The sequence below is a fragment of the Siphateles boraxobius genome, unplaced genomic scaffold (genome assembly GCF_051911475.1).
Source record: "Siphateles boraxobius isolate OS27281-9 unplaced genomic scaffold, OSU_SipBor_1 26, whole genome shotgun sequence".
Classification (NCBI taxonomy): Eukaryota; Metazoa; Chordata; class Actinopteri; order Cypriniformes; family Leuciscidae; genus Siphateles; species Siphateles boraxobius.
Window position 1 is genome coordinate 20,280,327 of NW_027508876.1, and position 243,793 is coordinate 20,524,119.

The following is a 243,793-nucleotide window of genomic DNA, read 5'->3' on the forward strand; positions in this document are numbered from 1 at the left end:
AAGACGGCAAGAACATGCAAGGAAGAAAATATTAGCTTTTTGATCCTGCTTTTTTCAAAAGACATATTCAAAAACATGCCATTTCTCAAAAACATATTTTTTAAGACAACAGATTTGAATGAATAAAGGCAGAATTAATTTGACCATCCTTCAGTACATTATCACATAAAACAGAACTACTATGATGTCAGATGATTAATTTTGGATGTTAATGCAATATTACTTTCTCAATAATTCCCTATTAATTCACTGGAAACATATTTCTGGTTTCAGCCAGTAAACAATATTTGCAAGTAATGCCAATATCTGCATAAAATCAAATATACATATTTCATCTCTGAATTTCCCTAATGGTTGAATGGATTTTAATTACAAATCCCAAATTAACTTTCCACAAATCATTAGCATTCTAATGATATCCCTACTAATTTCTTATTTATAAAGAAAAAATAAACCATCAGACCCTTAAAACAGGATCTTTGTACACACTTGGAGAAATGCTCATTTTCATTATAAATATTATATATAAATAAATATATAAAATATAAATATGCAGGCCTTTATAATCTTTATCTCTGAGGCACAGAGCATCAGAATTATGTAAAACTATGGAATATGTTAAAGGTTGATAGGGATACTGAAGGAAGGCAGGGGGCTCTATAGGGGATGTATGTGGGTTGCTGCCTGTTTGTCTCTGTACATGTCCATCTATCATGCCATCTGCGGGTCTCCTTCTCGGATGTGTAGGGGGAAATAAATGTAGCCCCCCTGCTTTAAAAATGCACATACATTTCCATACATTGGGGGTGAGTTAAAGGGGCTTAAACCTATTTCCCCAACAAACCCAAAACACCAACAGAGGGAAGATAAATGTGTCTGTCCCTTTTTCCAGCCGCTGCTGAAAATCCCCCCATCGCAATATTTATCTTAATAAGGGGGCGCAGTGACAGGGAGCGCTATTGCACACGGCCTCACCTGCACATTTTTTAATCCCACTCTGCGTTATCATACAGGGTGGGAAACCCAAATGAAGCGGAGTCGTCACCCTTTTAGGACACAGTCTGCATCTAACATCTATTCACGATTCGCTCAGCTGTCACAACATGTTACCTCATTTGCAGATATTTTACCTGTACACACTCTCTCCCTTCTCTTTCTATACGCCTGCCTTTGTGTATTTGTTGTTTTGTTCCAAAAAATATATATATATCGTCACATCTCTTCACCTAGAAAATTCAGATAAAAGATTACTAGTTCGAATAAATGATGAGACTCACTTTACGGATTCAGAAAGCTGTTATAAAAGACTACAGATTATAGAAAGTTTTACTCACCACTTTAAAAAGTTCCATTTCGTTCTCCTCAGACACGAGGCCGTTTGCGTTCTTTCTAGTTGTGTTTATTGTATTGTTTTGTTTTTCAAAGGTGAAACACTATGGGTTGGCAGTCACAGAGCAGGCTGGTGTGTGTCCCTCTCACATTTGAAATGCGGGGACGGGTGAGGAGAGATATGCACATACAAAAAACAGGGTTTATATCTTTCACCAGCATCTCTTCTACAGGCCAAAGCAGAGAGAGAGAGAGAGAGAGAGAGAGAGAGAGGGAGAGAGAGAGAGAGAGAGAGAGAGAGAGCAGAGAAATCAGAGGGGGGGAGAGCATGACAGAGTAGGTTGCCATTCTGTCACCTCGACCTCTAAACACAGAGTGTATCAAGCTCCACTGCCTTACTTTCACACATTCACACACACAAACACACTCACAGACAGCGACTAGTGCATCTACATAACCACTGAAGCATTTCACATATTAAACTTCAGTTTCACATTCAAGTCTATTCCTATTCAAAGTTTTGTTAGGCTCACTTTTTTTTTGTCACATTTGTGCAATTCTAAAACTTATTGGCTGTTACCCAGCAAATGTAAGGGTGACGAGTTTATTTGAGTTGTATGGAGATGACAGAATGAGGGATGTATAAAGAATTCACACAGAGACTCTAGTGTTCTTTCAGCTTTATTCCAAAAATGTATTATATCCTCAGTCGATGAAATTATAATAAAGATATTACTGCAACGTTATTTGCAAATATTCAGTTAATTTTAAAAATAATTATCATTTAGATTAATGATTTCACAAGCTATTATAAATGTTTAAAAATATAACACACCAATTATTTACAAATATAAAAAATGAAAAAGAATTAAAACAAGAATCAAACAATCATTTAAAGGAATAATGGTAACACATTAAATCATTATCTAACATTAGCTAACAATAAGTCATATATTTTTACAGCATTTATTCATCCTTTGTTAGTTAGTTAACAAAAATACAACTATTCATGGTAGTTCACAGTGCATTAAAAAATGTTAACAGAAATTACCTGATCTTAAAAATCTAAATGCAACAATAGCATTAAGTAAGATTAATAAATGATGTAGAAGTATTGTTCATTGTTAGTTAATGTTATCTAATGTGGTTAACTAATGTTATCCAATTAAACATTATTGGAAAGTGTTACCGGAATACTTTTGTATTGTAAAAACTCACTAATATGCGATATAATAAATGTAATAATATATTAATAAATATTATAATAATAATTATCATAATTAATGTAATATTGTGGTCCTGGTTCCAGCAAACATTAGCGTAAATTGAAAGTGGACTGAGACCTGGTCTATAATGAACCAAAAATCAACATAACGAACCTGTTAACACCAGGAAACTTTTTGTTTTTTTCAGCATGATTAAAAAAACTCTGTTTGAAAGCATCATCTAGATAATATAATAGCAATTTATGTGTTGGCATACCGCACACAAATATGCAACACAATCACCACTTGTTATCAACATAACACTCCATCGAAAATAAAAGATGACACTATCTTTTGAACTGGTGCTGAAACTCAATCGGACCTTGTAAGACGATCGTGACCCAGTTGTCCTTGAATTGAGAGTGAGAAAAAAAAAAAAAACAGCCTCCCGAGGGTGTCCATGCAAACTCATCCTTTCTTTTCCCACCATCATCGGCTTCTTTTTCTCTCATGCTTTGCCTCTCAATCCCTCTCTCTCTCTCTCTGATTTCCCACAAGCCTCGGGGCAGACGGAATGTCAATCAGCACATGTGCTGATAAATTAGCACAAGTGTTTCTCTGATACACTGTACCTCATCCCGACACATCGGATAGAAATCTGCACAACGCAGACAGTTGACTGTCTCTCCGGCCAAGCCGAACACAAACACACACACTATTAGAAGAGAGAGAACAGCGGCAGATCCAGGAAAATTCTCCAGATTTCATTCCACTGAGAAGCTAAGAGCAAAAATAGAAATTGCTTCTCCCTTTCTTTTTGTTTGGGGGAGCACTTTTACGTTGGTGTTTGTATGTGTGTGTGTGGATGGTACAGGGTCCTTTCATTACAAGTGGAGGCAGATCTTATTACCTGAAGTAGTATACAGACATATGTTTCTCATGAAGGGCCTTAGCGAGTCAAATGAATTCTCTGAAGTTACATGGCGACTGCTACTCTTCTCTTTGAAATTGGGCACACCGTGCTCCATAATCAATAAGTCAAGCTATCACACACACACACATAACCGACCCTGTGGCATTTTAGATGAAAAACTTCAATTTACTTTACAATAAATTCAGATTCACTTTGTAAATTAGAGACAAACCGAAAAGCATTAAACTATGCAAAATCGAAAAGTTTCCACACTGGACTTGTGGCAAAAGAAGAAAGGAAGTACAAGAGGTCCCCGATATTTACATGTTCGGTGCTTTAGTGGAGGCGGCAGACGGACATGCTCGATGAATCTTTGCTTCGCTCTGAAAATAATTACTTACATCATGGTTGGGTGCCAAACTGTGCCATATCCCTTCTGAAATTTCAAAGCAATGGTTGTAACTTTAAAAGCAAACTGGGTTTTAAGCCAAACTAGATGTGAGGCCTGCTGGTTTTGTACAAAAAGTTAATTTGTTGGTAGGACAAATAAATGGTAATTAAAATATTACTACTGCAGACAAATTTTCTAAATAAATGTATTGTTATTGACATTATTCGATTTAGAATTTTTTTACAAGCAGTTATATAAAATAATATGTATAATATAATAAACAACTTATTCATATAAATAACAAAAAGTAAATATTGATTAAAAGATCAACTTATTATTATTAATATTATTTATTCAATTCTGAAGCCATTGTATAAAAGAGTATATTTATAATATAACAAACAAATCATTTTATTAATGTAAAGAATTTAAAAAAGGATCAAATAAGAATTAGTAGAAATTAATAGTAAAAACCAGTTACTTAAAAAAATAAAATTTTAAAATAATAATTTTAAAAGTAGCAATATTGTGGTTCAGGTATACTCTACGTTATGGGGACAAAATGTCCCCACAAAGATGGCAATATCTGAAATCATTGTCCTTGTGGGGACATTGTTTGGTCCCTATGGGGAAAACAGCGTATACATCATACTGAGTGATGCTTTTTAAAAATCTAAAAGTGCAGAAAGTTTTCTGTGAGGGTTGTGTTTAGGGGATAGAATTTACAGTTTGTACAGTATAAAAAGCATTATATGTCCCCATAAAATGGAAACCCAACAGGTGCTCCTGGTTCCAGGAAACAATATATTGTGAATCAAAAGTGGACTGACACCTGGTCTAAAATGGCCAGGTCAATTAGCTAAGTCCAGGGTCAGTGTTATATAATAATAATCATAATAAATCCTAATTATTATCATCAGTAGAAGCAGCAGCACAAATATAATTTGCTGTAATAATACTTCTGATAACTGTGGCACTTCCATGACAGGTGTGTGTGTGTGCGTGTTGTGCTATTTATGGTGGTTGTTGAAACTCGTGCTGAACATGGCAGTGCGGATACCATCCGATACAAACTCCTGGCAGCAGAGTCTTTGATTCGCAAATCGTCTCTTTTTTGCATGACATTTATATGCTCTCCATGAAAACTGACACATGTTGCCAAGACAACTGTGATGGCTCAGCACCATGACAACAAAGCAAAACACTGACGGTGCCAAAGAAGAGTGGGAAAAACCCTAAAAAAAATTCCATAAATTTCAGCAAAACATTCAATGTGTGTCAGCGAAAGACTAGAAGCGAAGAGACATGGTAGGATATATAAGGCTGAAGATTCATTAATTCTCAACCTGTTAGCTACATTTAAGGGAAGAACCTTCCGGGTGCAATAATCTATAAGATCAAGCTAAGTGCTGCATCTGTGAGGGAACCCGATCTCCCGGATCAAATAGCAGCAATTAAGATGTCAAAATGGTGGGCTAATTGTGTTTAGACTCATTAACAGATCTGAAACGCAGGGTAACAGGTTACAAAAGACGAGAAAACAGTTCAAAGAAAGCCTTAAGTGTTGCCATGAAGTCAAATCTCTCATTATACCAGATTGTAATTAACTGTGGAATAAAGAAAGCTCAGTTGAGGTGGACCACCGCCAGCACATGGTAAACAAGTCTTGAAAAAATGTGCAATTGATTTTGCACAGTCTCAGAATTGTGTGTATGAATTCAATTTCATATAGTCATTTACAAAAACAAATGTCTCACCTTCTATATTCATACATCCCGACTACATCCCAGAAACAAGAGAAGACGGTTTATCCTGCCGCATTTCCTCATAAATTTCCCAAAAGTCCTTTTAGGAAGTCTCTAACAATACAAAAGCACATGCTCTGGCTACAAGGCAATGTCATTTTTTGTCACCTTGTAAATCCTGACATATTTCAGAGCTTTTTTGCCATATATGAGGTGGAGAAAGCGCAGATGTGTCTAAAGGAAAGACCAGAGGAGAAGTGTGAGCTGTCTGCCGGTGCCACTAATGCTACACAAAACTGTCTGCTTTTCAGTTCAGGGTTCCCATTTCAACTTGAAAGCGGTGCAGATTGTGCCTTAAAGTTAATGCCGCCATCGGAATGCTAATGGCGCTGAATTTTCTGAGCGTCAGAATCATTTCCTCGTCTGAACCGGTGCACAATCCTGTTGATTTAGTAGTTTTTCAAGGGCGTGCCAGATTTTGAGCTCCAGCGACACAGGACTGTGCATCAGTGCTTCTTTAATTCACATAAAACAAAGATTTACTTCCACTGCTTCAGGACATGTTGCTGATGAATACATTAAACACTTCTGAGAAAAATCTAAGGAACCTGCTTGTAATGAAAAAGTGCTATGGCAAAACCAGCAATGTGGAAGTGGCACTTGTAAGGTGAAGATGTTTGATTGTCTTCACTGTAAAAAATAAAATAAATAAATAATAATAATAATAATAATAATAATAATAATAATAAGTTGCTGCCTTAAATTTTTAAGTACAATCAACTTGGATGTTTAAGTGATTTCAACTTAAATTACATTAAGCTGACTTGAATCTTGCGTAACAAAGTAGAAAATTGCTTAACTTATTTTGATGAAGTTATGTAAAAACATACGTTATAACTTATTGATCAGATTTTTTTTACAGTGTACATAAAGCTCAGATCAAATGAGCTTAATGTAGATGGTCCATAAAACATGTTCACATATGACATATTTCTTTCTCTCCATCTCACATTCTCCTGTTTTTGTCTCACATTTTATTTTTCTTCAAACATTTTATTGCTTTCCAGTAAAGGCAGCTTTAAATGGATAGTTTTATAATATATTTTTTTAATCTGTTCCTCACAAAAAAAATGTATGACTTTTCATGAATATAGCACATGAGTCATGTGATTTGTATGATGTTTTACGGCAATTTTTCACAAAACTGTGAAGCTTGACTGACCCAGCCCCCATTTTCTTATATCATATGAAAAATATTGTTAACTAAAATAACACTAAATCATTTTTAGTTAAATGCTGAAATAAAATAATAAATAAATGAAAAACTTTAGTAAAGGTACTAAAATTACAAAAACTGACATTAAAAAGCTAAATTAAAAACTTTAAAAAAACTAACAAAAATGAAGGCACATAACAATATTACTAAAACTTAAACTAAAATAAAAAATAAAAAAGCTAATTCAAAATATATATAATTTATGTAATAGTATATAAATTATACTAAAAAAAACAGGCAGAATATTATTTGGCGTTTCACGCAAAAAAAAGAAAGAATCATATGCACTGTAAAAAAATATATGATGACAACACATGTTTTTACATTGCTTTAACTCATTAAAATTATAAGTTAAGCAATAGATTATAGTAAGCAATTCAACAAGATTTAACCCATTTTAAGTCTGTTTAATGTAATTTAAGTTGAAATGACTTAAATAACCAGGTTAATTGCTCTAAAGGCAGCAACCTTTTTTTTTACAGTGTGAGTTTGAAATTACATAATCAAAATGAAAAGATGATAAAAAAATCAAAAAAAAAGTGTGTGTGGGGGAGAGGGGGGCAATCCCTTTTAAGTGTTCTGAGTTCTTAGTCTGGGAAGTTCATGAGTCATGTGTGAAAGAAAAGCTCCACTGAACTCTCAAAACAATCAAATGCACACATAAACACCCAATGCGGTAAATGCTGAATTAAAACAATTATGTCTCCAGGTTCTCGTAGCCTGACTCCTGATCAAACGAATCCCCTGCAATCGCTAGCAGATGTTGAAGTAGCCACACAGATACATCCAGCTCCAAATTAAGCTCATTTAGCTAACTTCATTTCCATGCAGGACTCACAGACACTGATGCGCGGCGAGGGTTTGGGGAAACCCATGTTAAGCCCGTCATTAAGAGTGTTTAAGGTGGACTAAGTAAGGTGGAACAGCAATGACTAGTGTGACAGCTGACATGAGAAATAATAACAATGTCCAGGTGCTTGAGGAGGTCACACTGATCAAAGTGTGCATGTGACATGAGGAAGGGAATAAGTTGGAACATATCTAATGTGAGTTCAGCTCAGACCAGGGCAATCAGCAATTACAGGGAAGGTTTTAGTGATGGCAAATTGCATTAGCATTTAAGAGCAGAGCGAGGAAAACATATCCAGCCAGAAGAGTTTCCAACGAGACTCAGATTAGGTTTCAGTTATTGATTTTTGTTTTAAACTGATACATTAGTGAACCTAATGCTTTAATAATTTCAAATAAACTGTCCTTCCCCAAAGTCTTAATAAGCACCACTGACTAAACGCCAAAGTTATGAGTAACATGTACGTGTGTGTTTTAAAAGACACTTAAATGGATAGAAGAAAGAAAGAAAGAAAGAAAGAAAGAAAGAAAGAAAGAAAGAAAGAAAGAAAGAAAGAAAGAAAGAAAGAAAGAAAGAAAGAAAGAAAGAAAGAAAGAAAGAAAGAAAGAAAGAAAGAAAGAAGACATACCTTGTTTCTAATATAATCTAAATTAAAAATGTTAATGTATAAATTGTCTGGATTTTTAAAAACCAAATATATCCTACAAAATCTGTTGCAAAAGTATCTTTTAGTCATAAAATAATAGTAGAAAACAATATAAAACTATATAGCATCATTGTGTTTTTTCTTTTGAATTGCATAACATACAGAAAAAAAAATGTAACACTTAAAACTTCTAAACATCTGTCTAATAGAGTTCCTAGTGTACTGCAAATAAAACAAAACTATTTGATGTACTTATGAATTGATTTTCTAAATGTTCTATCAAAAATATCCAGAAAAAGATTTTCCCTCATAAAAGAATTTTAGGAAACTATATAAAGTGATTTTATCATTGTGTTTTTCCACTTTCTTTTGAACTCTGTTGTTTCATTTCATCTTCGCTTAAGTGGTACAAAATGGCAGATTTGTATAACAGACCGGGGAAAAAAAGAACGCGAGAAAATGAAATGAGTTAAAAGAGGAAAAAACATTGACCATGAGCATTTCAAATGAGACAAAGTATGGACTCCTCTCTCGTTCTCTGCTTCTCTTTCTCTCCGTCTGTCTTTCACCACAAACCGCAGGCTGTTCAAGGCAACTTAGAAATCTCTTACATCTGGAAGAGTCATAATTCATGGGATTTCTCCTGACAGCCATGACAGGCATAGGGGCAGCCAGAAACAACTGTCTCCTATGTTGTGCTATTTGCACAGAGGCAGGAGAGGAGGAGCAGGCACAGGACCACATCCTTCTCCAGCAGATGCGAGGAGCGGAAGCCCTTTTATTCTTTGCCAGTTACTCCATGAATAGGCCTTAAATATTATATAGACAGTAGCTATTGCTTCCAAACAGAAATTCCGGACTGTCTGCTAAGCTGGAAAGCACATGAGGGTCCATTGTTCTAACGTAGAGGTCACGCCGTGCTCTCTGCCCGGTTATTCATCTCTAGGATTTCTCACATGTTGGACGGAGATTAATGATTGGAGCTGCACCCCGCTGTGCATGAATACGATATCATCCTTTGGCCAAGGATTGGCTTTTTGGGGTTTTTTTTCTCTTTTTGGGGGGTGAAATTTATACCGAGACCAGGCTGTGTTCGTTTTAAAAATGTCTAGGCAGAGAATGGTAGGAGAACTGCTGAAATCACAACAGTTGGTGGTGAAGTCCAAACCAGATCCAAACAAGGTGCTACTACCTTTATTTCACTGAACACAAAAATAGCCGTTTTCTATAACGCCTCCGTTTTGGGGCGTGTCTGTTGCCTGTGTTTAATCTATGTTTTTTTCAACACACACACAGTATAATCATTAGAGATGCACACGATTACATTCAAAAATAGATAAGCTTTGCTTCCAAATGCCCCAAGCAAAGATATCCTGTCAATTTTACAAACGTTTATAAACCCAGCCAGTATAATCACAATGAACACATCCAAAATGAAATATTTAACAAATATATAATAACTGCAAAGCGTCTAATTTGTAAACAAAATGAATTATGCACTAAATCCAGCATAAACTCCGGCACAATTTGCATATTTGTAAACTCTCAAGACAGACGTCACATCCCGAACCTCACAGCAATTGGCTGCCGACCGCGTTTTTCGCTTGATATTTGCATAAAGTCGAGAACTGCCCAACCTTTTGACGCTCTCAGTGCTTTCTCCGCTCCGCTGTCAATCCCAGAATGCACTGCGCGAGCAAGAAGCTCGACTTCCATAGGAATGAATTGAAAAGCCAGTGGACACGCACTGTCAGAGTTTCCATGTTGGCCTGGTTGGTTGATGAGGAGCATATACTTCCTCGTGGATGATCTTTTGGTAGTGGAGTATTCTTTCCAAAAAACTACTCTCTCTCCCTCTTTCTCTACTCTCCTTCTTTCTCTCCTTGCAGACAACCCAGCATCTGACCCTCAGGCCTCAGGCAAGGGTTTAACGAAAATCCAGAGCTGCACTGATAAAAACAAGCAGAATCATGCCACTAAAGACAGCGAGAGAGCATCTGTGAGCACCTGTAAAATGTATGTAGTATAGCAGGAGGAAAAACGCATATAAGGGAGAATGTGGTAAGTTGTCTCATCTCATTGCAAACTAAATGTTGTCACATGACCACATATTTTAAAAGGGCCAGTCATTTACACCTGCTTTAGACTGAAAGCATATTTGTATGCTACCAACATCTGTCCAAACTAATTTATCCAGGCACAAAAGTATATAATCATAGATTCATAATTCAAAAGTATGGGGTCAGGGATTTTTTTTTTTTTTTTTAATTTTAAGAACACTCACCAATTCCAATTAATTTGATCAAAAATACAGTAAAAGCAATAATTTGTGAAATATATTTACAATTTAAATAACGTTTTCTATTTTAATAGACATGAAATTATAACTTAATCCTGTGTTAATAAAGCAGAATTTTCAGAAGCCATTTCTCCAGTCTTCAGTGTCGCATGATCCTTCCTTTGTGTTGAAACAGTGATGCATGTTTGATGAATAGAAAGTTCAAAAGAACAGCATTTCTTTGAAATAGAATTGTTTTGTAACAATATCAAAGTGTCTACTGTCACTTTTGAGCAATTTAATGCATCTCTGCTGAATAAAGTATTAATTTTCATTAACAAAAACACCCCAAACTTTTAAACAGAATTGTAAATGTTGTGGATGGCCAAGGTTTAAATTATATAAATAATTGAAAATGATTTTAAAAAGATACATTTAGCTAAAGATACCCATGAAACATGTTAAATTAAGTTTTTATTTTTTTTAAAACATTTGGGATGTTTTGTGGTAAGCTTTGCATGTAATGTAAATGTATGAAATGCGTGTCATACTTGCACATCCGATGAACAGACAACAGCAAAGCTAAAGAAACAAAATGGATTGTGAAATGCACTATACAAATACAAAATGCTTGACTTAAAGAAAAAAAGGCAGCAAAATTCAAAAATTTTGCCTGTTTTTCATTTTCCATGAAATAAACAGTGCAAATGCAAAACTCATTGCCATGGTTGTTTGTTTACTTTTCAGTGTTTCTCGGTATGGTATTGATCATACACTTTCGGAAAACAATGCTAGGCTTTTTCCATCCACCTGTTGACAAATGACAGATTTTGTCTCGCCAGGCTCTAAAAAGGTAAAAAAAAGTCTTGTAAAAGTAGTCCATACGGGTCATTTAGTAATGTCAGAGCCATGACCTCGGTTAGCAATAGTTTCATTCATATTTAGCCATGATGCTCACTATAGAAGATACAGGTTTTCACAGATTTTGGCATTTATCCTATTCTCCTTTTTTTCTCTCTCCGCAATCATTTCCCGTCTCATCTTCACAATATCCATCCAATAAAAAAGAGACAAATGTCCAAGTTGTGCATATCTTTTGTGACAATTATTGATGGCAGCCTGCTGACTGTGCATTCTGTAGATTGCACCAATTTCAGTTTGCTTATGATTAAATGTTGATGTGCTGTTGGGAAAAACACTTCAGTACTCATTATTTAAAGTATGGTGTAGAATGGTGTAGAAACTATTTTACTCCAAAATTGCTAGTAAGTTTCACAAATAATAATTACAAAGAAATGGCAAGTAAAACGTGAAAATTTAAATAAGAAAAATTGAAACAGTATTTTCATACTATTATTTCCAATAATCTTTATTTACATTATACACTCACCTAAAGGATTATTAGGAACACCTGTTAAATTTCTCATTAATGCAATTATCTAATCAACCAATCACATGGCAGTTGCTTCAATGCATTTAGGGGTGTGGTCCTGGTCAAGACAATCTCCTGAACTCCAAACTGAATGTCAGAATGGGAAAGAAAGGTGATTTAAGCAATTTTGAGCGTGGCATGGTTGTTGGTGCCAGACGGGCCGGTCTGAGTATTTCACAATCTAATCAGTTACTGGGATTTTCACGCACAACCATTTCTAGGGTTTACAAAGAATGGTGTGAAAAGGGAAAAACATCCAGTATGCGGCAGTCCTGTGGGCGAAAATGCCTTGTTGATGCTAGAGGTCAGAGGAGAATGGGCCGAGGGATTCAAGCTGATAGAAGAGCAACTTTAACTGAAATAACCACTCGTTACAACCGAGGTATGCAGCAAAGCATTTGTGTAGCCACAACACGCACAACCTTGAGGCGGATGGGCTACAACAGCAGAAGACCCCACCGGGTACCACTCATCTCCACTACAAATAGGAAAAAGAGGCTACAATTTGCAAGGGCTCACCAAAATTGGACAGTTGAAGACTGGAAAAATTTTGCCTGGTCTGATGAGTCTGGATTTCTGTTGAGACATTCAGATGGTAGAGTCAGAATTTGGCGTAAACAGAATGAGAACATTGATCCATCATGACTTGTTACCACTGTGCAGGCTGGTGGTGGTGGTGTAATGGTGTGGGGGATGTTTTCTTGGCCGTTTGATTGGTTTAAATGACACGGCCTACCTGAGCATTGTTTCTGACCATGTCCATCCCTTTATGGGCACCATGTACCCATTCATTGATGGCTACTTCCAGCAGGATTTCCATTACACGAGAGTAGATGTTAAAACTTCATGCTGATTTGTACTCGGCTTTCGCCAAGATAATCACCAACTAAGACGTAGCTTTACAGTAACCTATGCTTCTCCATCCATTTACGCTTCTTTCCATCTGGTGACGTGAATCTTCTGTCTGGTGTTAATACAGTGTATTGCGCGTCAGCACACACAACGGCTGCAACCACAGTGCGGTCCCCCAATAACAACCCTCTGGATTGAGCGGAGTAGGGAACATCTCTAGGGTCTTCAAGTGGGCACCTTCCGTCCTCAGTGTTTCGTCGACTAGCCCACGACACCTCAAGAGGGCTCGACAGTGACTCTGGCGTCCCAGAGTCACCCCCCTACGTCCCCCACTCAACTCAGCCCAGCTTACTGACCTCTACTTCCCTCTTGCTGCTGAGACCTAACCACAATCTCACAATCTCTCCGCAACCCAACCATACGCGCCAACCCGTTTGACTAAGGCTGTCGAGCCCCACTGGTGCGTTAATATGCAGTTTCAGTGGCAACGGTTCCGTATGGCATACCACCTACCACAAAACACAATATCTGCCCAACCACCCGTCATTCACGCAATATACACAGGAACGTAATGATATATACGTTCATATATATACGTATATACGCATAATGCACCATGTCACAAAGCACGAATCATTTCAAATTCGTTTCTTGAACATGACAATGAGTTCACTGTACTAAAATGGCCCCCACAGTCACCAGATCTCAACCCAATAGAGCATCTTTGGGATTTGGTGGAACGGGAGCTTCGTGCCCTGGATGTGCATCCCACAAATCTCCATCAACTGCAAGATGCTATCCTATCAATATGGGCCAACATTTCTAAAGAATGCTTTCAGAACCTTGTTGAATCAATGCCACGTAGAATTAAGGCAGTTCTGAAAGCGAAAGGGGGTCAAACACAGTATTAGTATGGTGTTCCTAATAATCCTTTAGGTGAGTTTATATTAATATATATATATATATACAGTGTAGTTAAATTACTGTCAAGCTACACCTATGTAAAGTTAGGTTTAATATAAGCTTTCTACAAAAATATCTAATTACATTTAAGCTATTTAAGATGGTGATATGTATTCAAATATATTAATAACTATCAGAATTGCACAAAACAATAAACAAAAACATGAATTTATGCATCTGCTCAGTAAACAAAGAATGTTCCCCTAATGTTAGTACAAAGTTTATATTTGGTTATTTTTAAAGAACTAATTCCTAATGTACAAGAAACAATTTCTTTCTTTAGGGTTCAATTTTTTAAACCATAAACTAACATTTCCAGAACTTTTTCAAACCTCAAGCAATCGTTCTATTTCATTCATAAATAAATTGGATGGATGGATGGATGGAGTTAAAAGCACAACTATGCAAGGACTGATCATTGATCATGACTGAATTTTTTTTAACAGATTCTTTTAAACTGTCCGAACTGAATTAGAAATTGTGATTAACACCTCAGTTTGTTAGCCCCTAACCCTATATGATATAATGTGATATAAAAACAACACAGTGTTCCATAAGGAAAAATATTTTAAAATATTTGTCACGCTATTGGAAAAGTTGGTTATGTTGCTACTTTTAGTTAGTTTCTCCCAAACAATTTTCCACCTCACACCAGCTAGCAGCATCATTACCAATCATTCTTTTGTATTTGGAAAGAAAAAGAGAAGGAATGAATTACATAAGCTTAGTTTGCACCTTTCATTTCAGTGTTTTGGTGAGACAATGCTTTGCTGCACTGTAAGGAACTGCAGGCAAATTCGTGAAGACACATCTATTTCGAGATCAAACACAAAACCAAATAATAAGAATGACGGCAAATTGACAAACACGCTCCCCCTCGAACGTTATCTATTGACTTCTGTTTTAAAAAACAAAAGCGAGCAAGTCGTAAAATACGAGCGCACTTTTAAGATATATGACAGATTCAAAAACGGGCGTGCTGTGTTTTGTAGAAAGATGACATTACATTTGCTGAAAAAATGTGAAGGATCTTTTCATGGGAGAAGAAAAAAGAATGAAAAGAAAACAAAATGGAAAGCCTGTGATCACTGTGTTTTTGACATCGCTGAAGGTGTTTTTCTTGACATAAGAAAAGGGAAATGAATATCTATTCAACATACACACACACACAGAGAGAGAAGGGCTCAGGGAAAATAGTGACAACTAATGCTGTAATGTTGGTTTCAGTAAAAATATCTGCTTTAATTTTGCATCAGATATCCAGGCGATGGCGGGTTCAGGCTACGGAGTCTGCTGCTGATTTGTATGTTTAATGCGCCGCATATCTCTTCCTTAGATACACTGCCTGTGTCATGCTTAAAACAGCTGCAGGCGAGCAAGGCAAATGAAAGAGGAAAAAAGGTATTTCCTCTGCAGATATACACAGCTACTGTAGCTCTCTCTCTCTCTCTCTCTCTCTCTCTCTCTCTCTCTCTCTCTCTCCTCTGTCTGAGCCCGTTTTCTCCTGTGAGTTTAATGCGTTGGCTCACATCACACAAATGCACTGTGTACGCCATAACTCTGCCTGGGCCTCTCGATCTCGCGCCCCACGCCAGGAAATTAGCTGTGGCATTTCCAAGAAAAATTCCTTCTAATAAAATGTCTCGAGTAAATAAATAAACAAATCAGTAAAATATTTATGCAGCACGCTACGTTTAAAAACTGTGCCAGGCAGGCAAAAGTTGATCCACGGTTATTTGCCTTATCGGGGAATATCTCAACAATCTCCTGAGGATATTAACCAAAATACCGAGATGCTTTGCTTTCCCAGCTGCTTTCATATGTGATGTCTGGATATTTTTCATGTAGTTTATATGTTATATCTTAAAAGAAGAATGAAATTAACTCTGCAAATCATACCGCAAATGGGCCAAAGCTGGAGTCGGCATTGGCAGAACGGTGAAAAGTCGAGTTTTGAGCGCGTTTAATTCTCAGATGTAGGTGTGATTCAGTGCGAAGGGTCGACAGCAGAATGTACCCCTGTGGGAGCGCGCACACACACACATACAAACACACACACACACACACACACACACACACACACACACACACACACACACAAACCATTACTGGCACCACAAGGACAAAATCACACAGATGAAAATAGCAGATTCGGCATAAACATCTCCATTCTCGCTGCTATATGCAGTGACTATTCCTAGCCATCAAATTGATATGCATTGAAATAAGGCAGAGTGCTTCTCTGCCCGTCTGGTTTGATTGGCAAATTTATTTGTTGAATCATTTTGATTACTGTGAGCGCCCGGTAGCGAAACCAAGAAAAACGGCCATGTGCCGTATTAACGCGAAAGCAAAGTGGCCATGGTAATGTTATGGCGTTCCTATGTATAGAATCGCAAGCATTATGAAGCTTATGACAGGGTCATGCCAGTCACAGGCAAGATGGGGAAAGGTCATAAAATAAAGCATCACACGGTCTCGCTTTATTTTCAGCTCTCTTTTTCAGTAATATTGCAATCCACTGCTCTTTTATCTCTCACAAATAGATTTTTTTTAAACAGATTTTTTTAACGTTTTGTTATATGAAGATCAAATCAAAACAGTCATGGGATCATTTACTTTTGCTACTTTTCAAAGGTCTATAGATTACATTTTTTACCATGTCCCAGCAATATTAGAATATGAAAATCCATCATAAAAGTATCAGTTTCAAATGTGCAAATGTGAACAAAAAACAATTTCAACATCTACTTTTTTTAAAAATTCTTTACAATTATTTTAATTATTTTAAATTTCTTTTACACACTAAATATTAAAAAAATTGAAGCACACTTTGCTTACATTTTCATACTTTTAAACATAATAATTCAGATTTTTAAGAAATATTTTACACAAATTACTAAAGTTGTGTTATAATTTCCATCACAAAAAATTTCCCCCTAATAATGTTTCTTTTTTTTCCACTCAAAAGTTAATGTACTAGTTTACGATGGACACGGGAAAAGAAAACATAAAAAAAACGTAAATATCACTTGCAACCAGAATACCAGAATTTGTATGGTGCATCATTTCCAATTAAGCTGCAATTCCAGAAAAGTATGCAAAAATTATGAAAATGGTACATAAAATTCTAACCATAAAATTAGCCTTAAAAGTCAGCCATTTTATTCCAAAAATGTTTCAGATGTAATTTCCATCTCATAATACAATTCACTTGAAGAGGCTATATGTAGTATTCAGAAACCCTTGTTATTAGCGACACCGGTGGCTGTCAAATGAACTGCAGCCAGCAACGTATTGACTGTGTTCGCGCTCCTTGCCTCCTTTCAAAGGATGATAAAAAAAAAAGATAAAAAAAAAAAAACTTTCAGCGGTTCTGACATTCTGTTTTGAAGAAGATTAGGATGCAGGAGAAGAAAGTTTAACCCGCTTACTTTAGCAATGAAAATATTAAAAAACAATGGTGTACTACCCTATAAAATCATTCTACAGGCTTCCAAAGACAGCCTAGGAAGTCAGGGGAAAGTCTTGTTTTCATTACAAGCTGTTCACAAAAACAAAACAAAAAAAAACGATTAATACATGAAAATTCTTACATATAGCCGCTTTAAGACATCACAGAAATTACATTTGTTGATTCAGAAAAATTACAAATGACAAAATAATCTAGTGATAACATTATTAGACTAATTAAATAAACTTAATGTATTATAATAGAGTTTATTTTCGAAATATCCAAGGAGGCAAAAGTGCTAAACTCTTTCCCAACCAGCGGAAACTTTTTTAAAGTTGGCTGTTCCACGTCACCGTTTTTGATCATTTTCACAAAAATGTCATGGCCCCCAGAATATTTTGTTCAATATATGAACTTGCAATATATCACAAGAAAGAACAGACCCTCTGCTTTAAAAAAAAAAACAGTTTTATTCTAGCTCCATGCAGAATCTTTTTGTCAACACTTGAATATGGGTAAGTTTCATTAAAAAAGCAACATTTTACACAAAAAGCTGAGAAAATCGTGTTTCAGTATCAAATACTACATCTGGATCAGATTGAGAATGATAATCAAAACATAGATGGAGTAGACGAAGTCCAACACCCCATAAGGTTGCAGAGTCCTATAGCTCGTCCTGGGTCAACATTTCATTCATTAAAGGGACAGTTCACCCAAAACCCTCGTGTTGTTCCAACCCCGTAAAACCTTCGTTCATCTTCGGAACACGAATTAAGATATTTTTGATGAAATCTGAAAGCTGGATCACTCCTCCATACTAGTCCATAGGCTTCTTCAGGGATTGAACTTGCCAGCCCCGAAAAGTTATTAAAGACACCGTTAAAATAGTCCAAGTGACTACAGTGGCTCAATCTTAAGTTTATCAAGCGACGAGAATACTTTTTGTGCGCAAAAACAAAAAAAATAACGACTTTATTTCAACTATTTATTTCCTTCTCTTTGGGCCTCTAGTCAATTAACTTAGTGTAATAGCGTAGAGCTACGTCACACGTAGGCTCACTATTGGTCGATGTTGGTCATGTGTGTGATGCGTGTGACGTACAACAATAGAAACTTACGCTTTTACACTAGTGAACTGACTCAAGGCCCACAGAGAAGGAAATGAATAGTTGAAATAAAGTCGTTATTTAAATTTTTTTTGCACACAAAAAGTATTCTCGTCATTTGATAAACTTAAGATTGAGCCACTGTAGTCACTTGGACTATTTTAACGATGTCTTTAATAACGTTTCGGGGCCTGCAAGTTCAATCCCTGAAGAAGCCTATGGAGGAGTGATCCAGCTCTCAGATTTCATCAAAAATATATTAAGTCGTGTTCCGAAGATGAACGAAGGTCTTACGGGGTTGGAACAACATGAGGGTGAGTCAATACTGACAGAATTTTCATTTTTGGGTGAACTATCCCTTTAACGTTAAGCAGTTTTGATTTATATGCTGTTTAATGTTGATGATCACGTTATTTTATGATTACATATGCTATCGCTTGTTTCTGCATCTTCTTCGCCTGTTTTGATCAGGAGATTCAGTACTTTTTCAAAAGATGCATAACAGCGCCCCCTACCTTATAACACGAAAACACAGAAAGCCGTAAAAACTTGTCTTTGGCGGGGAAGCGATTTCTCATGAAAGACGAGATAACTCGTCAATGGCATGGAAAGGGTGATAATTCTAAAGACCAGCACTGTTTTAAGTCTGTGACCTAAAGACCTGCTCTCCTTTTGCCTCATCTATAGGGAGTCTAAAGCATTTCTACAATGTGCCATGGAGCTTAAGGCCAACGCTGGTACGGCATATAGGGAAAGAGTCAGATTAAGACACTCCGTGATCTCACTCGCTCTCGTTCATTCTTACTCTATCTTTCTCGCTCTCATCATTTGGCTCTACTGTGTCAAGGTCCATGCGGAACGGCCAGAATCTCTCTATCTCTAATTCCTTCCATCAGATGCAGAAGTGAGCGAGCATGAAGAGATCAAAGATGAGGAAGAGAGAGAGAGGAGGCAAGGCTCTGAGAGAGGGCTAATGAAGGCTGGATTGACAGTGCACAGGGACCTTAAAGGCCGTGATCTCAGCATGGAGCTCACGCTGAAGAACCAAAGGGTCACTATACAGATATATAAGATTTCTATAGATATATAAAGTCCCTTAACACTAGGGATGGGCATTCGATTAAATTTTCTTAGTCGATCGTCGGGAGAATTAACGATCGACTATCGATTAATCATTAATATTTTTATATTCAAATTCATTATTTATTTAACTTTTTATAAATTAAAAAATGCAATGAAAATACAAACATACAGTGTGTTTTTCCTCGATTAGATCTTTATTACAAGATGATTAACTTATGGCAGTAAGACGTTCGGTTAGGCTAAACTTGAAGATATATGCGCGGCGGTGCTCGAAAGCAACGGAACCTGCAGCTGCGAGTTGGCGTTCTTAAACAGAGACCCTCGTTTGTTCCAAAATAATAAATAATAAAAAAAAATTATGTTAAACAATAACTTAACCAAAAACATAATAATTCTTAGATCTGACAGGTTTTGTCAAAATGTAACTCAAAACTATCCGAGAACGGAGTCGAGAAAGAGGGTGAGAGATTAGCCTACCTACAGTAACAATCAATTGGGCTAGGCTACTTAACAAAGCCTGATAAAAAATAACTAGTAACTCACATACAACTTCTACACCAGTCTACTGATTTTTGTTGAGAAAGATCATTGCATTGCATCATTGATGACATGATCTGGGGTCAGACGCGACCGCAACCTGACCGTCAAGCCTCGTTTACACTTTCGCCTGGCTCTGCAGCGCGATCCTCCGCAGACTGCTCGCGCACCTCCCCAAACAGACGAGGCGTTTATACTCGACGCGCTCGTCTGTGAAACACCGAATACCGCAATGACGTCATTTTTGCCGCGCTCACCTTCGCGCTCGTGCGGACGCGTCGAGTGTAAACAAGGCTTCAGTCCAGCCGCTGAAAACACCCGGTCTGAGGGGACTGACGTTGCCGGATGCACAGGTACCTCCGCACTAACTTGACCAGCCCGGGGAACACGTTCACTTTCCACTCACACTACGCAACGCAGCAGCATTAGTTTAATGATAATCGATAACAAATTAACCTGATCGACGAAATTCTTAATGATCAATAATCGATCGTCGATTAATCATGCCCATCCCTACTTAACACTGTAACATACTTTTACAATGAAAATGGAAACTTATTCCATCTTTAATCACTGACCCCTGTTCATATACATCAACGGCCGTTCAAAAGTTTGGGGTCATTAAGATTTCTTAATGTCTCCTATGCTTATTTATTTGATCAGTAATAGTAATACTGTGAAATAATATTACAATTTGTTTGGAATGTATTCTGTGATGATAAAAAGCTAGTTTTTTAGCAGTCAGTCTTCAGTACTGTACTGACACAATTTCAAACTGCATTTATACACACACATTTTAAAACAATCATTTTTTTCTTACCTATGCAAACACTTAATTTTCTCTCATCTTTTACCCCAGGATCAATTAACAATGCCTGAGGGAAGTAGTATGCTATTTATTCCACAGTATGTTGTCCTCATTAATGATTTTGGTTGCTAGTTCATTAATAATTTTGACTGAGGTGATTCTTCAAGGCAATCAATACCTTGATCATACCTGACTTCAGCTTTTGCTTCAAAACTTCAGCCTTGCCTTCAAAAGCGCTTTGAGCGAGGTCATCCATACCCCAGCCCCGTCCCAGAACCAACAACATCCTGGAGCCAATGGAAGTCCAAGGAAACTAATGATGGAGTCTCTTATCAAGCATGCACTATAAAAAACAAAAACGTCAGCTTATTTGCATTTAATTATCAATAATTAAAATACAGAAAGGGATGTTGTTAGCTTACTTAAAGCATGACTGTTCAAACAACCATTTTGGTTTGCATATTATGGGACGGTACAAGAGAGCTATTTGCTTTTATTATTAGACATCAATAGTCTCAATTACCCATCAAGTTGTTTTCCACTGGCTTGACCTCAACTTACATTCCAAATAAACTGCAGCACAGTGGTGGTTACAGGTCCATTGGACTGTAAATTAAATAAAGGAATCCTCAATCGGCACTATAATTTTCAAAAATCTTCCTTTCACAGACACCTCGAGAATAGAACTAAAATGATACATGGCTGTGCATTGGAGGAGTCTTTGGGAAACATGGAATTTTCCTTCAATACATTAGGAGGCCTGATCATTAAGGGTGGCGTGTACACATATTTTGGTGATGTGTTGCCTTCAGTAAAATGTAACATTCAAGACGTGTTTAGAAACCACTCATAAATCCTTTCTTTTGGTCAAGACCCTGGGAAACTTCAATAGTCTGGTCAGGTCACAAGCTGCTTTGTGGAGTCTTTTACACCGCGGCACTTTCTAATCTCTTTAGATCCGACTTGTGAGAACATAAATTACAGATTGAAAATAAATAAAAACATGGAAGCATATCTATTATGTCCTAAAGCAAACGTGGGTTTGATATATAGTGGACCATTCATGAATAGTACAGATGAGACACTTAAGGCAAGACAAAAGCATAATAGATCGTGGCAAGAGTTGAATCAATAGACCTTATAAACGGAACGAGACTCCCACAAGATATTTTAACGGAGCCATCAAAGGGGGAGGGAAACAAATGAGCCACTAACGGAAGAGGCTATGGACCCGTGTCACAGAGCGGCCATTATTAAGATCCACCAGTGGAAAGATGGAAAGGTGGAACAAAAAAGAGACACATGCTGTCATACGGAAGATACTTCCAAGACGTCCTCGGCAGAAGCTTGTGCGGGTGCTGAGAAGAGGAGTTGCATGTTTATAGATTTATTTTATCTTCCCTCTCCTGCTATAATCTCCCCGAGGATATCAGAGGGGAGCACCATCTCTACCAGCAACACGGCACCCAAATCCTGCCAGACAGCCTGGGCTTTGTAGGTGGCTCTCCCCTTCATCCATGGCCTTTGTCACATACACACACCCGCCCTTTCGCTGAGCCCCCTACACGGCCAAGCCGCGAGCCCCGGCTCCCGGCTTTCAGCTTCTCTCCCTGAAGTTAGCTTCAGCTACTTGATCCGGCCTCGTGTTCTTCACAGGCCCCGACATTTGCCGGGGCCTATTATCCTGGCGGGGGCCTTATCATATTCTCCCATCAGAAGCTGCAGGAGATGGCAAGAGATGGAAGTGCTTTAGACTCCCCTGTGGTCACCGCCCTTGTCACCCTTTCCTCCCTCCTGTTAAGGCGCTCCCCGCTGGCCTCTCTCTTCCAGGAGATCTCTCCAGACGCTCCAATCGCACCTTCCCTCTTATCCTCCGGCCCTCCAGATCTCTTTAAACGGCTCCACCATCTGTGGAGGCTAACCCCACAAAGGCGGGCCCATGATTAGGTTGTCAGGATTTATTAAGTTAAGAAGTAGCAAAGTTTTTCCTGACGACCTCTGAACTCTTTCTCTGAGCCTCTTCCACCCGCTTGGTTGCGATAGCTGGCCCTGACCCAGGGCTGCACACACCCAACGCTAATGAATTTGGCCCAATTCATCAAAACCTGGCAGATTTAATCAAACCGACATGAGGGATGAAGACTCTTGCGTTATTTCACACACACTTTGCTTACGTTTGTCAGAATTAGGGTAGCCCCTAAGAGGAAACCAATGGCACATTTGGAGACAATACGTAAAATAAAAACATAGCTTTAAGGAAAATACATACCAAGGATTATAACTATAATGATAAAGTCCACACCACAAATATAACAATAATTGTAAAGTTTTAATAATCATTCTAATTCTGAGGATAAAGAAAGGCCACACCACAACTACAACGTCAATGGCACAAAGGAATTATATCACTGGAATCGTTTTCAAAACTATTTATTTCCAGCTGATGAATGATTAAAACATTAACAGCCAATCAGAATCCACTTGACATTAAAATGTTTGAGCATTTGAAATGGCAGATGAGATGACAAAACTGCAGCACGCAGTTAGAATAAACAGACCGTTATCGTCTATTGGTGTGGACACTAATATAGTTATTAACATGCTTGGTGTGGTTGGGTCTTTAAAATGAGAGTAATTATGAGCTATAATTCTGGAGAAAAACACGCACTTGGCTTGGACATTGTGAAATATTCTGGACACAATAATACTGTTCATACAGCAAAGCAAAGCAAATCTTTACGTTTAATGACAAAGCGCTGTGCCGTGGTAAATCCAATGCATTTGGTATTGATTTTTCCAACCATCTGTATTCCTCATATCTTCAGTGTTCATTATGTCACGTTAGACATATACCCCATCCCCCCCCCCCCCCCCCTTCCCCGAGAGGGTGTTAGTGAGTTCTCCCCCCTCTCCTTTCCTGGCTGGTGGAGACGGTGATATCTGCTGATCACTCAGACACCTGCCTCGCGGACTCTGTGATCTCTGCCCTTCATTTCATACTGGGGATATAATTTAGTGCCAATTAGTGCCAGATGTTTGAACACTAATCACAGCAGGAAAAAAATATATCTCATGATACAAACTCGTGCAGGCTGTGATGTGTGATATGTGATATAAATATAAGTGTATTTTGTCTTTTTTTTTCACTTTTCATTTTAAAATGATAGTTCAATGAACATGAACATTCTGACACCATTTGCTCACCATCATGTTGTTACAAACTGACTGACTTCTTGTGGAACCTCTGAGAAATGTCACAGTGTTTTCTGTCCATACAATGAAAGTTAATAGGGTCCAGTGTTGCTTTGTTTTCGACCCATTTTACTTTCATTTTTTAAACATCACGCACTTACATTCCAAATACAATGCATCAAAATAATACAAATAATTCTTTATACCTAAAAAAAACGTTCAGTATCATTGAATATTGATTTGATCGATTGATAACATCTGATATTCCCAAAGGTTCCCAGAGGTGCCGAGTCTCATTATCAGACTCATTTCACTTATCAGAGATCGTCTCATAAAATCCACTGCAGTATATACTTTATATCTTATGTTTATTCAGTGGTTCTACTCACCATGTGAATTATTGAAGGAACCAGCATAGGCGGATGGGTGATGAATGGAAACATGACCTCCAAGACCAGTAGTCCACCACAAACCAGCACTAGTACATCACTAAAGATGAGTAAAAATAAAAATAATTACCATTTAAAATCACATGTAGTCAGCAAATCTGTTAAGCCCCTCGTGTTCTTTTGATAGCACAATGTAAATGTAATAATAACAAGAAAGAATAACCTTTTTCCAAATTCTTTAATATGTTCCTCAACCTAATGTTTAAATGTATTTATTTGTAATAAAGACACATTAAATTGATTAAAAGTGACAAGACATTAATAATGTTATAAAAGTTACAATATTATTGTATTTTTGATGAAATAAATGCAGCTTTGGTGAGCATAAGAGACGTCTTTCCAAAAAAAACCTAAAATTAAACTCTTACTGACCCTAGACTTTAGAACAGTAATGCATATTGAAGCTTTAACCTTCTTCAAGCAGGCACAGACTTTTCAGAAACATGACTTACCTAATATAGTAGTTACCCAGCAAAAGCACATAGTAAAAAAATCTATCAATCAAAAATCCATTAAAAAAATGGCAACAGTAAGGCAAAAGAAAGTTAACATTTTGTTAATCATAAGATTTTTGGAGATTTCAGACCTAAAAGGGCTTATTTACAGATCCTAACAAACTATTCTTCTAAAACAACCACTGAAATTGAGCATCCCTATAACAGTAACAATGAAAACTGTCCATTAAAAATAAGTGACATGATAGCAGATGCAGTCACATTTAATTACAAATATTGTATTATCTGCACCAAACTGGGGGTTGGATTAGACCCAGATGAAGATAGGCAGTTGTCTTAGAGAGTATTACAGGTCAGTGACTGAGCTTCTTATTAAAGGCGAAGGGGTTTAAGAAAGATGAACGAATGAGCCCTTACTGGAAAAAAAGAGCAGGTGCACTTGATCTCACCATATACACCTTACAAATGAAGGAGAAAGCCATCCACTTTCAAAGCCGCCCTTATTTCATGTTTGTGTTTGCTTAATCTATCGTGATGGAAGGAACATTAGCATAGAAACTAGCACTGGTTAAGGCAGGATGGAGGTCTGGATTGAGTCTCATAACTCCCCACATGTAAAATCCCTTGTCACTACACCAGGGATGAGATCTATTTTCTATCCCAATTAGACTGCTATACTGGGATGGGAAATGTCCTCTAGAAAAGAAAAAGGGTGTAGACATGGAAGATGAAGAAAAGCACAAGAGGCCGAAAGAGAGGGAACAAGCACCGATATTTAAAATAAAAAAAAATAAAAAAAAATGCAGAAAAGTCGTGGACAACAATCTCAGCCGTGCCGGCCGCCGCTGTCCACTCCGCAGTGAGATTGATGTGCTCAATCGCGAGATTTATCCCGTAATGTTTGCAATAAGATTCCAGCGCCGAGGCCCAGTTGGCCGCATCAGGCTGCCCAGAAAAAGGCAGCCCGGTCTGCCAGGGTAATTTGTCCTGATGTAGTAAATAACAGGGTATAATGAAAATACCCCTGATGCATTCAGGAGCCCTGATTGATGCGGAATGAAGGAGGCCTGTGGAGGAGAACTCCCTATCTTCACATTTACATACTCAGACCCTCTGCACAGCCACCCTGACAGCTGCTGCCAGTGCTCCACACAATTTTAAAGCAGTTATGAATTACCGCTGACCCTCCCTGCCCCCACTCAGTAGTGCGGGAGACGCAGGCATATTGAAAGTCATCAGTCTGTGGCAGTCATTCTTTTTAGCATGATGTGGTGGGCTTGGGGGCTGAAGAGAGAGGGGGGGATTGGTTTCAATCACACACAAAAAAAAATGGGGGAAGAGATGGATGCGGGTTACAACAACAACAAAATCCTTCTTGTGAACCAGCATATTTGCGAGGGGGCTGAAAAAATGCTTTGTTTTTCTATTGTTTATTTTTTGGGAATGATATTCAGCATATTGAAGCTTATTTTTGCCATGGAAAATGTATGCCATATAAAAAAAATGCAATTGTGACATTTCACAATTCTGACACTTTAGAGTTCTGAATTTACATCACACAATTTTGACTTATTTCTCTGAGTCTACACCTCGTAATTCAATTTTTTTCCACAAAAATTATGACTTAACATCTCGCAATTTTGACTTTTCACTGAATGTTTTTACTTTTTCCCCTCAGAATTCCGTGAAAATATTGCAGTTCTGTTTTTTTGGGGACAAATATTCTTAGACACCTAACCTGACCGCATGCACATGCAGAATTTTGAGGAGGAAAAAAAACCCTCTAAATAATACAATATACTTCCATATCAGCAAGAATTCCCAAAGGAACTGTTTTATTCCTCCGCTTCCAGGCTGACTTCTGCATGCTGTACTGCTGTGCTGTATCACTTAATAACCTAAAGCAAGACCGGTATTCACATTTTCAAACATATATTCACCTTTATAGTCGCTCAAAGAGCAATAGAGCATTCAGGTTCCTTTTTTGCTAATGCACGTTCTTTAGAATTATGTTTAATTGTGTGTATTTGCCGCCCTAAAAGAAATCTCGGATAAAATATCAAAAGGTGACGTCTGAGATAAAAGGTTTTCCACTCACCCACAAGAAAAAAAGCTGCACATTTATGGTGTGGCTATAAAAAAAATTAAGGCAAGGAAAATTTGCTGATTTTTTTCCAATCAACACCACTGTTTGACACTGTCTGAAAATGTATGTAAAGTTAAGGGTGGTTAGGCTCTCTAATCAGGCCTATTCATTACAGCTCTGGCTTTCAGAGCACTAGTCGGGCTTTTTATTAGCTACGGTGACAAGGCGATGCAAGAGGAGAAGACGACAATGAAAGGTTACGGTGATGAAAGCTTGAATGCTCCTCACTCATGTATCCTTTCGACATCTCCTCAATAATTAACCGTGGGGGTGAAGGGTACGGGGGTGAAGGGTTTTCACTTTTGGCCTTTTTAGACCTTTGAAATGCATATCAGACACAGGCTTGCTTCCATTCCTGACAATATCGTTTTAGTTTCCTGCACTTATTTGTTCATACCTCTTTCAGCCAAGAGTGAATATGTGGAAATAGAAATTAAGCAAGCACCAAGTGCAAGTAATATTTGCCATTGACAAGTAAATAAATCTGTTACTGATTGGTGACTTTATTAGGTTTCAACTTCAAGATTGTCTTACCCTCACTATTCTTTTCTGACGTAGGCAACATGAACCAATCAAATCACACTTTCAGTACACTCTCGTTTAAAAGCAAAGCTAGGGGTCAGGTTATTTTATTTTTTATTTATTTTTTGAGGAGACTCTTATATGACAAAAATGCAATGTTAGCAATAATACTTTCTTATTTTAATACAGTTTAAAATGTATTCCTGTGATGGCAAAGCTGAATTTTCATCAGTCATTACTACAGCCTTCAGTGTCACATGATCCTTTAGAAATCATTCTAAGATGCTGATTTGGTTTCTTAAGAAACATTTCTTATTACTAATCACAGCTGAAAGCAGTTGTGATGCTTAATATTTTTGTGGAAACTGTACATAGGATTCTTTAAAGAATAGAAAGATGCATTTATTTTGTTTGACTTATATCTGATTTCACTTTTGATCAGTTTATCTTGGATGGAAGTTTTTTTTTTCTCTATAACCCAGAACTCCATATAGAGACACATAGTAAACTAATACTTGCATGAAGCCACCATTATTATATATACTGTATATGTGTGAGTAACATGGAATTAAAAAATACTAATTATGCAAATATACATATTAATGTATTGTTTAATTTCATTATAAAGGCATTTATATTTATTTGTAAAGATTTCTGCAAAACACAGTTTTGATTTGATTCCTTGTTTATAATGTATAATTTCTTTGTGAAGGGACCTTTCTCCATATTTTATCCAGTTAAAACTGTTTTAAGATATTTTAAACACGTTTGACAAGATAAATAACAACGTTAATTTCTTCAGTGATTTTTTTTCTCAATCTAACAGATATGAACCTCAGGGTTCACTTCCACTCCATCAGAGCATGAGAATTAGTAAATATTCTTTGCTGCCATTCTATAATATTTCACTCGAACAGCGCCAGAGCACACAGAGATTGAAAATGGAGAATGACACCACTGGAGGAAGTCAGCATCTGCAGTCTGCATGCTTCTCGGGGTTCAGTCCAAGACAATCATGTAATGTATCATTCATATTGCTGCAATGCTGCTGCTGCAACCCTCATTTTCTCAGTTGCGCCTGTCCGCGAATGAGAATCCAGCAAACGCTCCCTGTCGTCATGTTCCCCCCATCATTCAACCCACAGTGCTCTTCTTCAATCTGTCACCCAGAGAAATGCCCTGCAACACACATACACACACACCCAAAAGCAATCCGATGGAAAATACAGATTTACACAAAAACAATGCTGTTACAATGAATGTAAATCAATATTAACTCTGAAAATGATTTTTTTAAAAAGGAGTTCTCTTATCTTTCCCCTATTTAACCTTGAAAAAGAATGCTGTTGTAATTTTAAACAACATCACAGTTAATCTTCTAATTCTAACAGTCTTTTTTGGCTGAAGAAAAACAGAAAGGCACATTTATTTAACCTCTCTTTTGCCTACTGAATACAGCATCCAATTCTGCCTCCACATAAATGGACAAAATGATCCTTCATTTTAAAACCTAATCAGCGGAGACCATTAAAGGTAGGGGCGAGATATTTCTTGAGCTATGGCTGATTATCATTCTGAATGAAGGACTTGTTTGGCACCGTCCCAATGGGGCAGGAGTCATTCTTCAAGGTGATGCACCTCACTAGAGGAATACACTCGCAAGTTGCAATTGAAAGGAGTCAAATATACACGGCCATCCTCTGCCTGCCCGGATGGAAGAGCTCCATGTATATTCACAAGCATCCAGATGGACTCTACCCTTTATCTGGGGAGGCTAAACATGGACATGGATGGCTGACTTTGTTTGCAGCTTTAATAAGACAGGGAAATTATCGATAGCAAAAGTACATAAAGGGAGAGGGAGATGAATTAACTCAAAAGGAATGAATAACAGGGCCCTCCCTAAGTGGCCCGCAGGTCTGAAGTAAAGGCCACGCTTCCACGTGAAATTAACGAGTTGGTAGAAATCTCATTTTGGAGGGTGAATCTGATAGATGTTCCAAACTTCAACAGAGTTCAGGGTTAGAGGCGAGAACTTCTGACAACAATTTGAATGAGGAAATCCTATTCCAGTCTACGCACAGGCTCTGCCTGGAAGAAACTGGCAAACCATACAGTAATCACCTTATCCATCATGGTAATCCTACGTACACAAGAGGCTTTGGGCTGGAAGATTCTTCTCCTCCCTTTTTATGAGAAACATGAAGTCATATTCTCTCCGTAGCTCAGGTATTCAGTATTCCTCTCTCTTTTGTGTGTTAGAGCTGTGCCGACCGAATGTGTCTGAGCGTGAGGTTAACATCATTAGAGGTAAGGTAAGCAAACAAAACACACATTTTATTACTTCAAGACAAACATTAGCGATGACAATGCAAGCAAAAGCGGAGGAATCTGAATCTTGAAAGGAATCTTTCCATCCTGAACTCTTTCACTCTTATCACTATGGCCAAATGAGCTTTGCGAGAGACAAGCTTTTCTCGCCGGATGCATCAGCAGAATTTAGCCAGGTGGTCGAGCCCGGTGCACACAGGTGGGTCACCTTGCAGTGCATGCTGGGATTCCCCATATGGATAATCACGCTCCTTAATACCAATACAGGCTTAGACAGCTTTTTAGCTACGCTAAAACCACTAACACCAAAATGCACAAAAAGGCAACTGCTGGCTGTAGCCTGTAGCTTTAATCCATCAAATGTATTAATAGGTGAGATTCTAATCAAGAAATCTTTGAAATCTGAAATAAACCAGCTGATCTTAAGTAACTAGTCATTAAATGTGCCAAAGTAAAGTATTTTTCTTTATTTTCAGTGCAAACAAGACTTATAATATTAATATTTTGCGATAACGACCTGCTGATTGTAAATGATCCCACATATGGATCATGGCCACTCACCAAATAAAGGGACATGAAATATGGATTTGAGTTTAAATTAATTTTAGAATCTTTCCTGTACATTTTATTACCTCAAAGCTTCCACTTAGGAAATAACAGTCCACTGCAACATACAAAACAACTGGTCTAGCCAAAAAAAGACAAATATATTTTATTAATACAGAGATCCTCTAATGATATTCACAGCAATCGATGAAGGCAGTTGCGTATGAAACAAGAGAGAGCGAGTCTGCAGTATGGTAAGAGAAACATGAAAGTAAAGCCAGTGTCCGCATGAGCGGTCTGGCATACAGTGCTGCCCTAGACAAATATTAGTGAATAGGAAATATTAGACTACAAATTGTCACGACTGACTAATCAAAATCAAATATTCCAAAGAGGGGTGTGAGCGGTCATATGATGTGTTCAAGTCATGTCAAAAAGATTTTACGAGCTGAACACACACAAACAGCTCCACGAAGTTGTAAGTACGAATTTGAACCCAGAGTTTCGGAGTTGGGGCCTTGTTAGCGAGAAAACATGGCGGACACAATGGACATTGACATGGAATGGTACATTTGTTGAAATAAATGTTAATTTACAATAAAAATTGTATGTACAAAACATGTAGTATTAATCTTTTACACTAAAATATATAAAGATTCCAGCAAAAACACACCTGATACGCCTCCATCATTTCTCATTGTTAAGTAGTAAACAATTTAAAACATTTTGCAGCATTTTTGTAGAAAAGGTACATTGCAACTTGATCTCAAGGGAAAACGTAACTGTGTTACGAGGTGGGGATTCTGTATGACTTCGTACGATGTGAATTGTACAAACGTACGATTATTAGAAAAAAAATAAGTATGACAGTCCGTCCCCAACCCCACCCCTAAACATATCCTTCACTGGGGTGTAAGCAGATCATACGAAAAGATTTTTTTTTTTACAAATTAGCCACCAATTTGTGAAAATGTAAAATAGTTATGAATTGCATTGAGATTTTGTTTTAAATCGTCATCTTGCTCTGACCAAAGTGATTTGAACACACCTGACGTTGTAATTATGACTTCCCAACTCATAAATACAAAGTTCCCAGAAGGGACTTCGGATCGGAAAAAAACGGCTACTAAAACAACATAGCATGTGCAAATAAACATCACAATAAGCGGGTGCGATTCATTCTTTGTGAATATTCCCCTGAGTTTTTCTCCTAGTCATAGAATGACATTATTACTGGTGATATTTGCACATGACACTAAAAGAGATTATCTGGCAAGCGCCCATGATCATGCACACAATAAGAATGCATTAAAACAAATTTAGCTGAAGATTAAGACAAACAGTGACCCCTCTCTGAACTGCAGAAAAGAAAATGAAATCACACAAATGCTTTCTAAAGAGTATTCCACATTAATCCTTATATAGCGTTCCGTGACTCTACCCTTTTTACACAAAATAATCTCACACGAGAAAAAGCAACATACAAAATCAATAGGCAAAATGGGAAAATGCTTTTCTGGGTCACATTTGAATATATCTTTTGGAGCTATTGATTTGATTTTTGAGTGACCCAGCTCAGACCATTCTTCGCAATTAACACACAGGGAAAATTAAATTCGGAGGGGGAACTATTACACATGAGGCCAGTTTTATTGGATAGATAAATGAGCTCGGGCTCTGATAAAGAAGGGCGGAGTTCACCATAAGTAAGATTTATAATCTGACTCCAGGAATCAAGTAAATTAATTTTGCTATATTAAACTCAACCTTTAACCCACTCCGTCTCTGATTACCATCCGTCCAGACTCGTGCACTTGAGGCCGGAGCAGACAAAGGACTTTGCAGCAAGGTGGGGGGATGGGAGGGGGGGTAAAAGCGATAGAAAAAAAATAAAAAAAAGATTGAGAGACTGATGATATTTCTTCAGCTCTGTGCTGCACATATCTCTCGCCCCATACATGATTTTTCAATTATTTGAGCACGTGCAGACGTGCTGAGCAGAGTCAGGGAGCCTTACAGACGAGCAAAGCATTATCACACATGCTGAGGCTCTCTGCTTTAAATATTCTACAGTGCCAAGTAGTATCATCCAATCTGCCGTCATAGCACACCTCTAAAACGTTCCCTCACTGGCTGGGGCGCAATGTGCCGAATCCCAACAGAACATTCGTCATTTCAAATCACAACTAAAACTATATTTCTCTCAGACCTCAGCGCCACAGCTGCACATACAGCGGGGTCCAAAAATTTGAGACTGCATTGGAAATCTGGGATTCGAGATCTAATTTAAACCTGGAAACCGAAAGCTTAAACCGAACGAATAAGAACTACATTAGAGTCTGCACTATTTCCAGATCACTAATCATGTAAGCAAATTGTGACATTGTCCATGAAGTCACTAAAGGTCAGATATTTTTGCTTCCAATGATGCACAAGATGTGTTCATCCTTAAAATAACGCCGGAAAACAATATCATCAGGTTCTACACAAACCTGTGCAGCCGTGCTGCTGTATTACAAAAAAGCAAAAGATGTTAATTTGTCAATTGAAGTTATACTGATAATATAATTTGTCATGAGATTAAAATAAAAGCACTTTTCACTAGCGGTTTCAAACTTTGGAGAAAACAGCTCTACTGGTTGAGTAACACATCCACACACATACATCAGTAGAATAAAGTGTTAGGTTACACAAAGATTCAAGCTTGCTCCGGTAAGGGCCTCTGAAGTTGACAAAGATGGAAAAGGTGCTTGAAATTCAGAGGATTTCCGAAACCTTAAAGCTTTCAATAATTCATCTTGTATCTGTAAAAAGGAAAGGGAGAAAGTGAGGAGAAGTAGAGGTAGACGAGTAGAAGCGGTCCGGGGTCCATATCAGAGACCTGTGAGGCTGTTACCTCCACTCCGTTAAGCAGAAACAGAGACGGCAATAAATAGCCCTTTATTTGTTCCACTAGATTGTTCTAGCATTCAAGCTCAACTTAATCGCTGGCCAACCAGTAAACATCTCTGAGGCTTTAATTACAGAGGTGTACTCACACAAAAGAAATAATAAATGGATTACACCACACATGGAAATATAATCTTTAAATAGAAAACAGTTCACATTGTTTAAACTGACTTGAAGCAGTACGACTGTACGTTTTTTAAATTATTATTTGATCAGGGGAAACTAGGGCTAGTTGTCACACTTTTCCATACTTCAGTGAATATTTCTCATTCTAGGATAATTTTTAAAAGGCAATTTCTGCAAAGACACATACCTTGAAGTCTTATCTACAAAAAAAAAGTAATTTATCACAATAGAACCTGCAATTAAGCAACCTATCATACAAATCCGAATAACAGAGAAAAACATATCAAGCAACAAATATTGTAAATAATACAATTATAACATTTAAAAATATGTGAGAACTTGCCCCAACCTAGTTATGGAAAAATAATCTTGTCCTGAGAACCCAGTTTAACCTTTCAGTTAAAATCCACCATCATAACACAGTTAACACTTGCCTGAATATGTCCGTGTGGTTTTATTGCACTGTAAAACGTGTTCATTATTATAACAATATCTTTGCGTCTATTAACTTGATTTAATGTAACAATTTCATTTATTGTAGAAATAATCATTTACAATGATTTAAATCCTAAATCATTCTGCATCAATTATTAATTTCTGTGAAAAATACAAAGTCCAAATGAACTCATTACTGCAGGATGCCACTGAACTTTAACCTAACTATGTATGAATTTATTATTTAATTAAAACAAAAGCAATCATTTATTTATTTATTTGTTGAAATATTTTACAATGCATGTTTATTTATAGGGATGGCCCGATACCGATACTGGCATCGGGGATCGGGTCGATACTGTCCTCATATACTCGTACTCGTACTCATAAAAATTCGCCGATACCACGCCCCGATACCAAGTACATTTTGTGAAGCGAAACTGGCCGCCGTGAGTGCTTTGTCGAGGTGAACTGAGGCATAGGGACGTGCACTCCCAACGCAAAAGAGTGCGGAGTGGCACTAGATCTGATGGCCGAGCGCGAGCGCGGGCGCGGGCGGTAATGCACTCACTCTGTGTGTGCGGGTTCCGGGAGAATAAAACGATTCGCGGGACTCCCGCAAACTAGAAATATCTATGAATACAACATATTAAAACTAATAGATTTTCATTCATCTGTTGCAGAAAAGCAAGAAGAACAACTAAAACAAAATAGAAACGATTTACAGGCCAGAGTTTCTATTCATAACATGTTTGCAGCGTTGAGCGATGTAGCCAATCACAGACATGTGTGTTGATTTCTTGAACGCAATGGCTAATCAGAAGCATTTAAGATAGACTCAAAACTTTTTTGTTCAGTGCTGAATTCTGTATGCTGGCAAATCCTCTAATTATAACAAACAAAGTGTGGATATTATGAAAGATTCATTGTGCAGTCACCTTCATTGATAATAACAGATGTGTGAGATCGCGATGAACTGTCAGCTTTTTAGGAATTAGACTATTAAGCACTTTGGGCGCATTCAGTCATGTCAGACCATGCACACAGTATATGCTTGCTTTTATGTTAAATTAACAGTGGTTTGTGTGTTAATACATTTATTATTTTACTCATTATTATTTATTTTTAGACTTGTTAAAACAAGCAGAGAAGAAAATAAAAACAGTCTTCTAACCTGTGTTCTAAAATAGTCTTCTGTCTTCTTTTCTGGGAGCCTATAGTTACTTTTGCGGTAGAAATATCGGTATCGGTACTCGATATCGGCAAGTACACAAATGTAAATACTCGTACTCGTATCGGTTTGAAAAAAAATGGTATCGGGCCATCCCTATTTATTTATTTACCCAGAGGCTAAAAACATATAATGATTTTCTAATATTAGTTTGGAGGACACAAAATGTTTAATACAAAATGCACAAAAATTGTACTAGTTTATAATTATTGAAAATAATTTATAGATGATATTGAACTAGTTGTCTCAAGCCACTGCTAGAGAAAACACATTTGTACCTCTGCTAGAAAAAGGCATTAGAGAGTCAGAAATTATGCTTGCAGTTTACTTATAGTATGCATAATAATTTATATCGATCCATAAAGTTAGTTAAAAACTATCTGGTGAGCCCTGCTTGGCCTGACCCCAAACAGCATTGGCGACGAGTCCAGTGGACTGTGCCTTTGAAATGCACCAAAATATTGTCAACACGGCCACAATCGATCAGCATCACTCCACGCCACTCTCTGCAAGCTTTTTGAAGTCGCTATTAATCTGAGGCGAGAATCAAAGCTCCTAGGCACTTCTTATCTCATCCGCGTGCCCTTCTAGAATATTCATAAATGATTTTTGAAGCCTTTTGTAATTCATTGTAGGGAGACAAAAAAAGAACGACTCATCCTGGCCTTTAAGTGCAATAATTCCATTTCTTCTTTGCTATGTGCCCTGTCGATATCATTCATAATTGATAGCTCTCCGGAGCGCCTCAGGACACATTAAGTTTTATTCCTCTCATTCGTCAATATATCTGACCAGGTAGATTTCATTATTGACGGCCGCCGGCCACATTGTGTTGTATAATTAAGTTCAACTTCAAAACTTCAAACTCTTTTTCCGTTCTCCCCGCGCGAGGTTCAACAGGAAGTGTTTGAAATGACCGCTTGGCGCTCTTAATTTAAACTGCTGTTTCATTCCTCTCGGTGGGTGTCTATTTTATTGTTAAAGGTCACCCTCATTTGTCCGAGCCAACAAAGGCAGCCCTTAAAGTTGCGGGTGCTTTTTGACAGACAGTGGTCCTCTGTAAGTGATGGCCTTAAGGACAGGCATGGCACTGAGACACACTCTCTCCACAGCGAGGGAAATAACAGATAACAAATCACACAAACCCACACTTCTCTTCCTGCCATGATTGACGACTTCACAGAGGGCACAACTTTTCAATGTCCTCAGATTAAAAACCCCTCAAACAAATGAGGGCTAAAAATACTAGCTCAAGGCGCCGGGAGGGAGAGCCACCGCTTGCACGTATCTTTAAAAGAGAAAGAGAGAGAGAGAGAGAGGGGGGGGGGGGGTGATATGCGACATAAAAAAAGAATATATGTTAGCAAGAAACTTGGGGAGAAATATAACGCTTCATCCCGATCACTCAGTCATTCAGATTAGAAATCTCTAAGATAATACTGTACGTGCACCCCAAATCTGATATAACAAATATCGAAGCTGTTTTGCAGCTTTTCGAATGCATTACTAAACTGACCTCAAAGTTTAAGATTCACATGAGGGGGGGAAATGATCTATAGCTGGTTATTAAAAAAGTTTGATTTTACTGGTATCACACGACCTTAGCGTATATGACCTCCATTTTCACAAATGGCACAGGTCTCTTTTTTAATAGAGTCATGCTGAGCTATATATCCCTCAGTTGCTCTCATAAAGCAAAGCAACCGGCTGACTAATACCTTCGCATTTGCGGCTTGCTTGGGTTTTTTTCCCTCTCGCTCTCAAATGAATGATACCGCACATGCTTAAACACACAAAACAAACTCAAAATGGCCCAATGCCTCGTTTCCAATCCCGATTCATCGGCACAAAAGCAAACAAGCAAGTTTCTCGTCTTTCGCATGTGTGACACAGAAAGCATCTTTTAAAAAATTTGAATGACAAACTGTCAGAAGATAGTAATTCTAGACCACAAGGTGTTTTAGCGCATTGATAATGCTTACAAATAATCGCTAATGACTAGGAGGAAGAAATATACGAGCCCAGGAAACAGGTCGCCCTGTTAATGGTTAAATTTTGCACAGTTCAAAAAACAAACTGGGCAAATGTGATTCAAGCAGAAAATTGTATATATCACTGAATATGACAATTTCATTTGAGAGCATCAGAGTCCAGTAATCGAAAATGACAGAGGCAAACAAAGCATCAATCATGGCTGACCTTTTGGAGCTTTATTATCCTACTGGATGTTCAAGGAAATCTGAAGGCCTCCGTTACGCAAAGCCAGCACAAAAACAGTCACATCAAAGGCTGAATTTACTCTGAAACAACATGAAATGAAAAAGATTGGTTCATCAAATACAAAAATACATGTTCTTTAATCGAAGAGAGCTTTTTGTCAAGTATTATATGCTTTTATATGTGGGATCTAAACATAAGACCACAAGTGATATTTAGGGATGCACAATGTATTGGTTATCATTCAATATCTTGGTTGGCTGATATTGAATATTTAACTAGCTAGATTTAGATAATCAAAGAAGTGATTGTCTACAATTGTTATTAAACTGGCAACTTTCATGGAATGCACATATATATATATATATATATATATATATATATATATATACTGTGTACTGTATATGTAAAGTACTATTAATTTAAAACTATGGTTTTGGATAAAAACAGTATCAAATCAGCATATTAGATTATTTCTGAAGGATCATGTGACATTAAAGGCTGGAGTAATGATGCTGAAAATTCAGCTTTGCATCACAGAAATAAATGATATTTTAAAGTATATTAAAATAGAAAACCATTATTTTAAAGAATAATATTATTTCACAATATTACTGTATTTTTATCAATAAAATGCAGGCTTGATGAGCATAAGAGACTTCTTTAAAAAACATTATAAACTGACCAACCCAAGAGAAAGTGTCTAGCATTTACATTTACACAGAGAACTGCCGCACACACATTCACATCTTAGTGACAAACACACAGATAGTTCTGTTTATTGTGTGGTGTCAAACTCCAAGCAAAAAGCGTGTAGGGTTCAGAGAAAGTTGACTTTCCAAACGTGGGCTCATACTAGCGCAACACATATTTCTCTTTCATGAGCAAGCGGTTTACTGCCGTCTCTTTTTCTGCGCTTTGATTAAATGCCCAGTGCGGCATTTATGGACGGTCTACAGGCAGCCCATCTGGACTTGTGTTTAATTTCATGTCAGGGTAGAACAGGAAGCACCTGTCTGAATGAAACCATTTCGGGGGAGCAAGAAAAAAAAAAACACATTCATCCATCTGTGGTGGAAACACATGTCAGAGTTGTCACATTTAAAAGAATATCAACAAACAGAAAATCTAAATTGCTTTGGAAAAGCCAGTCTTCAAAAATTAACACACATTTCGTTTAACCTAATGTTATCGCATCTGTCTGATTTGCGGCTGAATGAAATCCATTCTCACGGCCTCAGAGTCTGAAATCGCAGTGAAATAAAACTTCCAGATGTGGTTACTCTACATTACCAAATTAAAGGCTCTAATTCTGACTCCATCAGTCACCTGTAGGATATCTCTAACAACCACAGCTGTGTGTTACAGAAATATCAAAAAACTGAAGTCTAACAACCATCAAGCTGTTAAGCACATGTTGCTGTCCATTTTGGTCATTATTTATGATATAATAAAATCTCTACCTTTATGTAATTAACAGTGACGAATCTTGCAAAGCTGATTATTGATGAGCTGCAATAGCTATTAGGAATACACAACACTTTTGCAAACTACATGACCAAAAATATATGGACACCCTCTTATAATGATCAGGTTTAGCCATTTCGGTTACATCCATTACTAACAGGCAACAAAATTCAAATATGCAGCTATGCATGTAAAAAAAAAAGAAAAAAAAAGATTTCATTAGAATATGGGCTGCACTTTTATCTTATTTAAGGAAGAGAATGCACAAATAAATGCTAGTAACACTTTACAATAAGGTTCAATTAGTTACTATTTAATGTATTAAGTATCATAAAATAACAATGAACAACCATTTTGCTTTTCAGCATTTATGAACGTTAATTAAATATAAATATAATCATTTAAAAATTATAAATTAATTAGTACACCAGTGTTCATGGTTAAGTCATGTCAATTTGTAGATCTTGAAATGCTAAAAATGTATTAGTGTACACTATTGTTTAAAAAAATTGGGGTCAGTCCAGACCCAAAAAAGGGGGTTAGTTAGAATTTTTTGAAGCATCGAAAATACATTTTGTTCCAAAAATAAAAAAAACGATGACTTTATTCAGCATTGTATTCTCTTCCGGTTCTGTTGTCAATCCGCGTTCACGAGGCCAGTGACGCTGCTGACGTAAAACGCTGCTGACGTGTTATCTGGTGCGTCCGTGTATTCGGGTTCAAATAAATATGCCTGGTTAAAAAAAATGCAAGTCTTCCCCTGTGTCGAAATCCTTAGACATGTTTGCAAAGATTGTTTTGTTTACAGCGTGTGTCTCCCTCAGACTGTAAACGAAGCTCGGGCGCACCAGATAACACGACAGCTCGTCTTACGTCAGCGGACTCATGAACGCGGATTGACAACAGAACCGGAAGAGAATAGAATGCTGAATAGAATAAAGTCGTCGTATTTGTTATTTTTGGAACAAAATGTATTTTTGATGCTTCAAAAAATTCTAACTAACCCACTGAGGTCACATGGACTACTTTGATGATGTCCTTATTGCCTTTCTGGAAAAGGACAGTATACCATACATAGATTTTCAACTGAGGGACAAAAAGCTCTCGGACTGAATCTAAAATATCTTAAACTGTGTTCCGAAGATGAACGGAGGTCTTACGGGCTTGGAACGACATGAGGGTGAGTCATTAATGACATAATTTTCATTTTTGGGTGAACTAACCCTTTAACTGGAGCGTCAACTGCAAGCCAGACCCCATCAGCCAACATCTCTGTCTCCATATTCCAACAGCCTGGAAGAGTAGAGAAACTGTGAGCAGAACCAGCTCACTATTAATGTCCATAGTTTTATGATCAAATGTTAAATATCCACATATGAACGTGATGTTTGGGTGTATGTGCTGCCTTTATGAAAAACAAAACACATTATCGGTTGTAGCTTCTGTCTCTGCTTCCCGTAAAAGCTGCTCCCATGAACTGTCACAACTGGACAGGCAAAGTCCAGAAGGCGGAGGCCTCGCCTGACCTCTCTCTCTTTGCATGTGGATCTGTGCCTGTGTTACGAAGCCCCACTTGCCAGGCCTCGTTAGTTTCACTTCTCAGATAGACCGAAGACCACTGGCCTTGTCCAGGCATGCTGTGATGCTTTCCGCTCCGATTTATTCATTTGTTTATTTTTCCGTTACTGCATTAAACTTCCTGTCAGTTATCTGGACGGACATGTGTCTGAGACACCTGGTCCTGCAATTGAAAGTGCATTTATTCGGCTCCTGAAATGACATCTCAAGTTAAGCATCTAATAAAATGCAAACAGGTATAAACACCCCAAGGCCTGGACAATGACTTCAATGAACCTGAAAAATTAAACGAAAATATCATAAATCGAAAGGATTTTAGCATGAGACCAATGGGAAACCTCAAAAATTACATGACCAGGTGTCAGTTTTAAGCTCAGATGTCACTAAAATAGGGGTATGAATTAAATTCTGTCACTAAAATTACATTAATCAAAAGTAGCTATCAACAAACGACACGCTCTAAAATGTTGCCATTCATGTTTTTTGTTGCAGCTGCATTGCCAGCATTAACAAGGTTCAGGAGTGGCTTCTGTTTTGTATTTACACTGAGAATAATAATTTAGACCCAAATCCTGAGTTTAAATGCGATTGTCAGAACCAAAACATTGCAATGTGTCCTGCAAATACTAAACTACCGCTGAACTGGCAAAAATGAATCAAGAGACTTTGAGTTATTATTAAACACATAGCACAAGAAACACATTACTATGTTTTACATTTGCTTGTCTACTGCATTAGACTGAGGTAGAGATATATAAACAAACCAGAGAGGAAAAGTTTCAGAAAAGGCAAATAGGGAGCAGTTATTTTGTATCCTATTAACCAGTGCTGAATCTGTTTTTTTAAGCCCAAACTGAGAAAGAAAGATGATTCTGGCTTGCCCTAACTTGTCGATCCTCATAGAATGTGCTTCAGAACTCCATCATGATTAATAATAACTGAGGGACATAGATTAAAATATCACACACTCCTTCCCCTTTCATCACATCCAACTCATCACCTCGTTGATCAATAAATTAAAGACTCCGTTTTTAATAGAGTGCTTATCTGAATTTCAGCATGCTGAGCCTGCACTTCCAGTGTCCATTACACCACCAATGTGCCACCTGGGGAATCATGGGAGATAGGATTGAGAAAACAAATCATTAAAAAAAAACACTTTTAATAGGACAATAGCCACCAGGAGTGTCTCAAAAACGATTTTAGTACACGGAGTGGTTTATTTAAACTTTTCTTTGATTTGATTATCTTTAAAGCTGAATTGTGTAATTTTTTTGTTAAAATATGTTATTGTATTGCAGCATAATAGATGAAGAAAACGTACTCGGTTACTGACGTAACCTCGGTTCTCTCTAGAGAGGGAACGAGTACTGCGTAATATCTTACGCTATGGGGAAAACCTCTTTTCCACGAGATATTGAAGCTAAAAATTATCCTTAATTTTGAATTAATGTAAACAGCTGTGCAGCAGTATGCAGATATAGGCAGGACAGCTAGCGTGCCTATTGGCTGCCCTGCGGCAACAGCAGCAGCCTATCGAGAGAGGCGCTGCGTGACACCATCCTATGGGGGCATTTCGCGCCCATTTCGTCACGTCCCGCCAGAAAAGGCGCAATCTCGCCCTATAAATATAGCTCGATAAGGCTGGTACACTGGTTTTCATCGCCGAAGCGAACAAGAGCTGTGTATGCACGGCAAGATACGCAGTACTCGTTCCCTCTCTAGAGAGAACCGAGGTTATGTTAGTAACCGAGTAGGTTCTCTTACGAGAGTATCTCTCGTACTGCGTAATATCTTACGCTATGGGGAACACAATGCAAAACGCTGTGCGTACTGGGATCCGACACCAAGGTCCCAAGGGCAGTAGCCCGGGGCTCATGTAGTGCATAATCACCATAGACTCACAGAGAGTCGGAGAAGAGAGGCTGCAAGCATCATTCCCCATGAAATAGCATCCTATAGAAGCTAGTTATGTTAATAGTGTTTGACACAGGCAGGGTGAACGTGTTCAGCCTGAACTGGGTAATAGTACAGGTTATTCAACACCCATAGAGCCGTTTTATCGCTCAGTAAAATACATAAGCAAAACTCAGCATCTTGGCCGGCACAGCGGGGCAGATAGCACTGAATTCTATACCGACAGAAGCTTGGCTTGTAAGGCGGGAACCTCTAGGTTATAAAACCTTATAAATGTAGACGGCGAGGCCCAGCCCGCAGCCGTACAGATATCCTGCAAGGTAACCCCACTATACCATGCCCACGACGAGGCAACGCCTCTCGTGGAGTGCGCTCTGACACCCAAAGGACACTGCAGGCCCTTAGAAGTGTAAGCCAGTGCTATGGCGTCGACTATCCATCTGGACAGGCTCTGTTTCGATGCGGCCAGTCCCTTGGAGTGTCCGCCGAACAAAACGAAGAGCTGCTCGGTCTGTCTGAAGGCAGACGAGCGGGACACATAAGCTCTCAGTGCCCTGACAGGGCAAAGGAGACTAGCATCCTCCTCCTCATCATGAGCCGAGAGAGCGCACAGGGAAATAACCTGGGCCCTGAACGGTGTGTTGAGGGATTTGGGCCCGTACCCGTGCCTTGGTTTGAGTATGACTTTTGAGTCATTAGGCCCAAACTCCATACATGACGCGCTTACAGAAAGCGCTTGTAAGTCCACTATGCGCTTCACTGAAGCGAGAGCCAAAAGAAACACCGTTTTGAAAGACAGATGCTTCATGTCTGACAAATGGATTGTCTTGAATGGGGCACCTTTCATTGCTTCCAAAACCGTAGAAAGGTCCCACACCGGGACTGAAGGAGGTCTAGGAGGGTTCAGCCTCCGAGCTCCCTTGAGGAATCGCACGACTAGGTCGTTCTTCCCCAGTGACTGGCCAGACACAGGTTTTGTGAACGCTGCTATGGCCACTTTGAGCGTGGATGGGGTCCTGCCCTTATCCAGTAGCTCTTGCAGGAAGGAGAGTACTTCCGTGACCCCGCAGTCTACTGGTGAAAAGCCCTGAGCTTGACACCAGGCAGAGAACACAGACCATTTCGAGGAGTAGAGCCGTCTAGTAGACGGGGCCCTCGCCTGCATGATCGTGTTTAACACTCCCTCCGGGAGGTTAGCGGGTACCCGTTGATGGCCCATGCGTGCAGGGACCATAGTTGTGGGCGAGGATGCCAAATTGAGCCCTTGGCCTGAGAGAGGAGGTCTTTCCTCAGCGGTATTGGCCACGGGGCAGTGCTGGTCAGCCGCATCAGGACCGGAAACCACGTCTGGTTTGTCCAGAGCGGAGCCACAAGCAGCACTGGGCATCCGTTTTCCCTGATTCTGTTATAGAACCGAACTGTTATAAAATTAAATACAGCCCAGTCTTCTAGTGTGGCTGTGGGGGGTAAACTTTGAATTATGGGATTGATTGCACTTTTCCCCATGTTATATTGACATATTTACTTCAGATCTACATCATCACAGTATGATATAACAGAAGAAATAACCCAATGGTCTGATGAAGCATGGCACAGATAGGGCTGCAACACCACCGTCAAGGTCAGCCTTCAGAAAACAGCTAGATGCTGCCACACTTTTGTCTATTTAGATAAAATAGCCGCATTCATTGTGTCTCAGATAAAGCTTAAAGGACAGAAAGGAGAAGACAGAGAACAAATGAAAAAAGAAACATTGGCAAACCTCAAGATTTTCTGCTGAACATTTTATCTGTCCGTGACAAATTCTAGTGCTCACTCACCACTTTTGATATTTTCTCTTTGCCTTATCTTGCGTCTACCCGCCGCATGGCTCGCCACTTTGGAATAATGTGCCACATCTGTAATGACATTGCCTTTGTGTGGCAGATTACGCCTGTATTTCTTGCCCCCCCATCAAATTGAAATACGAACACTAGCGTGTCTTGGTAGATTCTCAGTATATAATGTCGAAATAAAGCCAGTGCCAAAGCCATCACTGAGGAGACCGCTGAAGCTGCCAGAGAGATGTACATGGGCTAGAAATACACCTTTAACATGATCTCTCCTTGCCTTTGATCTGACAGAGTTAAAGTCTCTGCCATGCAAAATGAAGAAATACAGAAAGAAATCCAGATGAAAGTAAACTTAAAGCTGAAGGGTGTCAAATCTGCACCACTAGCATCACCAAACGGAATTGCAAAAATAATGATTGTTTTAAACAGGGTTTCTACGAACACTCTCCATGTATGCCATTGGTCGCTCAAAACTCACTAATAAATAAATAAATAAATAATATAAAAATTTAAATTAAATTACATTTTTTTAAATTAAATAAATTAAAATAAAGATTTGAGAAACTTAGCTAGGAATGGATTACTTAGACAACCTTTGAATATTAAACGGACTAACAGAAAAAATCAAAAATATTTTACATACATCAGCTTTAAACTTTTTAGAATACATGAAGCAGTTTAGCTGCTTGCTTTTGCGTAATGCATTGAATCTTTACTTCATTATGAATACATATTGCTTTTTTCTTCTTCTGATGAAGAACTATCGAATTACAATTAAGTGACTTCAATCTGCTTTTGTCTTTTCATGCTGACAGAGACTAATTACCCCTGCTTTGTTCAATTTATGAAGTACAATAATCAATGCATAATTGTGGATTATATTGTCTGCATAATAAACACATCACTTCAATTTCTGTAAGCGAGCCACAGTCTTGAAATGAAAAAATGGCTTTGGAGATGCACGTAATATATCACAATACAGAAAAGTCCATAAACAAAAGAACATCTAAATAATAAATAGCCTCTATATATGTAAGTTATAGCAGATATTTAACATTTCTTGAAAAGTACATATTTAAATATTTACAGCTGAGACTTTATAAAGGCCCTGGAGGAACAGCTAACTCGAAAAATCAAATTCGACCAAAAGTTAACGTTAAAACATTAAAACAAAAATTCAATGTTTTAATGTTTCAGGGAACAGAATAACGTCAATGCCTACAGGTAAAGTGATGAGAGCCGGCATTGAAAGGAGCCACATTTAACCTGCCTCGCAGATCCTTGTTGAATAATGCAATGATACCGCAGTTTCATTCTGAGCGGCTATATTTAAAATACACACAAAGGATCATGTTGATAGAACTAAGTCAAGATTGTTGAGTGGAGCAGAGGCAGGTTAAGGACAGAACGACATGTCCGCTCCACTTTCCAACCAATCAGACCTAGAGCAGACAAATTTAGCTGTCCCAATCACCTCCCCGGTGATGTGATGTGATGTGATATAAGGGCCTAACAGCTTTCTAGCTGTTTAAACGTACATTACTGCAACTAGGAATTACTTATATTTTTGTAAATTCGTTTGTAGATGTTTGCTATTGTTTGACCACAGCAAGGTTCTGAAAAAATAAATTAAATAATTAACTTTAAAAAAGCAGCTCATTCAGTGCTTATATTGACTTAAAAGGTACATATGATGCTTTTTTAATTACACCTTTAATATAGCTAAACTATCTGCAAAGTAACCAATCACAAAGGAAATGCCAAAGGAAGTTAATCGCTCCAACAGAAAACACCTGTCCTAAACACCTCATCTGTAGTTCTGCCATTATTTCCGTAATGTAGCTACGTCACCAAATAAATATCATTGCTTTAATGTGCTCATTGTTTCTGCTTAAATGAATACAGGACGTTAGCTAACTGTCTTAGAACTGTACATTTCTGCCATATAGACATTACTTGGACACACTTACCTCTGATAATAGATTACTCTTAATAGGAACATGCATTTTCTAAAAAACTGCTTTAAATTATATGTATTGTGAAAAGTGCTATACAAATAACTGTGAACTGAATTTGCTTAATGCCGCCTGTTGGCTACTTTGGTAACTTATTCATAAAAAAAGAATTAAAAAAACACTGAAGATTCAGTGTTAAAAATATATTTTAACAGTATTCCTCAGCAATACAACCACAAACCTTTTATTGTGTTCTCACCATGTTCTTACTGACTTATTCCTAAACCATGCAGTTCAATGCAGGTCAGTGTGTTAATTGTCATACAGTTTTTAACCACGATATTGAGAAATTACAGTTCTAACATCCCACCTGAAACGTAAGAGTGGTACAAAATAAAAAAAATGACCACTGTGCAACATCCTGCTTAATGCCTGCCATGCATGTGAAGTTGGTTTGTGTCGATCAGCATGTTCTTCTTGACTGTCATTATTAAACTCGGGCTCAAACTGACTACACAGTTACAATAGTTTACAGTGCCTGTTTACAGAAATGGGAGCTGAAACATGCCCGTTATGGTATGGGGCATCACATTTCCGACATGCTCAAAGCAGTAGACCAATCACAATAGACTGGGGCCGGCTGACCAATCAGAGCATAGCCTACTGTTCTTTTCGGAAGGCAGGTTTTAAAGAAGCCGAAAATAAAACAGATCGTTCAGACAGAGCGCCAAAACAGGTCCTGCAACAATGTAAATTATAATTTGTGTGTGTGTGTGTGTGTGTGTGTGTGTGTGTGTGTGTGTGTGTGTGTGTGTGTGTGTGTGTGTGTGTGTGTGTGTGTGTGTGTTTAACTAATTCTAATTGACCCCCTAAAAAAAGTTTGAACCTGTAGATGAGCATAGAGATCTTACATTAAGTTTAATTTACAATTCGTATAAAATTGATTTACCAAAAAACAAAATCAATCAATCAGTTCGGAGGATTCTGTAAAGCCTGTCAAAGATTCTGCAAACTTTGTATAGTATCAGGTGCTTGAATTACAAAAAATACGAACAATTATACTATTATATTTTTCAGCCCCTTAACCAGTGCACAAAAATAGATTTAAAAAAAACAAATCACATACATAAATGAAGTCACAATAATTTAATTTAAAAAAATCAAATAAAGCACCATAAAAGTGCACCATATGATTCATGCACTATATTGCAAGTCTTCTAAAGAGATAGTTTTATCTGAGGAACAGTGAAGTTTAAGCAATGTAATTTAATTATAGTGGTATGTGACATCAATGACGTCAAACCTGTCGTAGGACTTCTTTTTGAGGGAATTAATGAATGAGCAGTGACGGAGGGGATGAAATTAATGGAAGTAAGTAAAATAAAATAAAAATGACAATGCAGACAATACAATAAAGAGTGGAACAACTGCAGGATTTTCTAATTTCTACACCTCTAAAAAATCTACAGTTTTAAATCACTACACAACATTTACAATAACTGCTCAGTTTCAGTTAAACCAGTCCTGATTTATAATGTGGCAAATGATTTCAAAGTGAAAATCTGCCGTCACCTCAGACCTCACAGAGGAGCACGTCAGTAACTCGTTACGGGATACGGCATGTGTTTCCGAACTCAACTAAGCTTTCGACTGATAGCTCGGCGTATGACAGCAGCGGGACACATGTGAGCGGTTCCACTTACACTATAAACAGTCGAGCCTGCACAAATCAAAAACAGGGGAGTCCTTCTTCCTCACTTTTTTCAAATGTATTCTTGCTATACTCAATTCATTTTTCCCTGTTAAAATCCGCTCCCCGTTTTAATCCTACAGTAAAATGACTAGAATCCCATTACTTGTCTGACATAGTTGAGAGCCCTCATCATAAATACTGCATGCTGCTGGTTTAAAATCATATAACTATATTCCTACTGCCCTCCAAAAGCCATTTTGTAATAAGAGAACAGAACAAGTGTTGTGGTAGTTGCTGTGATACAGTGTGATGTCTTTTCACACATTTCTTTTTTTGTATGCCCAAGCAAGGGATTTTTAATCGTATAAACTTCATTCCAGCATGGAATCAGAACATAGTGAGAAAAAGTCACTGGAGTAAATCCAGTAAATGCATGTGTTCAATCATGACTTAAAGAAATAGTTCACCATCAAAAAACAGTTAAACTTTCTTGACTAAAGCAATCAAATGTCTTCAGAAGACTTGGAATATAAGTGATATGGACCATTCTTATGAAACTTTCAAAGGGCTTTTGCATAATTTGTAAAGCTTGAAAGCTACTAAAATCCCTATTCATTGCAATGGGGTTTTGAATGACATGAGGTGGTGAGTAAATTACAGAATTTGCATTTTTGAGTGAACTGTCCCTTTAAATGACGGATTACAGATTTACTGTAATAGAGAATCAGCAACCTGCATACAAGTTACAAAACATCTTAGATGACTAAGACACATTCTTGTGTTTAAAAACAGCGAAACACATTTTTAAAAGTCAAAGCGTTTTAACTTGACACTCTATGGCGCAAGCAAAAAGCTAAAAGAAAAGTAAAAAGTAGCCTATGTTTACATTAACAACAACAACAACAAAAAACACAGAACAGCCCCTAATGCAACTTAGAAGCCTACAAATATAACATTAGTGGTAAAAGACAAAAAAATACCACAATGTAAATACCTGTTGCAACCAGCACCTTGTCAACTCAGTCTTTTCGGTGCTACAAACGTACATGTGGTCAAGTTAAACTTTGTTTTCTAATCATTGAAAGATATTCTCTCAGAATAAAAAAAGATGTTTTTTTTATTTTTTGCTTTTGTTTGGGCAGAGCAGCTTTCTCATGCAAACGTGCTGTTCTCTTATAGACTCACGATGGATAGCAGAGATGAGAATCCTGATCATTTACATCTCTTTATCACTCACAACTGTTTTTTTACTGTTGCTGATGTCATGGCTGACTCAGAGGAAGAGTGTCCAGACGCCGCAGCCTGAGAAAGAGAGAGAGAGAGAGAGAGAGAAAGCAAGCAAGAGAGAGAGAGAGTTGGAGAGTGTAAAAAGATCCCTGGGCTTCTTGATAAAAGAAAAAGCCCTTACTCAATCCATCTTCGGCTTTCTCCTTTTTTGTTTCTTTCATTCTATTCAATTACACCTCTAATATGCGTCCGTGCCGCACAATTAAAGTCTCATATCAAAGACGAACCCCAACGCCAGATACAGCAACAGATCCAAACAAAACAAATGGAGTTTCTGAAAACGCGAAACATCATCAGCCAGTGTACATGCTATTGCAAGGCCTCGGGTGAAACATGTTAGATGGGCCACTCCAATTTTCCATCAATCAAATTACTCTTTATTGTTCGCCCCATGCGACCTCAGGCAACACAAACCCAGAGACTGTCAGTTATGAAACATTATATTTTTGCTGTCATATTGCACCCTAGACATGGCTATTACAAAGAGACGTCATACCGCCACTGACTTTAATATTCTTTCATTTAGACAGAGGTTAGCGCTGCTGCTTCAGTGCGACAGCATCAATTTTAGGCTCATAATGGCATTATGTTACACTAATTGTATTAAATGGCAGTAAGCTAGTTTATTATTTCCAATGCAATGTTTCTTCGGAATGAAATTTGTTACAGGAAATTGCATATAATAGTGTTTTAATGAGTCTGCTGTAAATGACCTCATCATTAATGCTTTGTTTTATCCTTTAAATTACTTTCATTTGCACATAAGACTGATTGAATCACAAAGGTGATCTCAAGAGCCAGAGACTGAAGACTGCATTTCATTAGCCGCATATATGATCCGTTTTCAGATAATTGTGCTCAACCATCAATTGGTATTAAAAAACAAACACTGTGGCAGTTGATACCTTAAGCCTCAAACCACAATAAAACAAAGACAGTGTATTGCTTCATATTCACTTATATTAGAACTAGGAAACTCATGTGAATTTTAAAACAATTTATGCTTTATGAAAACCTCTGAGAATCCATTTTACATTTCATAGTATACACTTTGCTCAACTGCTATAGCATGGCGCTAACAACGCCAAGGTCAAAGGTTTGATTTGCAAGGAACATACTATGAGGTACTTTAGATAAAAGGGTCTGCCAAATGAATAAATGTAAATAGTAAACTGTAGCACACATTTCTGTGCACCAAAAGAGCATGTATAGTAACATAATGTGGTCAGATGGGAATTTTACACATTTTGCTTCAGTTACACAACTGAGAGTGTGCATAATGTGTCCTGCTAAAAAAAACAGCTTGTGTCAAACGTTTGGACACACCTACACTTTTAATGGTTTTAATAATACAGTGTAAAAAATGTAATTAGTAGACTTGGAGCCTATTTAAATAAAATGTATTATTATTATTAGTATATAAAATATGTTGTGGTCACTGCTTTATATTTAACGACTAAATATTTGTAATGTTTCAGTTTAATTTAGTTTTACTAATCAGGATTTAGGATTCATAGAAATAGTACAGTGGGAAAAAAAGAAATGGCAGTATGGGAACAATGCAGTGGCCCAAAAGAATGGAAGAAAACATTGGAAAGCCTCTATACACAAACTATAAAAGTACTTGTAATTCAGCTTATAATGCATAGTATGGTCTCATGAATAATTGTAACCACAATTATGATACATTATAATACTTATCTATTAATTGTTACACCTTTAGAAAGTATAATGCATTAAAACACAACAAACGACCAATTTCAGAAGAAATTGTCTTCAAATGTTATAATGCATTTTAACTTTGGTTAAAACTTTTTTATGAAAAGATATAATGCATTATAACGTACATTATGAATACCTTTATAATGCATTATACATAAAGGCTTTAAGAGTTACCAAAACATCTAATAAGTAAGTTCTTAAAATTTGCCAAATTCCAATTCTCAATCAACTTCATGAAGTGCATCCTGGGATGCTTTTACAACAGTATAAAAGAAGTTCCCATGGGTCAGATGATGGTCAGATCATTGCTTGATCCAACTTATTCATAAAAAAGAATAAAAAAATGTGTTTCGATGTAAATAAATATGTATGTGCGATGTATATTTGTCTATCAACTTAATTTCAATAATTCAAGCATCCACTTTTAGTTTTTCTCTTAAGAACATGAGAAACAAATTCAGTCTAGTGTATACAAATGTTTGACTAGCAATGCATCTACAGCAAGTTAAGAACCAGAAAAAGCCTTCAATATTCAAATAAATATCAAAACACTGTTATAAAAAAGTCATTTCCTGCTTGTTTGAACTTCTAGTAGAAAGAACAATGTCCACAACGTATCCAAAAATGTCCATTTACACAGTCAGAGTTACCATCCATCCAAGGCTCGTGAGAGAAAAAGCATGAATGAAGCAGTGGGTTTCCCACAGGACTATCAGTGCCATACTCAGCAGAGCCATCCAATCTGTGCCAGCGAGCTGCGTCTCCACGTGGGCAAGGCAGGGAGACGTAAGCATGCCACACCTCCTGGAATGTTCCCACGAGAAGGAGGTGGTGGAGGGGGGAGCTGTCAGGGGCTTGTCATAATGTTCCTCTACAAGATCCTCCAAGATCTTTCAGTGCAGGTGTTCCCCTACATCACATCCTCTTGTACTTCTCCCCTCCTCCCACAGCCCTGCCAGCACGCGCCCTTCGCTGCGCCACCTGCCATTATGCATAGACATGTAAATTTGCTTGTTTAGCATGCCCCCTTCATTCCAGCGCCACACAGCGTATGCATATATGCAAAACAGAGGCACGCGCTGGGCTGGAAAGGCTGGAGAATCCACAAAGACACAGACCACAGCCGGTGGAGGACTGCACGGAGGTTCCTGAAGCGCTTCTGTGGAAAAAACAAGGAGTAACATGGCAACATCCAGCATTGATTCATCCGCACCAGCCAATTAATTGTCCTTGGCTGCCTCGAGAGTGCTTTTCTTATCTTTTTTTTTAATGCATAATTGCATATTCAAACTGGGTGGCACAGGAGTAATCGGTGGCGGAATAAAGACGAGCAGAACTTTGCTCATTTTGTCCGCTTTCCGCACCGGTTTTCTGGGAAGAAAAAAAACTAAGGCTTCATTAAAATTGCCAGTTGTCATCATGCATATGACATGTTCTGCATGCTGAATATCATTAGCGGCTAACATTTTCCCTCTCGTTTTTTTTCCCGCCGCGGCTCCGTGTGTCAGTGACGATAATTATCAATCAGAAAGGACACCATCAGTATCCACGGATCATTGTAATGAGCTTGACACACGCATATTTGATCACGTTTTTCCCCACGTCCAAAAAAAAAGAGAGAGAGGGAGAGAGAGAGAAGAAACACGGAAGAATCCTTTGAAGATTCCTTGTGTGATCTTTTGTGTTGAGTTATGAAGACACTCCAAAGCTTCTCTCATTTTCAAGTGTATTTTCCCTCATGTAAGAAAAAAAATTGCTTTGCACGCATAATAGCCTTTAATTCTTCCCGACATGGCTGGCTTTCTGATCCATAAAAATGAGCTGCGTGCGATTTGCATAGCCACATTCAAATGAGCTCCATTGTGCAGGGAAGTGTAATTAGCCCGGCTCTGCGCGGATGGGTTAAGGTCTCGTTCGCCAGCCTTCCTCATTTAAAAAAGCGTCATTGTCTTCACGCAAACTAGCATTAATTCCAACAGGAGTGAAGAGAGTCTGATCCTGATGAGCCGTTAGTTTATTCCGCTGTGCTGTTTGTTGGCTAATTTACACCAAGCCCCTGCTGCTCTTCCCTTAAGCTATCCTCTTTGTCTTGCCTTGAAATTTACAAAATCTTACAAGAAATCAATACTTAATTGATTATTCACTTTTCCGCAGCTTCAAACGGCTCGTGCGCATTAGATCCCACAGCATTCCCTCCTTCTCCCGGGCAAGCAGAAGGCAGACAGGCAGCAGGCTGGAAGCAGGGAGAAGGCTGGCTAGGTGGCAGAGCTCTTGGAGGTAAGAGCAGACGGCTGTAGCGAGAAACCATGTGAGGAGCTTAGTGGCCAAGTGTGTACACTGGCAGCGTCCCGATGGGAAAACAACACTGGTCTTCAGGAAAAAGTTCCCATGTGTGCAGGGATCCACCACTCACACTGAACTCATCAATGGAGGAGGACTAGAGGACATGACTACGAAAAAAAACAAGAGGTATTAACAAAAGGACTTTTTCAGGCAAGGTGTTTTTTAGTGTTATTTAGATGCTAAATTTTCTCCTGCCTGATTTTCATGGTCTTTATGCGTGTGGCACCAGCGTGGACCGGGCAACCTGCCCCTCGGAGAGCCCTTATCGTGGTGGGGGCATGAACACGTGCCACCCGCCTCTGACAAGCAAATGAGGATGGGAGGCACATAACATTATGAGCAAATTGGCAGGATGGGAAAGCGCATGTGAAGGAGGCAGATGGCAGATTTGGCACTGTGCCAGCCCTGCTGCTGCGAACACGCTAAATAACTGCACACCGCAGATTCTGCCACTTGTTGCTCCGCCGGGCCCCCTGCCATCACTGACGAGCGGATTGCTCACGTGTGCTCCATACGCAACAAACAGAACTTCCGCAAACGGGAGCGCGTGTGTGCGGGGAGGGACCAAAACTGAGCCTAATGGGAGGCTGGCATTCATGACTGTGGATATGCACTGCATGCTAATAATGTGCTGAGTAGACAGACACGCGTCCACCCGCACTACCCGCGTGCCATGGAAATAAAGTCTTCCGGAAAGCCACCATATTTAACAGCATGAGATGCCATGAGAAAAATGATGCAAGAAACCCACCAAGGAGTACAAAGCCCATCCCAGAGTAAACCAAGCTGGTTTTGGAGGAAGCAAGCTGTTGGAGGAGTTGAGTCAGAGCAGATTGGTCTGATGGTCTGGATAAAGGGAGATATTATTGGATGCCCAGGGGGCTTTGCAAATCAAACGCAATGTTTGAAATAGAACAATTTTGAGGTACATTACAGGGAAGTGCAATTTGAATTGCCAATGAGGTGATGCATATCTGCATGTTAATTAGAAGGGTGCGAGTCTGCAGCCCGCAGTCTGTTACCGATGGGCTGCGAGCTCGTCTGCGGGAACCGGCGCTCGTTCTGAATAAATTACTGCCTTTTGTTCTCTCATTTTGTTTTCCGTTAAGCTACAAACATCGAATATGCGGCGAAAAGGGGGTAGGTGAAATTAAAATTATTGATTGATCCGGCATCTCTTTGAGAATCTAATTAGACGAGACATGGACAAAAGCTGATATTGTAATAGATTGTCTCTGTGTTAGCAGTCAGATTGTGCTGGGACGGCAATTTATCTTCCTTAACGCAACCTGGATATTAAAAACTGTAATCAGGTGAAGGAAAGCTGCTGTACTTTTTTTTTATTTTTTACACAGATTATGAGAATTCTGCTGCTAAAAAAAAGGTAGGTTTAATGGGAACAAGCTCTTGTGATCATTTAAATTCTGCATGGTGACTGCACTTTAATTTTTTTTTGCTATTATGGAAAGTGTACTACTGGCCAAAAATGTAATAAATGCTTTTTATTCCACTATTTAGAATCTGTGTGATTATTTTGTATCCCATACGGTTGTGCCATGAGATAAACGGTTGCCATGTGAACATAAATTGCTTATTTATGGTGGCGGAGAAAAACGAGCAGAATGAGGGGTCATTATAATAAGTACCGATAATGAGAAAGCAGTCAGATGTAGAAGTCAGGGCTATTGCAATATAAAAACATCACGTAACATGCAAATGTTGCTTACAACCGCTTCAGCAGCAGCTGATGTCCTCATTCAGTGCATGCAACCAATTTATATATACATGTCGTGTGTGTGTGTCCCAGTTCAATGTCACTCACGCAGAAGACCAGCGAGGGGAATTCTGGCTAATGCATATGCGACCGCAGCCGTCTGACTTCTCATTCAACTAGTGTGGCGGCATCATGTCCTTGAATTAGAGAAATAACTTCACCCTACGTTCCTTACTCATAAACGAAAACGTGCAGGTGATTGAGCTGCGTCCCCTGGATACCCTACAGAGAATAGACTTGGTCAATGGCTCCATTTGTCATGCTGATCTAGAAAGTACCAAGAGACAAGAGAAGTTACTCCAGCGTGGTGCTCGTTTAAAAACAGGAATAGCAATAATTTCACCTTAATTTCGATACAAGTGTTCTCATTACGTTTTCCGTTCCGTGCTCGTTTAGAGTGTAAGAAAACATCAAGGCCTTCCGTGGTGGTATCATCACGGTAATGGTCTTTCATTTTGCAAGGTCATTAGGGAAGATATTAATGCCGTCTCCTGTTTTTATATGCATAGCTAGGCAGCGGCTAGGTCAACATGTTGAACTCTCATCTCTCAACAAAAGGCTTTCTGCTCAACAGCCCCATCCACACACATCTTTTAAGTGCTCTTTTATGCATATGAAGCCTCTCTGCCGAGATTGACCACAATATTTATGAGCTCTAGATGAGGTGCATATTATTATTGTTGTTATCTGTTTCAGGGAAATAACATTAGCTGGGGTGCCGGCAATCATCAAATTGCCTGATTTATGCATCGGTAATGCCAAAGAACACCCTTTCCCAGGACAGAAAGGTTGTAAAAATTTGTTTTAGCAGATTAATTAATCAGTGACGGCAGCCACACCTCCATTGAGGTTTTTTTTTTTGTTGTTGTTGTTTTGACAGGAAAATGCAAAAGGCAACCTTAAAAAAAAACTGAAGTGTTGACCTAAAGTGCAACCTGAAGAGAGCTAGTGAGGAGGAAAATAATGTGATCCACTAAAGGTATAAAGCACTGTTATGTGAGCTGTGTACTTGAGTATGTACCTGGAACGCTCGATAGGCATCCATTCCCTTGCTTGCTGACAGTGTACATGGTTTATTAGCTTGTCTTTTTCATTCCTGGTGGGTAAAAACACACAACAGAGGTACTGAGGAAAATACTGTGAAACCATGTAGAGGAGACTTCATTTAATTTAACGTTCTTCAAAGCTTGAAGAGTAATTGGGTACATTTTTACTAACTAAGCCATTCTTCTAGCTGTGGCTTTATTCTAGGGTCTTATGAAGTGAGTTCAACCCTTGAAAGACATTGAAAACTGGTAAAATCATCTTAATTCATGCATGTTGTGCTTACTTACACATGTCTACACTAGAAAGTCAATATCTGAAAGATCAAAGTATGGGGTTTAAGCTATCAACTTTTTCATTAAAACAGGGATTTTGCCACAGACATTGTACCTCACCTAAATCTGCAAAGTAAATACGAGGATTTAGAGCTCCAAAATGATGTGTCTGCAACACGGGTGCCACCAAAAGGTGACACAAAGCCAATATGCTTACACCAGGTAGGAAGCCACAATTCTCCAGTATTTCCATCTCATTTACATACGCTGTCCTCCCGATGACCTGCCTGAGAATGCATATATATGTCTGACGTGATCTCATTAGTATTCAGATGCAAAGTGTGGTTCCAGCATTTTCATACTTTGCATAGACGAAATCAATAACATACAATATCAATGTATTGACAGCATCTAAAACGTAAATCCTTTATACGTGCAGGCATCAAGAACTCTGGAGACATACAAATGTTCACAAGTCCTTTTATTGAAAACTGAATTCATGATTTTTATTTTATTTAATTTTTCTTGAAAAAAAATGTATGCCTCCACATATATTTAATGCAGATAACATAATTTGACATTAGAAAGAACAAAACAAAATGAAACCTTATGAATATGAATATTGATCAAACAATTGTAAAATAGACAAATCAGTAAATAAAATCTTAAGATTTAACATCTTAAAAGCTGAAGTAAATGCGTATAATCCTCCAATTTTCTAGGTTTTGTCTCTTAAAAATAAGTTCAGCAATTTTCAACTTTTTTGTTATACAATATTCAACTCATTTTTAAAGTCAGTACAATGTAATTTTAGTTGAAAATACTTCAGAGTGGATTGTGAATGAGTGAATGAATGAATGAATTGTGCTTGAATTAGGTAAAATAATCTGTGCATTCGCAACAGAAGAGGGATGAAGGATGTCTATTGCAGTACATCCTTATGAGCAGATGAGAGCATGCTCCACACACTAGATTACAAAATCATCCTTCAAAGTCACAGATATCCCGCAGAGCAAAACAAACATCTCATGCTACCTCATATGGGCCTCGGTCCACTCTGGGCACATGAGACCTTCTGTAAACTGATAAATAAGCCCCCTCTGAGAACAACTCCTCGATCACTGATGAGACCTTCAAAGCACAAACCTAGCGAGAATTCTCGATACATGACATTAAGGAGCTATTATGTGTACCCGAGAGTAGGATTACACCGTTTTTTTTAATCCTGCTCTTTGGAGGAAAGAAACAAGAAACATATTTGAGAAGGTTTGAAAGGCCAGAAGAGGAAAGGTACACATTCTCATAATAACCCAGAGAAAACTAGTCCTACCTTGAGCATTCTGAACAGCCATTACGAGGGTAATTGATTGATTTGCTGAAATCTAAAGGGAAAATAATCGTGAGAGTGCTATTCAGAAATGGCATAAAACGAAAGAGCAACATTCATTACAGCTAATCTCTACATGTTCGCACAGTGCACCAGGGGAAATGAGAAGTGTTTTCTGAGTACCATGGTTCCTTGGCATGAAACTTGTTGTCTAACTTGTGCAGGTCAGTTAAATAACTCATAACAGATTAATAATTAAGATATGCATCTTCCCTTTTAAACCAATCGGAGGTTGGATGGAGAGCCATTGAGTAAGATCTACTATCTTTGGCCTCAAGCTCTAACTGTACACTTTACAAAAGGAACCTACAATACCATGGTACTACCATGACTTTACAGACATATGGGTCAATAATGTGATGCTTTTTTGTCTGATGCATTTATTTATTTATTTATTTATTTATGCAATTAATTCATAGAATGACTTAAACATACCTCTCCTATGATGAGCATTTTTTGAGCAATTTCTAAATGAAAAGTTTGTTAGAAATGTTTTTTTTAGAACAACTGTCCAGATAATCAAGAAAAAAGCCAATCAAACTATTCTTAGAAAAAATTGCAATGCTTGGCAAAATTATTTCTTAGAAAAAAAGATAGTTTCACAAAATGTCTTCAATAAAACCAAGGCCAAATTAAGGTCATGTGGATCCACTAATATTTGAACATAAAACAGGACATATCATCTCATACAGAGGATCCCTTTTTCAAGGTCAATAAGACCCTCAAAATATAATAACATAATTTGACTTTTTTTGTGACAAGGTAGGTTTAGCTCAGGTTGTAAAATATCATGTGCGTGACTCAAAAACATTTTTTTAAAATTTATTTTACATATTAAAAATATATATTTTTCATCACATTAAAATAAACTACTTCATACTTTTTTAAAGGAAAATCACAAAGATGTGTTAACATGTATTCCAGGTATAAAAAAATATATGATGATTACTTATTTTTAAAATGTTAAAATCACAAATTTTTTTGAGTCATAAAATTTAAATATTTCTTGAAAATGGTGTAAAGTGTTTCAAAACCACATGATATCCAAATGAATTAAAAAAAGAGTACATTTCTAATATCTTTTCAACTAGATTTAAAACAGTTTTTTTTTCTTTTTCTTTATCATGGACATTTGCATCAACCCATGTACTATGGAAGCGCCATGACATTTTTGAAAACAACCGTTTCTACATGTTTCAGTACCATGGTATTTATCAAAGTACCATGACATTGTCAAATACAATCACTGTACAACACTTGCGGACAAACAAAATGCAAAAAAGTCACAATAGTTCATTAAAAATAACATGAACACAAAAATGCCTTTCCATCTCCAAGAGTTCACGCAAACAGTCACCTCATTGTCCTCTGCATCACGAGCCGTAGCAAAAATTCCCACTGACGTGAACAAGGATTATGACAACATGGCTGCAACCGTTCGGCACAGTTAGCCCCAGAGCACCAGTGTTATGACACAGCTGTCTCGCCCCGTTCCCGCCCGGCTGTACCATGTCGCCCAATCTGGCTCTTGTGTCCGGAGGACACTCTCATGAATTTAAACCAGCTTCCTGCCACTGCACAAGACAGCAGCTCACAGCCTGAAATTATCATGCAAATGAAGCCTGTGAATTGTTATCGTGAACATGGTTATGGTAGAGTAACCATGAACCTTTATCGCCAATAGAGCTCTTTAATTAAAGATTCAGAAAATATGCAAGCATGCTTCTTTGCACGCGGGTCACACTCATGGAGATTATTGTAAATATGGCCATTGTGAAAGAGTGCACTTCAGGGAAGAGAAAACAAATATTTGGTCCCTCCAGTCCTGGAGACTATGCGTGTTGATCTCCATTTTAATACACTGCGAGTGTGTGCATGTTTAAGAGTGTGTGTGCTTGCGTGCGTGCGTGTGTGTTTTCAAAGGGATGAATCTCCATTCCATAAGCTCTGATGCCTGGTGAGGTTTTTAATGTTTTCAGACGTAGAGAGCGAGGCTGATACAACGCAAATTACTGCAGCAACAACAACAAACACCTCGCGCTGATGTCAGCCTGAAAAACAGCTCCAATTACATCTGCTGAGAGCAATTGGGACATTTTTAGATTTACGTTTTTCAGACACAAAGGAAGAGCAGTTGTTTACATGCAGCTGCAATGCCCCCATCTGTTTTTGTCCATTATGACAGCACTAATAACAGACGAATGTAGCTTTTCAAATTTTGTGATTTTTGTTTGTGCACAGTGTGCCTTAACCTTTGGATGATTATGCATGTTTGTGCTTACTGTCATCTACACGGTTGCAGAATTATTGATTTCATAGGTTTGATTCGAAAAAGTAATGATTTCTTCCTTAGAGGCTTGATTAAAGCCCATTGGGTATTGATGGGAACGGTATAAAGAGCCATACAGAGCTTCACAGCATCACAATCAGGCTGATTGGAGCTCCGGCGTCACCACTGCATGCGGATTTGTACCCACCTTAAGTCAAATAGCCCTCCCCCTTCAATCAATAAGAAGGCATCCAGTATATTAGCCCTGTCTGAGAGTTGAATTTCAAAAAGACAGGAATTTGCTGCTGACATCTTAGCTGGATGTAAAGCCATACTTTGAGACAGCTTACCTGCAAGGGTTTTACGCTACTTAAAAGAGCGAGGAGTGATGTTTAATGCCTCTGTGAATAGTGTAAAAACACAACGGCTGTGGAGCATGACCTGAACGTGTTCAAAAGCGATTCTGACTGTTTGAAAAGTCAAAGTTTAAAACAACTTGGTTGCAATTTAAATAAACTGTTTTGCTAATTTAAGTTTTGCCACCATGTTGAGATCACATGACCAGCTACATCATGCATTAGACTTTGTAACTAACTGCAAATCAAGAATAACAATATTTTTACTTCAGTAATTTCGGCCAATGGTAAAGATGTTTAACTTTGTACCAGCACAAAGCATCAACAATGTGCAAAAATTGGATGGGTACTAAATTAAATTGATGTCCATTTAATCATTATGTAGTTTGAAAAAAAAAAAAAGAAAAGGAACAACAGCTTTGCTGTGAAACAACAGCAAACAAACTTTTTGCATCCACGCCTATCTATAGATGTCAGTATAATGTTCGAGACCACTGGGATGAATAACAGCAAACAAAGCGTATAAAAACAAACTGAGTGTTAAGTTTGATGAAAGAATGAAAGGTTTGGAACAACATAAATGGCGGCAGAATTTAATTTCTGGATAGGGCTTATGGTAGAGAATATTTTTGAAAACTAGCATTTGTCTTTTTTTCCCGCCTCTATTCATGATCACTTAAGAGCTACACAATCTCATCTGATAGGACTCTGACAGACTATCTACAAAGCCATTTCTCATAAACGGACAAAAAGTTCAAATTATTGTTTGACTCGAGGCCAGAATACAGAGCTGCCGTGTTCAAGCGAGGGCTTTCATCTTAAGTGAATTTAGGCAGTGCAATGCAATTTCACAATCCAAATACTCCAGCTGTTTAAAGTTAAAGTTCCAAGGTAACCATGGCGCCCCTCACCAGGACCAGACGATAACATGTGGAATAAGTTTAGATGCGTTCCTCCAAACATTCCCACTGTCTCTACTTTTAAGGATCTTCAACACCGAGACTATACTTACATCAGGTAAACACGACACAGGTCACAGATAAAACAATATATACAAGCAAAATATGTCTGGAGTTTAGAAAGGAAAAGAGACAGTATGTAACCCCTCCATTAAACTAATTTGGACTTGTTAGGGGTTACTTGTAAAGCCAATGCTAATTACTACCCAACCTGATTATATTTACAAATGCAATTGAGTCTTGGCCGGAATACTTTTATCCGTGGATGTCAATCACAGAAATAGCATGAAAAAAACAAGTATCCATTGCGTAATTATGCTTAGTTAGTTCATTTGTGAATCAGTCTTTCTTTCTTTCTTTGCAGCATGCGGCATAAATTTTTGCGGCCTTTCTTTATGACATGAAATACAACGTCCATGGAGCGAAGTAGACTGTCTGAAATAACATAAATAAGTGGTTTAGAAAAACAGGTAAAGGTGGGCCAAGACAAATGTGAAAAAAACAAGAAATAAAGGACTGAAAATGATGGAAAGCCATCCAAGGAAAACTATTTTACAGCATTGCAGTTTCTCATGAGAATTTTTGTGCAATACGTAGTCATAAATTTACAATACAATGCGTTGGCTATGTATCTAGAGATGGGGCGTTGGACTTTACAGACTCTGAGGGACTGATGTGAATCCAACACGAGGTAAATGGAGACAGACACCCGTAACTATCGCCCTGTAAGTGAATATATAAGCCAGCTATATTCATAAATATTATATATCTTCTATATGACCAAGCCAAAAGCACTCAGACAATATACTACCATATGGGAGATGAATTGAGAAGACTAAGGACGAGAGGGAAAAAAATTGAGAAAAGCACCAATAACTGTATAACAGCATTTATGGTACCAAAGTACACAATACAGAAATAAAAGTAGTAAATAAAGAAAAATAGAAACAAGGAGTGTAAAAAACAATTGTAGAAGAGAAAGTTTTTTACTTCTATTTTACCTTAAAAGGAAAATAAATTCAGCAAAAAGATACATAAAAATATACAAAAACACACAGACACATACCATTGAGGATATGAATGAAATTGGGAACAGGGAAAAAATCATTTTAATAAATGTCTGGTTACAAACATGGTTTGTGTAGCTCATCATGCTCCCAGAGGCTGAAAGATGCACATAAAGAACATTATTAGAAAGTGCAGTTCATTCCAATAAAAGCCTTGGTGCTGAACAGTCCTACAAAATAAAACAGGGATGAGGTGTGTGTGTGTGTGTGTGTGTGTGTGTGTGTGTGTGTGTGTGTGTGTGTGTGTGTGTGTGTGTGTGTGTGTGTGTGTGTGTGTGTGTGTGTGTGTAATAGAGAGTGTGAGTTATGGAGGGGATGCACCAGTTCTAGGAGCACGTCCCATGTGCAGGAAGGAATGATGAATGTGCTCAGGTGATCAGGCTCCTCATTAAATAAAATGTAAATGAGGGGGGCAGTGAATAAAAAAGGGGGTTCTGGCAGCATGGCGGGGATCTAATAGAAAGTGCTGGACATAAAGCAACGGCAATGACAGTGCTTCAGGGCACAGCGGCGTGCCTGGGGTGAGATTCAAAATGAAGCACCCAGAAAATGAGAGTCGAGCAAAAAGGGAAAATGGATGGCGGCAGCAGCCACTAGAGCTGGAGAGACTAGCACGACAGATCTTCCTGGAAAACAAAATAGCTTAAAGCAGCTGAATCTAACATGAGAGAAAATTAAAAATGGCACAAAGAGGGAGAATAAGAGAAAACTGAGGGGGAGGGAAACATCTCGCACTCCAGACTGTCTATTAGGCTGCTCAGAAGGAGCCTGGCTATTGTTAAGGTTATTAAAACAAAGAGAAACACTGAGAATTTATCATACTGCTTGAGGATTGTTTAGATTTCCTAACCCTGGAATGCCGTGGCTTTGCCAGGTCTGAGCATATAAGCAAATTTTCACTTTAAATGTTTGTATATGCATACTTTTTGTCACGCACCTTACAATTCCCCACCAACAAGGTGCTGGTACCAGATCCAGTGCCTAACCTAAAACCAATCAAGTTGTTTTCATTGAAGAAACAGTGGTTTTGAGCCAGAATTTTTTTCTTTGCCAAATATAAAAATGGCTATATGTAAATGAAGGAAGCAGGCCTGTAGCATTCACAATTTCAGGTCTTTTTAAAATACACGTGACACTGAGGCATACCTGAAAACATGAAAAATATTTCACCCCACAAACGTCTTTGTATGAAGCCACAACACTTTTACAGCAATCAGAACTCCAGGTGATCTGGAATTAAGTTTTTTTGCAACCAAGCACCATGGTAACAGACGTCACACTGATTGAGTCCACACACATACAGACACACACGCACACCAATAGATATTGCTGGATTAATAAATGTCTGACAGATCTCCTTTCCATTCTGGAAACGGGGCAAAGCCAATTCCAGCCTGTGACAATCCTAACTGTGAAAAATGGGCTTCTTATTTCTTTACTTTTGATTTTCTCTGATAGTTCAGAGGTATTTGTTCCTCACAATTACATTTTATACATAGAAATGCATTTCAGGAGTCACCAATATACACAGACAATTCCAGAGATGGCTGTTCAGGAACTGTTGAATGGAAAACATGTAAACATCCATTTTATTCAGCAATTGTTAGCTGATGCAGTGAATAAAAAAAGATATTAAATATAGACCGGGCACTCACATGTGTTGTATAAGCTCTACTCTGACTGCTCAGGTAATGAAACACATTAGCCAACCAGCACAAATTATAATAATACTATGCACAATGGTCTATAAAAAGTGTCTATACAAAAAAACAAAAACAAATCTGTGGTCTTTTTGACCTGTCAGGTCATGCCTCTGAGGACTAAAACAAGGACCTGGGGTGACCTTGCTCCTCATAACACATTAAGCTTTTCAGTTTATAGGTAGTTTGTTCATTCAAGGTCATAGTAAAATGTACTAGGCTCTTACTAGGTTTAAGACGATTTTAGAAGAGTCTCCACAAGTTTGGGGTGAGTTACTTTTTTAAAAATAAATTAATACTTTTATTCAGCACAAATGCATTGATCTGATCCAAAGAGACAGTAAAAAGACATTTCTAAAGTTACAAAAGATATTGGTAACACTTTAGTTTAGGGTCCGATTCTCACTATTAGCAAGTTGCTTATTAGCATGCATATTACTAGGATATTGGCTGTTTATTAGTACTTATAAAGCACATATTAATGCCTTATTCTGCATAACCATATTCTACATCCCATAATCCTAGCTAATACCTAAACTTAACAACTGGCTTACTATAAATAAGTAATTATGGAGTTTATTGAGGCAAAAGTCGTAGTTAATAGTGAGAATTGGACCCTAAACTAAAGTGTGACCAAGACATCTATCTTAAATAAATGCTGCTCTTTTGAACTTACATGAATGAATGATCAAAGAATCCCAGGAAAAAGTATTACAGTTCCCCCAAAATATTAAGCAGTACTGTTTTCAACATTCATAATAATGGCAAAAGTTTCTTGAGCAACAAATCAGCATATTAGAATGATTTCTGGAGTAAATGCTGATGAAACCTCATTTTGCCATCAAATTATGAACCCAATCTTTTGAATGCATACTACTGCAGTTTTTAGCAATCATGGCTCTCAACCTTCCAAAAGGACATAAATAAAACATAAAAGTACTAAAAAAAAGTGGTCCATGACTATAATCCAAGTCTTCTGAAGTAATATGATATGATATTGAACAACAAAACTGATTCACTGATATTCTTTTTTTTATGTTCAGTAGCAGAAGACTAGAAACAAGTGCACAAGTACTATGGACTGCTTTAATGACACGTATGTATTTTTCCAAAAGTCTCTTTTTGTGGTTCATGTAAAAAACAACAGCATGCATTCTTGGAGTATCTAAGTATCAAAATGTTTTGTGAAATTCACAAGTAAAATCTAATGTGATGTATTTATATCATCTTTTACATATATGTACATTCAGATATCATCCATGTGTTAGGTTCTTTTGAAAATTAGTATCTATTGCACCTGAAATGTAAATCACCATTTTGGACTTATCTGAGATATGTTCGTATACCTTTTTTTTATAGCGGAACGTTTTGTTTCTGAAGCTTCTTACTTTGTAGAGAGGTTTTCAAGCAGTGTTCTTTGATCTTTTTTTCCTACTGCCCTTTCTAAGGAGAGAATATCAGGATGAGTGTGTCTGATTCTAAGCTTCATACTTCATTTCCCCGAAAAGGGACCAAAAAGAATAAACAGAATCCAAACACTCACACAGATAGATTCAGACACTCAATAGCGCATCTCAAAGGCATGGCGGTAACATTGACAAATCTCATGAGTAACATACCTGCGGGGAACTCGAAATCTGCCTCTTTTTTGTCCCTCTTAAAAGGTTAAGCATTTTAAATGTGCTTTACCATGCTTTTTCTACAAACACACACAAAATAAACTCCACACAGACAAATTTGTCTGAATTAATGCAAAAAAATACAAATTTTCCTTTACCCTTAATAACTCCCACTCCCGATGTCATGGGAATAAATGCATTTGTTTATTTTGTTTCATCTGCAAAATTCTGCACCTGCGGAAGGATTTATCAAATATTCAGCACTGATGAGAAAAAGAGGCCTTGTGGACACCAGTAAATGTAAAGCTTTTATAAAAGAACAAAGATTCAGCATCTCACCTGCTTCCAGTACCGAGAGCCCTGCATGAAGACACTGGCTTAGCATGTGAAGAGTGAGCAACATGCTGAAAGAGACTACTGGACAGGCAAACGGCATTCCCAAAGGCCCCTCTATGCTTTCAGCAAGCTTGTTTATGAAGGTTTACTTTCCACCCATCCTAGGGGTACACAGTCTACAGGCTTATTGCATGTGGAACATAAGACCACTAGCTCATGTCAGCTGTTAGCTGGTGTCAGTAGCCTGTTTGAAATGGAATTTAAAATCTATATGTTCTGCCTGTTTTCGAGCCGAGGCTTTGTTTTCCTAGAAAGGCCTTCAATTTAGGCCCACAGGTTTGAGGCGTGAAACAAACAAGCATGATTTACTCTGCTTTCCTCTTGTAAAATGAGTATAAAAGGCATTTTCTCAAAACAAAATGCTAACAGACAATGTTTATCGTGCTTTAAATCCAACAAAAATCTGATTGACAAAGACAAATCCGGTAGGGACGTTTTGTATGGGGGCTCTGAATAATTCAATTCATTTTTAATCAGGGATGAGACTCCAGGTCTATCTTCTCTCTGCTGTTTGACAAGTGTAATTCATCAAGGGTAAAATCTAGTCAGTCAGGGAAGTGTCACTGAGGGAGAAATTGACCAGTGGACCTCATGCATCACCATCCACCTACAGCGGCTGGCCAGCATTCTCCACCATGTTACCTGGCTCGAGGTTCCACCCATGTATCATCAGTCATTCAAACCAATTAAGCGCTTCTCAATAAAAAACGTACAGTATTTCTAAGCAAGGCTGAAAGAGGTGATCCAGAAAGTCATTTTCCTTCGAAATCCCATTAGAAAGGTGAAAAAGTCTAGCTGATGTCATAAAAGCAGGGATTTTGTTTAAGGACTGGAAGGTATTACAGAGCAGATTACTTGTGGCTTATTTTCTTTGTTGGAAAATTACATTTTGGAGTACTGGCTTTCAGCCGCACAGGAACGACGAAATCTCATCCGACCAAGTTTTTAAAGTTTAAGGTTGTCTGCAAATAATCTGCTCTTTGAGATATCAACAACTTTCACCAATGTACACACTGAGACATGTTGTTATCAAATGTTATCATGCAAATATCTATATCAAACAGTTCTATGTCTTAAGGAATTGTGGGTAATGAAATTGTGTCTGACATCACATCTCTCGCTTTTCATCTTAACATGCCACTGAGCTGATGTTTTGCTCTTGCTACAGTCGACACTACATGATTCCATTGCCCTTCATGCTGTAGAGTAAATGGAAAAGTCAATAAAACTTGAACTGCCATCTAATTTTGCTACTCTGCTGGAAAAATAAAGTGTGATCTTTTAAGGTCCCAGCAAAGTTTCCTTGCGTCGTTGAACCTATTGAGTTAAAAACTCGGAAGGCTCCGATCTAAGTTTACTAAATCTAAGTTTTATTTGTGGATGGTTTAAAAGTGGAAATGGGGCTGGTTAAGTCAGAAGACATTTTAAAAGACAATGCTGCTTATTTGCTGTTGACCAGTCCATGACCCGTTTACCTGTCATTCATTATAAGGTTGTCCCTAAATACATTACCACCTTCACCTAAATCTATAACCCCTGCAAACTTCACGACGGGCCTCTGTAACTTTATTTACTGGGTGAAGGTAAGACAACATTGACGAAAAGCAATGCCTTTGCAAATTAATTAGCAGTAAAAATACAACCAGGGTAGTCATTGTAGTGACATCACTCAGGACATTTTCACTTCACATACTGTCAAAAACCTCAGCAAAATTCGTATAATATCTCTTTGCAAGTAAGTTAGTTCAACTGCAACTTTTTAAAAAATGTAATTTAAGGTAACATTTTAATTATGATTGTTAACATCACGATCTAACAATGAACAATGGTGTACATTTTATACAGCATTTATGAATCTAGGTTAATATACATTTTTACATATAATACATTTTAACATTTCAAATTGTACAAAATAAATAAATAAAAACAATGTGTTATAGAAAAAAATGAACAATAAGTGTTATCAAGAAACTGGATTTAAAAAGATTTTTCCTATAGCCTAATATACAGTACTTCACCAGTATAGATATTTATCATAGATGAACATCCATTATAGTCAATGAATAATATATAAAAGCATACATGAAAAGGAAAAAAGAGGAATTGGATTAAAAGGGTCAGTTAAATTTACAATTTTTTTACTCCTAAGAGGTAGTGATCCGCCAGATATATGATCCTAGTGAATTACCAGGACAAGAATCAATGGGCAGCAGGTCTTGAGGTGTGGCACGGGAAGCCTCTGTCATCCAAGGATACGCTTTAATATATCAGCTCATTTATCTCTGACAAAAGCGCTGTGCCAATCTCCTGGCTAATTGAAAGCTTACGAAAGCAAGTTATTTAAATGACAAAATAGATCCAGTTACGACAGCCAATTAGGAGCTCGCACACCGGTGACTGTTGAGTGTCAATGCATCTTTGCCTTTCTGGGAGACTCGGAGGAGTCCCTCTGGCCTCAAGGCCACGGAGGTTTCATTAAAGAACATGTCCAAAGCTAATACAAATGAATTATGGATCTCAAACAAATGAGACCTGGACGGACAAATTGTCCAGGCAGATTGAATGAATAAACGTCTATGTGTGAGGGTAAGCAGATTTGCTTTAAGCACCACCACAGATTGGGGGGGGGGGTCATTTTCATTTTTTTTTATATTAACTTTTCCCAAGATGGGATTACACACAATAATACACAAGTGCAGCAAGTTGCTGCAGCTTTACAAAAATAGCAAGTACTTCTCTCGCACAATCTACTCCCTATAGCGCTGGACTCAAAGAGAGGCTAACAAGGGAGCATTCATTATACCTGAGACAAGAATGGAATCTAAATAACCAGGCCGAGCCTCTGCCAGAATACATTGAGAGAGCAATACTGTTTTAATTCCTTATGGGCGCAATTGGCAGGTAACAGAGGCTTTCATGTTGAGAATGACTTTTATATAGAGATCCATCTGAAAAGCAAAGCCCGAGACATAAAGGGACTGCACTTTACACTGTGTGACTACTGCATAAAGGCAAAAGGCACAAATGATCCCCAGTGTCTGATCAAAGCCTCCTTATAGCATTCAGATATATATTTGAAATGGAGCAATTACAATGGAGCCCAATCCAGGTTGTTATACCCTCCTAAAAGGAGGGGAGAAAAATCACAGAACATTTTATTTAGTTAGTCTGACTCACTCTGAGCAAATCCATATGGCACATGTGTGCAAATGTCAATATTTAACCAAAATTTTGTGATTGTGCTCGTCCAAGACTTAACATGCACAAAGCAAACAGTGATTTCAGGCGTGTTTTCTGAATGAGCTTCTGACATTTTAACTCTGAGTGATGGAAAAAGAAAAACACACTGAATTTCACTCTTCAAGAGATGTATTCTATTCAACACCAATGAGTTCACTCAAATGGGTTCTGGAGGAATTTAAAGCTCATGTATGTGCTAACACTTTTTCCTATCTGACTTAATTTGCAGAGACAACTATAAGTAAGCCATTTGCAGCTTGATTTCCGCAAAACGTCTAAAAGCATTGGCACTTTCAAAACAGTGGTTCTTACTCACCAACTGTGCAAATAAACTGTGTACAAATGTTTTCACATAAATCATGATCAATTAATAAGTTCACACTGAAATGTATTTAAATTTATGATTAAAAAAACACATACACACAAATCCACATACTCCTGCCACCCTTAAAATATAAATATACACACACACACACATTTTATTTCATTTATATATATATACACATTTCATTTCAGGTATACATAGAGGATGCATTCTTTTGTTCAAAAACAGCTAGACGGAGTAAAACTGAATTAAAAAAAAGGCATGTTTTAACGGCTCATGCCGCAAGATGCTAAAAAAACAGCTGCAAACAAACTTCCAGTGTGCGCTTTCTCTGTTAACCTGGATTGTAAGCAACAAATTGTAATTGCAATTTGTGAAATGTAAACTAATTTAACCACAACTTTAAAGTTATTTAAATCAGGGAGTTTATATGTGAAGCCCAAAGTATACTTTGGTTTTTACGTGTACGTGAGGGTCTGCGTACATTAATTGCGCATGAAGCTAATTTCGTCAACAGAATAGAGTGGTGCGGGTATGACGTCAGAACCCGGAAGACTAATTCACCACTGGTTCCTTTGAGATTTTACTATGGGGTTTTATAATGGTTAAATTATTTATGTGTAAAATAAAGCCCTTGGTAAACATAACCTGACGATACTTTGGTGTTTTGTTTTACAACGTAAATTGCACACACCCATAAGAAAAAAAAGCTAATTTTGAAGCAGTTATGTTCATTTTTGAAAATGTACATTTTTAATAAGTAACTACAGTAGATACGACAGATTGGGGTGTGAGTGTGTGCAGTGTACGTTGTAGAACAATACGTCAAAGTATATAGTCAAGTTATGTTTACCACAGGCTTTATTTTACTCGTATATTGAAAAACCCCATTATAAAGCCCCATTAAATTTTTTTGAAGGATCCAGCAGCGAATTAGACTTCTGAGTTCTGATGTCATATCTGCACCACTCCATAGCACGCACATACTGTATGCGCGCTGCCAGAGATTTAACATTTTTAAGAATACAAAGACATTTTTCTCTGTCATAACTTCTGGAGAAAAATAGCACAGACACTGTACAAAGATTAGACTTCTTAGAGCGCATGTGTCGACCGCCTGCATTCATGCATACTATCAAAAGGAGTCTACATTGAAAAGCTACGCATTCAAATGTACACATACACTAGTGTACATGTAAAAAAAAAAAAAAATTAAGTATACTTTGGGCTGAAAAACAGGGAAGTTGGGTCTTCCTACACTAGTGGCACAAAATTACACACTTCAGTTTTAAGTTCCAGTTTAAATCCAGGCTTTAACCCACATGGTATATTTTCCATTTTCCAAAATCACCCCTGAATGTTCCTGATTATAACAGGCCTAAATTGAATATGAACCCAAGTTACACAAGAACATGTGTGTCAGTCAAGTAGTCCAATCTGAAAACGGCACAGACTAAAAGAACAATTACATTTCATACGTTTTCAAACTGCCCTCCTCCTACTCTAAATTCTTGAGAGAAATAAAATAACAAACCACACAGTCCTGCGGTTTACGTGTAGCCGTACGTCTCTTTTATAGAACGTTTTTCAAGCATATTTCTTTCATTACAATCTGCGGTTTGGACGGATTTGTCCTCTAAAGCAGTATTTACACTATAGTCTTAACAGTTCACTCCATATTCCAGCCAGTTTTGGACGGCAATGGAGAAAACCTACGACCGCCTGTGATGCATTCATGTCACCGCTCTAGAAAATCGCTTTAAAAAATAAGGTTGTTGTTAAGCAAAACACAGAATGTGCATTTAAACAACACTGAAGCCAGGCTTTCAGTTCCCTCAACCTTCCCGTGACCCGTACGGAACCACACCGGCTGTAGCCGCTACTGTATGGCACAGACTTCCCTCCGGAGGCCAGAGAAATCAGGACGATTCAGTGGAAGCCAGAAAACATCTGCCAGACATGTTTGGGCAAAAAACAGTGCTGTAATATACATTATAGGCTATACATGTGGAGCGTCGGGGCATATGGATACACAGAGCACACAAAAGACAACAAACTAGCATGCTGGTGGTTTTCAGGAAGGATGATTCTGGATTACACAAGGGAAAACACAGGAAACATCTCATGGGAGCATTAAATACAGCTCGTTCTAGGTGATCAGAACTCTTTATGAGAAAAACACATCTTTTAGTGTGAAGGGAATGGAAGAGTATAAATGGTTTCTGTGGAATAATAAGAACTTATGATGAGTCTTACATTGCTTCAAGTGTCGGCCGACCACTACATTTACCAATTTGGCATGGAAAGACAACGGAAACCCAGCCTATTTCATGACTGCAGATCTCAGCAGTTAAAAATGTAGATAAACCAGATGGTCTCTTAGAGAGCATGGAATTTGCATTTATTTATTTATAATGGTCTAACACATTTCCTGGTGATTGTCTATATTGGGATTCTAGCTGAACGAAGCAGCAGGGTTGGAAACGTGCTAGAAAACCGCACATACGTGCACGGTCATGCCAAACCAAGTTCATCAGGGAGTTCAGGGCTAAATCAATGCATACTTTCCTCAAATCACATTCATTCCAGCAATTCAGTTTAATTGGTTTTCTTTTCTCTGATGGCTGAGTATAAGGAAGGATCAACTGAAATATAGTATTGTTTTTTGACAGAATGCTTTAAAATGGTCTTTTTCGTTTTGCATAATTAAGAAAATAATACTATGTATGCACACACACACACACACACACGGAGAGTTCTAAAAAAAATTGTTTCTGAAATTGTTTCTGCTCAGGACACATGGAAATATTTCTTGCCTATGGTCTTAACAAAGAGTGAATGAGCCTTGACCATTATTTTCATAAAAGCAATAAAGACCTATAATTACAAAAATGCCAATAAGAATTTATCTTTCAAAAATCTATAAAGCTATTAAGGGTATAATTAAAAAGATCTGTTATTTTTGCACAAGCGTCTGTGAAACTTAATCATGTTTATTTTCACGCAAAGTCTTGAACAAAAACATTAACTTTGAAATATTAATCCAATCTCCCTTATTGATAAAAATTCTACGGCGAACACAAAGCCATGGCTCATACATACATGCATCATTACACTCTGCCGCAATTACACAGGTTCATTACCTTCCCAAGAGCATCAACAGAGAGAAAGAGAGGGGGAAAGAGAGAAAATAATTGCATCTTATGACACCCAGAGGTGCCTGTGGGCTGAAGGTACGATGTGAAACAAAACAATGGCTGGTTTTTACATTTCATATCCTTGAAAATTGAACAGATTCTATGAAATATGATATTCAGCCTCAACGTACCTAGCAGCCACTTACTCCTCCTCACCAACCTATGACTTTTTAAGTGTAAAAAAAAAAAAAGTATGGCTCTTTTCGATGCCCAGCGCCCCCTTTCCCCTTCATCATGGCCAAATGTTTTGATCCACAACTTATTTAAGCCCTGGATATTAAGCAATTTTCCTAGGCCTTTAACGGGATTTGATTCCCTGAGGTCAATCCTCCCAGAAACGGCCATTTCTTTACATTACCAACTCAGGTATGATGCTCCAACCGCATCCCATCCCTCCCCCTCGTCCTGCCGGGGATAAATAATAAATGAAAGTGGTATTTGAGTCTTCAAATCATCCGACGGGTCGGCAGCCCTTCCTCTGCCTGAACTTTGAGAGACGTGTAGTGCAGCCTTCCCATGCTAAAGGTTAGCTGCTTGGACAGGCGCCCTGGTTTACACTAGCGAGCGTGGGCAGTTTATAAGCATCTCCTCGGCATGTCACTGAGAGACTTTTCATGGTGTAAATCCTTTTTTCGTTCTCTTCAGGGGCGGGGCGAAGTCGGGGGACTGAGAACAATCGGAGGAAAAAAGTTAGCATGCTCCCTAAGTATATATCAGCAGCTAAGCTGCTATTTCGTATTGATTTTTCCTGAAGCCATGTAATTTTGAAAGCTTGTAATAGAAGATGAGGTAAATATCATTTTATTTACTCAGATGGTCTTAGACTGGATCGGAATGTTGGAGAAGTAGCGACAAGCAAATGTGGACCAAAAGCAGCAATTTCATATAATTGTTTTCAGACCTAACTAGAACAGATCACTTTTCCTATCAAATTATCTTCTGAAAAGAGAGGAAAAGAAGGTCTATTTGGTTCATTAAGAACCATGAAAACAGAACAAACTCAAAAGAGACAATTGCTACTCTTACGGGAAATAAGGCAATGGACTTATAACTAATCATCTAAGAATTTAGAGACACAAGTATGACGGCAATGCTCAATGTCATCCTGCCGGTTCCAAAAACAACACAATTAAACAATGAATGTCTTGTGAAGTGTGGCCAGCTACTTACTGAATCATGCTAAAAGAAAAATGCTCAAAATAGTATCTAAGCTAACTGTTTTGTGTCTACGCTAGTACGCTTGTATCCCTCTTCTTTTCTATTTGAAAAACTTAAAGATAGATATTTTGAATTAGTTTGGGGTCTAAACAATATTGGATACCATTAAAGTTCATCGTATGAAAACAAAAAAAAACACAAATTCAAAATATCTATTGTGAAAGACATGCATACATGTTGGAGCGACCAGTGTTATTTTAGTCATTTATATAGTATTAATATTTAGCTTTTTTTATATATATTTTTAGTTTTCATTTTAATTTGAGTAATTTTGTTTGTTTTTGTCCTCTTTATTAGTTTAATATTCCCAATTGCCAATAATTTAAAAAAAAAATGTTTTAGTATTAGTAATTTTAGTACTTAAACTTATTTATTTGAGCTCATTTCCATTCAAATGTTTTAAATGTAAGGTATCTAAAGTTAATTTTATTTCATTTCAATTTTCAAAAACAATTTGAATAGTTTTTGGTGTAGTTTTAGTTAACAAAAACAACACTAGGAACGACATGAGGGTAAAAAAATGGTTTTTAATTTTTGTCTGAATTTTCCCTTTAAATGGACTTTAGCCTATAACCTCTCTGCTGTCTTGGTTTTGAGTTAAACACCTAAGAAAAATTAGTCTTTGTTTTAATGGGGTCTATTTTGGAATTTGATTTTTTGTAGTATCGCTTAGCATCTCAAAAAGAGACCCTTACAAGCCCTGTTTCAGCAGTCCAGCAGTCATTTACAGTGATGATGTAGTGTGTCAGGCTGTTTTTCACTTCAGTCTTTACAGCCTGTGTTATTTTGGAAAATGCTTATTAGCTAAGGTCAACTAATTATTTGTACGCTTAATGAAGGTCACTATTGTAGTCACTCTTCCCTCAGAGCTCTATATGTGATTGGGTTAAGCACCCTTGTTCGACCCGTTTCATCGTTTGTCTTTAGACTGTAGTGGACTGAGGAAATTACAGTCTGACAGAAGAACAATAGGCTTGTTTTTACCCTGTATGCAACCATAGGACAAATACTTTTATTTTCATAGCACTGTGCTTCAATTCCTCAAACCCTTCACAGACAACAACAACTGCTAATACGGTCCTTTTACTGAAATAATGAGTACAGCAGACACAACGAGGAAGATGTTCTTGAGTAAAATATTTCATTAGAAGACGAGATGACAAAATAGAGTCAAAATAATGAAGTCTTACATGAAACTATAAGAAAGATGTCATGCTAGCTGAATCAACAGCAGCCTTGACTGACAACCCATAAATATTTGATAAACAAAAATACATTGCTAATACTATAAAATAATATTCTTTAGCCTTTGACAGATACCATATAATGAATCATATAATCATAAACAGATCAATAGAACAGTCAAATATAGAAATATGACAATCCGTGAATTTCAAACTCTATTATAATAATTATAAATGCATGTAGTTATGAATTTCAAACTTATCTGGAAAGTATTTTTAGTACTTAATTTATTTTAGTTTATTTCTAATTTAAGTTTAAGTTTTCTAATATTTATTTTTCCATCTGGAAAGCAAGGAAAAAGCTTATCTCTCTCTCTCTCTCTCTCTCTCTCTCTATATATATATATATATATATATATATATATATACAGATTAAAAATATGAAAATAACAAATAATTCATTCATAAAGTTAGTATCTAATCATTTTCCATTTACAAATTACTTTTCACCTGCAAATTCCCAGTTCAGTTGTATCATTTCTTATGACCGGTATGAAAGTCTATCTCTCTGAGCCATAAGACTGTACAGTTCTTCAACATTACCACATTCATTACAGTTTCAGCACAGCCAATCTGCAGTATATATCTCTGGAAGTAGTTTTGAACTGAAACTTCTTTCCCAGTGGGAATCAAGAGTTTTGGAGGATATACTATTTTCCTGAAACACTCAACAGAGGATACGTTTTTCTGCTATGGCAGAGGCGTTGAATTGGATGGGGTGGGCATCTCTCACACCAGACCGTGCCGTTCTTCCTTGCCCGGGCTCTCTAAATTGCATGGAAAACCCGGTTTATATTCCCACAGATGTCTAACAAGCTGTGGATATGGTACAGGATTATAGACAGGGCTAGATCAATAGCCTGCTGTCTCTGAGGCATCAATATAGATTATGAATCACAGCTAGGAAGTAGTGGGTGATGGCTGTTGCTGGCAGCTGTGTGTGTGTGTTTGTGTGTGTGTGTGTGCGTGCGTGCGTGCGTGCGAGCGTGCGTGCGTGCGTGCGTGAGTGAGTGAGTGAGTGAGTGAGTGAGTGAGTGAGTGAGTGAGTGAGTGAGTGTGAGTGATTTAGTCTGCTTTAATAGACTCTTTGTTTGGGCAAACACACCAGGCAGTGATCACCACCATCTGCCAGCTTTTTGCATAATGACACTAACATGCACTGATTCTTAATGATAGAGCGAGGACCCGGGGCCAGGACAAATGCAATAGTCAATTATGCTTCATCCTCCCTCTCTCGCTCTTATTCTTTCTCTGGCTTTATTTCTTCAACTGTCGCTGCGCTATTATAACATTCACAAGGCTCACAAGGACTTGTGTATGATTCAATACTGTTTGACTTCCCCAAATCAATGGCCCGCATAAAGATCCGTCTCAACACGTCTGACATGGGCCGCGTTTAATCGTACCAAATCTCAATCGAGGACATGAGCATCGCACTTCACCCAAAATCCATAACCTTGATGAGTTCGCCCTGAGCGGGAGCTTTACATATCCAACATATTGAAGGGTCTTGATCTGCTTTCCATTAATATTGGCATGTGTCTACATCCCAAAGAGCATCTATCACAACAGGAGAGTATGCAGTTACTTAAACACAAACTAAACATGACATCTTCCTCGCCCAGAGCTGCCCAGCACCCGCCTGTAGCGTAATGCCCCCTGGCTTGTTATCTCAAAGATTGCTATTGAATACCTGTCAAAGGTTATGGTGCCCGAGGTTGCCCTGCCATGAGAAAAAAGGTGCAATGGGGTCACTGAAATTAGCCCCGCAACATCAAGCATGTTGTGTGTGCCTCATGAAAATTAGCCTTGCCAAGTGAGTAAATAAGTTATTGCAATCCATCAAAGTCCTAGGTCTTCAACCCTGCTCCTGGGGACCCATTGTCCTGCAGTTTAGCTAAAACACTCCTGAAATTAAATACACCTGAACCAGCTAATCAAGGTATTTAGGATCGCTTGAAAAGTCACAGGCCAGGTGAGCTGAAGCAGGATGGAAAAACTTTGCAGGACAGTGGGTCCCCAGGAACAGGGTTGAAGACCTATTCTTCGTCCGAAAGATTGTACTACTGCCAGCATGATTTTATTGTCATGTGACCTACCAGTGTCAGTTGTGTCCCTTCAGTTCCATTCATGAATCATCTCCAGTGGCCTCATGGGAGGATAAAGTGTCCATTGAATGTGCACTTCAGAATCAAGGCGGAAGTAGTAGGTCGTCCGGGGACTTGTTGCCTACTATATGGTAGGGAAGTATTCGATTTCTTGTCTGTAAAAAAATAATTGTTGCCTTAGAATTAAGTACAATTAACTTGAATGTTTAAGTCATTTAAACTTAATTTACATTTAACTGACTGCTTAACTTATTTTGATGAGTTAAAGCGATGCAAAAACACATGTTGTCATAACTTACTGATCATATAATTTTTTACAGTGACGAGTTGATCTGATCATTATGTGCATCTCAAATGCATCTCCTATAAACACTTGTGATTGGATTTCATTAGCACATTATCAATTGATTTTTCTCCACACAAAAAAGGGCCCAAAAAATGTTTGGTTGAACAATCTCTTTTTTTTTGGAACAGCCAATATGATTCTTCCAGTTCTTTGACAAAATGCCAATCATAGAAACACATATACTTTAAGAAAAATAATGCAATTTCTTGGCCAGTAAGAAACTTTTATTACAAATAATTGTTGGCAAGGGTGGAAAAGAGCTAAAATTGGACTAAATTCAGTTACAAATGAATGGAAGTCTTTGATGAACTGTTCGGTTAACATCTGTGTTAATATGGTGAAAAAAAAACATGTTTTAAAGATTAAAATGTTCGTTGACAATAAAAAAACTGCACCTTAAAACATATCAAATCGCATTAAACATGAATTGTTGTCTCTCCTCTGATAGATACGGACTGAAAGCCGTTACACCGAAAAAGACCAGCAAGTAATTGGAAAGAGTCTTTCTGAGAAAGGCTTATCATGACTTCTATTGCTTTTAATTCCTGGACCTTATAGGATGAAAATGCCTGAATTTATTGTACCCTTTCGCCTCTCTCTCTTCCTTTTTGGGTTCTTTTTTCTGAGAGGCTCTGGTGCTGTCAAGGTCGGAAGGAACACAGGACGCTGGAAATGATTAATCTGTCAATCTACATCAAAGCTTCCCGCTGAGTTCCCTCCCAATTGCCTCCCCAGCTCAGCGTGCGGAATGATAGGCTCTGCATTCTACTCTTCCAGCTCCAGCGTTCCCACTACAGCAGCCAGTAATATGATGACAAGCTAAAACGTAGCACATAAAATTACTTGTTGGAGCCTATTTTACATCTCTACCCCAGACTGTGCTTCCCTCTCTTATGTCCCTATGGCGGGCCATTTCACCATAAATACAATGATTACTGCTATTTTCAAAGCAGGTTCAAATCAGACAAAAAAAAAACACAATGCCATCTTTACCCGCCTCCTTGTCACAAAACACCGAGAAACCATAAACAAAGCACTAACGTCCACGCAAGGACAAGTATCTCATGAATCAGATGTAAAATGTGCTATATTTTGAATCCGAGATACGCTTTTTGCAATGTGGTAAACAACAGGAGTGAATAAACAAAAAACAATTTCAAATGGCATAATCAGCAGACATAATACCATCTGACGTGACATTAAATCAGTACACATGCACTAAGCAGGTCAAAAATAACAGCTAAATAACTTAAAGGGGCAGCAGGGCTATTTGTCACATGGGCAAGTTGTCACAAAGACTAATTCAGTAACTACAAAGGTTTTGAGTAAAAAAACTGTTTTCTTATAACAAGAGAATTTGTATAAACGTTACATTTATATTGGGCAGGTCATGTTTATTGGTTAATTACATATTCTGTTGGCCAAAGCAATAGGTTTTTGACACATCACAAAAAAAATATGCTTGAATTTAAGATGTATTTGAATTGCAGTTAAAAACTAACCTTAGAATCAGCATAAATTCGATAAAAGGTATGAGCATGGATAGAATATGACTATTGGCTAGCTTTATGACTTTATGAAGTTTATTAGTTAATGTTAAAACTGGGTAATCCAAATGAATGTACATCTTATATGAGATTCAAATACATACATCTTAAACTTATATATCATTTATATTTTATGTATATTTATATGCCCATGTAAAAAAAAAAATCACCATCTTTATTTTTTTCATGTAAAGAAATGTGCTATATAAATAAACTTGCCGGGCCTTACCTTACCTTAAATTAAGGCCTTAATAGAGAGAGCACTGAGAGAGTGCACAGTTTTTAAATTTTGCTAAAAAAAAACATATCATAGGCTGTTTAATGGCAGGTTCCCATTGTGACAACTTGCCCAATGTAGTGTGACAAATCCCCCCTAATGTCATGTAACCAGGCTGTTGGCATAAGGTCTATGCCACACTGAGAAAGAACTTGGCAAATTTCTGTGCAATATGCATCAGATGGTATGCATCAAGAGACAACGGGCAAAACTCTTTCTTCTAATTGGTATATGGTAAGGCATACTGTAAATGTTTCTTTCCTTGCAATTAGTACCAGCCTGTTGTGACTCAAGAGGAAAGACTGGTGTTTTTCAAAGTGCATCCAGAGCATTAAGGTGCACTTAAGAACAACACTGTGTCTTCATGTAGGTTTAATCAGAAAAAAGCACTCTTCCACATGCACTCGACTCTTTGAGCGATAACCAAACCACATTATCCACAAAGCCAGTGAATGCTAATTCCAGACGGCCAGTGTAGTTTATTAAAAGTTTAGAAATCAGATGCGCACAAGATGCGCAAAAATCCATTCGATTTTTATTAGTGCCTTAAAAGAGTCATGCGATTCCCCGGGATCCACTTCGCGTCAATCAGCCATGGTAAATTGGATTCTTGAATAGGGAAATCCCAGGGGGAGGGTTGATGCTATCTGGATCAGACGCAGTGTTTATTTTTTCCCAACCCTTCACTGCTCGCTGCTCCTGTGCTCTCCAGGTTCTGTTCTCACTTTAGTACCAACCAAACCATAATACGTATTGATTAACTCATTATAGTGCATTATTCACTTGCTTTGGGCTTGGACTGTGCTTAAAGTCAGCACCTTAGGACCTGTCAGTTTGAGGTGTCCAAGGAGGGAGGTTTCTGGACACCTGCAAGCCAAGGAGGGGGGTAAACTGTGTAGGAGAGAAGAGGTCTTATTTCCTGCACTTGTGTGAAATGGTGTATTTTGCTGATTCACAGTAACTAGGAATTTACTGATGGACTTCAAATCAAGACAGTTTTTTTTCTGCATAAGGCTGCTAAAATATAAAATATTTGCAATAAAATAAAATAGAAAAATATACACATATATACAAAATATATATATATTATATGTGTGTGAATATATATATATATATATATATATATATATATATATATATATATTATATGTGTGTGAATATATATATATATATATATATATATATATATATTCACACACATATAATATATATACATATATATATATATACACACACACACACACATACATACATACATACATACATGCATACATTAGTGCTGGGCAACGATTAATTACGATTAATCGCATCCAAAATAAAAGTTTGTGTTTACATGTGTGTGTACTGTGTATAATTATTTTGTATATATAAATACACACACATGCATGTATATATTTAAGAAATATTCGCATGTATATACTGTATTATATATAAATAACACATTTTTCTTAAATGTATAAATGCAATGCATGTGTGCGTATTTATACATACAAAATAACGAATGCAAAATTAATGCAAAATAATGAATGCAAATTTACGCAAAATAACATGCATGTATATATTTAAGAAATGTTTGCATCTATGTACTGTATATATATATATATATATTTATATTTTATATAATATAAATAGTTTCTTTATAAATAACATTTTTTTTCTTAAATAGATACATGCATGTGTGTGTATTTATATATACACATATGTAAACACAAACTTTTATGTTTGATGCGATTAATCGTTGCCCAGCATTTGAATATATGTGTATATACATACAATATATAATACACTATATAATATACTGTATAATAAGTACATATTTAAACCTTTGAATACAAAAAACTATTCACTGAATTCTAAATCCAGCGAAGAATAAAAGAGGATGTACAAAAATGACTCATAACAAGGGTGTTTGTGTTTTTACAGAAAGCACATAATTGAGAGGAAGGTTTTGCTTTCAATAAAAAGATGTAATCTGAGGTCATGGCAGCAATTAGTTTGTATGTCAATGCTCCCATGATGCTCTGCACTGGTTTCAGCCTCCCCATTAGCGGTCTGCTTGCCAGCGAGCCAAAGCGCGTGGTGCAATATCGAGATAATCAGAGATCAGGCCGATAAATGAAGTTTGATTTCAGGGGACAAGGTCAGGCGCTGAATGGACACAGGTCAAAAACTAGCATCAGGGTGAGCCATCTCCTTACAAGCGCCGCAGACCACAGCGCATGGATGGGTCGACCCCCTTTTAATTCACAAGTCATTTGCTTCATCTGCCGTGTGAAAGCGACACATTAGGGCACCGCAGTGGCCATTGTGCAGTCACGTGACCGCAGGAAAATTAGACCGGCATGTTTTTGTATATTTTCCGCCATGTCCACGGCTTGCTTGATTGAGTGATTTCCGATACAGCGTCAGGGCGAATCACAATCACTTAATACGATCTTTGGGAAGTGGGGCTGAAGAGGACACAAGTATTAATATAAGACTGTGCAGAAACTGACACTCTGTCCCTAAGCCCCGAGGCAATATTACTTGCGACCCCCCCCCCCCCCCCCTCCCTCCTTCCTTGATAGAAGAAATGCTGTCTCCATAGCAATTACCTAAGTCTTTTATCAGTCATTTCAAAGGAAGAAAATTAGGGCAATTGTGTCAGGACAGTCATATGGGCAGAAATTGCACACTTATTCAGACCACTTATGTCTGTGACTTTGTTCCTGGATGATGGGGGCTATTGTTCGCTGCCATGTCTTTGAAAGCTTGATTGGGTTTGAGCAGATGTACTGTACCAGAAAGGGACAGCTTTTGTTTCCTCAGCTACTGCTTTTTATTTTAGTTCTAGTTGAATATAAATTACAGCTCTGTCTCTGTTTACACAGAGAGCCTTTTAAACATATTTCACCGGCTGTAACCAAATATGACGGTTAAAAAAAAATCATAACACGACTGATTAAAATATCTGTTTTTAATCACATTTATGCGTTTTGGCTCATTTTTTGAGACGGCGAAAAAAGCGGCATAATTGAAGAGCATGCATTAAAAATCAGTAAAATTAAAATGAGCAGGATTTATGGTCAAAATCATGTAATTAGAAAAGAGGAAGATAATTGCTCAAATGACCTAATCCAGCGCCCCGAGTATTGTAAGGGAAAAGCCCCGATGATTTCCTTGCACGAGACGATAAGTCTAACTTAGCTTAAATGCTAGCAATGCACAGCCAGGGACCTGCGAGCTTAATCTATCCCCAGTTCACTGCCCATGCCCTGTTCTCTGTCTGTCTTAGCATATTGATTTCCAAGCTGTCTTATTGGTTCCTAACATAATTATACTAGGAGTAGGTCTCTTAGTGCAGCTAATACATTTACACCATGGCATCTAGGGAAGCTTATAGTCATGTCAGTTATTCAGGCAGAGGATTGTGGCTGCTAAAAGGCTGCTGTAAGCAGTGAATTTGAGGATTTTCTGAAATGAGAGAGAGAATTAAGTTGCAGCCCACAAGAAATGCCCAAATCAATATGCTCTCATCAAAAAAAAAAAGAAGAAAAAAAAGATAGGCCTCATAACCTATAACCATGAAGATGTACTACTTTATCTATGGGCTCCTATGTGTGAGCGCATGTGTTATATCACAAAAAAAATAACAAACATTTTTGAAAAAAGCTTTAAAGTTAATGTGACGTGTAATTCGCAACCACATTACGTATGTAAAATAGACATATTTCCAATTGAAAAAGGAAAATCAAAAAGATAAAAGGAGCAGGGCCTTACATACCAAGTACAATGTGAATCTACTTAAATGGCTACAATGGCTGCTTAAACAAAAATAAGTTAACGTTTCCAGACATCCCACCTCTCCTGGAAGGTCCAGGAGTCTCCCGCACATAGCGACGCCCTGACACCCGCAAATTACAGTATATACAATATCCCGGAAACTAAGCGAGTAAGAAAGCCTGTTTCCACCTGGTATTAAGATGCGTTTTTGGTGAACCGATCCCAAGTGGTCAGCCAACACGTATTACAGTTATACCTGGTATCATCATGCGTTTCAAATGAGTCTTCTGTGACCAATTGCATTTGGGTTTTGTGGAGACCCTCCGCTCTTTTTTCTTCACACTCAACTACAGCGCATCACTCTCTCTCCTCTCCCATCATGAGTGGACACGCCCCCTACCACTGATTGGCTATAAGTCTGTTGTGGTGCTTGGTCCGATCCACTTTTTTTTTTATCCCTTTCTGCACCTTTAAAGTTAACTACACATTGCCATGTAAACAACCAGTCAATAACTACTATGATTAGTTTGATTCACTAAAAAGAACCGACTCACTTGAGACCTTCATTCGGGCATCGGGCTGCACTGTTCATGCATGTTTTTGACTCACTAACAAGAACCGTTTTATAAAAATAAGGGGCCATTCACATAGAATGCATTTTGTGTAAAAAAATAAATAAATTGCAAGACAGGACAGAGGACAGGTCTTAATATACTTTTTTAAAAGTTGAACTTGACAACAGCGCTGCATTTTTTGGAGAGCCTTCTCGTGTGAGATGCTGCAAAAGACATAAGACGAGAGCACAACGGTCAAAGATATCTGTCTAGTGTATGCTTGCATAGAAATATAACGGGAAAGCAGTGCAGAGGAATACAAACCCGTTCAGTGTAAAAGACCCCCAATTCGTTCGTAAGTTGGACTATGAAGACTGCTGTCTGCTTCACACTGTAGATAAGCGGTGTGGCGGTGCTGCTATGTAGTAGCTCATTTGGGAAACTATGTAGTATCGTGTTCCGAATACATGTGCGAGAACTGTTGACAGAACCGAATGTCAAACAAAATACTAAGAAGCTATTTTGCTATTAGTCATTATCATTAACATCATCATTAAAGAACAGATGTTTGAGAGGCAAGTTATTTTATTTTGATGAGATTCTAAAGTTCTTTGGAATAACACATAGTGATAAATCGTTCACAATAAGACCAGGAGTGTGCAATTAAGTAAATGACGTAGAATTTGGTTTGATGTTGACTAGAGATGCACCAATGTATTGGCCAATAATCGAAATCAGCAAAAAAAAGCTATTATTTTAAAAAACAGTCCATGATCAGGGACGATTATCTCCTGTCAATTAAACGGGTGGAGAAAAACATTTCCGACTGCAACTCACACTCTCTTGTTGAATTTAGGGCAAGTTAATGCGACAATAACGCATTAAGGGGTTAGTTCACCCAAAACATTCTGTCAGTAATTACTCACCCTCATGTTGTTCCAACCCCGTAAGACCTTCGTTCATCTTCGGAACACAAATTAAGATATTTTTGATTAAATCTGAGAGCTGGATCACTCCTCCATAGGCTTCTAAGGGATTGAAACTTGTTCCCCGAAAAGTTATTAACCCTTCGGAGTCTTGGGCTATTTTGGCCGTTTTTGAGTGCTTTTATTTTTTTATTTTTTTGCCCCATAAACAAATGTTTACCATACCAATGTTTGGTATTATTTTTTTTCAGCACAACATCACCTATATGACCAGACAATTAGTTTTTCACTTTGATGTACTGTATCAACATACTGGACACAAAATCACACAAAAAACACAAAATCCGAATAGAAAAATTATAGCTTTTCTACTACAAAAAACACAAGCATGCTCAATGAAGTATTTTAAAAGGTTTAAAATGTAAACACAAGTTGTAAATGTCAACATATACAGGCAGAATTCAGATATAATCAAGCTATATACAAAAAAATGATTTACAAAAATTTATGATTTACAAAAAAAGCGGGTGTAGCCATAGGCTTTTTTTCTTTCTTTTTAGCTCAGCCACTTTTAAAAAAATGTTGTGCACACAATTATACAGAGAGCTATATTTAAGGCCTTTCATTCCCAGAGTATGAGGGTTACAAAATAGTGCAAACACAAAATAAAAAATGTAAAATTGAGATAAAATGAAACTATATATCACAAAAAGGAGGTGTGGCAATAGGCGTTTTTTCTTCACTTTTTTGCTTAGAAACTCTACAAAACACTTCATGTACAATTACACAGATAGCTACATTACAGGGATTTCATTCCTTGTGTAAGAGGGGTTCCTCAATAGTGCAAATATACCATACAAAAGGTAAAATTAACACAAAATCAAACTATACATACAAGTATTTACAACAAATATCAGGTGTTTTTTATTTAATTTTATTTTTTATCTGTGCCACTCCTCAAAACAGTTTATCTAAATCTACTCCTAAACTACCTTAACTACTCCTAAACTACCTAAACTATCTACACTACTCCTAAACTATTCTCAAAATCTACTCAAACTCTTCCAAAAACTAGCAATAATATCTCTCTATACATGATATATATAACCGTATATATGTCTCTCTTTGTCAACTCCGTAAATCCTCTAACTTTCAATTTCGCTTCTTTGCTCAGTTAGCTCCTCCTCCATTCCCTAAAATGTGCAGCCTGAAGAGCAGAGTCAGCAGATTCACACATTTTTCTCCGTTTTGTTTTATGACAAAAACCGACGAAGTTATTAGAATAAATGCAACGCCTGTCGCATCACATCTGCCGTTCTTTTACGAACGCGTCAATATTTGTTTATATAAAGTTTAAATTATCATATCTCTGTTTTTACTTGGTCTATCAACACAAAACAAAAAGTAACATAGAATTTCATAGTGACATAGAGACTTTGTTTTTATGCTTCAACGTCTTAAACTGGTCGTGTAACTTGATCACGCCGGCGTGATCGGCGACCCCAAAGAGTTAAAGACATTGTTTAAAAAGTCCAAGTGACTACAGTGGCTCAATCTTAAGTTTATCAAGCGACGAGAATACTTTTTGTGCGCAAAAAAAAACTAAAATAACGACTTTATTTCAACTATTCATTTCCTTCTCTGTGGGCCTCGAGTCAGTTCACTTAGTGTAATAGCGTAGTGCTTCTGTGTTGTACGTCGTTTCTGTGTTAAACTATTCCTTTAAAAGTAAATAAGCTATTGTTTTTTTTAATAGATAACTAATAAATGGTTGACTTTCCTGAGGTAAATGTAATGTTAAGTGACGTTGTTTACAAACTGTTTTATTGACATCTTTCCACAGTTGATACACCTATTGAGAGATTAAACGAGTCAAGAAATGAATTTTGGTTAGTTGTGTATCTTTCTACATGCCTTCTAATATTCATGCTTTTTTTTTTTATATAATTTGTATTTAAGTGGAATAAAAGACTTGCGCTCTGCGCTCTATAGGCTCTATAGCGATCTGTCACGTCACATTTAAGAGCGTCAAGACGCCATTTGTTGTTTCAATTTCGTAATAAAAGGGACAGATATTTGTAAGATGTCACTTAGTTTCTTTTTAGAATTAACAAAGCACAGAACTACTTGGGATTATTGGATGAGAGGCGCGCTACAAAAAAATTGCAGACATGGCAACCCTGACTTGATCTATGGGTGATTCATAGGGTCAAGTAGAGCCTGCATTTAGCTGTTTTTAGTTGTTAAAGGGATAGTTCACCCAAAAATGATAATTCTGTCAGTAATTACTCACCCTCATGTTGTTCCAACCCCGTAAGACCTTCTTTCATCTTCGGAACACAAATTAAGATAGTTTTGATTAAATCTGAGAGCTGGATCACTCCTCCATAGGCTTCTAAGGGATTTAAACTCGCTGTTCCCCGAAAAGTTATTAAAGACATTGTTAAAATAGTCCAAGTGACTACAGTGGCTCAATCCTAAATTTATCAAACGACGAGAATACTTTTTGTGCGCAAAAAAACCCCAAATAACAACTTTATTTCAACTATTCATTTCCTTCTTTGTGGGCCTCGAGTCAGTTAACGTAGTGTAATAGCGTAAGCTTCTGATGTTATACGTAACACGCATCACACACATGACCAGCGTCGGCCAATAGTGAGCCTACGTGTGACGTAGCTCTACGCTATCACACTACGTGAACTGACTAGAGGCCCACAGAGAAGGAAATCAATAGTTGAAATAAAGTCGTTATTTTTGTTTGTTTTTGTATTCTTGAGGATACACCCTCATGTTGTCACCAACAACATGAGGGTGTGTAAATACAGACAGAATTTTCATTTTTGGGTGAACTATCCTTTTTTATTATATATGTATGTTTGAATAAATTTGAAATGAAGACAAGTGCACATGAAAACTACCTTATATGTGCAACTGAGTGGTACAAAAACATTTCATTTTTATTTGGGTGTAATTGTTATATCTGAAAATAAATAGAAGTTTAACATAATACATCTGTTGTTAATTGCAACCAATATTATAGTGCATCAAATGAGATTTTTTTCCATAAGAAAAACCAAACTATTGGTATCGGCCGATTTCACTGAATAATCAGCTATAGGTATCGGGTGAGAAATTTAATATCGGTGCATCTCTAATGTTGGCTTTAAAATACACTAAGAAACAATAGCCACTAGTAGAAGTGAATGGGCTCATATGCTTAGCACAAGATTTACTGTACAGAAGAGGCTGTGAGAAGCAAAGCTAATGCCAGAAACAGCTCCCTTGTGCCTCGTACTGCAAAATTAGCAGTTTAATAATATGATCACTCAACAATCGACCCTGACTGCTTTCCCTTGCATATGCACATCCTGTCAATGGCAGATCATGTTCGCCTGCATCTTCTGGCAGAGGGAAATACCGCAGAAAATAGGGTCATTGTCTATTTATTCTTCTCCTCCTAATTGTTGTCAGAGTCTGACCTGAAATTCAGAGACAGTATTTTTCAAAGTCAAGGCTGCAGATGCGCTCGGCCGTTTATCACGGTTTGTTCCTTATCCTTAGAGCAGCACGGGCGTGCGAAGGTCTGTTTCTTCTTTAATTCCAAAGATTTTGTTGTTAATGGAGGAAGCTGCCTCATAAATTAAGGAAGCACTCAATTACGGAGCTTGACAGAGGTAGATCAGAGGGCAGCCATTGGTCAACCCCGGCAGGTGAGGCCAAACACCCGCAACACAAGATTTATATGAATTAACAGGCATTACCTGAATTACATTAGATTGACCAGCGCCACCAGAACCCCTGAATGTGCCATGCAGCATATTCCCAAAATTCAAGATGGGCACTCATCACAGCGTGTTATTCTCAGAAAAGAGAAAAAAAAAAAAAAACATTTTTCATTTCATCAACAAACCAGAGACCCACTGACAATTCATGGCTTTTGCCAGCATCATTTAAAGCTGGGGCTGTCACTTGAATGTCTCATTTCTATTTTATTCATTTCTTCATAGGGATGGTAAGCTCAAGACGCTCTATTCTTTCCCCGGGGGAGAGAGGACAGGCTGAGGGGGTTGTGTTTCTGAGGCTGGCACCCTTTCACACACACAAGCCACCGGCCATCAGATCACACCACAATCAGGCATTCCTCCACCTTGTCAGAACTGGAGGATCAGCCGGCCACTGGGGCTCTCTGGGTGAAAAGAAAAAGAAAGCCGAGCATTTACATTTCAGCTACCAGCGGATGAACCTTATGAATCCATCTGAGGTCACATGTCGAATGCGTCAAAGCGTGTGAAGAATAGAGGCTCGATGATAAATCTAATAAAGAAGCTTTGAGTATTAGGAAAAACTGCGTAGCTGAACAAAACCACATTTGCGTTTGAGAGGAGCCACTTATTCAAGATGATCCAAGCTTGTGGAAATCTTGAAAGCATGTACGTCTTTTGTCATGAAATTGCATTGTTCGATAGCGTGGTTTTTTTTTTTCATGCACCTTTTTTTTCCGTACAACGTAAGGTATTAATTCACGCTAGACACATTTTGCAAATGACTTTCCTTTAAATCATGTCTAAAAGCCCTGGAAAAACTAATGATTTTTATTAGATTACTATTCTTAAGGATGCATTAGACAAATAGCAGGAAGTTACACTCTGCAGCCCCGGTAATGCAATAAAGTTCCAATTATAACACTTACATACAATAAGTGGGCTTCTTTTTGCAGCGCTGCACACAAATCATCATTATATTTCTAATGCTATCTGGATGTGAAAGCTTCAGACACGTAATACGTTTTTCCGCCGTCTAAAAAAACAGGGTAATCGCCCCAAAACTGTCAGGCAGCATTTGTTCGGATATGACGGCATCAATCATACTCTACGGGACACCCTGAAGGCCGAAGGTTAGAGGAATATCAGCTACCCTTGTTCTGTTTTGCCTTTTTATTAGCCTCATCCCATGTGTTCCCTCTCAGTCCCTAGTTTAGCACTCGACAGTGTATTGACAGGGGGTGCCAGGATTAGCCGTTAGCTCATAAACGAGAGCCTGTTCTTTGGCTGTAGGCAAGGATCTGCCTGCTAGGCAACACGGATGACCCCGGCGGCCAGCTGGTCGTCGTTTCCAAACGCAACCGTGTGGCGCAAGACGGCAGAACATCACACGATCCCGGCCGCCCGGGCTTTACCGCAGTTAAAGGGTAGCGTTTGGCTTCTCCTACTCTCCGCCCCTTTGGCAACAGAGGTAGGACCATGTGACTCTCTGTAGGGAGAGAGGACCAAAGCTAATGAAAGTAAACATGCAGAGACTCAACAGTAGGCTTTCCTTTCAAATGAAGTTTTTTTTTTTTTCAAAAAGTGAAAAACATGTTATTCAGAGAGAGTCAACCTGCAGGGACTGGCTGAGAGACACAAAGGCTGGAGAATGATTGAAAACATCAAACGCCAGTGTTTTCCATCCTGCTGGTGTGGCCTCTGAGATTGCCTTAGCTGGAGATGTTCATTGGTGTCAAAGGATTCCACATTGAACTATAATGATATTCAAGTTTCCTTCTCTTTTTTCCTTTCAAGAAATATATCATTCACACAACATTATCATTCAACTAAGAAACACATTGAGAATTTATTTATTTCCTTTCTTCATGGGTTTAATAAGCCTTCAGGGGGACTTCCGATGGAAGGAATCAGTTTTCCGGGAACGTGATGATATACGCTACACATTTCACATAAAAGGTTGGCGGGGTTTAGCACGGCATTTGACCAAAGGTCAAACGGAAACAAAGCATGGAGGGTGGTCAGTTGGACGAGACTGCGAAAGCTTGCCAGGCTCACAGCTCACATCTAAAATAGGATCTAACATCTCCGCTATTTGCAACTATGCTCCTGCAAATAATGTTTTTTTTTAAGTCTAAGCAAATAAAGTATAGAGAAATCATCAATAAAAAAATGGAATCTGATTATTTCACAAGACCATGAAGGCACAGTCACAATGCACATATATTCTTCTGAAATATCCGCTAATCAAAATGACACCGACATCTCACATTCACTACTAAAATATAAATTCCCTTGAAAAATAATAAAGGCAATGTATAATGACTGGAATATATACCTGTGTCTGTGTTTTCAGGAATTCCCTACGTTATGGGGACAAAACATCAGTAGTACAAAAGTTTTTGAGCTTGTGGGGACATTTTTTTTTGCAGAAAGTTTTCTGTGATGGTTAGGTTTAGGATTAGGGATAGAATATACAGTTTGTACAGTATAAAAATGATCATATCTATGGAAAGTCACTATAAAACCCAATGTGTGAGTGTGCGTGTACACTACCGGTAATCTAAGTGTTGAACAATTAATTTTTTTGTGTGTTTTTGAAAGAAGTGTCTTATGCCCACTGTGGCGAGCAGGACGCGGTCGAGGGTTGTGAGACATCGGCACAATGAGAAATCATTCAGATATGCTGATTTGGTGCTAAAGACACATTTCATATTATTATCAATGCTGAAAACAGTTTTTTGATGTGTAATATTTTTTGTGGAAACTGTGATGTACTACCATTAATAAGTTTAGGTTAAGTAAAATTAAGAAATTAATACTTTAATTCAGCAAGGACGCATTAAATTGATCACAAGTGACAGTAAATTGATTTATAATGTTAGAAAATATTTCCATTTAAAATAAATGCTGTTCTTTAACTTTTTTCACCAAAGATTCTTGAAAAAAGGGGTTCCAGAAAAAAATTAAGCAGCAAAAACTGTTTTTAACATTGATAATAATAATGTCATTTCCCACAATGCATTAGCCTAAACCTTTTTGAATGACAGCCCTGAATGCATATTTGCTAACTCTTCTGTCTTTAATCTTTAAAGGATCTACGGATGAACTGCTCGATTTGCTCTGACGTTCAGTTATGTGTCCTTAGGTGAAGGCCTGCACTGGTCATGTTGTTTCTCTTTACACTACGTTAAGGTGCTTACCTGCTAATACACGAATGCTATCATAATGACCTATGGAAGATAATGGAACTTGGCCTAGATATGTATGCCAGAGTCACAATGGGACATGTTTTTTGACAGTTTTATAATTAAACTACAAAAAAAAAACAGCTCCGTACTAGACACCGAGATCAGCAAACACCACAAATTTTGAATGAGCTTTATCCAAATCTTGACTTTCTATCTTGTGTCATATTTGAAAGGTTTCCATGCTATTTTGTTTCCTTTTTATGTGATGTTGATGTTTTATTTATTGGGTGTTGTGTGTCTGTACACCTCAATATTCTCTGGGGAAATCAAAACAATTGGAAGGATGTTTGATATCAGTGATCTTACTGTTTTTTTATGTCATAGAGGCGGATGGTAAAACCTGTGCATTTAAAATGAGTGGAACAGACAAAAAGTAGCATGATAAAGGTCTGATGACTAATTTAGCAACCAAAAGAGTTGTTAGTTGTCGCTGCAACAGCAAAACAGCCATTTATGTCAGACTTGCTTAGCAAAAGTCAGTATGAATTGTTGAATTAAGTGTTGAAATACAGATGAAATAAACTGATGAACATGAAATATATGAAACCTATATACCTATCCATCCATGTCTGTGTGTGTGTGTGTGTGTGTACTATCTATAAGTCTGTCTGTCAAGCCTCAAACTTAAAATGCTCAAATAAGGCTTTGTCAAGCAAACTTTCAGTTTGTCTTGACAAAATTTGCTTTTCTAGTAAAATAACTCACATGAATTAATTTGAATTTGTAGTTAATTTGAATTGTACTTCCTTAAATTCAAAATTGAGCTATAATTCGCTTTAAAAGGTGTTGTTTTTTGGCAATAGAACACAAAAAAGAAGTTCTCAAACCACTAAAGCAGCACTTTTCCATACAATGAAAGGTGATCATTAGCAAGTGCAACTGCAAATTTCCTCAGTTATTCTAAACAAACCATTAGACTGAGACATGTTACACTTAAAGTGCAACTTTGCTGATTGTCAACCATTTTTTATTGTTACAATGTTGTAACAACAATAACAATATATGTAACAACAATAACAAAATATGTAAATTAACAATGTTTACTCGTTATCTTGTGATCAGTTACTTTTATCGGTCCCTTGTTCGCGCTGTAAATCAAAAGGTGATTGATCTTTCTCTGTATTTGCCCCAAAGCTCTGGAACAGTCTACCTTAAACATCAGGGCCTCACCATCACTGGATGCTTTTGAATCCAGTTTAAAGACCTATTTTTACTCTCTAGCCTCCGAGTGATGCAGTGTATGTATTTTTAATTAGCTGGTTCATCTGAATGATTTTGATCCTTGATTTTTATCTTCATTTCTGTTTTTTTCTCTACTCCTTTTCTCTTTATTAGGGCCCGAGCACCGATGGGTGAAAGGACTCTATTGGAATTGCTCCGTTTATTAGGGCACGAGCACCGATGATGAGAGGACCCTATTGGAATCGCTCCGTTTATTATTATAATTATTATTATTTTCCATAGTGAATCGCATTTTTGAGGGCCTAAACATGCACGAAAACTCACGAAACTTTGCACACACATCAGAACTGGTGAAAATTTACATCTGATATGGGTTACAGAATTGGGTGGGGCAAAATGGCTCAATAGCCCCACCTATAAAGGTTCAACGGAGCGCCTCCTACAGTTTTAATCTGATCATCTTCAAATTTGGTGAGTATAATCTTAAGTCCTTTGTAAAGTTAAATTGCAAAGATCTTGAGTTTTTCCTCGAAGGGCGTGTCCTCGGCGGCCTGACAAATTTCGATGTTTTGCCATGAAACAGGAAGTTGCTGTAACTCAGGCAAACTATGTCCAATCTGCCCCAAACTTCACACGTTTGATAAGAGTTCTGTCCTGAACACATGTCCATAATACATGAAAATCACTCACCTTTCGATGTTTTGAGGGGGAGGGTATACTATATGAAGCCATACTATAGTATAATGTGAGATAGAAATAAATATTTAAGTCGTTAAAATCAAATTCACATAAACTTTTCCCTCCACTGCGGCTGTCAGTCATTCGCCATTCACACAGCGCGGGGTGTTCGGTTACAACAGTCAACGATGAAACTCTCTCCAAGATGATTCAATGTTACTATTATTATACTTTATCTGTAGATAAAGCTCTATGGTTTCGCATAAATTGACTATCTTGCTGGCCTGTATTGCTGTACCTTAATCATGTTCCTTTCTACCGTGTGTCTCTTAGATCACAACACTGGAGAGAACTATAATTGATCTTCACACGCACAGTAACTGAAATTAAAAACTGTTAAAAGAAAAGGCTCAATAAACTATTGCATAGATAGATACTGTATAATACACTATGCATCGATATGCCTTTCCTTTGTGCTTTGAACTTTTCAATAGACCAATTTCGAGCCGACGTCACAGTTACGTCACGGCGCTAGCTGGAGGCAAAACAAAGGGAAAACTGCAGGCGGCCAATACAAACCAACACAGATTCGGCTACATAATAAGGAGCTTAAATTATTATTATTATTATTATTATTATTATTATTATTATTATTATTATTATTATTATTATTATTATTATTATTAAATGTCATCTTGTTGTGTTGTTGGGTGCAAGAATCAATGAAAAATAAATATGCTAGAAAATATTTCTGATTTTTAACTTGTTTGTCATGAATGTATTTTACAATACAAAGAGCAATGTGTAACGTTTTACCAGATTTAGTGCTACACTTATTGTCTCTTTGTTCCCCACTAAATAATGTTTTTTTCACTAAATTTTCAGATTTTATACAATTATTGTTTTTCTAGACTAAATTTTACTAAGTTATCCACTAATCTAGTTTATAATATAATTTTTGTCATAGGTTATGATCATTCTTTTTTTTTTATTTGTTGTTTTTCTTTATAATGAAGTTGTCTGTAGTAGGTGGATTGTGTTTAACACACAAAAGACTGATTATCTTCAACACAGAGTTATAGAAATTCTACTTGATTTAAAAAAAAACTGTGCTGGTATCGGATCGGTATCGGTCGATACTCTGAATTTTTTTTATCGGATTGGATCGGTTCAGAAAAAATGGTATCGGGACATCCCTAATATTTTCTGGTAGGCTATATCGAAGGCCGGAGACACACTGGCTGCGTGGCGTGAGCGTGGCGTTTCTGTTGCGTGTCAGCAGCATGGCGGCTGCGTCGCGTTTTCTGTGTCTTTGCACATCAGAAGCGTGTCTGACGTGGCGCTACTGACACGCATCACCCTTGTTCGACATATGGGAGAGAGCTGTGCAAGCCCTATACTTCGTGTTAAGCATAAATATAAAGCCTACTGATAAAGACACTGTCAGCACAGCAGTATTGACAGCAAAATAGACTACAGAATATTTCGTTCTGTATTGACAGGTGCAATATTTGAAAATTGATAATTAGGCCTATTTATTTATTTTTAAATTAGGCCTATATTTATATCTAAATTTGTCAAAAATGTAATTTATTAATATGTATTCGTGTACAAAATAACATATAAACGTCTTTTCCTATTCTATTTTGCCTGGAAACGCTTCCAACACGCTTGCGTGTCGCGTGAAAAATAGGCGTCGGTTCTATTTCTAGCATGCACGCATTTTCCGCGCCTGAGACGCGCGTGTCACGCAGGCAGTGTGCAAGCTCTAACCTGTTAACATGGGAGCCGAAATAAAAACGGACACGCCACGCAGCTGAGATGCGCACGCCACGCAGCCAGTGTGTCTCCGGCCTAAGTTACCCAGGAGCTCTGTTGACATAGGCTTAGCTTGATGAATTGAGTTGTTGAACACAGCAGGAGAGAACGCAACGTTAGCCAGCTAGGTAAAGCTCCGGTGGAAAATTATTAGCTAACACTACGGAGGCCATAATATTTTTGACTCGTCATGGCTGAAGTTAAGTTTCTCCAGCTCTCTCCAGGTTGGCAAAAAATGCATCTCAAAATGCATCAGATTGATGCTTTAAAATATGGAATATTTAAAATTTTCGTCCGGACCCCCTAGAGGGGTAATATCCTTCTCACCTTTTGCACCCCTGACCCGTTTTCATGCCTGGACCATGCTCATATTCAGTTATAGTCATAGCGCCACCTGCTGGCAACAGGAGGTGACATGTTTAACACTGTTGTGGACTCCTAATTACATTTAAAAAAGTGCCTGCAAGTGCTAAACATGCTAGCAACATACTAGAAACATGCTAAAACATGCTAGCAAACACTCAGCTAAAGCATGCTATTACTGCAATTAAATCAGAATCTGCTGTAACTCAGACATGCAATGTCCAATCTACCCAACTTAATATGCAACATCATGCTAGAAATATGTTAAAACATGCTAGTAACACTTAGCTAAGTTCTAATGCATGCTTTAAATGCAAAAGGAAGTTGTTGTAACTTAAGCATACAATGTCCAATCTGCCCCAAACCTCACATGTTTGATAAGAGTTCTGCCCTGAACACATCTACATAAAGATAATCAGTTATAGTCATAGTGCCACCTACTGGCAACAGGAAGTGACATGTTTAACACTGTAATGCAGTACTAGTCACATACTAAAATATGCCATTGTGTGGTAAACATGCTAGAAACATACTAAACATGCTAGCAACACTTAGCTAAGGGATAAAGCATGCTATTATCACCATAATAAAGGACTTTTTTTTTTAACTGACTTTGACATACTACTCCTATATTTACCTAGCCTGGCTCCACCAGATTCTCGTACATTTCATTTGTACATAGAGTCTGGCACCGCTCCATTGATAAGCGTTAACTTCCTTGTAGGCGGGTACTCTATTGAAGTCTAAAACTATTGGATCTGCCCAGAGTCACTCTGGATCTGCCATAACCAATCGCTAACGTCTGGTCGTGACGTATACCTAGCGTTCGCCTTAGCCAACTCATTCACCACTAAAGGAGCGAGCTGGAAAATCAAACTTTTCCCGAACTCCGTGGGGAGGAGGGCCACAACATCATGGCCACCAACAAAACTAAGCAAAGATTGTTCTTCCTCCGGCTTTAACTTCTTGATATTCGGCAGCGTTGGCACAACGGACCGAATGGCTTCGCTCGCATCTTTCTCCACTGCCATTACTGAACTACAACTCAAAATAACGCACGACATTAACGTCATCGTTCTCAGCCACTCGGTTCGCTGATTGGCCCGGTAAAATCAAAAATCGGAGAAAACCAAAGACTACAGCACAATCCCAGACCTAGTACTGAAGGAAAATGAAAATTGAGCGGAAGTACGTAGGAGGGCGGAGCCAGGCTAATTTACCTACTTAAATGCACACTGCCCACTGTGCTCTGTCTTCCTAAAGCCACCGGGTGGCGATGGCACGGGTGCGAGGGACCTTTCATCGCTGCTTGCAGCTTTAATTATTTATTGTATTGTAAAGCACTTTGGATCAACTACGGTTATGTTAAACTTGTGCTCTATAAATAAAACCTGACTTGACTTCTGTGTTACCTGGATAAGAAATTCACATTTATCTGTCAGCAAAACTTTTGACAGCTCCATGGCTTTCATGACGTCCACGGACAGTCTGATCGAAAGAGGGTTATTAACAGAACAGTTATTGTAAGAGTGGGTTTATCACTGAAAATTGTATCATACTTTATTTACTCTTTAAACAGCATTGTGGTAGAAATGGAACAATATAGCAACAGCCTTCTTACCTGTATGCAACAGGTTTTTGATTCAGCTTTTCCCCTTCCGTTTGCCCTAAAATAGTGTTTGAAAGTTGTCATCCAGTTCGAAATGTTGACTACAAACACAAAGGTTTATCCTTTTTTCTGTTGCGGCATTCTCTCTGTATTTACAATTCTTTGCAGCCTCACTCCCAACTAACATTTACTCTTTGAATTCTTGCACCTGGGCTGGGAACAATACAAGTCGACATAAAACTTTTTATGACTAAAAGTTTGCTAAGAGTTATTTCCTACATAAGTAAGGTGGTATTTGACTCTGGCAAGCATATCCAAAGCAGACTGGTGGGAGTGGCCTTGGACTGCGACATGCACAGTGCATTATGGGTGTTGAAGTTAATCCTACCTATTTGGCAAAAGGGAAGACAACAACAGCCTTTTATCTCAGTTTTCTATAGTCAGGTAGCACCGATTTAAAAAATATGTCATCTTTCTACTGTATAGGCAGCCATGTTTTATTGAAAGACAATTTTGCCAAAAGTGAAGAACCCCTTTAAATATCAGATGAATAGGTTTAAGAAAACATTCCCCCTCCCTTATCTTATCAAGGACACCATGTGATCCTCATTTTCTACATTCACCACCCATTTAGCATGGTAAATTTGTATCTAAATACATTTGAATTTAGACAGGCCTTTGGTCTCCTTTCCGGTGACATAGGCCACTCGCTCCTCATCACTCTCATTGTGGCCTGTCTGAAACAACACTTTCTAGTTAAACACTATCTCCATTTAAACAGGCCCAGATGGTGGACTCAGGTCAGATATAGCTGGTGGTATATAGCAGTGGTGCAGCACTCGAGCAGGGGGGAGGGTGCATAGGTGAGTGAGAGAGGGGCGGGGTCTATTACAAAAGAGCCGTCTGGGTCAGACTCAAACCTGCATCTATGGAAAGCCAATTAGCTAACTCCATTCACATCCCAAGCCGGGCCAGAACGTTATCTTCTGAGCAAGGGTCTTCTGGACAGACTGTTTGTTTAAGAAGCTCCCCCTATTTCTTCCTCGCCACAGGGGAATGACCTTCATTTAAATACAGCCCCCATTACAGACCACAAAGGCAGGCCATAGCAATCCCCCGACAAAAATAGCATAGGCACACTGCAAGGCTGGTAGTCATTAATGATGTATTTTTATAAATTATGGTTTTGATATGACTAAGTTTAAAATAAAGCATTTTAGAGTTACTAAGCATTTGCTATAGGAGGAGGAAAGGGTTGCGTACCGACAAGCTTCTTCACAAATGGACTCCCATTTATCAGGAACAAAGGACCCCAAAAGTGGCAGAGAGTAATGAGGGGAGAGAATCTCTTCCTTTGTGATAATATGGAGAAATTAATTAAAAATAAAGAATGGTGGCTCCTTCTTCGCTCGCAAAATCATTTATTACAATGGTAATTGCTCCTCCCTATTGCAGGTTAATTCTTTAAACAGTGTTCTACATCAAGATATTCTAATTCTCCTAATCTATAATTCATGATATACTTTGTACCAGGCAAAGCTGTTAAATATTTAGTGAATCATTGGCCCTAAACTTAATCACCCTGCAGTAACCACTTGTGTTTTTTAATGCATTTTACATTTTTTCCATTTAGTTAAAGTGATACACTTGGTGGTAATTTCACAATCAGGGATTAACATAAAACAACTTAACACAATGAATTAATTAACAGACTTTGTGTGGAACTGCCCTACCACACAGCGTGAGCAGTAATTACCATTCTGCTTTATAAAGTTTTAAGCATGATGCATATTTTACGCTGATCTAATGGAACATTCATTTGGTATTCTTGTTGTACCTCTGTTTACTCCTCATGCTTAAATCTTCCACATTAGTGCCGCAGGCCTGCAGAGCAGGAAATGCGATCAGCAAGGCCATGAGGCGTTTCATCACTTCCTGGCACTCCACAACAAGAACTCACCATCAAAACGAAGCAGAGACATCCCTAATTTGCAGTACTTTTATATATGCTCATCATAAAAGACTCAATATTGCATAAAATATTAACTGTATGGTTCTTGATTTGATTGGTTTAATGCCTAAGTGCCCCTTTAATAAAAATGCACAAGCGTATTCATTTATTAATATGCTTGTGAAGTTAACAATGAGCAAAACTGCATAACACGAATGATTTTATCCAGATAAAACTTGTTTTGGTACAGTACATGAAGATAATGTACCAGTAATGATGTAAGCCTCTGTTTAATCAATGATGAAACTAACACACAGCGAGTTGTTTGTGTCTCTGAGTGATTCCACATTCATCTTCCTGTTTCTACCTTCTCTTTTCTGGATTCAGAGGTGTTATGATATTATTTTACGTGCGAGGTCGCCTACTTAGCTGTGAATAACATCACATCAGAACGAGGTGACACAAAGACTCCGTCACCTCACAACAAACAGGACACATTGCAACAAAGTACACAGTTACATTTTAAACAGCCCATTTCAATGATTCATTCAAAGACACTTTGTGCCTGATGTATAATTCATCACTCTGCCGTCATCCCTCTCCACCCCTGTCAAGTAACAAACAATGAGTTTTTGATGTGAATAATTTAAAGTGTGTTACGCTGTGCTAATATTATCCAAGAAGAGGGCTTTTCATTATAACACTTAATTTCCCAGTAGACCCTTTCTTATGAAAAAAAGATACTTTTTACCAAAAACAATATTCAACATCATGAGATTAAAAAAGAAAAAAACGCATTTTATAGACCTGACTTTATAGTATGTTGAGTTATGGTATGTTATGTATATGTTCAAATAAGATGCTGTTTTCTAGTGTGCAACCAATACCAGCCAATAACAGGATTTCAAAAAGGGGTTTATACTTCAAAAACTCCGTCCCATGATCCCAATGCTTCCCAAGGCAGAATCCAGAGCTCAGGCAGCATCAGAGCAGATACATCAAAATAACTCTGTCGTGAATTATATCCTAAAGCTTCTAAAACCCCTCTCCCATCCCAACTCTCAAATGTTGTTGTGTGCAAATGAAGCAATTAATGGATTCCCCAGAGGAAACTTTTATTGCTCAGAGGTTGCTCTTTCATAGCTCACGATACTTAATGGAGTTCCCAGTTATGTTTCATTTAAGTATGAACTTTGTTGCAGATGTTTCTCCTGAAATTCTGATGAGAAATATAAACAGGGAAAAGAAACTAGAGATTTATATAGATAGCATGGATATGAACGGTAATATCATTCATACGAGAAGGGGTATCATATCGTAAGAAATTGTATATTAAAACAACCAAATCCTAAACGTAATCACAACCTAAACCTTACACCTAAAGTATTCGCTACTGTATGTAAAAGAAACCATTCAGTTAATAAAACATTTGCAAAATTATGTCCTATCATAATTAACTCATAAATAAATTCGACTTTCTTCTGTGGAACACAAACGTTTTTGTCCATACAATGAAAGTCAATGGGTTCCAAAACAGCACTGGACCCCATTGACTTTCATTGAAAGGACAAAATAAAAACAAAACACGGAGACATTTTTCTATATATTTAAACTGTGTTCCACAGAAGTCAGTCAGTCATACAGGTTTGCAATGATGGTAAGTAAATCATCAGGATTAAAATTTCTCTTTACGTTTAAATGCAAATGCGACAACCAAAAGTGAAAAAACCCTATTAAATCCATGTTAACAAGAACAAAAATATACATATTAAACTGGTAACTGTTAAAAGGTCTATCTGTGTGGTAATGTCTGCTTTCTCTTCTCTCCAGCTATCTTGGAAGTTCTTTCAGGGTAGATTGTGGTGTACTATCAATATATCAAGGAAGCAGAGGTTATCTATACCATTCACACTATCAGAGTGCAAGATGAGCACAGAATCAACCCATCAAAAGACATTTTCTATAGTTTCATTACAAAAGATTCAAAAGATGAGGGCCTCAGTCAGATCATTGCAGATACAGCTCTTATAGATTGAAAATATGCCATAAATCTATAATGTGGAAATAGGCAGCGCACGAGGAGGAGGGCAGGTATTAGTAACCTATTGTATAGATAATAGACGATTTCCTATGAAGCTTTTCAAATGGGCCTCCCATCTTTGAATCACTTTCATCCCATTGAATGTGAGACTCTGATTGTGTGAAATCACCACAAGTACCTTCAATTACAGGAGGCAGTCAGCGTAGGAAATGGCTGCTGTAGGTCAGGAGGAGAAACGGCTCTGTGAAATGGCAGACGAAACGTCGCCTTCAGACAGCAGTCTACATACCTATATGAGCAGATAACGTTTATTATTTAGGGCTTGATAAAACACAGCCCATAAATTGAAGCATGTGGATAAACAATGGTCGAGGAATGCAAAGATACAGAGACTCGGAGAGATTAGAGAAGAGAGGATGAGGGACAAATGAAGAAGGGGAGAGGGAAAGGGAGGACAATTTTCACTAGCAATGGATGGATCCATCTTGAATTATCGATACTTACATCTTTAAGTATGACACTTCACCTTCAAATAAGTAAAGTAAAATAATTAATTAATTAATTAATAAAATAAATTAAATTAAAGAAAGAAAGAAAGACAGTAGTAGTCACAAAAAGCATTCTATGACAGCACACATCCACACAGAAAGAGAAAAGTAAATGTCATCTAGAGTTATTTTACACTATAATCATGGTACAGCTAAAAATGATATTTGTTTTAATGGGTTTGTGTGATGACTGTAAATTAAAATTTGGTAAAATATTAATCCAAATCTGTAATCATTGCTAATATATGACTAACGTTAAAAAAATGATGACTTTCAAAGATAAATGTTAATTGGCTACAAGTACCCATTTTAACCTTATGAAACACAAAAACCTTCAATTTAATATGGGTATTGCTATTTGTATCGCTATCGGTGATATTAGCATTGGTAGTAATTGGTATTGAATTTAAAAAATGGCAAGATATATCCCAAATTCTTGTCTTCTGCCCCCCAAGTCAATTACATAATACATGGCAAAACACACACCTTAATGAAGCCAGGATGTTGCAATCCAGTTGCTATGTTGCTTTGAGTGTTTTTATGCATGTTTCTATGCTGTTACTAGGGTGGATGCATAAATGTAACTTTGCAAATAAATAGCACTCACTTCAAAAACAACAACAACATGATTTGAGGCATCACCCTTCTCTGTAGCATAAACAGTGCGGGACAAGTTACTTGGCAAAGTTGAATTTTTCCAATCAAACCTCTAACCCTAATGTGAGCAATAGTAATAGTGCCACAAACAAGTAGGCCTACACCAAACCAGAATCCACCAAAGATAGCGAAGGCACTGTGCTCCTGGACACAGCAGGGGATAATCTCTCAATCAGCGTAATGAGGAAATATATACGGTTTGATCCCAGCAGCTGATGCCTTGCCTCAAGACCAATTTACCTTTTAAATCCTAAAAGAACTTTTTCCACCATTACACTATCCTTCAAAGAGAGAGGGGTTCATATCCTCCCAACAAACCTTGATTTATTTCCCCTGTTGGACGTCCCTTCTTTGTTTTAATTAAAGCAAATTCCGCCGAGGGCGAGTCGCACGGAGGCCGAAGGGAATTTTCCTAATTATTGTACCCATCAAAACTGAATCTGGGTGATTAAAAAAAGCAGAACTTCCGAAGATGCCATATATGACCGGACTCGGAACAGCGGCGTGCTTTTTGTTTGTCTGTGAATTAAAAGGATTTTCCTAAACCATAAACCAACCTTGCCTTTAATGAAGATCTCACACTGAAGATGATTTTGCCCACAAGATGAGGTTTCTTTCATCAGTACCATATTTCAATGTGTAAGACAAGCAAGATAAAAGCATTCACAGCCTGCTTGATTTACTGCCCAGCATATTAAAATCTACATTGATTCATTAATATGTAAACTGCCTCTGTGTCATTAATATTGGGGGTTGGAAAGGCCAGGCTAATGCCGTGGTTCCTCGGACCTGTGTAGATTGGGTTCAGGGCTTCTATTTCAACTGGGCCCCTCACCTTTGTTCTCCTCTTGTCCCAAGGGTAAGCGAGGTGAATAAATATGCTTGATTACTTATGGTACACTCCCATCAAGAGACAAATATATGCAATTATTTGAGCGTCTCATGCAGCCATAAGTTAAATGGAATTAAACATGATGCTACCTCCTTCCTGATGAGCGCCAAGATTGGGTTAGAAATGTCACGTAACATTTAAAAAATGACATTTGGCTGCCGTTTCTCTGATGCTTTAGCGTGTAGATGCACAAAAAGAGCAGAGGAGCGATTTATAGGACTGGAGCTAATTGAAGTGTGTTCTTATACACACAGATGAAATTACATTCCTTTCATATTTGAGGCCTTTTCAGCAGATGAATGCTTTACATTCATTAAATATACAAGGAGAGATTGATCAAAATAGCAAATAGTGGAATCAGAGGCTGCTATACAGATAATCATCCGCCGTTTTGACGACGATGACCTTGAGTTGTAAATTGTGTAAATCATGCTATATTTTAAATCGTCAGCAAAATATCATAGCGCTTTAATCTTTAATGTGACAGGAACTTGTGTGGCAAAACCTTTTTTTCTGTTCTTGAAATAAAAAATCTAGATGATCTGGTTGCCTGATTTAATTAACATTGACAATATCACTTCTTGGCAGAGACCATCTTGAGTCATCTGTCAATGTTTTTAAAATCCGCTAAATAACATCTAAGTGAAATGCAACTCTCATTTCTACATTTCCTCTCTTTCTATCTTCACTCACCCTAACACCTAGGGAAGATCTGGCCCAGAATGCAGCTTTATCTAATTGGTTTATTGTCTTGAGAAGCTAGTGACAAGTCAGGCAGTCAGAGGCAAGCTTTCATCAGAGGTTATTTGGAGAAATAACTAATTTCAGTCTTTCTCCCAGCACGGACTCAACCTGCTGCCTCTGAGTCAGGCTCTCTGGAGAATTCATTAAGACAGTGGCATTCCAGATCTCCAAGTCAACAACTAAACATGGCAGTAACCTTTATACTGCCACACTTGCCTTGCCTTTGCCTGCACATGCTTAAATTCCAGTGTCCCACTCATATTAGTAGTTTGCACAGGAAAGGACATGGAATGGTTTAAAAGAAATATATATAGCTGTGGGACAATTCTAAAAGCAAGAATGAAATTAGACCACTCAATTAGACCATAAACATTGCGTGAAAATCATTTGCTTGAAAATAGCTTGATATGTGTATATTTTACACATTAGAAAAACATATATGCAGAGAATAGCTAAAGTAAATTGCCTTACTATATGTAGAGACTAGCACCAACCCTAAAATTGGCTTAACCAATAGCATGCAATGTTGTTAGGCCAGGACTATGAGTTTGTTTGACCAATGTTTGACCAATGGCAGACAGAGTAAGAGTCTGGTAACTGTTTAAAAATAATCATCAATATTTATTATAAATATTACAATAATTCCAATCCTTTTTGCATTTCTCTTAGGCAATTATTCCTATAAGTCCTAATTAACCTAACAATAATAAAATATTGATATTATATAATAATAATAATTAATTACATTTATATAGCACTTTTCTAGGTACTCAAAGCGCTTTACATGGAAGGGGGAATCTCCTCAACCACCACCAATGTGCAGCATCCACCTGGATGATGCGACGGCAGCCATATAAGTAGTGGTAGTAGATTGCATCACTAATTTATCTAAGGCTGCGTTCACACTGCAAGGGCTTAATGCTCAATTCCGATTTTTTTTGCAAGGCCGTTCACATTTCCAATTAAATGCGACCTTTTGTGATCTCCTGTGCAGTGGTGTAGTCTAGTTTTTTGTAGTGAGTATACTGTGATATACCAGCCCCTCGTGAACGCGGATTGACAACAGAACCGGAAGAGAATACAATGCTGAATAAAGTCATCGTTTTTGTTATTTTTGGAACAAAATGTATTTTCGATGCTTCAAAAAATTTGAACTAACCCCCTGAGGTCACGTGGACTACTTTGATGATGTCTTTATTGCCTTTCTGGACAAGGACAGTATACCGTTCATAGATTTTCAATGGAGGGACAGAAATCTAAAATATCTTAAACTGTGATCCGAAGATGAACGGAGGTCTTACGGGCTTGGAACGACATGAGGGTGAGTCATTAATGACATAATTTTCATTTTTGGGTGAACTAACCCTTTGATCGCCATCTAACTCAGCCAGTAAAGAGATACATTTAGCCTTAGATGTTACATGAATATGGTCCCTGAAGCACAGGTTTTATCAGCTGACAATTAAAAGACTTAAACATTATAAGCACAAATAAAATGAAAAAGTTTTTACTTTTTAAAAACTTGTGTGATATTCCTTTAAAATTATGTTTTAATAGATTTGATTATTATTATTTTAAAAAGTACATCTTACTATTCAATTTCTTTCATAATTCCCTCGAGTTACTTTATTTATCTCTACAAACTTTTATTTTGGTGGGTTGTAAATTAAAGACATTTGAGCTTCTGTGTGTTTTAATAAACTATTATTATTATTATTATTATTGTTAGGCCTACTAGAAGTATACACTACTGTGCAATGGTAATATTCTGTTATATTTTCTTCAAGTTATACAAACCTTTGATTTTGACAGGTTGTCATGAAGACTTTAAAGTTTGTGAGTGTGTATATGATACGAATGAATGACGATAGTTTTATCAAATGAAATGGTAAAATTCATGTGAAGTGACTCATAAAAGCTCTGCAATGAAGTTCAAATGTGTGCATGTCCTCCTCATAGACGCCGAAAACACCACGAGTGTCACGTGCGCGTCAGTGTGTAGCTAGAGCACACATTGAGCGCTCATTCACAGAAACACGCAGAACATTCAGAGTTTATTTCAATAGCAGTCTTTTTGAACTTTAATATTCATAGACACTTAGTACATATCGAGATTTGATTCATTGTATCATTACTTTTGATTTATTCATTCAAAAAGGGCCAAATTGCGTGACGTTCAGCTTTACAGTAGGCTACATTTGTTGCTGGATTCCGCGATTCGATCCGTGTTGCTGCGCAAACACAGACGTCACGGCGGGGTGAATTTATGAATGAAAGTTCTTTCACAAAACGATGTTGTTACGAATCCTCACGCTTTTTAAAGTGGGTATACGGAGATCTTCGACATTTCCTAGTGGGCATACGGAAATCCTTGACATTTTCTAGTGGGTATACGACGTATACCTGCGTATCACGTAGACTACACCACTGCTCCTGTGTGAACGTGAAATGACCCAGAAGTGACCCGCATGCGCAGAAGAGTACTCAACGGTCAATGACGTCATGTTTTCATAAACCGCCCGGTTCCGATAAGAGCCCTCGAGTTTGGCCTGAATAGAGCTGTCCCCCCAAATATTAATTAAATCAGAAGCCTCGCTTCCCTTCCATTGACTGGTCTCAGCATCGTCCGCCATAGTTGTTGTTTATCTTCTCATTCCCGCCTACTTCAACGCAGAATTATGACGTTTGTCGCATATCAATGACGTGCGGGTCGGATACATGTGACCTGGCCGTTCAGATTGAAGTCGCATTTCAAAAGATCGGATACATATCGGATTTGGACCACATACCCAAGTGGCCTGGGTCGCATTTGAAAAGATCGGATCTGTGTCGTTCAGACTGTCATGAAAAGATCAGATACAGGTCGCATATGGGCAAAAAATTCGGAATTGGGTCGTTTCAGCCTGCAGTGTGAACGTACAGAATTGCAAATAAAATCATAACAGAAACAACAACAATAAAACTAAAATAATAGAAACAATTGTAATAATAATAACAATAATAACTATAACTTTTTCATTTTTGCAATTATTTATGTTTTGCATACGATAGGTCTTATATAGGTTAGGCATAGGTTACGATACGATAGGCAAAGGTTAGGCCTGACGCTCGATTGTAACTCATTGTAAATACAAACCTTTGATGCTCAAAAGGCGCTCAAAGAAACACAAACGATATTGTTTGAAAGCAGCGTCTATCAATGGGTACCAAACATACCTCGTACTCGTACTACAGAAATGCCAGTACCATCAACTTTTTACTTTTGTGCAGACTGGTACCGGTAGTACCAGTTTGATTGACATATGCTAATAATACACATACTAATATAATAATGATAATACTCCGAAATACTCCCTAGGCTATTGAAGGCCAGCTATTCTATGCAAAACATTATAAATAATTGCAAAATAAAGAACCATTATTATTACAATTATGTTATGTCAGATTAGTGATGCAGAATATCATCTGTCCCTCCTATAAAGTTAGAGACAGTGTCACAGCTAGAGAAAAGTTGTGTTTCTTTAAGGGGATTTATCCCATCTGCTATAAGCAAAGGCAACACGTACAGTGAACCTTCTGAAATTCCTACAAACACATCATGTGCTTTTTACATGTCCCTCACCATGCTACCCATGAGTCAGGCTTATGGTGCTAAGTCAGGCTTGAAGAACCCAAAACAGCCTATGGCTCCCACACCACTGGAGGCACAAGAGCCCGTGAAGATTGTGCTAATTTGTCCACTTCAGTCAACATGGATGAAAGCGAGAGAGTAATTATTAATTCATTATTAAAAACTCGTATTATTTATTAGCCCAGGGATGGTGCTGCCCGGTGTGTTTGGCACTCTGTCCAAAGCGGACCCTGTCTGTTGATGAACACCAGCCCCAGGCACTGTACTGCCCCCTTTCTCTGTAGTCCAAGACGAGAGACGTTCCCCTGGGCACCACGCCACCATTCAACCAGGCTTCCACCTGAGACACCAGCTCCGCTGTGGCCTGTCATCCATAGGTTTCTTCTGATCATAAGTGACCAGATTCACGCTTACGAGCCGCAGTTGTTCGCTTCTGACCTGATTTATATTTTGCAGTGTCTGTACACTCAGAGCAACGCAAAGGAGCAAAAGGAACCCATTGCACGATGCAACGGCCCAAGGCTAAAGGTTGGCTAGTGATGAAGAGGACTTACAGAACGAGCTGTGATCAGGCCATATTGATTTTTCAAAGCACTTTCAAAGTCATAGCCAGCTTGTTTGTGAATCACAGAGTAATGCACTTCTTGCAGGAGAGCAAGTGGACTTCTATAAATTACAGCAGTTTTTTCCAACACTATGTGGAAGAATGTATACATTTGGATATTTTCAGCTGCAGGAAACGTGTTACATTGTTTTGCTTATAGGCCCTTTTTTAATAATGGAAAATATGTACAGAACTGTTCAAAAGTTTAAGTTTAATTTTATGTTCACTAAGGCTGCACTTACTTAATCAAAACACAGTAAAAACAGTTAATGAAATTTAAAATAACCGTGGTCTATTTTAATATATTTTAAAATGTAAATTATTCTTGTGATTACTCCAGTTTTCAGAGTCACATGATCCTTCAGAAATTATTCTAATCTGATGATTTGCTGCTCAAAAAAACATTCCTTATCATCATCACAGTTCTAAACATTTGTGCTGCTTAACGTTTTTGTGGAAACCGTGAAAGATTTGTTTCAGGATTCTTTGAAGGATAGAAAGTTCAAAAGAACAGCATTTATGTGAAATTAAAATCTTTAAAGGCATAAACTAAAGGCATCCTTGCTGAAGAATTAATTTCTTTTAATAAAAAACCTACAAATGCTTGAATCCAAGTTTATATGACAAGATCCTTAATGAAATCCATCTCTATGTACAGCGGATCATAATAAGAAACCCATGGGAAAATAAGTTCTGGTCAAGACGCAGACAACTCAGTGTTGGAAACATGTCGCATTGTTTTGCTTGTAAGCCTTAGGGAAATCAAGAACCCAGTCCCTCAAACACCCTAAAAACAATGGGCCAAAAACAGACTGCGAATTAAAAGCATGTTAATGGAACTGGTGGCAGCACCCAGGCCCTTGATCAACCAAATGCTTTAGTATACAACTGCAAAGTGATATTTATGTATATGTTTAAAACTCAATTTAACACCAGGATAGCATAACTATAATGGGCAGTACTTTTTCAGCTCAGGGCCAATCAATAATTGCTGAAAGCACAAAGGATTCTATTTTCTTGGGGCCACTGGAATGATGAGAAAATGGCTGAATTTGATATGTAACAGAATATTCTGGCAAATGTGTTAGATAAGATTATCATTACGAAACCATCAGACATGGGGCCTTGAAAAGCCGTTGGAGACAAACTCAAATCTGCACTGATTGATAATGAAAGGATTTCTGCTATAATCATTGCTCCTAGCTAAAAAATGTGTTGAATGCATTATTCTGGCTGACAGGACACGGGAGGATGCATTGTTTGTGTCGCCCAGAGACATCCAGCAACAATAATACACTTTTAGTCAAACAAAAAAAAATTTGCTGAATGCAAGCAAAAGAACGATATACAGTGTGTGGTCCAGGAAGTGACACAACAACACCTAAAAAACATGAGCTATCCGGTGTCATATCCATCAGCTCATCCATCACATTACTTTCTTTAAAGCTTTTAAAGAACAAATGCTTTTTTTGTCATCTAAACTACTAGATGTGTTTGCTAAACTATTATCTAACATAAATATAACTCAACACAGTAGCTCAAATACATATTCTCTTATATCGTATTCAAGTTCATATTACAAGATCCTACATAAAAAACATCTCCATGTACAGATCATTGTAAGAAACCCAGTTCTGGTCAGGACGCAGGTAAGTCCTTAAAAAAACTATTTAAAAAGATAAACTGACAGTAACAAGATTCCCTAGCCTGTGCTGTGGCTGACGCATTGTTCCTCTATATCAGGGTGCAAAACTCAATTCCTGGAGGGCCAGAGCCTTGCAGAGTTTAGTTACAACCCTTCTCCAACACGCATACCTATAGTTTTCAAATAAATCTGAAGGACCTGAAGGATCAACCAGGAGCTAAACTCTGTCGGGTTGTGGCCCTTCAGGAACTTTTGCACCCCTGCTCTGTACACCGTTTAAAAAGTCAGTAGAAATAGTGCAATGTCTCGTATAAATATGAAGGAATTTTCAGTATACAGTATATATCTTTTTTAACAGGAGTTTTACCTGTATTTTGATTTACGTATAGCATTGTGTTGCATAGCGTTTTAGAGTTAACCGAAATAGTATTTAAAGCCACTTAATATAAAGTGGGACCATGTACTTACATTGAAATTAATAATTTGTTACAATGTACTTATATTTTGAAAATACATGCATGTAACTGTAATTAATTTATGTAATTTCATTTGTAATTACACAATTGACCCTTTCCTTACACCTTAACCCACCCTTAAACCGACCCACACCACCACACCAGCCCCTAACCTTACCCGTATCACACCTCAATAGCAGCACAAGTGTTTTACAATACAACCTGAACACAATAAGTACATTCTACTTATTTTTCGATGTAAGTACATAGTACTTTAAAGTTTTCAATTACAAGCCAATATTGCAGAAGCACGGACACCTTTCTTTCCTTTATTTAAACTCGGAGAAAAGTCTGAAAAACCCTTAATCAAGTCTGATAAACCCACAGTCAATGATGAACCCTTACAAAAAAGGATACTGTAGTTATTAATTTATAGTGCCCTGTATGACTAAAGCCACACAACACATACAGACAAAAAAAAAAAACGCTATGGCCTCTAAATGTTATGGGTCATACGGATAAACATTGCTCACTTTGAAAACATAAACATGGCAGTTGAAACCATTTTGCCTTGAGAGCCAATTCAGTATGGGTGGATTTAAAGGCCTCGGTTAGCAATCAGTTCATCAAAACCTGAAGGTTTCTTCTTAAAAGTGTGCTTGTCTGTTTTCAAGGGGTCTAGCGCTCGAACATAGAACCGAAAGAGATGTTTTGTTTTAGTAAAAAGAGAGTAGATAAAACATGTACTTCACAAGGACGTCAGGCAAGCGACTTCGTCAACTTTGGCACCGCCAATAGACATACAGCCAACACATCACGAGCAAATGAATGGCACACACAAATAATTGTCTACACTGCCTGCTGTTTGAGATGTAAAGCAGATGTAATTCGATTTCTCAGAAAAAGGTGTCCCTTCTTATTTCATTACAAACACCTTGGAAGTCTGGTGTTAAATGCTGTTTAGGTCACCTCTATGCAGTCTAAGTGCAATCTATCTTCCTTTGTCACTGTCACAGATCCAGGGTCAAAGCACAGAGCCACAGAGACTCTGCCTTCCACTGCCTTTGTCTGACTAAGAGTTCATTCCAAATCCATGGGAGAAAAAAGGAGGGATTAAAACAGGAATAGCTTTATTGATGCGGCCATTAAAGGAGACTTGTAGGGCATTCAAAACACAGATGTACTGAAGCTCTGACTATCCACTTCTTGCCTAATGATACTGCGTTTTAGATTATGGGCTGCACCGGTTTGGGAAAATTCCACTCAAAAAGACTTCAAACAAATCATAAGGTCGCACTACAAATAATCCTGAAATGGCTGTAAAATTTCCCACATGTTCTTATGTTCAGACTTGGTATTTCAATGTGACGTGGTATAACAAGAATATCTATGGCAAGAGCTCTTTTCTGTCGCTGCATTCGTTTCTTCCAGATTATCTTCTTTTTCCCCTTTGTATTCCGTTATAAAAAAAAGACAACATACTGCGGATTTGTGCTCCGCTCTCCCAATTTAATCTAAATTATATCCTATTAATAATTCACAGGAATGAACTTAGAATCTCTCTAATTCTTCTCAAATCCTCACACCTCTTTTCAGGTTTGTTTACAACTTGTCTCCCCTTTTCACTTCTAATCCCTACAAGCAATGTTTACTGGAATGTTTCTAAAGCAGGTAAATATAATATACGTTGATGGAATTCACTTTGAATTATCATCACTCAATGTTCCAGTTAATTAACATTTCTGATTAAGGCAACGTGTTACATGATTCAGACATATGACCACAGTGATTTTTAACACATTCATAATATTGCTGCGGAAATAATCAGGGGTTATTCATGATCTGTGGAAGTAATTTGTTAAAGCTTTTAGGCTTTTAAATGTCCTTTTAAGGGTGAGAAGAATAATGTCATCTCATTATACCCAGTTTCTGAAAATGCTTATTGCGTTTATAGAGTGAACCTTTTGATAATTGTTAAAAGTTTCACAGAAGTTACTCACATAATCTGTGCAAAGCAACAGGAATCATTGAAAAAAAAGGTGGATAAATAGACTGTACTGGTAAAAATCTATGTTTACAATTGAAACTTGAGAGAGAGACATGCTCAGAATTGCAATAAAGCCGACTTTAACATCATTAACAGTTGATATTCAACATTGAAGAAAAAAAACATGATAAAGGGTCAAAAAGTTAGAATAATTCAGATTTTTATTGTTTCTGAAAGAAGTCTCTTATGCTCACCAAGGGTGCTCCGATGAAAAATACAGTAAATATCTTATATTAATTATCAATTATTACAATTTAAAACAACTGTTCTCTTACGAGAGGTTCTCTCGTATTGCGTAAGTTGCATACGCTACGGGTAAAGTCATCTTTTCTCGAGATATTGAAGCCAAAAAATTACCCTAATTTTTCCATTTATTGTCAACGCAGTGCAGCAGCTAGCAGACCTAGAGCAGGCTATCTTGCGTGCTCATTGACTGCCCTGCGGCAACTGCAGCAGCCTACCCCTGAGCCTGGCGCGTGACGTTGCGCTTTCTACGCGTCACAGCCTGCCAAAAGGGGCGTGGTTCAGCATATAAAAGTCAGGCTCGGAGGCTGCTTCACTGATTTTCATCTCTTCAGCGAAGCTCTCCACATCGCTGGACTCTGAGAGAAGCCGTCGCCGTCGAAACCAGCGACAAGCACGCAGAGGAAAGCGCCTGAGGAAGTCGGTCGTCTTCACCGCCTTCAGCCTTCCGTGCCTGCTACGCAGTCAGGCGACGAGTATCCTTTGTGCTATTGCTTTCAGCGAGGGTTCACCGCTGCGACACTCACTTCTAAAAGAGCACGAGGCATTTTTCTTAAAATGCCTCTTCTTTCCTGTGGCTCGTTCCGAGCCCTGCTCAGCGCAGGAGACCGCCATGTGATCGCCATCTCTGCCTGGGCCCAGACCACGCAGCCCTCGCCCTTGATTCGGGAGGCTGTGTGCACTGTGAAGCGCTTCCGCTGTCGACCCTGCGGGCTCGACTCGAGGCCTTCAACATGGATGGTGTCACTCCGCCCTCTGGACCGCACAAGAATCAGTGCCGTCCACAGAGACCACCGGAGCCTGAGGTCATACTGAAGCGCTCGCGGAGCTCATCCCGGGAGCTTCTCTCTCTCCTTCTCCGCCCCTCCCGGACGCGCAGCTGCCAGCTTTGGCCCTCACTGCCACCGCCTCAGGGGACGAGGCTGAAGGAATTGACCCAGGCGACAGCTGTTCCATCCTGGCTTCGGACAGTGAGGAGTGGTCGAGTTCTCATCACTCCGCCGCCTCCACGATCCAGGAATCCGGCAGGACTCGGGCCGGTGTGGACGCGGAACTTATGCGCCTCCTGTCTAAGGCCGTCGACCAACTCGGCCTGGAGTGGTCACCGCCTAAGGAGCCCGCGCCCAACAGACTCGACGGCGCTCTCTTCGAGGGCAGACCGGTCTTTGGCCTGTGGTCAAACCGAGAGAAACTCCTCCATATAAACTGTCTGGAGATGATAGCGGTCGAGAACGCGCTCAAGCGTTTCCTCCCGTTTTTACGGGACCACCACGTGCTAGTCCGCTCAGACAACATGTCGGTGGTGTCCTACATAAATCATCAGGGCGGTGTCAGATCCAGGAGTCTCTGCGATCTGACAGAACGCCTTCTCGTATGGTCTCAGCACTTCCTGCGCTCGCTGAGAGCTGTGCATGTGCCAGGCCACCTGAACGACGGCCCAGACAGATTGTCCAGGAACAACGTTCCCCCAGGGGAATGGTCCCTGCACCCCCAGACAGTCCAGTTGCTATGGCGCCTGTTTGGCAAAGCGGATGTCAACCTATTTGTGTCAAAAGACAAGGCTCACTGCCCACGGTTCTTTTCAAAGAACGAGGATGCGCTGGCCCAAATCTGGACCAGACTCCAACTTTATTCCTTCCCTCCGGTCTCACTGTTACCACAGGTAATCAAGAGAATCAGAGAAACACGCCACTCGGTACTTCTTATAGCCCCGCGATGGGAGAACCAAATTTGGTTCCCAGAGCTGATGCGGCTGTCACGCACAGATCTCCTCTCTCAAGCCCGCGGATCAATTTGGCATCCCCATCCAGAGCACTGGTCTCTGCATGTATGGTTAATCAACGGATACCCATTGTCCTGCCAGAAGGGGTTATGAATACGATCACGCAGTCTAGAGCTCCCTCTACGAGACAGCTCTACGCGTCTAAATGGTCTGTGTTCCCCAAATGGTGTGCCGACAGAGATCTAGACCCACGAACGTGTGGGGTCCCGTGGTTGCTTGGCTTCCTTCAAGAGCTGTTGGATAAGGGCAGGTCCCCATCCACGCTTAAACCATATGTGGTGGCCGTTGCAGCATTCGCTGAGTCGACGCGAGGTCGGTCAATAGGAAGGAACGAGCTTGTCATCTGCTTCCTTAGAGGAGCCAGGAGGATGAATCCCCCCCGCGACCCCCCTCGGTTCCCATGTGGGATCTTTCCTTGGTCCTAGAGGCCCTGAAAGCATTCCCCTTTGAACCGCTAGACTCCGTGGACCTAAAGTAACTCTCGCTCAAAAACGTTTTTCTGACAGCTTTGTCATCAGTTAAACGTGTGGGGGATTTACATGCGCTATCTGTTAACGCTGCTTGTCTTGAGTTTGGACCAAATGACTCTAAAGTCATCCTCAAACCAAGGCATGGCTATGTCCCTAAGGTGATGGGCACTCCCTTCAGAGCGCAGACCATTTCTCTATCGGCTCTGCCAGCATCCGATAGCGAGAGCGATGTTAATCTCCTCTGCCCTTTCAGGGTGCTGAGGGCTTACATTACACGCTCCGCCACTTTCAGGCGCTTTGTTTCGTTTGGTGGGCGCACCAGGGGTCTCGCCACCTCGAAACAGAGCCTGTCCAGATGGATAGTGGAAGCTATTGCATCTGCTTATGTGTCTAAAGGTCTGCAATACCCTTTGGGCATCAGGGCTCATTCCACTAGAGGCGTGGCCTCGTCGTGGGCTTGGTCCAGCGGGATTTCCATTCACGACATTTCTGAGGCGGCAGTCTGGGCCTCCCCGTCCACATTTGTTAGGTTTTATAACCTGGAAGTTCCCACCCTGCAGGCTAGACTTCTGTCAGTATGAGCGGTGTGTATGTTCTGCCTAGATCTGATCGTGCGCAGACTACTCTCACGTGACCTTAGCTCTCCTGGTTGAGCTGCACTGTATGGTGAATGTTTATATAGACCGGCAACGACGCTCTGTATGCCCTATTAAGTGCTTATGAACATTTGCTGGCCCGTGTTGCTGGCCGCCTGATTCCCACTTATCTATGTTCCCCGGGATTCCCTGGGACTCATGAAGTGGATACTTGGCACGCACGGCGTTGACAATGGGTTCCCGTAGCGTAAGCAACTTACACAATGCGAGAGAACCTCTCATAAGAGAACGTACTCGGTTACGTACGTAACCTCGGTTCTGTCTAGAAGAATTAATGGGCGTGGCGCCACGAGCGATTTTCGCTTCAGTCGATGAAAACCAGTGAAGCAGCCTCCGAGCCTGACTTTTATATGCTAAACCACGCCCCTTTTGGCGGGCTGTGTAGAGGGCGCGGGCGACTCTATTGGGCATGACGTCACGCGCGAGGCTCAGGGGTAGGCTGCTGCAGTTGCCGCAGGGCAGCCAATGAGCACGCAAGATAGCCTGCTCTAGGTCTGCTAGCTGCTGCACTGCGTTGACAATAAATGGAAAAATTAGGGTAATTTTTTGGCTTCAATATCTCGAGAAAAGATGACTTTACCCGTAGCGTAAGCAACTTGCGCGATACTCGTTCCCTCTTCTAGAGAGAACCGAGGTTACGTACGTAACCGAGTACGTTTTCTATTTGAATCCATTTTAAAATGTAATTAGATCCTGTGATGGCAAATGATGCATTAAATTGATTCAAGTGACAGTAAAGACATTTTAATGTAAAAAAAAGATTCCTATTTCATAGAAAAGCTGTCCTTTTGAACTTTATATTTCATCAAAGAATCCTGAAAAAAAAATGTATCACAGTTTCCACAAAAATATTAAGCTACAAATCGGAATGTTAGATAAATGCAGCCTTGGTTAGCATACTTGCATATGAATTAAAAAAATCCATTAACTTTTTAAAAGAGATTTAAAAATATTTAAAAAATAAAGTAATTTCAAATATATAAAATACTTGCAAAAAAATTTTATTAAAAAATAAATATTCTTTCTGCATAGTCATGAAAGCAGCTATATTTTTCCTTTCTATTATTGTCTTTATGGGGAGGTGTAAATCACGGGTTACTGAGAAACAGAGGCTCTTGGCCTCAAATTTTATTGGACAATCATCACTGCCAACTGGGTTTTGACCGATTAGGGTTCTTTCCCGTAACTGTTGTTGAGTTCTCCAATTCTGCACAATCAACAAACCATAATGAGAACTTAAGCAAAAGAGAGGCCCTTTGGTTCGCTCCGAGGGGAATCACAGAGATGCCAGTGTGATTTATGAATTAAACCTTTTTTCAATGAAATTTTGTTTAGTTTTATTTTGCAGTATATTGTGGCTTTCCCCCCTCTTTCATTACAAACCAAAGTGGCGTAATGAAAACAGTTGCTTGAAGCACAAAACCAAATTTGAGCGCTTATACAGAGGAAAATTTATCACCAACGTGCTCGTGCAGTCACACATGGCCTTCCCACAAAACAATGGAGTCTGGGTTTAGCAAATAGCAGTCTGAGCTACAAATAAACGTAGCCGTGGCAGACAGATCGCCTTGTTCCACTGTGAAGAGGCTGAGTGTGCCATTGTCTTCCCTGAAAAGTATATTCCAAAAATCAATAATTTACTGACAAACTGTATAAAGATCACCCATCCCCTTGCAGAGACCTCATTAGCGTAAATACCTCCAGGAAAAAAACGTGCTAATAAATGAAAATAAAATTAACAGCGCCAGAGCTCTTTTAAGAACTTGCCTGCAGTCCCATTAATTATTTTAGAGACCAAATTAGAATGAGACTAACCTGGCTTTTCACCTTTGGCTTTTGTAAAAAAGAATACAACCTTTGTGTGGCTGTATGTACCTAGAGGCAGTCTTTCAGCGATGAGGGTAAACAATTCGCTTTCACTGAAGTGCAAACACATCTGAAACATGAGCCTTTAATAGATAATGACATGCCATGGCTCGGTTTGAAAGCTGCCATGCTAAGCTCAGATTTAACTAGTTCACTGGCAATTTCTAACATATAATGGGGAAGGACAGTGGCTCTTGACAGAATGCGTGCATGCTAAATCAAATCCAGTCTTTTAAACAAGATTTAAGTATATTTAAACTATTTATTTTTCACTAAAAGAAAGGAATAGGATCAGTACAAGCACTGATCTAGAATTTGATTTGGTACATCTCAGTAGGCCAAACATTGTCACAGAAAAAAAAACTTTTCAAAAATAAATTATGACCAAAATACTCAGTTTTTAAACTGAGGGGTGGTAGAGGATATGAGAAAAACAAAGAAAAAAGTATTATGTTCAGAATTTCCCATTATGGCCATTTATTCTATAGAAATCATGAAATAACTTAAATAATAAAGTTTTTAGGAAAATAGAAAGTAAATCTGTAGGACACAAACAAATATGCATATAGTTTTGTTTCTCTCGTCTACCTTGCAATATGCAATTTGTATTTGTTGATCAATTTTCTTGCAATCTTAAAAAAAAATTATACAAATGGAAATGTAAAAAAAAACTTACTGTCATTTTCCCATGGAATACAAAATGTATCAAAATGTCAAAGCCAATATTTTCTATACAGTGAAAATTCACAGTGATCACTGGCTGCCAAGTTTAAATGCAATCTTGCTTGGTTTAGATATATATAGCACTATATATATATATATATATATATATATATATATATACACACATATACACACATATACACAACACACACACTCATATATATATATATATATATATATATATATATATATATATATATATGATGTGTGTGTGTGTGTGTGTGTGTGTGTGTGTGTGTGTGTGTGTGTGTGTGTGTGTGTGTGTGTGTGTGTGTGTGTGTGTGTGTGTGTACATATATATATATAGAGAGAGAGAGAGCGAGAGAGAGAGCGAGAGAGAGAGCGAGAGAGAGAGAGAGAGAGAGCGAGAGAGAGAGCGAGAGAGAGAGCGAGAGCGAGAGAGCGAGAGAGCGAGAGAGCGAGAGAGCGAGAGAGCGAGAGAGCGAGAGAGCGAGAGAGCGAGAGAGAGAGAGAGAGAGAGAGAGAGAGAGACACATCAGGTTGGTATTTGAACCCAGGTCAAAAACTGCACCATTAAACTAAGATCTTACATTAGGAAGTTAAATGTTTTCAACCAACTTATTGAGCATATTAAGGCAGGATAACCAGTGGTGCCCCTCTGAAAAACTAGCACATGATGCCCCAAGTTACATTCCACATTTACTTCAATAAATGCTTTGAAAATGTTCAGCTTAAGTAAAATAACACTTTTTGGATTCTGCATCAAAGTCAGGGCATCGAATCAGGAGTAAGGCCCATCAAACTCATCAAAACACCGAGTAAAATTGCTTTAGCGGTAAGAAAACGGACTATATCGATGACCCTTGCTTTCTAACTACTTCTACCCGTTCTTCTGATGCACACAAGTTCACCATAGCCGTCAGTGAGCCCGGCGCACAGTCATTTCAATGAACTCTGCATAGTCATCCTTCAGAGTGTTGCTCTGAGCACCATTTCAAGCTTTTCCCACCTCAGCCCTGGATGTGGCCTCCATAGACCCTTGTGCATTCATGTGTTTACTAAGAGAGAAACCGCAGCATCCACAACAGGAAGGTGCATCTTACCAGCCTCTGTTTGGGGAAGTGGAGGTGTTGATGGGGGTGGAAGAGTAACCACAGACCATTTAAATCGGCCCAGTGAGCCTCCGAAATTGCCTTTGGGGTGGAGCAATTGCAATGTTCTAGATCATTAGGTCAAATAAGTCATGGAGAAATTCCAGTTAGAGAGGGTAAATTTGTGGACATTTTGACAAAACTGTATATCGTGGTCTGGTTTCTAAAGATGGGCCAGAGAGTGGGTTTTGCCTAAAATTGCTCCCGACCGTGAGGACTGAGTTAATGACCTCATAGCTCTCCTGTCTTTTCAGATGGCAGCCTGAGCTTCCAAACAATTTATATTGGTGTGACCAATGTGGATTGCAATACATTAGCCAATTTGATACTGAACAGGTCCACATGCTCTTCAAAATAAAAAACAGCCTGGTGTCTTGTGACCATTTAAAAAATCTCACACCTTCATACATCATGCAAGAAGTGACTCACTGGCCGCTGGTAAAATACCAGTCGGATTTCTGCTATTGAGTAGTTTGTCAGACCGCTGTGGTTTCACCGTATAGTCAGCCTCAAAAATTACTATCGCTACTACTAAAGAGTATAGTCATTTAGCTTGCGCATTTGTTGAATAACGGTCTGTCGATAGGGTCTAGGTACTCGTTTTTGGGGTTGTAAAAAGAATAGAGAAACTAAACTTAAAATCTTGGTACTATGTGAAAACTATGTGAAAAAAAGGGAATGTCGAATGATTCTCATGCTAAACATGGCCAAAGTTTCAAAAAATGAATTGGACGTATCACGGAGTATTTAATATGTGCCAAATATACTCCATTAGGATTCGTAGGCCTATAAGTTTCAGAAAGTTTTTTTCGAGTATCGGCCGGTATGACGGGCGGAATTCCTTGTATGGGCACTTCTCCCGGAAGAGCGCGTACACACATCAACCGGAGCGAGAGCAAGAGCAACGCCCATCAATGTGCTTCGTTCGAGTTACGGAAGACGTCGACAGCACTGTCATTTTGTTTTTAGACCACCAATCAACAATGTCACCAAAGAAGTGTGTTTTTGGTTGTGAGGGAAAGATAACCGTGTTCAGCTTCCCAAAGAACCCAGCGTTAGGGGAACAGTGGATGCAGTTAGTTGTTCAGAGGGAAGCAAAAGAGTTGTGCAAGTGTGTTTGTTTGTTCCCGGCATTTCGGTGACAAATGTTTTATAAACAAGGCCCAGTTCGATGCTGGATTTGCAAATCGTTTGAAAATGAAAGATGGAGCAGTCCCAGCGCTAAAATATCCCCGTCGTGAGACGGAATTGCAGGCGATAAGTAACATCAAATGGCTGTTTTGTTGGCAATTTGCGTGTAAGGGCATAGTACTTACATAGTACTTAATTTAAAAAAAAAAGTTTTACTGCTTCTGTTAAATTTCTGAGATATGATCTGAAACACATGAAATTCAAACTTTGCCAAGTTGTTTTTTTTTTTTTTTTGCATGACTGCATATCTACAACACTGAGCAATTCATATGGTGCTTCTAATCTACCATTCCTAAACTTCAAATGCATTCACATATACATGCCTAGACATATAATATCAGTCACCACACAAACAAATGTAACACAGCAAGTGCTGTCCACCTCAGACCACACAAGTTCAGTGTATACTGCCTTATCAGGCAGAAAGCAAGCACCCAGGGTCTATCAGCACAGTGTACATGTCCATAGCGTACACCCTAAAGACCCCGTTGCCTGTCTGACCACGTCTGCGGTGTGTCACAGCACGTGAAAACACTTTTCCATGACAGGTAATGTGTTTCCAGTTAAACCCCCGTCCACTTAGCGAAGGGTGGAAATGAATCAGCTCACGAAAGCATCACCTCACAGTTTAGAGCAGCAGCGGCTTCATCTAACAGACATTCAAGGTGTGGCGTGGAGCCCGCTCAGCGCCCTGGGTAAAGGACCCACATTGCCAACTGTTAATAGGCTTAAGCCCGAGCCCATTGTCTTTCATCAAGGCGGTGGGTCTACTTGTCCATACTGGTCCGCCAGACCAACAGTTTTCACACTTATGTATAGTTGGAAAGAAATGGAGCAGATGTGGCTTTCATCTCCCCTGACAAAGTTTCTCTAGAAATACAAACTCAAAAAAAAAGTTAAATTCTCTGAGGCAGGGTATGATCCATTTTTTACAGTGGGCTCACCGCGTTCGCAATGAAACAACGACCCTACTGTTTGGCATTGCAGCCCATATTTATTTTCAATCCATCCTTTCTTCTTTCTCTCATCTTTTAATTAATTTTTTATCCCCTGCGTGCGACTGCAGCCCTCCGCTAGCCTGGCCTCCTGTCGGGACGTTATATTATTCTCAAGCGTAAATGAAGACAAAGAATTTTTCAAATCACCTCCAGTCAAGCACCATGATTTGTTTTATTCATCCTCATCCAACCCCCTTTTTTCCCCCATATCCTCTTGCATGTGTTGCCTTGTGTGAAGCCCTTCTCTGCTGTTTGTCCCACATGAGGGCTGTAACTTTCATGCCACTTTAGCATGCGAGTTCACTGCTGGCGATCTCCCTCTAGGTTAACATCTCCTTTGGTCTGGGGGCAAGTGCCCCGTCTGCCAGCAACTTCATCTCCAGCAACACCACCAGCCTTTTTTTAAGGACGAAATTTAAATCACCTGCGATTAGAAGGTGTCTATTAAAGGCATCCACACAAGATGTAATTATTTCTTTCACTCAGACTTTTTAATTAACAGTGCAGTGTGTCCACATGTGCTTATTAATATCTCAGCAGCTCTTCGTTTTATTCAAGTTAAGCTTCCAGGCGACTTATACACATCATAATGTAGGGAGGAAGTAAGCAGTGCTACTTTTTATTGAAGTTCCTATTCTCTAAGAAAGGATAAATGAGATGGAGGTGAAAGTTTATGTTGAATTATATTTCAGGATGTCTGCTATCAACTGAAATTAGACAGAAAAAAATGATAGGGCCATAAACATGATTAAAAAAAACAACAACAACAAAAAAAAACATTTTTTTTAAATATATATTTTAAATGTATTTTATTCCGAAGCTGAATTTTCAGCATCATTACTCCAGTCTTCATTGTCACATGATGCTTCATAAATCATTCAAAATATGCTGATTTGGTGCTCAGAAACTTATTATCAATGTTGAAATCAGTTGTGCTGCTTCATATTTTTGTGGAAACCTTGATTTTTTTTCAGGATTCTTTAAATAGAAAGTTCAAAAGAACATAATTTATTTGAAATAGAATTTTTCTGTAACAAGGTAAAGTCTTTAGTGTCACTTTTTATCAATTCAATGTCTTTGCTGGCTTTTTTTTAATCTATCTGACCTCAAACTTTTGCACCTGACACCAATTTATTTTTTTATTTTGCTGCACATTATTCATATTTTCAAAAACTACACAGGAAAAGTTAATACTCAGTATATTTGAACATAAATAACTTAATTTAGAAAAGCATTTTCTTTTAATAAGTGGCCACGCTTGGTTTAGGGTGGAAATGCTTAATTTAATAATTCATGATTCATATTTAGCCAAATAAATTTACATGATTTTTACATTTATATTCCACCAACATGCTAAATATTTTTTTAATTTGAATAAAGTTGCATTGACATAAAAGTAATCTTGCATGCCATGTAGAACGTTTGACAATTTTTGACAATATTTGCATAAAAAAAGACCTCATCTGCAGCTGCGCATAACAAGGCCTTTATAATAATGTAGAAACTTGTCAAAAATTGTGCACGGTTTGCTAGATTAAGCGAGTGACATCTTCCCCAACTCTCCCCCCTACTGTTCCAGCTCTTGAAAACATTGTTTTCACTTTCAGGGAGTTGCACTACTGTGGCCATTGTACAGCGTCAGTCCCCCGTAATACACTTGTGTTATCAGCCCATACAAGAGTTTGTAAACTTGACCTTGACTTGACATTTAAAGCCCTTTCTTTAGGTCTGGACTTGTTTTCAATTACTGCACCCTGTAAAACCCCCCCAAAGTACCATCAAAAGGGTCTCCGATGTATATTTCTGAGGTTGCTCGGCCTGCTTGACACATACAGAACGTAAAACAGGAACAGATTTCTCAACCTCGATAGCAGCAAAGACACCAGCGCTGAGAGGAAAATGTACTTCACTGTACCAAATCAACACGCTCATGTCACCCACATGGGAAATGAACACTTTTGTTCAGTTTAGCTACTTCGTTCAGAGCAGAGCTGTAATTAACTCTTTGATTGGACATTAATTGTGAACAAAACTGAAATGTCTAATTCCTTAATGGCTTGCTCATACAATATTCTCTGTATTATAAGCCAAGCTGTCTTCCGTAATTAGCGCACAAAAAAAAGCTCAGCGACATTGTGTGAAGAGTAGTTTGAGATCTAACGACTGAGATTACTGACCCGATTTATCGCTAACTGATGAATTATTCCCCATTATCTGCTACTCGCTAATTGTAAAGTTTATTTAAACAAATTAACTAATTGCTCTCTCTGTTTTTCAGCTGCTGGAGGGATGATAAAATGTAAATGAGAGAGTCATTACCAATTCTTGGCATCTATGCAGCGCTTCATGGCCTTCTCAAAACTGCTTTTTATTGTGTATGACTAATGCACTCTTATAATTTATCTTTCCTGATCATATTAAAGTTCATTGATTCCAGACCCTGATTGCGAGGCCGGACTGGCAACTGTTATAAATGTATCTGAAAGTGACCAATCAAGAGAAATGTACTGCCATACTTCCATCAGCGTAAAGGTTGTGTGTCTCACGGCAAAGTGAAAATGGCAGACACCTTCTACAGGGAAGGGAACAGACCTTTTGTGCACAACTGACCTAAAGGTTGATGAATTTGTTTCCTTGTTTTTCCTCATCTGTGCTACTGCTTGGAAACAGATATTGCTGGATCCGAAGAGGTTTTGTTTTATGCATAGATGTGTTTTAATTCAAGCTGAAATTACAGAATCTGATTTCCAAATGCCGTTTTCTTGCCTTTTGAAACGGGGCATATCAAAAGGGTTGTCATTTTGTTTTAAACAGCCAATTAGCTTTAATTACGTCACATCTATGAATTAAGATTTGCTATGCTAGAAGTACAGTATATTCTCAGAACATTTGATTGGACTAAAAGCTTTGTAGTGCAAGATGATTCATCAATATTTTTTCAGAAAAGAAAGACTGAAAGGTTGTTATGTGTACACATTTAAAATCAAATGGATCTGAATTTAACACACCACCCTTCAAAAGTCTGAGGTCACTAAGATTTTTTCAAAGACATTAGTACTTTTATTCAGAAAGAATTGCAATTGATCTAAAGTGACAATCACGACATTTAATGTATAATATCACAATCGATTTCTATTCCAAATAAATGCTGTTATTGGGGGGGGGACAATTGTTTTCAACATTGATAATAATGAAAAATTTTCTTGAGCACCACATCAACATATACGTATATTATTTCATTTATAATATTACATGTTTTGGAAAGATGATGTGACACTTAAGTCTGGAGTTATGGCTCTTTAATTTGTAATATATTTTTACAATATTTTTACTGTCATTTTAATTTTATGAATTAAGAAATACAAAACTAAAATTAAATACAAATTCAATATTTTAAATTAAAAAATATATATATATTAATTGTGCCATGTTCCAGGTTGTTGTATCAATGTATTTAGAGAAAATAAAAGAAAAATGGGCAATAAAATAAATATCACTATAAGGCAAAAACTTTTAATTAAATTATTTTACTAAATTTTTAATTTTTAATAAAAATGTATCTTTAAAAAAAAGTGTGATGCAAAAAGTGCATGTTTTCAAAATTAATTTTGAAAACATGCACTTTTTGCATCACATTTTTTTTTTTGTGAAAGACACCCTCAAAGCAAACAGACATGTACAAAAGTTTAACTTCACAGGGCCTTTAAATATCCAATGCCATGTTGGTGGGGGGGGGGGAGAGAAAAAGGTTTGCTCTATTCTACCACCTTACTCACATCTAAGCAGCCAAGAAGCATCCTAGAACATCAAGGTTTGTCCCAGAGGCCATGAAGATGCATAAATTAGATATAACATACTCCAAAGGTGACAAAATGATGTGTTTTACTGACACAGATCCACCTTTGCTCAGCTGGAGTGGATCATAAACATCTTGGGCATGCACACCCATCATTGGCCCACATCAAAATCTGTCAGTAGCACAAAAAAACAAAACAAAAAATGACAGTGGGCGCCTTGTTAAAATCATCCCAAGACCGAAAGAAAACAGCTGTTATGTAAAAGCATTATTCTGCATTGGCTGATTGTTAGCCGAGGGATGAGGTGTAAAGATCCCCATCGGATGGGAGAGCTCAGAGCAACATACACGATCAATATATCAATATGCATTTAAGGGGTCCGGGTTGGACCTCTAATCAGGATTACAGGGTGCCTGCACGGCATCACCCTCAACAAATCAATTAACAAATGATATGTACTCCATTGATATGTGTTCATCATGCAGCTTTATTTAAGATCGGCCCTGCAGCCTGTCACACGCCAGACCAGTCACGGGCCGTTTTGTCCCAGCTCAGCAAGCCCTTATCATCTGACGCCGCGCGTCTGTTTCATAGACTCCAGCCATGTTCCAAACAGCAGCATTTCCATGCTGTGCCTGCTGGTGTACAATCAGAGAATGTCAGCTTACATTGCGCATTGTTATTCAAATGCCGTCGAGACAATGGGGTTTGATTTCTGGATGCAGGGCCGTGAGGCCTATCTAATCCTCTCCGGGCCGTGTTACGGTTTTTCGTCCTGATTCACTCTACATCGTGACGAGAGTCAGATGGGACAAACTCAATGTCTCATCACCTCCCAGCAGCCCTTGCATATAGTCACAACAGTCCTGAGAATTAATTCTTGACTCGGTTTAAATTGGCTTAGCCTTTGAAAGCATTTAACACAGTCTGTTGCGTATGTTAAATACGGGAGGACTTTTGGAAGAGGGGCAAACGTGCAGAGGACACTGTTTGGTCAAGTTAAAAAAGAACAGCTGGACTTTTGTTTTTTACTCGTGAATTTTTTTTTTTTTTTTTTTTTTTACTTCCAAACAGGAAAAAAGTGAACGGAGGAGGACATGCAGATAATCCTCCCCATGCGGTCTAATCCCCGGCAGCTCGTCTGAATTTAGAGATAGGCCGAAGCAATAAGAATCCCGATTTCCGGGGAATATTCCGTATAATACGATAGATATCTAGGGTCTAATGCGAAATAAAATATCACCAGCAAACTAAACTAAATGGATTGATAGCTCATGATTGTGATTATGTGCAAAAACTTCATGGAAATTACTCTGGACAGAACTGCTTTGTAAGCACAATAAGTTGTAAAATGCGCTTCAATTTGTTTTTGTGCTGAAACTTTGTCTGCATATCTGTCATAACAAAAAAAAACTTTCATGCATCTTAAAGTCACCCATCTGCAAAATCAACATCAATGTCAAAACCACATTAGTGCACAAAGCATAACCTCTCACTAATATATATTTTTGCCTTTTTTTTTGTTTGTTTGTTTGTTTGTTTGCTTCCCAGAAATGGACCACAGTATTGCCCGTTTAAAAAGCCACTACAAACAAACCAAGCAATAAATCTATTGTCAGATTTGCATCTTTAGCTACAGTAAGTAGTAACGTTTTACTTGCCATAATAACTTGTAGATGCTTGTGGTCTTCTAGCATATGCCCATCCTTCAATTTCGTCTATGTGAAAACATAAAATTAAAATAAACATCCTCACTACTGGGTTGCTTTTAGGTGTGTACCACTGAGCATTTGCAAATAAACAAATTTTTATTTTATCTAAATAGTGCTATTTTAAATAATTCTATTATTTATCTACAATGCTATTATCTAAATAATGCTTTGTAATAATTTAATAATTTTATCTAACTAATGCTTTTCTGAACAGTTGAATACATACTGATGCACCAAAACTTTTATATCTCAATCAAGTTGTCTGGCTTCTTTTTTGATATTTGTTTTTTTGTTAAATTAAAGATGATTTGTATGGCTAGACTTAGAAAACAACTTTCAGACTGGTGAAAAAAAAAAAAAAACATTCATTCAAATAAATATTTGTTTAAATAAAAAATAAATATTTGATCAAATAAATAAACATTTAAATAAAAATAAACATTTTGTATATATACATAAACATTTATATAAATAAACAAATATATAAATAAATTTATTTATATAAATAAATAAATAAACAATGAGTGAATGAATGAAGCGAGCCACACATTTATTCAAATAAAAAAATAAAGTGCAATTAATCATTAGTAATCCAGTATGAAAAGCGCAAATGTTTAATGCAGTAATATTGTATGCAATAATTGGCTCTAACCACTATCTTCACTACCAGTCCAATGCCAATCCAATCACTCTTGACCAGATTAGTTTTGCTAAATAAATTTCCCCTAATATGAATTTCTTAGTAAAACTAAACTTTTAATTTAATAATAATCTAGCAATCACCCAACATATTACAACCATGACAACTGTCTCAAGTGGGTTTTATTTAACAGACCAACATAACCATAGTAGGCCAGACTTAGAAATGAATCTCTAAATAAATACCACAAATTAAATGTTGAGTCATGGACCTCCATTTCAACAAATAAATCAAAATGGTACAATAATATTTTATTATTTTTTCTGTTATCTGGTCTAATAACATCTGGTCTAATAAGCTAATTCTGATTTAAGTATAATACATGTGCATTCACTCACAAATAACCCCAACCGTAAACACAGATCAATACGTCCTAATCTAACATTTGAGATCTCACACAATGAATCAAGCAAGGACAAAAAAAAAAATGAAATAATTCTTAGACTGACCTTTGAGGGGCTCGCTGATCAAATCAGAATTCAGCACCGGCAAGGCGGAAACTTTATTTGCAGGTCAGGGTGAATACTATTAAATACCCCAACAAAAATGACCTTGACTTTTTGATGTTGTGGTGTAAAGGTCGAGAGCTTGGCTATCTTCAGTCTCTTGTGTGTAAATGTAGAAAGAGCATTAAAAACTGCAGAACTGAGGAAACAATGTAATGTTTTATCAGCATTATAAACAATGCAGTTCCTTTATAGTCTCTATGCCTTGCACAAAACATTGAATTCGTTTTAATAGAGGTCAGAGCAATCAAGAGGGAAATAATTTGAAGGGAATTATTGAAAGGGAGCTCATCTTTTGACCAAAAATCAACATTCTTTTTTTTCTGCAACATAATGTTTGGACTCGGTCTCACTGCTCACAGGGAGACTGAAGCAAAATTGCCTGTTTTCCCTACCGCCCACCCCGTCTATCTTCACCCCCAAAGCAAATGAGGCCCAGACAGGAATCAGCAGAGGAGATTCACACCGCATGAATCCGTAATACATCAACACCGGCAGCCATGCTGCTTCAGAAATTGCATTTTACACCTGTGTGAAAAAAAGGAGCCAGTGGTTATAAAATACCAAAACTGGGAGAGAGAAAAAACCTGATGGCATGGTTGCAGAATAATTCACAAATCCATTTTATGATAAATATCAAAAAAATCAAATAATAAAAACAACGCAATGTTTTTGGTATCCTATAGTCACTCATAAAATAGGGACACATTATTACAGATTGCTTTGGGATCATTCAAATATGTTGTATTATTTTATTATACATGTATATACACCGTTTTTATATTTTATTCATCAAGGATGCATTAAATAAAAGCAAAAAAAATCTATTTCAAATAAATGCTGTTCTTTTGAATGTTCTATTCATCAAAGAGACCTATAGAAATGTGTCACGGTTTGAAAAGATATTAAGTAGCACAACTGTTTACTTTTCAACATTGATGATAATAAAAAAAATATATTTTCTGAGCACCAAATCAGCAAATTAGAATGATTTCTTAAGGATCATGTGACAGTGATGACTGGAGTAGTGATGCTGAAATTTAGTTTTGCCAAATAAATTACATTTTAAAATAGATTCAAATAGAAAATTCTAATAATTTTCACAATATTACTGTTTTTACTGTATTTTTAATCAAACAACTGCAGCCTTGGGGAGCATAAGAGCACCAATTCTCTCATTCAAATCCAACTAATTTAAAGTACTTTTTTTAACCAGCATCCCAGAGAGCTCTCCTCTAGTATATATTTCTTTCTTATTCAAACAGTACACCTTATCTATGACAGGTTTCAAAAGTAGACGGTCCATTATTATATACTAAATTCACTTTATTCACTATTAATTTTAGTTTTCAGTGAGATTTAATGTTTTAATAAAAAATAAAAAACAGATATTATAGATTATAGATTAAAAATATTGGCCATTTATCAGTAATATAACATCAGCATGTATGTAACATTATTGTATCAGCCAAAATTGGAGAGATTTAAAAAATGGACGATGTGTAAAATCTCCCAATAAAAGCCGCAAAAAAAAAGCTAGAAAACGCACACACAACACACAAGTTGGAATAGACTTAAAATGAAAAAAGATGCCTCCACCAGGCATTTAATCTTTTTTTTTTTAGCACATAATAAAACTTTTCACGTGAACATGCAAATGCATAACCGAATCATGCCTTACAGTTTTTTTCCAAATTCCCCCATCACTCTTATGTCCAGTTGGACTGGATTGTTTCTCATCTTGCATAACAGTGGCAGTGTTCAATATCCATATACATCTACATCTCCATTTAAACAATGAAACTCTCAGGTGAGTAACAGCAGCAAGACAGCAAGTCAATACGACTATGAAAGATCTCCAATAATCAACACAATTAAAGTCACGGCATCTCTGATACATCTGCCTATCTTTCTGACAGCTGCTGCTTTCAGTCACTGCATAACAACCCTAAAGTAAATCATCACTCCAAATAAAACCAGCATTATCAGTGAACAACACACTACTTTATCCAGACCTGCCCTTCATGCGTATTCAGAGAGAAACGGACAGCGGTTACCAGCACAGCATCCCACAGTCTTCACGCATTATCAATTGATAAAATGATGCTCATAAATCAAATTTGAGAGACAGAAATTCAAAACTTAAGATGTAACACATTAAGATGTAAGCAGACTGATGAAAATGATTAACGTGGTGGATTAAAATATTGACGTTTCTACAGAGTGGTTTGCCACTACAGAACAGGCCTCTTGGTTCAATTTCCTCACGAGATCCCTGTCAACGACTGTACGGCACTGTTATAGCAATCAATGCGAGTCTGGCCTACAAACGCAGAGCTGTATTTTCTATCCCTGTTGCCATTGAGCATCTGTTCAAAGTGAGCCATTATACGGCATCATGTATAAACATATTAGCAGGCGGAGAGGGGAAATAAATCTGCTTCCTTTTCACTTGCACACATTCTATTTCCATAATACGCTTTATTAGATTTTTTTTGTATGTGCACGTCTGAGTTTTAGGCGAAGATGACGTCCCCTCCAGCACAGACACTTGGAGAGGTCAGTCCCAGGTCAGGGCCAAATTGGCAATGTACTTAGGGGTACAAGCTTCACAGCTTGCAATTAATGCAAGAAAAATTCATTTATATAACATAGTGGGCGCTTTTCACAATCTTGAATATGGTGCATGCAGAGCTGGATTTGCAGAAAATACATTTGTTGAAAATAAATAAAACAATGGCAAAACGAACATGAAAAAATAGGTTCTTTTGCACACCTCTTAGATTTTTGATATTTAATAATAAAAAAATAAACTGTCAAATCAAGTGTAAATATTGCTATTTTTTCACTATTTTTCATATTTATTTTAACAATCTAATAAGGTGTGCATCATGCCTGACACCTACATGAACACTTCACCGTTGGTTTTATGACTAAGACATTCTCTTCAAATGCTATTGATGTTAGAAACTTGTATACCCATGTCATATGTAACTTTAGAGACGGTCCCTAAATTTGCAAATATCGAATATCCAATTTCAAGACAACTTTATGTCAGTATCTCACTGGGAATCGCTTAGTGTGAAACTTAGTGCGCGTTACGTTCATATTCTGAGTCCGCTTGCCAGTAGCCTATGAGCCTACATTCCCAATAAGGTGCGAGTTTGGTCTTTTATATCACTGTATTCAGTCCATTAAGCTACGTTAAGCATCGAGACGGCAGGGGAATCCTGGAGTATGAGATATTCAGGAAACCCCCAGTACTGCAACACAGCGCCGCCATATAAAGTTAAGGAAACTAAACAACCGAGAGAAATATATGTCTACCTCAGATGTAACGTTTGATTTATACGTCAGCATCGGGGAATAACATAGTCTTGTTAACGGTAGAGAAAGCTGCTTACATGTACACAAGTAACTGTGAAGACTTAAATGTAAACACAGCTTGTGTGTCTTCATTAGCTTTTCCATATATATATATATATATATACACACTGGCCCTGATAATCATCACAAATACTTACCGCTTGCTCCATTTTTGTAAATCCAGGTTGACTAACAGCAGATAGAGATTATGAATTGGTAATCTACTGCTATTCCTTCAGTTCCCGGATGTGAAATACGAAATAAAATGGACCGAAAATTGGTTATATTTTTAAACAGAAAGAACATTTTGGAAGTTAAATCGTAAAGGTAAACATGGATTATGGAATTTTGAATAATGAAAATGTGTTTTGAAATGTTTTAAATTGAAATATTTAAGCTAAAATATACAACCATGTTGAATTTCAGCCCATAAAAAAAACGCAAGCCCTAAAAAGTAGTGCAATTCAACAAGCTTTTTTGTTTCAAAAACATGTGGACTTCCATAAACACGCTTTCACTTTGAAAGTGTCTCGAAATACACAAGAAGCATTGTAATAAATGTCACCACATACTCGTTTTTCCAACGAGCCTGTTAGAAATGGCTTACTAACGCACAGAAAAACAAGTTGGGTGAGACTTCAGACATAATTCGAAATTATTTGTTAAATGTGTAATAAGCAAACATACTTGTTTAATATAATAAATATAAAGATACATCTACTAATTATACTAATTTGGTTGAAGCTCTATTTCAAAGCAAGCTTGACAGCGCATCAGACACATGTCAAATACGGACCTGTTTGATACTCGGAGATATTTTAACGTCTAATTAAGCTCATTAACAGCTGATTAGCGACTGCCTTGCCCGTGGCAAAATAGGGCCTCCCATCATTTGGCCGGCTTGAGTTAGTTGGCAGGGGAATAGGGCGTCCGGAGCTTAACAGGCCTGCTTTTGTCAACACTGACAAGCAACATGAGGAGGCCAATGCTGTTTTATTAATTAGTCCCTTTGAAAGTTGAGCCATGTGGCTACACACATTAAAAAATTTGTGAGGCTGCTCCCCGCATACACACTTCTCCATCTCCCTCCCTCTCTCTTTATTTCTCTATGAACGACTGATCATTACAGATGAGGCTTTCTTTCATAGCGTGACCTTTGTGAGTCTGCTTATTTCAAGCACCGCCCATGCTATGCCTAGATTTACCAGGCTTTCACTTTTAATTAAACGCAAATGAGAACGTTTGCTTTGATGAAAATGAGAAAAATCTTTATTTTCAACATGTAAACAATTAGCTTTGTTTTGCATCGTGCGGCCTGATGTTGACACTGTGAACCCGAGGCAAAGATGCTTTTGCTTTTGCCACGACTTGTTTATTTGCTGGAAAAAAAACAAATGATATGATCCCACATGTGAGATTACGTTTTGACGAGACATGTGCGGGGAGCGTTCGGTAGCAGACAAGCTCAGGATTACTTGCTAATGTTAAATCTACATATGGTACAAGCAAAAATCAGCTTTAATGGGTCAGTAAATCCAAACTAATAGAGATTATTTCTAAGCTGATGAGAAATTAATACTGAATGTGAGGCTGGATTCATATTGATGCTCAGTTTGGCTCATGAAAATGAACAATACATTCTGGCCTCGTTTTGAACTATTTCCAGCGCTTTTTTTAAAAACAACCGAAGAGAAACAACAAAGACAGACTGAACATGATTGTAAATGACATCGTTTCAGCGGTTTCATATTTTTCCCATTAAAATTATGAATCAGTTCATTCCATCACAAACGAAATACCATTGTGGTAATATCACAGTGATTCTCAGGGTCATTTTGAGACATTTCGTTCCTCTTTTCTGCTAGTCTACACCTTGCATTCACTGATCTCTCACATCAGCAGTTGCTCAAGACCTTGGGAATCTCCTAATAGACTTCACACTGAACAAATAATTAGATGAGTTAAGTCATTAAGAGTGTAAGATGAAGTGGTACCATGGAGATCTCAGGGCAACTGAAGACTGTAGCTCAGTGTTGGATACCTACTCAGCCTTCCATTCACACAAACCCCTTTCTCTTCTGTTTTTCTCGCTCTATAAACGCAATGGAAACAGATCTGATAATTAATCATATTTGATCCACAACAACACAGTCAGAAAAGTATGTCAGTGGGCATTATTTTCATAATGGCTTACATAAGAAAAGCAACATGTTAAATCCGTTAGCTAAAGCTGCGGTGGGAGGATCTGGAACAGAAACAAGACAAAACAAGCAGAAAAAAAAAAAGTCAGACAGCACAATCGGACAAAATATGGTTCAGATGTTCAGATGTGCAATCTCCCAAACAGCACTACAATAATATATAGCGTGACCTCAGAGGAGGTAGGAATATCAGTGCTAGATATTGCAATGCTGAGAAGTCGCCGTGGGATGTAGCCATAGGTGGGAAATTGACTCCGAGGGCAGCACACCTGCTGTTCATGTGAAGTCCAAAGCCTCTTTGCTCAAGTACCGACTGGCCCAGATCAGATCAACAGCAGCAGGACAGCCAGAGCGGGGGATGTATTCTGATGAAAGCTTCACCTTATCATTTGTAAGGTGAAACTAGTCAAATCCTGGGTGTTCTCATCAGCACTAGAAAGAAACGTGTTGTTTAGGCCAGTGTTTCTCAACTGGTTTTGCTTCAGGACATTGGACATCAAGTTGCACAGCAACACAGTACCAAAATTGTTTATCATACAAGAGAAAACTGTCAAATATCAAGCAACCTGTCCATGTGAGGTTCTACCCAATTCGCCTTGTTTCTGCCCTGTGACGGATGGATTTGCAGAAACACACTGTAGATCAGTTGTTCTCAACTCAAATGGCACCCAACAGTACTCAAATTTGTATCATACAAATGTAAACGAAAATCAAACACTCAAATTTATGAATATTCTAAGAATAAAACCGCATAGTCTGATTAGATTATGTGTGAATAGGGATGCAGCAATGTTCAAATTTTCCAATAATTTTTTTTGTATTATATACAATATTAAAATACGATTTAATCTAAATAAAACTAAAAACTTAAACTCAATCGTTTTAAATGCTACGTGTGAATTTAGTCACCACAACATTATAATGTACAGTATGAAAAATGTATATTGTGAGATTTGCTAAAGATTTAACAGTGTTAAATTATTAGTGCTTTTAAAGATTAACATTATAATTAAAATGTCATTAAAAAACTCATATACAGTACATGTTAAAATAAAACAAACATGTACAATTAAATATCCAAAATCAATACCATATCGTCTATAACATATGTTCCATACTGTACTGTACATCCCTATGCATGATAATATATTTAGTTGTAACAAATTCTACTTAATTTGCCTTGCTTCTAACCAGTGACAGATGAATTTTCAGAATAATATTAGATCAGGTACAAAAGGTACAAAAAGTTGTATCACAAAAGTGAAAAAAAATAGAGTCTGGTTAGACTCAAGGACTCTGACTTCAACTAAAACACAGATAAATGCATGATTAGGGATGCAACAAAATAAAATTTCCAGTAATTATAAATGTTATGGCCAATGACAATAAATTGCCAATATTAAAATTCGGTTTCACAAATTAAAATATTTTATTTTTAAGTCTAAATAAATAAAAAAAACACACCGACATAGTACTGATATATTATGCATCTCTATGCATGATACTACAATGAGCATTTTCCACAGTTCTTATTTGCCCTGATGTTAGAACAGGACATACTTTTTGGACAAGCCCATTTTTTTGAGGTTGAGAAACCACTGGTTAAGAATATATCTGTGCATTAGATATAATTTCTGAGTGAGTGCAAATGCTTCATTCTGTCTGATTTGGTTCATTTAGTCAATGTTCCCACTTCACAAGAGCTGAACGACAGAACCAAACTAGTAATCTACATTATTCTGTGCTGTAGTGGAAACTGAAATTATCAGTTATATATAACACACCACAACAGATTGCTGGCCATGTGAAAACCATGAGTATCCAATCACACGGGGACTATAAATCATTGATACGAGTCAATCTTGCACTCGCTTTTGCAACCACGTCTGGAAAAAAAAAACACAGCGGACTTCAGCTTCAGTTCAAGCGAAATTCAAAAAGCCATAATACTGTAGAAGCTAAGTTATACAAGCAGAAAATGATGATGAAATGCTGCTTTGAATTTGTACATTGTCAGGCTGAAGAACTCAAACCCCTTGGCACAGAGATTTGATTAATTTGATCTGTCTTTAGTGTTTGCTTTAATAATACATTAACACTTGCATAAACGCAGGAATTGCGCAAACATAAACAGCTGTCTGATATCGCAGATGGCTTGTGCATTAAAGATGTTTAGCGTTAAGGATAATCACGGCACGGTTCAACCCGCAATCATACAAACTGACCGAATGGGTTAAGAATAAACCAATCTTTATGTTACTAGACAAGTCTCACTCGCAGGTTTAGTTACGAGGCTTTAATTTGTGTGTGCCGTTAGGACAGCGGTCTGTCGCCGAGCCTGAACGAGGAGGAGAAACAAACAATGAACAACCATAATCTGGAGCTTGAATTGCAGGTCACCAGGGGGCTGCTTGCGCTGCCTCCCAGTAAGTGTTGTGATGTCAGCTCCTTTACACACTCGCCATCCATCTTACTGAAGCAATGGAGTCCACTGCGAAAAACGAGAGAGGGAGAGGAAAAACAATGGCTGAACGTATGTTTAGGGAAATAAATGAAATCTGAGGGTAAAGTACTCCTCCCCAGATGCGAAATTTTTGACACAGAAATGGGAAACAAATGACGTAGGGGCCCCGCTAGGCCACAGTAAGACAGCTGGGGGAACAAATGTCCTCTGATCTAAATGCCCTCTGGTTTTAAGCGTCTAACCCACGAGCATTACGCCAGGGCCGGCTAGCTGCGCGAGAAAGGCTAACACAGGCCATTATGCTCCTCTGCTCTTTACCTCTGCAAAGGAGACGAGAGAGAGAAGACAATGGAGCTCATCTTCTGCTTTCCACACAGCACCTGAAGCAGAGCATGTCTTATTCCTCGCCCGAGGCCTTCCACCCCGTACAGGCTCGGATCACACCGAACAGTTCATCTCTAAAGCACGTCGCATGGAGACTCCGCAGTCATACTGATACCCGGGCTAAAGGTGCGAGGCTCTAGCACATCTTTCTATCCCAGCATGCTAAGCTCAGGAAGATACAGGCTCTTAGATGAATACCCAGCAGCCACCTACGTTATAAATAATGTCTGAGACCCATATAAATACATTTTAGCCATATCTGAAAACAGAAAAACAGGGGTTTCATGAAACAAATTGACACGATAATGCGTTTTCATCGTTTTCCATATCATTTCCGAATACCTTAACCCTAAATATTAAACCAGCTTCTATTTTAATGTATCCAAACAAATGACTTTGTTTAAATTTAATTTGTAGATATTTCCAGATTTATTTATGCAATTTTTTGGTAAACTATATAATTTAACAAAGTTAATGTAAAATTTGCATATTGAATTCTAATTAGTCTTCATTTTCACATCTACCTGTATTTTTCTTCTGTCTTCTCTTTCTTGGCTGCCTTTAGATTGTAAAGATGGCGTTACATTGTGTGATGATGATAATGATGATGATGATGATGATGATGATTTCCCGACTGGAAATAAAAGCCTGAAACCTAAACCTGATCAAACTTTAACACTCTCCTTTTGCTGCCATACAAGCACTGGTATTTACTTCAGGAAATGCAGTCTAGTTATTAATAAACATCTTAAATTTAATAAGACAAGTGACTTGCTCTGGTTCTAAAGGTAGTTAGAGGCAGTGCAGCATTTTTTTTTTTTTCTTCATTTTTGTTCCATCATTTCAAACCTTTGATTCTTCCTCTGCCTTTTGAATCATTTCCTCTCAGTTCTGTCTCTGGTCTCCCAGTCTTTCTCTCCCACCACCATCATAAATTAAAGACCGGCACTGGTCTTCACAGCAGCTGATGTAATTAAGCATGTCGTCTTCACACTTCTCCTACAAGGCTTCTCTTTGTTCTCCAACCGAGCATCTAAGCTTCCCTTTTAGTCATGAGCCATCTAAATGGGAGTGAATCTTATCCTTCATAAATGCTTTGACAAGCTCACCATATTTTAACCATGTAAGATATGATAATACGAACCCTCTGTCAAAGAAGCATCATGGGAAGCATTTGTACCGAGTTTCATTTAGGATTCTTCTCTTTTCTAGCCATTTATTGTGTATAATACTTCTCATAAATCAGAAAAAAAAATTCACACTGTTCATCATAGGAACAAAATATCACTTCAAGGATGATTTTCAAGAATAAAGAAAGAAATGTTGTGTTAGTGCACTGCCAGTATTCTCACAAAGGAAAAATCGAAATATGATCTCAATTCTAGGAGGAAATATAGGCAACTAAAAAAAATTGGCAAGGACCCTAGGACTAAAACAATTTTTTAAATGTTTATCACAAATATACATAATAATAATAATAATAATAATAATAATAATAATAATAATAATAATAATAATAATAATTATTATTATTATTATTATTATTATAAATGCGTATGGAAATGCAAAAATATTCTATGTAAATGAAAATGTGCAAAATGTCAATTTATATTTAACAAAAAAGTAAAATATTTTTTTTAAACGCATGAAAATATTAGCAAAAAACTGAAAAACCTGTCCACTGAACCAACAGGGAAAAAATTAATACATGTACAGTATATTTACACAGCACATTATATTATATTTGTTTAACAAATTTTTTAATATTTATACAACGCATGCATGATCCGCCGTTGTCTGGTTTGCTGCACTGCATTCTGAAAGTCATTGTCTTGTTAAAGGCTGGTCCTAAAGCATTTCTAATTTCCACGGTCTACCTATGCCTCCTATTGGCCTGTTTCATTCAGTCACCCTACACTGCATGCTGAGCTCAATCTAAGAGAGCAGAAAGACAGCGAGAAATAGAGGTGGGTGGGAGGGTGAAGCGAGGGGGGGTGAGGTTAAGAGAGAAAATAGAAGGAATGATATCTTATGAATGTTGACCACTGTCTCCTTACATAAATCTGCACATTAAGTACAATAAATGAGGCTTTTGCCGCTGAGACCTGGAGAATGGAGTCTGATTCAGTAATGTCATTTAAAAGCATTCACATCAGAGGAGATGGCAGACCCAGATTAAGGAGCCCCAGTTATCATCAAGCTTGCTGCGTCTCACAGTCCAATGAATGATAGCTCCCAAACACAGCAAAACATGATGAGACAAGGCACACTTAGATTTTAAATTACCCTCACATCAGCGTTTGTCTTCTTAAAAACTGATTTTCTACATGTCTTATGATTAAAAGACACAAAAAAGTGACTCAATACTGTTTACTATAATATATATATATATATGGGTAGGTACACAAATATATGAGTAAACAGAGAAAAATAATAGTGTTAATAGTTCATGGTGAGAAAAAGTGGCTTTAAATTAAAAAACAAGAAACCCTTCAATTTAATTTAATCCTAAAATATTGATATTAAGCTTTTGATATCGTTACTTCGACTGAACTCTTTCACACTGAGACAGTGTCTTCTAAATCCATTTGTATTGTGAAGTCTGTACTGATTTATTTTGTTAAGTTTGAGGCACATAATAAAATTTTACATTTTATTTATTAACTTTGTTTCCACAAAATATATTAATTACAACAAAAAAAATTAGCATCACAACTGTTTTCAACATTGAAAAGAAAATGCATTTCTTGAGCATCAAATCGGCAAGTTAGAATGATTTCTGAAGGATCATGTGACACTGAAGATTGGAGTAATGAAGCTGAAAAATCAGCTTTGCCAATACAGGAATACATTACATTACAAAATATATTCAAATATTAAAACAGTACATTAAAACAGTTATTTATAAATATTACAGTTTATACTATTTCAGATAAACAAATTCACCCTTGGTGAGCACAAGAGACTTTTGAACCGGTGTGTGTGTGTGTGTGTGTGTGTGTGTGTGTGTGTGTGTGTGTGTGTGTGTGTGTGTGTGTGTGTGTGTGTGTGTGTGTGTGTGTGTGTGTGTGTGTGTGTGTGTGTGTGTGTGTGTGTGTGTGTGTGTGTTGAAATGTATGCATTGGCTTAACACATGGTCAGACAAGCCGCATTTTTCAAAATATAAATATACAGTTTTAACTAAAACCTTAAAAAAGTGAGGCCGTACCTCGCTTCATTTCTTTTAATCTTAAGGTTCTGATAATTTACATACGGATGAGAGGAACCAGCCTGGATTTACAAGACACTGTGTTTCAGCTTTTATATGATATATTTTGCAACACAAAATGCACATATTCCATCTGGAACATTTGGATTAAACAAAAGCACAAGACTATTCTGAGCCTCATACATGACCAGTGAGGACACTCCATCAGTGTGAAGTCACCAAACGCATATACATTCAGCATTAGGGCCGAAACACCATGCATTAGTATAGTAATAAATATTGATGCACGCTAAGAATGACAGCATAAATGTGTGGAATCAGAGGGATTAGAATGTTTGAAGAAATGAAGCATGTAATGACGCTAGATTCACCTCCATTATTTCCAGCCTGCCACAATTCTTCCATTACTTCACTTAAGAGGCCACATCAAAGATGCAGCTGACGCCTTTGAAGCATGTATCGGAAACTGAACTCTCAATGGCCCCATTTTACAAAGCTTGACTCCGGGATCCCACAAAGTTCCAAAAAGAATATGACCCTCCCATTAGGCAGAACACAAAAAAAGGGTCAGGCACCATTTTGCATTTACAATACAAGAAACTTTTTTTGAAATTCCCCCACAAAACCCCCACACATTGGTAATGAGTAAAGCGTTTGTGACTCTTTTCGCAGGGCCGATAATTAATGTCCCTCTTTTCAAAGGCGGTTCATTTTAAATACTCATCCCTGCTAAATCCCTCTTTCTGCACTGAACTGCTGCTTTTTTTTTTAAAGAGTAATCCCGCTATTGTTGAACCTGAACAGAAGGTGAGAGCCAACGAAGCACTGAAGTGGCAAGAGACAAAAAAAAAATTGGGTAATCTGAGTCATCAGAAATCAAGACGGTGATCTATGTGACCGATTCGATTCCCTCTTGACACTCGTTCGCAGATTCTCTCCACTACCCAGCTCAATCTCAGACCGCATGCAGCGTGTGCCATCCAAACCAAACTCAAACTTAGAGGTGGAGAAGCTAAAGTGTATTGGATTTGGTAAGATATAGTCGATTGTTTCTGGCCCCTGGGTGGTGGTTTATGGTAATGTTAGTATCAATACAAACAAAGGCCATACAGCTGTACAAAGCACATGAAGGAAATGAAAGACAAGGCTGCCTCTGTCAGTGCAGTGTACAATAAAAGAGGGATTTAAAGGCAGGCCGACTGATCACTGGGGAGCAACAAAATGAATGAACTGTAGAAATGCTCAGAGTTGATCCTTTTCACTAGCGGTTTAGGGACTAGCTAATGGTCGAGGACTGCGCTCGGGACGGAAAATATATAACCCAGACACGTTTGGGCGTCACAAAGGTCAGGAAAGGGTGAAACCGTGGAGACAGGATGATAGGGATCTTGTCATAAAACGCCGTTATTGAGAGAATAAGTGATGAATTTCTGTAAGCCATTAGATAAAACATTTCTGATTAGGAAGCCGTCGTCAGCTTTCAGGTGAGAAATTTATATAGGGGTCATATCTGAAGTGCAATCAATACGCTGTTTGAATTATTTAATGACAATTAAATGAAGGACGGGGTGCTTCAAGGTGAGAACAACCATTCATTTATGAAAGATATGTGGCGGATTTTAAAAAATTAAGTAAAAATAGATCACGCATTTACTGGACGTACTCTGAGTGATCGATTACGTTTGTTGTTGTTGTTGTTTACCTTAAAATAATGTATAAACAAAACAAAATCCCTTAAAAAAAATACTAAATCTTCATCATCCTGTACATCAATTATGAAATGAAAAATAAACATCCTTGTGTTGACATTACAGTATTAAATTCTTAAGACCGGATGAAGAAACACAACGAGATTGGAGCACTTGATCCATTTGAAGGGTTTATGACAAATCTCTATTATCCACATAAACCCCTTCTTTTGTCCATTTCAAAATATCCTCATTATTAAAATCAGGCAAAATACAGTATTTATAGTGATGGCTTAAATTGCATTGAAATTAAGATACTTATAATAACTAAGAGGTCAAGTCCTCAATAAAAGCTACTTACAATTGCAAAGTTTTTACTGTTTTACTTTATTATTATTTTTATCCTTGCCATTTATGACTTAAAGATGCTCATCATGTTTCATTTCATCTCCCTCTTTCTCATTTCTCCTCTTTCTATAGGTCCGTTTCTCAAATTATACGCAAATTACACCTAAAAGCAATAAAAAGGTCATCGAAAATGGCTGTTTTTAAGATTGAATCATGAATTTCAAAGACCTATGAACGCAGGCTGCCATTATGGTCCATTTCCCAGCTTATTTCCCAGATATACATCTCCTGACCTGTATTGAAAATTCATAGTGCCACAAGTGACATCAGCATGTCTCGGACATCTGAGAAGTAAAGGCTTATTCCTGACCCGGTCTCCATGGCAACGCAGTGCTGACTAGTAGCTGGCAGGTTTTGACACTGATGAGAAATGTTGTAGGTCTGGCTGTCTTTGTTGAGCATTATATGTTTACATGTAAACTAAAACATAACTAAATCATTTAGAGACAAATTAATAGGAAGTTTAAAAAAAAATAGGTTGTGCTATATGGTAACCCTATTAAATATGTATATTATTTACTATGACAAATATTTGAAGTAAATATCTTAAAATATTATAAAAATCCACTGAGTGCAAATTTTTTAAAACATCATAAAATAGTAATTAATATATTGATGTAAAAATTGTCAAAAACATAGATGACATATTTGATGATGATATATTTGGATGAGGAAAAAAAAAAATCAATGGATTTAGCTTGCTTAGGCCATCATGCAATTCATAATTATTTACCAACCTAGAGTCCTAGAATTAGCATTTTGATTGATACTGACCCTGTTCAGGTCAATATCACTTCCATTTCTAAATCAATTCAGGAGATGCACTGAAAATGAATTGACTGCTGAATTCCCCTTTGGTTTCTGTATGAAAAAAAAATACACATCCAAGTTCACCTCTTGATTCTAATTTATCTCCTTTCTGAATCAGCATACTTGAAGCTATGATTTAGACGGACATTAAGATACATGTGATAATATATGTGCTAATATGTGATCCTCCTAGTAGTATCAGGCACTTTAGTAAAATGAGACTTTTTTTTGGTCTGAAATGCATAAAAACATCTTATAGGGGAGAAAAATGGGATGCAAGTGACAATAAATTGTTAGAATAATCCCTCTCCTGTCTCTTCGTATTGCACATGAATTGCCAAAGCTGACCACTGGTACTTGTAAAAGCAATCTGGCAACCCTCTTTCATTTCTCCAACTCGCTCCACAATCCTCCAGCAGTATTAGCGAAACTGGGAAAGGTCACATGATAAATGACTGACAAACAAATCAAACCATATTAGCGTGTAGCTTTGTTATCAGCCGGTCGGCAGAGATAACAGAAAAATGAAGCTTCTCCCGAATAATTCGGTTGTGTTCTTTGCCTGCTCTGCAGTCTAAATCAGAGGGAGGGATAGAACGAGGGAGAGGAGGGAGAAAAAAAAAACAAGAATCTGGCGGTGGCTGTTTGTCTCAGCGCCTGACAGTGGGAGAGCAATAATACGCATTAATGATGGTGCGTGTGCAAGTCTCCGCAGCCAGGAGCAGTCAGTCACATTGGCTCCCAGGAGGTGGCAGTGAGCTGGGGTACACTTACACACACCGACACACACATACACCTCCCTAAGGCCTCCAAGGTGAGGGTGACCACTGGACCCCCGTCCCCTGTCTATCCGTTCAGTCAAATCACGGTTTTCCAAAAGACTCCGACTGTTTAAAAAAAAAAATGGCACAGGCGTGTGGAGATGCGGGAAGAAATTTGGAAATGGCAGTTCAGAAACAATCAAGGCGAATTTCAAACGGATTAGCCTGGGAGGTTCTGGGCACGAGTTAGATGCTATCTCAACTTTCCAACTGAAAGTCATCACACAGCCAGGAAAAATCAATCACGTCTCCTCCAGGATGAGAAAAGTAATATGAAAAACAAGTGCAATGGCTGCCATCTGCGCAACACAAAACTGTTCTGCTCTGAAATGAATTGCCATAGATATTTCCTTTCCCCTGCTTCCTGCTTTTTATTTGTGTTCTCCGTCAGCCCGTTCTCATTTCTCAGTTGTACTTTTTGTAGTCGTGTACGAGAGAAAGAAAATCGTTCAGCTGAGAAAATTTGGTAGCTATAGTTAGCATGCTATTATTACACAAGCTAATCTAATTGTTACTTACAGACAACAAAGAAACGACAAAAGAAGGACAAACAAGTTTTACTAGGTGGATACACTTTAAATGCACAAAAATAGAAACTTATGTACGTACTGAGTGTTTTTAGCAAAAGTGTCAGTAAAGTCATTTTTAATGTTACAAAAGAGTTCCATCTCAAATAAATGCTGTTCTTTTGAACTTTTAAAGAACCCAGAAAGAATATATCATGGTTTCCACACAAAAATTGAGGCAGCAGAAATTTTTTAAACATTGATATTAAAAAGAAATGTTTCTTGAGCACCAAAGCGGCATATGAATGATTTCTGAAGGATCATGTGACACTGAAGACTGGAGTAATGGCTGCAGAAAAAAAAAATGTTGCTTTTCCATCACAGAAATAAATTCCAGTTTAAAATATATTGAAATAGAAAACGGTTATTTTAAATTGTAATAATATTTCACAATGTATTTCACACTGTTTTTACTGCTTTTTTAATTATCTCTTCGGGGTTGCCAATCACGCCGGTGTGATCAAGTTACATGACCAGTTTAAGAAGTCGAAGCATAAAAACAAAGTCACGTTGAGCGCTGCCGTCCACTTCTGTCGAAAGTGCTGGCTTGAAATTCTGTTTTACTTTTTGTTTTGTGTTGATAGACCAAGTAAAAATGGAGATATGATCATTTAAACTTTATATAAAAAAATATTGACGCGTTCGTAAAAGAACGCCAGATGTGATGCGACAGGCGTTGCATTTATTCTAATAACTTTGTCGGTTTTAGTCATAAAACAAAACGGAGAAAAATTTGTGAATCTGCTGACTCTGCTCTTCAGGCTGCACATTTTAGGGAATGGAGGAGGAGCTAACTGAGCAAAGAAGCGAAATTGAAAGGCAGAGGATTTACGGAGTTGACAAAGAGAGACATATATACGTTATATATAGAGAGAGATATTATTGCTAGTTTTTGGAAGAGTTTGAGTAGATTTTGAGAGTAGTTTAGGAGTAGTGTAGATAGGTTAGGTAGTTTAGGAGTAGTTTAGGTAGTTTAGGAGTAGATTTAGATAAACTGTTTTGGGGAGTGGCACAGATAAAAAATAAAAATAAAACAAAACACCTGATATTTGTTGTAAATAGTTCTATGTATAGTTTAATTTGTGTTCATTTTACCTTTTGTATGGTATATTTGCACTATTGAGGAACCCCTCTTACTCAAGGAATGAAAGCCCTGTAATGTAGCTATCTGTGTAATTGTACATGAAGTGTTTTGTAGAGTTTCTAAGCAAAAAAGAAAAGAAAAAACGCCTATTGACACACCTGCTTTTTGCTGCATATAGTTTAATTTTATCTCAATTTTACATTTTTTATGTTGTATTTGCACTATTTGTGAACCCTCATACTCTGGGAATGCAATGCCTTAAATATAGCTCTCTGTCTAATTGTGTGCACAACATTTTTTTTTTAAGTGGCTGAGCTAAAAAAAAAAAAAAAAGCCTATGGCTACACCCACTTTTTTTTTGTAAATTATATATTTTTTGCATATAGCTTGATTATATCTGAATTGTACCTGTATATGTTGACATTTACAACTTGTGTTTACATTTTAAACCTTTTAAAATGCTTCATTGAGCATGTTTGTGTTTTTTGTAGTAGAAAAGCTATAATTTTTCTATCCGGATTTTGTGTGATTTTGGGTCCAGTATGTTTATACAGTACATCAAAGTGAAAAACTAATTGTCTGGTCATATAGGTGATGTTGTGCTGAAAAAAATTATACCAAACATTGGTATGGTAAACATTTGTTTATGTTGCAAAATAAAAAAAATAAAAAAAGTACTCAAAAACGGCCAAAATAGCCCAAGACTCCAAAGGGTTAAATAAATGCAGCCTTGGTGAGCATAAGATACTTCTTATTTAATCTTAAAGGGATAGTTCACCCAAAAATGAAAATTCTGTCAGTAATTACTCACCCTCATGTTGTTCCAACCCCGTAAGTTCATCTTCGGAACACAAATTAAGATATTTTTGATTAAATCTGAGAGCTGGATCACTCCTGCATAGGCTTCTAAGGGTTTGAAACTTGCCAGCCTCGAAAAGTTATTAAAGACATCGTTAAAATAGTCTAAGTGACTACAGTGGCTCAATCTTAAGTTTATCAAGCGACGAGAATACTTTTTGTACGCAAAAACAAACAAAAATGACGACTTTATTTCAACTATTCATTTCCTTCTCTGTGGGCATCTAGTCAGTTAATGTAGTGTGACAGCGTAGAGCTACGTCACATGTAGGCTCACTTTTGGCCGACGCTGGTCATGTGTGTGATGCGTGTGACGTACAACACAGAAGCGCTGCACTATAACACTAGTAACATGACTTGAGGCCCACAGAGCAGCAAATGAATAGTTGAAATAAAGTCGTTATTTTTGGGGGGTTTGGCGTACAAAAAGTATTCTCGTTGCTTGATAAACTTAAGATGGAGCCACTGTAGTCACTAGGACTATTTTAACGATGTCTTTAATTCATACTTTGCACGTGACGTCACAAGTACTGGCTGGCGGGCAAGAACGTCGTTCTCTACCAACGAAACCCAGTAAACTAATCAAGGATCTTGCCAGGACGTCGCCAGTTTTAATATACACCTGTTGGTGTTTTGAGGTGTAAACGACATGCCAGATAGTTGTCGTGCGATTGGATGCACTATTATTCAGCTTAATCGGGTTAAGAACGTGCATGTAAACGCGCTCATTTCCTGAAAGTGAAAGTAGAAACGGACTGAGCTTTCAGCATCTGTCGCTGCATTAATGCCGCATTCTCTCAGAGACGACGATGGATATAACGGTATAGCGACTATCTTACATTTACATTTATTTATTTAGCTGACCCTTTTATCCAAAGCGACTTACAATTGCTATATATATCAGAGGTCGCACGCCTCTGGAGCAACTAGGGGTTAAGTGTCTTGCTCAGGGACACATTGTTGTCTAACAGTGGATTTGAACCCGGGTCTCTCACACCAAAGGCATGTGTCTTATCCATTGTGCCATTGGTGCCATCACCACCAAAAATTAGAAGAATATTTCTTTTTAAACAAGTTTTTGAAGCTGCTTTTGATTTTCACAGATGGCAGAGTTGTGCTGTTCGTGAGCTAAAGACTGTTTTTAGGCCTATATCATTTTAGTGATATTATTAATATTTAGTAATTGTATTGTTTTTAGTGTTATTAGTGTCATTAAACGTTTTGTTAATGTGCTATGGAAACAAAATAGCCTCACTATACTGGCTGGCTACTGTTTGTCGCCATTTTGTCAGCTTTGGTTGCCCGCATGGTAGTCACGTGACTGCAAAGTATGAATAACTTTTCGGGGAACAAGTTTCAATCCCTTAGAAGCCTATGGAGGAGTGATCCAGCTCTCAGATTTAATCAAAAATATCTTAATTTGTGTTCCGAAGATGAACGAAGGTCTTACGGGGTTGGAACAACATGAGGGTTAGTCAATACTGACAGAATTTTCATTTTGGGGTGAACTATCCCTTTAATGGTATAGTTTACCCAAAAATGAAAATGCCATAATTTATTCACCCTCATGTTGTTCTAAACTTGTATGAATGTCTTCTTCTGCTGAACAAAAAAAGAAGATATTTTGAAGAATGTCAGTAACCAAACTGTAGATGAACCCCATTGACTTCCTTTTTTTTTTTTTTTTAAATACTATGGAAGTCAATAAGGTCTTGGGCCTGTTTGGTTACTGACATTCTTCAAAATATCTTCTTTTGTGTCTAGCAGAGGAAAGAGGAAAAGTTTAGAACATGAGGGTGAGTAAATGATAACAGAATTTAATTTTTGGGTGAACAATCCCTTTAAATCTTACAGACCCCAAACATTTGAACGGTAGTGTACTTAAATAAAGATATACTTTCACCTCACCACATCATTGCAGCTGATTCTAAACAATGCTTCTTGCACGGAAATGACCTGGTAGCAACTTTTCCATGCGTTTCCTTTCCATCGTAAACCTGACAGCCTTTTTTAACATGGATTTCAGTGGTAGCGGGCTGATTTGGGCGCTTTGGGTTATCCACTCCAACTCATGGACATGACCCGAGTGGGAGAGGAAGAGATTATGGTAGAATGAGCGAGGGAGAGGGTGCTCGGGGCCCGAGCTCCCTCGCATAAAGCTTTCATTACATGAAGGGCGATCCGCAGAGAAACCTGATTTACCATGGGACTGTGTTCCTGCACCAGAAAGCCAGTGCTTCTGTCAACCTCCATACCAGTATCCCTTACTGTAGATGGATGGAGAGAAAGAAAAACAGAACCTAACAGCCCTTGTCAGAGCAAAATACAGTCTTTAGTCCATGTACGGATTTGAAATAATTGCAGTTGTCATTAATGCCAGAAATCAGGCAGTGGCCTGCACTGGTGGAGCCTCGGCAGATGCTAACGAATCATGTGAAGCCATGCATACTTGACATTTATTACATAAAACAATAAGCAGCAAAAAACTCTTGCTGCATAATTACACCATTTAGACACGATCAGGATCAGATGAAATGAAAGAGACCTGCAGGAAAAAAGGAATTAGTTGCCATCTGCTTTCCTGGAGGGCCTGCCACCACCCCGGAGAGACATCACACATAATGTGAGACTTTAGGAGCTCGGAATGACATTAATTCTGGCCAATGTTTATCTCTCCTCACTGAGCAGGACTCATAAAGATTTCATGTTACTCAAATGAGCCCTACAGTTCTCGCTCTGATCGTGCTATAGATAGAGACTCAGCAGGCATTAGATTAATCTTACCGCACACGTTTTATAGAAACGTATTAAGACAATGTGTCTTCATTTCAGACTTATGGAAAGCTTAGTTTAACACTACGGTGGTATTTAAACTTAATTTAAATATTTATTAGACTAAAGTTTTAGTATCAACAATTCCCATAAATCATGGGTGAATCTCAATTAGGGGAACTTTACTGTCCATCATAAAAAATTAAAAAATTATTAATTTATAAAAAACATACACTAATATATATATACACACACACACATATATATATATGCATGTACACAAATACATGCACACATATATATATATATATATATATATATATATATATATATATATGTGCATGTATTTGTGTACATGCATATATATATATGTGTGTATATATATGTGCATGTATTTGTGTACATGCATATATATATATATATATATATATATATATATATGTATGTGTGTGTATATATATATGTGTATATATATATATATATATATATATATATATATATATATATATTATTACTGACAATAATAGATAAATAAATGTACAATCAATTCGTAATATACTTTTATTATTATTAAAATCGTTTTAGTTCTAAAGAATAGCTTTATTGTATCCACAGCTTATCTAAATTTTCTCCCAAAACTGAACATTTTTATTAAAATGTCACATAGCATTACATCACACATTACTAGGCATGTGCCGGTATCAAATTTTCATGCTGCGATTAATTGATTGAGCTTTTATCACGGTATACAGTATTATCACGATATTTTAATTGCACAAGAGAAACAGACGGATTGGGGGTATCTAAAAAAAACTTGCATCACAATGTGTAATTGTGATTGTCAAAACATTAATTTTATTTTTTAGTGACAACATGTTATAATGTTTACATGGTACAGTTACTGAGGCTACTGTTTGTATTATTGCTTAACACAATTTTCATGATTTCAATTCAATTCTTGGATTTAATTTCAATCTTGATTCAATATTGACTCATTTGGATAAATATTAGGTAGGCTACAGTAGATAGCCTGCATTTAATTTTTTCTCAAGAAAAAATATATCTCACATAATGCTGTAAACATACAGAGAGAAATTAAATATAATGCATACAATATAAATATAATAATAATATAAATATAAAAATGTAATATGCCGTAATTTTCATTATAATAACAATTATATAATGACAAGTAAACATATATTAAAATATGTAATATAGTGCACATATTTAGCAAAATACTCCTCTCTATAGCTATTTTCTTATAGTCAACTAACATGGCTTTCCTGAGGTAAATGTAACGTTCTGTGACATAATTGTTCTCCTGCAGTGTTATTGACCTCTTTCCGTGGTTGAAAAACACTGATTGATCGAAAGTACGTATACCTTTCGGTGGGTTGTACTGTATCTTTAATAAAAAGTAACAGATGATCTGTTTACTTGAACTGAGGCGCGCGATCTGTCGCGTCATTTACAAGCACCAAAACAGTATTTATTGTCTGAATTTCGTTATAAAACCTGAGAGCTGATATTTTTTTCATATCAAAAGTAACCTGCTCTGTCTAGTCTGTCGGTGTCAGTGTCCTCTTTGCTCCGCGATTTTTCTCTGCGTGAGAAAATGGATGTGTGGCGCGAGACCGTGTGAAAGTGTCAATTGCGTGAGTCTCAAGCTGAATGCGTGAGAGTTGGCAGCCATGCGGGGGATAAATAGTCGGCAGCGTTCCTCCTTCCGCCGTGCTTCTTTTCCATGTGAGGATTGTTTACATTAGACTAGAGTGCACACTGCATTCACACAGTGCTTATACATGTGATGTGGGGATTGTTTGTATCAAAGTGCGCACGTGTTTTGCGCAGCATATACGCATTGTTTTTTAAGCGGTTGATGGAAAATAAGCTGATGCGCGTTCTAAAAATCTAAATTCGGATCTATAATTTTTCACGGTATTTCGAAGTCCCCGCGATAACAATATCGTGCATGTTCATTACCGCGATTTATCGCATTACCGAATACCGGCACATGTCTACACATTACAAAACATTACAAATCCTCATTTTCACACACACTGCAGTAAAATCAAGAAGATCAATGCCATGATCAGATCCTTATTCTAGGCCATAAACAATAAATGTTGTAACTTGTGAATTTTTAAATGAGGTTTCATTTGATAAAATAGTAAAACATACTACTTGTAATTTGTATATAAACAGATTAAACAGGTTAAAAAGATCATGCAAATTTTTTTTTTTTTTTTTTTTTTACTAAATACTAATACTAACATTGTTCTTGTGTATTTTCCTTGAATAATATACATGCTCTACTTAAAGAAAAGGTCTTGATATTTGCAGTTTTCTCCAGCCCAGTGCGGCAAAAGCATATATAAGGCATTATTTTGGTGCGCTCCTGGCTACAGAGAATTAGAAAATATCAGACTGTCATTGTGATTTGATACTAGGATGAAAAATGTCAAAAGTGGAGATGACAAATCAGCCCAGTGAGGAGAAGTGGCTCTCAGACAGGGGATGTCATTTGTCATGATTGCCATTTGACTGCACTCCCAGTCCCCCTCCTCCACCAGCTTTTCTGCCTACAGATGAATGATACATTGATAGCCATTAATTCCAAATTATCCAAATTTGCCTAACTGCATCTAGCATGTGCGTGGAAATCAAATTTATCAGGGCTTTCCTTTTGCTTTCTCCATTTTTTTCCCTTCACTCTCCTCTCCCTTGCCTTCCTCGAAGCCTAAACCTTTCTGTGGACAGACGGGGAATTAGATTTGCACTCTGCACAATACACACAGCCAGACCATCAAACCCTAAGCTTGGTGACATTTCCAAATGTTCATCTCCCCTCATTTCAATCGTCCATTTGGAATGAATAAAACGGCGAGGCAACTTGAAAGAATGGCAGCCCCCTGAGCTTCGCTGCATCTATGGCTCATATCTCCTCCTCCTCCCCCTCCTCTTCTTCGCATCCCCGCCCCCCTCCGCCCCCACCCCGAGCCCAACCTTTAGGAAGCCGAGGGGCTTTGTTGGAGGGGGACACAGCTGAGCCTGCCTCACATCCAGAGCCCCTGCATAATACTGGAGGTAATTAAGCCACAGCTTCAAGGTTGCATGGACACAAGACAATTCAGCCTAATGAAGTATCGATCGGCTGCTGCAGAAGTAAAACAAGTTGACATTCATTTAGAGGTACTAGTGAGAATATACCACAATGCCACGGATGACGTAAGGCTTCCATGGCACACGGTTTAATCATAAGGAAACAATGTGATCTAGAGTCTAGACTACAATACCTCTTGTTGAGCTACTTTGTCATAAATCAACAATCAGGACCGTGTAGGTTTTGGTGTCATCGCGGGGAGTTGGGTTATAAAAGAAAATCAAAGAAATCTCAGATTTAAGTAAAATGAGAAATGTACAGAAACAATGGATTTCAATGTCTGTCCTCTTAGGCAGATCAAGACTTAGATTGATATCAATCTTGTTAATGGAACAACGGATGTTCAGATTATATCAGACAGTGCTGTATTAGTCAAATTCACAATTATTCCAATTTGAAATGTTCTCCAGAACATTTCCTGACAGACCAAATCATGTTTTTCTCAGAACATGATATTATTGCTCCAATGAGGCCTGATTGAGGTTTGGCTCCACTAAAAAAAAAATAATAATAAAAAAAAGATCTTAGGTCTAATCTGTCCTGAGAAAACCTCTTATAGCCGAAAAACCCCCCAGTGACAACCAGATTTCATCAACAAATCTGACTCATTAAAGTAATTTGATTGACAGATGTTATGATTCACAACATTTGCCCTAGTTCCATGACTGAAAGCGGTAGACCAAGCAGCCGACTACCGCAGGGTAAACTAATGAGTCGATCTCTGAAGATCTTGGACTTGAACATCTTAGAGAAGCTCCGGAGCGCAAGATTAGTCCAAAGATTTTGACTCGAATTGGAATAAGTTTGGGTCCATTAAAACAGTGCTTACAACATGATCCACTTCAGTTCAAACATCTCTCTTTTCAGTTCCTCATTAACTAACATGGGATATTACCATTGTAAAAGGTCTAATTTCAGAATTCAGAAAAAAATAATTCACTCAATTTAATTTGATTAAATAAAAATTAGGGAAAAGTGAAACATTGTTTTGCAACATATTTGCATGCAATCAAAATCAAGTACTTAAATCAATTTGTGTTCAAACTACATGATTTTTGGCAGTACAGTCTAACAGAAATCTAACATCATTCATCAGTGTTCAATTTAATAGGCTACTTAATAGTAAATAAAAAGTCATTTTCTTTATGGCAGAAAAAAAACTATAAATATAAACTTCTTTGTTCTACTACTATTATTCTACAAATTTAAATTAATTTAAAGCAAATCTGCTGAAACAAATTATAAAATTAATTAACTTAAATCGGGCAGTATTTTTATAATATTTTATATTTTTTATAATTTAAGAGTGTATATTAACATTAGTTAATTATACATTTTACAACACTTGTGTAAAAAGAAAAGGTCTGACAGTCATGTAAACTACATCACCTGCCAACAAAATGCTAATAAGAAACATAATTCACCACAACTGATCAATTCATTTTATCCAAAATAAACACAGCTCTGCACTTTACAAGTAATTTAAACCAAAGCATTCAAAAACACCCACATTTTTTTTGCAGCTTATCAGCACAATCAAATGCAAACATACGGGAGAGAGCAGAGTTTTTTCCTAGTAATTGTCTGTCTTTTAATGGAGTCCACAAATGTCAGTTGCCAATATGTTTTAGCATTAAAAGCAGTAGGAAGGATCCAGAAAGGTGGGTTATTCTGCAGAACACAACGCATTGTTAAACAGCTTCAATTATGCCAAATAGCCAGGTTTAGATGCATATTTGCATTGTGTAATATCTACAATCAATGCAGACATGAAAGTCAATTTGACTCGGCCTCATAGGGTGAAACTCACAGCAAGTGAAAACCGCTAGCGCTTTACATAAAAGTACAGTGAGTTCCATTTGTCATTGGCACGGTTCAAATATTTTGACATACTTTATGATAATAGCTGCACAAACCGGCTAACAAATCACCAATCATGTGCGAACATAAAAAAAAGGAAAAATGCGCCAGCTGGACATTTTATTTTAATGTTGTGCTTTAAATTCGTTCCACTTCCAAAAAGATCACACTGATGCATTACTGTATCGTTGTCAGAAAATGACAGTCAAGTGGCACGGTGCGTTAACATTAGCATAAGGGCCTTTAAGACATTTACACAAAACACCATACAACACATTCCACCCACAGCAGCAGAATACTGTATATACAAGTCCAGGTGAGAGATGCTCAAAGTGCAGGTCAGGCGACATGATAAACAGAGAACTGAACATGTTCTCAGATCTCTCTCTTTTACTCTCTCTAGGCATTCATTGCTCATGGCATAGACTGCAAAGATTATATAACATAACTACACACCACATTAAGGATTCAGGTAGAAACCCCTAAAGGCAAAATCTCTCTCTAAAAAGATTTTTTATACACATTTATGTGGATATGAATTCAAAATTTGCAGGCCCACAAAACGCCCGTAGAGCCTTAAAAAAAAAAAAAAGAATTAAAATAAAACATTAGTCATTGAGATGCATGGACTAATTAACAAATCAACGACTGTGAATTATAAACCATTTAAACATATTTGATATCACTCTGCACTCCAAAAAAACTTTTCTTTTGATACTTTTTGATAGCTTATAGCGATCATAAATCACATAAATTATAAATCAGAGATTGTTTTGACACACATGGAGAAAAAAAGAACCCGCTGTCCAGTTTATGAAAGAAGTCAACATAAATAAAATATTTTCTCATGGGCAATCATAAATATGGAGAAGTGAGGTGTGAAAATGAATATCTAGTCACCGCAAAAAAAGAAAGGGGAAAAAAAGAGGGCGCATTGTGCAGGGCAGCTCTCTGCTTGTCTTACTGTGAGTTGTTTGGTATCTTTTCTTACCCGTCACAGACGCAGATGAGTCAGGCCAGGTCCTTAGAGGATTCTTCCGGTACTGAAGACACGCGGGCCATCCAGAGAAACCACACTGCGCACACTTCACTGAAATACAATACATCAGATAACATTTCTGTCAAAACATTCACAAGTTTAACTTTAGTCACAGCACGCAAAATGCACAATATTTTGCCGTATAAATTTACATGTATAGGATTGTATACAGCTCTCAATACTATGATCATGTGTATGTCAGACAAAAAGTTGTACTCCCCATGGGCCAAGTCTTACTTTAAATACACTTTCAAAGTACTATTGATTTTGTAATTAATTATGCAACTAATTCTGCGTTATTGATATTCATTTTACAATCTTTGGTCAGACACATTACACAAAGAGTTAAAAGTTTCTACTTTGCTAGACTGCAATGTCAATTTATGTCATATGAAAAAGTAGGCCAGGAACTATCAATCTAATCCTCATCACTACCCAATCTGCTGTATATGAATAGTGCATGATTAATTCTTCAGTATTAATCATGTACTTTGTTCATATAAAACAAAGCTTAAGCTCTATTTGCTAAGATATTTGACCTTGTGAAAGAGTTAAGACATTACAGCTTGGATTTAAAATGCATCTAAAGATTAAAACTGGTGGTTGACTATTAGAGAGGATTATAGATGAAGGAAAATTATTTTTCATTTTGATGCAAAACTGATTTTGAAGTAAAAAAAAATAATAATAATGAGCAGGTGGTACATTATTTTGATAGCAAATAAGGTTATGCAGAAGATGTGTGATATATATCGTTTTGCCCCCGTCCTTCAATCAGAGAAGTTAAATTAAAGTAATACCTTGCACAAGCAACAAGATTTGTTGTGAATATATGCTTCAGTGCTTCAGGCTATGTGCTACTTCCGAAATCAGCACGGCTTTGATCTTTACTCGCTGAAGGAAAAATCCTTTATGACTATTAAGTAAGTCTCACTTCTTTTTTTTCTTACATTGAATCTTGTTTACCAGTACAGAAGTGCATGTTTACAGGTGAATGGGAATTACTCTGGAGACACAAAAAAGTTTTGGCTCAGCCAAAAATGCATATTTTCACCACTCAAGTGCTTTAAAATGCAACCAAGGTCAGTCAAAGACATCCATTTTAGCATTCACACTTCCTGAAGCATGTCGGTCTTTTTTCCCTTTTGAAATCAAAGGGTGCACTAGGTACAAGATTACTTGCAACTCTTCATCTCACAAATACAGTTTACTCAATAAAGCAAAGGCTGGGCAATGACTTTTCTGAATAGCAGGACACAAAAATATAACGAAAAACACTTCCTATTTGTATCATTTGATTAACTGCCTTGTATGATCAATCCAAGTATACCAGAACAAGGACTTAAGGACTCCTTTAAAGCAACTATATCACCACTGGGGATGTGCGAGACTAGATGACTAAGCGATAGAGTTTGTACTTATTAAAAACAACTGATAATATGCAGTATGCCTACATTTGCTGACACTGATTAAGTGAATGCTCAAGTTTATGACCATAATGCAAAGCACATATATATGATATTTTTTCAGTGGCATTAGTATGGGATTTGACTGTTTGATTCATAGATTTACAGTAGTAGGCTTTTTCAAAATGAATCGCTTGAACAAATTTCCAGAATACAGTAAAAAAATAATACTGTATGATTAGTCGGTTACAAAATAACCCATTTAAATGTGAATGAAATTAGTCTTGCCACACATCCCTTGTCAACCATAAGGTCCAAAAGTCTGAGATCACATTGTAAAATCTGGGAATCAAAATAAAATTTGAACCTGGAAAGTTGTAGGATTTTGAGAAATTTTAAACAGAGAAACATTATGATGTTAAATGAAACTAAATGTTTTAAATTCTGCACTATTTCTAGGTCATCAATCAAATAAGCAATGTGTGATAGAGATCCTGTAAATTCCTTTGTACACACTCCCAGATGTTCTTGCTTCCATTAAAGCACACAATCAATTAAATCATTCTTGAGATCGGGTTTTACACAAGCCTGGTAAAGCAAAAGGGAGAGGCACAAAATACTGAAAAAAGAGATTCTGAAGTTATGCTGATAAATAATATAATTTATAATGGGGGGAAAAAACAATTAGAAAAATGCTAAAAATAAACATTTTCAGTAGTTATCTTAGGCCATAGGAGACCTACAATAGGTAACCGTTCACTGTGGCCACAAGGTTTTACAAATATTTTAACTCTATTACATTAAAATGATCTTGAGTTGATTATGTTTTTAAATCTCTCTTTCACACAACATGGAGGAGGTTAATAGGTCAACAGGTCACATTTCCAGGCTCTGCCAATAAATACTTAGACAACGTAAAGAGTTTACTTTGTAAAATGATGGATTTCAATCTTGTGATGACAGTATGAGCAGCTGTAAACATATCTAATTTGAAGCAAAGCACCAGAATGAGTTTTTTTTATGTGGAGGCTCTGAGATCTATTTACTTGATTAAATCTGAGCTCCTAATCCTTCATGAGAGACAATGTTGGTCATGTTTTTGGCATCTGTTGAACTCCACTATTGTTGTTTATTTTATCCACTCATACAATATATTACTCTTGCTAGCCAAGAATGCCATTAATTTATTATGGATCGTTTCTGATATAATATAATAATGTAATGTAATGTAATATAAATATAATATATAAAACAAAACATAACATTCAACTTAATTTCTGATTGGAAAAGCTTGATTTTTAAAATAGTTTTTAATAAAATTTAAATAGATAAACAAGTATTCCCATATGCAATTAATTTGTTATGAATTGTTTTTTATATTTAGTAACATAATATGATAAAAAAAAATTACTAAATGAAGTTTTAAAAAGTTACAAAAAACAGGATAAAACTTGTTTAGTTTCTGATTGGAAAAAGTTTTTAAAAGTTGTTATAAACAAACAAGTAATTCCAAATGCCATTAATTTATTATTAATTGTTTGTAATAATTGTTCATAAAAAAAGGTTTTAAAAAATAATGAAACCTGAACAAAAATAAGTAAAAATAAACAACAGCATAACATTTCAGAGCTTGATTAGTTTCTGATTGGAAAAGCTTTTAAAGCCATTAATTCTCTAAGGTTAAAGTCTTCAGATGTTCTAGGTGCATTTTAATGTCTATGCTTTAGAAATGGGATGGGCAGATGAGAGCTGTAATCCTCTCTCCTCTGGCCTCAGAGGCCCGTTTTGACTCCGTGCATCAACAACAAATGTTGACCTTGCTGTTCAAAACTCAAGGCCTTAAAGGTATATGCAAAAAGCAACATGGACACCTCAAAAAAGGATCGGCTTTTGATGTTGAGGGGCCCATTTTCAAAGCAAACGGGAGATACCCATAGGCTCAAATTCCATCAAACAGTTTTTCATATATGTAGCTCGTAGGTGTTTATAATTACAAACAAGCGGCATCATGATTAAAACATTGTGAGAGGATCAGAAGCCAGGGAAGACATAATAAAAACAAGAGGGACGAGAGATACATTCAGATTTTCTTCAGACATCTCACCCAAAAATTCACCTCATCGAGACTAAACGTGAACCCTAAAATCCAAAACAATTCATTAAAACGACCGAATCCCAAAGTATGAATAGAAAACACAAAAAAACTCAGGAAAGAGTCATTTTAATTGGTTTCCTCCCGATTCCGCACAGGTATCACTCGAGTGACACCCTGACATGGTAATAATGTCAGTCAATTTAAAAGGGTGCCGCTTCAAAGCGAGGAAAGAAACTTGGGAATAGTCCCATCATCATCTGTCGGCCGGAGATTTTGTTCCGAAGAAGTCACACGCGCAGTCAAATGGTCAAGGGCTGTCGTGTAGAGATTAATGAGGAAGCTCTAGGCACTCTGGGAGGTCAGTGTGACGGGAGCGGGTGGGGGTGTGAAAGAGCCCTCCAGAACCCCCCCCCCCCCCAAAAACACATGAACACACATTGACTCTAAATGAGAGGACTGATTGGTCTTGAATATGCTCAATCTGACACAGAGTAATTAAGAGAAATTATATGGTAAGGATTGTTTCCATAATGTCTTCGGGGGCTCTGTCACGGCGCAGTAATGAAGCCTGATGTAATCCAAACCGCTTTCAAATGGCCTGTGACAAATAAAGACTGATGTTACGGCATGGCAGTTTGAGTGCATTGTGGACTATGTTGTCTCGATGATGTAATCATAGACTGAGGATGCTTTTAATTACCAGTTAAATATTTAAATTGGCAATAAAGCCAAATAAAGTAAACATCATCAGTCACACTTGATGCGCTGAAATAAATTGCAATAACTGTTATCACACACAACAACGCGGAGGCTTTTTTGTGTGGTGCATAAACAGAGCTATCGAGAAAATAAATAAACCAGAAAGAAAAGACCTCTGACCATTTTTATCTTTCTTTTCTTGTACTGTCATGTCCAATATGGCATTACAGAGAGAGACCTTCACTAGTCTCTTTAGTGCTGATCTCTCTTGATCCCGATGTGTGGTCTAAATGAAAACTCAAACAGATCCATTCTCTCAAGTTCCCTCACAGATGTGAGGATCAATACGGGGACATGTGGGTATCGATCAGCGTAAATGGAAGCAACACTCACAAATTTGCCAAAACAAGACCTTTTTTTCCAGAGGTCCGAGGCCACCGCCACGTGTGCTGTAATGTTTTTACGATGTCTATGGATTTTATTGAGGTAGATTACATAGAATTATGTTGTTCAACTTACAACCAGGACTCTCAGAATGGCAAACCTTTCACTGAGCTTATTGCCACGGCTCTGGGGGGCAGCTTTCCAGACTGCAATTTAAAAGCAGCATTGAGGATGCCAAATTTGATATGCAATAAACATAAGTGCCATAAAAATAAAGGTCTGTTGACCTGGTGTTCTCTATATTGATAACACCTTGTATGAAAAACTTACATGATTTCAAACAATTAGCTAAATACACATAGGATACAGTAGGTGTATAAAATATTAGAGACGCTCAATATAATCCCAACCATATACTTTATCGGACAAGATTTTTTAATTTGTCAGTAGTTGCTATTAAATATTTAACTGTGCATGCTCATTTACCTTATTTTTACATTTAAATGACCTTTGCCATCATCTTGACAACAACATGAAATTTTAATCTCAAAATGAATATTAATTTTCCATGCTGTACAGTGTACTATAAAATTATGATTTTTAAATTCACTTTTAACATTACTGATTTTAGTTTTATCCTCCTGAGACCCAGGAATAGACGTATTGCCTCTGTAAAGAACGTTATATTTTATCGAATTACTATGACAACATATATGTCACAGTTTTAAGTCTGATGTATTGTAAAAAGCACATTAAGGGCTTGCAGAGATACCAAATGATTTGAGGTTTCTATCTCTTTGGTCTTTAAAAACAACTGAATTATCAAATTGAGCATTAAAATATCATCATCTTTTCTAAATCTGACTAAATTTCAAAATGTTTGTGAGAAAACAACATTGATTTCATACATGACCTCTGTAGAGGACACAAGGACTTGCTTCATGGCACATCAGGTATTTTTGAGACACGTGAATAGGAAAAGAAATTATATATCAATACGAAATATTCTTATGAAAATAATCCTAATTATTACTACCATTATTACTCGTCTTTTTTCCCCATTTCATTTTGACCCAAGAAGACATTAATATGCAAATTAGAAACAGTGTATAAAAGCATTGTACAGAATGGGAATGAAATTTATGGTCATGTTTACATGCATATTGCATAAAGTAAAATTGTATATAAAATCATCCGGTTATATCTTTTATAACAGTTGAGAATCATCTTGATACAAAGTTTGGATAAAAAACATTGCTTTGTCATGTCTTTTAAAGGGGTCATGAACTTTTGACAGTTGTGATATTTATGTAGTATAACAACCTCCAGTAAGTTTCAAAACTCAAAATTTCCTTGTTATTCCAAAAACGGCTTTTATTGAAACCAAAGACAGAAAATGACAGGATCTGAAAAGTGTGGAATTATGACGTCATAGTGCCACGAAAGACCGCCTTTGCAGAAGATGATCAACATCTAAGTCTATATCACCACGTCTTTGGAGCCACCTACTGGTGCGTTAGTGAATAGTGACAGGAGAACGATAAAGATCAATAACATTACCTTCCAAAGGATCCTAATGCTAGGAAAGTGTTTTTTCTTTTTTTTTTTAACTATGTGAAAGTCTAAGCAGTGCATTATTTGTTTATATTCGGTACATTTCGCTGTGGATTATGATGTAAATCAGTCGCAATTTCGGCTCAGACTTTGCAAATAGACTTTTATGATATGGATCTGCCAGCAACGCCACAAATATGCAAGTAACCGTGTTAATTCTAATGCCTGATCTGTGATCAGTGATTTCTGATGTGTAATTAGTTAAGTTCAGACAAATTTCCTTTGTCTCAAACTGTCAAACGTTCAACGAGGCATTCGTGAGAGTGCAGATATGGCATTGCAATGATGAGTTCACTGCATTCACGTGTCCACATGCTCATCACTGCAAACCCTTCATGTAATGGGTATAAATCGAAATATAATGCTATAATCAACACTTTTCATGATTCGTTAATCTCGAAAATAGAAAAAGAAATAGAAAAACATAGTAAAAGATGGTTTCAGCCAATCACAGCAGTCACGCCCCTACAAACAGAGCATTCAAATCAGAGGGCAAAAATCAGGATTGAAAATACCCATTTATTTCTAAATTGTGAAAAAAATTATGTAAAAAACATATTATAAGTGCACCTCAGGAAACATTATAAGAAAAAAAATGTAAATCCAGTTCATGACCCCTTTAATATATTTGAATTTTCTTAGGGACACTTCAATATTTCAAGAGGGACATGTAGCATAACATAGGAATAAAATATATTTTTTCAAAAATGTCTTTATTCCAGTTGTTTATTATGCTTCAAACAATGTAATGACCTTCTGTTGAAGGGAAAAACAACTAAATTAACAAAACTTTTTTTATTCAAAACAAAATATTCCTAGTAAATTTTGATATTAAGATTAGATATTAGATTAGATAGATATTGCTGTGTAGACTAAGATAGTCTGTACACACAGCAAGATAAAATAAAGTTACTTGATTATAATCATCACGTAGGCTAATCTATATGCAACTAACCCAGAAAGAACAGATGCACACAAAAAACATCAATATCACAACAAATAAGTAAAGTACATCTAAATGCACCAAACATGAGGTTATTTTGATCCCAGGCACGAGCTGCCTCTGATACGAGCGTCAATTCCTAACGTCAATAGGCACGCTGACGGCACGGCCTGCCACTGTTTTATTAAACGCACACTTTCATTTGCACCCGTCATACCAATGAGGCTCTTGAGATCAGATGGAAATTGTTTTTGTCTTTCACAAAGTCCATCTTGTTTTCTGGAGGGACAAACCAAGAGGCCAAATGTGCAGTGGAGTGTGTCGAGTTGTTCGGGGGGTGGAGACGTACCCCGGCTTTATAACGAAGGCATGCTAAATCATTTAATTGTTCCCTAAAAGCATAATGTCTAATTAGCATAGACATAATTACAGTGACTTGCGGCATCGGGCAATTGACATCTATGCAAGACGTTAATTGTCGTCATTGCCATTGTAACGTTCCTGAATGCACGTTATGCAAATGATGTGCAAAAAAAAAAGTTCACTCACAGCGATTGGTCATTATAACGCCTTTGTTAATTGGACATATGTTTGTTTGAGAACACATGGCAGCCCACCAGTGACTATTATCAATCAGCCTGACGGATTAACATGGCATCGCTAAAGTGCGCTGAACATTTTGAGAGGGTCTGCAACAGATTAACGCAGATTCAAACTTTTCATTGAAAACAAGTGTTTGGTGGATTCAGAGTTTCTTTATCTCACTAATCTTGCACTGATTTACTAATTAAAAAATAAAAATGCAAAATATTTTATGCAAGCTATACATGGGCAAAAAATTATTGTTGCCAATTCCAAAACCTGTTTCAGTGTATTTTTGATCTTAGTTCATTTATTCTTTGATCTTAGTTGTGTTAATTATTGATATTTTCACGTCACCCGAGGAAGCGAAATGACCCCAGATTGCGTTTATAAGCTGATATATATCATTAGCAGAATGTTTGTGTTGAGCATGCCCATCGATGGAGAAGCACAGGGGCAGCACACATCCATGCTTTGCATTTTATGCAAGGCAAAACAATTGATTTTTGCAAATCATTTAAAATACATCAGCAGTCCTTTTACCTGGTTTTCCCAATAGACCCCTAGTGTTGAGTGGAACCATGGTTTGTCTTTAGCAATAATGCAAAATCAATGAGCAGAAACAGAGCTATCATCTCCTTAAACGCAAACTGCTATTTCACTGATTTCTAATTAAATTGACAGTGAGTCCAAACAAACAGGCCTCCTCACTGCACGGATAATACAATACTCTAGGTTTTAAAGACCAAATAATGTGGCTGACTTCAGAGTAACAAAATTATACAATTTCTCTTTCACGACGCTGAATGAAAACACATCGATCTGTAAACATACTCCTTTGATCGTTCTAAACGCTCAACAAAGCCTAGTGTCTTGAAATAGATATTTGTATGGTAATTCTTCCATTTATCTTTGAGATGCGGTGGGGAGATGAGAAGCCCTCTTCTATTTGCAGTTCCATTAATCTTTTGAAGTCTTAAATGCGTAATCCAATGAAAAACAAAGCTGAAATCCAGAGCCAGTCGTAGCGGATTAAATATTTATAGTGGATGCCTTTCTCCGTTCCTACACCAACAACTTCTACGCTTGTTGCTCTTTGCTATGAAGTGAGCTAAGGCGCTTGTGTGCTCGCTGGCCCATAACGGGGAGGACAGTGCAATCAGAAAAGTACCAGAATCAACATGAAATAGCTAACAATTACTGGCATTTTCCTCCCATTTTTACTTGGGCAAGAGGAAACGGGAAGTGTATAAATCAAGCCACTCTGGTAGAACACTTGCTCTAGGTGGGGAGGGAGCAGGAAAGTAACTGTGCTGTTAAATGATTATGTACTCATTCTAGTTCTGTCACTTTGTGTTTACACCACTGTCGATGGCATGCCAATCAAGAGCTTTATAAGACCTAATTCACACAGCCAAGACTGGTGCTTTTAGGGGATTTCCACTCTTCACCAATGAGTATTCAAAATCATGTCTGCTTAAATCTCTCTGCGTAATATGGGAAAGAAAAACTTGCCCTAAAACGAACGTCACTCTGTCTCTATTCGATAAACAAACTCAGGCACTTTCATTGCGTTTTAATTCATACAAATTAGCACAGTCAATTGATTGAAAAGTTTTAGAATTAATTACGACATGCCGATTAATTAATCACATTTTAATTTAGCAAACAGAGACACTTGCTTCAATGGTAGAAAAAACGGTCCTCGTTAAGAAATAAACACAGATGACCAATTTGCATTAGATTTTAGAATGCGCTAAATATAAGTTAATAAATAATAAAGCAATGAAATAATGAATAAAGTAATGCATTAAAATGAATAATAAATCAAAGAAATAATGATTAAATGAAATTGTCAAATTAAAAGTAAATGAACAAAAAAAAGGAAAAATTACTTTAAAAATGTATTAAATAAAATAAATGAACAACAACCAAAAAAGCTAAGTTTTCCCACTACTTCTAAATTTATGCTTGTTCAATGTGCATAGTGTCAGAGAAAAATAAAAATGGACCCCAAAAAAAGGAGTCTCCTGTGTTGATTTGGGATCTGGCTTTGTTTTCTGGATGCAAGTCCCTGCCCTTATAGACCTGCCATAAGGGATTTAAAAGATTCCCTGAATCTGGCTCTTTTCAACAGTAAATCCTGGTATTATACTCCTCCAGGCTTTGACTGTTTTACAGCAGCATTTAAATAAGTGAGCATAGGGGAAAATATGTCAAAGGTCTGTAGCAGATGTCCAGTGGTCTTTCCGTTCTCCCTTTGGCTAATTTAGCACTATATTGAGCCTTCAAGGGAGGATTGATGGTCCTGAAGGTGTCCCCCCCCCCCCCCCGCCCCACCCCCACCCCCACCCCCATCCTAACATGAGCAAGTCTCAGGAGGGAGCAGCTACAACTTCCAACACTTTATTATTGGACAATTTGGAGTCTTCTTTCAGTTGGGTGACATGGCTTAGGAGATGTCACAGACTGCCCAATCAATACTGGAAGCTTAGCTGGCTGAAGTGTCTACCACCGCAGTGGCAGCAGCTGTGGCCGAACACACTGCTGACCTGTTTACGGGATGGTAATTACTTCGGAAGTGCCCAGCTTTTTGGCTCTCACTGACCAGAGCGCATTAATGAAGGAAGAAAATAAAAAAAAGCACAGGGTCTGAGCGATCAATCCATCCGTGAGCTTGACCACTGCATTTTAAATGATGGGGTCACTGATGATTAAAGCCAGACAAGGAAACGTGTAAAAAAAAATTTAATTACAAAATCTATCCGTCACTCTGGCCCGCTTGCGGTGGATGTGACGGATGCCGAAAACATGCTCACTTGACAACAGTCATTTTCGGTCTCTCAACCAGTCAGTGATGACTTCTGCAAAAAAGATCGAGGTTAATATTAGCGAAACAATTGTTTTGCTGTATCGGTTGCTCTTGATGGAGCTTTGAAAACAAAACAAAATCTGCCACTCACAGAATTTCTCTGTGAATCGACAAGCGCTAACTCCTGACGTTTCTAGGCTTATTTCCTCTGAATGAGGAGCAGAAACAGACAGAAGCTGTGAGTCTGGCTGCGGTTTGCCTGTGGCTCGATCTACTTGACTTGTGGTGCAACAAAGCGCTCAGCATGTAGGCAATCCAAAGCCCAGTAGCTGGCAAATGTATTGATCCTATGGATTTCCTCCAAAAGTAGTGATAATGATATATCATGGCCAGATTTTGGATGAACAAACTGTTGGAGAAGTGTGAAACCAATTTAAGGACATAAAGACCATGACTTCCATTTGCAATGCTTCAAACAACAAAGGACAACGGGAGTAAAATCTATAGAGACCTTTAAAGGCCTTTACAAAAGGCTTCATTTGTCTAGAAATGGTTGTTAAATATCTAACTGAGATGTATTTTTCAAAACTTTTAAGGGCAGTAAACATGAACATACTACGGAAAAAATGACATAGCATTGTTTGTTTCAATTCAGATTATGAAAACACAGATATGTATACACACACACACACACACACATACATTCAAAGTTTGAGGTCTTTTTAATGTTTTTGAATGTTGCTTGTGCTCACCAAGGCTGCCTTTAATTGATCGAAAATACAGTAAAACAGTAAATGTTACAAATTAATATTTGTGACATACTGCAATTTAAAATAACCGTTTTCTATTTTAATATATTTTTTAATAATATAAAATTATTTATTTATTCATTTATTTATTATGTATTATTAACTTATTATTGATGGCAATGTTGAATTTCCTAGTAATCAGTGTCGCATGATCCTTCAGAAAACATTCTATGCTGATTTGGTGCTCAAGAAATATTTAAGATAATATTATGCCAATAACAGTTGTACCACTTAATTTTTTTTTTTAACCGTGAGCATTTCAGCATTTGAAATAGAATTCTTCTGTAAAAAAAAAAAAAAAAAAAAGTCTTTACTGTCAATTAATCAATGCGTCCTTGCTGAATAAAAACACATTAATTGATCAAATGAATACATTTTACTGAACCTAAACTTTTGAATGGTAATGTATACACACAAACAATTTGTGAACAAATGTAAAATCAGACAACATCTTAGCATTAAGGCACAAAATAGTGTGTGCTGCAAAAGTAAACCGATCTTATGTAAATTATGTCGATGTCTTGCTCACAGGGCAAAAGATCACTTTAATTTTATTCATCTCATTTTCACACTTTCAAACTGACAGTTAAGAAAACTTTAAACTGTGAAGTAGTATAGATTTTTAAATAAATCTGTATAGTTACACAGCAGTTTTCCTGCATACTGCACATGGATTAAAGTTATGGGAGGACAGAAAGACAACTTATGTGTTTTCTATTATATTCTGGGAAATCTGGTCATAATCCTGCATGTTAAATATCAGACACTTTCATTTTTCATCCTGAATCAATGCATCTGTGCTTTAAGCTCCTTAGTATGCCGAAGAATTGGATTTCTGAACACACATTACATATACACGTTTGTATTAAAATCTATAATTTATATTCCAATTTCACCTGATTAAAATGTAACATCTGATTATTGAAACCCTTCTAAATCTTTCTAATATTATGAAAAAACATTCATTTTAATCTCTGCAACATTTTAATTACTAGGTCAATTCTGAATTTCATTGGGGGGGAATAATCTTTTCGCGAAAGCAAATTACTTAAAAAGAAAATGACAAAGTAAATAGAGAAAAATGTTATTTAAACTTAAGATTTCACTCACTGGTATCCAGAAGAAAATAAGAGATGTGCATACTCAACATTTCATTTTTTGATGTATGCACAGAACAAAAGGAAGTTTTTAATTAATATTTAGAAAAAAAATGTATATTTTCATATGCAAATACAATCTGAATCATAAAATATGTCAAAATATATCAACAATGTCTCTTTCTGTTCCACGCTACACACTTTTGAATCAGCCTTTTCTTTTGGAAATGAAAATGGGCCGCATTTATGTCAGTTTGCTTCTCCCTGCACTGGACATCTTGTTTGATGGCAGTTGTAATTTGGCATGATTTTTTTCCCCCTCTCTCCCCTTATATAAATTCTGAAAGGAAACTCTCAGTCTTTTGTAGTTATGTTTTAAATTCAAGCGCTCGCCAGCATGCTGAGTGTTCATTTTAGAACTGTGATGGCCAAATCAAGATAACAACATGTCTCTCCAGACAAAATGACCACAGCATGATGCTGCCAGCTGAAATTAATTCGGCAGTTGACTCGAGGGGGGATTCAGAGGCAGTGTCTGCCGCACCTAGTGTACAAGTCTTGAATATTTAGGGAACCTTATCTTTTACATGCGGTTCACAATTCACTCCCCAGCATTTACTGATGAAAATGTACATCAAGCAAAATATTTTCTGATGTTGAAATCCTCACAGTGCCATTAAGGAAATGGTGGTGCTTCAGTTCTACAAAAGGTACATTTGTTGGAAGCTGTTCTCTGTGGCTGCCTCTGTGTTTCTGAGGCAATTCTGGAGAGGTCAGAATAAAATAATTGTTCCTGCCTATGTGACCTGGCATCTAAGATTTTTGGGAGCAGATTCAAAAGCACACCAATTTGATTGCATGTGTACCAATATGCTATATTTTTGTGAAAATATATTTGAATGAAATGAATTAGATGCACAAATATTTTTTCTAATGGTTACAAATAAAATATTTTCATGCAAACTGCATGAGGATTTTTTTATTCATACACTGAAATTATTTCATATTATCAAGATAAGCTGTTAAATTACATGTGGACCAAAATATGGCATATGTATTTTTGCTAAAAAAAATAAATAAATAAAAAATGATGGCACATTTTGGTCCACCTGTGACTTACCAGCTCATCATGAAAAAAGTTAATAATATAAATATTATTTTATTATTATTTTTTAAATATCATTATATATTATTTTTTCCACATGGACCAGCCAATTCTAGATCCAGCTCATGGGACCTTGCCTTTGTCAGTCATGTGGAAATATGTTTTCTAGGTCAGGTCAAAATTCTGACATTTCTATTAAATGGAGATGTTAATGTTTGGAATATTGCCAAAGTGATTTCGCAGACTGATCAGTATCATACATAACATGTAGGAGACAGTTCATGAATATATCTATCTAAACTCAGATTAACAGTGTGAGGACTGGCTGAAAGACATTTAAAATAAATGCATTATAATAGTAGAAAAAATAATAAAAAAAGCATTTTACATGATAATTAGTCCCATCTAATCGTTTAATTACGATTAATCACATCTAACATAAAATATTATGTGTGTGTGTGTGTTTGTGTGTGTGTTATACACTATAAACAAGCTTTTATGTTAGATGCAATCGATTTGGCAGCACTAATTATAATATTTATATAATTTTATATAAAACATGTATATATTTTTCCTTTCTTAGTTTTTGTACTCATTTTATTTGATCATTACCATGTTTAAAGCTACAAAGACACATTTATACCATACGCTAGGAAGATATGACTCTCAGTTATGTCACGACCACTTGACGTCTCTATTCAGACAGCAGTGTTGTAAATAATTACACACAATTAGCACTTAATTAATGAGGCAGAAACAAAGAGACAGTTCCCCTGGTGCATTTTTTTCAGCTTGAGCAAAACACAGCCTTGCTGTTGACAATATGCCATCTGTTTCCAAATCCGGGCCCTGCGAGCTCCTTTCTGTGATAATATGGCATGTTGAAACAGTAATCTCCCCCTTGGGCCGACATAATAACGACTCCATGTTAATCACCTAACAATTAGCAGCCATCAGTTCCAAGGGGCAATCAATGAATTAGGCGACTCTCCCACATGTTCAGTGTTGTTCTGCTCATTTAAAAGACTGACACCTTCTGTGCACAGAATAAAAAGTCATTTGCACTTGTACCAATTAAGATTACTAATATCCCTTGGTGAATTGAAGCACCTTTCACACTTTTTGTGGTGTTGATTTTTTTTTTGTACCCCCGTCTCACTTTTTTCATTTCCTCTCGCTTTCTTTTTGTCCACCATGTTTCCGCGAGAAATGATTCTGAATATTTGACTTTCCTCCATCATCATTCTCCTCATATTAGAGCCATTTATTATGAATAATATTGTACAATTTGATTTGAACAAAACTATTGAAGCAGGTGCAGCCCTGACACTGATCTTCATCCCTATTGTGTTCCATTCGTTTTGATCAACAATATTAAAAACAATCCAAATCCGAAAGCGCACCATCGATCATGTCGCAAATACATCTCCTTAAGTGGCACACTTCAAGCTGCATGGCTAACAGTGCACATTCAAAACAGACACCGCTGAGAATCACGTCAGTCGAATTTGTTAATCGACAATAAGAAGCCAGATTCGCCCTGCATGCGTGGTTTATTTCCCTACAGAGTGTTAGACTTTAAAGCGGGGTAAAACTTAAAAAGAACCGCTTATTATTTCACATAAGGAGCCTTAATTCAATAGCAATGGCCTTTATTCCTTTCATTATTCCTTCTATTGCCACAGATGTTATTACTGTGTGCAGATGGCCACCTTCCCTTATTACTGCACTATATGGCTGCGGCGACATGCATGAATTGATGTGTGAGCTGGAAATATTATACATCCGTAATATATGCCTGGTGACATATTGTAATGCATATTGGGGGGGGGGGGGGGGGGGGATGTAAACATGCACAGGCCTCCATATTCATTCATAACCAGCTTCTTTTCCCCTATTCTGCTGAATAATCAACAGAGGGTTTGGGAGTCAGGCGCCGGCCGTAGAACCGGGGCAGGGGGCTAATTTAAATGTCAGCCTCAACATCACCAAAAAGTACCAATGGCAATCACTGAAAGGTTAAATAGGTTTTCTGTCTTGTTCTTAATTTGCTGAAATTGCAAAATCAATACCTGCAGTTGTAGTCACAGCTTCTTGTTTTACTGCTTTAAGATAAAGTCTACAGGAAGGCAATCTTCACTTCCAATTTGCAATGTTCAGCATCAGGGTGCCTCTTATCAGTGCTTTTAAAAAGCAGCTGTCCAGTCTAACCACTGCGTTTCCTGCGCCGACACACAAGACTTCCTCCCTGACGTGGGACCTCAAAAACACCTTGAACCGGTGGGGGACAAAAATTATATATATGGAAAATGTATCTAAAATAATTTGAATTAAAACATGCAGTGCATCTTATTTCTCTCCAACCATTTCAAAGGGAAATCACACTTTTTATTTATTTTGTACCTATAGAGTACATTACAAACAGCTGTTCATCAGACTCAGAAGCTACAGAGAAACCAAGGAGAAAGGGCACAGCCTTAACTCACAGCCCAATACGGTTCACTGGGTGTGTGTGTGTGTGTGTGTGTGTGTGTGTGTGTGTTTGTGTGTGTGTGTGTGTGTGTTCACATTGGTGTGTGTGTTGTTCTTTTTGTCTGCATATAAAACGCAAATTTCACCCTCAGAACACAGCTGTTTTGGGTACATGACATGAAATGGCACAGAAAGCTTGATTCACAGCAGGCAAACGTCCATGTGCTCAGTTCTAAAGCCTTTCTTACACTGTCAAGCATTTAGTGTAAGTGTTTTAGCATTATGCTAATGAAGCTTTGGAAAGTGTGTGTTCATTTAGCTTGTTTTTAAGGCCCTTTCAGATCTTTTGTCTCAGTGTGGGCACTGTTAATCCATCTTAAAACCTCTTTTTAATCTCTCTTTCATTAGTGGAGATAACCGCAGAATGCCACCTTCGTGGCTTTTCGCTTTGATTGTGGGTTGGTGGTATGAAAAAAAAATGCCAGTGTATGGCCTTATATTAATAGCCTTAGACTGCAATCAGAGGGCTCTGGGGACTTTTGCGTTTTATTGCAGAAATAATTTCACATGTTCCAGAACAGATTAAAGAAAATTTAATCTGGATATTAAGAACATTATATCCTAAAGTTTAGGGTCAGAGCTGCTACAGACAGGAAGAAATCCACAGAAATTAGAAATGGATTTGATTAGGGCAAACTGTAGATTTAAAAACTATAAAAAGAGGGAGGGGTAAAAACAGCATTATTATCATCATCATCATCATCATCATCATCCAAGCCTGGCTTGGAAACTACAGCTAGCCTTTTCTCAGAATTTTCTAATTATTTTGTGAAGTTCTAATTTGTTCTGAATCATGTTACTCAAAAAGCAGATTTAGTGAGGGAATAAATAGCAACCAACTGAACATCATTCTCAGTTAATTTCGCTTTCATTCATCATAAAATACACTTATAATCTTAAATTCACAAATGCTCTCTCGACTACGCAAATAGTTCAAACAGTTGCACTCATCACTTTCATGATCTGAAGAAATCGTGGTTAAAGAATGCCTTGTTTACAATTTCCCATTAGAAAAAAAAAAGGTTCAAGAAGTTCATTTCTTGCCTTACGCCCACAATTTGAATGCTTGGGGAAACACTGCCATCTACTGGTCATGCAAAAGTGTCATGTTAGAGGGTTACCTTTTCAAAACGCATAAGAAAACATGCAAATAGCCTACATGTTAAGTAACAGAGCTCCTCGGGGTGTGTGCAACACATATTGCATGCACATTTCATCCTTTAAACAGCTCAGCGCAGGTCTTGCTGCATGGCACGGTGGAACCAATGAAAGTTGTATGTCTGTAAAGAGGCATTAAATACATTGAGATCCAAACAGCCACAATTGTACTGCTTTCTAAACCCTTTGGAGAGAAATACAGGAGCTTCTAGTGAGAAGAGTGTGTTCAAAGTTAGCAGTAAAGGCGCAAATTATTCATCAATCATCAAGCCATACTCTAGTAAGTTCGATTTTTTTAAAAATATTGATGTGTAAATCACGCCACAGGGCACATCATATGGAAGTAGTCTTCAAATGAAGGGTATAGTAATACTATAAGAATAATCAAAGGATTACTGCAAAAATGAGCAGTTAACTGTAAAATAAGTCTCTCCGCCCTGGCGGCGTGATTATACTTAAGCCCTGTAGTTAGGCGTTTTGAATTTCCATATTCACACACACGTTCCGAGACAAAGGTAAAGGAAGAAGAGGAGGGTGACAGCATGGAGGTAGTAGCCAAAATGTCTGCCGCACCTTTTATTGAAGCGTATGAAAGGAGCTGAAGGAAACCCACACCCTGTTTTCATTAGCCTCACGTCAACCACAGAGAGAGAGAGAGAGAGAGGATGCATTTTCTTTCCTTTTTACCTTATGCCTCATTATACTGCATGCAGGGAACCAAAACTAGAAAGGACCTTTTTGTGTTTTTCCTTAAAAAAAGAGGTTTTACTTAAAAAGGTTTTGGTAACACTTTAGTATGGGGGAACACATATATTAACTACGACTTTTGCCTCAAACTCTTAAGTTACTGCGTATAAATAGTAAGTAAGTTCGTTTTCGTAGCGTTTAAGACTACCTAAGTTTAGGTATTGGGTAGGATTAAGAGACGTAGAAAAAGGTCATGCAGAATAAGGCATTAATATTTGCTTTATAAGTCAAAAACTGCCATAGTAATATGCATGCAACTAGTTAATAGCGAGAATTTAACCCTAAAGTAGTGTTACCAAGGTTTTAAAAGCTTGCAAAAAAATATATATATATTTGAACCTACTTCTGGTTCAAGTCCAAAATAAATAAATAAAGTATATTATATGTGTTTTATAGGATGGCCAAGAAGATGATATGGATACGATTTTAGATTTAAATAAACAAATAATATTATTGCCCAATGCATAAATGTGAATGAAAAATTTATGAAAAAAAACTTTTTCCCAGGCCATAATCAACAGTTAAGTCCTGATCTCCCCATTTCATCTGTTTTCACTCAACATATTTGCAAAACATCTCTAAATATGACTAAACAAAAGATATTTTCTGAATTTGCGGTGCTTGTGAAAACAAAACCAGATGTTTCTGCGAGAAGGAGTGGAACGGAATAAAATTTACACATTTAAATAAAATATATCATAGTACTTGAGTAGGTGTGCGTGTATATAAATATGGAAATGGAAGGATTGTGTCACTCGCTCAAGGCTGTTCCTTAAGGCTATTATATTATACAGTAAATTAACAACACAAATTCCTTCTTTGTAAATGCAGATGTTTTTCTATAAAATCATGGAGCATTAAGAACATAAAGAAACAAAAACAGAAACACTAAAAAAGCAAATAAGCGTCACAAATTACAATTGACCATGTTCCTAGCAAGTGCCCTCATCAGTATGCAAACAGAAACAGCGGAGTAAAGATGGAGAGAATCGGAGCACAGGAAAAGTGCGTGTCGATCAAGCCGCTACGAGTAGCTGACTGACATTGTGTTTGTTAAAGCCCTGTGAGTGGTGAGAGCAAGCCTGGCTTATTACCATGTAGCATCCACGCTAAGACTCGGCTTGGGGAAGTGCGCTCTAAGAGGCACAGGACCCCCTCAGCCGAACATTTCGGCTTATACACATCACTGCCCCGAATGAGCATCAGCAAACCAATGATGCCTCTGCCTGCAAATTACATTCCTTAATGATCGTTTGACTGCGATCGTCACACGCATCACTCTGTGCTCATGCAAATGGTCACTCCTGACTGGCCAATGGCAGATACAGTAATACTGCCCCATGCGTGATTAAAGATGATGGATCTCCCCGGTTGATTACCATCACCACCAAAAAAAAAAAAAAAAAACAGAAAGACTGCCCACTGTAAATCTATTCGCCCTAAACGTCAGCCAACATGACTCGCTCTCACTTATAAAAGGAGAATTAATGCAGGGAGATTAAGTTGAAGCAAATAACAGGGTAGCTTCTGTATATTACAAATGGCAGTCGGTGCCCCTCGAGAACTGAACGGAGAGCTAGAACAATACATCCCTCATCAGGAACGGCGCAGAATTACAAGCACATGGAATTACTACAGCAGCGCTCCAAACTCTGACACAGCAGTACCGACAGTAACCACCATTTAACCCAAATTACACGCATACTGCAAGCAACCACAGAGACAAGATGGTAAAACAACCATACGACACGAGGGTTCATGCAATATTTTGGCAACTCGATGAGATAGAGAGAGAGAGATGACATTCAAAAATATTTACCAGAATGTTTCCGTCCTCTGAACCGCCCTATTTGACTGTTTGAGAGAGTGTGTGCGAGCATGCCTGTGTGTCTGGGGTTGAGCTAGCCTCTTCTTGGACCGGGGAAAAAGCAGACGGGGGATAAGACAGTGTGATGTGTGTATGAAGCCGTGGCCCCGAGACGCATGACCCACCGTGATGTTTCGGGAGCCAGTCAGTGACCTCCAGCTCTCTGTGTGATTAATTCCCTTCGCCCTGCGCTCGGCTGGCCCACAAAATTGTCCTCCAAAAAGGCGCACAAACCAAACTTGCTTCAATACAAACAATAAACAGACACGTTAAAATGTGTACATGTAGACTGGATGTGCATTTATAGATGGGAGGGAAATTGAATGGAAAAAATCTAAAGGAAAACAAAGCAGCCAGTCAGTCAAAATGGAGGTTTGCAGAAGGGAAGCCATAACCACAGCCATTACAAATAGTCTCTCTCTTTTTCTCTCCGACCAGAGATTCTTCTCGTCTGCGTCGCGGTGATTCTCATTTTCTGACAGACTGAATTACTATTCATTCACTTTCTTTTCTGATTATGTGCTGGACAGAGAAATTTGGGGGACTGCGAATGCAAATTTTTTTTCTTCCCCCCTCTCGTCTAACACCATGACAGCAGTCTCTGCCGTCACAAGGGCAAAGTGGGGAGAGGAGCAATCTAGCATCCAGGGATATGAATTTCTGATCAGTGGCAGGTCAGCTGCTCCTACCGCAGGCTTACAGTAATCCCATTGGACAGCCGAATCTGATGAAGACAGGGAGAGGGCCACACCACAATGGAGGTGGCTTACAGTCGCGAGAATCTCGCTGTAATTTAAAGTCACGTATTTTGGGCGCTGCAGATCGAGTCAGGAAGACCAACAAGGAGTGATTTTACCGCTGGAACGATTATGTAGATTATGCTAACCCGTTCTACACACCCCTTTTTACACCGCTTCCATTGTTTATATTACCTCTCGGTCAAACGTGCGCACCTGACACGCTGTTTAACAAACATTTTAACGCACCCCCTCGGGCCTGCGCTGATTAATGAACCTGGATTTGAGTCCATTCACTAGGAACACTGGTGTTCATTCATGTATAATTTAGGGAAGAGATGCAGGTTGGGTGGGGAATAATGAATTGTGAATATTTGAAACAGTTTAGGTAAGTGTGTTAATGCATACATTAAGAAAGACAGGTTTTGAGAGGGTTTTAGGGTGGAAATCCAGCCCGCTCTGGGAAGAGGCCACAAATAGCCCTGGGACTCAATGAGCAAACACGAACGCAACAAAGTTGACCAAGACTATCAGCGGCTGTTAGCCCGAGACAGACAGAGCACATTCTTCTAAAGGTCATGAATCTGGGCTGTGTGGACACATGACCAAACGAACTTCGTAAATGTTATTGTACAGGATGACCCGTTCCGTGTGAGGTAAGGTGTGCCACTATCTGCCTTAGTGGACAGAGAAAACCGGTGACAAAACTGAATTACATTGGAGTCTAATAGTCTTAGATCTTTTCATTTAAACCTGGAAAAACGTCAATGTTCAGCATTTTGAAGAATTTAAAACAAGGAAATAATTTAATATTATTCATTACTTCTACAGGTCACTAATCAAGAAAGCAAATTTGTGTCAGATGTTCTATTTAGGAACGAACAACATGCTTTTTGACATCTCAAATCATGCTAGAGATCATTATCCAAAGTTACACAAATGTCATGCAGCTTGAGTGCTGCATACACACATATAATGCCAAAAATAAACGCATCTTCATTAGTGATCTCAAACTTTTAGAACACATCTGTTCTGTTCTCCTATTAGGCTAATGAACTTTTGATTAAAAGTGACAGTAAAGACATTTATAATGCGACAAAAGATTTATATTTCAAATAAATGCTGTCCATTTAAACTTTCTATTCATCAAAAATTCCCAAAATAAAAAGTATCATGGTTTCCACAAAGATATTAGGCAGCACTGTTTAACACTGAAAATTTTTTTTGGGCATCAAATTGAATTACAAAAGAATAATTTCTGAAGATTCATGTGACACTGAAGACTGGAGTAATGATGCTGAAAATTCAGCTTTGTATCACAGTAATAAGTTACATATTAAATTGTATATTGAAAACATCTTTTAAATTGTAATTATGTCACAATATTACTGTTTTTACTGTATTTATCATCAAATACAGCCTAGGTGAGCATAAGAATTCTCAATTAAAAAAAAATATATATATATCTTATCGACCCCAAACTTGAGAGTAGGGTATGTAATAACCTTGTACAAAAAAACAAAATAAAAGTGGTAACAATGCAGTTTTAAACTTTGCTTTTCACTCGAAACTGACAAATTTGTGCAAACAATAAAAAAGTATTTGAATGCCCCTGTACAAAAAGTTAAATAACTGGAGCACTATGGAACTGAAGCAAAATTACACCCAATAATACCCCATAGTTAAACTATCACACTGGCATTGAAAAACAATGAATCTTATCTGAAAATATGATCAGCAATGAATTAATATTCATTTAACAGAACTAAAATACACCCATCTACTCTAACTCATGATGAGACGGCGACAAAAGGCTCATCCACAACAGAATATGCGCTGACCCACAGAATAAAAACACAAAACATGACAGCTTATTGCTCCACCATAACTAAAAACCAGAGCCTTTGCCATAAAACTGCTTTTGTGGGAATTTTAATGACGGGGAAGTCATCCACAGAGAATGAATAATGAATGAAGCATTTGATTTTGGAGGCAGAGACTGGGGTTCCTGTAGTATAAAGGATTTTGTGGAGAGAGTGTGTCAGTTGAAAAGCATGAATACCCAGGCGGGGGCAGACAGGGCAGCGGAATCAGCAGAGTTTGCTTGAGCGAATTAATTCACCCGAGTACTGTGAAGGCGAGAAGCTCGGAATATTAACGGGGCTCTTATTGTAATTGCATGATTACAGTGCACCCGGACACCAAACAAAACCATTATTTTGGTATTTTTACACACATGTTTGATTAAAGCCGGGTGACATGTTTATATATCTATGCACTTTTGGACACTTTCGAATCCACCGAGTTGATGGGACGAGATCGGAAAAATGATGTCACTCCGACAGAGGGCAACGACCGCCCAATCAGATGCTACAATCCCCCCTGCAGCTCCTGCAAGCCTCTTCTCATAACCGGAGGAGCAGGTGATTTACAATATGGAAACGAATAGTTCTGGATCTTCATGATGCTTCTCGCAACAGGGGAACCAATTTTGAAGGAGGTTAAAGAAATGAGATTAAGGACCAGGCCCCATGCTGCACCGCCGTAAGATTGGGCCCGGGGATAGGCACATGCATTAGACTGATGAAAGTGAGGCCGCTGATCAGAGTTCTGAGATGAACACTTGTTCAAAAAAAAGGAAAAAGAGGCTGATGGAAAAATAGAAAGAGAGAGAGAGAAAGAGATGACAACATCTGTGGGGTAATGAAAGCGCATTGTGTCGTGCTAGATTGTATGGAGGCGACTAATCAGATCTCAGAGGGGAGAAGGGTGCTGGTGTCATTCGCCCGGGTTCCTCTCGCTATTGTCGTGATGGACCGGCCTTCACGACGAGGCCTTCGCTAGATGATGAGTGTCTCGCACATGAGGGGTTATGGGAAGTTCACGTGAACGAATGAAGTCCATTTCCGAGGTGTGCGATGAGAGAGCAACACAACCGGTGTTTTCAATTTACAGCTTGGGCCAAAGAAACGTACATCTGCGGAAGAAAGACGAGAGAAAAAAAAAGCCCCAAAAATGCTTCCCGCAGAGGTGGCCTGCACATACAGTGAAGAATGTGGTGGGATTTCTCCAGAATGTGCCAAGATGAATTGTGGGATCGGGGTTGTGTTTTAAAAACATTAGTCAAATTCTACGGCCAGGAACTTCAGTCAGAGAAACATCCGTACACGTGTTGGGACGGGGGCCGAGAATTTGGAGATCTTGCTTGAGATGGGAACTGCAAGCACATAGGAAACTCGAATTACCTCAGGCGTCCATGCAGCAAAGTCTAAAAAACCAGCATCACCTCATTATGCGTGGGTGGGCAGAATTATGACTGGTGGCAAATTAAGTTGTTACATCTGCGCCGTGTTGAATTATGGAGTGCAAATAGATGCGGCGAGGCAAAGTCGCAGAAGCGCTTGACTTTATCAGGAGACATGCTGGGCACCAATCTCTCTCTGCCAGGCAGGTCATTTACCTCCAGAGCACACTCGGCAGTATTGAAGCAGTCAGGACTATCTGTCCCAGACACATGCCTGACAGAACACCGTGTTGAATGCACAAATGCATTTAAAATGCAGCTTGCATTTTTCCCCAGACACACGCATGCACGTGGTTTCTAAAGGGGTGAAATTCAGCATGCATCTGAATATTGTATTAGTCTGACTGTGTTGCAGCTCATTTTCAAAGAACAGACTATAAAAAAAACACCTGATGATGTGGAAAGCATAGTCTCACAGATTGAAAAAGAGGTGTAAAGGAAAATCAAAAACACATTAAACAATTTGTGGAGGCATAATGTCATGATGGAGATACAACAGTCCTGATATCATAAGTCCTGATCTTGAATCTCCCTGCAGCAGAATTCTCTACATTTTTCCATTTTAAATGATTTTAACACCTTTGATTGAAATTTTTTGATTAAATGATTTTGAGGGTCATAAACTTTCAGTCATGTGGTCCAACTAACACGCAGAAAAAATAAAAATAAAACAGGAAACAGGAAAGTAAAATCAGTCTATTCTATTCAAGTAGAGTCTATTCAAGTCAAAGTCTATAATAGTCAAAAAGTTTAGGAAAATATCAGATAATTTGACCTTTTTCTTAAAACCTGCCAGAAATGTAGGCCTATTATATTTGTGGAAATTATAACATGTTACACTACCATTCAAAATTTTAGTTTTTTTTTAATTAATTGTAGGATGCATTAAATTGGTTAAAAGTGAAAGTAAAGACACTTAAATTGTTAAAAAAATCTATATTTCAAATAAATTGTTTTTCTTAATAAATGAAAGAATTCTGAAACATGATTTGCACAAACATATTAAGCAGCACAACTGTAATAACCATTGATAACTACGCACGATATTATTGGCACGACATTGGAATCGGCGGATAAAGGCTTACAATATAACAATCTGCTGATCATGAAAAAATTATGCCGATATGATAACGTGTTGATATGCGCCAGCATTAACTCAGGTGTGCAAGGGCGTCGCTGGGCCCTTTTCAGGGGGGCTTCAAGCACCCCTAAACTTCTGCCTAGCCCCCCTAAATATTTGTGATTAATGTAGGCTACACAAATTCGTGTTCGCTTCAGTCTTGTTATAATCAGATTCAGCGCGTTCTTCATCTTCAATCCGCAGCAGCGCCGAGCAGAGCACGTCAGAAACAGAGGACAGGGTGTGTGTGTGTGTGTGTGTTCATCTGAGCCTCATTGGTCTGTCACTGCTCGTCAATGTCAGATGACCAATCAAATCAAAGTAGGCGGGCTTTATGTTCACAGACGCTGCTGAGCGCGAATTTTAACAGTGTGACTCGACGCGTACGGTCAAGTGCGAGATAAGATAGCTAAACTTAACATTTTATATTTGACATTTTTTAGGTCATAAATGTTAAACGAATGACAAAAAATAATCAGACAAACTAATATAGTTTTGTCTATTTTCGCCATTTTGAACTGAAAATAGGCGTTTGTAAAGTGTAATGTAATAATTAGTTTACTGTCATTGTGAGGGGACAAGAAAAAATAACAAAGCCGTTTTCATCATGTTAGGCACAAGATTAATAATGAATGTGTACATATTGAGAATACAATACAAATTGTAGCCTTTAGTAAATTAAAAAAGCTCAGCTTTAGGAGGGGAAGAGAACGGGATGAAGAGACTGAGAAAAAATTAAGAGTGATGGAGATGAGGAGAGAGCAGGTATTGACAAATAATCTACTGCCCACTGACATGGTTTTAAAGCTATTTCTTATCCCTTTTTTGGTCTTAAAAACGTCTTGAAATGCACATATCAGAAAAATAAAAATTTGAACCCCCTACCAACCTCAAATTCAGGACCTCTTTGATTATAAAGCCCTGTCTACGGCCCTATATTAGGCATAAGATCAATAATGAAGGTGTAGCCTACATATTGTGAATGCAACCTATCAGTTGACCCTATGTTTACTTTCTTCACTGACAGACAAAAATGAAAAGCCTATATCAGTCAAAGCTCAGCTTTAGGAGGGGAAGAGACAGGGCAAGTTAAAAACAAAGAGAAAAAGAGTGTGATGCTGATGAGAAGAGAAAAATAATCAGCTGCCCACTGACATGGTTTTAAAGCTGTTATGCAATTTTTTTGGCCTTCAAAACATCTTAAAATGCACATATGTAGATCAGAGAAATCAAAATTTTCTCGGGGAAACCCCGAACCCCCCTATCTGCCCTACCTCACATTTGGGACAGCAGTGATTATAAACCCCTGCCTTTGCATGGTAATGAAATAGTGAGCATTAGATCCTAAACTAAAGTGTTAACTTTTTTTTATTATTTAAAAAACAAATCATACCCTCATTGGGGGCTTAGCCCCCCTAAAATAAAAATCCTAGTGACGCCCCTGGCTAGTGATAAGATGATGTCAGCAGTGTGGTCATTCTTGAAGAAAATGTTTGCATGTGTGGTTATTATATTTACAGTTTTCGATTGCTGCCTTGATTTTGTGAATGCGAGCACAGAAGGACGTGTCCGTTGTGCAACACCCATCAACAGTTACTCTCTCACAGTCACTCACAGCAGCAGCAGCAGCCTCATTCAGGCCCTAGTGCCCGGCCGGAACAATGTTAGATTTATTTAGTGGAGGCGCTGTAATAAAAAAATACACAAATAATTAGAAGTTACTTCCGTTTCTGAATAAATAAAGCAGTAATTTGTCATAAATCAAAAGCATGACATAATTTTATCACAAATTAATAAACTGTATATAAAATGATCAAATGGATGATGAAAGTAACTTGAATCCAAGGAGCTCTAAAATTATTGTAGAATTTTTATCAACTGAAGACATGCCACCTACACTTCATGCGTTGACGACTCCATTGCTCTAGCTCATCTACAAATGTTAAATCCAACTTAAACGGCATCTGTCTGGAGGGAAAAAATGTGACCGACACTTGTGTCATTTTCAGAGCTTTTAATACTCTTATTATGAAAAGAACTTTATTAACATTTATTTATCTTGGAGACCTCAGAACTCTGAAAACAGAATGAAAAAAATAGTTTTTGGAACTAAACTATGTGTTCTATGTGTTTAGAATGTGTTCTAAACTAACTGAAATGAAAAATAATTCATTTATAATTCTTGACAGTGTTGTTTCCAAACAAAGGGGGAGGAAATGATATAGGTATCGGCCAAAATGAGTTGAAAAATATCGGATTTTGACAAAAATCTAATATCGTGCATCCCTAATAATAAAAAGAAATGTTTCTTGAGCACCAAATCAGCATTTGAGAAGGATCACGTGACACTTAAGACTGGCTGCTAAGAATTCAGTTTTTTTACATTACAGAAATAAAGCAGATTTGGAAAATAAACATATTCAAATAGAAAAGTTATTTTAAATTAGAATTGTGTTTCAGAATATTACTGTTTTTACTGTACTTTAATAAATAAAACATTGGTGATCAGACTCTGATCAAACAAAACCTTAAAACCCAAACGTACCTTTTACAATACATACATTCAAGGTAAAAATAAAACATTACTTTTTAATTGAGGGTTTTACCATGACATTAAACTGAAACTTTTCTTGGAAATGACATAAAACCTTTTTAAAACCATGTGAAAACAACCTGTATAAAAAGAGAATTTCTGAGAACTTGGTGCTTAATGATCAGTGACATAAGGGTGAACTATAAATCAAACATACAAAACATGCAAACTGCTAAGTGCAGTAACCACATGAGTTAATGACACTAAAGGTGATGAAAAGGACATACAGAACACAATCTACGAGTTCGACCACGTCTCGGTTTGTTCCGGGAATCTCCTTGTTCACTAAGTAAATAATGAAGGGTGTATTATTCCGCATGGGATAATGCTAATAGAAATGTCCTCTTCAAATGTTGTCTATCAGAGATGTAATAAGAGTTGCATTATTCCAGCAGGGTGGAAGCTAATGAACTTAAATTCGTTTACTATGACTATTCAAGGGAGAGAGAGAAAAAAAATGCAAGGAAGGCTATAATTTCAAGGTGTGCGGAACGATCGGCTATCCGATTTTTTCCAGAAGACGCCTGTGGAGCAGTTTGCCACGGTGCCCCGCAGAGAGCAACACATCAGTCTAGTCAGCGGGGAGTCATCATTATTTTCTTTTTGATTAATGATTCCACAACTAAATATGATAGAATACGATGGTAAGCACATTATTTAAAAAATTGAATAACTCACAAAACTTTGGCTGCGTTTGAGTGTTGTCACTTAAGAGACACGCATCAAGCAGAGAGTTTATTTTTTAGTGTCAATGATAGGAGTAAGTTCCAGATAACAATGGCCACATTTCCATGCGTTAAAATGAAGAAGAAAAAGATAAACTCTAATTATTTTACTCATAAATTAGGCTTTGCTCCTTCACAAGTACAGAGAAAGCCATTGTGCCTGTGTAATTAATTTCTTATACTATTTATGTGTACATTTCATAATTATTCAAATTTCCAAAAGGGCTGAAACACTTCCTTTGGTGGAGAGAGTGATTTTCTACACTTGACTTCCTGTTATAATCAAGGTCTTTCTAACCTGATAACTGAAGGTTACGCCTCGGTGAATAATTCAGTAAGGCACGAAAAACTCTGGCAGCATGGAGAGCACTAATCTTATATAGTCACAGTAAAGGATATTAGGGAACAATTGGCAAAAGTGACACATCTAATAGAGAAAGATTACTCTGCGCTACATCAATTTGATTTGAATTGAATACATTTCACGAGCATTTTCAGCTGTGCCGCACGGACAAAATGTAAGAATGCAAGGTGTCAGAGGAGGCCAGGAACAGTCGGCTATTCTCAGACCAAAGCCAGTTACTCTCTCATTTATGATGAGAGAAACTAGCATTTCAACCCTTTTTAAATGGCTTCACCACTTCCCTTTTCCAAAGCAATACTGCGGTTTAATCAGGATAGACATGCAGACGATGAAAAAGGGTGGGAATCATTCAAGATGTGAATGGGTTCCTTGAATGTTGGGAGCCACAGGGTTTCTACACCTTCGCCTGCTTTTCAGCAAAAAAAATTTCAGTTGATCCAGGGGAGAATTATGGGTAAAATGTGCAGCTGAAAAATGATGGGGCGCAATCTTTACCCTTAATCTCTCATTGAGTGGCAAGCCGGTCCCCAGCCTGACAGACACCATTAATTTTAAACTGTACTTACATTACCAAGTGTATGTGTGTGGTGGGTTTTTTCTCTCTCCTTTGCCTGAACCTTGATCCTGAAAAGGGTGCGATGTCAGCCTAGCCTCAATTCAAGCCCACCGCAGCTAATAGACCACCATTCATTCATTCATTTTAAATGGAGAGCAAGAGTTAATCAAAAATATCCCCTGATTGCATGTAAAAAAGAACACGCTATCAACAGATGCTTTTTAAAATAACCCAGCATGGAACACTTAAGCTAAGAGTCTTCACGGCAGCTGCAATTCTGATCCACGTTTGCATGCGTTATAAAATAAAAGATCAAGTGAGCTTTGTGGAGATCCTTACTAGAAATTCCTCACAATGAGAATCATCACTAAAGCGGCTGTATTTACAATACGCCTCTAATGACACCTAGTGGCCAATTTTTGTCATTGATTTCATGGGAATCGATATCAATTAAGCAGTGCCAACTATGTATTCAAATTGTACAATTCCTTTTTTTTTATTGTCATATGCAATTACTAGTCCAAATGACTACTTCATAAATCAATTAAAAGTATTACTAGCTAAATACAAAAAATAAAGTTGCTACTAGAAAACTGGAATGATTATAATAGTATTTATATGTAAATACGTACAATGAATAAATAATAGTAAAACTGGAACCACAGATTCCCACGGGATTCATCACAACTGAATAATTGGGATTGTGACTTGTAGCTGCAAAATACTAGTATATCATACATATTGACTAGATCCATATTACTAGTTGAATATAGGCTATATAAAAAAGCAATTGAAAGTTACATAAAAAAAACACTATTCTCTATTCGCTTTTTAATTCATCAATTCGAAAGAAGCCCCTAGTAAGGAATAAGGAATACGTTTTAAAAGGGGTTGCTGTAGAAAATATAATATAAATATTAGGCCTATATCAGTTCAGACATGTTTAGTAACGTAGAAGAAAGTGTAAAAGCAAACATTGTAGCTAAACACTACGACGAGTGCAGGACTCACAGCAAAAATATAAAAAAACAGTAGGCTAGCTCACCTTCGCGGACTTTCCACAGTAAAGTCGAAGAAAGCTTCATTTTTGATAATCCTATCTTCTCATTACAATATTTATTCGACTATCTTTTAATTTGTATATCACAAACGTATCAAATGCTAATCAAGTAACTTAACAGTTAGGCCTCAGTTTCATCCTCCACTTCCGGCGTGAAATTTAATGGGATATTCAGCGCAGATAATAAAGAATAAAGAATTAAAGAATAAAACATATATTTTTCATCAACTCCCAAATTTTATATTATGTTTTTACCTCTTTTTTTTAAAATACAATTAATTGCTTTAGCGATTATTTGGCCAAGTTGTCTGATAGACATCTGAGGCCCCGCCCATAACTAACACCTGAGCAGCAAGATGTCCTCGTTTTGTTTTCTTTTTTAAACAATTAACTGAAAAAAATAATGGGATTAATCGCACATTTTTATTTTATTATTTATTTTTGGGAGATTTCAGTACTATCCTAAAAAACATTATTATATTTAAAATAAAGTAGTTAGGCTACAAAAATAGGGGGGGGGGGATACACAAAGTAAAAATTAATTATGCCAAAATGAAAAACATAGCTTACATTAATCCCTCCCCAAATCTAAATTTGCCTCATAACAGATTAAAACAGTTTGAGATTTTGCACACAAAAAAAAAAAAAAAAAAAAAAAAAAAAAAAAAAAAAGCCAAAGCAGGGGTTTAAGTGTAGCACTGGAATAGAAGCAGTCTGGAAGTGTCATTATGCAAACAAATGATAGTTCTACACAAGAAAAGGGAGGAAAATTCCTCCTATTCAGCTTGCCGGCAATGTGGATTACAATCACTTTGAGTATCCTCGCTGTCATGAATGTCAAGGTGTAGTGTGTGAGAGTTTCCTTCACCACAAAGGTGAAGAACAGATATGCTTATTCCATCCACTCCACATTGCTCAGAGGAGGCTTACCGAGGCTTAATACCACACCGTCACACAAAGCTGAACGCCTCAGATGAGATGTGTGCCTTGAATACCAAGATAATGTTTTGTATACAAATAAGTGCATTCAGCCTTGTGTGCTTGTTCATTAAGGATCACTGGATGCTCAGCTTTCTCCCGTCAAGCTTGCCGTTTAACCCCACGCAAGCTGCCACTCTATTATGGAGTTGATTGGAGGGTTTGCATTGTTTATCTTAGCTTGCTCGGTCTCCATTTCCACTTCCTCCAAGCTCTCCCGCAGTATAATAGACAGCTACTATTGACGGCATCATCTGCCCCCAAGCCTTGTGCACTTACACCTAGTGATATCAGATTGCTTTCTGGAAAACCATCCAAACAGGACGCACTCCAAAACTTATTACGGCTTCCCATGAACGCTGAGGTATTGACAACACGGACTTCACCTGCACCAAACACTGTTGTTTAGATGCAGAAAATAGCCTGATTTGATGTGTTTTCGAACAAGCATACGGTTCTTGCTCTTTCTCTGTCTGTCTCTCTTTCGGAGGCAATGAGGTGACAGGGATTCATGATATGTCAGAGAGCGCACCGTTTCACCTGGCTCAGATGAGATGTTATGATCATCTGCTTTCTAGTCTTAGCTTCATTGTTTTGTTATAATTGTATAGGTTCCATGTGTAGCTCACTGTGGCTTTTCACTCAGGGTTTGCTTCAGAAAACGGACAAAAGTTCCAAATTGGGACGTATAAGTATAACATGTCCTAACTACCTCTCTTTTTTCATTTTAATGCTTCATATTTATACAGCTGCCACATGAATCGACTGTAATGAAGGGTCCATTAACATTTGCCAGAATATATATTAGAATATGTGGTGTATATTGATACTTCCCTAAAAGTAGCACATATACAGCATTTATCATGCAACATAGCCTATAACATTTGTAAGTTACTAAACAAACAATACAAATTAATCCATAAATAATAAACAACTCAGACCCAATGTGTATTTATTTATTGTTAAAGGGCACATTTTAAAGCAAAAATTTACATTTCTTGAGTGTTGCATAGTATAATTTTATTAATAAATTAAATCTCGACTTTTTAATAGTACAAAAAAATATCTTGTAACTGACAATAATTTGTTATTAATAAACTAATATTGTCTACATTGACTAGTTTTTAGCGGTAGGAGAAACCAGGTCTGCCAGCAATAAATCTTTCCAATATAATTATTTCAATTTGTGGTGGTCCACTTTGACAATACATTTGGAATGTGTTTGTAAAGTTCTCTTTGGATCAGTTAAACATGTTGAACTGGAGGAGGGGAAGGTGTAACCCACACAATTTACACATACAAACACACAGGGCCAGTGCTAGAGAGGAGGCTCATAGAGGAGGCTCAGGAGAGAGTCTGTTTGGCATGGGCTGTTGCGTTAGCAGGAGAGCCGGGCTGTCGGGGGGCTTGTAGGCCTCCTGGTTCTGTGCTGAAGTGGGAGATGGAATAGGGGTATCTGGGGATGCTGGAGAAAAAACTGAAAAGCTATAAAACACACTTAAAGTAGGCTTGGTATGTCATGAGCGAATTATTCAAATTCAAATATAAAAATAAAATCACTAATGTATGATGTCTGGTCACTGACACTGACTATATTTATGAACGGATAAATAAAAGAAAACATTTTTACCCATCTGCTGTGAGTGTGCAGGTCCTGGTATGGAGCTAATGACTATAGTCTGTCCTGTTAATGGAACCTGAGGGTGACCATTGTGATATAAGTGAGGTTGTTCTGCGGCCAGACCTGCAAAAATAAATTAGATTATTGAGTTACTATTCAAAAAACAGTGTTCAGGAAGTAAGTAAGCCTACAATATTCATATTTGGAGCAGTCAGCTCAAATTTGACGGAAAAATTTCTAATTTACCACATTCATCTGTGCCTGATGCATCACAACCATAAGTAAAGAATAGAAGGTCTGGCTATATGGTGGCAGATATGCTAATTTCAACTTTTAACCACAGATGGTGACAGAGATACCAAAATTACATAGTGAACATTTGAAGTAATATCGGCCCTGTCCCAAATGGAACCCTATGCCCTCACGATCTTCCTCCATATCCACACTTTTGTGACATAATGCCGCTTTGACTGTTGGGAAGAAGTCTGCTGTGGAGCTCACGTGCCCGGCAAAAGTGCACATCGAGGGCGAATATCTACTGCAAATGGGTTGCTCACGAGCATCCTTCTGAAACCTAAAATGACAGCCTACGGTCTTGTGGACTTAACGGACATGCGCACGCATCGGCCATTGTAAGTCCATACGATCACAAGTGCTTATGAAGGGTGCCATTTGGGACAAGGCCATCAAAGTCCCTTTTAAGGCAAGAAATTTCACTCGTCGGCCATCTTTGAAACACCTCTCGGGCAGCTATTTTAGTCATGCAAGTACAGCTCCTGTCTCTTTAAATGGGGAAACATCAAATTCTCCAAAGCTGTTCACCAAGCTTACAACTAAATTTCATATTTGAATCACCAATGCTATCTGACAACAACTGTCTAATGAATTTTTTAATGAAAAGCTCAAATCATGAAAAAAAAAAACATTTTTCAGGCTGGACCGGCCAATGCGCGCCGCACTTGCAATCATTTACTGTTGGAACTTCTTCCAAAAATTGTCTCGCATCCCACAACATTCACTGTCCCGCATCAATACACATCAATACAATACATTACAGTACTATAAACACCACTTCAAACTAATTACAATACATGAATACATAAGTACCTAACTGGCTGTAATGCAACAAATTAATCCTTTCTATTTTTCCTGAACCCTGAGGCCTACTTACACCCCCAACTCTGACTCAATAATTTAAAAGATAGGTGAACAAAAGATTGTGAAACAACTTCTTGAAAAAGATAAAATGTAGGATGGGACTTGATTTTGTTCCTTTTGGAATTGGATTGTGGGATCATTGTTGTTTGCCATTGCTGCGATCTCATGTGAGCGACAGGGTACATGAATTTTTCAAAAATAATGATGTGCATGAATAAACCATTTATAATAAATATTATCACGTCATCAGAGAGAAGTCTGTCATTTACATGGGAAAGATTAAGATATTTTGATGAAATTGTTTTTTAGAAAATGAAACTTGAAGCCATATGCATGGATGAATTTGATTTGACGTAGCATTCATGTCCGTAGCAAAAATTATAAGCCAAAATGTTATACTTGATGTTATAACAGTGTTTGATCAGATCCCTAATGCTTATTATGAGCAATAATTATAGTAATGTTTCCTTTAGCTAGTCTACCATAATCAAATGAAGCCGCTCCAGAAGTAATGTCTTAATATGGTATACAGCGCATACATTATTTTGCCTCATCATTTTACATTTTGCAGTGTAATATGCAGTATTATAAGAGAAAGATCAAGCACACTTGTTTAAGACTAAAGTACCTGCTTTCACCTAATTTAAAAAATGATCATGAAGCATTTTTCTGCTTCACCTCATACTCACCCCCAAGAAGCATCTCCTGCAGCAGGTTATCTATCTTGGCAAGACCAAAAAGCTTGATAAACTGTAGCTGCTCAATCATCTGCCAGGTGATGCTTTGCAGAGTAGGCAGCAGCAGCAAAAGCTCCCCGAATCGCCCACGCGAGTCATACTGCCGGTCATTAATGTAGTCTTCCAGACTCATTTGAACCTGACAGCGCATCGCCTTGATCTTAGAGGGGTCTCTTAAGCTTTTGGCATCTAGAAGAAAAATAGTAACATGTAGGTCTGTGTTTTAAGATAGATATTAAGTGTTAAATTAATGATCTGTTTTATTTGCATATACCTGGATCAAAGAACACAATGGCCTTTAGAGCTGCATATTCATTGTCATCAATTTGGATGTCCTGGAAGGGTAATACCAGTTCATCCAAGACTCGGTTAGATACGCGACCTATTTCCGGCTCAGGGCAGTTTCGGTGGACAACACAGGCATTACCTGCAAGGAAAACAATAAACAAAAGATCCGCTCGAGTTAGTGTGTGTAAGTATGTGTGTGCGTGTGTGTAACTGTCTGTCTATAGCCTAATTATGTTGAAAGGTGAAAATGACTTTCTATTAGAAGTTACCTAGAAGCAAAAGGTCTTTGTATGGCATTGACCTTTTAGCCACACCCAGCAGAAGATGCTCGCCAGCATGAGCTCGTAATAAACCAACCTGTAAAGAAAAAGAGGCCTGGTTTAACAGTTTTCTGTAAACCTACTATAACACAATAAAATGTTATGAAAATATGCTATATTATAAGGAAATACTAAAAAAAAAATACTACTATTAAAAAATTTGGAGTCAGTATGACTAGAGACTCCATTTGAAAAAGACTCTATTTATTTGATCAAAAATACAGTAAAAACAGTAATATTGTGAATTTTTTCTGTTTAAATATATTTTCACCTGCCATTACCCCAGTATTCAGTGTCACATGATCCGTCAGAAATCATTCTTCTAATATGCTTAAGAAACATTTCTTATTATTATCAATGTTGAAAACAGTTGTGTTGCTTAACATTGTTGTGAAAACTGTGCTTTTTTTAGGATTCTTTAATGAATAGGAGGTTCAAACGAACAGCATTTATTTTAAATTGGGTGAACTATCCATTTAAATAGAAATATTTTTGAATATTATACATGTCTTTAATCATTATATATAGTAGATACATTTATTTATTTAATCATTTTGAATGGACTTGATTTTTTGAAACACATAGTGTAGTTATGGTCTCTACCAGCAGAGGGCTAACTCGACAATCCTAACCAGCCAAACATTTGCCTACTACTTGATTTGCAGGTGACAAAATGCTAAATGAGCCATCAATTTTGGTCCAGAAGAGAAAAACTGCAAATTTTTAATGCATTAAAAACTGGTAAAAAATAATTTTGTCAACTTTTAGGAGTATACTACTACCATACAGTAGACCTCAAAGCTAATACACATGAACTAAATAGCATTTTCATCCTTTAAGCTCATACTCAAACATCGGAAGGTTCTGCATGTTCAATAACAATAAATGCAAGGGAGGAAATCCTAAATTTAGAGCAACACAAATAGCATGCTAAATGGAGGCTAAACCAAGTCAGCCATGTGAATAGCAAATATTGAGCTTCGGTGAACGGCCCTGCAATTTAACCCAAGGGCCTGCCCAATTAGCACAGCCAGTGTTGCTTTCCAACGGCCATTACCTGGTCATCAAGTGGCAATTCGCCGAAAGCTGGGATGTATTTAGCCCACTCTACCAGAACAAGCAGCTGTTGCTTCATAGATTCACAGACGTCACTGATAGTGGCTGATTTTTTCTCTGAAACATCAGCAGGGCCCATTGGGCTGGCAGCGTTGATCTGCTGAGAGACAGAAGAATGACGAACTGAATTTACAGTGTCCTCTAAAAATGCTTTTGCACAAGCTGTTGCCTCTCTCCGGGTAAATTCACACAGGTACTCATGCAAATAATTAGAAATGTTGATGACACTCACTGACTGATGCTCAAAGAAAGCAACGCTCATACAAATTACAGTTGTTATTTATCTCTCTTTGTTATTATTAACTACTGAGCAGAACTTCATCAGAGTTACTGATAAAACCTCTCTTCCCTCTTTAATCAGCCCTGTTGCTGGTTAATTTTTGTCTTTGGTGACTATTTATCTCTAGCAGAATGCATTAAACCCATACACCTTTGCTTTAATTGACAATCATGGCAATGATTTATTGCTCAAAAGCAATAAATGTTACTGCCGCAGATACCGTAATATGCATGTTTTTCATTTTCCGTGTCTCTGCCCTTTCCAACTGATGTTCTTTCTCTTTCTTTTTGTGTGTGTGCGTGTGAGCGTTTCGATTAACCTTGATAGGACAGTTTACCTGCTGCGAGAGAGCTTCAGCATGAGCGAGGGCTGTGATTGGTGGCAGATCATGCGTGTCTTGCATGTTCCTCCTAGAGCTGATACGGTCCCGCTCATTCTGCACAGCTTAAAACAAGCACAAACAATTTTTCTGATTAGTGAGCTAATAACAGTTAGGAGTTATTACTGATTAGCCAAGATGACGGGTGTGTTTCTCAAGCTTATTTGCAGAAAATCACACTGCCAAGTAATAACACACACGAATAGCCAAGAAATAAGGGGTTCGCTGGCAGAATGAATCATTCCTTCTAATGTATTTTAATGTCATTAAATGTATAAAGCGTCCAAAATTACCTTTTTGCCACACCTGTTGTGTTTTGCCACATAATGAATTTAATTGGGAAATTTGCCAGCCATAAATATTTCCTACTGGCCATGTTACTTTATTTTGCATTACTTTACTTGCATTACATTTTTTTAATAATTTTATAAATACTTTTCTCTATGCAAACAACCTTATTTTGATGTTTTTTGGATACTTAGTTTAAATTATATTGATTTCGCCTGGCAAATAGCAGCTGAAAATAAATATACTGTCCCTACAAAAAATGTATACAGGTATGTGTGATTTTTTCTTTCTGACATTGAATCAAACTTCAAAAAGATACCTGGTGAGAAAAATTGCCTAAGATTGTTCTTGGTTGGCTATTGGTCTTGGCCAGTCTCATTTTTGTTAGTTTGCTAGTTTAAGAGTAAACAAAACAAAAGAAGATATTTTGAAGAATGTCGGTAACCAAACAGTTGATGGACCCCAGTGACTTCATAGTATTATTTTCAGTGGGGCCCATCAACTGTTTGCTCACTGATATTCTTCTCTAGCAAAAAAGAAAGAAAGTCATACAAGTTTGGAACAACTTGCGGGTGAGTAAATGATGACAGAATTTTCATTTTTGGGTGAGTTATCCCTTTAAGCCAGCTAAGACCAGTAAACAATCTTAGGCTGGTTTAAGCTGTTTTTTCTCTGAAGAAATGAGAAACGATGGTGAGCAAATTAAAAAATAATGCATGACTGTCATACAAAACCCTGCATAAGCTAGAGGTAAAACTTTAACTGACCACAGTCCTGAACAACGTGTACGCACGGAAAGTGAGGTGGAGAGCACATGATCGCCCATCATAAAAGTCTAAGCCAAGGTTATACATCCAATAAACTAAACATCCTTGTGTAATCAGGGCAAGTTTTATGGCATCATCTATTTTACTCACTTGAGTTCCCTCTTCCTTGTAACGCCATGAGATATATGTTCAAGACTGAAGGAAATGGGAGCATTTGTGGGAAAAATTCCATGCATATATAATGTTTACCTTCTTTCTTCATTCCAGCTCGAAAGCATTTGTGAAGTCTGCAGAAACGGCACTGGTTCCGTTTGTCTTTATCAACAACACATTGACGATTAAACCTGCCCAAAAGAAGAAGAAGAAAATATTTCATAAGAGCAAACACCATACTTTGTAAACACCTTGTTAACATTACAGCAATAAATTGTAAATGTGATGAATATAAAAAAGTCTTGGTGTGTTTTGGTCAATTATTTGTAATTAGAACTGGGAACTGTAAGTAATTTAATGTATGTGGTTCTGATTCCAATTTCACTGAAAAATTCCAGTTCCTTAGTCATTCCTTAACGATTCTCTTTTCATTGACAGAAGTAACATCTTATGGTTCAGTGAACTGGTGAAATTCATTACAGTTCAGCTTTAAAAGCTTAATTTTTAAGGCGGCACAATTACATTGTACTTACTTGAATAAGTACTGAGTGTATTAATTAACTACATGTACTACAATGGTTAGTGTTAGGGTTTGGTTTAGGGTTATTTACTTGTAATTATGCATAATTTACTTTTATTACTATAGTAAGTATGTAGCAACGTTTACTACGTCACCTAAAAATAAAGTGTTACCAAAAATAATCCAAACGTTTGTTACAGTATTTATTAATCTTTGTGAGTTCATAAAAATACAACTGTTCATTGTTAGTTCATGTTAGCTCAGGTTCATTAAATAATATACAACGTCTGATATTAATAATGCATTAGTAAATGTTGAAATTAACTGAGATTAACAAATGCTTCAGAGGTAGGCCTATTTTCATTGTTAGTAACTAATGTTAACAAATAGAACCTTATTGTAAAGTGTTTTTTTTTATGTTTGCGGTAACCATTAATGCAACAGAATGTCATTAAAAACAGTTTTATTTAAAAAAAAATAACGATTTCTTAATTTAAAAAATCGGCTCTCGCTTCCCATCTCATACTGTTATTGTTAGCTAAACTTCTTTGAAATGCTTAAACTTTAAAAACCTGGCAACTATAAGTAAAACTGAAATAAAAAATACATTATATATAGTATATATTATATTATATACTATATATAACATATAATATATAGTATGTAATACTAAAATAACACTGAACACATTTTCTTTCCGCCATAAAAATGTTTTTCAATACACAATATTCATTTTACAGTGTGAACATCTCAGCTGGACGAGCGTGATGTACCTGCAGGAGTAGACATGACTCTTCCTGATGCTCCTGCGGAAGAAGCCTTTGCAGCCATCACAGCTAGACGCGCCATAATGTTTACCTGTGGCTTTGTCGCCACAGATTGCGCAGTTGGAGCTAACGCCATTTTCTCCTTGACTGATGCTGGGCTCTGTCGGCATGTTTTCTGTGAACAACAACACGGACAGTCAGGATTGAGATCCTCACAAAACTGTTATTGCCACCAGAACACTTTGGTTTGAGTAGCAAAAACTGTTCATTCAGTAAGCGAGGGCTCAATGATTCACTTGGGTGGCTTTGAGATCTTTTAAAGTAGAGAACCATGTCTGTTGTACATCCAGAACACCAAATAGTAGAAATCTACTGCTGCTAAGCTTCTGGATGCTAAGCTAAGCATGCTAATTCAAGCTAGACTAACAAACACAGAGCCTAGTGAGTCTCATAAAGCTACAACAGGACACGTCGATCAAATCTCGGCCTTTTTACTCGGTCTCTCGATCATAACTACTAATGAGGAGAATAAGGAAGAGTTCTGCATAAGTGAACAAAGGATGCTCATCCTAAAAGACCTTCTAATGCAACAGAGAGTGGCACCCTTCTGTTCATATAGACAAGGATGAGAAATCAATCATTCCTTTGTGCATCCAAAATCATAACATTTCAACAAAAGAAATGCAGCAGGGGACTTTAGCCTTTTATGCGCTGAGACTGATTGGAGCCTCCCGCTGTTGTAGGACAGACTTAATTAGGATTAGCCTCTGTTTTATTGCATAGACAGATACTCAATGGAGATTGACATCTCATGGATAAATGTTAATGTGGGTTGAAAGCAATCTCTTCTGATTTAGTTTATTCCCAAAGTGATTCTTTCTCATTTCAGGATAAAATATCATTTGAATGCAAAGGGCACGTGTGGTCACAGAGAGGCAATTTCATCCTGGCGGCTGTTTGAAGTATTTAGTTTCAGAGTAAGGTGCCACAGAACTTAAAATAAAACAATGAGAAATGGGTTGGGAAACCATTTTACTGCATTCATGGCTTTATGGGCTTAATTAAAGAGACAGATTACTGAAAAATGAAGATTCGGTCATCATTTACTCAACCTCGTGTTGGTCCAAACCTACATGACTTGCTTTCTTCTGCAGAACACAAAAGAAGATATCTTGAAGAATATTGGTAGCAAAACATTTTTGATGACCATTGACTTCCATAATATGGATAAAAAATAAAAAAAACATTTTCAAAATATATTCTTTTGTGTTTCACACAAGAAAGAGATTCATACAGTTTTGGAACGGTATGAGGGTGAGTAAACAATGAACGATTTTTCATTTTTGGGCGAACTATCCATCTAAGCACAGGATGATTAAAGAAAGCTGAAAGAAGCTGTATAAACAATTTAGCCGAATGCGACAAACAATCCATCTCAAACCCTTTCCTACACTATATTAAATTAATACTTTGCATGAAAATGTCAACTCAAAATGTGAGTTTTGCATTTCGCGCATTTTATTAATGCAACACAATGCTCAATTTCACTATTTGAAATCTACTTAAATTTGTAAAACATTAGTTTATCTATTTAATAATTTTTATTCTTTAGACAAGTTTCAGTTCCCAGCATGCTTTCCATGGGACTGGACTGCTTGAGGATGATTCAGTAGTGTAAAATGTTTATTTTTTATTTTATACAACTTAGAATCAGTTATTGTAGATGTTACCACATAAAACATTTTTTGTCAATGCTTACACTAGTTAGCATTTATCTGCAACAGATTCAGTCAAGTTAGTATGACAGATCTAATTGTATTGTTATTTGCTCAACATAAAGTATATGTGTGTACTGATTAGTTTAATTTTAGGAAAATCGAAATTAAGTTCAGCCAAATAATTATTTGTCTAGCTGTCCGTCAGAGAGTGTGTGTTTGCCTTTAAATAGTTTCTATAACAGTTATTTTATGACCTTTCTCTATCTCTGTGTTTAGATGTACTGTAAAGAACTGTAAAGATAACTGGGAAATCTCTACAGCAATTTTATTCTAGGATTAGGTTAATGGAGAACCGAACTGGATAAATCACATCAGATTGTGATGACAAAGTACCTAAAGATATGAACCATGGGTAACCAAAAGGGCCTAGGTTTAAAAGTTAGAAGTGGCAACATTGCACCCTTGACAAATACATTTCCCATGATGCCCCAGGATGACTGTCCCTTCAGTAAATGTACTTTTACGTATTATTTATTACTTCTTCTTTTTTTTTTTTATAAAAGTACAACATAAGATAATGGGACAAACATCCTTTCACGCCTCAAAATGTCCCTCCTCTTATATTAGTTCATTGTTGTTCCTGCTTTGAATTAAAGGGGTAGTTCGCCCAAAAATTTAAATTCTGTGTGTCATAATTTACTCAGCCTCAAGTTGTTCCAAACCTTTAGGAATTTCTTTCTTCTGCTGAACACAAAATAAGATATTTTGAAGAATATGGGTAACCAAACAGTTGATGGGCCCCATTGACTTCCATAGTATGAACAAAAATACTATGGAAGTCCATCAACTGTTTGGTTACTGACATTCTTCTAAATATCTTCTTTTGTGTTCAGCAGAAGAAAGAAATGTATACAGGTTTGTAACAACGTGAGGTTGTGAATGATGACATGATTTTCATTTTTGGGGCGAACTATCCCTTTAACATTGAAGTTGTACAAAATATACTAAACTTACACTTAAATACAGTATATCCCGTTTTGTCTTTTTTTCAACCCACGGAGAACCCTGTCTCTAATCCTGAGACTCAGAACTCTTTTCTCAGGATTTGAGTGAAACCCTCTGTTGAATTTTAAACTGAATGGAAAGACTTTCAAAATAGTTAGCTAACAGTTATCTCCTTTAGGAGGTAAATGATTCTGCTGGGACAAATCATTCCAGACAGTTCAGACAGCTATTAAACCAGCCATGACATGGCGCCTGTCCCCTCCAGTCACACCAAGCCAAATTAACACCCACCTCAGTTAGAATTGACATTAATTCAGTTAACAGTTCAGTAACAGCACTTTAGCAAACACAAAATTGGACCAGAATGATTATAGTCCAAGCAGCATCAACATCATCTGTTACAAAAATACGTTAAAAACTCATTTTTGGACAAAATGCACAGCACTCACCACCACAATAAAGCACCTCTGCATTCTCAAAGCCCAGTGTGCTATAGGTCGGGTCTAGGCCCTCGCAGTAATTGGCTACATCCATGTCCAACAAGGATTTAGGGAGAGGACTTGGTGAAAACTTCATCCCTTCCTTGCTATCTCTACTTAAAGTCGTCCTGGGACAGTGTCTCTAGGAGAGAGCAGCCTTAGGTTGACCATCTCTTCAGAATGCTGATTTGTCATCTTCTAAGACAAGGGAGGAGCCTTGGCCAAGACTCCTCACCTCCTTGCACAGAACTTATCTTCTCCCCTTATCCTATACTTATCACAAGGATGAAGAGATAACGTTTTTCCCCATTTGTTCCAGAGAGAAACCAGAGGTTTTATTGGTGCGGCCCAAACAACAGGCCCTGTTCTCAGGCAAAATGACAGTCTTACAAAGTAATGCACCATCCCTTAACCAAAATATGGCAAAAACTGCAGGACAATACATTTATAAATGCACATTAGGAGAACTAGGAGCTTCCTTTTGTAAACACGATGTTGTAAATCAATGGGGTTTTCTCAGCTTGGGATGTGCCATGGCTTAAAATGAAGAAGCATAAATGTTATGCTTTAATGCTTAATTACATTTACACCATATTTAATAAACTAGATATCTCAGTTACAGCAGCTCTGTTATATTTTATAATGATTATTATAGACATAATTTACATTCATCTGACACAAAAAAAGTTTGACACACGTTTTGCATGTTATTTAAGCTAGACTTAGAGAATCATTTGAATGTAATATTTTGATGAGCCATTTTTTCTTAAATGGATAGTTCACACAAAAATGGAAATTCTGTCATCATTTACTCACACTTGTGCCCTTCCAATAACACAAAAGAAGATATATTTTGGGGGGAAAAAACTTTCTTTGTACAATGGATGTCAATGGGGTCCAATGTTTATTTTGAACCGCAGTGGTTTTCAAATTATCTAATTTTGTGTTCTGGAGAAGTTTGGAAAGTAATGGCAGTCGTTTGTAGGCAAACTATCAGTTTACCTGACAAAATTAGAGTAAAAACATCACAAAAAAGACATCAGTGCAGCACCGACAGCCCTATTCAATGCATGTGCAAAGCCACGAAGGAAACCAAACAAGTGTCTCTGGTCAAAATATAATTTTAAAAACATTCAACTTTAATGAAATACTTTGCCATTTGGGTTCCCTGCAGTTTGTTTAATTTTAGAATATCTATAAGTGTGAAAAATGTTTTTTCTGTACACTAAACTGCTTTACTTTGCTTAAATCTACTATAGAAAGTCAAACAGAATATCACCATTACTGTACAAACAGAGGCTACACCAAAAACAGAAAGACACTTTTTTTTAAATAAATCAGACTTTAAATATTTAACATAAGATTCAGAAAGGACATGGATACTCAACACTGTACAGGTTACATTTTAACTTCACTCCAATAAACAATGTTTAAATGAGGAAGTGCTCAAATGTTCACGTGATAATGTCATCATCTATTTCATGCCCTCTATTTTCAATACATTGCCCTCACTAACAAATCCAATGCAGGGAGACGAATAGGCTACTTTACTTAAAATCATATTTGCAATATACTCTACATTAGTTGATCTATAATACAACTTCCAAAGAAAATAAATTCAAGGTCAAACTTGAACTGCTTAGAAGTAAAATATCACCCCAGGACTGGGGGAAAACTTGCAGTATCAAGGTAGTTGGCTACGTTCAGTTTTGTATTTAAAAAGCCCATTGATATGACTTGTCTAGGCAAGTAGCTACGTAGCTATAATAAATATAGGCTATTACTTAAAATAAATATTTACGTATAATAATAGTAGTAAGGCATATTTTAATGAAAAATGCAAACTAATTATTTGCAAAGCAAAGATAATTGAGAGAACGTAAATGTTGTAAGTATGCTTCTTGAATGTAGCATAAACCTTTTTTATTGACTAGCTATAAAAAAATTAAATAGTAATAATTTAATATAACCACTGCTTATTTGTGCTCACAAATTAAAATCCTTTACAATTTTTTCAAGATTTTTTTTTTTTATAAGACACGAACGACACAGCCTGACTGTTCAAACCGCGCGATATTTTCTTTCCCCATATAGGTAGTAGTAAGGACTTCTTTAAATTCCTATATTCCCAGGTAAAATGTTGAAACAAACGGTTTAATGGTTTATTTTTTTCTTTAACTGACCCACAATTCAACCGCAACTCAAAACTATCAGGTCTTACCTTCTCCACGTCCAACAGCGATTTGCATTAATCCACCAAAACCCAAACGAACATGGGTCAAACTTTTATGCTAATTAAAAATTGTTTCGATGTTGGTAAATTCGAGTAGGCTACATGAATTGTTTAACATGTCATTGGATAATACTTTTGGTGGTGTTGGGGGAGCCTTTCATTAGATCGATTTACTAAACAAACTGAAAGTTGGGTGGAGATGTTAAACAGTAACTAGACCCAATAAAACAGAAGACATGAGTGTTGCCCTTGCGTGGGTTCAGGACGTCAAGAACACGGACATACAGTAGCCTACGAAGCCTATAGGCTGCAAGTAGAAGAATTTGAATTTAGCATTAAATGTTAAGCTTAATACGAATACATATCCTATGTAACATATATTTTTGTATTTTTCATAAAATAAATAAAATAAAATAAAAGCCTGCTTATAAACAATTTGGCTGAACGCTAATAGCCGAAATCATTATTTCAGCCTACAGAACTATAATTTTACCTTTCAACTAGCCAAGCTCCGAATGGGTCTTTGACGTTCTCCAAGTTTACCAGAAAAGGGCGCCAAATCTCTATTTTTCTGTCTTTCAATGAGAGGTCGAGCACCGGTTGGTCATTATATTGTATAGGCTATAATTGAACACAAATCCACGTTTTTATACTTCTACATACACGACTTCTGCATAAGTCTAAATCGTCCCTATAAATGAAACCAATCGACGCTGTTTCACTCGCGAATTATAGCGGCTCACGCTGGTTAAGTTATAGGCCTAAGCCTAAATAACTGGAAAAAATTCTGAGGAAAGTAGTAGGCTACACTAAAATCTTCTTTTGTGTTCTGCAGAAAAATAATAATCCATACAGGTTTGGAACAACTTGAGGGAAAGTAAGCTAAATGATGACAGAATTTCCATTTTTGGGTGAAATCCCTTTAATAGGCCATTTAAAATTAAATGTGTGGTAGAAGTACTTTTTGTAAGTGTATGTACGAAGCTTCCGTGTCTTTTTTTCCATTTATTTTTATCACAGCTTACACAGTTAACAATTAGTAGCCTATAGTAATTTCCTATATGCCCTATTATGACACAGACATAGACTAGGCCTACAGTTAATGTCATTGTTTTCTTGTGAAACATTTTAGTTGAACAGTCTGTTTTTTAAATGTTACAAGTTTCACAACGTTCAGAGAACATTAAAAATGAATGTTTGCAACATATGCAAACGAAAATAGAACAACATAGAAAGTTCCCAAAATGTTAGAAAAACCAAGAAAAAGTTTTTTAAAACATTGTATAACTGGACGTTTTAAATGTTTAGAGATCATAATGTTTTCATAACTTAATAAACGTTAGCTGAACGTTAATTAAATCTTTTTTTTTTTGTCAGATGGGGTGCTCATTTAGGCTACCTTTATTGTCACCGTATTAGAATTATTACTCTCGTTTCCTGTAGAAAAAGTTTCCATTTTCACATCTGCAGACCGTGATTGATGGTCAATAGGCTACCCACAGCTTTAGGTCCAGCACACCTGACACACGTTCTTCCCTGTGAACGTCAGCATGTCGAAACACGTAAGTCCCGTGATGGCCAGAAACACTTCATTTATCGCATGTAGATCTTTAGTGTGGTTCAGGTATTGCAGCCGAAAAAGGTGGTATGGTACCAGGCAGGTGAGCAAGATAAGTACAAAGGTGAGGTTTTTTATTTGGACCCAAAACTCCTGCTGGGAACGACTGGCCCCTCCGTACTTGCGTACCATAACGTGCAGGATGATCGCCTGGATGCAGGTCTGAAAACCCGACACAATGATAATAAAGATGGACAGAATCATGTTCAGGGCGTAGACGGGCTTGTTATTTAACACATTCTGAAATTTAAAGCACTGTTTTTGTGTGGCGAAATCATCAGTGCCATCAGACTTATTGCCGTATTGAGACAGCACGAGGGGTAGCATGATGAGCAGAAGTAAGAACCACACTAAAACGCTCGCGCCCAGTGCGTGCAGCCGCCTGTAAAACTCAGTCCGTTGCGTTTTCTTGTAGTATTGCAGGAAACGAAGGGTGAGAATGATGGTGTAGATTGTAAACACCATGTATATGTGGATATGCACCATGGCGCTGACCAGTTTACACATCCCCGGACTCAGGCTCCATGTTTGAAACGCGAAATAGTAGATTCTGAATGGCACGGTGAGCAGGAACAGAAAATGTGCGATCATCAGGTTCAGGAAGGCGATGGTGGTTAACGAGCGAATGTTGGTTTTTAACAAGCTGATCATGAGACCCAAGCCTGTGATGCCCACCAGAAGCACGACAGAGTAGATGACTATCAGGGCGATTCTGTAGGGCTCAGGGAGGTGGGCTGAGGGGGTTGAAGTGGTGGATGTCACTGCGAGGCTGGTGTTGGTGGTGATGGTGTTGTTCGCCATGGTCCCTAGAGAGAAAACACACTGGAAGTCAAAGAATAGTGTGATGAAGTTATTCAACACGTGGAAAAGACATCTGCATTGTTTCTGGAATAGTTAAACTCACTATTAGGCTACATTGTATAAAAAATTTTTTTTTTAAATTATCACGTGTATGTTCCACAAAAAGTTCCTTTGATGTTATGAGTTTTAACTCAGTTTTATTCATTAGTAATTATTCAAAGAGATTAAACTTAAAAGGAGAGTTAACCCAAAAATGTTTAACTTTCTCACTTCTGTGGAATAGGCCTACATACGATATTTTTAATAACACTGGTTTACAAAACACACATTCCTCAAAATATTTTATTTTATGTTCACAGGGGGGAAAAAGAAAGCCATACAGGTTTGGAAGGACAGGGATGTTTTCTATTTAAGGTGTTACCATATTACCACTAGTTTCCATTTTTTAACAGTTAACTCCATTAGTTAACATGACCGAACGATTAAAAAAAAATACTTCTAGCCTTTATGAAAAGCGTGCATTAATCTTAATGTTAATTACAATATATAGCCTATTACTAATACAGTATTCAAACCAAAGCTTCTGTTATTATTTAATTGACGTGCAGCTAACATTAATTATTTGAATTGTTCAATTTTTAAGTAACGTTAACAAAGATTAATAAATACTGTAACAAATGTATTGCTCATTGTTAGTTGATGTAAGTTATGCATTCATGTTAACTAAGGATCTTACTGTAAAATATTACCAATGACAGTGTTTTTGCAGAAACAGGTCAATAAAAAGCTAATATGCATGTCAATATATTTTGTAAACCCTAGTTCCATTCCTTTAAACTTTAATTTTGAATACTTTGCGTAAATATACAAAATATTAATAATTTTAAGCTCATTCGAATGTGCCACGCCACAATGTAGCTATACATTTATGGTGGTTCTTTTTCCTTCAGAAAAACAACTGATAGCTAGACATTTCAACTATATTTTACAACACAGTGCATTTAAAATGTTAAAATTAGTTTACATAATCAAAATGAACAGCTTAATGAGAGATTGAAGCACGATACGTACCCTCAGAGCAAATACACAGAAGTCGGAGATGCAGATCAGATGAGGAAGTAAGGTAATGTGTTTGTTGCTTCTGCAACTCGTTCAGTAACCACTATTTTAGCACATTCTCTCGACGAGGAGGACGGACTTCTGGGTGTTTCATGATTCACAGTTACACATTTGACTCTTCAGTTTAGGTGGCCAACCTCAAAAACAATGAAAGTTACACTACCCAACCAACCACTCTGTTGTTGTTTTTAGATTCCAGTTATGATGAAATACTCCTAGACCACAGTCATCTAGCATTTCTGTTCTTTTATAGTCTGAATGTATTGTAATAGTGCCTCTTAAAATGATCTCTTAGTAGAAATTACAGGTGTCAAATCTTAAAATCACTCCATTCTTGGGACTAGACTTCAGCTGAGAAGCGAGGTTTGTGGTTTTTGGTTTTCCCCTGCATGTTTGTCACAGCTGCAGGTGGAGTGGGGGGTTAGGACAGGGTTATGCTTTAGTATAAAGTTATAAATGGATATTGATTTTCCCAATTTTTTTGTTACAAAATATAACAATATTTACGTAAGATAACATATGTAGGTAAATAAAACTATATAATGTCATAATGTTACATTAGATAATGTAATGCATAGTTAATGCTATTAATGGCAGTTATGTTTAAACTACATCTCTTATGCTCAACAAGGTTGCGTTTATAATACAGTAAAAAAAAGTAACATTGTAAATTATTAAAATTTAAAATAACTGCTTTCTATTTGTAATATTTTTAAAAATTGAATTTATTCCTGTGATGGCAAAACTGAATTTTCAGCACATTGTCACATTAAACTTAAAAAATAATTTTAATATACTGATTTGGTGCTACATTTCTTATTATTATCAATGTTGAAAACTGTTGTGCTGCTAATATTTGTGTGGGAAACCTTAATAAAATTTTTTCAGGATTCTTTAATCAATATGAAGTTCAAAAGAACAGCATGTATTTAAAATAGAAATCTTTTTCTACCCCAACATTTTGAAAAGTAATGTATTTTTCCTATGTATTTTATTTGAACTTGGTGCTGACAAAGATCAAAGTCAGTGTTTTTGTGGATTTTATTTAAAACATGGCATGACACTTAACATAAGGGTTTATTCTAAATAAATAATTTTGCACATTTACACAGAAATATTAAAAATACAGTATTCTAAAACTACACATTTACCATAATACCATCTGAGAATTAGATCCCAGTTAAAATCAGCTGTCATATCAGTACAGTAACATTCCTCAACTTTGGCATAAATCATACAGTACATAATCAAGTACTTTCCCTTTAACCTGTGCCTGTCTTGAGGTGTTGCTGTATTAATAACAGATCACTTTTCTTATTAATTATATCAAACAGAGTCTTCCTCTTACAGTTTAAAATGCAGAGTCATATACGTCTTAAGTAATATTGATGTTAAGAAATTCTCAGAAACAGGAAGACCCAATGCTGAACATCAGTCAAATGACTGTGCAGTTGGATGTTTGTTTGTTTGTTTGTTTGTTTGTTTGTTTGTTTTTTGCACCTTGTAAACATTAGGAGGGAGGTCCAGGTGTGAGGTCATCATCACCTAAAGTGCATCTTTCGTTTCTGTCCAATGATGATTCTCTTGGAGGTTAAAATGTGCGTCATGACACTCAGCAACATGAGGAAGATGGTCATGGACATTACGATGACATAGTGACTAATACTGCAACACAGAAGAAATATGTTATCATATTTGTGCATTTACACACATGCAATGACCAAAAGTGAGCTTCTGTTTCACATAGTTAACAAGATGAAAGCTAAAACAATACAGTTAACCCACCTAGTTCCTATGTCAAGCCAGCTTCCATAATCTTTTACTAAGAAAAAGAAGTGCTGGTGAAAAAGAATAGAAATATTAAAATAAAATGATTAATAAAAATAAGTATTTTATGCAATAATAAAAGATTTCATTTATTCTCTATGCTAAGCTTACCAGTGCCATCAAGTCTGAGATGACAAGCACAACGAGGAAAAGGCTAGAAAACAAATGCAAACAAATTTCATGTGAACCTATGCAAAATAATGTTATAAAACTTTTTATATATACAAATACATTTTTTGTTCCCTTTCGAGAGGTCTCTCCTATTGCGTAAGTAGCTTACGCTATGGGAAAACTCCTTTTCTCGAGAATATTGAAGTCTTTATGTAAAACGCATTGCAGCTGCACAGCTGACAGCAATGAACGAAGGCAGCTCGGTCATTGGCTGTGCTGCGGCAACTTGCTCGAACCAATGACGGGGCGACTCTGAATGCGCGACCAATGAGCGCGCTTCGCGCCCGCGCGCGTCAGAGCCCGCCAAGATGGGCGTGGCCAAGAGCTATATATTGGGCGCCCCGTCATGAGAGTTCTTTAGATTTAATCTCCTTCAGCGAACACCTTCTTCGCTGGATCCTCCGGATTATTGAAGCTTCGCCGTCGAAAAGCATACCAGCGGGATTTGCTACGAGGACGTCGGCACCTTCAGCCGCCTTCTAACGCGATCCTACTGAGCCATCCGGCGTACTGCTCACGCGAGTATTTACATCTGTTCGCTCTGCGACACTTGTAAAAGAGCAAATTTTCCAAGGCGTTGTTTCAAATGCCTTCCTGCGCGTCGTGCAGAGACCTTCTCCCGGACGGGGATCGTCACATCATCTGCGCTCGCTGCCTGGGCCGGGACCACGCAGAAGCTGCTTTGACCAAGGGCGGATGCCCCGAATGTGACGACCTGGGTCTCTCCGCACTGCGGGCTCGCCTCGCCGCTTTCGCCGTGAGCGAGCCCATCGCCGCCATCCCTCTGTTCGAGCCGCGCACTAAGAAAAAGCGCCTCTCACAGAGGCTTCCTGAACCTGAGCTCAGTGACGTCACGCCGAGCCAGTCTCCGCGTGCTTCACCGCCGCTCTTGCCTTCCCCACCGCCGGTTCAGTTCACCCATCCGGACCCACACCCCTCTAGCAGAGCGGTGGGCCTTGTGACTTTCGGCGCGTCCGAGGACGACGGGGGAATGGATGACAGCTTGTCAATCGACGCTGCATCGGACGACTGGCCGGGCTCCACTCTCGACCCCGCCCCGTCGACGCTAGCTAGCGCGAGCGGGGGCTCCACCATGGATAGCGAGATTATCCGCGTTCTCTCTAAGGCCGTGGAAGACCTCGGGCTCGATTGGTCTTCTCCCGAAGAACCAACCCGGAGCCGACTGGATGAGTGGTTTCTGCAGGGGCGCCAGCAGGCCCCTCGGCAAAGGCCTTCTCCCTTCTTCCCGGAAGTTCACGACGAACTCACCAAGTCGTGGAAAGCCCCCCACTCTGTGCGCCTAAAGCCTTCTTTTTCTTCCTCGCTCTCCTCTGTGGACGGCGCAAAGGAAAGAGGCTACGAGGGAACACCGCCCCTCGAGGAGGCCGTGGCCAATCATCTCTGCCCGCCCTCCACCACCGGATGGAAAGCCAAAGCTTCCCACCCCTCGAAGCCCTGCCGCACTACTTCAGCTCTCGCCGGTCGCGCCTACGCCGCCGCCGGCCAAGCTGCATCAGCGCTTCACTCTATGGCGGTACTTCAAGTGTTCCAAGCCAAGCTTCTCCGCTCTATGGACGAGTCTGGCCCCGAACCCGAAGCCTTTAAGGACCTACGCAGCGCGACTGACATAGCCCTGCGAGCCACGAAGGCCACCGCCCAGACTATCGGCCGTGCCATGGCTAATTTGACTGTTCTCGAGCGCCATCTGTGGTTGACTCTGACTGAGATGAAGGACGCGGATAAGGCGCCATTTCTCGACGCGCCTATCTCCACCAGCGGGCTGTTTGGACCGGCGGTTAAGGGTTTCGCCGAACGCTTCACTGAGGCCCAGAATGCTTCACAAGCTATGCGGCATTTCCTGCCCAAGCGCTCCAGCTCATCGCAGAGCAGACAGAGGCCGCCGCAGCGGGCTAGAACAGCCCCCACCGCCTCTCAGCCCGCGCCTCAGGCCATGAATGTAGATCACGTGCCTACGGTCATGTACGCACCACTACACACAAGCACTGTTCACACAGTTATAAATTCATCCCCAGTAAAAGCGGGAAACATTATAAAAGTGACGCGTGTGCCTACCACTGTTTATGCACCCCCACTTATAAACACTGTCCTTACAGTGTCAAACACAACCCCAGCCCAGGCTGCGAGTTTTACAGACATAGCGCGCGCTGCTGTAATCACACACGCGCCCATTCACTCAGCTGCTCAGCGCGCGCCCGCGCCTCTGAGAGCTATGAGCTCAGGCGATTCGCTGGCCGGGTCCCTGCGTCACAGCGGCCCGCCCCTAGCCTGTATTCAGCCCATATCTGTACACGCAGCGGCATGGGAAAATATTCCAGATATGCCGAAATGGGTATTGAATATAGTAAAGCACGGATACTCGCTCCAGTTCGCTCGCAGACCACCACGTTTTACGACTGTGGTCGAGACGAAAGTGAGAAAAGAGTGCTCACATGTTCTACGCACCGAGGTGCGCAAACTAATAGAAAAGGGCGCTGTGGAAACTGTTCCCCCCTCTCTGAGCGAGGCAGGTTTTTACAGCCGCTATTTTCTCGTCCCGAAAAAGGATGGCGGTCTCCGCCCCATCCTAGATCTCAGACACCTGAACAAAGCACTAATGATTCGCTCGTTCAGAATGTTAACAACCAAGCATATCCTCGCGCAAGTACGCCCAGGAGATTGGTTTCTCTCAGTGGATCTGAAAGATGCTTACTTTCACATTCCAATAGCGCCTCATCACAGGCCGTTTCTGAGATTCGCTTTCGAGGGACAGTCGTACCAGTACACAGTACTTCCGTTCGGCCTGTCCCTGGCTCCCCGTACATTCACGAAATGTATGGATGCAGCACTTTCCCCCCTAAGGCGAAGGGGAGTGCGAATACTGAATTATCTCGACGATTGGCTGATTCTAGCACAATCAGAGAGTCAGTTAATAACACACAGATCTTGGATTATCAGCCATTTAGAATGCCTGGGTCTAAGAATCAATTTTGCAAAAAGCATAGGATTTCTTTCCTGGGAATAGTTCTAGACTCGATGCAAATGACAGCGCGTCTCTCATCAGAGCGCGCGCTCACCATCCGGCGCCTTGCAACATCATTCAGGGCGGGCGCGCTCGCCCCCGTCAAGCGGTTTCAGAGGATGCTCGGTCTCATGGCCTCAGCATCGGCCGTACTCCAGCTAGGATTGTTGCATATGCGCCCTCTCCAACGCTGGCTCAAGAGCCGCGTCCCTACTCACGCGTGGCGTTCGGGCCACCTTTTAATCAGAGCGAACCACGGCTGTATAAAAGCCCTGACGCACTGGAAAGCCGCCGACTGGTACCAGTCAGGCGTGAGTCTGGGTGTGAACACAAGGAGAAAGATGATAACGACAGATGCCTCCAAAATAGGTTGGGGGGCCCTTTACGAGGGCAGGCCTGTCTCCGGCTTTTGGTCAAACCCGGAGAAGCGCCTACACATAAACTGTCTGGAAATGAAAGCGGTCGCTTTGGCTCTCAGAGCCCTGCTCCCACAGCTGAGAAACGAACACGTCTTGGTCCGAACGGACAACATGACGGTAGTATCGTACATAAATCGCCAGGGTGGACTCAGGTCGAGCTCCATGCATTCAATGGCCAGGAGACTCATTTTATGGTCCCAGCACAACTTGCGCTCGCTGAGAGCAGCGCATGTGCCAGGTGCCCTGAACCAGGGGGCGGACATGCTATCCAGAGACAAAACTCTCCCAGGAGAATGGGCTCTCAACCCGCTGACGATTCACTGGTTATGGAAAACCTTTGGCAAAGCGGAGACCGACCTCTTCGCCTCCAAGGAGAACGCGCACTGCCCTCTTTTCTTCACGAAAAGCATGGATGCGCTCGCCCAGAGCTGGCCGAGCCGTCCCTTATATGCCTTTCCCCCGATCGCGATGCTACCGCAGGTCATCAGTCGGGTCAGAGAGGAGAAAGACGCAGTGCTGCTGATAGCCCCACTCTGGAAGAACCAAACATGGTTTCCAGATCTGATGCAAATGCAATCTGCACCACGGCCGATTCCACTGAGGCCAGACCTCCTCAGTCAGGCCAACGGGATGATATTTCATCCCCGCCCCGATCTGTGGGCCCTTCATGCATGGCCCCTCAACGGGTTCCCAGGAACCTCACGAGCGGAGCACTAAAAACCATCGCTGAGGCGCGGGCGCCCTCCACGAGACGCTTATATGCCCAGAAATGGAAAGTGTTCAGTGTCTGGTGTAATGCCAAGGGCCTGAACCCTGAAACATGCGAGATTACGAACGTACTCGCTTTTCTACAAGGGCTTCTGGAGGCGGGCCGCGCCCCCTCCACGCTCAAAGTATATGTGGCGGCCATCACAGCATCACACGACCCTGTAATGGAACGTCCATTGGGAAGAAACGACCTAATTATTCGTTTCCTAAGGGGCGCTAGGAGGATGAACCCTTCACGCCCCCCCTCAGTGCCGATCTGGGACCTAGCTACTGTCCTAGACGCTCTTAAAGGGCCTCCGTTCGAACCACTCCGAACCGTGCACCTTAAACAGCTCTCGCTCAAGACTGCGCTCTTGCTGGCACTCGCCTCGGTCAAGAGAGTGGGCGACCTGCACGCGCTTTCGACAAGCGCTGCCTGCCTAGAATTCGGACCTAACGAATGCAGGGTCGTCCTTAGACCGAAACATGGGTATATTCCTAAAGTGCTCACCACTCCCTTCAGAGCACAGGTTATCTCCCTAACTGCGCTATCGTCCCCAGCAGACGAACACGACGCTAATCTACTCTGCCCCGTTAGGGCTCTCAGAGTGTATTTGGAGTGTTCTGCCCTATTCAGACAGACAGAACAACTGTTTGTATGCTTTGGCGGCCGTACGAAAGGTTCCGCCGTTTCAAAGCAGAGAATCTCTCACTGGATAGTTGAAGCTATAGCGCTGCCTTATGAAGCTAAGGGACTTCAATGCCCCTGGGGAGTCAAAGCACACTCCACCAGGAGTGTGGCTTCTTCCTGGGCATGGTCGAGCGGGATACCGATCGAGGATATTTGTGCGGCGGCAGGCTGGGCCTCACCGTCCACATTTATCAGGTTCTACAACCTACAGGTCCCGACACTGCATTCCAATGTACTATCAGCATGATGCTAGTTGAACTACGAGTTCGTATCTAGATTATGTATGTGCTTGTGTCACACTGAGCGCCTTCTAGCCGCTCTGTATTCTTTCCCACATATAAAGCTCGCCTCTGCCGGCTAGTTGGATGATAACTTTGCTTTTTTAGCTCAGGCACCTGCCTCTGGCTATCATAAGGCGAAGTTCAGCACGCACGGCGTTTTGCATGGTGTTCCCATAGCGTAAGCTACTTACGCAATAGGAGAGACCTCTCGAAAGGGAACGACTCGGTTACTAACGTAACCTCGGTTCCCTGAGAGGAGGGAACGAGTATTGCGTAAGCTGCCGTGCTTGTGCTTGGTTAGTTCGCTTCAGTCGTTTTAACCTAAAGAACTCTCATGACGGGGCGCCCAATATATAGCTCTTGGCCACGCCCATCTTGGCGGGCTCTGACGCGCGCGGGCGCGAAGCGCGCTCATTGGTCGCGCATTCAGAGTCGCCCCGTCATTGGTTCGAGCAAGTTGCCGCAGCACAGCCAATGACCGAGCAGCCTTCGTTCATTGCTGTCAGCTGTGCAGCTGCAATGCGTTTTACATAAAGACTTCAATATTCTCGAGAAAAGGAGTTTTCCCATAGCGTAAGCTACTTACGCAATACTCGTTCCCTCCTCTCAGGGAACCGAGGTTACGTTAGTAACCGAGTCGTTCTGCCTGTGCAGGAACAAATAGAGTCCTGCACAACATATATCATGGCAACGACTTAAAAATACGTTCTCTCATTTTAGTAAATCGTGGCCATGCTGAACTAATTTGTTCCCTCGTTTTGCTTCAACTAAAACAAGGGAACGATTTACCGTAGTACAATGTGGCCAAGAAGATGTTCATGTCTTTCTTTTTTCCGTTGAAAAGACATTAAGGTTTTTGAGGAAAACCTTCTAGGATTTTTCTCCATATAGTGGACTTCAATGGGGTATAACGGTTTGAAGGTCCAACTTGCAGTTTCAATGCAGCTTCAAAGGGCTCTACATATATTTAAAATATTTATTTTTGGTGTTTTTGCCTTTTATTAGGATAGGACAGTAGCTAGACAGGAAATTGGGTGGGAGGGAGAGAGAGAGGGATCGGGAAAGGTAAAAGAGCCAGGACTCGAAATCGGGTCTCCCGAAGCACAACAGGCTTACATATTTGCGCACTTGCCCACAAGTCTATCGGCGCCGACCATAAGTGTATTATATTTGAGTAAAAAGCATATGCTCAGTAATACCTATGGCTTATCCCAAATACTACAAATTGCACACTTTGTCTTTAATAACAAATGCACATTAATAAACAAATAATACTTAGCTATACTTTGTACAAAATACTATTGTATACTATAATGTATTTTGAATGTATGCTGTTCAAAGTTAAAATATAGCTAAAATATATTTTTAATAAAGTGCAAATAGATACACTTTTAAAAAATAAACTGAATTTTTAATTCAAGTATATTTTTCTAAAATATATTTTTAGAAAATATACTAAAGTACAATTATATTAAAGTGTGTTAAAAGTTGTATTGTGAAAATAGGTAAAAGCATGACGCTAATATACTTTTAATATATTTAAAGATAGTAAAAAAAATGTGTTAGTATATTTGCAATGTACTATTGAAAAAGGAAATATATTTCAAATTCAATAAAGTATACTTTTTTTACTAGGGCAAAATTCCATGTTCACCATTGTAAATTTTCCTGTAAAAAAACCCTGTTTTACAACATTTAAGAAAGAAATGGAGCTTCATATTGACTCAATTAGATTTTCTATGTAGCAAAAAGCAGTTCAAATTTGTAAATGTTTCAATGTCTTTATGTAGATCTACATTAATCCCTAGTCTGCAACTCGGTTACATTTGTTGTATTTTATTCTATACTGCAGTATTTGTAACATACTCTTTTGTTAATAAAAAAAAAGTCAAGGACACACGCCATTTACAAAAAATAAATAAAGGTAAAACAACGATGTCAGACGATTTTGAAGTTGGAGGAGAAAACGAGAGTTTTTCACCCTACCCTACCTTTTTGAACCGACTCATTACGTAATGCGTAATACATCTTGGATGACGTGAGGGTGAGTAAATTATCAGAATATTTTAATTCTGAAATGAGCACGTAAAAAAGGTAAATTATTAGTAAAATGTGCTGACGTATTAGCAAGTTGTGGGAAGGGATTGTTAATTTGTAGCCACGATTTACATATCTTTTTTCAGCATGTCCACAGGGCTCCATAGTTAATTTTTTTGTTTAATCAAATACACTTGATTCCAAAGCCCTGATGAACAAGGAAGTGAGGGGCTTGAGCCCAAAAATAGCTCATCCTATAAGTAGTCAGTCTGCAGCAAATGTGCACAAACAAAGAAAGACCTGCTGGTTTTCTGCTCTACTAATTATTCTGCAGTGCAAAGTACCTTCGCGATGAGAGCTGGGTTGACACTTGAATGCTTTCGAATGTGCACATCACAATAATGAATGGAATTAAAACCTGAAAGAGGACAAAACAGTGAAAAGATGTATAAATCATAGGTGTGTATTAATAAAAAAAAATTAGTCTCAATTTGAAACTGCAGGTTGAGCAAGTGCCAATACCTTCCACATTAAAAGGCCGCCCATGATGAACGGGTTGAAGACGGTCAGAAAGCAGTACACTGAGGCTGGATCAAAACTGTGAGGGTAGATCAAGACATAATTATACTCAAGTCTATTTTATAACACTTTTGTTCTTCAAGCAGCTTACCTGTTGATAGAGGCAATGTTACCGCAGCCGAAGAATGCAGTTATTATGAAAAAAACCTGTTTAAACAGTTAAGGACTAAATATTTTAGCAATAATAAGACACAAATCAAATAGTCTGCAGTTAAAAAGGATGCAAAAAAGTAAGATCTCCGAATGTCATCCAGTCTCAGCTGCCTGATTTTGGTAATGTCAATATTTTCAGCAAAATCAATGCTGGAGAGCTGAGAAAACAGGAAACGGTACAATCAGTAAAGAGAAACAAAGCTGTACTACTCTTGTGTTACACAAGTTTATAGAGAACAGACAAATTCATCAATGGAAGTGGTTAAGACAAGATCAAGAAAATTATACACAGTGAAATAAGCATCAAACTCATTTTTGAGGCTATTTCTCAGTGACTGAAGGGAAGCACCTAAAAAAATCCCCGGTTAGAGGAAGGGACAGCTTTACCTCAGTTCGATATGAACTTTCCTGAGTGGTCATGGCTTCCTGCTCAATGTTGATCCATGCAAACATGAGCCATGACAGCATCGGAGGAAAAAGGGCCTCATACCTTCACAGAACACAAGCCAAAGAGCTATTAGAATAAGAGCTTTCAATTTAAAATGTTCATTTAGTATAAATTATAATAAAATAACAAAATTATAATAAAAAAAAACATGTTTAAAAGGCAGTTAGCACATGAATTAATCAGCACATCATGTTATTCATTTGATTTGTGTTTTAAAGAATATACACTACTTCTTTTTTTTTTAAAGAAATTATACTTTTCCCTAATATTGTTACAAAAGATTTCCATTTCAAATAAATTCTGTTCTTTTCTATTCATCAAAGAATTCTAAAAAAAAAAATGTATGGGTTTCCACAAAAATATAACACACAACAGCCATTTTCAGAACTGATAATAATAAGAAATGTTTCTTGAGCACCAAATCAGCATATTATAATGATTTCTGAAGGATCATGTGACAGTGAAGACTATTGGCTTTTTAAAATAGATTAAAATAGAAAGTATTGTAATATTTCACAATATTACTGTTTTTACTTTATTTTTACCGACACCAACCTTGTGAACGGTAGTGTATTTAATTCTTAATGAATTTAAATAATTATTTATTAGAATATATTGTCTGGAGTTGAAACCGTCTCAAACCAGTCAGCTGCAGAATTAAAAAACTTTTGCAACTTAACTGCTTACTGCAAGCACTATGTGGTTTCCTTTCAAATTCTATTAAGACAGACAACCTCAATAGAAGAATTTGACTAAATGTATCATCGGCTGAACTTCTGTTAAATTTAGCGCTGATAGGTAAAACCTGCTGATAAGATAGCATTAGGTCAGTGGGTTTTACCCTGTGCTCAGAAGAAGGTAGACACACACCAAGGACATCAGAATACTCAGCAATCTCTGAAAGAGCCTGGTTGAACTCAACAATGGTATCAAAAATGAGGAAACTAAAAAAGAAAGCGTGAGAGAAGGGATGAAGTACAAACAGGATGGAAGAAAAGAAGAAGTGCAATTCACTGGTTAAAGACTCATCACAGCTTATTTATAGTTGTCTACGCATATAAAGCAGGGGTAACATCAATAGTATTCAAGGGTTACAGACACATTGACTCACTTTCAAGTCATTGCAAAACCTGCATTACTTCCTTTCTTCTACACATAATATTTTACACATAATCATTGTATGGACAAAACAACACTTTAATAACCCTGTAAATATTTTCTTTTGTGTTCCACAGAACAAAGAAAGTCATAGTGGTTTAAAAAAAAAATAAGGGTGAGTAAATGATGACAATTTTAATTTTTGGGTAAACTACCCCTTTAATTGAATGAGTCTATATCAGAAATAGAGCATCATGGGAACGGAGATGACAAACCTAGAGTGAACCAGCTGACAAGCTGGTTGAAGAGCGGCAGGCCTTGCTTCAACTGCAGACTGGAGTGGGTGCTGGTCAGGGTATAAGCACACAGCACCACCTGCACCATCTGGAAATGCATGCAGATACGATCTAGATGGTTATATTATTTAGTACTGTGATGATGAATGAGCAAGCGATGAGAGCGTGGAAGTAAAATGGTACAAACAAACAAAATCACAGAGATAATCAGCAACAGGAAATGCAGTGTATGCTATGACAGACAAATTATACACAATCAATTGCAGTTCATATCTGCAAAATAGGTCGAAGTTCTTTCATACCCATTGAGAACTATAACGTTTTTGGGGATATTTTGTGTCATGTGCTTTTAGCTTTTCAATAGTAAATATATATATATATATCATATATATCTTGATAAGTCATTACTTCCTAGTGTTTTTACTATACAGCCCTTGTGTCCTCCCTGTCTTTTGTTCAGTGCATATTTCTTTTGGTGAGACACCTGCCTTAATTTCCTAGTTCTCATATCATATCCTAATCCTGCATTTCTCCAACTTGCCTGATCCTGCTCTTTACAGAACCTTATGGATACGTCCGCAACCTGATTGGTCGGCTTTTATTACGTATATTTCGAGACAGAACTTACCGAACATACAAAACAATGGGCTAAATGCACTCGTTGTATGTGCATAGCCTACATATGATTGTATTTTGACAAGCTGAGAACCCGTAAAGAGCTTATAAAATGTGTAAAGAAGTCAAAAAAGTGGCAGGAATCCTTCTGTCAAACACACAACCGAAGATCTGCTGTGAGGAGAAGCGGATCTATTTCGACCTCACTAAGACCGTCACCACGGTCTTACCTTGAATGACGCCATTCTGCTAGCTCTCCTCGAGACCTAATGAAAATAATGTCAGATGACTGTGGTTGGTTCCCACAACCAAGTGGTTGGTTCCCTATAAAACATCCGTATGAACCGAACACTTCCTCTTTGCCTTTCTCGCCTCTTCTGAGACCGGTTTGGAGAAAATCCGCGTGTATAAGCTGATATTTGGAAATCTTTACCCTTTTCAATCCGTCACTATAGTGCAGGCACCTGGTGCCCCTGAGGATTGCGGGTTTGTATTCCGACGCTTAAGCGTACGGATGTGGCGAGTAATTTTATTGCTCTATTATTCATATCAAATAAAAAGGAGGTTTATTTGTTTACCCGCTTATCTGCTGTTCGCAGCTGAAGGGACTTTGTCACCTGTTTTGTTCCGTGCGTTCGCGCATTGATAGGTGTTTGTAAAAAAATAAAAAATATTTTTTTCACACTGACTCCACTGTTCGCAGCGGCTCAGTGAAATTAAGTATTGTGGTTTATTACTTTATGTTTTTGATTGTGTATACACACATTTACATATTATTTGGCAAACTCCTGTGCGCTGGAGTAGAGTTTTAATATTTTTGTGTGTTATCCGAGCTACAACTGTACGCAGCTGTCTTACAATCATGAGTCAACCTCTGTGTCATTATTGTCATGCTACCATGCATCCTCGGGATGGACACCGGGAGTGTCCATCATGTCTGGGTATGGCCCATTTGCTGGAGGACATTGAAAAACCATGTCCGGCCGCAGCTGAGTTCTCCCTACAAGAGAGGGTGCAAAGAGCTAGCCTTTTTGAACGGGCAACTCATGATAGAGGAGCAATAGGATCAACGGCTGATGCACGCTCCCTTAAACGGAGACGGGAACATTCTCCTGTTGAAGTTCGTGATGGACCTAGCGGTTCTAATGGAAGAAGGTCAAGGGCTTCAGACCCTCAAGCTGATACCCAGATGCAAATTTTAGCAACTTTACGGGATTTGGCTGGCAAGATGGATCATTTTAGGCCACAGAATATGGGGTTAAACACACAACAGCATGCAGTTCCATCTGTTGTCTCTGAAGACGATATCCCTCCAAATCAGGGGGGAAGAAGTAACATTCCTGACACTATTTCTCTCCATGCTCATGACTCTTTTTGGAAGTAATGATCAGGATATGGGTGAGGAAGATCAAGGAGATGAGTCTAGATCTTCTGCTAATGATAGAGACAGTACACAACCTGACATTCTTACCAGAATTCTAAGCGCTGCAAGAATTTTAGGTCTAGGTCTTAGGTTTTAGGTTCAATCAGCTGAACAAATTCTTAAGCTCGAATGGATACTTTGACCATTTTCAATCTGGTTTCCGACCGCACCACAGTACAGAGACCGCGCTCATAAAAATAATAAATGATATTCGCTTAAATACTGATACAGGCAAATTATCAGTGCTGGTACTACTCGACCTCAGTGCTGCATTTGACACTGTCGATCACAAAATACTTCTTGACAGGCTGGAAAACTGGGTCGGGCTTTCTGGGATAGTCCTAAAATGGTTCAGGTCATACTTAGGAGGCAGAGGTTATTATGTGAGTATAGGAGACCATAAGTCTGAGTGGACATCCATGACATGCGGAGTCCCGCAAGGCTCAATTCTTGCGCCACTCCTATTCAACATGTACATGCTCCCAATGAGCCAAATAATGAGAAAGAACCAAATCGCTTACCACAGCTATGCAGACGACACACAGCTCTACTTATCCCTATCGCCTAACGATTACAGCCCCATTGACTCCCTTTGCCAATCCATTGATGAAGTAAACAATTGGATGTGCCAAAACTTTCTTCAGTTAAACAAAGACAAAACTGAAGTCATTGCGTTTGGAAACAAAGATGAAGTTCTCAAGGTGAACGCATACCTTCAGTCTAGGGGTCAAACAACTAAAAATCAAGTCAGGAATCTGGGTGTGTCTCTAGAGTCAGACCTTAGTTTCAGTAGTCATGTCAAAGCAATAACTAAATCAGCATACTATCACCTGAAAAATATTGCAAGAGTTAGATGCTTTGTTTCCAGTCAAGACTTAGAAAAACTTGTGCATGCTTTTATCACCAGTAGGGTGGATTATTGTAATGGACTTCTCACTGGCCTTCCCAAAAAGACCATAAGACAGTTGCAGCTCATACAGAACGCTGCTGCTAGGATTCTGAGCAGAACCAGAAAATATGAACACATCACACCAGTCCTCAGGTCTTTACACTGGCTGCCAGTTACATTTAGGATTGATTTTAAAGTATTATTACTGGTATATAAATCATTCAATGGCCGAGGACCTCAATACATTGCAGATATGCTCAGTGAATATAAACCAAACAGATCACTCAGATCATTAGGATCACATCGGCTAGAAATACCAAGGGTTCACTCTAAGCATGGCGAGTCTGCTTTTAGCTACTATGCCAGCCACAGCTGGAACCAGCTTCCAGAAGAGATCAGATGTTCTCCTACAGTAGTCACATTCAAATCCAGACTCAAAACACATCTGTTTAGCTGTGCATTTACTGAATGAGCACTGTGCCACTGTTCGTCCGACTGTTTGCACTGTATTTTATTTTATGTTTTAATTATTCTGATTTCATTTGATTATTTCTGTATTTTATCTTTTATTCTAAACTGTTTTAATTATTCTGATTTCTTTTGATTATTTTAATTTCTTCTATGTAAAGCACTTTGAATTACCATTGTGTATGAAATGTGCTATATAAATAAACTTGCCTTGCCTTGCCTAGAAACACCGGCTGAGACATCAACGGCATCAGTGGTGCAAGGAGTCTGGGCTGGGGTCTCCCAGTCCCAACCATCTGTTTCGATCCCTGTTACTGAGGACTATGTACAAATGCTAAGTAAAGCTTGGAATTAGAGGTCTGCGCGGGACACAATTCTCAGACCCGCTCCCGCAGTGTTCAGTCCCGCTCCCGCCCGCTCCCGCAAAGATTTGTCATTTTTAGTACCGCTCCCGCCCGCATCTGTGATATAATGTCCCGCTCCCGCCCGCACTTTCTGTCTGACGAAAGGTCTTGGGGAAAAAAATGCGTGCACACAAAATTCCTTACCAATACTTGGTAACATATTTATTGGTCCCATATTACGAACAGCATAATATTCACAACAGTACTTTATCTGAAGCACTAGAGGCGCTCTGTTCCTCGTCCATGCTGTCTATTTTGAACTTGAACTAGCTTTCGAATTTGAACTCGGAGCAGCGGGAAATTGTCTCTAAACAAGTGTGCGTGAGATTAGGCCCCGCCCTACCCGACAACATTCACAAGTTTAGGCTGCTTAAAACGTTTTTATTGCTGCCAATCAGAATCTCCCTCACAACTACAAATTATGTACGCTACTTTAATCATTTATATATTTTACTTTATACTCATATTTAATTTGCGGGAGTGCAGCGTATCATCCCTCCCGCCCGCACCCGCAAGTGCACCTCATCATCCCGCCCGCTCCCGCAATGACCTTTAAAAATTTGTCCCGCGCCGCACTGTTTTGCGTCGGGACCCGCGGGGCCCGCGGGACTCCCGCGGGAGTGCAGACCTCTACTTGGAATAACCCCAAAGCTGCACCCCAATTCAATGCTGGTTGCAGACGTTTTGCTAACATACAATATGCTGCAGAAACGGGCATGGGAGGTATGCCAGCGGTGGAGCGTGAAATGGCATCTTTAACACCCTTGGGTCTAGACCGGGTTACTTTTGACCCACGGTGTCCCCGGAAAGAGTGAGAAGACCGATAACTTAGTGTGTCGAACTTACAACGCAGCCACACGTGCAGCCTGATCTGGTAATGCCTTAGCCATAATTCTGGCCTCTTTACGGAAACTTATAAATCCGGATGATCAGGACATTAAGGGGCTAGTCGATGCAGCCCTGGTTACGCACGCCCAGCTTACTAGAGACATTGGGGCCTCTATGTCATCTGCAATACTTTCTCGTAGACAGATTTGGTTGGCACAGACCTCCCTGCCTGATACTATCAGGAAGGAACTGACCTAAATGCCTGTCACGCCAGGCAATGTGTTGAATCCAGATTCTCAGTCTACACTTGATAAAGCGGAGCAAGCGCGGCGTAAAAGAGAATCAGTGCAACGCACGTTTGGTCCTGCTAAGGCAACTAGGCAGTCATATCGAGGCTATCAGCACCTTCATCCTCCTCATTTTAGTCGACCAGGGCCATGGGAGTTTAGTGGAAGACAAAATACTCATTCTCTGAGGTTTGATAACAGCCGAAGTGCCGGACAAGCGCCACGACATTCACAAATGGCTCGGTCTCGTACTTCAGTAAGAGATGCACCGCAAAAGAAGCGGAACCCCAGGGGCTCAGGCCCATATGGGGGAAATGCGTAGCAATCCTGGAGGAGCTGCCGGAATCTGTCACCAGCTATGCCTGGACAGCTGGGAGAAGAAAATCTCAGATCGTTGGGTACTCACTACGATAAAAAACGGATACAGAATCCAGTTCCGGGGGCGACCACCTCCGTTTTCAGGTATCCACTTAACTGTGGTCAAGGACTCAGTCCAGGCAAAAATTTTATCCAAAGAAATAGCAACCCTTCTGAAGAAGAAGGCAATTACTCAGCTACAGCCAAACGAACAGCACACTGGGTTTTATTCGAATTATTTCCTCGTGCCTAAAAAAGATGGTGGTCACCGACCCATCTTGGACCTAAGACGTCTGAATGCATACATAAAAGTGATGCCATTCAAGATGCTGACCTCTGCCCAAATTTTGGATGTTATAGAACCAAACGAGTGGTTTACAACACTGGACCTCAAAGATGCATACTTCCATGTGCCTATTCATCCAGATCACAGGAAGTTCCTTCGCTTTGCTTTTCAAGGCCAAGCATTTCAATTCAAGGTCCTCCCCTTTGGCCTTTCCCTCTCTCCCTGTGTATTTACCAGAGTGGTGTCAGCCGCCCTTTACCCTCTTCAGGCTGTGGGTATAAAGATCCTCCCATACCTGGACGACTGGTTGATCTGTGCACCAAGCCGTCAACAGGTTTTAAGAGATACAGAGGCTGTTATCAACCATATACAAGAACTCGGGTTCTGCATGAATCACGAAAAGAGCAATGTCGAACCACAGCAAGAAACAGTATTTGTCGGGTTAGTTTTGAACACCCTAACAATGACAGCATCTCTATCCCCACAGAGGGTAACAAAGTTATCCACCCTGGCACAATCTTTTCGCTTAGGCAAGCGGATGGAGTTGTCACAGTTCCAGAAGTTAATGGGGATGATATCGGCAGCAATAAAGGTAGTGCCTCTGGGACTGCTCAAAGCACGACCATTGCAATGGTGGATCAACAAATTTCAGCTCCACCCCAAATTACACAGGCGAGTGAAGCTAAAGGTCACACAGAAATGTGTTCAGGCTCTGCGTCCATGGATAAAAAGAAGCAGGTTGGATCAAGGGGTTCCTCTGGGGAATATACCAGCAAGGAGAATGGTGGTGACAACCGATGCTTCTCTAACAGGTTGGGGGGCTGTCTGGGAAGGCAGAACAGTCAGAGGCTCATGGGTGTCCTCCTGGACCATGGAACACATCAATGTACTGGAGCTGAGAGCAATCTATCTGTCTTTGAGACACTTGATTCCGTTCCTACAGGACAAACATGTCCTTGTAAGGACCGACAATACGTCGGCAGTTTATCACATGAATCATCATGGAGGCACCAGGTCGTTGCGCTGCCTCCAGGAAACCAGTAGACTTCTGTTTTGGGTCTACCCGAGACTCGCCTCTCTCAGGGCAGTCTACATACCCGGAGTAGTGAACCGGGCAACCGATCTCCTTTCCCAAACGGGACCTCTCCCAGGGGAATGGCGACTACACCCGGAGGTGGTGAATCTGATATGGGCCCGGTTTGGGAAAGCCCACACCGACCTGTTTGCATCAGCCGAGACGACCCATTGCAAGATGTGGTTCTCTCTGAGCGGCCAAGAGGGGCCTTAGGGACTGGATGCACTGTCTCACGAGTGGCCGGGAAGTTTATTATACGCTATTCCTCCCCTACCATTGATTCCTCATGTGCTCAAACGGGTGGATCTGGGACATTGCAGGATCTTACTGATCGGCCCGAAATGGCCAAAGAGTCATTGGTTCCCACTTTTCCTACGTCTGGTACAGGGCCATCCCTGGCCATTACCTATCAGAGCAGACCTTCTCTCTCAAGTGGAGGGTCAGATCTGGCACCCGAACCCAGACACGTTACAACTCTGGATTTGGCCCCTACTCAGCCCCTCTCTTGTCAGCTGGAGGAGGCAGTAAGGAAAACCATAAGCAATGCTAAAGCGCCTTCCACTTGGGATAACTACTCGAGCAAGTGGCGTGTGATCTCTAACTGGTGTCAGGACAAAAACTTGGACCCCACGAATTGTGGTCTTGATTCTATTTTATGCTTTCTTCACTCACTTTTAGACTCAGGAAGGAAAGTCAACACAGTAAGGGTTTATGTTGCGGCTATTTCTTATTTTCACAGTATTGTGGAAGGTTTGTCTGTTGGAAAACACATGTTGGTTACTCAATTTCTCAAGGGAGCACGCCACCTCTATCCAGAAAAAAGGCTAAGATCACCATCCTGGGATCTTCCCATGGTTCTACAATCATTGACTAGAGCCCCGTTTGAACCATTGGCCCAAGCAGATCTTAAATCACTAACATGGAAAACAGTTTTCCTTCCTTGCTTTCCTTGCTATCTGTTCAGCAAAAAGAGTGGGCGAGTTACATTCTTTAATAGTTAGTGAAGATTGTCTGAGAAGGAAAGCAGACTATTCAGGTGTCTCTCTTTGGCCGAATCCGGCTTTCCTGCCTAAAGTTCTCAATACTTGCACAATCAATCAAGTAATCGAACTTGCAGCATTTCAACCTGATCCTGATCTCTCTTGTACAGAGCTTGAGCTTGCTACCTTATGTCCAGTTCGAACACTTTGCACATACATTGAGTCATTACGACATTCACACACTCAGTTGTTTTTGTGTTTTGATAAGAAAAGTGTCAGAAAACCAGCCTCGAACAGCGTCTATCTCATTGGATAGTAGACACTATTGCACAAGCATACTCCAGTCAGAGTTTACCAGTTCCAGCGATCCTGGTAGCTCATTCTACCAGGAGTCTGGCCACATCCTGGGCAGCACTGAAGGGGGTGGCACTAACGGACATATGTGCAGTGGCATCATGGAGTTCATCTTGTACCTTTGCCAGGTATTACCGGGTTAATGAGGCGGACCCAGGTACGCTTGATTCCAGAATTCTGCTTTCGGCCGCTAAGCAGGGATGTAAAGAAGGAGAGACTTCCATCCCTCGTGACCTTGATGGCACTAGTCACATTCGGTCTCATAGATCCATAGTTATAGTCATAACTTACGTTCTGATGCCTGTTCTCAAGTCTCACGCATCGGCCGCGAGACACACGCGATTTCACACGCTCACACGCCACACGGTCACACTGTGTATTTCTCTTGTGAAAAGGCAATGCCAACCAAGTTGTCCTACAAGCTTTATATATAACGTTGTATACAAGGCGCAGGCACACAAAGTGAAGTTTCCTGCCGCCAGCACGTACCTCGGCCAGATTGCGTTCGTTACTAGGCAACATAGATGCGCAAACACACGGAAGTTGACGTAACATTCTCAGCCACCGTACGTTCGTTACTAGGTAACCAACAACAATCGCGCGAACACACGTCGTGATGGTCGGGATGGAGAAGACTTGAAAGAAAGCTTGTCTAACATTTTTAGGCTAGAACATTTAATATATCGTATACATAATTATTGATGCAGTCAAAAACTCTACAACTACTTTGCAACCAGGCCAGAAGCTTTGGCTCAGTTTGGCTATCTTACGTTATCTGAAACTAAGGGAAATGTTAGTGGGTATGGGAAGGAATGAAGATGTATTTCTTCATTTTATTTTAAATTATACTGTATTAATAGTCTTTCTAGTTACATTAAGACTACATGTATTAAAGCAGAGTCCTCTGGGTAATATTTTATATCCTGTCAAAACATATACAAAAATTAAAAAAATATAACAAATTGTAAATATTTGTAATTTTGAAATATAACATGAAAGAATATATTTGATGTGATGAATTGCTCTGTCATTTATCAGATTTACCAATTGTTATAATTTCAATTTGTGCTGGTTAATTATGAACAATGGGTAAAATTGGGGGGCGGGGATGGGCGGGGCTCCTCCCCATAACTGCATGTGATCTCACTCCAAGCTTTTGATAAAACTTGAGAACCCACTGTGTTGAGCAACATCGCGACTATGGCTGCATCCGAAATCCCATTCGTCCCTACTATATAGTAAACTCAAAACAGTATGTGACAAAAGAAGTATGTCATAAAAGTAAGTATCATAAATGAGTATGCAAAAAGTAACCCGGGTGACCTACTTCTACCGGCGAAATTCTGACGTCTACGATGATCACAGGGGAGGATTGATGAATGGCAGTGAAGCGACGCAACTGACACTGGTAGGTCACATGATAATGACTACATTACGAATGTAGTATGTCCAGATCACATTCATACTACACTTGCACATACTTTTTAGCAGTTGAGAATGAACTTATTCAACTTATTCAAAATAAGTACCTACTCAAGAGAGTATGTGATTTCAGATGCAGCCTTTGATGAGAAAAAACAGGTATGCTTGAGCATTCTGTCCTTTTTAGGGTCGCACTTCGTGACATGTCCCTTTTTTGGTTAATTTACATGCGTTCATATTTCATTCAAACCGCAACAAAGTTAGTTTGGAAGTGGACTGAGACCCTTTCAGTGGTCTCGGTCTGCTTTGTTTGCTGCGCACAAAGGGCAAGCTTTTCACACAAGCTTTTCAAAAGTGCGGGGGATGGATGTGGTCAGGGCCCTGATTAAGAATTCAGAGGGCACAATGTCTTGTTGGCCCCTCCTTACTGTACGTTCACACCGCCGCCGACTTGAGCTTCCAAAGCTACCGGAAGTCATTAATTTTCAATGGAAGCTGGCTTCTCTCAGCTGCAAGGAGCGTCAAATCCCTCGGCGTCGCGTTTTGGGTGTTTTGAGCGTCAATCAGAAAGTTGAAAGAAGCTCAACTTTATGGTAATGAGCTATGACGCGGTTCAGCGGCAAGCAGCAGCAAAACGCCAGAAACCAATCAGAATAAAGACGTCCTTCACTCTGGCTGATTCCAGAGAAACATACGATGTGAACTTTCGTTCCTACCAAAACATTAGTTCCGAGAAAATGGAGGAGAAGCTGATAAATCGCTGTTGCTGGGTTTCCTATCATATATGATATGACGTTGTTTGCTTACAGGGACCAGTTACAAAAGAACGAGGCATGGGATAAAATAGCAGCACCAAACACAACAACTTCGCGATTTTAAATAATGATCCAGTGATACACATTTGAGAATGAGCGCAACTTTTATTTGAAATATTTACGAACGCTCGTTTTAAGCGGAAATGCAATTCATTTGCTCACTGTGACAACGATTTGACCAATTGCACTAATGCAAATAATAACCTAATGTAAATTATAATAATAATAATAGCTAATTATTATTTTTTTCCCCGACCAAAATGTGACCAAAACGGTTATAAAATTGCCACCATGACGACGACTCCGGTTGCCTACTTCCAGTTCGTACTGTATTAGCAGTGAGAGAATGAGTTCAGGCTCTACATGTGCTGTTGTTGGTTGTTTTAACAATTCAAAGAAGATAAAAAACTTTTTAGAAACTGGGTGCTTTGAGCATAAGATAAAAAATAGAGAATGCCTATGTCCGGTTCGTATCAGCTACATTCAATACCAGAGAGTAGACGTTTTTGGTTAGCTGCGCTAAAACTGAAGCATCCAACAAAAAAGGTGTAATCCGTTACCAGTAGGGATGGGCAATTAAAGCAAAAATAATATTCGAAGATCGCTGGGTATTATTCAATTAATATTCGAGAATCGCACCCCTCCATAACGTCACGCACACATGCATGTAAAGGCTATAGGCTACACACCAGAGCACATGAGCAAAGCGGAGCAGTGTGACCCCTTAAATATGTGTTAAAGGGGACATATCATGCTAAAACCACTTTTTTAGCCCTTAAATGCATTTTGTTGTATATTTGGAGTGTTTAAAAGTGCAGAAAAGTTGAAATTATTCTATTCAGGTGTTTCGTTTATATCTTTATATTCTGTTTTGGTCTTATTGTTCACCCAGTTCAGATTTTTCTGTTTTCTATGACGTTTTCTGAACAATTACGTCACAGTATTTGCAGCGGAACTACCAAATAAGGACATTGACTACCGGCCCAACATTTCGATCAATCCGCCATTATTATTCCTCGCTCCGATTTTGTAGTCCAAGCTCAATGATGCAGAAGTGTCGAGAGCTCAAGTCAAAATGTTCGGTTGTTGGATGTAGTGACCCACACGCTTCGTTACACCGTCTCCCAGCATCAGAACCTCTTCGAAGTGCCTGGTTGAGTTTTATTTACCAAGGAAATGTTCCCACATCTTTTGGTAAAGTCATTTTCGTGTGCGCGAAGCACTTCGACGATTCCGACTTCAACAACCTCGGCCAGTATAAAGAAGGGTTTGCCGATCGACTTCGTTTGAATGAGGGGTCAATTCCATCTATCTTTGGAGACGACGAACAGATCACTTCGGTAAGCTGTAAATATCTTTAATAAAAATAGTTTACTTTCTTAAAACACATGGTGGTCATGGTTTAGCAGTGCCTTCGTATTTCTTTGTTTTTGTTTTTTTGAAGTAACGTTACATGTCTGAAGTATTATTGTTCTTGAGTTTCATCAATGGTCATTTAGCTGCTGTGTTTTCTGATGCTTTTCTAAACGTATCATATTATCCATACAGATTTTTAGTGGTAAGATTAGACCGTAATTTTTATAATATAACTTATATTTTGTTTTGTGAGTGTTAAATTGTCGTTGTAAAACATACAGTATTGTAGCAGTGGGCATGGATGGCGAAGTTACTGTAAATATAGTTACATACCATTGAGATACATCGATGTATATGTACATCATATGGATCCATATGCAGACGTTGTTCTTCAGGTTCGTCGTCTATTTGTTCAACTAGCTCCGGGTCCGGCTCTGGCTCGAACATGTAAGGCTTGATTGACAATTCTGTTGTTGATTCCGTTGTTGACATTTTGTGTGAATATAAATGTTCTGTGACGCTATAAGATCGTATATCACTAATCAAACTACAAAAATGGCCGAACGGGGTGGAGTTGAACCGACTGTCAACTCAGCACCCTGGAGAGCGGGCGGGGTGTGACACAGCTCCTTTGCATTTAAAGGGGCCGCTTCAAAACGAGTCACTCACAGAAGCACATCAGAAAAGGAGTAAAATAGGGGCCTGTGGAGCTATAATAATGAGGAATTCAGACCCAAGAATTGCAGTTTCGCTTTATATAGACCACAAATGTATGTTTTATATGTAAAAAGGAAAAATTAAAAAGCATGATATGTACCCTTTAAACAAAAAAAACTAAACATACGTTTTATATTTAAGTTTCACAATATAATGTTTTTTTTTCAAATTTATTTAATCTATGTTGATTATATGAAAAGGGAACCGCATAAGATGAGATATGATCATAAGATGGCCAATATATATCGGAAAACATTTGGAATGGCTCAGACATGATTTTGACTACTTATCAAGTTTTGTTTTGTAAAATGCCTTTCTTTAAAGGGAATTTCGTTTAGTATAAATTGTATCTTCATTTTTATCAATGTCTTATCAGCAAATTACACAAATAGTAGATATACAGGACACGGAGGCGCGGGCGCGTGAACTGGAGCGCGTCTTATTAATCAACGAAACTCAGAGTATAAGTTACTTGCCTCACATTCATAAGTATATCCATAGAAAGCTTGAAATGTGTACTTTTAAACAAAATAATTAAAAACAAGCAGAAATGGGCTGCTTTCTGCTTATGTATAGGTTAATTCGTATGAAGTGTGCATTTCTCTCTATAGGTGCGGTCACTACTGCGAAGATGGCGAGTCAGTATCATCAAATTTATCTTTGCAGTCGACACTTACAGAAAACACTAGTTATTAATAAACAATTCAAATGTTTAATGCATAATCATTACTTTTGCCGGGGTTTTTTTGTGGCAAGCTTATGCGTGCGTTGAGATGCAGAATAGGCAATATATTAAGAAAACGCTCATTATGGTTTAGCATTCTCTCCCATATAGTATACATAACTTACAACCCAACTTCAGTCGTGCACGGGCAGGGGCAGCCCTACTTATTTCACATATTTTCTAACCAGCACATCACTGCGGCGTTCTGAGCAAGCGGCGCTTAATCTTCATAAAGCTTCGAACCGGAAAAGAACAACCGGCTTCCGGTTCAAACCCGCTATGAAACATGGGTAATTTCGCTAACCAGGAAAAAGGTGGATATTCCGATTGGTTGCTGGCTTTTGCCGCTGCTGGCCGTTGAATCGCGTCATAGCTCATTACCATAAAGTTGAGCTACTTTCAACTTTCTGATTGACGCTCAAAACGCCCAAAACGTGACGCCGATGGATTTGACGCTCCTTGCAGCTGAGAGAAGCCAGCTTCCATTGAAAATTAATGACTTCCGGTAGCTTTGGAAGCTCAAGTCGGCGGCGGTGTGAACGTACAGTAATATGTTTACCTGCATGACAAAGTTAGGGAATCCTTCATCTCAAAATTTTTACCTCAAAAGTGTGCACCAAAATGTATATGTTGAAAATGTCCTTGAACATTGAAAAAGGATGAAAAGAAGGGCAAAAATGACCTGGAATATAAACAGCTGACGATCCCTTCGGATCAGAGGAGAGCATCTCCATGATGAACAGAGGTATGAGGACAAGTTGAAGAGGGTCAGCACTCCAGCACAAATTCTGCAGTACAACACATCAAATTTAGAAGATGAAACTTTCTGATGTAATTCAGTATCACCGATAAGGGAGTACAAATGTGTTCAACAGTTTATAAGAAGAAAGATGATTGTGATTGTGTATGACAGAATTGGGATCAGTAAGTGAACAAAGCGTGCTCACACATAGCTAACGTTGGGTTCCCGTCCTACCACAGGCAACAGTGGAAACACGGCCAGAAAGAGACAGCTAAACATCCAGCTCAGTGACCTGAACTACAGCAGCATAAAGAACAAAAACAAGACCTCAAAAACACACCTTTCAAACCACATATCAGAGGAGGCCTTAAGGTCACGGTCACCCTACCTTTGCTTTTGTATAGAGGCCAGAAACCATAGGCCACAGTGCCAGCACCACCAGCCCCAAGGTTAACATGGCCCGATAGAAAAAACTCATGACCTAAAAAAACACCAGCAGATAGGAAATGAGAAGTGAAGTAGTTAACACTTCTAATTTACAAGAGTGCTAAATATTTCTAACCCTTAAATAGCAAACACACTGATAACAGTCTTCATCGTGTCTAGCACAAAGTTAAGCAAGCACTTACTAGTAACTCAATTCCAAATGTAACCAGCAAAAAATAACCAAAGCATTTGCTGAGTGGTAATGAGGGGATCGATCGAATCAGACCAGAAAGAGTTTCAAATCTGTGACAGAGAGAAAACACACAAACTCTAAAAATCCAGTAGGGACAAGAAATAGACCTGGAATAATATTTTACACATATGAATGTGATTAATAAATGCAAATTTCCTAAACGGTCACATTTTTTCATGAAACATGTCCATTTTCCAATTTGTCCTCTATCATGTCACATGTGAATAATTTTGCACATTGTTCCACCTGTCTAGTTAATTCACATCTTATCTTTATTCTTATTTTTTTTATTGACAAGACATAGCTGCTTACACAAAGTAAGAAACCAATGACATACATACACACACACACACACACACACACTAGTAGAAACATAAACAATAACAAAAAGAGAGAAAAAAAAACAGCTAGATGTATAGATATATATTAGTATATACAGGTACAGTAATAAGTTTAAGCAATAGGTTAATTTAGTGTGATATAATAGTGAACATTATGGGATTTAGACCAGTCAATACAATTATTGCAGATACACACTACTCTAGAACTGGGAGCCAATTTACATTTATTATTATATGATTCATGTTTTATTGCGAGCTCTATCGCATTCCCTTTTGGCTAACAGACACTCCTCTGTTTGACGTTTGTTTAAAACGGGTGATTCCCCGGAGGTTGGAGATTTAATGCGCTCCATGTAAACCTTTCTGGCTTGTTATGACAACCAACCTATGCCACTCTCACACCATACAGGCGTCAAAGTATTATTTACTTGTTATTATTTAATAGAATATCCATTTTTCATACTGTACATTATAGTTTTGTGATGGCTAAATTCACTTGTAGTATTTAAAATGATCGATTTTAATGTTTTACGTTTTATTTATTTAGGCAAATTCTTAAAGACTTTTAATATCAGTCATTTATTGGTTATCAACCATAACATGAAAATAATTATTGGCCTAATAATTATTGGCAATAGTTTTAATAATGGGGTATTAGATATTTAATTATCCATGCCCATTTCTCCTATTGTTACATTTAGATTACCTCTGTTGTTCTCTAATGCTCAATTAAAGTTAAACTTTAAAAATGCTAACAAATTTAATAACACTGTTAAATGTAATCTATAGTAAATCTCACAGGTTAAACATTATTTATATTGTACATTATGATGTCTAAAATAAAAAAAGAAACGCTTGTAGAATTTAAATGATTTCTTCCTTTGTTTATTTGATTCATTTGAGTTTTTAGTGGTTTATTTTTATTTTATTTAAATAAAATGTCTCATTTATCATAACATGAAAATAATTATCGGCCTAACAATTGCAATAGATTTAATGCTGGTAATTATAATCTGGGTCCTGAAGTAAAAACAGTTAAGAACCACTAATATGGTGAGTTCTAACAAAGCAGGGATAAGTAACTTACTCCCTCATGACGGAGTACCACACGGGCACAGGGAGCAAGCAGTAGATGTAGTAGGTCCAAGGACTCGACTGGACCAACAAGAACAGAGCCACAAGAAGACCTATACATAGAAACGCCTGGACTAGATTTCTTTCCGTTACCTAGAACACAACAAAACACAAAGAGGACACCTCACCTCACCTCACACTTTTGAACACGCCATTTTATACCAATAAACCACTAACCTTCATATTAGAACAATGATAATGATCTGCATGTTAAAACAACATCTCTTGCTTACCATATGTGTGTTAGATGGTGGTTTGCGTAGGCTAGCATGAGTCTTCAGGATGAACAAAACCACATACGAGGACCAACCAATAAAACCCAGAACCACACTGCTGCCCAGGAAGAGCCGATCATATGTATGATAATATAACAAGCCTTCCATGGCCTGGGCTATGAGATCTTCACAATAACGGATCTAGAGGAAAAAACGGAAAGAGATATATCAAAATGAAAAAGATAATCCATGAGTCAGTTTGGACATGACGACAACCAATCAACACTTACTGCTTCATTAAACTGGCCTCTCTGGATCAAATCTCTTGCCTGACGCACAAAATCCATCTGTTTAGAGTCAGTGAGAGGCCTGGATGCAAAAAGGAGAATCTCACAAATTGATCTGACCTTGCCGGCTGTATACCAGAAAACTGCTCAGCCAATCAAATTCGAGGACTGAACATGGTATAATGAATGATCAAAGTTTTTGGCCAGTCCTAACAACAGTGAAGGTGTAATTTAACATGGCTATTTTCCCATCCTACTGTACCTTTAAGGTTTCTACTTTTATGTAAATTATTTCTGTTATGATTGGCTAACCAGTTCACATGTGAAAATTAATAATAGCATTTTAACATTGTCGTTTATCAGAAATGGCAATCATATAAATGTGCTCGTGATTTTGATATTAATACTAGGACAATATCTGAAAGACCAATTCTTGCTGCCAAATGCAGGTGAATGTAAGATTCAAGCCTTTTTATTTAAAAAACCCCCCCAAAAATAATCAATTTTTTTTATTATATGTCTCCTTAAGCATTGCCTTTTACTCACTGGTAGGGTGTAAAGAGAAAGGATATTGTTGTTTTTTTCTTCTGTACCATTTTCACCTGATTAAATAAACACAAGATAGTGTGGTTATTTGGTTATTTGAAATAAAAAAGGGAAGAATAAACCAAAAAGTCCTGTACTTTACCCTGAACTGCTCCAAGATTTGAATAGCATTTGCATACATGCTCTCAGCCTTAAAGTGCTGGCTGTTATTCAGGAAATTCAGTGGTAAGATACCCTATAAAGCAACAAAACCTTCAGAAGATAACAAAATCACTGCACGCATATCTGTGTAGAAGTGAGCTGCTTTATGATTTATACTGGAGATCTGAAAGCTCTGAAATCATGCTCACCACAGAGTTCAGAGGAAAGGGAACTCCTATAAGAGATGACATTAGTGGAGCAATATCAGCCTAGAAAACCATAAACAGATCAGATTAGCAATGTTTCAAACATTTATAGACATTTTAAAAGTAAATGAAACGGAAAATCTCACTTGATTGACATCCACTCTCTTGTATGTTTCTAGCCCCCATTCTGAAACAAAAAAAGGGTTTATTATTAATATTGACAAAATCAATTCTGCTGTTTAATGATGCCTGAATCTCTATTAAATGATGTCTGAAAACTAATTTGCTTAAAGAGGATGGAGACGGAGGGGGTGTTAGACAATCAAGGGCCATTAAACAAACCTTTTAAATAATTATCATCATATTTGTGAGAGGCCGGCTCCCGTTGTGCTGTCTGAACCCCAGCGCCCCATGCTACCAGAGGGGTCAGCGTCTCTGACGGGTGTCCCGCACCGTGAGATCCTATAAAACACACACTCGGATACTGTAGTGTACAGACATTTATAAGTGATAAATGAAATATTCTTTTACCCAAAATGCTGACTTGAACTTAAAGGAGAACTCCAGGCAATTTTTAAGTTAATCTTGATCGTTATACCTTTTTGAGTAGGCTACTGTCTATAGAAAAAAAAACTAACCGGATTGGTGATTGCAACACGGAGCTGTTCCCGCAAATGCCCAGAGCTCCCCCTCAGCTAAAACGGCAGTTATGGGGGCATATACATAAAGAGTGTCTTTGTGCCTCTTAACAGACACAAAATGCAATTAAAATGTCTGTCCAACATGAACAGGGCCCTTACATGTGAACAAGATGCGTTTAGCAAATTAGCCATTGTTTAAATTCACCTAAATAGTGTTTTAGACGGCTAGCTGTAGTCTCGCGCTGAAGTCCCATGGGAAATCAGTTGTAGCCAAAGGTAAATAGCAGTGTGTAGGTGAAGAAGAAATGGTTCGCGTTTGTGTCGTACAAGGATGACTACACAGACACAACACAGCGCCCAAATGGAAGGATAAATATAGTTTACATTACCTCCACAGTGGTTGCACACGTCTTCATCCACGGAATCGCTTTTTTCTTCAACCGGCCCCGCTGTGTTGTGTCTGTGTAGTCATCCTTGTCAAAGTGTTCGCTGCAAATGCGGTAATCTTTAAACTATTTCTTGAACCGGGTTCATTGAAATGAACTGTCCAAAAAAAACGGTTCGCGCGGACAAGAACCGGACTTCCCATCACTACTTTTCACCTTTGGCTACAACTGAGTTCCAACGGGACTTCAGCGCGAGACTACAGCTAGCCGTCTAAAACACTATAGGTCAATTTAAGCAATGGATGTTGCTAAACGCATCTTGTTCACATGTAAGGGCCTGTTCATGTTGGACAGACATTTTAATTGCATTTTGTGTCTGTTAAGAGGCACAAAGACACTCTTTATGTATATGCCCCCACAACTGCCATTTTAGCTGAGGGGGAGCCCTGGGCATTTGCGGGAACAGCTCGTGTTGCAATCACCAATCCGGTTCCTTTTTATTTTTCTATAGACAGTACTCAGTCACAAAGGTATAACGATCAAGATTAACTTAAAAATTGCCCGAAGTTCTCCTTTAATATAAATCAGGCAAAATATAAAATAGCATGATATTATTTCAATCTTAAAAATATGTCTTTGATCATAGGGATAAAAGTAATTTATTAAACTTTTCTAATAAAGTTTCCTGTCTCAGATTTTAACTGTTTAACACGCTTTAAAGTTACAAAGACTAGGTCAGAGAGATGTTTTACCCCAATTTGTCATGCCATGGTCAGACGTAAAAACATAAGCGGTTTTTCCATCATGCCCATAAAAGTCGTCCATCACAGTGACAATTTCAGCGACACCAGCATCAACCAGGCCAATGTTCTCTAGATATTCCCTATAAGCACAGAAATCCCAAAGAAAATAGTACATGTGAGTCTTTAACAATGGTAGAAGCTCTACATAATGGTAAAACTGATGTCCAGGTGATTTGATTATATGCATTTCCATACTCGTAAATTACCGTTTAAGGTATCTCAACACATTAAACTACAATACAGTTTGTCTTGCACTTTTTACAACAAACATGGTTTGAAAATGGATTTACATAAGATAATAAAATAAAAATGATAAAAGGAAAAGGTGTTGTTAATCACATTGCAATATTTCATGTTGTGAAATGAATTTTTCTTACTTTGACATGGGCCGGTGAGCATGGCCATTGGTGTCTATCCCCAAAAGATGAAGGAAAAACACATTCTGTTCTTCATGTAACTTACTCAGCAGAGTTTTATTGCTTTTGGCAACATTGAAAAAATCCTTAACAAAAAAGGAAACAAATAAGATATTTTTCTTTATTACAAGTTTTCAGGGTCTTATCGTATTATTAAATGTTTTATATATGATATATATATATATATATATATATATATATATATATATATATATATATATATATATATATATATATTAGTATATGAAGCTTTGCCATGACTGGAATAAATTCATTTTTTTAAATATATAAAAACAAAAAAATAATATTTCACAGTATGACTGTTATATTTCATAAGATATTATTTCAGAGATATTTTACTCGTAAAAAATTCTAGGGGTGCCAATAATTGTGGCCAACGTGTTTTGGAGAAAAACATTTATTTCATAATGGGATTTCCCCCCCAGTTTCGATTATTTTACTTCAATGAAAGGTTAGATTTTTGCAATTTTTTTGAATGAAAGATCATAAAGATAAACAAATGCAGATTTATTTTTTACAGCCATTTTTGATCATATTTACCAGGGGTGCCATTCATTCTGACCACAACTATATATATATATATATTATTATGATTAATATGAAGTCATAAAAATGCATGCATAATAATAATAATAATTCAATATTTAAATAATATTTATACATTTTATTTAAAATAGTTTAGATAAAGCATGTTTAAACAACTGTTTCTGATTTTCCAAATAGCAGATTCTTAAATGCTGGGCAATGCTCTAATAAGAATAAAATACTTGAAATAAGGTTTCTTCAAGTTTAGTTTCAAGCAACTGCATAAAAGCACAATAAGTATCCTACCTTCACTTCATCAAATACCCATGTATCAAGTCTGGAAGCATCAGTGGAGGCGAAATCCTCCCGCTCTGGAGGGTAAGTGTGAGTGTACACATGGTCTCCAGTGGCTCCTACAAAACACACATGCCAGTAAAGCTACCAAATAAGGTAATTAAACTCCCATATATCTACACACAAGTGTGTGGTTATACCTTTAGCAAACATTGGTAATATGTCAGGGCTGCCCCAACACCAGGTATGTCTGCTCTCATTAAAAACAGAATCAAACTCCACTGGATTCTCCTTCCAGCCTGTAAGCACAGAGATGTGAGACACATTATTAAGTTTACACACATATGTTATACACATGTATGACTGCTTACCCTTGGCAACAGCACTAACGTCCTCATAAAAGCCCGCTAGTAGAGCCACATGACCTGGCCGTGATTCTGTAGGGACTCGAGTGTGTGACACTCCCCATGTGCCGCGCTCTTCAATCACAGTCCTTATGACAGGGAACAATAGGAAGCACAAGTTAAATCTATTTATACACCATAAAGAACACAACAACAATCATTTAAGAGGCATAAACTATATATATTTATTGTAATACAGCTGTTGTATTAGATTTATATTTATACAAAAATATACACACTTATTTAAGGTTGAGGCAGAATAAGGGAATTTTGCCGAATAAACATTTAATCACTAAACAAAGCGACTGAACTATTCTAGACAACATTGGCAAACAGGACAAAGATTAACCCATGTTCATCACCTTAGGTAAGGAGCCCTGCCTGTCCCATTGTTGTCTGGCTTAAAGAGACTGTCGGCTCTCAGACCATCTGCCACAAAGAGCACCAAGCGCTTGGCTGGAGGGGCCAGAGGGACATGTTGTGGTGTCATTCCATGGACAAGAGGGGACGTGAAATAAATGTCAAATATTGAGAGAAAGAAGACTACATGGACAATGAGTCCCACAATGAAGAATGTCATCATCTTCATTTTGTCTGCTGTCAGACCTGTGGCACTGATTTAGAAAAAGGAAAGGAAGACAAGCGAAAAGTTGGACATTTGAAATATAATCTGTTATTTTCATCTTCTATCGTCTAGTTTTGCCTTAAAGATTTGACATATTAACATGAATGTACATTCAAAAGGAGTAAATGGTCCATAGCCATCTCAAAAGTAGCCTAACATTTGCATTTTATTTTTTTACAATCGGTTTAATAGTATGAATTGAATGAAAATAATTCTTACCACTTTGCAAATTTGAGATTGAAACACAATCATAAAGTCGCTTTATCGAAGATGTACAAATATAAACCAGCACATCAGTAGCTACTGTCAAGGAAAATACACTGCAGAGCAGAGCACGAGTGACCAAGAGTATGAGACAACACAGCCGCTAAACAAACCGCGTCATAATCTTGCTTTAATGTGCTGTGTGTGTGGCGAGCAACTTGGCTTTTGACCTACTAAACAAAATAGTTTGTAAGCAGATTAACTGAGAACTTTGCTTTACTTCCTTGTATTGGTAACCTTTGAACTGGAAATATGCGCAATGCATCTTGGGAAATGTAGTTCTCTCTCTCTATCTCTCTCTCTCTCTCTCTTTAAGAATGTGATTTCAGATGACAAATGATACATTGAAAATACATTGAAGTAATGTTAGTTATTTTCTGACTATACATTTTTAATTTAAATATTTTATTTTTTTAGAAGCCATCTAAACACAATAATGTATCTTTTTCTTTACAGGAACATAAAATTAAAAAGTCAAAAATGCTCTTTACATTTTGATAAGCTGTAATAATATATAGTACTGATTCCAATCATAAAAATAAAATTAAAAATACACATTTTATTTGCCCCATAATAGTAATTAGTAGTCTATCAAGCAGTGTTCTTGGAGAGTAAAATACTTAAAGGAAAATGGAAAAGGCTACAGCGTTCCGAGAACCGTGTTTTAAAATTGAGCTTTTAACACATCATCTTACACAAGATAGATAGATAGATAGATAGATAGATAGATAGATAGATAGATAGATAGATAGATAGATAGATAGATAGATAGATAGATAGATAGAAAAACAGTTGCGTTAGTTTGTGACTTTTACTTTGATACAAATATAAAACTTTATTAAGGGGTACGCTAGCTAGCTTCACTAACCAGTCGCGTTACGATGAGACCTTTATTTTGACACCAATATAATTCTTTAGTTACGCGTATGCTAGCTAGCTTCACTCAGGTTTGAGAGTTGTAGGTTTTTGTAAAGGGATACAGCAGAAGGCTTGTTAATGGTTTCTAAATCGTGCGTTTAAATGTTTAGATAAACTAATCACTTGATCTATTATATAGTACTTTAAATATCCTAAATTGCTAGTGGTGTTTAACATAAGTTCATTCGTTATAGTTCATTTGCTGGACATAAAAACCGATTACGAGCTATGGCTGGCAGTAGCATAGCGATGAAAACATGGGAGCTGTCAAACAGCATGCAGGAAGTTCAGAGTATTGATGAAATATATAAGTATGATAAAAAACAACAACAAGAGATTCTGGCGGCCAAACCTTGGACTAAAGAGTGAGTATACCACATCATAAGAATGTCCTCCTCCGCAAAACATTTTTCGAAAGATTAATAACACAAGTTTTCTATACTGCGTTTATTGTTTACAGCCATCATTATTTTAAATACTGCAAGATATCAGCTTTGGCACTGTTGAAGATGGTGATGCATGCCCGTTCTGGAGGAAACCTGGAGGTGATGGGACTCATGCTGGGGAAGGTGGATGGAGAGACCATGATCATCATGGACAGTTTTGCTCTACCCGTGGAAGGCACTGAAACGCGAGTTAATGCTCAGGCTGCAGCCTATGAATACATGGCAGCTTATATAGAGAATGCTAAACAGGTACACTGAGCCAAACCGATTCGCTAAAATTCATATTAGACAAATAGCTTATAAGAATAAACGCTTATTTTGTTTCCAAATACGATAATATCCTCTGCTTTAAAGATACGTTTTGTATGGTTAATCTGTTTTCAATTTCTGTGCGATATGCTATTCTCCTCTAAACATATTATTTTACTAATTGTTTTATAATTAAACTGCTTTCAGTTTTCATGATCTAATATTAACTGAGAGATTACATGGAATATTTGCCCTTTTAAAAATCTCAAAAAGATGATTTAAAAATAGTAAACATCCTAAAACAAAGGATCCCGTCAGAGGAACTTAAATTTGCTTGCATTGTTGAATCATGAGATTTTCTGTGGTGTGATATAATCATCTAAAATATTTTATCTATTTTTTTATAATTTGTATGTATTTGGTTTTCATGGTCTAATATTCATTGAGAGACTACGTGGAATATTTGCACTTTTAAAAATGTATTTATTAAATCACAAGACCATTTAAAATGAATTCATGAAGGCAAAATAGGGATTAAAAAATAATACAAATCTTTAAATAAATAGTTTACACTTTGTACATTCATAGACGTATTATGTGTCAACTCCCCATGAATGTCACGGCCAGCATATGATGAAATATTAATTCTGAGGCTCGTCTATGAATTCATTTAGGTGGGGCGGTTGGAGAATGCCATTGGATGGTACCACAGTCATCCTGGATACGGCTGCTGGCTCTCAGGCATAGATGTCAGCACTCAGATGCTTAACCAGCAGTTTCAAGAGCCCTTTGTCGCAGTAGTGGTAAGTGCTGTTGGAAATGTTAAACGTGTTGCTTATTTTGCATTAGGGCTGATTTTTCAAAGACATCTCTAAACCATTATACTATCAATCTCTAAAGACAGAGGGGAAAAATAGCTCATCTACAAAGTATCAATTTAAATGCAGCTATATCAGTGATCCATATTTGACCCCCGAAATACGAAAGAGTTTGGTGACATTTGTAGCGGTGTCTGATTAATTGCTGTTGGCTTTGTAACTGAATACATTATACAGTTTACCCTTCATTGCCATTGCTTATTTTGTGCCGAGGGCAAATAGCAAGCTGGGCGTTCATAGCTTTCACTTGCTAAACTGGCAGCTCAGTGTTTTTATTTGTTATATTTGACTGAACTGTTTTGCTTATTACAGTCCTAGTAATTTTTCATCCTCCTCAGATTGATCCCACAAGGACTATATCCGCAGGGAAGGTCAATCTTGGAGCTTTCAGGACATATCCGAAGGTAATCGGTCAAAAAAATTTTGTAACCGTGTAGTTTTTCATATTTAGGTGTCTATTCATTTATTTGAGTTATATCACCACATATTTAAATGTTTACGGTAGGGTTACAAGCCTCCAGATGAGGGTCCATCTGAATACCAGACTATACCTCTTAACAAGATTGAGGATTTTGGAGTGCACTGCAAACAGTAAGCTTTTCTGCGCTTTTATTGTACTTGGAAATTGTTGTAAATGATTTAAATTCACTGTATAGGAACTTCACAATAATTAAACCGTCTTCTGCTTTTAGGTATTATGCTTTAGAAGTGGCTTATTTTAAGTCTTCCCTGGATCGCAAACTCCTAGAGCTGCTGTGGAATAAGTATTGGGTCAACACTTTGAGCTCCTCCAGTCTGCTGACAGTAAGCGCTCTCTTTTATTGGTGTAAAATTATTAGTTAACAATTTATTTGACAGTGTCCTTGTCACATGCTAAATGTACGTACTGTAGTATTAACAGTAAAGTATGCATAATTACTTGCAACTAATGGTATGTTTTCACGACAACAATGTACTAAATACGGAAACGTTTTTCACGTACAGGCGACAACTTTGTCAAAATGTTTCCTGCCCACCACTAAACTACCACTACTACAAAAAATGACCGGCCAAAACGCATAAAAAGTTTCTGTTTTTAGTTGAAAATGGTGTCTATAAATAACCCTAACCCTATGTTAAGTACATGTTGTTAATTAAATTACTCAGTACTTAAATATAATTACACTGCAACAAAGACGACTAAAAATAAAGTGTAACCAGTAGTATATTTCACAGTTAGGAAATCTCAGTGATTTTATAATTATTTATTATAAGTATAACATTTAAAATGTGAAATAATTTTTTGTTAAATTAAAATAATGTTCATCTGTTTGTCATTATATTGATATCTCTAAATCGTCTCCCGTCTATGTTCAAAAAATTATTATCTTTATCATCCTGGAGATGTTTTGTTCAAGAGGGTACAAGTATTTCATGTGGATGAGATTGATAATATGACAGGGGTTTGTTGACAACCTGTACACATGATTAATATTTTTGTAGATTCTGCTTTTGTTTCCTTACCTATTTTTTTTGAAAGCCTGTCATAGTTGACTACAACATTCTGTCATGAGCTTTGTTTAGCACTTACAATGAGGTGTAGACTATCTAAACAACAGCCTCAGAGCACTGCGTTAGAGATAAATTGACTACTTGTCAAGAGCGTCTTGCTACGCCGAAGAAGAACCTCACCTTCAGCAAACTTTTGAGACCTCATTCAGGGGGCTTCAGTAAACAGTTCAAAAACCTTTTGAATTGACCATCAGTGAAAGGCATGTTGTGAATGTTTAAGTATTGTTGTGAAATCGTGCATTAACCTAGACTCTAGTCTAGAGCAAGCGAAATGGAGGTGTTAATGGCTCTTGTTCCTTCAGAATGCGGAGTACACCACCGGACAGGTTTTTGACTTGTCGGAGAAACTGGAGCAGGCTGAAGCCCAGCTGGGACGAGGCAGTTTCATGCTGGGCTTAGACACACATGATAGGAAATCTGAGGACAAACTAGCAAAGGCAACACGTGACAGGTAATACAATCTCTATTAATTAAATATTAAGTGCTTCCCTTTTTATATAAAGTGTCAGTTATGATAAATAATTGGAAAAAAAAACTCCCCACTAGACTAACTGGGACTAGTCACTGCACATATTGTTGGTTTGATTGCTTATATTACTCTCCTCATTTGTAAGTCGCTTTGGAAAAACGTCTACTAAATGATTAATGTGAAAGAAATTGGGCTAGGCAAGTTCAATTATTTTCAAATGTGACACACTGATGATTCAAATGCTTTATAAAGGCATTATAAAAAATGTTAAACATCTACGTTCATTTTGATATAATCCTGAAAAAAGTTTCCTTCTACGTTCATTTTTAGTACAGACATAATTAAAGTACAGAATTTTAATGTGGTCTCAGACATTTGTATAAATTCGAAAATCAGTTGTACAGAACTGTAAAAAAAGGTTTTGAAAAAATTAATTAAATGCTTTGAGTTCAAAAATTAATTTAAAATGGTTTAAAAAGAATTGATTTTAAATTTTGGGCTTTTTTGGGGGGGGGGGGGATTCGTTTTGAAAATCCTTCCTTTTGAATCTTGATTTCACATTCATATTTTGTATGAGATCATGGTTAACTAACATGAGTCTCTTGTTTGTGTAAAAAGTCCTCATTTTTTAACTTGTACTATAGTGCCACTAGTGACCTAATACATTTTTTATGCATTTTAACACATTATAACAACATTTTCTTTGCCCCTCAGCTGCAAAACGACCATTGAAGCAATTCATGGTTTGATGTCCCAGGTTATCAAAGATAAACTCTTCAATCAAGTGAACACATCTACCAACTGAACTTGGAAGGAACTGAAGTTAAATGACTTCACATTCTGTGTTTGCTTAGTTATGTGTTCGTTCGTTATGGTTCAGCTTTGAACGATTCAAAGCAATTCTCCTGTAGGAATCTTTGCATCATTTGTTTAAACAAAGAAATAAACGCTGTTCGGGTTTATTAGTTGATGGACATTGTGTTTTTGCGTCATGTTTTTTTTTACTTAACCTACTTAAATGTAATTTTTAGTATCTGTAAATGGCTCAATTTGTTTTAAAAATAAAGTCTTGTCTGAAATTCTAACTCGCACAGCTCATCGTCAAAGCTGTCCTATAGATCAAGACAAATGAGTTTTCCTTAGCGCCGCATGTTACCAGACGTTTGAAATGTATTCTCCTCTGGGTTCAGTGTGTAACACGGTACCGCACCATTCCCATTTCCCACAGCTTGTGTCGGGATCTGTAATAGCAGTATTTCCATTCACACACCCTAAAAACATTATATTTAACATGTTAACAGAAACCGCAGTGCTCCGCAAGAGGTCATTTTCATATTTGCCAGTCATAGCATTACATAATGGAATAACAAACTCAACGGCCCAAAGATAAACACAGCTTGGCATGGCCACAGCGCATCTGTCAGGACGACCCTGTGCAGGTTGTCTCCGCGTTGTACACAATCCTTCAGGATTCTGGGTGTTACGCTGTGGCCTGTCACTGATGCATCACAGAAACAGGAGCTCGATACAGTGGAGTCCATTCAGCACTGCGTGTCTGCTCTTTATCGCGGCAGACACTCAACGCCTGTGTGGTTTCATGCATACAAACTTGTCTGCATTTTCTTAGAGACAACAGTGGTGACGTCATCCTCTTGCACGTTTTTGTACCTAATTTTAAAATTGACTGTTCAATTATTCAATTATGCCCTGTGCAATTTGTGGATCTTGGCCTGAAAGTGTGTTTTTTGCTCTTTTAATGATGACCGATTGTTTAGTCCATAGAGGACTAAATTAATTAAAATTGCAGTCATCAAAAATCACCATTCGTAAGTTCTGTATTTCACCCATTGTAATTACAAATGATGCTAATAATCATCACCAGATGAGCATTTTTAATACTTTAAGGAAAGGAGAGTTGAGGTTCCTTTATATAACCTAAGCATATTGTGTTTTCCATGAGCAAATGAACATCAGCCAAATCCATTAACTAATTTTACAGTATGTTTTCCATT

At 38.0% G+C, this 243,793-nt stretch overlaps 4 protein-coding genes and 2 long non-coding RNA genes across 12 annotated transcripts; 1 reads left to right on the forward strand and 5 right to left on the reverse strand.

Annotated features, from left to right (window-relative positions):
* Positions 1 to 23,740: 23,740 nt before the first annotated feature.
* On the reverse strand, positions 23,741 to 185,608 carry LOC143751924 (uncharacterized). The gene is made up of 4 exons (XR_013207310.1): positions 185,475 to 185,608; positions 155,133 to 155,231; positions 24,450 to 24,549; positions 23,741 to 23,867 (listed from the first exon to the last, which is right to left on the reverse strand). It is a non-coding gene; the product is annotated as an uncharacterized LOC143751924 (long non-coding RNA).
* On the reverse strand, positions 133,554 to 134,479 carry LOC143751497 (uncharacterized). The gene is made up of 3 exons (XR_013207253.1): positions 134,322 to 134,479; positions 134,046 to 134,096; positions 133,554 to 133,943 (listed from the first exon to the last, which is right to left on the reverse strand). It is a non-coding gene; the product is annotated as an uncharacterized LOC143751497 (long non-coding RNA).
* Positions 185,609 to 187,410: 1,802 nt separating the features above from the next.
* Positions 187,411 to 200,441, reverse strand: hnf4g (hepatocyte nuclear factor 4, gamma). 4 transcript variants are annotated; one of them, XM_077244742.1, is made up of 10 exons: positions 200,285 to 200,441; positions 194,868 to 195,036; positions 193,671 to 193,765; positions 192,325 to 192,431; positions 191,649 to 191,807; positions 190,541 to 190,628; positions 190,258 to 190,410; positions 189,936 to 190,172; positions 188,098 to 188,211; positions 187,411 to 187,932 (listed from the first exon to the last, which is right to left on the reverse strand). In XM_077244742.1, the coding sequence occupies exons 1-10, from the start codon at positions 200,310 to 200,312 to the stop codon at positions 187,799 to 187,801; spliced, it is 1,284 nt and encodes a 427-aa protein (XP_077100857.1). In that variant the 5' UTR covers positions 200,313 to 200,441; the 3' UTR covers positions 187,411 to 187,798. The 4 variants fall into 4 exon arrangements, with proteins under 4 accessions (XP_077100857.1, XP_077100858.1, XP_077100856.1 ...); XM_077244743.1 differs by having other exon boundaries at positions 191,649 to 191,804; positions 200,285 to 200,439; XM_077244741.1 differs by lacking the exon at positions 200,285 to 200,441 and adding an exon at positions 198,034 to 198,250 and having other exon boundaries at positions 191,649 to 191,804.
* Positions 200,442 to 201,200: 759 nt separating this feature from the next.
* On the reverse strand, positions 201,201 to 237,516 carry pign (phosphatidylinositol glycan anchor biosynthesis, class N). Of its 3 annotated transcripts, none has more exons than XM_077244738.1 (30): positions 237,226 to 237,516; positions 236,744 to 236,995; positions 236,349 to 236,470; positions 236,178 to 236,276; positions 235,990 to 236,096; positions 235,099 to 235,223; positions 234,671 to 234,801; positions 233,234 to 233,353; positions 233,038 to 233,078; positions 232,895 to 232,954; positions 232,687 to 232,779; positions 232,545 to 232,600; positions 232,002 to 232,080; positions 231,730 to 231,912; positions 231,450 to 231,589; positions 229,972 to 230,071; positions 229,731 to 229,823; positions 229,548 to 229,639; positions 229,283 to 229,388; positions 215,580 to 215,688; positions 215,048 to 215,150; positions 214,146 to 214,248; positions 213,830 to 213,916; positions 213,697 to 213,752; positions 213,549 to 213,624; positions 213,371 to 213,444; positions 205,773 to 205,815; positions 205,620 to 205,672; positions 205,335 to 205,499; positions 201,201 to 202,720 (listed from the first exon to the last, which is right to left on the reverse strand). In XM_077244738.1, exons 2-29 carry the CDS (start codon positions 236,968 to 236,970, stop codon positions 205,376 to 205,378), a joined length of 2,802 nt encoding a protein of 933 aa, XP_077100853.1. In that variant the 5' UTR covers positions 236,971 to 236,995; positions 237,226 to 237,516; the 3' UTR covers positions 201,201 to 202,720; positions 205,335 to 205,375. The 3 variants fall into 3 exon arrangements, with proteins under 3 accessions (XP_077100853.1, XP_077100854.1, XP_077100852.1); XM_077244739.1 differs by lacking the exon at positions 201,201 to 202,720 and having other exon boundaries at positions 204,860 to 205,499; positions 236,744 to 236,837; positions 236,929 to 236,995; XM_077244737.1 differs by lacking the exon at positions 201,201 to 202,720 and having other exon boundaries at positions 204,860 to 205,499.
* gpr141 (G protein-coupled receptor 141) lies at positions 201,801 to 202,749 on the reverse strand. The gene has a single exon (XM_077244744.1). It carries the CDS (start codon positions 202,713 to 202,715, stop codon positions 201,801 to 201,803), a length of 915 nt encoding a protein of 304 aa, XP_077100859.1. The 5' UTR covers positions 202,716 to 202,749.
* A 670-nt stretch (positions 237,517 to 238,186) lies between the features above and the next one.
* On the forward strand, positions 238,187 to 242,866 carry cops5 (COP9 signalosome subunit 5). Of its 2 annotated transcripts, XM_077244746.1 has the most exons (9): positions 238,191 to 238,258; positions 238,383 to 238,553; positions 238,649 to 238,883; positions 239,558 to 239,686; positions 240,100 to 240,165; positions 240,267 to 240,352; positions 240,454 to 240,565; positions 241,615 to 241,763; positions 242,496 to 242,866. In XM_077244746.1, exons 2-9 carry the CDS (start codon positions 238,417 to 238,419, stop codon positions 242,584 to 242,586), a joined length of 1,005 nt encoding a protein of 334 aa, XP_077100861.1. In that variant the 5' UTR covers positions 238,191 to 238,258; positions 238,383 to 238,416; the 3' UTR covers positions 242,587 to 242,866. The 2 variants fall into 2 exon arrangements, with proteins under 2 accessions (XP_077100860.1, XP_077100861.1); XM_077244745.1 differs by having other exon boundaries at positions 238,187 to 238,553.
* Positions 242,867 to 243,793: the final 927 nt, after the last annotated feature.

Bases quoted from the DNA above. Each gene is read 5' to 3' on its own strand.
- cops5 (XM_077244745.1), top strand. From the start codon at position 238,417: ATGGCTGGCAGTAGCATAGCGATGAAAACATGGGAGCTGTCAAACAGC. The intron at 238,884-239,557 runs GTACACTGAGCC...GAATTCATTTAG, and splicing joins ATATAGAGAATGCTAAACAG to GTGGGGCGGTTGGAGAATGC. The intron at 240,166-240,266 runs GTAATCGGTCAA...TGTTTACGGTAG, and splicing joins CTTTCAGGACATATCCGAAG to GGTTACAAGCCTCCAGATGA.
- gpr141 (XM_077244744.1), bottom strand. From the start codon at position 202,715: ATGGCGAACAACACCATCACCACCAACACCAGCCTCGCAGTGACATCC.
- pign (XM_077244738.1), bottom strand. From the start codon at position 236,970: ATGAAGATGATGACATTCTTCATTGTGGGACTCATTGTCCATGTAGTC. The intron at 236,471-236,743 runs GTGATGAACATG...CCCTGTCATAAG, and splicing joins GGCAGGGCTCCTTACCTAAG to GACTGTGATTGAAGAGCGCG. The intron at 229,640-229,730 runs GTAGGGTGACCG...ATGCTGCTGTAG, and splicing joins GCCTCTATACAAAAGCAAAG to TTCAGGTCACTGAGCTGGAT.
- hnf4g (XM_077244740.1), bottom strand. From the start codon at position 198,160: ATGAAGTTTTCACCAAGTCCTCTCCCTAAATCCTTGTTGGACATGGAT. The intron at 191,808-192,324 runs GTAAACTGTCCT...TCTGTCTCTCAG, and splicing joins CTGAAGCTCTCTCGCAGCAG to CAGATCAACGCTGCCAGCCC. The intron at 190,629-191,648 runs GTAATGGCCGTT...TTTTCTTTACAG, and splicing joins AATTGCCACTTGATGACCAG to GTTGGTTTATTACGAGCTCA.